Source organism: Lemur catta, chromosome 1 (assembly GCF_020740605.2).
Source record: "Lemur catta isolate mLemCat1 chromosome 1, mLemCat1.pri, whole genome shotgun sequence".
NCBI classification, from domain to species: domain Eukaryota; kingdom Metazoa; phylum Chordata; class Mammalia; order Primates; family Lemuridae; genus Lemur; species Lemur catta.
The window spans coordinates 234,552,085-234,840,442 of NC_059128.1; the positions used below are offsets into that span (position 1 = coordinate 234,552,085).

At 36.3% G+C, this 288,358-nt stretch overlaps 2 protein-coding genes and 2 non-coding genes across 5 annotated transcripts; 2 read left to right on the forward strand and 2 right to left on the reverse strand.

Moving 5' to 3' along the window:
- Window positions 1–12,494: 12,494 nt before the first annotated feature.
- On the reverse strand, window positions 12,495–98,701 carry DZIP3 (DAZ interacting zinc finger protein 3). Its single transcript, XM_045540342.1, has 32 exons — window positions 98,379–98,701; window positions 85,039–85,141; window positions 82,654–82,723; window positions 80,349–80,504; window positions 75,502–75,618; window positions 70,780–70,860; window positions 69,366–69,490; window positions 66,443–66,557; window positions 62,956–63,075; window positions 61,471–61,572; window positions 59,979–60,071; window positions 59,141–59,193; window positions 54,614–54,690; window positions 52,437–53,054; window positions 50,698–50,730; window positions 49,524–49,693; window positions 48,720–48,764; window positions 45,546–45,571; window positions 42,512–42,677; window positions 40,963–41,058; window positions 40,678–40,805; window positions 33,505–33,573; window positions 30,371–30,467; window positions 28,768–28,871; window positions 26,661–26,748; window positions 24,744–24,845; window positions 19,372–19,497; window positions 17,258–17,397; window positions 15,774–15,894; window positions 15,140–15,283; window positions 14,949–15,053; window positions 12,495–13,676 (listed from the first exon to the last, which is right to left on the reverse strand). Exons 2-32 carry the CDS (start codon window positions 85,068–85,070, stop codon window positions 13,566–13,568), a joined length of 3,630 nt encoding a protein of 1,209 aa, XP_045396298.1. The 5' UTR covers window positions 85,071–85,141; window positions 98,379–98,701; the 3' UTR covers window positions 12,495–13,565.
- Window positions 98,572–135,019, forward strand: CIP2A (cellular inhibitor of PP2A). 2 transcript variants are annotated; one of them, XM_045540340.1, is made up of 21 exons: window positions 98,572–98,951; window positions 102,971–103,118; window positions 105,277–105,389; window positions 106,214–106,308; window positions 107,054–107,150; window positions 107,972–108,094; window positions 108,233–108,378; window positions 111,164–111,239; window positions 117,576–117,791; window positions 118,596–118,755; window positions 120,910–121,051; window positions 121,767–121,866; window positions 123,989–124,107; window positions 126,320–126,515; window positions 126,933–127,007; window positions 127,097–127,207; window positions 129,626–129,822; window positions 132,046–132,159; window positions 132,380–132,462; window positions 133,488–133,627; window positions 134,653–135,019. In XM_045540340.1, the coding sequence occupies exons 1-21, from the start codon at window positions 98,850–98,852 to the stop codon at window positions 134,821–134,823; spliced, it is 2,724 nt and encodes a 907-aa protein (XP_045396296.1). In that variant the 5' UTR covers window positions 98,572–98,849; the 3' UTR covers window positions 134,824–135,019. The 2 variants fall into 2 exon arrangements, with proteins under 2 accessions (XP_045396296.1, XP_045396297.1); XM_045540341.1 differs by lacking the exon at window positions 134,653–135,019 and having other exon boundaries at window positions 132,400–132,462; window positions 133,488–133,571.
- Window positions 112,033–112,164, reverse strand: LOC123631292. Its single transcript, XR_006733130.1, has one exon. It is a non-coding gene; the product is annotated as a small nucleolar RNA SNORA70 (small nucleolar RNA).
- A 12,148-nt stretch (window positions 135,020–147,167) lies between the features above and the next one.
- LOC123630881 lies at window positions 147,168–147,299 on the forward strand. Its single transcript, XR_006732821.1, has one exon. It is a non-coding gene; the product is annotated as a small nucleolar RNA SNORA51 (small nucleolar RNA).
- The last annotated feature ends 141,059 nt before the right edge of the window (window positions 147,300–288,358 follow it).

The following is a 288,358-nucleotide window of genomic DNA, read 5'->3' on the forward strand; positions in this document are numbered from 1 at the left end:
CATTACAGGAATGACACAGCATTTGTGAAAGTGATTTGCAAGCATTGAAAACTTTGCAAAAGTTAATTGTTGGGTTTTTTTCTTAAATGGTAATGCTTTGTATTAGGCATAATATCTCAGGCCCATGGAGAAAATGTGAATCTTCCTCCAACTAACTTCACAAATATTTAAGCAACAAAAATATTTCTATCAAATTTATTTTAATTCTGTTGCCAATTATTTCTAGGAAGTTTTAAAATTTACTCATGATTTTATTTCATATAAGCAGCTACAAATGAGGAACATTTTGACACTTTGATTTCATCAATCAGTTAAAGAGTTTTTCTTTGTTTAATTTTTCTTTAAAATCTTTTAAGCTATAGGTACCACTAGCACTTCTGATGCCGTGTCTCTACAGATTCAAGGCTGGGGACAGGAAGCAGGTGGCAGGTACAATTGCTGAGAATTGCAGGCTGCTCTCAGCAAAGCTGGCATCACAGGAACATAATTCCGGCACACCGACCTGCAGGTACTTTATGACAACATCGTAATGTAGCAGAAAGGGCTTTAGAGTCACACTGACCTAGACGCAAGTCTTAGATAAGTTCTCACTTCAGTTTTCTTTCTTTAAAATGTATATAATAATTCCTACCTTGCAGCATGTTTTCAGGTCTAAATAAGGCAAAAAATATTAAGTTATTTAACAGTCCTGGAATGTAGAGATTAAAAAGTACTTCCTTTCTTTTTCTGTCTGTGGTGGTTTCCTTGTGCACCGCCTTCCCCTCTGCCCTCCAGGCTGACGCTCTGGTATCCCCAGCCACCCTGCCCCGGCACAGGAGGGTCACGCTGACACCAAACAGGCATGCTCAAGTCTTCCGCCTGGGAGGATCCTGCCGTACAAGACTGTCTCCTCGGCATGATGCTAATTACTTGGTCGTACGGTGTATAGAAATGTGAATTCAAATCTATGTCTTGATGAATGCCTGCTCATTGAAGATGCACCTATTTATCACAGGACGGGAATGACACTTTTTCCCCAGAAAGAAATGTTTCTGATTTACATATGTGTGGCTGATGCATGAAGTGAGTTTTATAAATCACTATGTCATCACCACCAAAAAAAAAAAAATGCCCTCTAGCATTATTAAAAAGAGCCCATGACAAGGGGCCTATCAAATTGAATGGAAAGGCCATAAAACCATCAGTTCATTTGACATAAAACTGATATATTATGTGATAATGCTTCAAGTAGAACCCGAGACCCCATTCATCACACCGGCTGCTCCGCGGCTAGGTTCTGAGCTGTGTGTTAATGAAATCGTCACACTCGACTCACACTGCAGATTGCAGTCCCCCGTCAGCACTGGGGACCAACACACCAGAAAATGTCCCCGTTGAAAATACATTTTGTTCACTAATGAACTTTTCTGGGGGAAAGTTACATCAGGACAGAGGTCACACCGCCTTTTGGGGATAGATTGTTCTCACTTGTAAAAGGTCAGACTACATCCATGGTTTTCCCTAAGAGAAGTGCCTCAGACGCCCTCGCTAGCCTATAAAAGAAGTGCAGAAGCTGAGGCCCCATCTCAGGGGCAGAACCTAGGAATCCTCAGCTTTGAAAAGACCCCTAGGTGATTCTGAAGCTCCCCGTGGTTTAGCTTTTCTACTCAAAGTGTTATCCCAGAACCAACAGTGTCAGCATCAACTGGGAACTTACTAGAAATGCAGAATGTCAGAACTCACCCACCACGATGAAACTGGAATCTGAATTTTAACAAGATCCCCAGCGAGTCAATGCATGTTAAAATTTGCGCAGCATCAGAACAGAGCTTCACAGCCTGGCCCCATATTAACATCTCTTGGGAAGCTTTTGACTATCATGATGTCCAGCTGTGCCATCAACCCAACTCAAAATCTCTGAGGGTAGAACCCAAGAATCAGGGTTGTTTGAATCTCCCCCAGTTGATTCTAATGTGTAGCCAAGCTTCAGACCCACTAGCTTAGAACCTCATTTATAGTTTACACCTGGGACTTCAGCTGGAGTCCTGGCAGCGTGATGATGGGAGGACGCACACTCAGTGGCTTAAGGAAAGCGCTTCAGACAACAGCGGAAAGGAGGGAGGTGTTCCTATTGTGTTTCGCCTTCATGCCAGGGATTCTGTTACAGTCTCATATATATACCTTCAAGATGATCCTGTCAGGTAAGAAATGTTAAATATTTTTAAAATGAGAAAACTGAGACTCAGAGAAGGAGCGTGATCTGCCCAAGATTATGTAGCTAATAAGTGGTATTCGTCAACTCCAAAGCCAATGTTTTATTAATATTACCCTCTCCCTTTGTGCCTGCCAGGAGATAGTGTTCTATTTAAAAATATTGGGAGCACAGTTTCAGAAGTGATAGATATAGGGTGATTGCCACTTCCAAGGTCATTCTATGAATATCGTCAGAACAGAATGTGGGGAATGATCCAAACTCAAAGCTTTTTGGGAATAGGATCAGCAGATCCAACCTGCCGGGGCGGTGGTCCTGGATGGGAATTTATCCTAGTGTCTTTGCTCCATTTGAGTATTGCAACCTTAGGATGTAGTGACCATGCTGCTATGTGAAATTTCATGCTCACTTTTCTTAGCAACTTAATTGAGGCATAATTGACACACAGTAAACTGTACATATTTAAAGTGGATAATTTGATAAGTTTTGACATATGTATGCATTCATGAAACCATCACCATTATCAAAATTAAAAATATCTTTCACTCCTTGCCCCCAAATTTTTGTGCTTTCTTGTACTATGTCCTGTCCCTTCCTACATCCTCCCTATTCCCAAGCAACCATTGATCTACTCTCTGCTGATATAAACTTGCATTGTCTAGAATTTTATACAAATGAAATAATACAATATATACTTTTTTTGTCTGGCTTCTTTCAATCAACATAATTATTTTGTGATTTATGCAAATTGTTTCATGTATCAAATGTTTATTTTTATTGTTTATGCACTTACCTGCTGAGGGATGTTTAAGTTATTTCCAGCTTAGGTGTGATACAAATAATGTTTTTATGAACATTCTTATGAAAGCCTTTTATGGCTTTCATTTCTCTTGGATAAACACCTAGGAGTGGAATAGTTGAGTCATGTGGAAGGCATATGTTTAACTTTTTAAGAAAATTTCAAATTGTTTTCCAAAGTGATATTTTATATTCCCAAAAGTAGTATATGAGAATTCCTTATGCTCCATATACTCACCAACACTTGTTAGGTCTTTTTAATTTTAGACATTCTTATAAATATAGAGTAGTATTTCATTGTGGTTTTATTTTGCTTTTACTTAATAACTAATATTCATTTGGAATCTTTAGTGAAGTATCTCTTATTAACATAATTATTTGTCTATTTTTTATTGAGTTGTTTTCCTATTACATTTTGAAAGCTCTCTATACATATTGAATAAATGTAATTTACATGATTTTCAAGTGTTTTCTCTCAGTCTATGCCTTGTATTTTAATTCTCTGAACAGCATCTTTTGAAGAGGAGAAGTTCTTACTTTGGATGAAGACTAATTTATCAGTATCTCTTTCTGTGGATTGTGTATATAAGACTCCTTTGCCTAATGCAAGATGACAATAATGTTCTCCTATGTTTTCTTCTAGAATATTTATAGTTTTAAATTTTATATTAAGATCTATGATCCAGGTGCAAGATCTGGATCAAAGTTTATTTTTATATGGATATTCAACTGTTCCACCAGTTGTTGAGAAGATTGTCGTTTCTCCACTGAATTCCCTTTGAATTTTGTCAACAATTAGTTGTCCATATGTATAGGTTTATTTATGGACTCTCTTTTCCATTCTCATTGATGTATTTTTCTATTTAGACAGACTGTCTCACTGTCTTGATTACTGTAGCTTTAAAATTAGTATAAAAATCAGGTAGTGGAAGTTCTCAAGCTTTGTTCTTCATTTTCAATGTTGTTTTGGTTATTCTAAGTTCTGTGAATTTTCAAATGAACTTTAGAATCAGCTTGATTAACTTTAACAAAAAAGCCTGTTGGAATTGTAACTGAGATTTTGTTAAATTTATAGATCAATTTGGGAGACTTGATATCTTAGTAATATTGAGTATTCCAATCCATAAAGATGGAAATACCATAAAGATGGAAATACCATAAAGATGGTATTTCTCTTCATATTTTTAGGTCTTCTTAATTTCTTTCAGCAACGTTTGTAGTTTTAAGTGTAGAAGTCTTGCATATCTTTTGTTGAATTTATTCCCAAATATTTTATATATTTTTGATGTTATTATAACTGTATTGATTTTTAATTTTAATTTCTAATTGTTCATTGCTACTATATGGAAATATAATCAATTTTCATATAGTGAACTTGTATTCTCAAGCACAGTTAATTTGTAGACTCCTTCAGATTTTCTACCAAATCTGTTGATAAAGAGGATTTTACTTCTACCATTCCAATGGGATGACTTTCTTTCCTTTCTTTTTTTTTTCTTTTCTTGCCTTATTTCACTGGTTAGAACATCCAGCCAGATATGGTAGTTCCTACCTATAATCCACTTTGGGAGGTGGAGGAGGGAAAATTGCTTGAGCCCAGGAGTTCGAAGCTGCAGTGAGCTGTGATTGTGACACTGCACTTCATCCTGGGTGACAAAGCAAGACTCTGTCTCCAAAAAAGAAAAAAAGGAATATCCAATACAATGTTGAACAGCAGTGGTGAAAGTAAGCATCCTTGCCTTGTTCCTGAACATAGTGGGAAAGCATGCAGTTTTTCACTACTGAGTGTTAGTTGTAAGGGTGTACGTGTGTGTCTCCTTTGTGAGACTGAGTAAATTCTCTTCTATTCCTAGCTTTTTGAGCTTTATTTTTTGAAATCAGGCATTGATGTAGGCTTTTGTCAAATGTTTTTTCTGTATTTGTTAAGATGATTGTATAGTTTTTCTGTCAATATGAATTATACTGATTGATTTAAAAATGCTAACTCAACTTTGTATTCCTGGAACAATTTGATCATGATGCATTATCATTTTTATTTTATTTTATTATTATTATTTTTTGAGACAGAGTCTTGCTCTGTTGCCCAGGCTAGAGTGCCGTGGTGTCAGCCTAGCTCACAGCAACCTCAAACTCCTGGGCTCAAGCAATCTTTCTGCCTCAGCCTCCCAAGTAGCTGGGACTACAGGCATGTGCCAACATGCCCGGCTAATTTTTTTCTATATATTTTTAGCTGTCCAGATCATTTCTTTCTATTTTTAGTAGAGATGGGGTCTTGCTCTTGCTCAGGCTGGTCCATTATCATTTTTAAATACTGTTGCATTCAATTTTTTAAAATGTTGTTGGTTTTTTTTTTTTTTTCCAACAAATGGTACTGGAACAAGTGGGCATCTCCGTACCCCCAAAATAATAAGTCTAGACAGAGACTTTACATCCTTCACAAAAATTAACTCAAAATACATCATAGACCTAAATGTAAAATGCAAAAGTATAAAACTCTTAGAAGATAACATAGGAGAAAATCTGGATGACCTTGAGTATGGCAATGACTTTTTAGATACAACACCAAAGGCATGATCCATGAAAGAAACAATTGATAATCTGGAATTCATTCAAATTAGAAACCTCTGCTCTGTGAAAGACACTGTCCAGAGAATGAGAAGATAAGCCACAGACTGGAAGAAAATATTTGCAAAAGGCATATCTGATAAAGGACTGTTATCCAAAATATACAAAGAACTCTTAAAACTCAACAATAAAACTCCAATTTAAAAATCGGGCAAAAGACTTGAAAAGATATCTCAACAAAGAAGATACATAGGTGCCAAATAAGCATACGAAAGGATAATCCACATCACATGTCATTAGGGAAGTGCAAATTAAAAGAAGGAGATAAAATTACAAACCTTTTAAAGAATGGCCAAATTGGCCGGGCGCGGTGGCTCACGCCTGTAATCCTAGCACTCTGGGAGGCTGAAGCGGGTGGATCACTCAAGGTCAGGAGTTTGAGACCAGCCTGAGCGAGACCCCGTCTCTACTAAAAATAGAAATAAATTATCTGGACAACTAAAAATATATATAGAAAAAATTAGCCGGGCATGGTGGCACATGCCTGTAGTCCCAGCTACTTGGGAGGCTGAGGCAGTAGGATTGCTTCAGCCCAGGAGTTTGAGATTGCTGTGAGCTAGGCTGATGCCACGGCACTCACTCTAGCCTGGGCAACAAAGTGAGACTCTGCCTCAAAAAAAAAAAAAAAAAAAAAAAGAATGGCCAAATTACAAAACACTGAAAACACTGAAGGCTGGCAAAGATTGAAGTGACAGGAACTCTCATTTCAGACGGAAAAATAAGCCTTGCATATGTCCAAAGGACACCAAAGAAACTGAGATGAGAAACTGCATGAGACAAAGACTGAACCCCATTAACATACATGCAATTAATATATACCTATAGAACTGGAAAATCATCAAGTTCTGATTAATAACCCCTTGTTTTAATAAAAATTTAAAAAATATTTTTTTCTAAGTCAAAGACTGGAATTGGTAATGATAGGATTGCGGGCTTATAAGAATTACTCTACTAGAAGATGAAAATTATATTTATGGATGCATTACTTTCATCCCAGGGTTTATTTATACAGTAACAGATTTTTCTTATTACACCAAATGATAAAAATATTAAAATCTGTACTGATGCTACCTACCATTGTACCTCAGTAGCAATTTGCACATGGACCAGGATTAGAAAGTAAATTTCAATAAGAGTCGAAATATTAGAGCAAGCAATTGAGAGTGATATTTGAAATCCTTTATTGTGTTATGATGTTCACACACTGATATAGTGCATTAAGTATAAATTTATTTTAAAATATATATACATAAAAGTTGGAATAGGAAAAAAATGGAACTATGATATATTATCTTTTTGCCTACATTGCTGTAGTTTGAAATTTGCTGTAATAAGCATGTATTATTTTCTTAATGAAAAAAATATGCTATTAAAATAAATATTTTTCAAAGGTGTAATATTTTGGTGTATAGCTGTTTAGTCTCACTGTGGTTACTGATCTTTATTGTAGTCTACCATTCGGAGCACTAAGCGAGAAGACTCTGTCTACTTCCTATCTCAAAGGAAGAAAAAAGCAAGACTCATGATACCCCAAACAGACTAGGCCAGGGATGATCTGGCTTAGACCAGGCAGCACTGATGCTGACAATAAGTGAAGAGCACTCAGATTTCTGCTTCCTTCAGTGACTTTTTGGCAACTTTGTGGACTCTTGTCCACTCAGGCCGGGTGGCAGAGCCCTGACACAGAGGACGAGTAGATAGGCAGACACCTACTTGTCAATCACAAGTGAGATACACTAAGTAGTTGGGGAGCACAAAGTGGTTGTTAAGATATAGTTTTTTTTTAATTCTGCATAATAGTTACTCGAAGAAAATAAATTTGAAAAGGAAACATTTGCTTTAGTTAGACATTTGTTTTAGATAGACATTTGGTTAGTTATAGGCAAAATATATGAAGCTTCCTGCTGAGAAAGAGGGAGAAAAATGATGAGATATTAACAGGGATATTGCAGGATGTTTCTATTTTATAATTACAAGATTGTGGTGTTCATCAAAATCAAGATGAGAGCATGTGTGACTATGATGACTAGTTGCCACATTACAAGTCCCTCCTACTAATAGAGTTTTTTAAAAAAGCTTTCACCAATATTAATACATTATACCTTGGTTTCATTTTCATCCTTTGTAATAATTTTTAGTCTTTCTTTTGCTACTAAAATTTCCATGTAGAGAGTAAACAGCCATCTATAGACAATGATTGAAAAGAACTCTCTAGATAGTGGTTGTTTTTCAAGCCATTTTCTTGCTTAGAATGGCTACTCTGTCCTTCTGTAAGTTCCACTTGATTCACAAGCCCCATTTACTATTGCACGCCTACTAAATGCCAGATAATATTTTAGGCAATGGATTGACAATGGTGAACAAGACAGGTAAGATTCCTGCCTTCATGAATCTTACATTGTGAGAAAAACGTATACAAATAACTGACTTTTAGGTAACAAGGGGAAAATGTTATCTGCGGTGGGGAAAGGATTATATTCATTACAGTAGTTAAGGAAAGCTACTCTGAGATCACATTTGAGAAGAGCACTGAATGAAGAGAGAGAGTATGAAACATACTAAGGAAAGAATGTTCCAAGTGGAAAGTACATAAGGTAGGATCTGGACATGATTGAGACTCAGCAAGATCCATTTTCCTTTACCCATTTTCCATCAGAGGTTCTGATTGCCTCAGCTTGCAATGACCGAATCTTATAACAGCACTTGTCTCTGTGATTCATTGGCATTGAATATATGTTACTTTATAATACTAGTTGTCTTTTACAAGGTTGAGATGCTTCCTATTCACTTAGTTTCTTCAGGTCAGGGACCATATTTCTTGGTATATGCAAAAATAAAATAGTATTTTCACGTGACAAGCATTCAATGAACTGATGTCACTGATGTAAAGTCTCTGATGAGAGCGGTCACAGAAGTCTGATGTAATAATCTGTGCTGTTGTCATGTCTTCAATGAGCATATCAACTCTAGACTAAAGATAGTGTTGGACAGAGAGGGTGGTGAGGTTCTGGCTTTTTAAAACCATATCCAAAAACAAATAAATGTTGGTTTTGAACTTCTGTTTAGGATTCTTTTGTAATGATTTGATAATGTTATAAATGTGTTCATAATTTATTAAAATTACCTACTTTTCTGAACTGAAATTAAAATACTTCACCTTTAGTACCTGAGGAATGGATTTTGTCATATACCCTTGAAATTAAAGTCTTTCTTGGGTTAAAATAATGTAAACCTTTATAACTATTGCTTATAATTAGCCCTTCCCTTAGTTATATAATAGAGTTTCAAAAGAAGTCAAGGGCCCATGATACTAGTTTCCTATACCATTGCTAATTTCTCTGAGCTGAGATCACACATTGACAGAGATTATTCACACTGCAGGGGTGTGTTACTGTGATATTGGAATCCTAATAGTGGTTGCAAAATTTTATGGTTTAAAAAAATGATACATCCCTAGAGATATGGTTTAAACAAACATCAACATGGCTTTTTAAATCGAAAAGGTGAAATGTCTGGACTTTGCCTTTTTAAAGTATTGATCAAATATCATCAACCTTGATGTAAGAATACTGCAAATTTGGCTTTATTGTGAGCTACAATAATATCTCCGTGTGATAAGACTATTCTAATCTTATTTTGCTTCAGTCTTTATCCAAAGAAACAATTCAGTGGTTTTCAAGTAGTTAGTTTCAACTGGTTTTAAAAAGGGAATATGATGTGTACAGAGTATACTGATTTTGATGTCAGGACTCCAGATAAGAATCATGGCCCTAGTACTTAATAGTTGTGTGACCTTGAGCAAATCACTTCTTCAATATCCTTGTTTCCCAAATGGAGATGACATCTTTCCTACACACGTGCAAAACTTTCAGTCTCCTAGATCACTGACAGTTGTTTAACCTTACTAGGTGGTATTCAGGATTATTAAAGTTCATGTAGTTCAAATGGATCAATCAAATGTTATGATGGTATGATATTCTTATTACACACTAAACTTACTGCTCAACATTTTGGGTCCATATGAAACTGGAAGTAGGACTAATGGCTATATTCTTTTCTCCCTTCATTTTAATAAAGGTAGTTGAAGATAAAAAAAAAACCTTTTAAGAATTTTATGATCAAGGAATAAATTTAAACAGGTTGAATGACTAATGGAAAGTATGCTACTTTGGGAGAGAAGACTAATAAATGTTCATTTAAGACAACAACAGTAACTGTCAGGCAAGTAGTCTTTTCTCCATTTTCCAGAAAAGGAAATGGTTGAGTAAAGTAATTTGTTTATGATCACACAATATGCCAGATATGGAATTCAAATATCAAAAGCTAGGTCTGCCTGAGAATGCCACTTTCTACTATACCATTGGTTTTCAAAATTTAGTGCGCATCAGAACCCCTGTGGTGCTTATTCCGAATGCAGATTCTCAGACAGCTTCTTCAAAGATGCATTGTTATAACACACCATGTCATACGATGGACTGCCTAGAATAAGAGCCCATTAGCTCTGTTAAGAAGCATCTTCAAATCTACACAACTATTTATTGAAAACTGCCTGCTCAAGAAAATAAAAAATCATATATCTTTACAATTATTTAGTATTCAATTGTTATTTTTATCTGGCTATAAACTAGAGTAGTTCCAAACTACTATAGTCCTTACGTTCTTACCAAAACGGCTTATAGGTAAGATATTCCAGGAGCATGTAGCAAGGATTCTCGCTAAATTTGAATCTGGTAAAATATAAGCCTACATTCACTGAATTGATCCTAAAATAAAATTTATCATCCAAACTGGGATACTTTTGAGAGTGAAAGGGGGAACTATTAATAATTATGTCAAGATAACATCCCAAGCAAACCATAGTAGGTAAAACTTTTCTTACCATGTCCTACTACTATTATGTATTTTTATACTATCAATACCATATTCCTAGTCCAAAACAATCAGTGGGTTTACCATGGGTTTAATTTTCTTAATTGGAAGAATATTATTTAAAAGGAAGAAGATACTACTTTTCTTGTGTGTACAGAGTCAACCTAAGAACACCAGCTAAGGGACTGAAGACCTGCTTTCAAATCCCAGAAGACCACTTTATAGCTATGACCTTGGACTTACTTGAGTCTCAGGTTCATCATCTGTAGAATAAGGATAGTAATGCCCACTTCAGAGTTATTCATGGATAAGTAAGGTATCAAGCACATTTGAAGGTGTCCCATAAAACCTATAAACTGTTATACACATGGGCAATAAATATGACGGAAAACATTATATCACCTCTTAATAGCAGCTGTAGTGATATTACTGGATACTTGCAGATTGTTTTTGATATAAATATTGCTATTTTAAGAGCTCTCTGGTCCTCACTGGATTTCTTGGTAGGATAGAGTGTTCTGGATCATCCCTCAGTAGTCAAACAGGCATGACAGTGATCACTGTTCGTGGGAGAATGACTGTTACAATTGTCTTTATTGTAATTATACATTAAAAAGGAAAAAAACTAATCCCATTACCTTCAGGACCTGTAAAACTAGACTTGACTTTCAGGAGCACTGTCCTATGACATTCTCACTACATGCCGGCCATTGAAGTCCCCTGGCCCCACCCTTGGAGCTAAGGATGGCAGGTTAACACCAACACCACCCTACAGCATGAGTGTGTGGAGGAAGCCTGTGATGGAGCCATCAGGACCCTCGAGTATTGGTACTGGCCTAGTCACTATCTAGCCACCTATAGGAGAGGACAGATTAGATGATTATTAAGGACTCCATGAGCCCTGGCATTCTATGATTCCAAGAAAGGCATCCTTGGCATTTTATAAGTCTCGATGACTGACTTCTTAAATATTTTCCCTTACATTTCCCTGTCCTTTCTCAAAACAGAAGAAAAAGTTTAAGCAAAATTTAACAGAAATAGACATTTGAAGCAGAAATTTAAAGTAGTTTGAGAATGTATTTACAATGAAATACACAGATAAAAGTTGTTCCATTAAAAAACATTTATTCTTTTCAACATGAAAATGAAATTACAGTTATAAACATGAACAAGAAACATTTGTTTTACAAGGTAACTTGCTTTATGACCATGACCTTATGGTACTAGACAAGATGATGATTAAAGGCTCTATATGTTCTAAGTTCTACAATTCTGAGACATTCTTGGCATTTTACATGTCAGAATTACTGCCATCTTTTTTTGGATATTTTCCCTCACATTTTCTAGTCCATTCTCATTATAGAAGAAAACGTTTAGCATACAATTACAGAAACAGAAGTTTTAAACAGAGATTTAAAGTAACTTCAAAATACATTTACACTGAAATATACAGATAAAATAGTTGCTGAGTCAGGAAACATTCTTTTCAATATAATGAAGTTGAGACAGTGACTATGAACTAAGGAACATTTGTCTCAAAGGTAACTCTGAATTCTTTTAATTTTGAAACTAGAGACATGTACACACTTACAGAATTTACACAATACTATATTCAAAATAGGTTTTTAACCTCTAAGAATGAAAGTTCTCAGTAATAAGCTTTAGATATGCAACTTAGCCTATTGGATATCAACTTTTTCACAATAAGCAACTACATACAGATAGTTTCCCCCCATCCTCAGTGCAAGAAAGTAAAATGAGACACTTTTAAAGTAAAAAAAAAAAAAAAAAAAAAAAAAACCTCTCCAAAGTGCAAATGATTAAAGTCCAAAGAACATGTTTACAAATAAACATAAGATTTCAATTATTCAACTGAGCAAGTGACTTAATGTGTATATTAACTCCTTTTCTTACGACTTCTTGATTTCTGACTGTGGGAAGTTTGGTTTTTTGTTTGTCTGTTTTGAGACAGGGTCCCCTTCTGTTGCCTGGGCTAGAGTACAGTGGCATCATCAGAGCTTACTGCAACCTCAAATTCATGGTTTTAAGCAATCTTCCTGCCTCAGCCACCCCAGTAGCTAGGACTGCAAGTGTGCATCACCACAGCTGAGTAATTTTTAAATTTTTTTGTAGAGATGGGGTCTTGGTATGTTGCCCAGGCTGGTCTCAAACTCCTGGTCTCAAGTGACCTCCCTCCAAAGTGCTAGGATTATAGGTATGAGCCACTGTGGCTGGGCTGATTCTGGCAATATTTATTCTGTACCTACTGTGCAAGACACTGGGAACATAAATAAAGATCAGACAAGGTCTGGTGGTGTGCTGGTAAATGTTTAACAATCAGCTCTTAAAGGGAAGATAAGTCTTTATTACAACATTTACCAATTGCTATGGTGTCAAAACTTCTACTCTGGCAGATTTCAAGCTACCGACAGTTTAACAACTAGCTCACAAAATTCCTGAAACTAACAATCATCTCTCACAAACCATTATAAGTCAGCTCCAACACACCACCGTAGGAAGTCCACCCGCAAGTAGCTCATAATCTCTTCATGTGTACATATTTTAGAGGACAGAAAAGAATGGGGAAAATGGAGATAAAATTTAAATACTTCAATTATATTTTTTGTAGGTAGTTTTAAAAGTTAAAAGGAATATTAAAATCTGTGTCATTTTCCTATTTCTCTTCTTTACTATTTCCCTTTTCCTCATAAATTTATTCTAGGCAATCTTAAGGGAAAGATGAGTGGAATAAGAAGAAAAAAAGACAAGATAAGACATCCTAAGAAATATACTAACAGTTATCATGTTTACATTAGAAGAAAAAACCCACTAAGATAAGAGCAAATATAATATGACTATTAAAATTCCATTTTCTTTAAGCCTCTGAAGTTCACTTCAGAAGTCTTGAAGATCTATCCTGACCTCTTTGGCTGCTGCTTTGATGAGATTAGCTAGATTCTTCAGCGCTATACTAAAAAGGATACAGCTTCACAACACTCACACAAACAACTCATAATGAAAGGCAGATCTAAATTCTGGAGTCTGAAAACTGATCTTCCTTGGCATAGTCACCTCCCTTGTGTCAGATCTTGGGCAACTGCCGGTTAGGGTGACCAGGGAATTCTTCTGGTAGTAAAACGTGAAGTCTGCAGGTTGGGCATGTACCCTGTTGCATCAACCATGGTCTGATGCACTAAGGAACAAAAAGATTTATATCAGTTTCTCAGATTTAGCCCAGCAGAGGCAGCTGTGTCACTCTCTTTATATATTAGGGTTACCCACCAACATGTCTTCTAGTGGGTCTTTAAAGCCTTACCCTGTGGTCTGTCAAGCCAACTGCTACAACCACGGCACTTTCTTTGTGGTTTGCTGAGCAATACAGCTGGTAATACATTTTTTTTTTTTTTTTTTTTTTGGAGACAGGGTCTTGCTCTGTTGCCCAGGCTAGAAGTATGGTGGCATCATTACACTTCACTGCAACCTCAAACTCTGGGCTCAAGTGATCCTCCTGCCTCAGTATCCCGAGTAGCTGGGACTACAGGTGTACACCACCAAAGCTCGACTAATTATTTTTTCTTTTTTCTATTTTTATTTTTTGCAGAGATGAAGTCTCACTATATTGCTCAGGCTGGTCTCAAACTCCTGGCTTCAAGTGACCCTCCTGCCTTGGCCTCCCAAAGTGCTGGGATTACAGATATGAGTTATTGTACCTGGCCTACCTTGTAATACCTTTTAGCCAGTTTAATTAATCTGTTAGGATTCTTCCCCCAACCCCAATTTTCAAGATGACTAGCAATTCTTCCTGACGAGGAAATTGGGGAAACTTGGTATATTCTCTCTTTAGTTTATTATATATTGTTCTCATTTATAATTCAGAAAAAGTCAGAACTAAACATATAAAAGTCACCAATACCTTATATCAAGTACTTATGGTATTCTGAGGTTAAAATTCCTAGATAATGAATATACTTCTCAGATTATTTTCTTTGGTGACAATGGTAGTAATCTTTGGCCATGAACTAGTTATTAAGTCACTTGCTTGAATACTGACCCTCCAAAAACAAATCATTTTTACTTGTCTGAATAATGGGGAGCCAGGTCAGATGAGAGGATTAAGGATGGGCACTATATATGAGGCCCACTAACTCTAATCCTAAAAAGTAACCTGAATGAATTATGTGCTTTCTATTCAATAAGCAATGGCAAAGAATAAATTGTTTTGTTAAACATGTATTTTATAAATTGCCAGGAACTTAAAAACTTCAAATGGGAAAGTCAGTGGCTAAGTATCTTTCCTGAAGAACTTTTGGGATTAGGCAAAACTACCCAAAAGTGCAGTTATACCCAGTGGAACTCATAACACAACAGTGGAAGATGATGCATGTATATGATTTTAAGTAAGGTGGTATGAATCTCACTTAGCTGCTCAGTGATAAAGTATTAAAGGAGAAATTTAAAGAGTTACCTGAGAGTGGAATTTGTGAGCACAAGGCAAAACCGAAAGGTTTTCTGGAGACAGATTCTCATGACAGATCACACAAGGTTCCTCTTCCTCCTCCTCCTCCTCCTCCTAGGAAAATACATATAATGTTAAATTTAGCTCATTTTTTTCCTCCAAAATATAAATGTGTTCAGAATCAACAATTTTATTCTCACCAAATTACTGGCTCCTTCCCATGTGGCAGAACCTTGTGAACTGAGGGGCCTCCAGGATGGTTTTGGAGGCTGGGCAGCATTAGGCTGAGATGGAGAATGGCTAGGTGAAACACCATTACCATTTGCCACTGATTTTCCTTGACTCTGAAAATAAGAATATAAGAATTTTTTAGAAACATTCTAAAATAGTAAGGTTAGAATAGCACAGAAAGCAGTATAGCAAGAATTAGTTAAAATGATCGTATTTGTAAGAAATCTTGAAACAAAATGTTGGCAATCCTTATATACTCAGAGCTAGGTAAAGACAAAAATAACTCTATATGTCCTTTTAATTAAAATATATCTTTCCAGAAAAATAGGAAAAAATGTCCCCCTTTGGAAGCCAAAGTAACCTAGAGTAAATTTCAAGGGGGCTAGTTCTATTCTAGAATAATCAGGTAATAGATATTTCAAAAAGATTTCCTATATCATTTGTCAAATTGAAGTTATGGAATTACTTACTGTTAACAGATGATTTAATGTGATTAGAAGTTACTGATTTTCTGAACATGTTAAGAAGATAATTAAAACTGCTCACTACTAGAGACAAAGCAGAGAGAGAGTTTTGGCTTTTTTTTTTTTTTTTCTTTTTTACCTGAGATCTCTTCGGTTCAATAAATTGGGAAATCTTGTAAACAATTTCATCAAATGTCAGTCCAGATAAGGACTTCCCATGAGCATCCTTCAATTTTCGTAATAAATCTGTAAGCTCCTTTCTGGAAGAAATGAAGGAAAGAGCAATGGTGATTTTTCCTATTGCCTTGAGGATGTGCCCTCCAAAGGAGATATAAAATCCTATCATACGACTGATGTGTAGCATATAGATGTAACTTTCAATCTTTAATCTAAAAAAGTAATCACATTTATTCCTAATTGAGTTCATTAATGATACTTAATGTATTCATGAGTGATAAAGTTTAGTATTTATTTTCTTTCCAAAAAGAGACTTTAACTTTGTTTTCTAGAGCTCACTATATGAAAATTGAGTTTATCTACTTGTTTATGCACTGAGCTCTTTATATCACATTTCTCAAATATTCCCTTATTCAGGACTAAAATATTCCTTCTTAACTATGTTGCTATTGGTTTCTCTCTTCTTTATCAGTGTTAATAGTTTTACTTTTGTAAAACTCATGAAAAGAAAACAAAGATTAAAAAGAACAGAAAAGCAAAGGTTAAAAGATACATTAAGTACATGATAAGGGAATCTACAATTATTTTAATTGATATGTTCCTTTTCAGTTCCCACGATCCACTAACCCAAAGCCTCTGTCTACATTTTTATAGGACAAAGTAGGACAAAATATTTTTCTTTCTCAAATGAATTGTCATGACATCAGCCTTATACAACTACTTTTGATTTATAATTTATTCTTTTTATACATATTTATAACTGCATTAAAGTTCTATTTTTATTACGTATTTACTATTATGAAGTTTATAAGACCATAATCTAATCCTAAAGTATGACTGTATATATTAAATAAATGTGTTGGTCTTCAAATGAAAATACTGGTGAAAACTAGATTTCCTTAGATAGGATAGAGATAAAAGAAACTTCATTTGTGTAGGGGTAGAATTAAATATCTTTCTGCTAAAATCAGTGAAATTATCATTTCTTGCATTTTACTGTGTTCCCTACCAATAAAAACTATAAGGGTCCTCAATAAAATTGAGGAAATAGGAAACTAAAACCTGGAGATGTTTGGGCTTATGTAGCATACAATCAACTTAAAATTCACTTTGAAAATAGGTCATTAAGATAATTATTGCAGCTGGTGGCATTAAAATTGGATAGGTTTAAAAGTAGTTGCACTTTCAGTAAATGAGCACATCTAAATTTAAAAGTTATTCTCTTATGAATTAAGACTAATAACTTTAATGAAAAAGTTTAGCATTTCTACTGAACACTGTCCCTTCTTGGTAAAGTTGATTCTCTTTACCAAGGCCATGGTAAGAAGCATCTGTACTTTGTGGTTCTGTCTGTGTTATGTTTCTCTGAAACGTTTCATTCCATATTATGGCTATGGAAACCGTAGAATATGATCTGTACTCACCACTGAATAAAAACTAAGGTACCTGGTCTGTTGTGGAAAGGCGGTTTTCAGCCTGTCTACAATCCTCTCCCAATTCATCATGGAGGGATCACTTCCCAGGCCTGCACTGGGAGGCACAGCCTCTCCCACAGGCGCTGGCATAGTCCAGGCTATGCCAGTCATCTGTAAGGAGCACAAAGTTATAAATCATCAGCTTCAATTATTAAGAAGTGATTTTCCATGCCAACATAAAATGGGTAGAATGAAGAAAAATACTGACATATATGTTCCCTTTTTAGAGTTTTTTCTTAACTTAAGCAAACAATATTTCTAATTGTTTATAACTATTTCAACTTATTTTAAAAATAGGACATGATTGCCTTAGTAATTACACATATGTACAGAAAAACATGAAGGCTCTTTACCGCTGTGTTTTTTTAACAGTGAAAAGCTGAAAATAATCTAGGGTTTATTATTAGGAGAATGAATAAATAAATTATGGCACATCTAATCAAATTCTAAAAATCAGATCCATTATGTCTGGGCATGACAGATGCCACAAAATATATATTTTTTTAAGTTTGTGGCATAGTGTTTATGGTATGATTCCTTTTGTATTAAAAAATTTTTAAAGTATATGTGCATATATATATATAAAGGTCTAAGTTATATAACAATCTGTAAACAGTGATTATTTCCTAGGGATTCAATTTCAGGGTAATTTTGCTTTCTAGCTTGTATATTTCTATAATATATTATTTGCTTTTTTATGATTAGTATATATACTTTTACAATTAGAAAATAAAGTTAAATTTTCAAACTAAATAAAGATGGGAATACTACTAGAATTGCTCTGTCCAATGTCTTATGAATGTTATAGACAAAGGTGGTGTGGAAGTTGTAGTGACACCTCTGAACCATGAAATCAGTTTTCTTCATATTTTATGGTAGTTCCTTCTTAGAACCATGAAGATTCTAATTAATTAAAATATTAATAAGTGAATTTTTTGAAGTGCTAATCTGATGACTAAATAATTATATACATGGCATCTTTTACCTATGACTCTATGGGTTATTTTCAAATATAAGGTTATTATTTATAAAAAATTAGAAACTAACAGTCATTGAAATAACTTATGCAAAGCCTAATAACTGAGAGGAACAGAATACTGCCCAGAAATCTGAATTTTCCTCAATATTAAGCTTTCTCTGAGTAATCAGAAAGTAATTTTATTAGAAGGTTAAGGCATTTTAATGTTTTATAGTTCCTTATAGAATAGCATAAAGCAAAATGCATAAGTAACCTATAATATCATGGTGAAAAAAGATATGGTACTTATTTAAAAAGTTAAGGCCTTTATACGTATTTGTCTGTAGATGGGTAGCCTTTACAAAAATAAACAGAGTTCATCTGATATGAGTACAAAAAAGGAAGAGAAACAATTAAGTGGGCCTAGAACGTACTCATAGGAAAGTCAAGATTAGAGAATTTTGCATGAGTTATATCTAACATCATTATTTGGAAGAAGATTTTTCTTTTAACAAAAGTTTACCTTAGCCAAAATTACAACTAATAATTCTAGTAATTTTAAATTTCTTTATTTCTTCAGGTTTGGATAAAGCTTATCTAGCTATTTGTAGCTGGGAAGATTTATAATTTCACAGTATATGTTCCAAGATGATGCTATTTATACTGTTTGTTTATAGATAGAGGTGGAACACTGTCCTGTGTGTGTGTGCACGTGTTTGTGTGTAAATAAAATTTTTCTGTAGCTTTGTGGTATAATTTAGTTTGTTGTGACTTGGTTTCTTTGCTTTTCAATTTACCCATAACCATGCTAAAAATAATCTATTAAAAATATCAATTTGCCCTGCATCGTTGCCTGTTACAAAGCAAAACTGTAATTTTAAAGACTCTCTAGTATAGAAATGTATTTATCTCTGCATCCCAAAACTATGCTAATATCACTTAAATAATATATGTAATACCCTTAGCAAAATGCTTCACGGGAAGTATTCATTCAATTATCATCATCACTACCATCACTCATCATTATCCATATCAAATAAATGAACAAAGAGAAGATATTCATTCAGGAAGCCCACTATAGTGATAAAAAATTAGTTCATGTCTTTTCCATCGAGAAACACTCTTACCAGGGGGGCTCTAGGTTGGCCAGGTGCAGAAATGACTCCAGGGCAAACTGCAGGCATTTGAGGAACAGTAAGTATGGGTCTAAAGAAAGATTCTTTCACAAGGGGTCTTCCCAAGAACTGCTGCATCTAAACAGAAAAAGTATAAAGTTAAAACAAACAAAAAACCCATACACATTTATGTATTTACGTAGGCAATGATCTAAATTCATAGAGCAATGTGTAAGGGGAAATAGTAATTTGAAATACAGCTATGAAGCATATTAGAAACAATGTATATTGGAACAGTAGGTAAATGTATGAATATCTGAAAAAGCAAAGGGCAATGAGATATACCAGAAAGAGCATTACAAAAGAGAGTAAAGAATTATGTTCTATAATGTCCCACTTTTCTCCACCTAGCTGGGCAACCTTGGATGCCAAGCTCCTATCTATAAAATGAGAGGGTTAGGTGAGGTAATCTGTACGTTGCCTCCCAACTATAACAATACAGGACTATGCAAAGGGGATTCTCAGTGAGTGCTGTCTATGTTGGTGGACACTACTGATATTCAGAAATTTCGCAAAAGAACTCAAAGTTATCCATAGAAAGTATTTCTTTCTCTATTATGTACTGGAGGCACCACTTGATGAAATCCCAACTTCATGTTTAGCTCCAACAAAGTAGAAGGATGAAGTGGGGTAGGCCTGGGGGATAAGCTCTCCTACAGTGACTTACAGATATACTTGTCAGTGTTACTGTACTTCCCATGAGTTGTGGATAACTAGACCTCATTAGCAGCTATGGATGGGAAAAATACCTTGTTGGCTAAAGTACAGACAGAAGAGGACAGATTTATTGAACATGTACCATGTACCAGGCCTGACATAAAGTAGAAGTTCAATAACAATCTAAGTAAAAACATGAACAACATCAACATAGCTCTAAGTGACAATCCTAAAATTATCATGTGAAAAGTAAATGGGGGAACTTTTACAATGGATAGACTAGGTTGACATTTGATTCTTAACATCACTAAAGAAGAGACATTATATGCCTTCCAGGCAAGAAAAAGACATTTTGAGACAATTGGGGAAATATAAATTTTAACTATATTTTAGATATTAAAATTACTTATAATTTTCATATGTAAGATAATGGTGTTATGACTATATCTAATAAAAGTTCCTCATCTTTTAGGATACATCCTAAAGTAAAAATAGATATAATTATATGATATCTGGGGTTTACTTTAACATATTCAGGTAGAGAAGAAGAAGGAGATAATATAAAACAAGACTGAGATAATATTGAAGCTGACTCTTAGGTTTGCAGAAGTTGATTATACTATTTTTATCTATGTTTCAAGTTTTTTATAATGTAAAGTTTTTAAAGAATAAATGAATGGTGGGTACTGAGCCAATAGTTCTGCCCTCTGAGAACCACTATTACCCAACTACTTTTTTAATTTCTATTTTTAATTGACACATAATCATTATACATATTTATGGGGCATAATATGATATTTTGATACATGTATACGTTGTATAATGATCAAATGAGGGTAATTAACATATCCATCACCTCAAACATTTATTATTTCTTTGTTGTTGGAATATGCTCTTCTAGCTATTTTGAGATATATAATACCTTATTGTTACCTATAGTCACTCAACTATGCAACAGAACACCAGAACTTATTCTTCCTTCTAATTGTAACTTTGTACCCAATGACCAACCTCTCATGCTTCTCTCTACCCTTCTCAGTCTTGGTAACTACTGTTCTATTCATTGCTTCTATGAGATCAACCTTTCTTAGATTCCACATATGAGTGAGATTATATAGTATTTGTCTTTCTGTGCCTGGTTTATTTCACTTAGCATAATATCCTCCAGGCTCATCATGTTATTGAAAATGACAGGATTTCATTCTTTTTATGGCTGAACAGTCTTCCATTGTGTATTTATACCACATTTTCTTTATCTATTCAACCTTTATGGACACTTAGGTTGTTTCCATATCTTAGCAATTGTGAATAATGCTGTAATGAACACGGAGTGCAGATATCTCTTTAAGATACTAACTTCATTTCCTCTGGATATATATCCAGTAGTGAAATTGTTGGATCACATGGTAGCTCTATTTTTAATTATTTGAGGAACTGTTACACTGTTTTCAATAATAGCTATACTAAATTACATTCCCACCAACAGTGTAAAGTCTCCCTTTTCTCCACATCTTTGCCAACGTTTGATATGTTTTGTCACTTTAATAGTAGTCATTCTAACTGGAGTGAGGTGATATCTCACTGTGGTTTTGATTTGCATTTCCCTGAATTCTTTCCATCCATGACCATGGGGTATCTTTCCATTTTATATGTGTCCTTCTCAATTTCTTTCACCAATGTTTTATAGTTTAAACAGTATAGTGATCTTTTAACCCCTTGGTTAAATGTATTTCTTTTTGGTAGCTATTGTATATGGGATTGTTTTCTTGAGTTCATTATTAGCATATAGAAACGGTGCTAGTTTTTATATGTCAACTTTGTATTTTGCAACTTTACTAAATTCACGTATTAGTTCCAGGAGTTTTTTGGTGGAATCTTTGGGATTTTCTATACGTAAGATTATGTTGTCTGCAAACTGGTACAATTTGACTTTCTCTTTTCCAATCTGGATGGCTTTTATTTCTTTCTCTTGCCTAACTAATCTGGGCAGGACTTCCAGTACTATGTTGCATGTAAGTGGGCATCCTTGACTTGTTCCAGATCTTAGTGGAAAAGCCTTTAACTGTTTGTCATATATGGCCTTTATTGTGTTGAGGTATGTACCTTCTATACCTAATTTGTTGAGAGTTTTTATTATGAAGCAATGTTGAACTTTATCAAACATTTTTCTGCATCTTTTGAAATGATCATATGTTTTTTATCCTTCTTTCTGTTGAACTGATGTGTCATATATACTAATTTGTGTACGTTAAACCATCCTTACATCCCTGGAATAAATCCCACTTGATCATTGTGAATGATCTTTTTAATGCTTTTTTGAGAATTACATAGCCAGGGTACAAAAATCAAGATATAATTAAACATGTAAAATTACTGGTTTACGCAGGGAATGGTCCACATTATGGTAGATTTCTCAAGGTGGACTACTATACGTTTTAAGTCTGGTGACCATTCCTTAGAATGCTAGAATCTCAGAGATAGTTGAGACTTTAGTGATCAGACCATCTAGTACAATTTCCTAATTTATGGGACAATCAAAGTCCAAAACAGCTGATTTTCCCAAGACCAATAAAGTTCTTCACAAAGTTAAGATCTGAACCCAGACCTCTCTAGTGCACTTCCATTGTATAACACCACCTCAAATTATAACCAATAGCACTGTAACATTTCTAGCTGTTTTTCTCTCAGCCTCTCTCTTCTGAAGCTTCATGGTCACTAATACTTACACTTTAACGCACTGTTAGCCTGATCAAGCACAGCAGTGACTCTGTTTAGGAAGCACAGAAGATACACATGTACCCCTCAGGCTGTTAGCAAAGGATGCTTATGAATTACCATACAGCCTAAATGCCAGTAGGTTTTTGCACTTAACTAAACCTGGGTAAGCCACATCAGACATGAGAAAGTCTGCAAAGGAATAAAGTTCTAAAGCTGCAGTCCCCAACCCCCAGGCCGCAGACGAGTACTGGTCTGTGCCCTGTTAGGAACTGGGCTACATAGCAGGAGGTGAGTGGCAGGAGAGCAAGCGAAGCTTCATCTGTATTCACAGCTGCTCCCCATTGCTCACATCACCACCTGAGTACCGCTTACTGTCAGATCAGTGGTGGCATTAAATTTTCATACGAGCACAAACCCTACTGTAAACTGCACATGCAAGGGATCTAGGATGCACTCTCCTTGTGAAAGTCTAATGCCTGATGATCTGAGGTGGAGCTGAGTTGGTGATGCTAGCACTGGGGAGCAGCTGCAAATACAGATTATCATTAGCAAAGCGGTTTAAGTGCACAATAAATGTAATGTACTTGAATCATCTCAAGTCTTGAATCATTCCCCAGTCTGTGGAAAAACTGTCTTCAATGAAACCGGTCCCTGGTGCCAAAAAGGTTGGGCACTGTTGGTCTAGAGGATCTGGAGGTTAAGGTTTGACTATGTTTGTCAGCTATGGAGTATAACTGGTAACAGACAACCAAGGCTTATGCGGGTCTGCTTCCGGGAAACTCCAAAGAATGACTCTGTATCTAGCTTCACAGTCTCTGGAGTCATTTTATATTTAGAGTAATGGAAAAGTTTAACTACAATCTAAAGGTAGTACTTTGAATATGGGCAGAAAGTCCAGATATTTAGATATCCTACCAAAAATACGTGTTACTGCAGGGATTTCTCTGTCAGCTACTTAACATATTTCTTATCAGGGTGGTTAGGTATGATGATGATCCAAGCCTAGAATAATAATGTTCATAAAACAGTGCTCCTATAGAAACTCAATTGTCCAAAAATATAAAAGGCAACAGTATCATTCTAAGCTATAGCCCACAGTATATAATACATAATTCTTTTAGCTCTAGATTCTGCTTTTGAAATATACAGCATAACTCCATCCAATTCATATAATTTTTAAGTTCTTTGTTATATTCAACCATGAGCAGAAATAACATTTTCAGAGCTCTACAAGCAGGAGTCCTGATATCAAAAGTCATCTACCCCCAAATATCTTACACCTTTCTTCTCTTCCTAGCCCCAGATCTGTTATGATAATAAAATTATTACCTAATGATCCCTCTTAAAAGGTCTTTTGGAAAGCTGTGTGAATTTATTGGGTTAGGGTACTATGTTTCCCAGAAGGGTAACATAAATAATATAGTATAGAGATTAGTTTATCTGATTAAGATCCATTGGCCCCTAACAACAAGCAGAGAAGGGGTATAAGTGGAAGTTGTCCTTGCTGTTGAAAGCAGAATAGAACATAAAACTTAAGGAAAAGAAAGTCTAAAGTAGAAGTGAGGAGGGGTGAAGTCCAGCCTTCCAGGGTATAATGCTAAAATACTTCAGTCATCTAGTGGTAACATGAGGGCATTGGGAATTCTGAGTATTCACCAGTTATCTCCCATGATGTAGGAGAGACTGATGGGACAAATGAGGGAATATTAGTCTATATACATGAAATGTATCACTAATATCCAGTGATACAACCTACTGTCTAGGCCTCAGCTGAGCTGACCAACTAATTATATCATCTGGTGACTAGCAGGTATGGTCATAATTACAACCGATAATGTGCCTATTCCATTTTGAACACACACTAAATATGCTGCATATTCAGTGTTTTACAGCTCTTACCATTTTGTCAAAATGAAGATGGAAATCTTTCAGAATGTCATATTTCTTACCAGTATCTCAGGACTGGGTGGTGGTGGGGGAAGCTGGATTGGAGGCAAGGTACTCAAGGCAAACCCTTGCTTTACCTTGTTGATTTGTTCATTATATTGTGTCTGGTAGAGGAAGAGTAAAATATATTTTAGAGAACAATCAACTTTAAAGAAACAACATATGGGAATACGTGACATAGCTTTTTTTTTTTTTTTTGAGACAGAGTCTCACTTTGTTGCCCGGGCTAGAGTGAGTGCCGTGGCGGCAGCCTAGCTCACAGCAACCTCAAACTCCTGGGCTTAAGCGATCCTACTGCCTCAGCCTCCCAAGTAACTGGGACTATAGGCATGCGCCACCATGCCCGGCTAATTTTTTCTATATATATTTTTAGTTGTCCAGATAATTTTTATTTCTATTTTTAGTAGAGACGGGGTCTCGCTCAGGCTGGTCTCAAACTCCTGACCTCCAGCGATACACCCGCCTCGGCCTCCCAGAGGGCTAGGATTACAGGCGTGAGCCACCACGCCCGGCCGACATAGTTTTTAATAATACAACTAGAATAGTGGTTCCCAAGCTATGGTCAGAAATAATATTTAAAAAAAGCTTCCGAAATAAAAACAATTCTATAGACCACTATCTCCACAAGTAAATAGCTGTATTTTTAAAAATGTTGACTGACAAGAAACAGAGACACATAATTCACAGATCCTTGTGATAATCCCCCAAGTGTTTCCATAATTTTCACCTCTAAAATAGAAACCACTGTTACAAAGTAAAAAAAGGCTAAAGATTCAAGAAGATATAAATAATATACTGGGTAATAAATAGAGAAAAGAAAATGTATTTGTAACAGATACACTACTTACATTAATTTTAAAAACTGAAAGAAAAATTTTAGAGAATTATTAAATACCTACATTTTATTTATCTCAAAAGCTATTCCTCTAGCTAGCTCTAGCTCCATATATATTTTATTCTCTTGCATTTTGCCAAAAATGAAACTCCAATCCTGAAAGCTTAACAACATGCTTTCAACACTTTTTGGCATTGTCCCTATTTTGCTTTATCATATTATTTTGGAAACAACCCACAAGAACTGAAAAATAAACACTAAAACAAAACATTTAAAAAAACTTCCAGATAGAGGACATGTGCTTGGAAGAAAACAAGGATAGAAAGTAAGGGGCAACTCTTTTGAGGCCAAAACTTTGAATAAACCCAACAGAAATGCTAAGCATTACTAAAGGCTAAGTAAGAGTCTGGACAGAAACAGTCAAAACTACCCAGGAAGAAGCTGGACAAGTCTACAGTGCTTTTAGGCAGCACTTTACAAACAGAACATCATTGTTTTTTTTGCTGGTAGTGTTGTGAAATCACAAACCAATCAATATTGTATATCAACCTTAATATATAAATATAAAAAGATTCTAAAACTAAATTAATAAATATTCAGTGGGTTATCTCTTTAGATTACCCTTAGCATGGTCCTAATTCTATTAAATCAATAATTAAGAATTTACTGTTTTCATTATGGAATAATTATGTAAAAAGTTAAGATTAAGAACTAATACAGGCCTACTTGATCTTCCTTTTGATTCTGTAAATACACTATTACTCAAACCAAGTCAAGACATTTATCTTTGGGGCAGAATAAGCTTTGAAATTTTAGGAAAATTAGGTGTGAGGCACAATTTTTGAGTTTATCATTTTCTGGACTAAGGGATCTACAAGACTACATGTATGAGTTCAGGATGCTATCTACAATCAACTACATGGAAGTAATTACTCAAATTGAAAAAATAAATTTTAATTACTGAAAGAAAAAACATATTCTTCCTTAAGTTTCTCTACTAATTGCTTTTAAAGTTAGAAGTCTTCTAAGTTTATATCATCTATAACATTCAGCCAATTTACTCTAAATGTACTTCAGGACTTACCCTGAGGAATGCAATCTTGTTTCTAACATCTGTCACAATGGCATTCCAACTATCTACCGCAGCCTTTAATTGAAGTGATTCTAGGTTGCTGATGTAGAAAAGGAGACACAAGAGAAAGCACTTTCTTTTTATGTAACACTTAGGTTTCCAAAAATTTCCATTATGTTTTCTAGCACTGCGGTCCCCAACCCCTGGCCACGGATGTGTTAGAAACGTGGATGCACAGTAGAAGGTGAGCAGCAGGCAAGCAAACTTTCATCTGTGTTTACAGCCACTTCCCATCACTTGCATCACCACCTGAGCTCCACCTCCTATCAGATCAGCCGTAGCATTAGATTCTCATAGGAGTGCGAACCCTGCTGTAAACTGCACATGCAAGGGATCTAGGTTGCCTGCTCCTTGTGAAAATCTAATGCCTGATGATCTGAGGTGGTGATGCCAGCGCTGGGGAGCGGCTGCAAATACAGATTATCATTAGCAGAGAGGTTTGACTGCACAATAAATGTAATGTGCTTGAATCATCCCCAAACCATCCCCCACACCGGCCTCCGGTCTGTGAAAAATTATCCTCCATGAAACCGGTCCTGGTACCAAAAAGGCTGGGGATCACTATTCTAGCATACATGTACATAACATAAAACAACAAAATTACCCTATCATCAACAATTACCTCAAATGGACACAAAGATGTACAGAAGGGCCTATTATTAAAAATTAAAAACAAAAACTAGTAATATATAAGAATTCTTTTTTTCAAGAGCAAATATAATTTATGCTTGCAGAACACCAAGTTTTTTTCTATCTTGGCAATACTTTTTTAGGACATATTATAAAATTTTTGTACAGGAATAATTCCAATGAAGTAGGGAAGCAGGAAAGGCCAAACAGGGAATTGCCTTAGTCATCTAATGCAGGGACATTCTCAAAAATATTGACCCATCTTGGTAGCATGTTTTGGACTATCTACATATTAACCCTGACATCACAGAGCCATGGTTGGCTTATGTAGTTCCTTTGCAAATTAGAAAAACAAATTGCCTCTGGTAGGGCAAATTAGAAGTACTGTCTCTGGGTGGATGAACGAGGTTGCAGCCTTTGTGCAGTGCACAACCTGCACAAACACAGCAGCTCTACCAACCCATGCCCGCCAAATTACTTAAAGTAGGAGGAACTTTGAGTTATTTAGGTCTGCCATCTCTAAAAGAGAGATTTCATACAGTCTTTCAAAAGGTTCTGTATGTTATAACATCCCCACTGCAGTATCACTCAGCCCGACATTTTTACAAGAGCTGGACAAGTTATAACCTAGCATTATCTCATATAAAGAGGCTTCATAATATTCTAATTTATTGAGCACCCTTTCTCCTAGCAAGCAAAGATAGACTGATCACTTACAACAGTACTTCCCTGACCTGAAAGCATATCAGTGCTATCTGAGAATCTTACTAAACATCAGAGACTCTGATTCTTCAGAATTAAAGAACAATGGTGATCATTAAAATGATAATCATTTTAAAAAGTGATGATGTCTTGGTCCCAGAGATTCTAATTTAATTAATTTTGGAAGTCTGAAGGTATATACTATAAAATTATAAATTTAAGGAGAATTTCATGCAACCTGTCCAATATTGAAAATACTCTATAATTACTATAAAAGCACAGCAGAAAACTGCCTTTAACATGTGATTTTAGGTGTTAATACTGATTTTTTACTCAATGCATTCCAAAGATATTTAAAATTAAGCCTTAGAAGGGAAAACAATTAGAAAAAAGTCTTCCAATTAGAATCCACCTTGTTTTGTAAATATCTGATCTTCATGCATGTCTCTGATTGATACTTTTGATCTATTTCACTATAGAGGAAGGGAAAAATCTTTCAGCAGCTATTACTGCACTCAGTAAACTTCTCAGTGCTTTGTCAGAGGCAACAAAGTACAAGCATCAAAGTAACTAAATGACTTTTGAGGTTTTAAAAAAACAAGAGCTTCTTTACACCAAAGACTCTGATGTCATATATGTAAAACACATCACAGATATGTGAGACACCTTGGAGACACTTGCGAATATCTCTGAGATCAAGATGCATTAAGAAAGAGGGAAAGATTACCTTGCTGCCATGTGAGTCACCCTGGCAAGCTGACTGAGACACTCCTTTTCAGTCTGCTCTAGATGAAGCAAACCAAAATCTCTACGACACTGTAAAAAATACACCTACGGGTTTTGGAGAGAAAGAGAGATGTTGAAGGTGTCCTTCTTATAAATGAACATTCTCTTCTCAATCATCTCAAGTAAATTTTAAGCTATTTTTCAATTTCCGCCAAAAGTACCTGGGCTTTTTGACCATTCAAGATACATTCGAAAGCTTTTTTGATCAATGCATGTCTATAATTCTAATTTCCTTCTTCAGTGGTTACTGAGTTGGTAAACATTCTAGAACATTACTTTGCAAACTTGCACTCATACTGGAATCTACCTAGAAACTTTAAAAAAAAATGATGCCTTGGTCCCAGAGATTCTAATTTCATTGACACTGGGTATAGTCTGGGCACTGGGATTTTTTTAAAACTCTCAGGTAACTCTTTAACATGCAGCAAAATTTGAGAACACTCAAAAGAAGTCTTGCTGTCTATTTTTTTTTTTTCACTGATGAAAAGGTAATAAAATAAGCAGACCAAGGCCCACTGGAGAGATACAGGCCAATGGGCCTTGGAGATCATCTCGTCCAACATCCCCCCCATAGTAGGAAGCCTTTCCACATCACTACTGATGCACAATCATTTAGCCTCGTTTTTTTACTACTAATCACTCAATATTGACTAAAAATATACTCTTGGACAACATTAAGTATTAGAAAGTTCTTTCTTCCTAAAATTAATAATGGAAGCAGAAAGAGGCCTTCTGACCAAAAACAGTGAAAAACAAAGTGTACAAAATTGATCTTTTAAGGTCAATTTGAACTTTTTCTCTTTTTAAAGCTATTGCCTCAACACTATTCTTCATGGATTTTTGGTCCAGATATATCATTCCTTGGTTGTTGACTTCTGGGATGGCAAACACTCTGCTAAGGAATAGAGCTTACCCATGACAGAGGTGGGAAGTTTGTAATGCTTTTAATGTCAGTGAGCTCTCCAAAAATGTTAATCTTATTGTATATCAAGTTTGGTTATCTATAAACAAAAATTATATACACACATACAATCATATTTCTTTTGAGAAACCCCAGGTGTGGTATTCTAAGATAACTTAGAACAAACTGGGTGACTATAAGAATCTGGAAAATAGTTGATTTTTGACATTGGGGTGTATAATGTATACATATTTTTGGAAGATCTGTATAGGAAGTAGTAGACAAAGAAGATACTATGGCAGCAGTAAAATGTTATTCTTAGAAGTTCTACTTAGTGACCTGGCTTCATGAGAATTTTCCCAAGATGTCTATATTTGCTGTAGATACTGCAACAGACCAATTTCTTGGAGTCATTGGGGTAAAACAACACAAGATCATCAACACTGAAGTACTTTCATGCACAATATGCCAATGAGTCAAAAAAAGCACAAGACTTTGAGCTGTGTTTTCCTGGCTGGTCCTAAGTTGTCTTATTTCTGTTTATTCAAAAAAAGTCTTTTAAAAATTCTTCAGTACATTAGTATATAAATAAAACTTCCCTCTCTCACTCCATGCCCATCCCCTCTCTTTTTTATTTTCTTACCTCAGCTGTTAAAGCTCTGCTAGTTTCTGCATTCAGTTTGCTTAAGTATGTTTTCATTGTGCTTTCCAGATTATGTTTCTCCATTTCCCACTGAGATCTGAAATATATCATTAAAGAGTCAGCAATATTACAGCAAGGATGACATTTTAAATCTTACTCAGGAGGAAAAAAGATATGTTATATAATTAGCAGGAAATTATTTCTTGGATAATAATACAGCATATAAAAATAAGAGAAGACATTGCTGTGCCCCACTGTCATCCTTTACTATCAAGAGCGTATAAGCTCTAAAGTTATCAGGATAGAGGTTATGATTTAAAACTTGGCTCTGAAATCAAGTTGTCTGAGGATGAATCTTAGCTCCACAACTTATTAAATGTAAAACCTTGGGCAAGTACAATGGATTGAATACTTGTGTCCCACCAAAATTCATGTGTTGAAATCCTAAGCTCCAAGGTACTAGGAGGTGGTATCATTGGGAGGTAATCCTCCTGAATGGAATTAGTGCTCTTATAAAAGAGGCCCGAGAGTTCCCTTGCTTCCCCCACCCTCCGGCCCTGCCATGTGAGGTTACAGTGAGATGGCAATCTATGAGGAAGCAGATCTTCATCGGACACTGAAACTTCTCAGCCTCTAGAACCATGGGAAATACATTTCTGTTGTTTATAAGCCACCCAGTCAATGGTATTTTATTATAGCAGTCCAAACTATGATAACAAGTTACTTAATTTCTGTATACCTCAGTTTCCTCACACATAAAAATGAAGAAAATTGTATTACTTACCTCAAAGAGCTGTTGTGAAAATTCACTCAGATAATATACATAAAGCAGTATGTGTTTGGCACGTAAGTAGTAAATAAATGTTAGCTATTATCATTATTAATAAACTTTGCATAAGATAAAGTTTCTATAAAGCTTTTTTGTATCCCAACAATAGCAATCACATAGGTTTTTATTATTCCTGTCATAAAGTGAAGTCACTGCATTAAAATACTTCACTGGTTATTTCAGTGCTCACATTCAACACCTTAGAATGAAAGCAAACCCTGTACCTTGAGAAGTAAGAATGGAGATGATGGTAAGGACATTGTTTATGAAGGACATTATGTAAAATGGCTACCTACGAGGTTTGTTTTCTTTTCCATCCCATCTCAGCTTCTTACACTTGAGTCTCAGAATTCTATAGAATACAAATCAATTCTGTCTTTAATGAAAACAATTAATTGAAAATAGAACATCATAATAGGGACTGTCACTAAAGCCATCATCAGTGTTTTATGATTAGAAATACCCAAATGCTTGGGGACCCATTGATGAGACAATTGATAACAACAGATTGTAAATACCATTAAGGCCAGAGTTTTTTGAGGGGAAGAAAAATCACAAAATATTTAAGCAGATAGGAATTAATTATTGTCATTAATACTGTGTAAAATTTTCCTACAAGAAAAAAATAAAAAAATAAATTGGACTTTATCAAAATTAAAAACCTTAGTGCTTTAAATGACATCATCAAGAAAGTGAAAAGACAACCCACAGAATGGGAGAAAACATTTGCCAATCATGTATCTGATAAGGGACTTGGATTCAAAACATAAAAAGAATGCTTAAAACTCAACAATAAAAAGACAACCCAACTTTTAAAATGGGCAAGGGATTTGAATAGACATTCTCCAATAAGCACATGAAAAGATGCTCAACATAATTAATGGGAAGATGCAAATCAAAACCACAGTGATTACTTCACAAGTAATAAAATGGGTAAAATAAAGACAGATAATCTAACAAGTATTGGAGAGAATGTGGAGAAATTGGAACCCTCATACATTGCTGGTGGGACTGTAATATGGTGCATTCACTTGGAAAACAAGTTTGGCAATTCTTAAAACGTTAAACACAAAGTTTATTGATAAACCAGCAATTCTATTCTGTGGTATATGCCCAAGAGATATGAAAATATGTTCACAAAAATCTGTATATAAATATTCATAATAGCATAATAGCATTATTCATAATAGCCAAAAAAATGGAAACAAGCCAATGTCTATCAACTGATGAAAAATAAAATGTGGTATATTCCAAGAACAGAATATTATTTATCCATAAAAAGGAGTATTGATACATGCTACAACATGGATGAATTTTGAAAATATTAAGTAAAAGAAATTAATTGCCAGAGGCCATATATTATATGATTTAATTTACATGAAATTTCCAACATAGGCAAAAGCAGAGAGAAAATACATTAGTGGTTGCCAGAAGCTGCAGGTGGAGGGAATAGGGAGTGACTTTTAATGTACAACTTTCCTTTTTGGGGTGATAAAAATGTTCTGGAAATAGTGGTGATGGCTGTACACCTCTGTGAATATATTAAAAGAACAATACAGGGTGAACCTTATGCTATATGAAATAGATCTCAAAAAAGCTGTTATTAAAAAAATGACCACTGGGCACAGTGGCTCACGCCTATAATCCTAGCACATTGGGAGGCTGAGGTGGGAGGATTGCTTAAGCTCAGGAGCTCGAGACCACCCTGAGCAAGAGTGAGACTCCATCTCTACAAAAAAATGGAAACATTAGTTGGGTGTGGTGGCATGTGCCTGAGTCCCAGGTACTCAGGAGGCTGAGGAAGGAGGACTACTTGAACCTAGGAGTTTGAGGCTGCCTGAGCTATGATCGCACCCACTGCACTCTACCCCAGGCAACAGAGCCAAATTTTTATTTCAAAAAAATAAAAAATAAATAAATAAATTACCCACAGGCAAAAATAGGTGAATCAAAATAACACTTAGCCGGTTTCATACAGCAGTCATACTTAGTAGCATTGATTAGGGGAAAGAAATAAGAACTCTGAAGCTCTAGCCCCTGGCAGTAGTTTATTATGTTACCGTAACTTTGTTGATACACTCTCTCTCAGCAGTTTTCTAGAGCCAAAGTTAAGGTGATCATACCTCCCAATATGCCTAGGACACTTTCAGTGTTCACCTATTGTCCTAGTACAACTATCAATATCACTCAATTATCAGGCTCAAAAGTAACCCAGTTTGAATGATAAATTACATGGCTACTGTTGCCAGAATGTATTGAATTTCAGAGATAGTGCACCCACCCAAAGAAAAAGCTAAATTTGTACCTTTTCATGGAAAGTTGCTCTTTAAGGTTCTTGATTTCATTATCTTTAGCATGGATTTGACGTTGTAATCTAAGCAAATAAGAAAGTCATAAAATGTCAGAAACTGTTTCTCATTAACACAGTCAGAACAGCTCTACCTATAGCTGAGGAAGGGACCAGGAATGTCCATTTTGCACCACAAATCTTGAGCCTGAAAACAATAACTTGACTCTTATACCTGGTCCTTTTGACATTTATCTTTCTTGTTTCTGATGTCTGATTTACTGACTTTCCCAAAAAGGGGGAATTAAGTTCTAACTCAAGTAAATTAGAAAGGGAGAGAGAAGTATTTATCTTATATTCCCAGCTTAATCATTGCGAAAAATGTCTTAAGCTTTTTAGTTTCCCCTAAAAAACAGAGATGGTATCTTCTGATTTTCTAAGCCTGTGTGGTGAGACTGAGAACTTTTAAGTTCTTTCAAAAGATATTATATCAAATCATGCAAATTATTAAAGACTTAAGGTCTGAAGGAAATCAAACCTTAAATATAGAAGTAATGAGGCTGTGTGCAAGTAAGAATTTTGATTAAAACTGTAAATTATAACCTGGGAGTCACTCACATGACCTAATCATGGAAAGGATGGGTAAAAATTTTGTATAAATCAGAAAGCATAACCTGTGATCAACTTAAAAAATAATATGCAAGAAACTATTAAGAGAAATGCAAAGTAATACTTTTTGTCTGACATATATTCAGATACCATTTTTGATGTTCCTCCCTCATGCTGCTGTATTTCTTTTTACAACCAAGCTTTTATATAAACCCATTAATTAGCTTCAAAATGGAGATTTATAGCAAAAGTACATTACTCTTTAAGTCTCTTGATATGTTCAGACTCTTGGGATAAATCAGAGTTTGGGTTAATATAAATTATTGGAATGATGAAGCTTTGAAACCAAGACTTCAATGTTGGCTGGATTACTTACTACTAGATTTCAGAGACTAACCACTCACCTTTACTCTAAGCTTCTTAGAAGCTGTAATGACTTATAATCAATGGTCTGAAAATTCAGTGAAAAGAAACCAGGTCTCTTTCTGTACAAAAGAGGTCACATTCTTAAGTGAAGAATAAGAAATATAAGCTTTGTTACTGTAATATACAGAACTATGTTGACAGAGTTGAAAGTAGTAACATTTCTAAAATTGACATCTTCTTTTCCTTTGTATACTTCCCTTACTTCAATATTTTAACTGGCTCTAGTTTAGAGTAGTCAGTAAGAGTTGACAGAACTAGTGGGAAATTCAGGAGACGAGGATTCTTTAACAATGGAAGATAAGGTAGGCATAATTCTTATTATCCAGCTCAGATATGAACAAAATATATATGTTCACATAGTCATAACTTTTCAGTCCTATTTTTCTCATGTATAACATGAAGTGGTGGGATGATTAGATTTTCTTTTTTAAAAGATCTAAAGTTCTCAAGCTAACTCTTGCTGGCTATCAAGTTTATTATATAGATTTTATTGACAATATCTTGAGGTTTATTAAGTGCTTATTGTAGTTTATGCAAAATAGGTCACTTTTATATGAATTCTCTTTAACACTTCAATTATCATCAACACATATTTGCCAAACATTTACGGCAGGCATGGCATTGAATTAAGCTAAAGAAAAAAAACATTTTTTCTTCTGCTACCTAAAAAGCTCCATATTTTAAGATGAAACCAACAGTTATAATCAAACAGTATTTATATTTTTATCACATACTCTTGGAAATGTTCAGGCCAATTAAACAAAGAAAAGGGTCAAAAGCTTATATAAGAAGCTTATGTAAGAGTGTTCATGTTTTCTATTCTGCCTGGATGCCCTGTCTTTTCTCCCATATCTCATCTTACCTAGCCTACAATGCCTAGGTTCAGTATTATGTCTTTAATTTAAAGTTCTTCCTCCCCTGAAGGAAGTTCTTCCTTATCACAACAGTCAAAAGTATTATCTCAACCCTAAAAAAAAAACCCCTATTAAGTACAGTTATTTATATGTACTTTTTAAAATAAACTTTTCATTTTGAGATAATTGTAGATTTGCATACAGGTGTAAGAAATAATACAGAAAGATCCCAGGTACCTTTTCCCACATTTCTCCCAATGGTAACATCTTGCAAAACTACAGTACAATATCATGACCAGAATGTTGACAGTGATACAGGCAAGATGCTGAAGAAGTTCTGTCACCAAAAGGATCCCTCATTTTGCCCTTTTATGGCCACACAAACTTCCCCTCACTCCCATCCCCTTCTTATAACCTTGGAACCACCAATCTGTTTTCCATTTTTATAATTTTGTTGTTTCAAGAATGTTATAGAAATGGAAATGTAAAGGCATATAAGCTTTTGGGATTGGCTTTTTTCACTCTTTGACGTCTGCAGGGTTTATAGTGATTTCACTATCTTTTTACCCCAGATGGTAATTTCTGTCTTTTTTCTTATGTTGTCAGTTTTGCTAGAAGTTTGTCAATTTTATTGATCTTTAAAAAAAAAAAAAAAACCCAGCCTTTTGCTTCATGGATTTTCTATTGTTTTTCTGTTTCCAACTCCATTATTTCAAAACTTTAGGTCTATTTAGGTTCTTTGTCTAGGATCTTGACACGAAGGATTAGATTATCCATTTGAGCTTTTTCCCTTTTTTAATGTGTGTATTGAGTTTTATAATCTTCTCAGCACTGCTTCAGCTGTGTACCACAAATCTGGATATATTATATTTTCACATTAATTCAGTTCAATGTATTTTTGTTTCCCTTGAGATCTCTTCTTTGACCCATGGATTATTTAGACATGGACTGTGTAGTTTCCAAGTGTTTGGAGGTTTCTTTTTATCTTTCTGGTATTGATGTCTAGTTTGATTCTATTGGGACCTGAGAACATGCTTTGTATGATTTCAACCTTTTTAAATTTGTTGAGGTTTGTTTTATGGCCCAGGATATGGTCTATCTTGTTATTATGTTCTGTGGGCACTTGAAAGCATGTGTACTCTGTGGTTGTCTGGTAGAGTGTTCTATAAATATTGATTAGATCCTGTTGGTTGACAATCTTCTACATTCTTGCTTATGTTGTTTAGTAGCTTTATAAATTGAGAGTGGGGTTTGAAGTCATCAATTACAATGATAAATTTTTCTATTTCTCCTTTCAGTTATATCAGGTCTCGTTTTATGTGTTTTGATGTTCTGTTGCTTGGTACATAATACGTTTAGGTTCTGATTTCTTCCCAGTGAATTGATCCTTTTATTAATACCATTATGTAATGTTCCTCTTAGTGTCCAGTAGTTTTCTTTCTGTTGAAGTACTTTTTATCTGATTTTAATACAGCCACTCCTACTTTTTTTGATAAATATTTGCATGGTATATCTTTTACTACACTTTTACTTTTGAGCTACCTATATTGTTGCATTTGAAGTGAGTTTCTTGTAAACAGCATATTTGGGAATCACATTTTGCTTGTGTTTTAAATCTACTCTGCCAGTCTTTACCTTTTAATTGGTGTATTTAGACCATTTACATTTAAGGTGAGTATTAATGTGTCAGAGCTTGAGTCTGTCATTTAATTATTTGTTTTCTGTTTTGTTCCCTCTGTTTTTCTTTTCTTACCTTTGTGTGGGTCATTTGAACATTTTTTGGATTCCATCTTGACTAATTGATAGTGTTCTGAAATATATTTCTGTGCAGTTTTCTTAGTGGCTGCACTAAGTATTAAAATACACACACATAATTAATCATCATCTATTGGTATTGATCTTTTCTTCAAGTGAAGTATAGAAACTTTGCTCTCATTTAAGTCCCTTTATCCTCCCCACTTTTAAAATACATTGTTTTGTTTCCTCTACATACATTGAATTCCACATGTGATGGTGTTATAATTTTTGTTTCAACCATCAAAGTCCTAAGCTATTAAATATGATTTAAATTAATGAATAGGATAGACTGTTATTATTTATCCTTCTCTTTATTCATTCTGATGGTCTTCTTTCTGAAGTTTCAGCTTCTATTTTCATTTCTTTTATATTTAGAGACAACATAGCGATTCCTATAGCCTACCCCATTCTTTAAGGGTAGGCTACAGGAATTTGCTAGCAACAAATTCTTATACTTTTCCTTTGTGTGAGACTGTCTTTATTTCCCTTTATTCCCGAAGAATATTTTTGCTAAAAACAGGATTCATATTTCTGTTCTTTTCTTTCAGTACTTGAATAATGTGACACTTCCTTCTGGCTTCCATGGTTTCAGATGAAAAATCTGCTGTCATTTAAATTGCATTCCTACATAAGTCATGTTTCTCTCTGCCTGCTTTCAAGACTTTTGTCTTTAGTTTTCAGAAGTTATGATGTGTCTTTCTTAGCATGGATTTCTTTGGGTTTTTACCCAAAAAGGACTATATCCATCAAGTTTTTATTTTGATTACTGTATTTTCTAGTTCTATAACTTCCACTCTTTACTGTAACTAATTTCTTACTGAGATTTTTTAGGTTTTCATTTGTTTCAAGAGAATTCAATTTTGTTGAAGCATTTTTATGATGGTGCTTTAAAATCTTTCTCAAATAATTCCAATATCTGAATCATTGCAATACTATTATTTGTTGGTCTTTTCTCTTTCATGTTGTAATTTTCCTGGTTCTTGGTATGATGAGTATTTTCTATTGTAGCCTAGATATTTTAGATATTATGAGACTCTGAGTTCTATTTAATCTTCCTATTTTTAGCAGTCAGTTCCCCTGTTGAGGTGTTATGTAAGAGCCAAGGAGGTGTGTATATTCATTCACCTTTGCACTGGGCTCTGCCAACAGCACCCCAGCAAAAGTGGACACTGACTCACACTGCCTCAATGCAGGCAAGAGGTGTAGAAGATCAGCCCCTCCTTTAGCCTCACTGAAACCTTCCCGTAAAAGTGGAGCACCAGTTCACATTGCTGTTTTGCCTCTAAGTGGTGTATAAGACCAGCTCCTTGCCAGGCACTCCTGACTCCAGGAAAGGAGAAAGCAAAGGGCTGACTCACACTACTTTGTTGCTGCAGGGTGGAGGCTGGATCCCAGCTCCCTGTTGTGTTCCTCTGTCACCAGCTGAGGGGAGGGGGAAAAATGGAATATCAACTAGCCCCATGGATGAAGACTTGGCTCCTCATGACAGGAGTAGGGGCGAAGCCTAGTATTGACTAGTTAGTTCTGCTTCATACTGGAAGTCACACTGATGCTAGGTAGAGGTAGAGGCTCTTTTCCCAGTTGAAGCACACTGACATATCCTAGCAGAGCAACTGGAGTACTATCTCCTGCCTGGTGGGAATTAGAGGTCAGCTGCTTGCTTAGTATTGCTGACACTACCCCAGGAGGGGAATAGGATTGCTGCCACCTACTTATGTCAGGTGGAAGAATGAGCATACACTGCCTACTTCTGGGGGGGTGGTGTGGGGGCCATTGGTGTTTGGCTGGAGTAGGATTGGAATTGTCAAAAAGATTTTCTGTTGTTATACTTTCCTTTTCCTAATCTTTTGGCTAGAGGGAACAGTCTATTCTTGGAGTTTGTTTTCCCTGTGCTTATTGGTAGTTCCAGGTTGAAGACTTCTAAAGTGTCCCATCTAGGATATATGGGAGGCAATAATTGAACTTACTGCCATTTCATTCCTCAAGTCCCAATGTCTTTAGACAATATGCTTTTTTATTCCATCTTCTAGAGTATTCCTATGCCTATTTATCGTGTTATATCCAGGGTGTTTAAGTTGTAAGAGGAAAGCACTGTGAGGAATGGGACTATTACATCTTTGTGGACCTACAAGTCCCTCTGTTATATGTAATTTTAATGTTTACATGTTAATCGATTTATTCTTCATTAGCTCATAATGAATATCTCACACATCTTGGTATCTTCTACATGTGCCTTGCATAATTTTTCTAACATAGTGAGTACTTGTTTGGTGAATGCTCAATGCTAAACACTTATTGTGTGAAGACATACACATACCCCAAAGTGGTTTGTTTCAGCCTCAAGCATACAAGAGTACATGAGCCAGCTGTCAGAGTTGAGGAGGGACATCCACAGGTGGTAAAGGAGAGAGCTCATCTGCATTGATGGCATTGCTTTTCTAATCCCTGATATTATATGACATTTCTGGATGGTCACCTTCCAGGCTAAAAGACATTTAATCCTAAAATACGGCTTCTTAACTGCAGCCAGCTTAGTTTGCCCAAGCTTTCTTAGGTCCTCAACTCCTTCTGAACTTTGAAGGATTTCTCTAACTCCAGTAGGGACAAGTCTGAAAGTGTTTGTGACTGAAATTATGTTGCCAGAACTACAGCATCCAGTTCTTCCTAATAAGCCCCTTCATGTTGGAAATATAGTATATAAGAGTAAATTTAAGGCCTAAATCTCCATCAAATATTTCTCCAATTTTACAAGAAATATCTTGGATGCCTTTCTCTAAGACATTCCTAGCACTTGTCTATTCTCCTTACTAGCATTCTGGAACTGCAAGAGATTTTAAATTAGACTTCATGGATGGATGGTGTTACTGTTTATTATTATAACATAATGTGTTACGCTATGCTACCTTCAACTAACACAGTTTGGAGACAGTGATTAGCACAAAAAGAATAAGGCAGGTCACTTATTTTTCCCTGTTAATTTGAGTTTTTGGTTTTAGGCATTTAATATTTAAGGTTATAGGAGAAAAGAGACTGGTGGCAGAGGAGGAGGGGAGAGTCTCCATGAATTTTGTTTTATATGTCTCAGGCTTAGAACACAGATATTCTGAGATACCGATACAAAAAAGCACTTAATTGATTCCATGAGTGTCTTTGAGGAATGTACTCATCATATGCTATAAAGAAACAGCCAATCATTGGTCACGTTTTTACAAATTAGAGCCATGATCTGAAGGTTAATTATCTTTCTTATGTAATTCTATTATCTTCACACTTGCTCCATGAATACATGAAAAGCTTAATATATAGTGTGAGCAGCTGCTTACTTCTCAATCTGGTTGGTAAGGCAAAAAAATAGGTTGGTTTTTAAGTAAGCGCAGCCCTGTGGTTGGAGTTCCTAATGTGCAGTCACAATGCCACCTAGTGGCTACAGAGATTAACTATTAAAGATGCTGTTTATTATAGAACAAACACAGAATTCCCCTTTCATTAAAAGATTCGCACTTACTTGGAAACCTTATTGATTCCAAAAGCCACCTGTTGGTTAAGAGATGCGATGATTTTGTCCCTCTTTTTAACCTCCATTTGGTTTTCTTGCCACCGAAAAGTCACTGTTTTCAACTGTCTTTTGAAATCCTGATCAACGAAAAATATTATTTCAGTTAATTCTGTTCAAGTCATTAGAAATTGAAAGAAAAAAACAAACGAGGTTCTTTTAAAAAAGAAAATACCATTAATTTTAACATTTTAAAAATTTCTCATTTCGCTCAGATCTTACGGCAAAAGTACTTACTTCACACTGATAGTGCAATTTATAAAGCTGTCGTTGACGAGCAAGCCTTTCCTTTTCAGTTTCTCCATAGTCTGCAGTTACCTTGCCGGTTGAGCCCTGCTGAGCCAAATGGAATATGCATGTCTTATTTTCCACTAAAAAAAACACCACTTATATTTTAGTTATTTAAAGTGGATTTAAAGTTGCTATCTTACTCCTATTCATGCTTTTTGTCTCAAATCAAACATCACTATTACTTTAGATAAACCTACCTCACTCCCATTACAGCATTCACTAAACAATACCAGAGTTACTTATCTACTGCTACTGGATAATACTAATTGTATGCTTACTATTTTCAAGCATTTTTTGATAATGCTTTTATTATCGTAAGAACCATATGAGACAGGCAGTTATTAGTACCATTTTAGAGATGATAAAATTAGTAACTTGCCCAAAGTCACACAGACAGTTAAACAGAGGAGCCTGAGTTCTAATGCAGGCAGCCTTAATTGCCCAAACACTTAATTATTGCATTATATCATCTTAGTTTAATGTTCAACTTATTTGACTTTAAACACTATACTAACAGAGACCATGTCTGAGCATAGCTCTTGACGCAATGACGGTGCTAATAGTTTTTGAATAAATGAATAAATAAACATTTTTTGAAAGGTATGTGATACTGTATTTTCAAGTTTTCATAATTCTTATGGCTACTGAATGAAAACCAGAGGTCCCATATTTAAACTTTAGTGTGACATCCAAAAATAAGAATATGTTACTTCAGTTAAAATGTACATATTCTAATTGAAAAAGAGGAAAAAAGATATGGCAATTATATGAATATTGTACTACCAGCCAAGGAATCATTTGTACTAACTATACCCTTAGACAATGACTATTCCTACATATATATATGCTATTATATTTAAACTACAGAGCAGATTATCACTGAATTCTCATGAGTGGGTAAAATAAGCTGTTTTTTTAAAAAAAATTTGTCTCATTTACTTTGTCTAATTCAGTGTTGTGTTGAGTTAGTTAAGTCATGTTTATATGCCTCTTTATATATAGGTACATCATTCCAAGCACTGACTACTACCAAGAATGGAACGAGAAAAATGTTACACATTAATATTTTTTATAGACAATTCATGCTAGCAACCAGATTTTCATTTTTAAAAAATGAAAGTAGCTTTGTTTTACAAAATTATTTTTCTTATTACATTTAATCCAGTGAGATTATGCCAGTTTTTTTTTCTATTGTGATATTCAAAAACGCTTTGCAAAAAATCCATCTGTAATCAACTTTGTCCCATAAAGCCAGGAAATGGTTTGGGGCCTAAAGTGAAAAGTTTCCAGCTCCTAGGGTTCTTTTTTCCTTGTTCCATTTTCTTTCTTATATTCCCCCATGCCTCCTTTCCTGTTTTTTCTCGCTCCTCAAAAACATAGCATAAGCCATGGGGTTTTGCAAAGACTGTGCTGTTTAAAGAGTCACAGGGAAAACAAAGTAACAACTATATCCGAGAGAGGAAGGCAGGGCTGTATCCTCTTCAGTCATACTTACCTGTTCTATCATGTCCAAAATATGCAGTTCATCCAGGCTATAGATCTTGTCTTCAGTTGCAGAATCTTCTTTAACCTCACTTGCATCATCTTTCATAAATCTACTTACTGAATGTGGATTTGCTTGTTCTCGCTTCAGCTGCTCTTCCTTTTTTGCCATACATGGGCTATAGTGGTGACATAATCAATGTGCTCTTTTATAATTATGCTTTTCATCTAAGCTATTGTTTCCCAAATTAGAATTGTACTAGTCTCATGAGATGCACAGTATTAGAAGAATTCATGGTCAAAGAAAGTTTGCACAGTTCTCATACTGTGTCTTTCTCTTGAAGATTCACAATGAATATTAGCATATTTGAGATAGCACTCAATCAAGGTAACTTTAATTCTGTTCATCTCAGTGTTTTCAAGATTTATGAGGCTACAGTGTTCATTTTTCAAATTATAACTATTAATATCAGTTATTTTGGGAAAGAATACTTTGAGACATATTATTGGCAAGCATTTCGACATCGCCTTTATTATTTTACCATCACAACATTCTTTCTCCGCCCCGCCCCGCGCCACAATTTTCTTGACAAGTAGGTTGGTTTAACCAACTTCAGTGTTTAGGTCCAATGTACATTTAAATAAAGGGTTACAAAGAGCAGTATAAAGTAGATTTTAAAATGGAAGTTTCTTTTGTAATAGGACTTTAAAAAAAAAAAAACCGTAGTAATAACATAGATTTCAGTAACTAAACAGCTAACAGGGACCACTTACCAAAATAAAAATACTATAAATACAATGGCAATTAACCAATTTTTATACTTATGTTTAAAATTTAAATGCATGCTACTATCCTTTCACTTGGCTTGCTACTTAGAAGCTATGAATTTCCTTCCTAATCTCCTTGAATGGTAACAAGAAACAGTACTTTTACTTATAGCATAATATAAAAACCTTGATTTTACTAGTAAGTAGAAAACTCTAGGAAATTTTTTTTTAAGCACACTGAGATCTAGAAAAAAATGACATCTAATGCTTGTAGAATAATTCATAAAACACTACAGAACAGTCATTAGGTATCACTGGGGTACTCTAGAGTGACCCAAACATTTTAAGAAGTTCAATGAAATCAATTGCTTATGCAGGCCACTGGCTGCCAAGCCCAATTAATTTTCTAAGTTACTTGAAGAGTTTTTAAAAGATTAAATATTTTTAGGCACCCTTACAACTGCAAGAATATAGATGAATTTGCACTTTTGAAAAGCTTCTCAAGATTATTCCTAAATTTTTTAAGTACAGTCAGGTGTTACTGAACATCAAGGATACTTTCTGAGAAATGTGTCATTAGGTGATTTTGTCATTGTGCAAACATCATAAAGCATGCTTATACACATCTGGATGGTATAGCCTACTATATACCTAGGATATATGGTATAGTCTATTGCTCCTAGGCTATAAAATTCTATAGCATGTTACTATACTGAATACTGTAGGCAACTGTAATACAATGCCAAGTATTGTGTATCTAAATGTATGTAAATATGAAAAAGGTACAATAAAAATATAATATAAAAAGTAAAAAATGGTACACCTATATAGGGCCATGAATGGAGCTTACAGGACTGGATGACTCTGGGTGAGTCAGAATGAGTGGTTGAGTTAATGTTAAGGCCTAGGACATTACTGTATACAACTACAGACCTTATAAACACTACAAACTTAGACTACACTAAATTTATTTTAAAAACATAGTAATTGCACTATGACGTTACAATGGCTATGTCACTAGGTGACAGGAATTTGTGATAGGAGTTTTTCAGCTCCATTATAATTTTATGGGACCACCATCATATGTGCACTCTGTCACTGACCGAAACATTGTTATGTGGCACATAACAGTACAATAATAGCATTGTGATTATATAGGAAAATGTTCATATTTCTAAGAGATGCAAACTAAAGCAAGAAGTAAAATTATAATAATGCCTGGGATTGAAAACACTTCAACAAGGAAACAAATGTCAAAGGAAGTATGAAATGTGAAAAACAGAGATAACTGTTGAATCAGAATGATAGGTATATATACTATTCTCTTTACTGTTGCATATATTTGAAAATTCTCATTTAAAAACAAAGCTCCCTGGGTGATTTGATCATCATCCATATTTGGATCTACAATGTAAGCAAAATGACTGATAACATTGTTTCATCTTTATTAAGTTATTTTTATGGGATTTAGAACACAGCCTCAATAAAAAACTTATTGCTCCAGTGGCTCAACTTGTTGCCAAAGTGAAAACACATCTAGGATGATTAACTATTTTACATACCAAGTGGATCATGTCCATTAACAACAAGAAAATGTCAACTACATGTAATAGCTTTAAACTTAACAAAATATGTTATTGCTGCCATTTTAAAGATAATCTTAATTTGTGTCTTAAGCCTTCTCTACAGTTAGTAATAGTTAAACTTTTTGGTGAGAATAATTATCTCTTCATTGGACTGTCTCTCCCCTTTCTTCATCTACTACACTGTCTTCAATCATGCACAATATATCTCACAGTGTTCTTTTGACAATAAAATGTTTCCATTAAAGGATCAAAATTCATTCTCAACAACCAAATTAAAAAAACCCTCAGGTTAAATAAAAAAAAATCAAACCAAACTTTTTGGTAAAAGGGTGATTGGGACATAACAATGATCTGTCCTTTAAAGTTAAGTCTAACTCTAAATTTGCCTAACTACAATGTAGACTATATTTTAAAAGGTTTTATGCTAGACCTGAGTTAGTCCTTGAATGAGTTATCATTAGATGACTATTGAGTAGCCTTATAGAAAAATGGTAACAGATTCTATTCTTCCAAAGCAAATGATAACTTAAATTTTTGTCACGTTCTGTTAAAAAGTGGCAACTTAAGAAGACAAAGAACTGTCCTTTCTTCTCTTAGTAAGAACACTTCCCAAAGGAAGGCTGTATCATATATGGGAAGGTACACTTTGAAAATACTAAGAAAAACTTAAAAATTAAAAAAACTAATACTTACATTTGTTCTTCTTTTGAGTCCTTATTCTGAAAAATAGCATCGAGATTAGTAATCTATAACATAGTGATATGACCACATTATGTCAGTGTTTCTCAAATTTTTTTATCACCACCACAGTAAATAATATATTTATATCATGATGCTATATGCACTTACACATATATTTTTATATATAAGTATAAAGCTGAAATATAAGTTCCATGAAATAAACCTTACTCATATGTGATGAACTTTAGTATTTTCCATTTCTATTTATTCTATTTCCTTTTTTTAAATGGTGGCTGTGGCCCACTAAATTGATTTTATAATCTTCTACTGAGTCTTGAAATATAACTTGAAAATCACCCATTCAGATAATGATGGTGAATATTGGGGCTGTGTTTGTACTTTCTGGTATACATTGGGACAGGGTGTATATAATTCCCATTTATTCCTACACTAATTAAAAGGGTTCTTGAAAACCTATATATAAGAAGAAATCAGAGTGATATATTAAGAATCTTATAGAAAAAAAAGTGTTAAGGAGATCACAATTGGCAGAAAATCTTAAAAAGCCCTAAATGTTATGTTTATTAAAATAAAACTATAAAGGCATCATACCAAATAAAAGTAGTATCAATAACTTTAACACATATTAAATTAAGAGTATCACAGCATTAATTTCTACCATCTCTTTCTTACAAGAAAATTTAGGGTCTCCTCCTCTACAGATACAGTGCTGTTCGTACAAATTTGTTTTGCTTTCTTGTCTGTACACCAAGAGGATTTTTGTGTTTCAGTGTTTGATCTTCTGCTCAACGTCCAGTACCAATTTGATTCTATGATTTAGAATTATTGACTCCTGCCTTGGTTCCAGTATATTTGAATATCTGAGTTGAAGAGACGTTTGGTTGTTCATAATGAACGTATCTAGTATAGTTGATTATTTCTCAAATTTCTTTTTGGCTCATCCCATGACAACTTTATGCCAATGCATGTATCTGCCTCTCATATACGTATCTGTACAACTTCCCTCCTGAAGTTAGAGAGGACACCCAATTGGAGGGATTGGATTTATTTCCTGTCATGTTTCTTTTTTCCCAAGGTTTCATCACAAAAGCCTTGCATTCTTTTGTCTACCCTAATCTTGAATGGGGGAGAGGAGGACTTAATAAACCCTCAAAAGAGTTATTTGTTTAGATATATTATAAGCTAAATACTAAATACCTAACTGAAAAAAGGGAACATATAGAGTAGCTACAAAGTTCCTACACAAACTAGTTAGAAGTTATCTGTATTGTCCCCTATATTTGCTATACAAATTTTATAATACTTTTTCATCATAATTCTCTGGAGAGTCCCTGATAGGTATTTTTAGGACTGTTTTTAGGTAGACATGTTACAAAACAAATAATTAACAAAAAACACAATTTCATATATGGGGACTTTGTCATCACTCTGTATAACACAAGCAAATTTCTAAATGCTAGAATTTTTCATGAGAACTCCTGATTAGAGAATTTTGTTGACTTCACTTTTATAACTGGTTGCTTACACTACAAATAGACAGACAACTCTTGCACCTATAGAACAGTAATTGAGTATTTGAACAGGATCATTCCATGTGAAATAGTCATATGTACAAATTTTAGAATTTTTTAGATCCTATAGCATTTTTAGGTCCTACTTTAAAATGTAGGCAAAATATACAAGACATAAGATATAAAATCTCTCTACTAATGTACAAATTTCATATTGATAAAATTATCTTATTTTTCAAAAGTATCTCAATTTCATTTAATAAATTAAAAAAAAAACTTTAGGATGTTAAAGAAACAAAAAGTTCCTAGACATTTGCTAATATTTAATAAGAAATTTTTAATGTTACTAGTCATGAATTTTTGAGTAGTGGTTACATTTAGTTTTAGTTGTGTTTGTTCCCTGTTTAATTTCAATTTGATGTAGAAATGGGATTTTCTATTTAACTAAAATTGGGAATTTGAACATTACCATATTTTAATATTTTGGAAGTAAAGAAGAGACACACTATATATCCCTGGAACTTAGCTTTGTGATTTGACAGCTGTGAATTTACTTGGTTAGCTTTATGTAGTATTAGACCTGGGACTTATAATATTTTGGCAAAATTGAAAACATCACTAAAATAATGAAGTAGGCTATGTTTTATCAGACAAAAACTATCTAAAAGTTAGAAAAAAATCTTCATACTCATATCTTTAAAAAACAAAACCTAATTTTCAAAATAACCTTTGAGTGAAATTACAAGTTATAACAAATTATGGTTATGATAAATATGAAAATGATATTGATATTACATTTATCAGATTAGCAGTACAAATTTTCTTTTTTTCTGACATCTATAGCATTTTATACATTCATCTTCATTGTCTTAAGTTTCATTAATAATTAAAATGTGTATATACTTTCAAATGATAATAAAATAGGCTCACCAGATTATAGTTCTGGAAATATTCAGTTTATAATATACATATTATACCAAGATTTTAACTATATTTTTCAGGCCAGAAAATTAACATTTTTTCACCTCAAAGTTTTCATAGCATAGTGGTTAGCTATATGCTTGATTTAAAAAAGTCTCATGGCTTTCCCTTCTAGTTTTCCAAGTAATTAAGAAACTTGTTGCTAAAACCGTGCTATAGATAGTGACTTGTTCATTTTGCAACTGGCAAAAATCAAAGGAGAGGCAATGAGAGAAGTTTGTATTTGTACTATGTTTTGTACATTATTGCATTGTTGGCACACTGTCAGTCATAAAGAAGAAAATCAAGATTTCTTAAGGTTTTAAAAAATGCTTCTGATCATATCAGAACGGATGTGACAAAAAGAAGCTGTTCTTAAAACAGTGAGTATGGATTTTTAAAATGAGTTGTAGGTAGAAATTCATGAAATTTCCAGTTGACTCACTCAGTCTTTTTAGTTATATATGCAAATGTATAAATTATGATTTAGGGAAGTAAAGTAGGATATATTATTTCAATCATTCAGGATATAACATAAGTAGACTTCTCTATAATCATATATTCAATAAGCTACTGAGTCTTTATGTTATATGTATACTTGGACTAATTTAAGTTCTAACAATGAATTCATATATTGAACTCAAGTCTTCATTATTAGACATCCCTCTATTATAATGTTAATAAAGTCTCTTACCTTTTTATTTTTTGTCTTTTTCTTTTTCTTTGCTTTGCTCTTAACCTAGTAGGTAAGAAATATAACATTTATTTAATATGCAATCCAAAGTGCACAATGGGTTATTTTGCAAAATGTTTCCTCTAACCACTGATATCTCTTGCCTTCTAATATTTTAGATAATATTTCTTTCTAGATTCTATGAAACAATTATTTTTATTTTAATCTTACTCTTCTGTCTTTGAAAAAATCACTAATGAAAAGGAACTCATAATGTCAATAAGTAGGCTACTGATAAAAGCTCACAGATGCTCACTTACACAGATGCATGTAACAAAGAAGGCACTTTTTAAAAAGCAACATATTCATGTCCATAAGATGAAAAATTAAGCCTCAAAAGAATTTTGTGACTACATAATAACTGTTACCACTTATCTGTAAAGAAATACAGAGATTCCATCCTGATTTTGATTCTACCTCTGTGCAAATAGCATTGAAATACTCCTGTATTCTCTTTCCTATATTGCCCACTATACTTTCTTCTATTTCCTACTACCCTCCCCCATCTACTTCCATTAGTCAGGATAAAGAAATGTATTCATAAATCTAGCATAGTGCCTGATACGTAAGTGTTCAATAAATCTTGGCAAAATAAATGGTTATGGGAAGAAGTACTGAGGAAAGAACCATTCCAATTCAAGCTCTGTGTGAATACTATGATGAATATAAACTAAGATTGTCTGAGATGCTTTAAGTACAGCACATGCAACAAACCAAAGGCCCACAATAAGTTCTTCTAATTCAAATATTAATGAGAGCTCATACTTCCTGGAGATCTTTAGTAGATTCTGTTGAAGATTCACTGGGTATTGAGGCTCCATCTTTATTCATTTCTGCAAACTGTATTTCAGAGTTTGATTTCACATTTATATTGTACTCCATGAGAGGTGGACTTAGTTCTTCTTCCTCATTCTGTAATTCTTCTATTTCAATACCTAAATATTAAAGACAAAATCCTCAAAATCTAGATGTGAGCAATTTCAGCCTCTTATCAGTATTATAAATAGGTTTGCCAAAAAAAACCCCACTCGTCCCAGAAATAGAAATAGAAGACATCTTACTCTTTTTAATTACTAGATGAAAATGCAGTGTCCATTTATCAACGGTCAAATAATAGGTACATATAGTAGCCTGTAACCAATCAGTATAAACCTGAATGCTATGATATCTTACTGGTATCTTCAGTAGACTCTAGATGTTAGGTACTCTAGAACTTAAGTAGACTCCAACTACTAAGTTTTTGAGTATTCTGACATTGACTATTAAATACTGCAACTAGTATTATTTTAGGACATAAATTTGAAACATAAAGAGAAGAAAAAGCTAGATCTATTTTTTCCATTTTTCTTCTTTTTCATAAAAAAGGCATCAATCCCCTGTTATGTGACCTTTTCTTTGATACCACAATCCTTGATATTGCCCCAGAGACTCAAAACTCGTGGACTTTGTCTGACTGGTCACAGACAGTCCAACATTTAACTCCAAACAAAGCCATGGTGCTGTTTCCTTAAGTATAATGTTAACTGCAGAATATGAATTACATTAAAAAATAATGCCACAAAAATGGAAATTAAAAAAATAGCATCTCATCATATGGCAAAAAAGTATATAACCATAAACAATGGACAATAAACCAGATAAAGCTATACATGCTAAATAGCCCAAATAGGCAGGTAGAGCAAGCAGGTAGGCACTTTTGCCTGCTGAAGTCTTCTGTAAGTAAAAAGTTAGAACACTGGGCCACATGCATGCACTAAGACAAAGGTAGGTTGAGAGTCATTCTAGATTCAGTTGACCAGTATTGATTTGATCATGATTTCCCAAGCTTTTAACAAACAGTTCATATAATTTATCTGACCAAGTAAAAACCCCGTTAAGCATCCCTTAGGTGTCCCAAGTTAGAAGGTCCCTTAAGCATTTTATTTTAAAATATACTTACGCTGACTGCCTGTTATTGACTGTAGAGCAATTCCTATGGTACATAAAGAAAAAAACTTAGATGTACAATTGCAAATGCAACCAAAAAATGTCTTACTGGGATTAGTAAAAGCCAGATTTTTACACTGTAACAATTTATTCTATAAATAACAAACTTTAAAAACAACCAGCTCTGCTCATGAATCTAGCATAGACAAGGCACAATCTTTAGATTATAATATAAAGGTTATAAACCCATGATGAGAGAAAAAAAGTAAACAACAATTTGATAGTTCATAATAGATAAAGCCTGGAACATAAGCACTTTAAACCAAAAAGCAAATCCTTACTTTTTACAGTCTAAGGCCATGAAATAATAGTTGATTATAAAGCAAACCTCCATTGACAGTTCGAGCCTTTTTCCCTGAATTACCCAGAGCAGCACTTCCTCTCTTTGCCCATTAATATTTACTGAGCATCTCCAATGTGTATCAGACTGTGTTAGGCTCTAGAGATTGAATGGTGAAGGAAAAAAAGACAACCTTCATGGAGATTTAGTGGGGTGATGGATGTTAATCAAATTATATATACATATAAAAACTGCAAGTGTATTAGCTAAAGAAAGACATATAAAATGCCAAGAAAGATTCTATTAAAGGGACTTGACCAGTAAGTTCTTCAGACTACCTGAGGGAGAACTGCTTAAGATGCCTTGAATTAAATTAGTGCTCAAAGCTCTTTCCCAAATTTTACCTTATTCTCATGAATTTTTATTTAAGAGGACTGGGTTTGGGGCATAGCAATTATCTCTGAAAAAAAATCTGCACCAGTTCAACAATTACTAGAAACTTCGAAAGTTGTATGCTTAAGTAGTATCAGTGTGGTCATCAGTTGCTCTCAAGGCTGTTAATAACTTGGGACCACGACAAGTCACCCTAACTAGCATAGCAAGGGTTTCAGTGATGTTGACATGCCTTGAATTCTGCTTTCCTAGAGGACAGCTGGGAAGTGATCCTGGGATGTGAGAGAAGAGGTCTGAAGTTTTCCTCATATCAACAGGCAAGTCTCAGAATGGCCACTGCTGAATGTAGACATACTAATGTTATCTGATTTTTTAAATTACCCACAGCCAATGAATAGCTGCTAAAATTTTAAACAAAACATCAAGGTTCTGCTAGAAAGGAGAAGAAACATACACCACTGTCTCTGAAAGGGCATCCCTGATACCACACAGTACCTACATTTCATGGTTTTAGGCATCCCTAATTTTGGACAAGTGATAAAACTCCTCTAATTAAAAATCTTCAATGATTCTTTTCTGAAAATGCAAAGTCCTTATATAGCAAAAGAAATCCTTTTGAATGTCCTCTGTCTGTTAACTCTCTCTTACTTTAATATCAGTATTGCCAAACTTTTTAGTTCTTGCACTATAGTATATTTTAATAAATACATATATTTCCATACCTTTATTCTTGTTTCCCTCTGAAACATCCTTACCCATCTTCTTCACTTGGCTAACTTCTACACATCATTTAAGAATTCTTTATTATATTCTTCAGAAAACTTTTTCAAACCCCTTAGACTACCATTTTTCCCTGTATTCAGGAAACATCTCTAGCACTATGATTTCTATTACTTTCTTGATGAAGCTATTTCTCCTAAACTGTAAGCTCAGTGAATCTGCTGCCCTTTGCACTGCACCTGGAGCAGACCAGACACTCAATGAAGGTTTTTTGGCTGAAATAAATAATTATTTAGTACCTTGTTGATAGCAGGATAACATCCTCTGTATGATTTCTGGTACTGGTATGCCTAAGTAGATGGATAGTTGATGGTAATCAAGGGAGATATTTTCAATGGGATTCTCCTTCACTTTGTCAATATCCTCTTGCTTCATCCCAAGGCGCAGAAGAATATCTGAAACTTTTTTCCAAATTGAATTGAACTGTGACTCAGTGAGACCATTCATCAGAATCTCACTAAGGAGAATATCCCTGTATTTGCACAGCCTCAGGATGTCTGCAGACTTAGAGAGATCAGAAGATGGCGGTTCCATATTCCAGCCTTTTTTGGGTGCAGGGAACACATTCAAATGTTTAATGAGAGCTAATAGGAGGCATAAGTCAAACTGTTTGGACTGTGGTAGCTCCTTATTTGGGGGATAAAGCAGATGCCATGATCCACCCAAAGGATGATTGGTCCAAAGATGGTTGTAGTAGGATTCCAGCACATTCTTGTGTATAAGAAGCTCTTTTCTCAAAAGAGGAGGTGGCATAGCCTTATCAAATATTTGCCGGACAATGTCAGTACCAGAAATAATAATTATATGAAGCAGATGATAGAAATAATTATAATCAAGTTTGAAGATAGGCATTTCATCTGAAAATGAATTTTGAGAAGTCAAGACATTCCACATTAATGTTCTTTTTCCATATGGTCTTTTACATTACACCCTAAGCTCCTGTAGGACAGAAACTATTCCAAAAGAATGAAGTACAGTATAGTGCTTTGCCACAGCCAGTGCTCAATAAGCATGCCGCTTTCTGTCTGGTTGTCAAAAAATCCAAACAAAAACAGTATGTTCCCAAGAAAAAGTAATCACAAATACTAATCACCACAGAAGCTTTTCAGCCATCCAAGGTTTTGTTCAAGTAAATGAGCTTTGGCAACCAAATGGCATCAAAGTAGTAGGTCTTTGAAAATTCTGAAATTTGCCAAGAATGATAACTGCCAATGTTTAATTATGCTTTACTTAAATAATTATACAGTATCCTAATCAGCACTGTCCAAGAAAACGTTCTGTGAATAAAATATTTTATAGTTGCACTGTTCACTACTAATTGAGCACTGGAAATATTGCTTGTATGACTAAGGAACTGAGTTTTAAACAGAAGCATAAGGATCCACCTGAGAGTGTTAAAATGCAGAATATCTCAGGACCCACTCCAGACCTACTGAATTGGCACTTGCATTTTAACAAAATCACCAGACATTTCAAATACAGATAATGTTTGAAAAGCACTAATCTAATAAACCTCATGTTTTTACCCCTTCAGAAAATAAATTGATGATTAAGTAAGTATTTCATCAATGAAATAGAATAAGGCATGAGACTGAACTATTTGGCATTTTTCTGGTTTAGTAGTCCTTCCAAAGGAGGAAAGTAGATGAGGTGAATTGGAAAGTAGTAATAATTTGGTATAGGATGGTATTTGGTTTTTGTATGAATATCAAAATATGTGTTTATCATAAAATGTAGCTTTGTTATATTATTCTTCACAATTCTATTTCAAGAAATTTTTTTAAATTAATAGTTTTGCTTGAAATGCTTGATATACACTGTGGAAACAAACAAAGTTAAAAAGCAAATGACTCAGGGAGCTTTCTCTGGGTTGCCAAACATGAAGCTAGCTGGGATTAGGACACCCATTTCCCCTAGGAAGATGGGACTGCTATGAAATTATTCTTCCACAGGACCAGGGGCCCTTAAGGACTCCAAGTGCTGGGCAGGGCATTTCCTAGCACACTCCTAAACATCTGGCACCTAAGTTCAGACTACTTGGCTCCAAGACCAAAATGTTCATTCCTTCCATGTAAGGCTGCTCTAACACTTGCTCTATTAAGATGGAATGCAAGGAAGGAGAGGTTGGTAGAAAACCTCTGCTGGAGCACAATCTCATTGTGTAGTCACAGCTTTGCACCAGACCTAGCATGCCTCTCTATAGGATGCCAAGGTAATGTGGGACCAATACTCCTGCTGATCTTTCTATCTGTGAGTTCCAGCCTATACCAATTGCTGCTTGCTGGTGTAAATACAAGCCCAGTGAATGACAAACACAAGTGAAAAAACACGGTTGTTCGTGGCATGATAATTTACAGGGGAAGTTAAAAATTTTAACATACTTTTCAATAGGAGGCATATAAAAATAAAATAATACCTTTTGTATTAAATTTTAAACTGATCTTCGGTCTTATGTCAGTATCAGTCATTTTCAGAGACATCAACTTTTTATAACTGCAAGTGGAAGAAAAGTTGTAGTGAAAATAATATCAAAGGCAATCAATATTTCTGGTCTAAGCATGGTTAAGTGAGCATTTTCATCTTTTACTCCTAGAAATAATTCAAAAAGGAAAAAAATGAATGAACAAATAAAAACCACCAACAATGACAATCCCACATTGTTGTTATCACTGGAATTAACAGGGAAGTAGTATGGCTAGATTTCACACAAAAAGAATCACATGACAAGCTCAATGGCAAAAAGGCTATGTGGTAACAGAAAAAAAGAAAAGAAAGCCTTTTGTTGCACACAAAAAAAAAAAAAAAAGAAAAGAAAAGAAAAAGAAAAGAAAAAAACAGCAACCTTAGGACTTCTTCCTGGCCCTGCCATTGACCACATAAATTTTTTATCAATACCTATTCCAAAAAAAATCAACTCATTCCATACCTAGTAATAAAAAAAAAATAAAGAAACTGATGTAAGATCAATACAAATAATTAGAATAAACAGAGGGAAGAAAGAAATAGCAACATTTATTAAGGAGACTTAAGCACTAGGTAAATGTTGGCATTAAACAGATGAAAAAACTTGTGGCTTTGCTTTGAAATGAACCCTCCCACAGAAAACAAAACAAATTTGCAACAAGGATTCCATAGAACAAAACAAAACAAAAAAATAAATAATGGACAACAATACTAGAATGTAAGTTTAGGAAGGATTTTGGCAGCGGTTGTACTTGTTTAGTGGTGGTTGTTAACTGATCTTATCTCCAACACCATAACAACACTGCCAACTATGTACTATGCTGGAAAAATTTAAAACTCTAATGATATGAAATACTGGAAAAGATACTGAATAAAAGGAAAGCTCCAATACTGCTGGTAGGGAGTATCAATTGGTAAAACCACTGTGGAAAACAGTTGAGCAAAATCTAGTCAAGTTGAAGATATGCATAGACGGCCTAGCAATTCCACTCCTAGGTGTATCTTCTGGAAACTTTTCTGCACATATACACCTGGAAACATGTACAAGAACGTCCATTGTAACATGTTGTTATAGTCTGAAATGGGAAGTAAATATCAATGGTAGAATGATCAAAGTAGTGTAGCGATACAATAAAAACAAGAGCAATGAAATGAAAGAACTACAACTATAATAAAAGTAAGAATGAATCATATAAACATATTGTATAGTTTAAAAATGCATAAAAAACATAAATGTTTCCATGTATATAAAGTTCAAAACAAAAAAATTAAACTATACTTATAGGTAATAATATATTATAGAATTTATAAAATATGTACAAGTAAAACATAAAAAGACAAAAGCACAAAAGACAGGAAGAAATGAAAATATATCATTGCAAGGTTCTTACACTATATACATGCTGTGGTATATTATTATTCAAAACTAGATTTTGACAAGCTAAAAATGTATATAGTAAGTCCTCAAGCAACTATTGGGGAAAAAAAGGTAAAACTAATAAACCAAGCCAGGAAATAAAAAACAGAGGACAGAGAATACTGAAAACAACAGGAAGACAAATTTAAATTCAATCATATAAATCATTACAGCAAATCCAAATGGAATAAAAAACCCAACTTAAAAGCAGAGATTGTCAGAATGGATATAAAAATAACAAAACCTATACATCTTTGAAATCTCTCTTTAAATTCAAAAACATATAGGTTGAAATAAATGGATGCAAAAGGATGTACCATGCAAATACTAATCTAAAGAAATCTGGAGTGTCTATATTAATATCAGACAAAAGAGACTTAAGGCAGGAATATTATCAAGAATGAAACAGGATGTTACATAAGGATAAGGGGTCAAATCATCAAGAAAAAAGATAACAATACTAAATGTGTATGTAGCATCTAATAAAAAAGCTTCAAAATACACAAATAGACAACAGACAAAGATAAAATATAAATAACAGACTTAAACATTTCTCTCCCAGGAACTGATAGAAAAAGTAAATAGATAATCAAGATAGAATGCTGAAATAAAACTTTAACTTCATCAAATGTATGTTCTCCACTCAACAAGAGCAGAAACAGATTCTTTTCACATGCAAATAGAACATTCATCAAGATATACAGTATCATGGGTCAGAAAACAAATTTCCACATATCTTAAAAGATTATAATGCTAAAAAATATATTCGGTGACCACAAGAGAATTAAACTAGGAATCAATATCTGGAAAGATAAGCTGAAATATTCCCAAATGTTTGGCAATTAAACAACATACTCCTAAATAGCCCATGGTTAAAACACACATACCCCCACCTACACTCCTAGAAAACATTTTGAATTGAATAGAAATAATAAAACTCTACATATCAAAATGTATGGGACACAGATAAAGCACTGTTTACTGTGAAATCAGTCTGTAAAGAACAAAGGTCTCAAATCAATGATCAAAACTTTCATTTTAAGAAAATCGAAAAAGCAAATTAAACCCAAAGCAGGCAGAAGCAAGGAAATAACAAAGAGCATAAATCAATGAAATTGAAAATAGAAAAATATTAGAGAAAAGTCATTAAAATCAAAATTTGATTTTTTTGAAAAGATCAATAAAATTGAAAAGCCTATAGCCAGAATGATCAAGAAAAAAAGATACAAATTACCAACATTAGGAATGAAAAAGGTGACAAAACTAACGAGGCAAGGTCTCTCTGGCTGAAGGAACCAGAAAACTGAAGGGGAACCGTGGGCAATGAAGAGAATGGGGGAGTCCCAGATGGGGAAGAGTCAGAAAAAAGATCCCCAAATTCTTTCTAGCCACATGTCTGACAGACCACTAAACCACACATGTGTGGAACAGACTAAAAGCAGCTCAAGTAAAGGCAAAAGGTCTATACTGAGACTGGTATCACAACCCAAGAAAGAGAGTTCAAATTCACATCCAGCCAAGGTAATGGCCTATCAGAACAAAAATAACATTACCCATTGGGGAATAATAGAACTCAGAATCTCTACACTTATTATGTATTTACTGAATAACAGCTACGTGCCAGGCATTATGCTATGTGCTGAGAATATACTAGAAAGTAAGACAAAATTCTTGCCCTCATAAAGGTTACAGTCAAATGGAGATATAGCCAAGAAAGGATAAAAAAAAAAGTTAGTAAATGTTTTGATAGAAGAAGTAGAGGGAATACATGATAGAAATACCCACTCCAATCTAGGGCATTCTAAAAGTTTTAACTAGGCAAAGCCAAAGGAACAGAGTATTCCAGGCAAGGCCTGGAGGTAAAATAGTGAAACAGTTTTACCTCCATGTGTAATAAAAACCTGGAGGTTTCTTGAGATGGCACACCCAACAAACTAAAAGAAGCTCTCAGTATAGTTGGTGCATATGTGGTTAACAGCAAAATGACAAGAGATGACACTAGTGAGTTCAGCAGGGTCCAAGGTAAGTGAAGAGCCAAGCTAAAGAGTCTGAACTTAATTTTTACGAGCAAAGAGGAGCCTCTGAAAGATCTCCAAGCACAGAAGTGAGATATTTCCATTTTTATTTTAGAAAAGTCCTATTGATGGCTATGCACACAACAGACTGGAGAAAAGCAAGGCTTTATGAGAAAGACAAGAACCTGTATGAAAAATAATGATAGCCTCATTAAGTTTAGTGAAGTGGGAGAGGTAGAACAGAAATAAGAAATTTATAATATATTTAAGAAACTGAATTTACAGGACTTAAAAAAAAAGTTACAGAGCAGTGTTGGAAAGAAAGATCATGAGTCCAGTTTGGGATATGCTGAATTGTACATATTTCTGAAGAATAAAAATGGAGATACTCAGCATGCAGGTAGATATATAAGGTCAAGATTTTAGGAGAGAGATCTGTGCTAAAGATTTCGGTTTCATTAACTCATAAGGGAAAACTGATGCCTTAGATATCAACGCAGTGTCCCTGGTATATTGAAAAATGGTAAATATTTACATTTTAAACAGAAGAAAAAAAGATAATCAGTGGATTAGGAGAAATTTTTATACTGAACTTCTAATTTCAATAGCAACACTCTACACCTCTATTAATTCTCAGCTTATAATATATATTCCTCTACAGATTTTTCATCTAAGAAGCAGGAAGATTCTGTGAGACAACCTTAGTGACCTGGATGAGTTTTGAAAGATAGTAGAAAGTTTTTATTTCCTAACAACCTAACTTAAATAACTTTGAGAAAAATAGATCTTATTTTCAGAGAAGGATTATTTTCACACTTAAGGTTAAAGCATCCACATGGTTTCTCCCTCCTTGCTTTAAAATATAAATGTCTACAATAAGTGGGGATGGAGCGGGAAACAAATGGCAATTAAACATGATTTTTTTCACATACTTAATATCTTAAAATTTAATGGAGCTCCAACAGTTGACAGAAACACATTAGAAGAAGCAACTAAAAATACATACATGCCTAGAAAAAAGTAAAAGAATATTTTATTTCAAGCTTACCTTGCTCCTAAGTTTTCAATGGTTATATATTCATCCTTTCTCACAACTTCAAACTGCAAGTAATAGAAAAAAAATCCTAAAGTAGTTCAATTTTCAAAATTCTTTAATGTTACTTCTTAGCCTTAACATTTGAAAAAAAAAAAGGCAATGAGAATGAAGCCATAGTGAATATAAAACGAATAAAATAGAAGTAACAAGGTGAATCCTCATCAAACAACAAACTAGAGTTCACCTTAAAAAGCAGTTCCATTTTACATCACTATAGGATTTAAATGCCAAATCTGAAATACAAAAATAGCATATCTAAAGATAAAGAAATAAATAAGATACACTTCTATTCATAATTTGGTCTATTTACTTATAAACTGAAAATTCAACAAGATATTTCATTAATTAAAAAACAGAATGGATAATACCAGAGTGCATCTTTTGTAGTGGATACTATATGTTGTATTCTATAGATATTTTCATAGGATGATATTTACAGACTCAAAGAGGTTCAGAAAGTCTAAAATTATTTTTAACCTTAGGTGGCACCAAATTAAGTAAATCATCATCCTTGGTTTATAATACTTTCCACATTGGTACACTCATGGCATGTTTTGTCTCTGTTTCTCTCTTTGTGTGCCTCTCCAGGTATCTATTTTTTAAATTTTTTTATTCTTACGGACCACATACTACTACTTTAGATAAATAATAGCAATACAAAGGTCAGATAGCTTAGTCACCATCAAAGAGAATATGGCTAGAATTCTGTTATTATGATCCCCAAATCTGTTTCAAGTAAAAAATATTATTCCAATGAAGAAAAGCAAGAAACATGAAAAAAGATACTCACCAAAATTTTAACAATTCCAGGTACATCACACTGCAGCATCCTTACCATGTCACCTGGACATCCTTCCTTCAAACATTTTTTTCCACTAAAACTCTAAAGTTATTAATAGAAAAAATAATAAAAATAGAAAAAAAATCACTGATGTGCAAATCTGATTATACTTAAAGTTAGATGCAGATGTTGTTAGATAGGAAACTGAAAGATGTGAATAAACATTTGAAAGTTAGTTGTTAAAAGACAGTCCATTTCATATATCAATTGGATACTCTGTTTAAATGCATGCTTCCAATTTTCTCTCTCATCATTTCTACTTCAAAATCTTCAAGTAGCTATATTAAAACCTAAAATGTACTTGCTGCCCCAGGGAAAGCAACTTCAAGTAAAATGTACTAATTTAGTGAGTATAAAAAAGGATTACTAAATTTTTATCAGATATGCAAGAATTCTAGGGAAAAAGAAAGAATAAAAATGTTGAGACCTTTCTTTAGTTCTGGCCTGGCTATGAAGTTAAGTACTTCATTTCCTTTTACTTCTGTTTCTAAAATTGAGCCATATTAATTGCCAAAACAATCACAGAAATTATAAAGTATTTACATACCACTTAAAAATGAATAGTAAACAATGCTTTATACAATTATTTTCAGCTTACAATGCAAGTTCATCTATTTTATCTGTTAATTTTCATAATGATCCTATTAAGTAGGTTTATCCTATCCTCACTTTAGAGCTTAAAAAAATTAGTCTCAAAGCAGTTATATTATCAGTCTAATGTAATAAAACTAGTAAGTGACTCAATCTGGACTTGAACCCAGAGATCTCCAAATTCCATATCCAATGCTCTTTCTACCATAACGGTTTTCTGCTGTTTGCATGATGTAAACACTATAGGACCAAACTTACGGTCATTAGCTTGCTAAAGAATAATTAATACAGAATTAGGCTTTGGATTTCCACTTTAATTTTAGTGGCAAAGAACTCAATTTATTATATAACTAATATAACTAAATATAAATAATTCCAAATATATTTTTGAAGACTACAAAATCAATTCTTGTTCTCCTCCTCTAAAATAGAAATCATCCTTAAAATTGTATAATTATCCTTTCTGTATATTTATTAAGCAATTCTATTCTTTGATTCTATGTCCTTTATGTGTATATATGCAACAATAGTTCTATTCTTAAGAGTGTAATTTATAAAGGGAAAGGAACATATTGATAGAAATCACTAAGCAAAGCAACTAATAAGAGTATCCCCTACAAAGAGCTGATTAATAAATGATGACAATAAATGAAGAATGATGAGGAAATAAGCATCATAGAGAATTGTAAAAGAACAAAAAAGTAAGAAAAAGAAAAAAGGAAAAACAAAGGAGGAAGTAAAAGGAAAGAGGGAAGATGTGAACAGGAAGAAATGAAGGGGAAGAGGACAAAAAAGAGGAAGAGAAAGAGGAAGAAATGCTATAGTAAAGTTTTAAGAAGGACTATTATACCTGATCATTTTCACCTGGATATTTTAAATTCTTGAACTTTCTCCAGCAAATTTTATGGAAATAAACACAGCAACTTTTACTGCACATTAACTGAAAAAATCCCTGGGGAAAAAAATAAAAGGAAGCTGTTGATATGCAAATAGTCATTTATGCAGATACGGAAAATACCATCTTAAGTCACTTTTAAAATTATTCTATAACTAGATGAATTTTACACAACATTCAAAATTTATCAACAGAGATCAGAGGTCACCAAAAAACTTTACAAGTCATTTTTACATCATTAAAGACAGAAAAATTAGGACAATAAAAAAGGGGTAATAATTCAAACAAGTCAAAGTAATATTTTCTATATGCTATGTACAACAAAATACCAGAAACCCAATGAATGACCTTTGTTCAGGAACATGCTGTCCACCTCTCTTCATTTCCACTTTTACATTTCTCTTTTCCTGCACCCCCAACTCCATACCATTATTCCCTTAATCTCCTCTGTTACCAATCAACAGAACTCAGATTTGCTGCCTTGGTAATATAGTTCCTGAGCTACCAGAGGTATAGATTTCTTGTGCTTCCCAATGTGCCCTCCCTGGAAACTACAGCCCTGCTTCCTTTAAACTCTGCTTTTATGACAAAAATCTAAATTGCATGCCCAGGACTTTCTGCTGCTACATGTTGTTCATTTGACTGGAACCCTGAAGACTTTCAGAGAAACCTCAGGACCATATTACTATGTCACCTAAACCAATACAGAATGTACCGGGCCCTGAGCACTACATCTCACCAAGTTCATTTCCCAATCCTTGTCTTATCTGAGTGAATAGACCTTGGTCTTCTCCTACTCCCCACCTAACCCATGTGCTGTACACATCATGCCTTACAACTGAGATTTCAGTTATTTTATAGAAGTGTTGTCTGTTTTACACTGATAGTCACATATTCTCATCCTATCTTGTGATTTCACAGTCTTATTCTGATGGATCCAAAGAGACCTATCAGAAGTATTCTGATTGCTGAATTTCTTCCAATCAAGGGTGGTTATACCTTCCCCTTGCCAAGGCCCATAGAAGGGATAATGATCATTTATTTAGTAACATAATTCCTGAGTGACAACCTCTCTCCTAGGTAAAATACTACTATTTTCAACCTCTAATATTTCTAATTATAAGGTAAAGCATTTTTTAGATCATTTTTACTGCATGACTGATTCCAGGGATAATAGTCATAACTTCAGAGGTATGTGAATGTTACAAAAATCTTAGCAAAACCAATTCACTCTTTTATGGACCCATAGACTATAAATAATTCCTGCTTACTTTGAATCTAAGTTCTCAGAGATAAACAACTTCTCAACTGCTTTACCATTGTAATTAAACTAAATACTCTTCTAAAATAATATTTTGATGCATGATAATATAATAATTTTCATATAAGTTTAATTTTATAATTACATGTTTAAAAATATTCAGTTAATTGACACAGTACCTTATAATTGGTGTTCTTTAAGATGTCAGCTTCACAAGATCGCTCACAATCTAGGTAACTACAGATGGTCTGCTTCATTATATTACTTTCAGTCATCTTGATAAAATTATTAAGAAGATCCTAGATTTTAAAAATAAAAAGAATTCTCATGAATTAGTAATTAAGACCATAACACTTCCAATATTTTACCTATAGTATGTCCATATCATATGCCCTTTTGAAGGACTTATATATAATTAAAAAACATAGTAACAGAACATATTTCCCTCATTTGAAGTAAACAATATATAGAAAGGCCCTAAATTAGAAATACTGAATTTCTTACTGAATGATATAAACATGCAGAAAGGAGAGAAGTTTATATTTGAAGCCATATTTCTCTTTGCCATTCTAACCCATAACATAACACCTGGTGTATGCCTATCAAGAATTACTTGCTATGATATATACATACAGAGAGACAATAGATCACGGGGGTTCAGGGAGTCTTTGGTGGAAGTGGCCCCTGGACACCATGTTGGCAGTAAAACTACTATAGTGGTGCGATATGCCACTTACTGCCATAATGGGCAAAAGTACAGTACAGAATTACGTTTCCAATGTTCAGGGTTACATATCAGAATATAAGTTCTCATTTTCAAAATGCTGATTAAATGTAGGCGGACCACATTACAGGTCTAAGTTAATGATTAGACAAGGCCCTTAATACTCATCCTGCAGATAGTATTGCAAAATTTCAAGTAGTATCACTGCTAATATACTGAGGGCAGATGATATCATAAATAAGCCTCTATAAATTATTTCATGAATGTCATTTTGCAGTTAGAGAAGCCCTATGCAGAAAGATAAAGTTGAGAAAATTTCCCAGAAGGTAGAACAAAAAGACAAAAACTAAAACATATGAAAGAAATGAGAAAATTAGAGACTCAGTATAGTAGTATACAAAACATCTGAATGAGTATTCCAGAAAAAAAAAAATTAGAAGAAATCATCAACTATATAAAATAAGAAAATATCTCAGAACTAAAAAACACAAATTCAGAACACTAGGTACACATAGACTATTCTTAAAGATTCCCAGAATGAAAAAAATAAACCAGGTCACAATGCAAAAGGTTAAAAACCAGAGTGACATCAGATTTCTCAAAAGTATTATTAAAAGCTAGAAGATAAAAGAAAAATACTTTTAAAAAATTAAAAAAATATATTTTCAGCATATAATTTTATGCCTACAATTGAAAAAAGTATACAAAGGATAAATTATATTGAGAATTATAAGGCCTCAAAAAATTTATCTCCCAAGCAAGCACTCTTTGATGGGACATTGCTGGAGGAGTTGCACCACCAAAACAAAGGAGCAAACCTAAAAAAAGGAAAACTTGAGTTCTAAGAAACAGAAGATTCTATATAGAAGAAAGGTGAAGGAAATTCCCAGGATGAGAGTGAAGGGAAACCCTGAAGCCAATTTAATAAAAACTTATAACTATTGGTAGGATGGAGGAAGGAATGTGTGTACGCATGCGTGCATCAGAGAGAGAGAGAGAGAGAGAGAGAGAGAGAGAGAGAGAGAGAGAGAGAGAGAGGGAGAGGGAGAGGGAGAGGGAGAGAGAGAGAGAGAGAGAGAGAGAGAGAGGGGGAGAGTGCACGTGTGCATGTGTAAGAGAGCTAAACCCTCATCTTCCTTAGTGAGAATCAAAAGATAACATCTAAAATAATGTTTTTAAATAGCAGTACATATGTTTTTGAAAAAGGCAAATAGTGAAGAAAAATGCCTCTAGAAAGTAGAATTGCAATTAGAGATGATAGAGCAGGAACTCTTAATTTTTAAGTCTTTTAATATTATTTGACAAACTGTATGTGTGTTGTTCTGCATATAATAAAAGTTCACTAAAAAAGTTTAGATAATTAAAAATATATATTTTAAAAGGAAGAGGAAAAAGAATAAAATAACCAAGATCAAATAGAGACTACTTTACGTAGGCACGGAAGTTTTAATATTTTAAAAATGTATAAAATTATTACTTTAGCAAGTCAAAATTAAAAGTCATATGATTATCTTAACAATGTCAAAAGCTGTCTGCATATACTTTGATTGCCAAGAAAGGTACATTAAAGCATTCCACTGTGATTGGGGATTTTTTTATTTCTGCTTTCAGTTCTGTCAATTTTTGTCCCATATATTTTGTCCCATATATTTGAGGCTATAAAACTAGGTATACACAAATTTTGCATTGTTATAGCTTCCTGGAGAATTGAATTTTATATTATATTTTTATAAAATGTTACTCTTTATTCTGAGGAATACTTTTGGCCTTAAAGCCAACTAAAATATAAGGATAAATAAAGATTTAAAGTAAAAGTTTGGGAAAAGATAGGTCATTCAAACATTAACCAAGAGAAATCTGGTCTAGTTATTTTCATATTAAACAAATTAAAAAGAAACCTATCTGGCTTATCAGATGGGTAAAAATTACCCAAAAGGTAAAGAATACCCAGAAGGTATGGGAAAATGGAAACTTGTATACTGTCTGAAGAATTTAAATTGGTATAAACTTTCTCAGAAGAAATATGGAGATATATAACAACTTTACAAGTGTATGAACACTTGCTTCACAATTCCACCTTTAGAAATTTATTCTAATGGAATGACATGAGAACTATGCAAACATCACTTTATACAAAAATGAAAAACTGGCATGTTTAGTTAGAATAAACTAAATGTTCAATAGCAGAGAACTGGTTAAGCAAATTAAAGCACAGTTATATGACAGATGATGCAAAAATCACATTATATAATAATCTGATCACTGAGAAATTAAAAATATATGTATTTCCAGATTACAAATAAATATGTATAACATCATACCAATTTAGTAAAAATAAAGGGTATGAGTGTCTATATTATACCAGTGTGTGTCTGGAAAGACACAAATGAATTTCCAGATTACAAATAAATATGTATAATATCATACCAATTTAGAAAAAATAAAGGGTATGAGTGTTTACATTATACCAGTGTGTGTCTGAAAAGACACAAATGAAAATGCTAACAATGTTTTCTCCATTTGAAGAAATATGGATGAATTTCACTTTTATCTTTGGAAATTTTTATATTTTCCAAGTTTTCTGAACTCAGCATTTGGTACTTTGTAATTTAAATCAACAACAAAATAACAGTAAATATAATTAGAAAAAAAGAAGTTAACTATTACATTTGGCTCTAACCATGTGAAGTACTGGCCTAGAATGACAATTAACCTTCCTGTTATTTGCAAATGCTGACATTGCCACCTCACTTTTCTCTCCTTGTTGAATCACGCTCACATTCTGCAGTAGGTAATATAATCAAGGTTGTTTCTTACATAAAAAATCTAATTGCCAATAAAAGAATGTGATTGCTATGGAATATGACTTAGTTGGTTCAAACTTTATCAAAGATGATTCTGAGTAGTCACAAATGAAATGTTATTCTGAATCATTTTCTTACTTTAAAAGTTGTAGGTAAATCTTCATCTTCTGCAGGATCTATGTCAAACCAATGATCATTTATATCTTCAATTTCTTGTAAGCTTCTATGAAATTCTAGCAGTCCTCCATGATATCTGCAAGGTATTTTAAAATAAAGTTAATTTGAATGGGACTATGGAACTGGATGGTTTACTAAAAAGACACCAAGTAATCCATTTTTTTGTGGTAAGTAGGGTGGTGATAACCTCTGGCATGCTTAGAAATACAAATACTAGGACTCTCACCTGTGGTAGATTGGGATGAAATACAGGTGGAAGGGGAGGCAATAGATTATGTAGTAGCTCAAGCTTGAACAGTATGGGGGCCATGGTAATTAAAGGGATTGTAGAGTTGGTTGGCTTTTGTTAACTGTCTTGGAGGCCTTGAAGAAAGAGAATGATAGGCACAGGTCAGCCAACTATTAACTTAGGACACACTGTGAAAGCCAGAGGCCTCTATGGCAGTATATAAAGAGACTTCATCTCCTATAGCCATAAAAATAATCTGTGCTGAAAATAAGGCCCAGATTTAATCATAAGGTGGAACAAACTGCCAATGAGACTGAAGGCACAGCCTCAACAAGACTAATACTATCAACTCAGGACACTGTGAAAGCTAGAAGGCTTCTATGGTAACATAAGGAACCTTTACCTCCTCTAGACATAGGGAAGACTATACTCAAAATGAGGTCCAGGATTTAATCATAATGGTAGAACAACTGCAAGGGAGACCAAAAGCACAGCCTCAACAGAACTACTAGGCTAAAATCAGGGCTTTAATAGGGAATGAGTAGATTCTGAGATCTGAAATGGGGATATTTAGGTAAATCCTTAAATTACCCCTTGAATCCTCTGGCTGGCAAAGACTCTCCCTTTACTTAGAGATCATACAAAAATATCATCTGAGATGTATGTCTCAAAAGATGATGCCCTCATCCTCAAGATCCTTACCACCTCTCTCCTAATTGCCTTCAGACCAATAAATTTAGGGTCAAGTGTAAGAGAGCTCAAGTGGGAAAACAGAGTCCCTGTCCAGGAAGAAAAAGCTTATTCATCATAAGAACTGCAGAATCTGACTAGAATGTACTGGTAGGAACATGAGTGGGAGTAGATCTTAAGGGTGCTGAACCAAGAGTAAATACAAGGCTGGATAGGGAAGTGCATACAGATATGGGACAACTCTTCCATAATTCAACTCTTCCATAATTCAAAATTTACTTTTCTAGCAAAGACACCTGAAGCCAGACCTAACATGCTGCTAAGAAGGGTCCTTGTACACAATGATGGTCTATAGTAAATGAGGTAGAAATGCTGAAAATTTCTTGGTAGAGTATTAAAGGAGTCAGAAGGTTCAGGAAGGTGAGAATGTTACAGTGGACTTACTGCATAAAAACACAGAACCCACCACTAGACAATGTTCCTGGAAAGGCTCAAAGGATACTCCATTCATCAATGCAATAAGAAATATAGACAAAGGGCACGAGTGTCTTTGAGAAGCTCAGCAGTGGCTGTCCTTTATAGGCCAGGGATGAAAGTAATGATGCTGTCATACAACTTGGCTTTCTAGTGTCAATGATCTGGAAAATTGATTCTCTCCAATGCCCATCAGTAAAGAGAACAAAAAGTAGTTTTCATATCTGGAGAAGGACAGCAATATACATTCTTTGTCTTATCTCAGACTATGTTAAATCTCTTACTTTGTCACAACTATAGACTGAAAGGATTTTGATCATACCAACATTCAGCAAAGCACCACGATAGCCAAATATATTGATGGCATCATGTTGATCAGACCTAGTGAAAAGATCTGAAAAGTGAGAAGTCTTCTGGACATCCTACTTAAAAACAGGCATGCCAGAAGATAGGAGATAAACCTTACAAAGAATCAGGGAACTACCATATAGGTGACACTTTTAAGGATCCAGTGGTTTGGCCCGGTAGCAATCCTTCGTAAGAGTTTGCCCAAGAAAACTTTCCCTAATTCATCCTTCAGATCTCAATCAAACATTATTTCTTCAGGAAAACTTCTGATTGCCAGAACCAGACTTAGGCTCTAGTAAAGACTTTGTTTACTCTATTTTCCTTCATAGCTCTTTATCATATTTCATAATTGAGTATTTTATGACTGATTATTTGATTAAGGTCTGTAACCTTCACTATACTGCCAGTTACATGAAGACAGGAACCGTCTATTTTGTAAACCATGTTAGGTTTTGTATCCTCAACAACTAACAGTCTCTGGAATAACAGATGATTAGTAAATAAAATGAATGAATGATGCTACAAATGGTTAAGGATCTCCATATAGGAAGTAAACAGATAATCCACATAGGTTCCTCTGTACAATTTCACATTCTTAAAACATATAGTACCCAATACTCCTCAAACTAAGCATTTGGACCCTTTCAATTCTTCATAAGCTCATCTACAACTTAAAAAACTATTCCAAGTCGGTAGTGATAATATTAATAACTACAACCATCATTTATTTATTAAGTATGGAATTTTTGTGTCCTGGGCAGTGTTAATCACCTGCAACATTCTTATGAGATGAACACTATTATTGGTTCCATTTTAGAGATAAGAAAAGAATATAAGCCCTAACAACATTAAGTTTCCTAGGGTAAGAGGTAGAAAATGCATCAGAATCCAGGTCTGTCAGACTTCAACGGCTATGTTCCTAACGTCAATGATAGATTGCCTCTTGTTGCCATTGCCTGTTAAGTTTGATATTCAATATTCTCAAGTACATTAAAGAAATTATTATCTATAGGAACAGATAAAGAAAAAAAGAACCAGCAAAGAACAAATGTCATGATCCCTGGTATACTGTACACACTTAATTCTCATTTCACAATGCTAAAAATTGACAGACAAGATCTACCCATTAATTAAAATCCTTACCTCTTCTGAGCACATCGAAGTAAAGCACGTCCAAAATAAACTAAAGACATAAAGTTTTCACAAATTTCATTTTCTTGGATCACCATCTTCATAACCAGAAATTTATTCTCAGCTTCTGTATAATCCTGTAGTAACATAAAACTAGGTTTGGCTGATGTGAAAAGCATTTTTTTCTTTTATGATAAACAATTATTTCCCAAACTAAAAATTATAGCAGCTTTAAAAAGAACCAGTCATCTGGCCATTTATTCACACCTCAAATCTTAGCCATGTCTGTATGTGATCATAAAGATAATGCAATATACTCAGGGTTTAAAATATTTACTACAAACAAATTTAAGATCTTATTTAATCAACATTTCAAAGTGAAATTTAAAATAATTTTTTTATTTAAAACTGACAAATATTATTACCCCAAATAAGGGCTTTTCTGCTATTAGAGCATAATTCTTTATCATTTTAATTTTTCTCCCTAATTGGAACACAATTCTTCCTAATTTTTCAAATAGGAATTAAGTGACTTCTTGACCAGAGATATAGTCTCTTTTGGGGAAGTACCATCTTGATCATAAGGAACATAGGTCTGGAAGTAAAAATCAGGATCAGCTCTAACAGAGGTTTCAGTTATAATTAATAAAACAGGCATAATGGCCTCAGTCTCTCGGGAAACAAAAAATAAGTCAGAAAAATGCTACATGGCCTTGCTTTAAAATATCCTCTAGTATATCACACTAAACAATAATTAATATTACATGAAATTATTTGAAATAGAAATGTTTTCAGTTTGGGTGCTTATAAATTCTACTTCACCTAATTAACAAGTCATATTTATATATTTAATTTATAAAACCAAGTAAACAGATTTGGGAAGAGGAAAAATGAAAGAAATATCAAGGCTGCAAAGAAAATTTAAGAAGTTTTTAAAAATCAGAAAAAGAAAGAAAATGTTAAATTTAAAAGAATTCTTAGATATTATCTATTTAACTCTCACATTTTTACTTACTTGCATTTTGCTTTATTCAACAAAGAATTTGAGGTAAAACTCATATTTTAGAAAAGAGGTAAGATTAAAACCAAAAATTAAGCTATACTAGAAAATGGATATTTTTAAAATGTGTAAGTGAAAGAAGCTAAATAATTTTCTACTTTCCATAAATGGCAAGCACTTACATGATAAAGTTAAAATAACTGAGGTTATTAATAAAAACTAATATTAACAGTTTCTTTTAGCAGTATTTTTAATTTCACAAAATAATCTTTGTATAATTACTCTAAATTATAAATATACAACAGAAAAGTCACTGAATAGTTTCATTTTGTAGAGAATTTTTTAAAAGCCAACATTTTAATTTGCTAAAATGAAGTTGGTATACATAAAAAGATTTATAACAGGCAAATAGTACATGCCGCATACCTCTTTCTTTCCTCTTTCAGTAAGTGCTACTCCATATAAAAACAGTAATGTCAAATAATAACCAATATTAATCTGGTGTGCCTAAAAAGAAAAAAAAATTTTAATTGGTTATTTAGACTAAGCTACTTTTCAGTATAGCAGACTTAATAAAATATCTTAGGTTATTTAATAATTAAAAATAATAAATTATTATATTATCAATCATCTAATAACTATAGAGCATGTATTTTATTTTTTTTCTACCATGTAGCCTAGATGTGTAAGAGAATGTATTTTAGATGTCTTTGTTAATTTGACCCAGGAAGAAGAAAGAGGACAGTCAATAATCTCAAAATAGAATTTAGAATTTGATTTAAAAAATGAAAGCAAATGCCATCAAAATTTGTTACATTGAACCTTTTAAAAAATTTTCATTCTCTTTCTCTTATTATATAATATTTTAGGTACCAAGAAAACTTTAGATAGTAATATAAGGAACACCAAAGTATCTACGATCCACCTTAAAAATTACAATCACTTTTTAAATCAAAATCCTATACTCTCTCAACACAGGTTTTGTCATAACAATATAAACATAAAGCTTACCACTTCTTCAATTAAAAATTACAATACGTGGATATTTCCTTCATTTAAAAATGGTCAATGCAAAATTACTGAGATGGAGATAGATTAGTCATTTGGGAAGGTGTGGAGGGAGAGGAGAGGATGTGACCATAAGGGTGGCATAAGAGAGATTTTTGTGATGATAGAATAGTTCTTTTATTCTGGATTGTGGTAGTAGTTACACAAATATATACTTGTGAAAAATGGCATAGAAATGTACACTCCTGTGCTCAAAAAAGTTAACATAGCTGGCTTGGGGCTGTTATCCTTATTAAGGCCAGTTTGCAAGGTCGATCCTTGGCTGGTGTCTGGGAATTTGGATTTTGGCAGTGTTCCCACTGTTCTCTAACTGATAATGGTGGCACACTGCGCTTAGACTATTTGCACAAACAATGTGATTTATGCTCAACACCTGGAAGTTTCTTCTGGAACTCTGGAATTTTCATACATGTTAGGCAGAGGGCACCTAGATGACCAACATCCAATAAAAATGTTGAATGCTGAGTGTCTAATGGGCTTCCCTGGGTAGAAATATCACACATACTGCTACATTTTCATTGCTAGGGGTGACAAGTGAAGGGATGGGAGTGAGTGTACTCTGTGTGACTCCTCATAGGAGAGAGAAAATATAAGAAAGCCTGCAGATGGATTCCTTCAGACTCTGCCTGTGTCTTTTCCCCTTATGATCTGCTATTATCTTTACTACATCACTACAATAAATCTTAGCTATAACTGTATGCTGAGTCCAGTTCTTCTAACAAATCTCTGAACATGAGGGTGGTCTTAAGAGACCCCGGACACAACATCCACTGTACCAATGTCAATTTTCTGGTTTTGATATGTACTATAGTTACGTTAAGATGTGTTAAATAATTCTTGGGGGAAATTAAGTGGAGGGTACATCAGGACCTCTCTATATTTTTGTATCATACAGTTGTAACTTCTGTCAATCTATAATTATCTCAAAATACACAGTTAAAAAATTGTCTAAGGAGAAAAATACTGTCCATTCTATTTGTGATGGTTAATTTTATATGTCAACTTGACTGGCCATGGGGTACCCAAATTAAACACTATTTCTGAGTGTGTCTGTGAAGGTGTTTCCAGATGAGGTTAGCCTTTGAATAGGTGGACTTAATACAGATTTCTCTTCCCAGTGTGGGTGGGCCTGAATAGAACAAAAGGCAGAGGAAGGAAGAATTCGTCCCTCTTTGCTTCCTGCCAGCCTGCTTGAGCTGATACAGCTCATCTCAACTTCTTCTGCCCTCAGAATGAGATTTATACCAATGGCTCCACTAGTTCCTAGACCTTCAGAATTGGGCTGAATTATACCACCAGCTTTCCTGTGTCTCCAGCTTGTAGACAGCAAATCATGGGACTTCTCAGCCTCCATAATCATGTGAGCCAATTTCTCATACTAAATCACATATATATGTATATATGCCTTATAATAAGTCACATGTGTATATATGTGTTTCATATATATACATGTGTATGTGTGTATGTATGTGTGTGTATATATATATATTTTTTGAATGGTATTCTCACCTAGCACGCCTCTTATGACCAACAGTACACAATTATGAGATAACTGGGGTTAGAAGTTCAGTTTCAAATTGGTATCAGTGGAAATACACATGTTTGTTTTCAATGGACCAGTGGACTAAGTGTATATCAGTAGAGGTATACATGTGTGTTTTTTCTCAATGGACTAAGTGAGTTTATGAATATAAACTCATAATGTCTAAATGGTTTGCACCTTAAAATGCCCATTCCTGAAGAGACGGTATAATGCCATAGTTCAGACCATACACTCTGGAGCCAAGGCGACATGGATTGTTTCCTGACTCCACTATTTACTACTTGGTGAATTTAGCAAGTTACTTAACCTCTGTGACTCAGTTTCCTAATCTACAAAGTAAGAATAATAAAATGGGATAGTTATGAGGAGTAAATGAGCTAATCCTTACAAAGTGCTTAGAACAGCGGCTGTCATATAGAAAACACGAAATAAATGTGAGCTATTATTTTGTAATTTAAAAAAAAGCAACTTTATAAATAATACAACAGAACCTGTGGCTCTTACAATCCTAAATAAAAATAACATTTTTGAGAACAGAAGCAGCAGCAGAATTGTGGTAATGCTATAACTAAAAGGCAAGATGCAAGTGGTATATCTCTAACCTAAAGCCCCTGTCCTTTCCTCCCTATCTTCCCCCCATTAGCAAAGATTATTCCACGTACTGGAATCAAATGAATACAGAGATGTCATTGGCAACTACCTCCACCTCCAACTCACTGCTCCCTCCTAAAAGGTTGTCTCACCCTTCTTGGAGGCCTTGAGGGACAGGAAGAACCGTTTGGATAGAGCAGTAGACTGCTCTGATCATGACAATTCTAGTTCTCCTCACAAGTGCTACCAAGAGAGAGAACTCTTCCATTTCCTAGTCTAAGACTCATCTTTGAAGTAATGTCTAAATAGAGAAGGCTAAGCAATGGGCACCTGTTAATGCTGATTTTATACTGATTTGTTTCACCGATTGGCAATCTGGTCAGTGGAAAAATGGCAGTTTTGTAGTATTCCAGAAATTCTCAGGATTAAAAAGTGCAAACCTGCTTTTGTTTCCTCTATTGAATCCATCTAGAAGCTTCTTTACAATATGTATATCACCCTTTAGAACCCAAATCCTTAGTGGCTTAAATAAGGATTATTTTCTGCTTCTTTACACATCATTATAATCTGGGATTTGGTGTCTTAGGCTATATTTTTTGGTGTCTGGGTAGTTCTTTTTTGAAGATAATCCTAATCCATCTTCTATTTTATACGCATCAAAATTTAGACTACTACTCCAAGTTAGGCAAAGAATTGACTTTTCCTTTTACTATTCTGTACCATCAATTCTAATTTTTTTTAGACACAGTCTCTCTCTGTTGCCCAGGCTAGAGTGCCATGGTGTCAGCCTAGCTCACAGCAACCTCAAACTCCTGGGCTCGAGTGATCCTCCTGCCTCAGCCTCCCGAGTAGCTGGGACTACAGACATGTGCCACCATGCCCGGCTAATTTTTTTTGTATATATATTTTTAGTTGTCCAGCTAATTTCTTTCTATTTTTTTAGTAGAGACGGGGTCCGCTCTTGCTCAGGCTGGTCTCAAACTCCTGAGCTCAAACGATCCTTCTACCTCGGCCTCCCAAGTTCTAGGATTACAGGCATGAGCCACCACACCCAGCCATCAATTCTAATTTTTGATACAATTTTTTCCTCAAATCGTTTTTTTTATTTCTAAAGTATCATTTGATCTTAAACACATAAACATATTTTGTCAATTTTATCAATAACAGAAATTCTAACTTTTATAAATATAGAAAGACCAAAAGAGAGCTGGCTAATAACTAGGCAAAGAAGGAATAGATTTTTTTTTTAATTGACAAATAAAAACTATATATATTTATCATAGACAATATGATATTCTGAAATAATGTATATATTGTAGAATGACTAACTCAAACTAATTAACATATGCATTACCTCATATATTTACTTTTTATGAAGAGAACACTTAAAATCTCTCTTGGCAATTTTTAAGCATACAATACATTGTTATTAATTATAATCACCATGTTATATAATAGATCTCTTGAACAAATTAATTATTCCTCCTATCTAATTGAAATTTTATATTCTTTGACCAACACCTCCTCACCCATTCCCTCCCCAGCCCCTAGTAACTGCCATTATATTCCCTACTTCTATGAGTTCAACTTTTTAAGATTCCACATATATGTAACATCTTGTAATATTTGTCTTTCTATACCTGGCTTATTTTTTGAACTTTATGACTCTCCATTTCTAATTGGGAAAGCCTATTTCTGTTAGTTTAAGTTTCTCTTAAGATGAACAATTTTGTGGTAGGAATGGGGACTAGAATAGGCTCATTACAGAGATATTGTCACATAACAAAGTACACGACATAGGAAGGCAATAAATTTATATGTACCCTTCTCCAGGGTTAAAAAGGAAAATACAAATTGTTCTAGACCTCAAAATAAGCATACACGGTTTTCTCATTGAAAAATGCTGATCAAGTCCTTTATTTCAAACTTTCAAAAAAAAAACTTACAGTATAATTAGTAGCTTGAATGTTCCTAAGTGCTGCTTCCAGTTGTGTTATCAAGAAATGTAAAGTCAAAGCAGGAACAACTTCTTCTCCATTCTGGCTGTTAGCTACAACTTCTCTCTGTGGAAAATAATACAGTTGAAGATTTCTTTAGGTTAGAACAAATATCTACATATGTTCACATTATACAAATAATATATGCTTATTGTAGAAAATTTGGAAAACAGAGATAAAGACAGTTGTAATAAAACTCATATCACCCAGATACACTATTCTCATACTTGTTTTTAAGTAGTCTGATGAATTTCCTTTGTAACTATTTCCTCAAAACACTAAAAAGCATTCCTATGCCTGCCAAGGGGTTGGCAGCATCCACTCCTACTTCAGAGGAAGATGGTAATCCCACTTCATTTTCATACTTTCTATTTTCTGGCATAACCAAAATCTCCCCTCCAGCCCTGAACCTGTGGTAAACAGGAATGCTGGCATTAATACCAATACCAGGGCAAGCAAGCCATTTTATGTTGCAATTTGATTGGAACTGAGCTAATATATGCTTTATTGTGTACCATAGTTAATTACATGGTTGAAATAAAAGGACTATGTCTTATCATTCTGTCCATTCCCTAATGCTTTGTACCCACAAGTGCTTGGCTTAAATTACATTATCTATTCCATAATGTATACTCTGTGTGGAAAGTTTAATCTACATTTTCTTAACTTGGTTTCTAGTATACAATACTTTCTTGTTTTCCTCCTAGCTATCTAGGTACTTACTTCATTTCAGTCTCCCCACCAGTCAATCTAACGAACCTCTTCTTTATCAACACACATTCCATAGATAAAGTAATCCACTATCATATTTTTAAATAATGTCTACACACTGACAGTCTACAAATTTATATTTCCAACCAAGAACTATAACCTGAATTCCAGCCTCATATATCCAGCCATTTATTCAACAGTATCTCTTGAATTTGAACAGGCATATAAAACAGTACTGAAGTTACACCTCTGTTAAGCAGCCGAGGTGGTTTCAGATGAATCCTCCCAAGGAAAACAACTAAAACAGCTGGACAAAATATAAAAACCATTTATCTGAAACCAATGGAAAACTACCAAGGCACTGCCAAACTCTCAAGCCAACGTACAGGAGAGGAGGAAGGACCAGAGACATGAGACTAACTCACTTTTTAAAGCAATTTCCATTTTCAGTTGTGGCTGAGATTCTAGGCAGAGCCTTCCGCAAATTTACAGAGCTGGGAGGAAAACTGGAGTGCACGGCCTATCAAAGAAGTGGGGCCCTGGTTAACACCCCATTCTTTTGCAATGGAAGCAGACCATAACACAAAGATTTGAATGCAAGTAGTTTATTTGGGAGGTACAGAGAAAAATGGCAGTGAAGTGAAGAAGTGATATAAGGAGGGAAAACAGGCTTTAAATTAAAGGGTATGTTACTAAGCTAATTACCCACAGCTGGCGACTGGGTTTAATACAACAGGGAAACTCTGGAAAACTGAAAAATATGAGCTTCAGAACCATTATCCAACTCAAGGGCAGAGGGAACTGGGGTACTTACATAATAACTCCCAAGACTTACTGATTGAGTGCTTTCTGGGGTGATGGGGGAATATTAATTCCTTGGGTCTTTTGAACTGCCATGAGAAGTACAGCCTTCTGCAGTTCCAGAAAAAAGGCCCTGAGGCATAGAGATGTAGATATTGAAACCAGGAATTGTCCAGAGCATACTGAAAAGATAGGTAGGGTCCAAGGGGTATGGGCAGGCCACTGACAGCATCTGCTACAAAAGGTATAGAAATAGACCTTTCCTCACAGAACATAAGTAAAGATCGGAATCATCCCAATCCCTTGTTGAATTAAGTCATCTACTAGAAAAGCACAAATAAGAATTACTTGGAAAGATTTTGCCCGGTTTTTCTAGTTCTTCAGAGGAAATCTGCTGTGAAACAAATAAGACAGCCACTACAAGTAGTAGAATTCTTCATTATCTTTTCAATGACTATGTAATTTGTATAGATGTTTTCATGTTCATTCTTGATTTTGGTTATTTTTGTTTTCTTTCTTTTTTGAACATTCTCATCAAGCATTTATCAATTTTACTGGTCTTTTCAAAAAACTAAGTTTTGTACCACAGACAGCATGGCTGAAATAAAAAAATTTTAACAAGTTAAAAAAACCCACCAAGTGTTGGCTTTATTGATCCTCTCTATTTTATGTTTTATTCTATTTATTTGAGCTATCCTTATTACTTCCTTTTTTGAGTGTTTCTAATTTGCTGTTCTTCCATTAACCTTTTAAACTTCATGCTTAGATGACTGATATTCAATTTTACTTCTTTTTCTAATATGTGCATTTCAAGCTATAAATTTTCCTAAAAGCACAGCTTTATCTAGTAATACAAGTTTTGATATATATTTTTTTATTCAGTTCAAAAATTTATTTAACTTCCACTGCAATTTCTTCTTTGATCTATTGGTTACTTATATTAGAAGCATATATCATAACTTATAAACATATGGTTTTCTAGTGTATCTTTCTGTTACTGATTTCTAGATTAATTGCACAGTAGTTACAGAACATGTTCTATATGTTTTGATCCTTTAAAATTTGACAAGACTTGTTTTGTGACCTAGCATCTTATCATTTATAGAAGTTCTGTATGTATTGAGTCTACTTCTGGAATTTCTCTTCTATTTTCTAGACATGTCTATAGTGTCAAGAAAAAGTAACAAATTCTTTTTAACTATTAGAGCTCCATAAATTATCATATCTATGTAAACATATTCCCAGCCCTTCTTCCTTATACTTCTCTTATATAATTTACTTGGCTATTTGCCCCCTTATTTCCCATGTGAACTTCAGAATTAGCTTTTAGTGACACTAACGCAAAAAATCCTTTTGTTTTACTGGAATTAGATGATATTTGTAGATTTTAATTTAAGAAAAATTGACAGCTTTAACATATTGTGTCTTCCTACATGTACTATTTTCCCTTCAGGTCTTCTTTTCTTATCCTTAATAGAGTTTTATTTATTGTTTTAATATGGAGTATTGATTTCTAAACTTAATGTGAATAAGATCAGTGTGTGGGTGCTTGCTAAAATATATATTTCCAGATTTATCCCCAGAGATTTTGACTTTTTAGAACTAGTACAGGGTTCAGAGTTTCTCATGAGAGTGGTTTAGGACAAACTTAAAGAAATACTAGTTTATCTTGTACCTTTCTTAAGAGTTTTTCCCAGGTACTTTACTTTTGTTGCTTTTACAAAAAAGAACAGTTGGTCCTTTGTATCTGTGGGTTCCAGATCCATGAATTCAACCAATCATGAATTGAAAATTAAAAAAAAAAAACAAATAAAAAATAAGAATACGATAAACATAATACAAATTAAAAAGATAATATAGTATAACAGCTTTTACATAGCATTTACATTATATTAGGTATTGTAAGTAATCTAGAGATGATTTTAATAATAGCGGAGGGTGTGCATAGGTTATATGCAAATATCATGCCATTTTATGTAAGGAACTTAACCATCTGTGGATTTTGGTATGGTTGAAGATCCTATAACCAATCTGCCACAGATACAGAAGGATGGCTGTACTCTTGTTCTATTTTCACCTTCTAATTGACTATGTTTTGCATATGTGAAGGCCACTGATTTCTGTTTCTTGTTTCTGGGCAATTTCCAAAAGATAAGAGGGAAATGGGGCATTACTTCATCAATTTTAAGCCATAATTCATTTATACTATCATAAATTATCTAAGGTAAGGTTATAATTGTACATAAAGTCTTATGGACATTTTCAGAGTTTGAATTTTTAGTCATATTAGTATTAATATGTTTCATGGAAATAATTAATGATTTATTCTTTCAAAGAATAACGCAAATGTGGCCTTTTCAAGATACCTACAATGTTGTGCTCCCCTCCCCCCCCCCAGTTAATTGTCACAAAGAAAAGAGTAGATCATTTTCTTTCTTTTTTTTTTTTTTTTTGAGACAGAGTCTCACCGTGTTGCCCAGGCTAGAGTGAGTGCCGTGGCATCAGCCTAGCTCACAGCAACCTCAAACTCCTGGGTTTAAGCGATCCTACTGCCTCAGCTTCCCCAGTAGCTGGGACTACAGGCATGCGCCACCATGCCCGGCTTATTTTTTTTCTATATATATTTTAGTTGGCCAGATAATTTATTTTTATTTTTAGTAGAGATGGGGTCTCGCTCTTGCTGAGGCTAGTCTCAAACTCCTGACCTCAAGCAATCCACCTGCCTCGGCCTCCCAGAGTGCTAGGATTACAGGCGTGAGCCACCGTGCCTGGCCTCATTTTCTTTAACTTTAGAAAATGCCATTAAGAAATGATACCCTTCCTATGCTGAAAATTATCAAAACCTATTTGATATATATTAATATCAAAATCATATAAATATAAAATGGAAGTCTATAATATAGTCTCTAGAATATTTATTTCACTCATAAATCAAAAAGTTTTAGATATTAATTTTGAAAAATATGTCAACATTTTACAAATTAGAAAACCAAAAGCAGTCCCCTGTCCCAGAGTGGCATCTATTAGTACAAGTGGAATAAACACTAGACCTTATAGTTAACAGCTTACAAGCTACTAACCCACATGCCTACCATTGTACTTGAAAGGATAGCACCAACTAATTCTATTTATTTAATTAAAAAAAGTATATATTCAAGGTTGACACCAAATCCCTTTAGGAGATGAGATTTCTAGACCTTAGCTATGCTGTATGGTTTAAAAAAAAAAAAAAGCCACATACAGAGAGCTGTATTTCTGCCTTAAAGAACAGATTATGATATTACCTGCATAGTTTGGAAGGAAAAATCTTCTTGTAAGAACTTCTTAATATGAGGAACCACACCTTTGGGTAGAGTACTAATTGCATTTAATAACTTCTTCACTTCTAATAGTAGGTTAACAGGGACAAGATCAATAGGCATGTCCTTTTCCTGTTTGTCCTAGAAGACACATTATTCATTAAAAATATATACAATTATACATATTATCACTTACTCTAATACTAAAACCAGTCAAAATATTAAAAAGGAACAAAGAGCCTGCTATATGTAGATCACTGTGACAGAACTATAGATATCCAAGTAAGAATAATAAATGTTCTCTGTACTGTCAGGAACTTACAATAATACATAGATTATTCTACATAATATGAAAACTATATCTAAGAGTGCTTTTTACATTATGTGACTGATGCTTTAGCTACTAAACTAACAGCAAATTGAAATGAATAAGAGTTGTAAACAGTAAAATAGAATGGCTCTCGTTATCTAAATTCAGTCAGAGCTGAGTAAATAGTAATAATCTTGGGAATTCAAGAACTGATTCTTACAGATGTAATGGTTAATTCATAACTATACAGTCAAGACCTGCTGGATTGTCTACTAACATTAGTTGTAAAAAAACTGGTGGGAAACAGAGATGGATAAAGAGCCTAGAACAAATGAATGATAGCTTTCCTTCAAACCTTAACAAAATACCATAGTTCTCATACCATGTTGAAACTTGAGGAATATGATTATGTTGCTGTTGACCTCCGCAAATCAGAACCAACAGCTTCTTATTGCAAAGGGCACACAGAGTCACTGAAAATGCCCTGGTGTGGGGTGACTCTTCAATGCCAGGTCTCTAACAGACCTGGAACTATGCAGAAAAATGACTAGGAACCAATGAAGTCCCTAATCGCCCCTTCTGGATTTGAGTGTTAAATTAAAATACCTCCATCCCCATATATATCTAACAAATATACCTTACATTTTATAGTAATTCATATATGAAGATTATACACATTAGAAAATGTAAACTGTTTACTAAATCTCCGTGAAGCGTGTTCACCATACTATTCATTATACTATAGGTTTGTAACTTTTCTGTAGATTTGAATTTTTTCAAAAAGTTTTTAAAAAAGTCCCACAAAGTAACTAGAAAAACTCTCATAAAGAATGACCACTATCAGTAGTGCATATATCTGAAACTAAAAGTCAATTCTAGTCAAAAGTCACTGCAGAATCATCTGATACTAATTAACAAATTTATACACAAGCAAGATTATGGCATAAAAAAATTAAGCTTCACACCTATTAAATATTTTTATCTTATAAATACAATTTTAATTCTTTAAGTTGTTTGTCAAAATATTTGATGCTCGATCCATTTTTGCAAAATTGATTTAACATCTAAACTAAATTCTGGTCAAAGCATCCACCCTCCTTGGTTTTCCAGTTCTGTATCTAGAATTGTTTTTTCTGGATCTAGTCCCTTGGTTCTTGCCTTTGCTCAACTGTACAACCCTGTGTAAATCTGTGTGTAGTGTATTTCTTCTGCACCTTTTTTTACAGTGATAAACTTATGCAGGTCAATACTGTGGCTATTTTATGTTTATATATTTTCTCCTCCTAAGTTACTTTATAACCTTTGCAAACTTTATTAATAAGTGGGCATCAACCATTATATTAATATAAATCTAGGTGGAAGGTAAAAATTGCATGAACAAGAATCTAACAAATACCTCTTCATCAATCTTTCATTAAATATAAGGACATATGGTATTCATATAAATATTTTAACCTACCATAAAGCATATTGTCATAGGCAATAAAAGCCTCATATTTATGTATAATTCAGAGTTATTCTCTTTCATTTAGACCTAGAAGTTCTAACAGTAAAGATAATAAAAAATTAAAAAATTTAACTTCAGAAACAACTCAGTAAACCTTATTAAATAAAATTCTGTATGTACATGTGTTTTCCTTATATCTATTACATGGGTAGTTTTCTTTCTTTGTTTGAATTTTTCCTTCAAAAGACCAATGAGAGATTTCTTAAAACTGATTGTTGGGATGTTTCTGGGCAAGTCAATTCAATTTTCCACTAAAGTTATGGTGAGGATTGGTGTTTAAAATGATAACTTTGAGATAAAGCATCAATCATCAAAGCAAAAGTTAATTATGACTATTTTACTTATTAAGGTAGATAGCAAAGTAGACTCACCTAAAACATTTTAACAGACAATTAAACTGACTAGATTTACCAGGCATTCTCATACAAAGTCATTATTAACTAAAAGTTAATGAAAATTAAATTTTTTCTTACTAGTTGACCAGATGACTTTTCCAGCTTATTCTCAGTTTCCTCTTTCCTCTGTTCCTCCACAGCAGGATCCCTATTTTAAATGAAAAAGAAAGGTGTATTCACAGCATCTTCTCACAAAGAACATAATTAAATTGTGGTAGTAAAGAATCTAACAATTTAATACTTGTCTGAAGTTTCAGAAGTACATATCAAAGATTGATAATAGTGGTAGGTGCCATCTCTTTAGGGACTCAAGTTAAAGAAAAGAAATTAGGCCATGCTCTTACCGGATGGTGATAAAGAAAACAGCAAGCTGATGTAAAGAACTCTCTATCTTTAATAGACACACAAAGACCAAAATAATGCGAAAAAATTAACCTCCTAGCACTGTCTCAAGAGAAAAAAAAAGGTCCTTGAAAAGGTTAGTGTTTCATATGTGTGCATGTTTGCATGTACATGTGTGTATGTTTATGAAAATATAGGTTACGAAAAGATCTTACATAGATCATTTTTAATGTTTGCGACTCCTGGACTTACAATTGTCCAGTTTTCCAAAATATTTTTTTAAATTGAGGGAGAATATCATATTTAGAAATTATTAATTATTTTGGTAAAAAATAACTTGACAGGGTTTGCTTTTAACATTGGCTTGAAATGTGAACATATTTGCAGTGTTATATACTTAACTGAAAAATGTATTTATAAAATTGCTTTTGTCTACATACAGAACCATGAGAAACAGGGACCATAATACAGGATCACATATTATTTATATAATCTTAATTCTATACACTAGCAGAAATAAAACTGAGGTGAGAAATTTATATTGATTTACTCAGATTTGCACCTTATAAATATTATCCTATTTTACTTTACATTTATGTATTCATTTGATAGACAACCATTTATCATCTACTATATGCTAACTGATTTTGCCAAAGGAAACTGGGACAGAGAAACAGTAGAGTATTATCCAATTTTCAGACTTCTAGTGAAAATTTCAACAAAAGATGATTTATACATATAAACATTTCACAATATGATTCTCAGTGCTCTTTAAAGTATCATGGTAAAGGCAAACCTATCAATTGTCTTTTCCTCCACTTCCAAGTCCTACTCCATAAAAAAACATAAGGAACATCTATGTGTTATCAAGGAATGAAAAATATTGCAGCAGTATTTTCACAGGTTTGAGAAAGAGTATAAAATGTTCTAAAATGTATAGTCTACTGGCTAACTCCATTTAACCCAATAGTTCTCAATCTCAGATGCACGTTAAAATCAACTGTAAGGCTTTTGAAACATCCAGATTCCCAAAACCTACTTTACATCTTCTGAATCAAAAGTGTCACGTGAGCTGCTATATTTCTACAGGCTCTGTAACCAATTTTTGTGTGTAACCCCAAATAATCCTCACCTCTACCTCTGTACAAAATAAAGCTAAACCTCTTAGCAACACAGTAAAAATCCTCCCCCCAAATTTTTCTTAAGTATTTTTTCTTGCTGTTTCCTCAGCCAAACAACCTTCCATTCTCCCTTGCTTCCACACCCAGCAAAATGCTTCTCATCCTTTAAAGATCAATTCAAACGTCACTTTGTGGAAACTCATTCAGTCCCCAGCCAATAATTATTGTTCCTTCCTATGTACAGCCACAGCATCTCTAATATAATACTTATATAATTTGCCTAAAGATATAATTACTTTTTATATATCTTCCTACTATATTATAAGCACTCTGTAAGTATACAAATTTTGTCTAACTCTTTATTTCCTAAGCACCAAATCAGTAAATGCTTGTAAAATAAATTCATAGGTCATACGGCTCATATATGAGGCAGTTAAAGATGGGAGGGAGATACCCAACACTAACCTGCTGTTTAGTATTACATGAGAGAGGTAGAGGCAGGCTGAACTTGTGCTGGTTGGAGGGAATAGACTGTCGTTTGCATTGGGACCAAATGAACCACTCAGCAGGGTCTTCTGCTTAAGTTACCCTCTATAAAATGGGGATAATAACAGTATCCAATTCACAGAGTTCTTATGAGGTTTATATGAACTAACATTTGTGAAAACGTTAAAAGCAATGCCTCACACATAGTAAGTAGTAACTCTATGTAAGTGCTTGTTAAATGATAAAACACTATTTTGATGAGAATGTTCCAAGAGCAGCAAGGTGTAGCACATTTTTCAATTCTTAGTTCTTTAGCCAAGATGTAATCTCTAGTGAACTTTTCTAAAAATTAGATTTTACCCAGTCTACATTCCCCACTAATCAAATTTGTCAAATTTTCTTGAAGCATAAGAGTATCTCATTCATACTAGCTTTCCAAGGTTATTGGAAAAGACAAATGACATGTCTTTGGAATATAACAATTGCAGTTGGTTTTTGTCAATCTATCTCTTACCTTACAAAAAATTCTTCTGGTACAGAATCCATGTTGCACAGGTTCCTTTACAAAAATCGTATGCTAGTAGTTGCAAACTGATTTTTACTACTGCTGTTCAAAGCTGTAAGGAAAATAATATTTAATTGGAATGTAGAAAAGTTACATTCTTTCTCTCCACTGTAAAAACAGCACAAGATCATTAAAGAAAACTTTGAAAATGTTCTAAAAGATAATGAATCACATAGCTTCACCATCCAAACATAATCACCACCAACTTTAATATACTTTTTTTTCCAAGTATAGGTATATTTTACCAATTTGTAATCATATCAAATAGCAAATGTTTTACCCCACCTTTTTTACCACTGAATGTTATATCAAAAACATCTTTCATGTTATTTTATCTTCCTAGTAAACATTCTCAATGGCTATATAAGAGTTGGTTGATTGGGGTTTCCTTGACCATTTCCTTATAATTGGATGTTTAATTTCTCATTTTTTTCATTATAAACAATTACTTCCATGATAAACATCATTGTCCATAAAGCTTTTTCCTTATTTACGATTATTTCCTCAAAATAAACTCTCAAAAGTAGAATTAGTAGGTCAAAAGACAAAAACATTTAAAGCTTCTTGGTGCATATTATTAAATGGCTTCCCAAAGGGTCTGGACTAGTTTACTTTCCATAGAGGTATGTGAGTTCCTGCTTAACACAATCTTGATAGCACTAATTGTTTTGTTTCATTTTAGTCTAGAAATAACAGGCGGCCACTTTTTTCCAATATCATGATTCTATATCTCCATAAAACAGGAGAGGTGGGATGTAAAATACACTTACACACTCTGATTCAAATATCAATGGATGTCATGAATGTTTTCTGAAAAAAAAAGTACTGAAGGAACAAATTAAAACAAAGGGGGCTAAAGTATCATCAGTATGTCTATTAATTTATACAGCCCTTTATTTAACTATTCCAAAAACAACTCTTCTAAAATTGGTACCATTGGATCTTCCTCTGCTAGGATAGCTTCTCTTTCTGATCCCACTCTAAGCCCAGAGAAGGTTAGAGCACGCATATGTAAACTGCTGCTAGGTACTCTTGGGCAAAGGAAGAAATGCTGAGGAAAAAGAAAAGAAAGTGGCAGCAATGGCATATAAAACAGACCTAGATTGCCTTCCTGCCAAGCACTAAGACGGAATAAAGTTTCTCATTTGTTGTCTCTGGGCCACTTATTTGTCTTAGTAACTGAGTAGCCAGTTTCCCTAATAGCATAATTAATACACACTCATAGATTAGATCGGTATAGCTTTTGCAGGCCCATAACTAAAAGGCAATTCAGCCTTTCCCAAATCAATTCAATTCCCAAATCAAGAAAATATATTTTGCAAGATCAATTATAAGTCAACATTAAGAATTCAGATTGTATTTATTCAAAGAAACATTGTTCTAATGACATTGAACACTCTAAAAAGGCAATTTAACACAAAGAGAAAAAAAAAAGTAACTGCAAGACCTGGCCCTCCTAAGCCTTGAGGTCTGAGTATCTTCTCATTAGTAACCTCAGAACAGAGGAGGGGGCAACTTCGCTCTGGTATAAGGGATAAAAGAAGTCCTGTGAGGATCATCTATAAAACAAGTATTCCTAATTATGATTATTATGTACCAATATTCTATATTTGATTCACACCAACTCTATGTAATATAGAAAGTCTTGAGAGACAGGAGTATTTCTCCAACAATTTGATGCTGATACTTCTTAATTGAAACACAAATGCAAAGATAAAGATACACAGACACACAGAGACACAAATACACACACAAAGACTTCTTTCTAAACTTTCTCATTTAAAACAGAGCTTTCTAACACCTCTTAATTTCTTGCCCATCCTTAACCAAAAAACACTTCTTGCTGTCAGTTTGAAAACTCACTTATGTAGAATTCAGTACTTCTGGATGAATTATTTTATTTTATAGTTTTATTCATTTTAAAAATTCAGTAAGCAAAGCCATCAGCAAAGTCATACTTAAATTTGTATCCTCTGTTCAAATACTGATGAAAAATAGAACCTACAGCTAATAATGAAGCAGAGAGGTTGGATAAACCTTGTCAGTCTTTCATAGATCTGCTTCATCTCTTTAATAAAGCTATACAGAAAAGGGCACAGCTTTGAGAATTTTAGGATTATGATCAAGCTATTTTTCTTTTATGGTGTCTATAAACCACCCAGGTTATTTTAATAAAAAGTAACATTATTGTTAAGGCATTATTTCATAGCCAGAGAATACAAACGTATGCCTTTTCTAGACAAAGCAATTCCGTCATTTCCAGAATGTATAAAAGCTCAGACATGGAGACCTCCCCCTCTGATAAGCTCTTCTTTGGTCAGTAGCTGTTTGCAGAGATCACAGCGAGGATGAAAACAAGGGAGGAAAATCCTCTGGTGACAATATAGAGAGGATGGAAGGCCTCTGCTAAGCCGTTCATTGTTCAGCTTGAAAAAGAAAAGGATTAAACATTAATTAATAAATCCGAAGATATTTGGATCCCAAATTAACAGTTAAGAAAGGGTAGTGGCTTTCTTTTTCAGCTCTTAAAATACAACCTGAGATGAATCTCTGTGATGGAAGGTTTTTGAGGATAGAGGATCATCAATCCCACCATTTCCCAGGAGCTAAGCAGGTATGTGTGGCAAACACCACCGGCAATAGCAGCAGCAGTAGCACTTGACAGCCTGTTGGGGAGGAAGGCAGGCGCAACTGCCTAGCAACCGAAAGGAAGTAGCCAACCTAAAATTTTACCACTGTGCTTCTAAAATAATCCAAAGGTTCTTACCATTGTAGAAGAGGCCAGAGGAAACCTTTAAAGTCAGAGTTAACACAGCAAAATGGATGAGTCTAGTTTCCCCTGGTATATTTATTTCAATAGACCTTCCCTGTCAGCAGGAAACAAAATTTTCTCTGAGTTCCTGGTACTGAGGGACTGCTTTTCTACAGAAATCTATTTAAATTCTCATTGTTTGAGCTGGTGGTAAGCTAAAGTTCAGTGTCAATTTACAGCACACCTTAATCCACCAATCAGAATGATCTTATCTGCAGGCTGAGTTTTACTGGTTGAAAAATAAGGTATTGCCATCCATATCTTGATAATCACCAGCATGCCTTTCTTATTATGCCTATATCTGAGCTCTCAGCTCCTATTTTCCCTCTTATTTACTGAAATTATAACACACTTTTTTTTAGTTGCAAAGGTGTTTTGTGTTTCCATTTTTAAAGCTGTGTTTATTCACATTAAAACAGGCACAGCTCTTATTTATAATTATTTAATCATTCCTTTAAACATTTAACTTGTGGCACTATTGTCACTTCCCTAAACTGTATATAGGCACACTTTTTATAAAAATGCTCTTAAATGTTTCATTTTGACTAAGTAACCTGACCAAGTTAGAGGCTCCAATTTGCCAGCAAATTTACATTTCAATGTGTGGGTGGATGTCCCAAGAATTTTCCAGGCTTGTCAACTCCAGCACTTACAGATTACACAATGCCAAGTAAATAAATTAAAAGTTAGTATGGAAAACAATAAAAATAACACCCACACTTTTCTCAATGCTACTACCTTAAAAACAAAGTAATGTAGTTGGTGTTTTCCAGGAGAGAAGTTGTTACTTATGCCCTCAGGGTTTCTCAATCTTGGCAGTATTAACATTCTGGAGTGGATAATTCTTTGTTATGGGAAGTTGTCCTATACATTTTTAGGATGTTTCATAGCATCCCTGGCCTCTGCTCACTAGATGCTAGTAGCAACCCCCCCACCCCCACCCCCACAATCCCTACCAGCCCCTATTGTGGCAATCAAAGATGTCTCCAGATGTGCCAAATATCCTCTGGGGCACAAAATTGCCCTGGGTTGGGTTAAGAATCACTGATCTTTAGGAATGGGTTAAGATAAGAAGCCTAATTAAGTGGACATAGAACAGATTGGGTGAAGAAAAATAAGACCATTCTGACATTACACAGCATGTATTATACAAACACAAACACCACCACATTTGTCTACAACAAAGAAAAATGGCATAAGTAGCTCATTTAAATTTCCATGAATGTCCAAATAAGTTGAGAAGCTACATAGTAGATTAACAGCACAGAAACTTTGGAATAACTCTCCAATGGTATATAGGCCTTTGTTGACACACAGTAGCTATGCAACCTTATGTGAAATTAATAAACCTTCTCTGTGCCTCAGATTCCTCATCTGAACAGTGGGGATAATAGTGGTATCTACTTCATAGGTTTTTGTGAAAATTAAATACTTAAAACATGTAATAGAACAGTACATCTGGCACATAGTAAGCACTATATAAGTGTTCCTATTACCACCATCTTCATTATCATGATTATCATTTAACTGTTCAGGTTTGTAGCAAAATTAATTCACTTTTCTTCTAATTTCCTCATGAGGGCTCCACTCTCACGACCTAATTTCCCTCCTAAAGGTCCCACCTCACCTCCTAATTCCTTCACATTGGGGGTTAGGATTTCAAGAAATGAAGGGGGGTGGCGGGGAGGAAGCATTCAATCCATTTCACAAGTGTTCTGTGGCTCCAGTACCCTGAAGTTCTTTATTTCTCATATGTTAGTAAGCTCCAGGTAGACAAAAGTGGCTAAGGCCATTCAATTAGATTTAAAGAATAACAGAGCACACCATTATTTTGTATGAGCACTGATGACAATGAACAACATGATTACTTGGCTTTCTAGTTCACTATTAATTTCTTCCATCTTTTTTGTTTAACTTCCTGGTAAGGCTACAAAATAAACATACCTAAACATGAGTGGCTAAAACATTATTTGCTTCCCCCAAGAATAAATACATAGTTGCCTTAGGTAACCTCCAGGACTGATGGATGATGGTTGAAAAATCTTGGTAAAAGTTATGAGAACATGAAGATATTTTCTGCTGTAAAGATCACTGTCCATCTCAGCTCTTACCTTTGCAAAGATCATTGTTAGCACTATCTGGCAGCTTAAACCAGGAAGCAATGTATACCCACTTCCCCCTTGTTACAAATCTTCCAATATAGAAAACACGTTTGCCTAAAGCAAAATTAGCATCTTATGAAAAGCAGGTTTTTAATTCTATTTAGATCTATTCAGTTACTTTTGGACTTACACAGGCAAACTTATAAAATATATATTAATTTGCTTTTAATAGTTAGAATGTACCTATCATGAATATGCATGTTAGGATTTACCTGAAAAAACATCCAGATATCAACTGTCCATTAGTTTCAGGTATTTACAGGTAGCAATGCTAAAACCACATGGTTCAGAAATGTAGCTAGAAATCACTGGAAGAGGCGTATGCTATCCCTGAACACATTCTACAAAAGTGGAATATTTTCAGCAATTTAAAAATATGTTGTCATAACATTTGTAAGATAATAATGGCAAAAGAAAGGAGAACATTGAGACATGACACATATAGAGATGATAATCAACCAATGAATGGAGGACACTGCTGTGTACTTGGCTCTCCCCCACCACCAATCCTATCCTATCCTATCCTATCCTATCCTATCCTATCCTATCCTATCCTATCCTATCCTATCCACTTCCAACTTGCTCCACCCATGTAAGAAAACTGGTTGCTCACTGTTATCTCTAAAAGGCATACATTTGTAAAAGGATGTAAGTGAGAAGGTAGAGCAAGCTTTTAGTTGTGAAAGTCTCCTTTCATATAAAACTAAGTTATTAACTTTGGTTTCATTGAAAATAAGATTAATTTTCATCAGCTCCTATGTGCCAAGCTTTAGGCTATATGCTGATGTACACTGAATAAACATCTGATCCTCACACACTCTGAAAGATAAACATTACTGTAATTTATTTTAAAAATTAAAAAATTAAGGCTTGGAGAGTTCTCCATAGTTAAAAAAATCAGTAAAAGTAGGAATTCATGCCCAAATTTCATCAACTGCCAATTCCATGTTCTTTCCACTATGTCTCATTACTTCTAGTGCCATATTTGACTTTATATAAGCTCAGTGTACAGTTATAAACTGGACTAGATTATATACACAGACACACTCAGGAACAAAACTATTTACATGACCTTATTGGTTAGCAAATAATACTGTAAAAGTAATTAATCATACCAGCTTAATATTTCATAGTAGGCTAGTAACATTAGCTTTTGCTAAAAGGCTGGGTGCAGTGGCTCATGCCTGTAATCCCAGAACTTTGGGAGGCTGGGATGGGAAGATCACTTGAGGCTAGGAGTTCAAGACCAGCCTGGGCAACACAGAAAGACCCTGTCTCTACACACAAATTTCTAAAAATTAACCAGATGTGATGGTATGTGCCTGTAGTCCTAGCTACTAGGGAGGCTGAGGCAGGAAGATTGCTTAAGCCTGAGATTTTGAGGCTGCAGTGAGCTATGATCATGCCACTGCACTCCAGCCTGGGCAACAGAGAGACCCTGCTCTTATAAAAATAAATGAATGAAAATAGTTTTTGCTAAGAGTTTTTCATTCAACAAAACAATTCAGAACTATTAGGTGCCAGACACTATATGCAGTGCTGAAATGAACAATGAATTGAACAATAATTCATGCCTGTCTAAATGATCTTTCAAAGTTAAAGATTTTTAGAAGTCTCTAAAACTCTTTTGATAGTATATCCCTAAAGCAGTAAAAAATCAGAATATATTGAAAATATATGAATATCAAATTAATTATATGCAGATATTACTCTAATATAAAATAAAAAAGAATGAGATAAAAGTAAAAAAAAAGTTTTAATATTCGTTCCCACACCTCAATAGACAATTTCACATATCCCCTGAAATGTGCATACTCCATTTTGGACACCACTGTCTTAGAAAACAGCTTCATGTTTTAATTCAGGAAAAAGATATCTATCCATTTCATGAACCTAAGAGTATCTATTTTCTGAAAGACCAAAAATTTTAAAATCAGATACGCAAAGGACCTTCATCTGCACAAAACAGGCAGGCAGGCAGGTCTTTAAGAAATAGCAGTTATGATTACTGTACCTTAACTTAAAAATAAAAATATATCATTTTCATCTTATCTAGAAAATCGGATTCAGAAACGATGGATAGTTCTTGTGTTTAAAAAAAAAAAAAAAAGACAGGGCAACATTCTGATTCTGGGATATGAAATAAAATGTGAAAATGGGGGAAAAAAACATTTATCCAAATTATCCAAATCTTGTAATCTTAATCTAGAGTTGAATTCTGTGAAATGTACAGAAAGAAAAATCAGGAATTGTTTAAAAAGTGAAAGTTATTTTATGGTTTGGCAAATCATTTAGAGATTAGGGGAATTTTAATACTTGATAGTTGGGAAAAGACTGGGAATGATAATAATTGTAAAGGGAAAATTTTTTTTAGGTTTTTTGGTTTTGTGATAAAGGTAACAATAAAAAATGGGAGCTGACACTAATTATATATACTTTGTTTTCTGGCTCTGCATAAGGGGTAAAATCAGTTTAATATTAGTATTGAGTTGTTTTAGCTATAGTGAGAACATGGTATTTAAATGACCCCGTGCCTAGAGCTCTGCCAATTTTCTACTGCTGGATTTCTCTCCCTTGAATCTTTGGAACCTGGGCCGATGAAACTTTTGTTCTACCTGCTGTTTATGCCTACTGAATAATCCCCTAGTTTTAGATTTGGCCTCATGCCCCAAACAGAATGTAAGGCCCACAAAGTAGAGAAATTTGTTTTAATCCCTCTGCCACATACTCAGTGCCTAGAATAGTACCTGGTGTACTTTAAGCACTCAGTATTGATTTAAATAATGAAGTCACTCACCCTCTGCACACCTCAAGGCCTCTGAAGGCAGAAGTAAAGAAGCCCATGTATACATTAAAAATGTCATCTCTGCCAATCTAAAGCCCTTCTTTAGAAAAGGCAGCCTATATGCTACATGTAATAATGTTCCCTGCAGATGACCATGGAATCAAGATAACACCTGTGTCCTCTGGCAGCTACTTCTGTCTCTTGTGCAAGTTCCTATCCAACCTCTAAATACTGAAGTACCCTGAGGTTCAACCCTTAGATATGTCTTTTCTATCCATACTTACTCCAATATCATCTAGCTTCAAGGCTTTACATGTCTATCTCCATCCAGCCTTGACCTCTCCTTTAACTACCAATAATAAATTCAATAGCCTACTCATCCTCTCTCAGATGTCCAGTAGACATCTCAACATAAGCTCAACTGAGATCTAGATATCTGCCCCTCCTCACAAAATGGCTGAAGCAAAGCCACCCAGCCAAGTCAGGCCTCGACAAGACTACCTGCAGTCAGCCACAGACCCGCGGACAAGAAATAAATGCTCATGGGTTCAACCACTGAGTTTTGAGGTGATTTGTTATCTAGCAAAAACCAATGAACACTCTACCTTATCCAAAATTGCAACACCGTATCTCAACTTTGATATTTCCTATTCCTCTTCTCTTTTTTCACTGTATAACACTCATTATTAACATTCATATATTTGCCTATTATGTCTTATCTACTGTCTATATTCTCCATTAAAAGAAAAACAACTTGAGCAGAAATTTATGTCTACTTGATTTATCAATGAATCTCCAGAACCTAGAAATGTACATAGAACTCAAGTATTCATTAAATATACACAAGATGAAAGAATGAACAATTAGCCATGTTCATATCCCTATGAGTATAATTCCCATATTACAACATTCAGTATTCTATAAACTCTGCAGTTCTGTCAAAACTAGAATTCACGTCTTCATTTAGACTGACTCAATATGACTTAAACTCTGGTTATAAAAGATTAAATATTTAATATTAAATATTCAATTGTCATATTGAAGACAATATGTTCTTTTTAGGTTTTTCCAGAAGAATAAAAGAGCTAGAAATCCCTAAACTTGAGTTATAAGATCCTGAGCAAGTGTGGTTTACTTCCTTTAACACTGTTTCCTGAACTATAAATTACGGGAAATACCTAAGCCAAATACAAAGTACACACAGTAACAAAAATTTACAAAGAACAGGGGTTTTATGCCAATCCTTGAAGAATTAAGGATAATTAATATTTTATCCTAAAAAATATCATGTGCTCCTACAGCATTCTTTATTTCTCTTAATAGCACTTATTCTGGTTTGTACGTATTATTAACAGACTCTAATCTACTTGAAAAAGACCTGGCACTCAGTAAATATTTGCTGAATGAATGACTATTAGCATTATACAAATGTATTTAACTGGCTGGTTAAAATGATTATACCTTTATTAAAAAAAGAGAAATGCAGATGTTCTCTTTAGCTACTGTGTTTTAAAAAATTTGGGGCATAAAATAAATGTTTTTTATAAAAAAATACAGTATTGAAATATACTAAGCCTTCAACTTTTAAAAAACTACAAAAAGACCAAAATAAATAAAACATGTATGTATATGGATGGAATAAAGACAAAAGCAAAATTATTGATTTGGAACTCAAAGAAAAATGAAAATGAATAAAATGAAAGTTGGTTCTTAGAAAGTTGAATAAAATGTACAAACTTCTAGGAAGCCAAAGAAAAAAACAGCATTAGAATGAAAATTTAAAACTACAAAGAGATTAATAGATTTATTAGAATAATGAATTCAACTTTAAATCAATAAATTTTCATGCTAAAAAATTTCTATTTCCAAAATTAACACAGTGAGAGGTAGAAAAAATTATCAGATCCATAACTATAATAGAAATTCAAATATTTGCTGAAGATCTACCATTAAATAAGCTATCAAGCTTAATGATTTTATGGGCCAGTTGTATACAGCCTACAAAGATCAGATAATTTCTATGTGATTCTCATTATTCCATAGCATAAAAGAAGATGAAACACTTCCAATTTACTTTTCAAAGGTGACATAGCACCCAAATTTGAAATGAGAGAAGAAAAAAATTATTGAAAATTCTCATTTGTGAACATAGATTATAAAATCCTAAATAAAATGTCAGCAAATCAAAACCTGCAGCATAGCAAATATAGAGTTTGTTACTACTACCTGTGGGACCCTGGGAAAATTACTTTACTTTTCTGTCTTAAGTTTCTTCATCTGTACAGTGGAGATCATAATAGTATCTACAGTATGAAGTTGTTATAAAGATTAGGTAGGTAAATAGAGTCTTTAGAACAGCACTTGGCATGTGGCAAATGCTCAATAAGTGTTAAGTATTATTATCCCAAGAACAAAAAGCAAGATAATCCATTGTTATCATTTTAAAGGGGAATATAAAATACATATAAAATATGTAAATGTGAACATTTGATAATTTTTAGATTTATTTTTAGACTAAAACAGACATGAAGGGCAATCTCCTAAACATGATAAAGAATATTTATCACAAGCTAATAGCACAAATTATACTAAGTGTTAAAATACGGGTCATTCTCATTAAATTAAGTAATAAAGAAGTTCAGTATTAACATGACTTTCCATATTTTAGAGATTACACTAATGTGACAATATAAGACAACAAATATTGAAAGAGACAATGATTTGCAGATATATAGGTAGAAAGTCTAAATACATAAAACTCTATGAGAGTTAATAAGAGATTTTAGTCAACAAGCTGGATTAAAGATGTACCAAAAATCAGAATCTTTTGAGTAGCAATAACAAACTAAAAATTTATAAGAAAAAAAGAGAACCTACTCACAAAAATTATATAATACCCAGGAATAAACTTAATGAGAATAGTATAAGACTATATGACAAACTATTTAAAATTTCATTGAACATAAAATACACCCTAAATACTTTCTATTGATGACCTCAGCAGCATCTATAGCTCCTCAATCATTCAACCTAGAAACTAGGAATCCCATCTAGACTCATCCTTCTCCTCACTCCTCACATTCACAGTCACCTAGTTCTGCCTATTTTACCTCATATATTTCTCAAATTGGTCACCTCTATTTCATCTCCATCTCAATTATCCCAGTTATGCTTTGGAAAGACTCTAGGAGATTAGTCTCCCTACTTCTGGTCTTATCTCCCTCAAAATCATGGCCTTGCAGCTGCCAGAGTAATCAGTCTAAAATACAAACCTGACTAGATCACGGCCCACTTTAAAACCAGAGATCACCACTGAATTCACGATGGAGTCCAACTTCAAGGCTCTTTGTAGCCAGAAAAAAAGAAAAAAGATATATTTTTTAGGCATTAATAAAATTTGCAGCTGTGAATGGCAAAATGAAAAAAAAAAAAAAAAGCCTTCAGTCATCTGGACCCAGCCTCATCTCTTCCTCCTTTTCTTCTCTCTTTTTAGAGCCTAAAAATATGGCTCTGTGTTTCTTAAATTAGTATATGCAAGTATCTCTGATTAAAGATGTCAGGACTTCAGCTACAAACCCAATACATCTTACTAAACTTACATCAATTTTAGTAAAGGTTTTATGAGAATCATTATTTGATATTAAAATGAATACAGAAGAGAATGCAAAATTTGCATGACTGCTTATTTTTAAATGCAAAATTTGGAAGAGAGATGCCACTTAAACAGCAGGCAATTTAGAGCTTTACTTAGAGATGATGATGACACACCTGTCATTATAAGTGAAAATCACACTACCAAACTCTTATCACTGCATTTGCCAATGACTGTAACTAACACCAAGAACTTAATTATGCCAGGCAACAGTTGATTCTTCTGGATTAATTCATTTTATAACTGTCTCTAAGACCTTATATGGCCTCATGCTACTACTACCTCCATCCTTGTTCTCTCTACGCCAGCCACCTGGCCTCCTGCTGTTTGTGGCACATTGTCATACACCCACTTCAGGGCCTTTCATTGCCATTTTCTCTATCTAGAAATCTTTCCCTCTAGAGAGTATGGCTCTCTCAACTCCTTGAAGTATTTCCTCAAATGCTGCTTTTTCATTGAGGTCTACCCTGACTTTCCCATTTCCCTTACCAATTACTAACAGTATTCTGGAGCAATAACCCCTGAGCAATAACTCTGTTCTACATTTCTCCACATATAATTTTCCTTACTTGTTTATTGTTTCCCTACCAGAATATAAGTTCCAGTCCAGTTGGATTTTGTTTTACTCATTAAACCTCTAGTGCCTAGAAAGGTGTCTAGCATGTTTTAGACTCTGAATGATTTATTCAATAGACAATCTTATGAAACAGGTACTACTCTTGGCCAGATTTTTACCTTACGAAGAGACTGAAGCAGTGAGAATTAAAAGCAACCTGGTTCCACTCTTTACTATCACTGCACAGTGCCTCTTATTTATGTGGTGAATTTCAAAAGTACTATCTAGTATGTTTCCCTTACAGTTCCTTAGCAGTAGGGCTGCGGTCCCCAACCCCCAGACTGTGGCCCGGTATGAGTCCCCAGCGTGTTAGGAACCGGCTGCACATCACCACCTGAGCTCCCCCGCCGGCATCTGTGGAAAAACTGTCTTCCATGAAACTTAGGAACTGGGCCTCACAGCAGGAGGTGACTTGCAGGTGAGCAAGCAAAGCTTCATCTGTATCTATAGCCGTTCCCCATCCCTCATATCACAGCCTAGGCTCCACCTCCCCAGGCACCCGTCTGTGGAAAAATTGTCTTCTATGAAACCAGTCCCTGGTGCCAAAAAGGTTGGGGACCAATGTAGTAATGGATACTTTCCCATAGTTGTTTATAAAATGACTGAAAGCATGAATGAATACATTAACTACCCAAAGATTTTTACATGAATATCTCAATTGGTTAAGACATTTTAAGCTTTCAGATTTAATTTTAAAATAATTTTTAATACAAAAGATAAACCCTGCCTTAAAACATTTAGTGATGCAAAAATATGTTCTTTGACAAAACACAATTTCTAATGAACGATGTAATTAAATGGACATGTACCCTATTCCTACAATTTTCTACAACCTGCATTTTAAAGCTTTATTCGACATCAGCACACAGTAAGCAGAAAGTTCCAGAACCAGGTACCTGAGTGACTTCATCACATGCACATACATCTCTGATCAAAAAACGCAAATAGTGCCATTTTCGTGGATACCGAGAATTAAACAATCAGTTATGCCAAATAGAAAGACACCTTCACTTACGAAAACTGACGCTAATGAGAACACCCTCCGGCGCAACACCTGGCCCAGGAGTCACCCTGAGGTAGCCTTCTAGAGTAAGTTTGACAAATACTATCGTCGGGGCCATCAAACGCCAATGACGCGGGTTTACTCTGAGAAACAATCATTCCTGGGCAGAAGGAGGGGGACGTACGAGAGATTTAAATAAGAGGCCCCTCCCAGGCCGCCTCAACATCTTAGGGCCCAGATTCTCGTCCTCAGATCTCACCGTGTCTAGACTAGGGGGAAGCGACCATTTCTCAGGAAGAGGATGATGCACAAAGGAATAACCGGCCATCCAGCGTGAGGGCCGAGGAAGTACACGAATAGAGCGCACAGACGAGGAAGAAGCCTCTTGCGCCTAACCGCCCCTCCACGGGTCGGGCCAGAACAGCGTTTCTCGCGAGATTTCCCGTCTTCACGGGATCCTCAAGCTGAAACCTCGCGGCCTCTCCGATAAGGGGGCTCGGAGGGTCAGCTCACAGTCTCCTCTCAGGGCCCTACAGAGCACCTCCACCGCGGGCCCACCCCGACAGTTTCCAGAGCAGTTCCCCAGAGTTCCTAGGGCTTCCGGAGCTCAACCGGAACCGGAAGCTTCTGGGAACGAGGGGGGTGGGGCCGAAAATCAAAAAAAGCGCGGAGAAAGTCGGAAGCCCGAGCTGACTAGGTGGTGGTCTCTGGGGGCCTGCGGACGGTCTCGATGGACTCTACCGCCTGCTTGAAGTCCTTGCTCATTACCATCAGTCAGTACAAAGCCGTTAAGTCAGAGGCGAACGCTGCTCAGCTTTTGCGGCACTTGGAGGTGAGGCTGTGGGATGCGGGGACGAGATGGGAATGCTCCCTGGTAATTCTTAGTTCACGGTGAGGCCGGGCAGTGGCGGTCCCAGCGTGGGGAAGAAAGGACAGCCTGTCGCTCCCTCAGCTGCCTTTTCGTCCTGGTGAAAGCGAGTGAGTGTCAAGATTGAGCTCCCGGCAGCGAGAGGGATGAGCGCCTCCTGACGGCTCTAGCAAGAGGGAAGGTGGGACGGAAGGTTGGGAAATTTAGGCTGTTTCGGGAAGGTAAAGGAGAAACCTCCGAGCCGTATCTTCTCTTCCTTTGCTATTTGTTTTGATTTTTCCGTCGAAACCAAGCTCCCTCAATAGACAACGATTCTCGGGGGCGGAGGTGGTAGGGAGTCGTGATTAAAGCTTGTTTTCGCCCTTAGGTAGTTTATACTTCAACCTGTTGCTTACTTCTCTTATTTGAACTGTTGTTAAACTCGAACTTGAAAAATATTATCTCAGCGATTTTTGATTAAAAAGTAATCTCCCTTACTAGTAAGCATAATCTTTTTTCTTTACCAAAATATATTGCTCCCAGTGTTTTGATTCTAGAATGCTGAATTGCTTTCACTTTTTCTATTAATATTAGTTCTAGTGATTTGCATCTAGATTATTCTGTTTGTTTTAGGCTCTTAATCTGCTGTCCGTTGTTATGCCTTCATGGAATTCAAACTAACCTTGACCTTCGTTTAATAAAAAAAATGATTAAGCTCAGTTAAAGCTTATTTTAATTCTCTGTTGAAGCTCTCCTCTGTTCACATAGAATTGAACATAATTATATATTCTCTTTGTTATATTAACCCTGTGATAAAAGGCTAATGTACCAAAGACTTGTAAAATACTACAGAGAAAAGATAATTTCCAATGATACAGCAACATCAACCTTTATTAAAACTGGAGTCCTTGTTTCCTTGATCTTCACTGGTGTCCCTCTTCTTAGTACTTCAGGTGCCCATCTCCTAAGTACATTTGTTTCCTTTTTTTTTCATTTGTACTGGTAAAGGCAAGTGAGTGTCAAGGTTCAGCTCCCTGCTGATGATGAGTGCCTACTGAAGGCTCTAGGAAGAGGGGAGGTGGGACAGAAGGTTGGGAAATTTAGCTTCCCAGTTAGGATAGAACAGTAGCAAGTGAATTCCAGAAGCCACAGAATAGGCAAAGCCATTTATTTTATTTAAAAATTAGGATTTAAGCATTTTAGATACTGATCTGAAACATGAATTACCTCTACGAGAATAAACAGGTTGTGAATCTGAGTGCAGTGTTATTGTGACTTGAGGGAGACTTCAGAGAAATTTGGGGGTTGATGCTGTGTTTCTAAACTTTCAAGGGGTTTACAGAAAACTCTTCTACCATTGATACGAAGGTATGAAGAGGTTGAGGTTACCACTCCTAAGGACATTTTTTTGTTATTGAGAGGTAACATACGTACAGTGCATGAAGTGCATTAATCGTAAATGAAGAGCTTGATAGTTTTAACATATGCGGACACTTGAGTAGCTACCACCTATATCATGATATAGAACATTTCCAGCACCCCATAGGGTTTCATCATTGTCCCTCACATAAGTTTCAGATAAGTGGACTTGTACAGTATGTACTCTTTGTGTCTGCCTTCTTCCTCTCAATATGTTGCATATATACCAGTACTTCATTCTTTTTTATTGCTGTATAGAATCTGACGGCCTCCTGTTTATGGGCATTTGGGTTGTTTCCACTTCTGGGTAGAATTATGAATAAAGCTGTCATAAACAGTTCATACATTTTTTTGTGGATATATGCACTCATTTCTTTTATACACCTCAGAGTAGAATTGCTAGGTCATAAGGTAGGCTTGTGTTCAGTTTTAGTTGAAACTGCTAAACGATTTTCTGAAAGATTATACCATTTTACCCTCCCACTACCAATATATGAAATTTGCCATCATTCATCCACACCAACCCTTGGTGTTTTCATCTTTCTTAATTTTAACCATTTTGGTGGGCAATATTTGTGTTTTTTTTATAGTGAATAGGCATACTTCATGAGAGCAACATGTGAGGATGCAAAGAGAGATGGGTGTCTTGTGAAAGTGATTCATTCTTCTATACTTTTGCCATACTTTGTCTTTATAGTCCCTTGTAGAACCAGGGCTTTGAGTATTTTATGATTGGCAAAGCTGATCTGATCTGATTCTTGGTGATGGTATTTCACAGTACTAATCTTGTGTAGTGATTAAAAGCATGGATTCAGGAACCAAGCTGCCTGGGTATGAATCCCAGTTTTGCTCCGTTATCATCACTGTGTGCCTCAATTCACTTGTCTGCAAAACAAAATAGTCGTACCTATCTTATAAAGTTATTATATTATGAAGATGAAAGAGTTAACATATGTAAAGTACCTAGATCAATTCCTAGGCCAGAGTAAATGCTATATAAGAATTAATAATTATTAAAATAAATTATTTTTACATTAAGACGTTGAGTATATATGAATAAAGGGAAAATTTGTAAAGCAGTTTTTCATTTTGCCTTGTACTAAATAATTATTACATGTTGGACTTATGTTACTGAGATACAGATCCAGTCCTCAGGGGAATCATGTTTAAAACAGAAAATGTCTTAATCATCCAAAGGGCTAGATTTAGAAATAGGCAAAAGGGCATTGCTCAGAAGGTTCCCTACCCTAAAATATCTGTTACTAATGTCTATAATTTCATCTTTGGACTTATTTGTTCAGTCTTAGAGACTTTAGTAATGTTAAAACACATATTCCTTGAGAATAAATAATGTGAAAACTCTCTCAACCAGGAACACTTTAGAAGAAAAACTGACATGTAGATGAGGGAATAAAAGAGGGATACAGAAAGGAAAGCTTAGCACAGCGGTCCCCAACCTTTTTGACACCAGGGACTGGGTTTCATAGAAGAAAATTTTTCCACAGAGTGGGGCTGTGGGGAGGAGGCCTTGTGAGCGAGGGGAGGGGCTGTAAATACAGATGAAGCTTCACCAGCGGCTCACCTCCTGCCCCGTGGCCCCAGGTTCCTAAGTTTCATGGAAGACAATTTTTCTGGGGAGTGGGGGAGGGGGGCAGCAGAGCTCTACAGCCCAGTCCCTAACAGGCCACGAACAGGTACCTGTCCGCAGTCCCAGGGTAGGGGACCACAGGAGAGGGATGCTAAAGCATTCATTTAGGTCTGATTTTTTCAAATAAATGTTTAGAACAGATTTAGTCTTATTGTAAAGTAACTAATGGTTTTTCCATCTTTATAGAAAAGATATGCTTAATAATGAATACATTTGTAAAGCATTTTGAAAATTCATGCTTTCTGACAACTGGTTATGGCCTTCAATTCCAGCTTTACCTTCTCTCTTTCTCTTGCCCCCCTCCCCGCCCCTTGTGGTTTATAAATCATAAGAAAAGAGTAAAAAATGGAATAACCAAAAATAAAATTTTTTAGTGCCTCGCCTGGCTACTTAAAAGATTCTTTTTTAACTTCCTTCTCTGTAATCTCTTAACTTCTGGGATCACATATTATCTTTGGGAAAGAGTGGAAGAAGTAATCCCATAGCTATCCTTTGAACTTTATTTTCCATTCTCTTCCCTCAAAGTAGGTGGAATGAGTGTACTGGAATTCATTGGTAAAATAAATATGTTGGTAATAGAGTGCAGATTTACGTAGTCTATGTCTTCATGGCATGTTCAGTGTAGTGTGAAGGCTAACTTGCTAGATACTCAAACTTCACTAACTCGTAAAACAGAAATGTAATATACTATAGGATAGTGTTATAGGCAAACCTAACCTAGGTGGTGTAAGAGGTTTAGGAAAAGCGTCCTAGAGGAAATGAATTTAAACTGAGATCCAAATAATTGCTTTAGCTAGTGAGGGAGGGATTAGATAATCTTCTAGGCAGAGGTAACAGCATGTGTGAATTTTTGGAAGAACTAGGTTTTTCATTTGAAATGGAGAAAAGATGAAAATTGCCAAATCTTAACCAACACATTTTGTTTACTATTTTATAGGTAATTTCAGGACAGAAACTCACACGACTATTTACATCAAACCAGATATTACCAAGTGAATGCTTGAGTTGCCTTGTTGAGCTACTTGAAGACCCAAACATAAGTGCTTCACTGATCTTAAGTATTATCAGTTTGCTGTCTCAACTAGGTAGTACATTTAGTTTTCTCTTTTTGAGTTTTTGGGAGATGTATGAATTTAATATTTATTAAAGTGCAAATTTAGTTGTAAATTCTCTTGGAGAATGAGTCACATTCAAAAGATTTCTTCATTGCAGGACCTCTCAGAGGTGATGTATATTGTGTGAATCTCTTCAAAGAAGGGAATACTGTATGCAGTATTTCTTATAATTACTGGATCAAAGAATCTGAAGCATATCAAAGGTTCAGTTTTCTGAAGAAAAGAATGTACTTTGGGAAATACTGGACTACTTTTAAATTAAAAAACAAAACTCCCATACACATAATGCCAGCATTAAGTACACCAATCAGAAAGTCATGCTACCAATCAAAGAATCATCTTTCTGTGATAGACTGCGTTGAACTTAAGACCTAAGGGTAAAAATGCTGTTGGTTTTTCTTATTTTTTTCTCTTATCTTTAGTTTTTAAATGTTCATGTAATGGTCACTTTTTTCCCTAATTTTGGGGGGAGATTATTTCTGTGCATGATTGTAAAATTACCATATCCTTAGTACAAAAATATCCTAGGAATCCAAAAGTATTAACACAGCAGCATTTTACAATGAACTTTCTTCAGTGGTAGTAATGTTTTTATCTGTGCTGTACAACGTAGTAGCCTCTAGCTGCAGGGGTCTGTCAATCGCTTGAATTGTGGGTAGTGGACTGGAGAACTGAATCTTTAATTTTTATTAATCTAAATTTACATAGCTACATGGGACCTAGAGGCTACCAATTTAGACAGCACAGATATAGAGTAAAATGGGAAGAGTCTTTACTGTTACCACCAACCCTCATCATTTCTACCTTTGGGGATAAAATCTCATTTAATGGTTTGATATATATGTCCTTCCAGACCTTTTTCTATGCTATAACAAATAATTTTAGATCTTTATTAAGATTATTTTAACACAGTGGTATTGCAGAACACTAGATGTTTCTTTCTGTGTAATCTTTTTAGTAACTGCCTAGTACCATATTTAAATAGTACTATAATTTATTCAACCATCCCCCTAATGGGGGACACTCATGTTCTTTTTCAAGTTTTTGCTATTAGAATCAATAGTGCAATAAATATTTTATGTCATTTTGCTCAAATATGAGTGTGTTTCTGTTGGATAAATTCTCGGTGGAATTTCCAGATCATTTTAAAATTTTATAGCCATTACTAAATTGCTTTCCAAAAAGACTGCCAGTTTAAATGAGAATTCCAGGCACTTCCAACATTTAAATATATTAGAAAGTTTTAAAGTCATAATCTTTTTATTTATTTTTAAATTATATATATTTTAATTAAAATAGACGTATTTTAGAGGCATTTTGGATTTAAATAAAAAATTGAAGAGATGATCTTTTTATTTATTTGTTATTTTGTTATTGATACATAGTATTCATACATATTTATGACACCATAAATGTGTGATGTTTTGTTACATGTGTAAAAGGTGTAATGATCAAGTCAGGGTATTTAGGATATCCATCACCACAATGAATTTATCATTTCTATGTGTTGAGAATATTTCAAATCCTCTCTTCTAACTATTTTGAAATGTACAGTACATTTTTGTTAATGCTAGTTACCCTACTCTACTATTCAACATTAGAACTTATTTCTTCTGTCTGACTTTATGTTTGTATCCGTTAACCATCCTCTCTTCCCCACATGAACACCCCCCCTACATCCTTCCCAGCCTCTAATTACTGTCATTCTACTCTCCACCTCTATGAGATCAACTTTTTTAGCTCCCACATGTAAGTGAATACACGTGATATTTGTCTTTGTGTGTCTGGATTATTTCACCTAACATAATGACTTCCAGTTTTATCCATGTTGCTTCAAATGACATTTCATTCTTTTTTATAGCCGAATAGTATGCCTTTGTATAAATATACCATGAAGTGATAATTTTTTAATAGCAAAATTTCCACAAATATATAAAGCAAGTTTTTTATTTGATATTCCACATAGAGAAATCATTTGAACTACTGGATTAGAAGATATTGATAAATAGCCAAATCATACTTTATTTTTTAAATGATAAAATTATATGAAATAAATATTATTTTATTTCATCGATGAAGACCATATATAAAAATGATGTATTTTGAGCTATTTTATTTTAATTTGCAGCTGTAGACAATGAAACCAGAGACTGTCTTCAGAATACATACAATCTGAATAGTGTGCTGGCAGGAGTGGTTTGTCGGAGCAGCACTTGCCACAGTAATTCGGTGTTTTTGCAGGTATACATGGCCCCATAGTATGCTGTCACTTAACACCTGTTCCCCTTTCCGTATGTCAGATCAAAATTGATAGTATCCATTATAAACTAACGTAGTGTATATTCTGTTATATACCATGTAATCAGGCTCTGTTCTTATCATTAAAAGCCGGTTGCACACACGTACTATTTAAATGTTTCTAGAGAGGGAAAGCTTACCCACATCTAGCACCATTATTGAAGAAAAACAAATCTACATTATAACTGCTTTGACTTATAAACACAGATGTCTGTGTTTTGAAATGTAAGCTATTTGTATTAAAATTGTAATTTGAATGGCATCTAGTCTCAATCTGTTGAGAAAACATTCTACAAAAATTAAAGCTATAGATATACTCTTATTTCACATAGATTGAAAGCTCTTATACCCATCATTATTTCATTGAATCCAAAATGTCATCAGTTGTAAGAAAGAAAAATATCACCAATTAAACTGACATGCATTTTGGAAATGGTAAAATGTGAAAAAAAGATATCTTAGAATTGATAGTATATGTGTGTGTTTCAATCTGCATTCAAGTTTAAGATGATTAAGTGAACAGTTTATGCAGATGCCCTGTTTGAGATAGAATGTGTAGGTAGGGAGATGAACCTTTAGGTTCTTCATAGTCTCATTAATTTGTATGTGTTTGAAAAAAACTATTGTAAGACATGGAAAAGTTCTTGCCCTGATCCTTCTTTCCTAAAATGATGACATGCTCATCATTTATATGCACAATAGTCCATTCTTGTGAACAGGCAATGTTTCTACAATGTTTATATTCATAACTATTTTCTTATTTTCAGTGCATTCAGCTTCTACAGAGGTTAACATATAATGTCAAAATTTTCCATTCTGGTGCCAATATAGATGAATTAATTACATTCCTGATAGATCATATGTGAGTATGCAGTCAAACATGTAACGAAATTGTCTATTGGTCTACTTTTAAACTAAAACCATGTGACTGATCAATTCTTCTTTGATAATTTTTTCTAACTTTTTAAAATTAATGAGACTTCAATTAGTGTTTGCTCCTCCTAGGTGATTTTAAGGATCAAAAGTTGTAAAACAGCTCTAATTTTCATAACAAAAATTTATGAGATGAATTTATTTTGTAGAAAATAAATTTCCTTGTAGGAAATGAGAAAGAAAGCTAACAAAGAATAAATATAAGAGGTCTGGCTGAGACAAAACTGTGATTTTCTCAAGCTTTGATTATCTACCGAAGCATTAAGTTAGACTCTGGAACAGATTCAGGATTGGGTTTTTTGCTAAATGGTGTACCAGGTAAACAAGAAGACTTGCCAGAAGTGATTCTACCAGAAGGAGGTGGCAGAAAAAAATCATTAAAACTGACAATTGTATGTTTATATTTAATCTTGATAGAACATACTGATAAAATATCACATGGTCACTGACAACTATTTTCATATTTTCATGGTGCAATTGAATAGGATAATTTAGTTTCAAAACATGAAATAATCAGAGCTTGACTGGCTTCACATATTAATTAGATTTTTTGCATGTAAGAAAAGAATTGAAATGTATAAACTACTATATCATTTTGACTAATTTATAATGAACTTAATGCTTTTTGTCTTTTGTGATTTTTCTTTAAACAAAACACCAATGTAAAACTACAGTCAGTCTTCTGAAGATGAGTTAACAATGCCTTGTCTAGGATTATTGGCAAATCTTTGTCGTCACAATCTTTCTGTTCAAACACACATAAAGACATTGGTAAGAAATTTATTGTTTTTTCATGTTTCTTATTTTGTGGTAGGTTCTATGCTTAAGAAAATTTTATCTGTCTTTTTCTTAAAAAAAATTTAATAAGGAGTCTTATGTCTCATCAGCTAACCCATCAAAGCTAATGAAGAGTCAGACTGACATAAATAACTTGAAGCACTTCAGCCTTCATGTGTTGTATTGAAGAGTATGTGTTAAGGGTTAATGCAAATACTGATTTCTAAAAGTTTTCCCTCACCATAGCATCCCATTATTTGTCACATTGAATAGTACCAGAATTGCTAAATTATTTTGTGGTAATAGAAGGGAGGTACATCACTGGCAGTCCCAATTACCTCTGTTTTGTTTTCACAAAATCAATGCAGATCCACCAGAAAGATTCATGAATAAGTAAGTGCTCAGTATCAACCACCAGTACTTGTGGTAAGTGAAGGCATGCAAATGAACTTAACTGAACCACTTTTAGAAGTATATTAAATCAAGAAATTCGCTGATTCTTTAAGGTGCTTTGTGAACAATTTCCCTGCTATGACAGAAAGATAACAAAACTTGGCACAAATTCATCCTCACTCATTTGCACACATTTACCACATTTTTTTTTCTCTAGATGCTCTTTGTTTATAACAGTCTTTGAATTTAAATTTCTCTCTGATCTAAATTTGTTTTGTAGAACATTTATCTTTTAAAGGTGACAGTCAAAGAGTTGATAATGTGTTTAATAAAAATCTGCCCACTCTGTGTAAGACAGACTTTTTTAACTAAAATATAAAATTCATAATTCTTTATTCTAATTTCAATTTTTTTTTCCCCAGAGCAATGTGAAATCTTTTTATCGAACACTTATAACCTTCTTGGCCCATAGTAGTTTAACTGTGGTTGTGTTTGCACTTTCAATATTATCCAGTTTAACATTAAATGAAGAGGTAGGGGAAAAGGTAAATATGATTTTTGAAGTTAATTCTAAATTATAGTCTATGATATTTTACAAGTCATTGGGGGATTTTTTAAATATTTTAGGATGGTATCAACTTAAATTTTTTTGTGTAATATATTTTTTCTAATTTGTTTTTAAGCTATTTCATGCTCAAAACATTCATCAGACTTTTCAACTAATATTTAATATTCTCATAAACGGTGATGGTACTCTAACTAGAAAGTATTCAGTTGACCTACTAATGGACCTCCTTAAGAATCCTAAAATTGCTGATTATCTTACCAGGTATGACTCACTTTAGTAAATTTTAGTACTTCTTTTTTTTTAACCAAGATGTGTTTGTGATACATAAAACTGTCTTCTTAAATAAAGTAAACTTGAATTGTAATGATTCACAGTAGACTAAATTGAAATGTTTTGATGTGCTTTACTCTTATTCTTTTTGCTTTCCTAAACTGAGATGTAAATGTATAACGGGGGAGGGGGGGTATGTGTGTGTTTCAGTCTTTGTCTTAGATCAATAGGGTTGTATCATTCTTCAAAATATAGACATCTTGATTTATCTGTTTTAAAATCAGTTTTAAAACTTGAGCACTATAATTCTTTGAAAGAATTTTTATTTTTATTATAGGAGCATTCATGTCAGTGTGTGTCCTTTTTTATTTTTTGCATAAAAATGGATAATTTTTCCTTTGGTGCGTGCCTCTTTTGTCATAGGTAAAACAGGAACACATGTTTATGTGTCCTTTCTATCTCAGTGTATTTCATGTGATCATTTATATTTTGAGATTGGGCAGTAACTGTTTTCCAAAGAGGCTTTTTGCATTCTGAGTTAAATTTTTCCGGTGCCTAAGCTGCTTTCTGGTCTTAAATTAGGAAATTATTGAAATTGTTTCAAAGAGGTAAATTAATTCGTCATCATAAATAGGAAAATACTTATAGAGCCCCTGCTATGGTTAGGCACTTAGCAGCAGCAGGATGTGAAGATACAGTCCCTGATCTTCAAGGACCATAGCGTCTCCAAGTTAAAAAGAAAAAGCTAAGCACTAGGGCAGAACTGACCACTATTCATATGGTAACTGATACTTTGCAAAACCAAGAGGCTTTCACATTGGCATTTCACTTTTTCTTCTCTTTAGCATCTCCAGAAAAGTTGAACTTTTTATTCCAGAGTGCCCTCCCTTGACATGCCTTCTCCATCTGTTGTAAGATTCTCCTAACATCCATGTATATTTATTCTGGCTGCCAGATAGTGCTTATTTAACAGCTTGCATAGTAAACAGAGAAATTCTTTTAAATATTCCTTTTCAGGAAGACAGAAAGATAATCTGGTTTAGCATCAGAAAAAGGTTGCTTGATCATCACTTCTGTAAATATCTCAGTTCAATTATCTATTTTCTTCTCCAGAATCATTTCTGGCAAGTCTTCTTGTTTATCTAGTACACCATTTAGCAGAAAACCCAATCCTGAATCTGTTCCAAAGTCTAACTTAATGCTTGGGTAGCTAATCAAAGCTTGAGAAAAATCACAGTTTTGTCTCGGCCAGACCTCTTACATTTATTCTTTGTTAGCTTTCTTTCTCATTTCCTACAATGGCTCTTTCAAATATGTATTACTTTCCTCTTGCTACCTTTCACACAGAAGATGATCTTATCTTTGTTTCACAGAAAAAAACAAAATAGAATTCCATTTGATTAGCACTCCCTCAATTCTATGCACCTGGACAAACTTATCTGTGTTTATACCAAATTCTTACTTAGTTTCATCCTGTTTCACTCATAAACATATCCCATTATTCTATTCATTAAGTCTCATTTTCCCCGTCTTGAGTAGCTGGAACTACCAGTGTGCATCACCACACCTGGCTAATTTATTTTTATTTTTATTTTTTGTAGAGATGGGGTCTCACTGTATTGCTCAGGCTGCTTTCCAACTCCTAACTTCAAGAGATACTCCTACCTCACCCTCCCAAGGTGCTGGGATTACAGGCATATGCCACAGTCCCCGGCCTTCAGTTTGTCCTATCTTAAGCAGTTTCCCCTATCTCTTTAGTGCCTCCCATGCAATAGACTCTTGCCATGTAACTTAGAAATATGCTGAACTTTCAACTTCTACTATATGTCTCTTTTAAAATCTGTGACCTCCTATTGCATTCAAGGTGAATATCCAAATTCTCAGTATAGTTCTGCATAATCTGGTCTCTGACAATATCTCAGCCTTAATTCTTCACACTTTCTTATGTTTTTTGTCTAATTATATCAAGTAATAAATAGAACCTCCAACTTACTAGTTATAGAAATGCCATTTGATGTATCTTGTGCTATTTCCTCTGGAGTATTTCCTCTGGAAGGCTGAAATACTTTCTCCTTTATGTGTCTAACTCCTATTTATTCTTTTTAAGACTCAAATCTGAGAAGCCTCGCCTGATCAGGCCTGCCCTGCCAAGTCTAGGTTTGATACCCATTCTCTGTTCCATAGCATTCCATATATTTTGTATTACCTTGTATTTTATATTTTGAATTACCTTTCTGTCTGCCTCCAGCTTTAGACTGTGAGCTCTCTGACAGGGTATCATTCTCCCAGCTCTTGCATATAGTATAATGTGAATGGCACCTCTGATACCTCTTGGAGATGTTCAATACAGACTGCTGCCCCTTACTTCTGTATCTGCAAAGCCTAATTTAATGCTTGGCAATTTTGGGTACTTTATATAAATAACTAACTGTAATTTATTAGCATTTTCCTATGTCCTTTGAATTTTTATAAACTGAACACAAGCTTTTAAAAAAAAGGCAATTGTACTGAAAATTTCAATGATTTATAATATTTATTGGCATATGAGTCATTGTGTTTTAATAAATGATAGGACCAATCTATGTATATTATAGGAGTAAGATATGTTCCAAGTTTTAAGTGTAAACTTTACAAAGAGTGTGTTCTATATCAGAAGCCCAAATAAATAGATGACAGAAAATACACTTAAATTTTATATTAATTTTGTAAATAAATCCCGTTTTGATGTATTGATTTTATAATTATCATTTGTTGTATACTTTTATTTTAAACCTAGGTATGAGCACTTTTCTTCATGTCTTAGTCAAGTACTAGGTCTTCTTAATGGGAAGGATCCTGATTCTTCTTCAAAGGTATGTAAAAACATGACTTCTTGTTTTAAACTTTTTACACACTATAATATGCAGAAAAATCTAAATGCACAGCTCTCTGAATTTTTACAAGCTGAACACAGTCATGCGACCAGTGTGTAGATCAGAGAGTAGAACGTTACTGGTACTCTATAACCCTCTTTATGCTCCCTTTTAGTCAGTACCTACCCATCTGTATCCTCTACTCTTATCAGGGATAACCACTGTACTGACTTATAACAGCATATTTTTTTCTATATTTGAACTTTATATAAATCATATGATACATTTTATGTTTAGATTCTTATGTTCAATATTATGTTGTTAGATTCATTCATGTTTCATATAGTTGTAGATTGGGGGTTATTTAAGACAGGAAGTAGGATTTATTGATGGGCTTGAATAAAGAGGAAGCAACACAGTGGAAGCCCTCGTGAGTGCAGACCCACCACTTGTCCAGGGAGCCATGATTAGTGATGTATTTGACCCCACAGCCATCCAGGATGAGCCACTTCTCACCCACCATGTCTTCAAATTCATCCACGTTAAACTTTGTAAAGCCCACTTCTTTGAGATGTGGATCTTCTGGTGTCCAGGGAATGTGAACTTGGCCTTGCATAGGACCTGAATTACATGCTTCTTGTTCTGCCATTTGGTGTGTTAATGTACATGATGACTTGGCCAATGCGAACCCTGGCCACTGTGCCCTGGGGCTTTCCAAAGGCCCCTCGCCTACCTGCCTAATGTCTAGTTTGGGGACAACATGAGGTCAGAGATGTGAATGTACGTTGGAAAGGGCTGTTTCCAAGGTCCCTTAGGACAACCTATACAAGCAACAGGCTGCATATCCTATCAGGTGGCTGCTGTTTGCGGCCATTACACACCAGGCCACCAAGAGGAAAGGAGCATATTTTTTGTTTTTTTGTTGATGGATATTGGCTGTTATGAAGAATATTGCATTTACCATTTTCTGCATGTCTTTTGGTTAGCATGTGGATGTGTTTGTCTTAGCTGTATACCTAGGAGTGGAATCACTGTGTCATAGGGTATACATATATGTTCAGTGGGCACTGTGAAACCCTTTTCTGAAGGGGTCAGTTGTACGAATATGTGAAGATTTGGTCACTCTGCCTTCTTTCCAGCACTTGATATTTTCTAGCCATTCTAATGGCTATATAGTAGTATTGCATTGTAATTTAAATTTGTATTTCCTTAATGATAAGTAAAGTTTGGTATCTTTTTACATTTGTATATCCTCTTTGGTAAGTGCCTGTTCATGTCTCTTGCTCATTTGTTTAATGTGTTGTCTTTCTCATTTATATGTAGGAGTTATTTTGGAGTCTTTTGATGGATATATATAATGCAAATATGTTCTTCCATATATGTATATGCAAATATGTTTTTCTGTGAGTTGCCTTTTCACTTGCCTAATGGTGTCTTAATTTTAATGTAGCGCAATTTATTGACCATCCTGTATGGTTGGCACTTTCTGTATCTCATTTAAAAAATCTTGGGCCTATTCTAAAATCACAAAGATAGACTCCTTTGTTTTCCTCTAAAGTTTTATAGTGTTTTTTAACTTTCACATGTAGATCTGTAATCCATCCTGAATTGATTTTTGTGTCTGGTGTGAAGTAGAACTTACTTATTGAGGCCAGACTTTATCTTACAAGTTTTTACAGAAGAAAAAAATTAGAATGGCTTTGAACTAATCATCTGCAATATTGGATCTAAAAGATGGTAAAGGGGTTGAAATAGTACAAAATTTGTTGCTTCCAATGTTTTCATTTTTTTCTGTGTTGAGATCTTTGTTCTTGTTTGTTAACTACTTAGACCAGAGTTCTCTTGAATATTTTCATCAGATGAAATACTTTGATAATATATTCTACATATTTTGTACCTTAAAATTTCTTTCTTATATCTAATATGGGAACCATTCCTAATAAATATATAAATGGATCTTGATAGAGTGACTAGGAATATGTAATATAAATGCTAAATAAGGATTCTTGGGATAGAAGAAACATACAGAAAGGGAAAAACCTAATAATCTAATCCAAATGTACTAAACTATCTCGGGAAATTTAGGAGTTCAAGTAGGGCAAAGGAGTAGGAGCATTCCATAAGTATCAGAAAACCTAAAAGTGAATGGAGAAGTAAAAGTAAATGAATAAAAATTTTAAAAATGTTTTTAAAGTAAAAAAACTCATGATAGAAGTGGGGAGCAGTGAAAACAAAAAGCATCTCAGTGTGGAAGAAATAATTGGATGTCTTTTTTTTATATAGAATAGCATACAAATTTGTTTGGTTATGAGGCAAACATAACCTTCATAGCAAAATCTTACAAGGATACTACACAAAAGGAAAATTATAGATCAATCTTTCATTAAACATATTATAAAAATTCTAAATAAAATATTAGCAAATCAAAGCTGGTGATAGATAAAAAGGATCATATCTCATTACCAGATGAGGTTTATTCCCGGAATGCAAAGTTGGTTTAACATTTTAAAATTAATGTAATTTCTGATGTTAACACAAAAGAGCAGAAAAATCATATTATCTCGTTAAAGGAAGAATAGCATTTAAGAAAATTCAATACCCATTCTTGATAAAGATAAGCAAATTAGAAATAAATAGAAATTTCCTTTCCCTGATATTAACTGCCAAAAATCTACTGCATCATCATTCTTAATGGAAAATTATTCAAAGCTTTACTTCAGATGAGGAGTAAGGAAAGAATGTCCATTATCACCAGTTGTGTTCAGCATAGTATTGGTGGTCCCAACCAGACCGATAAGGCAAGGGAAATGAATAAAAGGCATAGAGATTGGAAAGGATGAAATAAAACTTACTATTCAGATAACATGGTTGTGAATATAGAAAATCTAAAATAAATCTATAGAAATAATTACTAAAATTAAGTGAATCTATTTTAACAAGTTGGCTGAATACAAGATTAGTACCTATAGATATATTTTTATTTACCTGTATTTTGGTGACAAATAGAAAATGAAATCTTTAAAATAATACCATTTACTAATTTTTAAAAATGTTGGGTATTTAGGGAATAAACCTAACAAAAACATGTGCAATGCCTCTACTTTGAAGTTACAAACCATTGAAAGAAAGACAAAACCTAAATAAATTTATGGATTGGAAGAATTTATAGTATGAGGTCAATCAGAACTCAGCAGGTTTTAGTGGTTTTTGTTTTTGTATTTGTTTTGGTTTTGATGTATGAGAAGCTGATTATAAAATTTATATGAATATGCAAAGGTCCATAATAACCAAGGCTATCCTGAAAAAAATGAACAAAGTCCGAAGACTTATACTACCAGATATTAAAACTTAATATAAAGTTACAGTAATGAAGAGAGTGTAGTATTGTCATAAGGCTAGATAGCTAGCATAATGGAACAGAGTAGAGTCCAGAACCAAACCCACAGTTTATAGTCTCCTCCTTTTAAGACAGTGGAGTCTTAAAAGTATGGCCATTTCAATAAATAACACTAGGTAAATGGAATATCTGTATGGGAAAACAGCTGAATCTTGACCCCTATGTCATACTAAATACAGAAGTAAGTACAAGATAGGTTTTAGATCTAAATGTGAAAAGTAAAAACAGTGAAGCTTTTCGAAGAAACATCTAACAATATCTTCACAGCCTTGAGATAGGCAAATATTTTCTTAAACAGGAAATAAGCACTCACTATACAGGAAAAAAGTCAATACGTTGAAATTAAATGTTTCTGTTCATGAAAAGACCACCAATAAGAAAATGAAAAGGCAACTCATAGAGCAGGAATAGATATCTGCAATGCATGTATCTAACAAAGGACTCCTATCTAAAATATATTAGTTTTTTTTTAAAAGTTGTACATATAAATCTGAAAAAAAACAGAGCCCCATAGATACCTGAACAAAAAGACTTGAATTGGTCAAAAAACATGAAGTGGTTGTTCAACTTTATTAATTTTCAGGGAAATGCAGATTTAAATGGTAATGTAATACCACTACGCACTCACTACATAGATGATTAAAGTGAAAAATACGGAAAATGATAAACATACCATAACTCACAGTACAAGTTAGGCAAACTGGTATTATCTACTAATCCTGGGCATGTGCATAAACTATGACCCAGCAATTCCACTTTTAGATATTTACCCCAAAGAATTGGATACATATGTTCACAAAAAGACATATAAAACATAGCAGTACTGCTCGTGATAGCTAAGAATTATAGACAGCCCAAATGCCATCAACAATGGAATGGATAAACTATGGTGTTGACTTAGGAGAATGAAGAAAATGAAACTGCATGTCACAACATGGATGAATCTCACATAATGCGAAGCTAAAGAAGCCAGACGTAAGAGTGTGTATTATAAGATTATATAAAGTTCCATGTGAGTTTCTTTGTATAAACTTGCAAGCTGATTGAAAAATTTATAGGGAAATACAAAGATTCAAGGATAGCCAAGATAAAATTAATCTATGGTGTCAGAAATCTAGTGGGGAGGAGTGATTGGGGCAATGTGTAGGAGGACACACAAAGGGTCCTGGAGTTTTGATAGAGTTATCTTTCTTGATGTGTTTGCTAGTTACACAGGTGTGTTAGTGTTGGGAAAATCACTAGGTTTGCCGTAGTGATTAACTTGTTTACATTTTTGTATGTATGTTATCAGAAAACTAACATACATGGAAAGCTATCTGCTTGTATGTGCATAATGGATCTCTCTGGTAAGATACACAAGAAACTGATAATATTGCTTGCCTCCAGGAAGTGTAAGGAGAGGTCAGGGTTTGACTTTGGAACCATGTGAATGTATTACCTATTCAAAAACAAGTACAGTTATGCACTGCATAACAACTTCTCAGTCAGCAGCTGACTGCATATATGATGGTCCCTTAAGATTATAATGAAGTTGAAAAAGTCTTACCACTTAGTGACATCCTGGCCATTGTAACATAGTAGTGCAACATACTACTCGTGTTTATGGTGATGCTGGTATAATCAAACCTGTGCTGCCAGTCATATAAAAGTATAGCATGTACAATTATGTATAGTGCATAATACTTGAGAATGATAATAAACAGTGTTATTGGTTTATATATTTACTGTGCTATACTTTTTATTATTTTAGAATGCCCTCCAACTTAGAGTAAAAAAAAAAAGGTTAACTATAAAACAGCCTCAGGCAGGTCCTTCAGGAGGTATTCCAGAAGAAGGGATTCATTATTACTGTAGGAAATGACAGCTCCTGCGTGTCATTGCCCCTGAAGGCCTTCTGGAAGACAGTGATGTTGATGATCCTGACCCTGTGTAGGCCTAGGCTAATGTATATGTTGTGTCTTAGTTTTTAACAAAAAAGTTTAAAAGGTAAAACAAAAATATGTTTTTAAATACAAAAAAGCTTATAGAATAATTAAGATATAAGAAAAAATTTTTTTTACAGCTGTACAATGTGTTTGTGTTTTAAGCTGTGTTATTACAAAAGAATCAAAAACATAAAAAGGGGAAAAGTGTATACAGTAAAAAAGTTATAGAAAGCTAAAGGTTAATTTACTACTAAAGAAAAAATTTTTTATACACTTAGTATAGCATAAGTATACAGTGTTTAATGTCTACAATAGTGCATAATAATGTCTTAGCCCTTCACATTCGCTCACTACTCACTCACTTACCCAAAGCAACTTCTAGTCCTTTAAGCTCCGTTTATGATAAGTGCCTGATACCAGTGTACCTTTTAAAATGATAGGTTGGTAGTATATGAAATATGGTAAGATTTAACTTAACATCTAATTAACAGGTTGATGTGGGATGTGGCCTAATTTATAAAGTAGAGAAGAAATGGGGTACAATAGGGCAGATAATGCCAGCAGTGCGCAAACATAGTGTAGAAATAGCCATTCCTAAGGTTTTAAAGCTTTGAAATGCCACTTTATATCTTATCCCTGTGTGCTTAATAGCAATTCTTGAATTTTAGGATTATAGCATGTATTCTTAATTCTAATATTAATTTCTAGTTTTTTATCATTTTAAAAACAAAACATTAAGTACTATGGAAGAAGTATAACTTTCGTTGAAGTTGCCCTTTTCTCTGTGGTTCTCACAGTCCTGCTTTTCAGAGGTAAGCACCATTAACAAATTTCTTTGTAACCTTCTGGAACCTAATCACACATTTGAAAAATAACATCGAAAGAAAAATTGGAAGCTATTTTAAAGATTTGTTTTAGGTAAATATATATGGCATTTTCAGTTTCATTGTATGCTTGCTTTGTGTATTAAAGTCCAGTGAAATTGACATTTAATGAAGACTTTATATTGCACAGGTTTTAGAATTACTTCTTGCCTTCTGTTCAGTGACTCAGCTACGCCACGTGCTCACTCAGATGATGTTTGAACACTCTCCATCTGGCAACATTCTGGGAAGCCGTTCTAAATGTTTAGAACCTACTGTGGCTTTACTTCGTTGGTTCAGCCAACCTTTGGACGGATCAGAAAACTGTTCTGTTTTAGCATTGGAGTTGTTCAAGGAATTGTTCGAGGTAATAGGATGATATAGAATAGACTTTTCTACTTCCATGACTCTCAGTTAATTTGTTTTCAAAAGCATTCATAGTAAACTTCCAATTATTCATACACTTGAGGAAAACTTCTCAATTACTAACAGTCATACTAGACTCCCTATCATTCAGCTATTGAGGTTTTTTTCTGCCAAAGTCACATATATTAGTGTTTCCCCTTTTTTCACTGAATAGCTTATGTACATAGTACTTGTTTCAGTGTAATAAGTAAAAGTATTAACAAGATTTGTATGGTTTCTTGTATGACTATACTTGGAGCAGCCACATTCTCTGCATCTCAGTAGATGCTGTCCAATGCCTTTATTAGGCTGTTGAGTAGATTAATATGGGAATGTTGGATTTGGTAAGTGAAATGGAGTGGAGCGTGTCAGACATAAGTGCTAGGCATTTAAGATACAATAAAAATCTCTACATTCTGGTAGATTTTACTATCAGGGCAATTTAGCATTCCCTGCTATTTTCCCTGTTTTTATACCCATTCTGCCTACTGCAATGTCTTCCTAAAATATTTCACCCCTTATAACTGGATCCTATGCACAAACAGATATGTGTGTAAGTGATTATGTTTATTAAGGATTATAATGTCTTGCTTGTAAAACTTTACAGTTTGAGAAAAAACTTTAAATAACAACTTTTAAGTAGGAGACTCAGGTCAATGAAGTATTGAAGTAAGTGTAAAAAATGTAAGGGGTGTTACAGCTCAACGATGACTATCTCTGCATTCTATATTTCATCTTTAATCATTGGTGATGGTTAATTCTCCAGGATGTCGTAGACACTGCTAACTCTCCAGCAGCTGACCATTTTGTGACCCGTCTGCTGCCTACAATCCTTGATCAGCTGCAGTTCACAGAACAAAATCTAGATGAAGCCTTAATAAGAAAAAAATGTGAAAGGATGGTCAAGGCCATTGAAGTTTTGTTAAATATCCTTTCCTGTCATAAATATGAAAACAATATAAATAACTATTCTTTTTTTTTCTAGTATTACATTTGCTGCATTTTGTTTTTATTTGTAATTTTGTCACATATCTATTCAGAATTATTGAACTAAAATTTAAACGATAGAAAAAAATCTCAATAAAGATTCTAAAAAAGTTATCCAGATTTTCCCCCTTATTTTTCTGTGTAAAACTTTTAAGCTAAAGTATATTTTAAGAAATACTTTTTAAATTTGATTTGAACTTTTTTTTTTTTTTGAGACAGAGTCTCACTCTGTTGCCCGGGCTAGAGTGAGTGCCGTGGCGTCAGCCTAGCTCACAGCAACCTCAAACTCCTGGGCTTACGCGATCCTACTGCCTCAGCCTCCCGAGTAGCTGGGACTACAGGCATGTGCCACCATGCCCGGCTAATTTTTTCTCTATATATTTTTAGTTGGCCAGATAATTTCTTTCTATTTTTTAGTAGAGAAAGAGTCTCACTCTTGCTCAGGCTGATCTCGAACTCCTGGCCTCGAGCAATCTACCCGCCTCGGCCTCCCAGAGTGCTAGGATTACAGGCGTGAGCCACCGTGCCTAGCCTGATTTGAACATTTTTGTAACAATTTTAAATTTGGAGGTATATTCTAAGATGACTATTCCATTACTCCTTGTTTCTGTTTTGTGTTTTTGATGCTAATTATTGCCCCTAGATGATTAGTTTTGTCATTTTTTGGTGGAGGGTATTAGCAGATAAAGAAATATTGATAGAGTTATGATTTTATACCAGTATTTTTAGCTTGTGTTTTAAAAACAAAAGCCTCCATAATTGTAATAATGATGATATTACACTTGCTTATTTAAGAAACAAATATATCAACACAAATAAATTCATTTTAAAAAGAAAAGAAAACTCTGAACAATTAGTGTCACTGCTTAACTTCCATGTATTGATTTTCTTAGGTCTTTCCCTGTGTTCACTCTTTCTATACCAGCTGATTCTGAGTTGCTAAGAAGTGCAAGGCCTAATTTTTAAATATTTCATTAATATTTTTTAACTATAAGATAGGAGTCACTATATCTCAACCAGATCTCTTAAATTTACCTGGTCAGGTTTCCTTATATCACAGAGCAATAAGAATATGCCCAACTTTGTCCTGTCTTAAATCCTGTTTGATCTTTGTAAGCTAAGAAGTCCAAGGCCTAATTTTTAAATATTTCATTAATATTTTTTAACTATAAGATAGGAGTCACTATATCTCAACCAGATCTCTTAAATTTACCTGGTCAGGTTTCCTTATAACACAGAGCAACAAGAATATGCCCAACTTTGTCCTGTCTTAAATCCTGTTTGATCTTTGTAAGCTGCTACTCCTTAATTTCCCTCTTTCTTTACAGCAGTGACTTTCAGCCCTGGCTTCATATTAAAATCACCTAGGGAACATGTAAAAATTTTGATGCTGGAACCTTACTTCCAGAGATTCTAATTTAATTGGAGTATTGGAAAACCCTGAAATCAATGGATAGTGTGTGTTTGTGTGTTGTTTTTTTGTTTGTCATTGTTTAGACTACCCAGGTGATTCTAACATATTGCCAAAGTTGAGAACCACTGCAGTAGAGACACATGATTACTTTTCTTGACCTTAGCAATATTTATAATTAATTTGGTGGGGCCTTCTCATTGAATCATGCTATAATGTGGCCTTTTTTAATGATAGATATTTACATTAATTTACAATACACATGCCAGGCATGGTGGCTCACGCCTGTCATCTGGGAAGCCCAGGCAGGAGGATCACTTGAGGTCAGGAGTTCAAGACAATATACAAAATAGGAGAAAACAACTTCCCTTAATTCAACAAATATTTATTGAACCATTCTGATCCATGCTAACAGAAAAATGAACATCCAGTGGAGAAACATCCTTTCTCTGTTTTACCCTTGAATCAGAAACTTTTAGTGCCAGTCCATCTTTTGCCACTTACCAGTCAATTAAATGGTTTGAGCACCAGTTTCCTACTCTGTCATTGAGCTAATGTAACAGTTTACATCAGACTGCGGTAATGACATGATTTGTATGAAATCATCCTGAATATTATGAAGTATTTTACAAATACAAAGTATTCTGAGAATTTTTTGTTTGTATATCTTAACAAAACTTACCTCTGTGTGGAGATGATACTCTGAAAATGCATATTGCAAAAATTCTGACTACTATCAAGTGTACCACTCTGATAGAACAACAGTTTACATATGGCAAGATTGACCTGGGGTTTGGAACAAAGGTAGCAGATTCTGAATTATGGTGAGTATATGAAATCTGATGGCAAAAGGGCAAGCCAATAAAATCAAAAGATGCCATTATTGTCATTCCTTTTGGAGGATTATCCTTGGGTTATAGTTTGTTATCTCAAAGTATAGCAGAGAATTAACAAAAATATATTGATAATGGAGTTTTTAAAAATTCATTTAATTTATAGATTGTGTGCTTCTGAAGAAAAGTATTAACATCTGTGATTTGTATTATTTATGTCATAATTGTCAGTGATCATGCTCCTCGAGAGCAAGGATTATCTCTTCTTACTTTTTTGTTCTCCCTTTCAGGTGCAAAGCTAGTAACATGGCCTAGTATAATTCATTCGCTACATATTAGATATTCCATATTGCCTAAGACTACCCCCTATTGTTATGCCAGTGCCAAAGCTAAGAATTAAATGGGTTATGTTCCAGTACTACTGCTTATGTGAAGCAGAAAGTTGAAGCATGTTGGTATTTTGAGAGTAGAGAAAGAAATACTCTCTAAACTTAGACTATTAATGCCAATTTGTTCTCTTTGGGTCTTGAGTTATAAAACTTGTTGATCTCTATGATATTTTTACTTGTCAACAGAAATAATACTTTATCTTCTTGAGTTTTAAAAATAAAAGTATTGATTTTTTCATTTTCAATAGAATTATGGACAGACATAAGCTGTAAGAAATTTTTGAGTTACGTAATTTAGATATGACTTATTTTTAAAGCAAACTTGCTGCCGATGTAGTTTTGAAAACTCTTGATTTGATGAACAAACTTAAACAGTTGGTTCCTGGTATGGAAGTAAGCTTCTACAAAATCCTACAGGTAAGTTTAAACTCTTTCATATGTAAATGTTCCTAATGTATAAGTTTGTGTTTTAATTTTCTTTAGAAGATGTTTCTCTTAGAATTGGCCATCAGAAAAAAGTTTAAAGTTGTTAATTGTCTTAAGTAGTTATAATAGGCGTATTGCAGAGTTATTTTAGGTAGTTTCACAGGAATTGAACATAAGTGCTCCTGATTCTAGTATACAGAATGTTCTCAACAGTGCTGCTTCTTCAGCCTTTTCCTTTCTTGTGTAATACTTGCAAGTTTTTTCATTTGTTTCTGTTGACATTGGGGGAAGGGCGGTATTTGTTTTGGGGATTTGTTTTTCATCAGGGTTGATGAGGCAGGGTATTAAGGAGACATCTAAAAGAAAGGGACTTGATTGTGAGTGATAATAAGATTAGAGGAGGTTGCAGGAAGTGGCTAACTTACAAATTTCAATGATAATAGGTGAATTAGAGCTCTAGATGTTATCAAAAGACAAATTTACAACAAATTTAGTCTAAAGATCTAATTGGCTTTTATGTGTGATTCTAGAATCAAGCAACCTCATTCTATAAAATAGAATAAATTGTTCTGATAAGTGAAGCAGAGGAGGTTGGCTTGATAGACAGACAAGGGCTAAAGAAAGCAGAAGGATTTGTTGTTTCAAAGTTACTTTCTTTATGGGGTTAAAACAGGGGGGACTTCCTTATTACAGTGACTCAGGTTGACTAAAATCTCCTGTGTGCTTTTTTTTTGTTTTTATTTTTTGAAAACTGGCCCATTTTAAAGTACAGGAAGCTAATCTAAAATGATAGCCTCTCATAAACTTTGTTGAACAGTATCTACCTTGATATCTACAACACTTGGCTTATAATAGGTATTTAACAAAAATGTGTAAATTACATTATCATAGTACCTTAGCAGAGATGGCTCTAGTGAATGTATAGACAGGGTAGAAGCCAAAACTGAAACGTTAGGCATGGACCACTTACATGCTCTGAGAACATTATGCTTAAGAGACTGGGTTCCAAATGTTCATTCTACTAATTGTTAGTCAGTGCAGGCTTAAGTAAGATATTTTGCCTGGATAAACTTCAGTTTCCTTGACTACAAACTGGAAATAATGATTCTTCTCCATGGGAGGAGTTATAAAGTGTTACCATCGGGGGTTTTGGAGATAAAGGCCTGCTCTTAATCATAGTTCTGTGGCATTGGATTATACTTGAGTACCTACAAGGCACTTAACATTTTAATTATAAAGAATTTATATTTTAATATTTTCTTTACTAACAACTTAATGCATTTTTTTAAAAAATGAGTCAAACTGATTTTATGTCAATACTTAGGAGATGTTTTTCATAGTACAAGGTGAGCATCCCTAATTTGAAAATCTTGACATCTAAAATACTCCAAAATTCAAAACTTTTTGAGCATCATAATAACACTCAAAAGAAATGTTCATAGGAACATTTCAGATTTTGGATTTTCAGATTAGAGATGCGCAACCAGTATATATAAAGATATTCCAAAGTAAAAAAAAAAATTCCAAACTTTGAAACACTTCTGGTCCCAGGCATTTCAGATAAGGTATACACAACCTGTAGATGATTTGGGTCTTAATAGTACTAATATAAAATATTTACTGACATGGAGGACTTGAAGTAAGTATATTGTTTCAAGTTTTAAGTTCTCTGATTTGAGTTCATTTTAATTTTACTTTTTATTTCATGGCTTTAATTTGGAAATGATTAACCATTTTTTAAGCTTTTCTTTTAAATGATAGCTTGAAAAAAATAATTCTAAACATCAGTCAGTTGTGGATATTTTAAATCCATCATACAATACATAAAAATATGTAAGGCATAATTTTCATAGGTACACTTGAAAGCATTCAGAACCTTGGCCAAATTTTTTTTAAGCTGGTATGTTCATATTGATTGCATGGCAGTGTAAACAGCTATTCAACTATAAAAAAATAAAAACTAATAATACATTCAAACATCAGACAGAAACACTTTAGAATTTGCCTAGAATTATTTTATGATTTAGCTCTGTTTACTTACTCACCTTACTCTAGAAGATCTGACATTGTTTATTGTTTCTGCCTCTTCTTTTCTGGTTTCTGATTTTTTTAGGATCCACGTTTGATTACTCCTTTGGCTTTTGCTTTAACATCAGATAATAGAGAACAAGTGCAGTCTGGACTGGGAATATTATTGGAAGCTGCCCCCCTGCCAGATTTTCCTGCTTTAGTGTAAGTTGTAATCATTTGGAGTGTATCTGTTGTGGTGGTACAATACCCTGCTATGTGTCTTTAGTCCTTAAAATAAATGTGAATTGATAACTTCATTGTAATAGTAATCTTTTAAATGATTGAAAAAATTTTTGATTTGATTCCTATAAATGAAAAGTCTAGATATACTCAGGGAAAAGCTAGATCCAGTAGTTAAATGTTGTCTGTCTTTGTCTCTTGCCACCTCTTTTTAATGATAGCCTCTGGACACTCTAAGCTTTATTCTATCAGTTTAATTCTTCCACAGAAAGAGCTTTTCCTTCCTGATTGTTTAAGTGAAAGGTATAAGCATCACTGTCATTGACCAGATCTGGGTCATTTGCCAAGGGGTCAGATATTATATGAGAACTATATGGATGAAAGTTATTTGGAATAGTGGACTGGGAGAGTTTCTATAGAAAAAAAAATCTGTGCTTTCATCAGGAAGTGGAATAAATGATGGCCAGGCAAAATTTTCTACTATTCTCATTAATTTCAAACAATAAGAGAATATTTGTAATTATGTTTGAAAAAAACCTTCAGGTTTTCAGGGCTCTGTATAAAACAAATGGTTAACAAAATGTCTGTTGGTGTCTAATTATTTGTAAAAAATTTAAATGGTTTATGTAAATGAATTTGTAAAAGTGATTTCAATAATTTGAAGCAATTGATAAATAGGTCAGACATTCTGTATGTGCTGGGGTCAACAAACTGGCCAGTGGATAGGTGCCTGTTTTTGTAAATAGTTTTATTAGAACAAGGCTAAACCCACTCATTTTCATATTATCTGTATTTCTATGCTGCTGTCACTTTATAACAGCAAGGTTGAATAATTATAAGTCCATATAGGCCTTCGAGCCTAAAATATTTACTATAATGTCTTGTAAAAGAAAAAGTCTGCTAAGCCATGCTATGCTATTCACTGATTTAGCAATCCCATTTTTCAGAATTAATAACTTGGGTAGTCATAAATTAAGAATTAAAGAACTACAGGTGCAAGACCTAGAGACCACGTAAACAAAATTCCCTTCATTTTATAATACATATTTTTTAACAAAAAAAATAGACAAATAGGAAGCTTTTCAAGTTATAAGATAGATGTGGTCTCTGAAGCTGCTCCGTTTTGTGGTGGCTTACTTGCTTCAACTATAGCAATCTGACATAAAGCAAAACTCCAAGCTTCAGAGGGGAAAGCTACAGCCTCACTGAATGTGGGAGTCTCATCCTCTGCTTCCGTATGTGTGGCCTTCTCTGTCTTATTTGTATTGTAGATAATTTTCTTTTGGGGCACTACGTCCAGTACCTATTTATGCTTACTATTTAATATCCTTATTTGACATTATCTTAGGCAGTTTAATAAAGTGAATTGCATGACGGGTGCATCAGTAGGCAGGATTTTTTGTGTCTTTGCTTTTTTGTTTTATTTAAACATTTAACAAATGAGGTGAGGGCCACCAGCCCTTCTAGACATTTTGGATGTTGTAGTAAATTAGACAAGGTATCTGTTGTCATGAGATTTGCACTCTAGTTGGAAGATAAGTTAAAAAAAAATTTTCGTATTTTGCACATCACTATGGGGAGGAGGGGCAGTTAATATTAGTATTACATAAGGCATTAGGGATGGCCTGTCTGAGAAGGTGGATTTGAACTCAGAAGAAGAAAGAACCAGCCAATACAGATCTTATAAGAAAGTGTTGTTCCAGGTAAAGGAACAGCTCCTACGAAGACCCTGAGGCAGCAGAAAGATTGGATTTTTAAAGGGACAGAATGGAAGTCAGGTTGGTGTGAACTTACTGAGGGAGAAAGATAAAGGTCTAAGGGCACAGATAAAGGCCAGGTGATGTCACCCACGATAAGAAGAAGGTTGCCTTGACCAAAACTAATAACTTTGTTCTTATTACAAATAATCCAAACTCACAAACTAGTTTTACAATGCTTCCAAACCAGAGGCAGAGGTGTCATAATAAAGGGTTGCAAGTAGAAAAAAATGGGTCCTCTGGAAAATTTAGGACATTGCCCAAAACTTTGTTTCATCATAGTCTCCAAGAAAATTACTTCAAGATTATTTTCAGACTTCCATTCCAAAAAAAAAGAAAAAAGACCCATTCTAAAAGATTCCCTAATTCTACACTAACTCTGCCTTTTACTCTATTTTTTATGTAATTATTTCTTTTTCTTTTTGACTCCCATCCAGACTTGGAGAAAGTATAGCAGCAAACAATGCCTATAGACAACAGGAAACAGAACATATGCCTAGAAGAGTTCCTTTGCAGTCATTAAATCACAGTTTTCCAACATCAGTAAAGTGTTTAACTCCTCCCCTTTTGAAAGATAGCATTCCTGGATTGAACATTGAGGAATTAATAGAGAAACTTCAGTCTGGAGTGATGGTGAGTGAAAAATAGCAATTATAAATGGGATTGTACCTGGTACATACCAGCTATATGTCAGCCCTGATTATAATATTTATTTAAACTTTAAACGCAGATTTCAATATTAAAACAATATTCTTGAAAGTTTGGAAAGAAAGGAAGAAAAATGAGTCATTAAATTCCAACATTTAATACAACTGTCATTCTTTTCCTAGTCCTTCCTAGTCCTTTTTCACAGGCACACCAAATTTTACCCAGATATTCTTCTGCAGTAGCCAGGCTAGTGAAATATTTATGACCCACCTGATACAGCATTCATTTCTTTTTACTTTGTTACTCATCATTAAATTTCAATAATGTAATTTGGAAGTAGGCATTTATTTCATTTTGTCAAGTGTTAAAATGTTCTGTTTTTTTTACTCTATGAAAACCTAGGTAAAGGACCAGATTAATAATGTGAGAATGTCTGACATAATGGATATATATGAGATGAAGCTGTCCACATTAGCTGTGAGTACAAGCTTATTTTAACTGTGTGTAATAAGCTTTAATAGATGTTTTCCTACAATGATGAAAATTAATGGTATGTTTTCTTATAGTCCAAAGAAAGCAGGCTACAAGATCTCTTGGAAGCAAAAGCTCTAGCCCTTGCCCAGGCAGATAGACTGATTGCTCAGTATCGCTGCCAAAGAACTCAAGCTGAGACAGAGGTATGTACAACATACAGACATGTCTGATTAGTAGAAAAATTAATAAAGTAAAATATGTACATAATATTATTTATTTGTTACTCTAATTGAAGTAAATTGTTCTTAGCATGTGACATGACTACTGCCTCCATCTTGAAACTCTCTCTTTAATTTTGGTTACATCATTATCTTCTGATTTTTTTTTCTACCTAATTGATATTCTTTTCCCATATCATTTATGGTCTACCTTTAAATGTTGGAGGTTTCCAGGATGTGTTCTAAGCCCTTTTCTCTTATTTCTGTGTTCTGTGAGTTCAACCATTATCAAAATGTTAATGTCCCCAATTTTATATGTCGAGCACAGATCATTTTCCTGAGCACTAAATGCTTCCCATAGCTCCATTTAAATATACAGCAAATATTTCAAACTACTCAGCATAACCAATAGTGACCTAATCACTCTTCCCTTTTTTAAAATTTATTTTTATGTATCCCTTCTACTATTTTTAGTTTTCCAAATAAGAAACCTAGAAATCACAGTTTACCTCCTATAATTATTCACCAAGTTCAGTTGATTCTACCTTCTAAATATTTCTCTTTTCTGCCTTGTCTCTATTTCTACCACTATTTGCTGTAGGTCAAATCCTTTTCATTCTTCATAGGAATCATAGCAGATCCTCTAATTTCTCTTCCTACCTTTAGTCTAGTTCCTTCTTGTCAGCCACCTTCCACACTACTGCCAAAGTCATCTTTCTTTTGTGTTTGGTTCTACCCTCCCTCCCCCAGGGATCTCTGAGGCAATGAATAATCTGATGCTGTCCCTCCTGTGCTAAATATCCTTCACAGTAGCTCCCATTGCTTTTGGAATATCATTAAAATTTCTTAATTTGGCATATAGGGATTCTAACTATGCACTTCTCAATCCACATCTTGAATTTTTGTTCATTCTTTGCAGTCAACCATATCAGGCTACTTTGCATTTTCTGGAACTTGCCATACTCTTGTATTTCCCTGTCTTTGCACTTGCTATTGCTTATCTGGAACACCTTTTCCTCTTGGTCTTTGCCTAACTCCTCATAAATCCTTTAAATTTCAGCTTACATGCCTTCATTTTCCAGAAGCCTACTCTGGTCTCTTCCTTTTCGCGCATATGTCCTTCTTTGTATCTACCCTGTGCTTACCTCTTTAGAATATTTCTCAGACCATGTGAAAATCGTATTGCCTGCCACCCCCACGCACAGTGTCAGAGACTGTTTGTTTGTCTCCAGGCACAGTATTTGGCACAGAGCAGGTGCTCAATAAGTTTGACATTATGCTAAGTAGATAAATGTACATGATGTGTGTATACATATACCTTATGAGTGAAAACTTAACTGCAGCAATATGAAATTCCCCGCAGATGCAAATGGAGTCTATATAATTTGATATCATTTATAATGAATTATAATAAAGTTGTCTGGCTTTTGAAAGAGACATCAAAACCAGTGACAAGTAAAATACCTTTTAAGTCTTTTTCAGAATAAAATATTCAAAAAATATAAAGAAATATAACCATATTTCCTTTTTTCTTATTTTAATATGATTTCATTTGTCTCAACTGATATGTTGAATTTATCACAAATTCCAAGAGAGAAAATTGGCGATATTAAAATCATTTTTCTCTCTCTTCTCATGACACATTCTTATGTTCTGTGTCTTTTGGACATGTCTTACATTTTGTTAGAGAATGTAATGTTTTATCCGTGTGACTGGAAAAGCTTATCATAAAAATAACACTAAATAATTGCATGTTACCTCTTTACAGTCTATGTCATAAAAACAGAGAAGGGCTTAGGTTTTGATCTGACATTTTAAAATAAGTAATATTTTTAAGACTAAAGGGATAGGAGGAATCCACTTCTTATTCTAGTTACTTTTCTGCTTTTTATTGTTTCGTGCCACATATTAAATACATACAGATGTAGGTTGTGGTTCCTGATTATGCTAGCTTAATTTTAAGAGTTCAGTTAAGCATCTGTGATATAGTTAAGATATTATTCTTAATTCTTACCCAAAATGGGAAAGCTGATGTGTATATAATTAGGTGGTTTAGTGTTAATGGCTACTCCCAAGGACCATACCCTTCTAATTGAGTACTGTATGTATAGCTACCTTTGTGTTGCTCTAGTTTTGTTCATTTCCATTAATCTGGTCATAATAACATTGTTTTTGTCAGACAATCTATTAAATAAAAAAGTATAACAGCATCTGATTTATTGGAAGTTTTATAGTTAAGTAATAAGTATATATGACTAAGACAACTTTGCATAACCCAATAGATGCTAGTCTATTCGATATTTAGTAAATATTTTAAATTGTAGAAACTTGAGAGTATTATGTAAATGATAGTGGGAAAGTCTGTGTTCTTTTTATTTCCTTTTTTTTTTTTTCTTTTTTAAGGCACGGACACTTGCTGGTATGTTGAAAGAAGTTGAGAGAAAAAATGAAGAACTTAGTGTTTTGCTGAAGTCACAACAAATAGAATCAGAGAGAGCCCAGAGTGATATTGAGCATCTCTTTCAACATAATAGAAAGTTAGAGTCTGTGGCTGAAGAACATGAAATATTAACAAAATCCTACATGGAACTTCTTCAAAGGTAAACTAAACGTTTCTGTGTAAGGTTAAAATCTGGAATGAGCACGCAGTGTTTCTTTTCTGTGTCCCTAAAATCCTTTTGTAAGCATTTCATATATTCCATTAATACAAGGTAAGTAGTTAGCAAGAAACTTAAGTCATAGTGAAATGATGTATTTTTTCCTCAAACTCAGTATCAAAGTTGGAAACAAAATAAAGGTTTCTTCATTTCTTCTAGTTGACTTCTTTTATTTATTCATGCAGTTACCAGTCATTTTGGATATAAGCTCCACCAAGACAGGTTTCTTTGTCCATTTTGATCGCTCACAAATCTCTAGGGCCTGTAACTGTGCTTGGTACATAGTTAGGCACTCTATTAATAACTGTTGAATGAACTTAGTTGTTGTCACAATTAGTATTTGTTTGAATTGGTCATTCTTGCAGATCAAAAGTAGTTAAATATTGGCAATTTCGTATTATTCAGCCTAATAGCATGGAATTTAGGTAATAGTGTATAACTCATCTCTGAATGTCATTGAATATAGTTTACTTAAATGTGTGACTATATCTGTAGAATAAGTTTTTCTAGGTGAATTGCTGGGTAAAATGGTATGTGCATTTAAATTTTTTATAGATATTTCCAAACTTCCCTCTAAAAAGTTTATACAGATTGAGTGTCCCTTATCCTTTAAGCATCATGTTGGCACTCAAAAAGTTTCAGATTGTGGAGTACTTCAGATTTTGGATTTTTGGATTAGGGATGCTCAGCCTGTACGAATTTATTTGCCTACTAACAAAGTTTGATTGGTTTTTCCTCCTTTATCAAGCTCTTTTACCTTTTAGGACAGTTTTAAAACTTCTGAATTACAAGGAAGACTAGGGACAATTATGTATTTTTTACCAAAAATGAAAGTAAAAATACTTTGGGGAACTTGTTTATTGTTTTAGTTTATATTTAAGATTGCTCTCTGCTATTAATACAGAGACGTGGACATTTTTAACTTTGCATGAAGGTGGGAAAATGAATCACATCTAGAAAATTTGGGATGACGAGGTGATTTCTAAACAGGATATTTTCCCCAACAACAACTTTGTTTACAAAGTCTGATTGTTTGAGGCACCACTGATAAAATATACTATTAGTGATAAGTTGGGTCAAGAACCTAGGCAGTGAACATAGAGAATGAAGAGAATGTAGCCAGTGGTCCAAGAGAAATACTGGTTTCTAGGACCTGCTTATGTTTTAGATAGTGATTTAGAATTCAAAACAGAATAGTCCTTGTATGGCCAGACAGATAACAAAGAAATGAAGCTGACTGGGGAAAGATCATTTGTAATGGGTAGACTGTCTAAAGGCATTCAAATTCAGATTGTTAAAAAACTGCGTGGGACACACAAAAGCCCTAATGGCCAAATTTGGCCAATGCCACCAGTGTTTAGTGTTTTTTTTTTTTTTTTTAATCTTTGTACTTAATGAAGTAAAAAGAACTTTTTTTTTTTTCCTTGAGACGGAGTGTGTCTCTGCTGCCTGCACTAGAGTGCAATGGTGTCATCATAGCTCACTGCAACTCAAACTCCTGGGCTCAAGCAACCCTTCTGCCTCAGCCTCCTGAGTAGATGGGACCACAGATACAAGCCACCATACCCAGCCAATTTTTGTGTTTTTTATAGAGACAGGGTCTCACTGTGTTATCCAAAGTTGTCTCAAACTTCTGGCCTCAAACAATTCTCCTACCTTGGCCTCCCAGAGTGCTAGGATTACAGGTATGAGCTACCACACCTGGCCCAAAAAGGGCATTGTATGCTTAAGATAGTGAAAGTATCACTTTAGAAAGGATTTTTTCTATATTTACCTTGCAGATAAAATAAGCAGAGCTATTAGATGCAGAGCTTTAAAGAAGGAAAAAAATTTAGAATCCTAAACTTCAAAGATAGCTATATGTATTTATAGCAAATTATGTAACCCGCAATATTATCTAAAATAATGCTCTATTCATAAATATGAGGTTAATGTCCCACATATTTCTATTTCTTAGTAATTTTTATCACATAAGTCAGCAGAAACATCTTTACTTCCTTTTAGAGTTGATTGAATTTTATTTAGGTCCTGCTTGTTGATATCATTCCTCTTCTTACCTGCAGTGTACCTAATTTGGTTAGAAGAAACAGTAAAGAAAACACTGAGGTTTTTTTCTCTGTATGTTTTCTTCCATAAAGATACCAACTCATTTCTTTGTCTTTTCAGAAACGAAACTACTGAAAAGAAGAATAAAGATTTACAGATCACATGTGATTCTCTGAATAAACAAATTGAGACAGTGAAAAAATTGAATGAGTCACTCAAGCAACAAAATGAAAAGTAAAATCTCTAGTTCTGTGTTCTAAATATTTGGGATTTTTTTAAAACAAAATGCTTCTATATTGATGAAGTTAATAAAATTATCATTTATTTTAGCCATAAAATATATACTAGCAGAATATACAGGCATAAATTTTCTTTTGAAATATTTCTTGGGGAGAAAAAGCCACAAATGATATGTTTCATTGATATTTTCTTCTATTTTTTTTAATAACTTCAGAACTATTGCTCAATTAATAGAGAAAGAAGAACAGAAAAAAGAAGTACAGAACCAGCTAGTAGACAGAGAATATAAACTAACAAGTAAGTGGATTATTCAACTCATTGTCTATTTTTAATGTTTTTTATTGCAAAAAAAATCAAAGCATGAGTGGTTTCTTCGTGTTTTACTTTTCTCATTCTTCTAAATCATAAATCACATTAAAAACGGCTCTCTTTTTCTTGCCATAACATTTCACAAAAACTGTTCAGTTAGATTGATCAAGTTAAAAAAACAATACATTTTGTTGAAATCTATGGGTTATAGGAAATGGTTGCCCTTTTTAAAATAAAAAATTTTCAAGGAACATAACAGCAGGTGGCAGTACTAGGTAACTTTTAGTTATTAGCTTCTAAATAGTATATCTATGAAATGATCCACAAAAACATTTTTATTCTAACTCACTTCCCTTAGAGCACAGACACCTACCTATATAATTTTTTATAATTGTAGCCCTCCTTTTCTTTTTTGACCCTTAAGCTTTGAGGGTTGTCCTTCACCTCTTTAAAGTATATTTAGAACATAGGATGAGGGAAAAACATGGAGATTTAGTATTTTGTATAGAATACTGTCATATAGGAAGAGTTTCAAGGTATTCTTTATTCAGCAAATACTGTAAAATTTCCAGCAAGATGTTTCTTCATCTTCCTAGGTGTCTTTCTTTTGTTCTTATAATATTGCTACTAAACCTTTTCAGGGTATTGTCAGTATAAGATCTCTGAGTATAGGCTGGGCACGGTGGCTTACGCCTGGAATCCTAGCACTCTGGGAGGCGGAGGCGGAAGGATCACTTGAGCTCAGGAATTCATGCGAGACCAGCCTGATCAAGAGCGAGACCCTGTCTCTACTAAAAATAGAAAAATTAGTGGGGCCTCTTGACACATGCTTGTAGTCCCAGCTGCTGGGGAGGCTGAGGCAGGAGGATCCCTTGAGCCCAGGAGTTTGAGGTTGCTGTGAGCAAGGTTGATGCCACCAGGGCACTCTAGCCAGGGCAACAGAGTGAGACTCTGTCTCAAAAAAATAAAAAATAAAAAGGCCTCTGAGTATATAACTGACTGTTTGTTTTAAGATTTGCATCAAAAATCAAAAGTACAAGAAGAAAAGATTAAAGTTTTACAAAAGGAAAGGGAAGATAAGGAAGAAACTATTGATATCCTTAAAAAAGAATTAAGCAGAACAGAACAAATAAGAAAAGAGTTGAGCATTAAGGTAAGAGTTCTCATTTGCCTTAAAATTAAGAAGTCTTTTTTGAAAAGGGTGAATTTGGATAAATTAATGTTCTCTTTCTTTAGTAAATTTTTTTAGAAGATAATAGGATCTCAAAACAGTTTGAATATCATTTGTTATGAGGGCTCTCTCACAATGTGAAAACCTGTATTTCCAAAAACCATTAAACATTTATTAAGTACATACTGTGTGTCAGCACTTACTGCTGTCAAGTGTACAAAGAATTCAGAAAAGGATTCCTAGTTTTTGATGTACATACAGGTAGCTGTATATAGCTATATAGCTGTATCTCTGCTTATGGGAATGGTAGCAATAATAGTTCATATTTGTTTATAACTTATAATTTGCAAAGGACTCTTTGAAACATTTTTCTTAATTTTTACTTTAACAAATATATTAACATATGAATATTAATAAATATTTTCAACTTACAAATGAAGAAACTGAGTCTGAGGTTACTTGCTAAGATCACATAACTGATAAGTAGAACAGTAGCATATATTCTCAATCTAAGTCCAGTGTTCTTTCTACATTATCATGATTGCATAGCTTGAGGGGTAGCTATGAATTGTGCTTTTTGACCCATTTACCACCAGGAAGTTGAGAACAGACTAGGATTAAAAGACGTTGAATTACTACAGAGCATGAGTAACAAAAGGGGTGTAAAATTTAAAGCCACATTTATAGTTTTTCCACTTCTGCTTTAATATGATTATCTTATTAGTGATTTTAAATATTATTGTGCAGTATTTTATGCAAAATTTCAGCTACTAGCATTGATTTTTAAAAGACAAGTTGAATGTGTCTTCCCAATTTGTATTATATTGTTTAATGATTACTTAAACTTACCATATAATTTAATTAACTAAAATATAATACGTATGTATTTATAATGTGTCTTTAAATGGTTGTCATACAAATAAAAAACAAAAGCATCTTAAAATATCTGTGAAGAGAAAACATGCAAAGTTATTTTTCTTCTCAATCTCCCCCCACCCCATCTGTAGGCTTCCTCCCTAGAGGTTCAAAAGGCACAATTAGAAGGTCGTTTGGAGGAGAAAGAGTCCTTGGTGAAACTTCAACAAGAGGAGTTGAACAAACATTCTCACATGATAGCCATGATCCACAGTTTAAGTGGTGGAAAAATAAGTCCAGAAACTGTGAATCTCAGTATATAGACATTATGGCATTTTGGAATTTGTAATCTAATGTAATTTTTTATGTATTTATGTATTGGAGGGAGGCGGGTAGGGAAGGTAATTTGTGACTCCACAACAATAGGAAAGTATTATCTAAGTATTAATTTAGTAAAGAACCTGATCTGAAACATGTTTTTACTTGATCTTTTGAATAGAATTTTTTTTTTAAGTTTTACTTCCTGTTTCTGGCTTTTATTGCTTAAAGCTTTGGTTCTTAGATTAGAATTTTCCTTTTAACCTCCATTATCATTTTTCTAAGGTCCTTTGCTGTTTCCTTAGTTGCTTTCTACTCTGTTTCGCTTATCTAATTTATTCTCATTTATGATTATTTAGATCTTACAGAGTCAAACTTTCTTGGTATAACAGCCCTGAAGATTAATAAATTAAAAAGACAATTATTAGTAAAGAGAGAAGATATCATACTACTAGAGCAGTTTTTTTCTAAAGCACAAAAGAAAATATTAATGAATTTAAAATAGTGTGCATTTTAAATGCCGTAAGATCCACATTCACATGAGATTGTTAAAAAAAGAGAAAAAGAATGCAGTAAGATATATGGTATAAATTCTTAATTTGAAAAAAATGCAATCAGTCATTATCAGAAATGCATAAAAATTAGAAAATAACTATTGTGTTAAATGATTATATTGTCTCAAAAATCTCATAATGTGTAGAATTACTTGTAAGGTAGTTTTATCTTTCCTGTTTTTAAAAATGCTGTATATTGGCCCACCGTTATCACTTCTAATCAGTTATGAATTTCTTATGATTTACATGAGGATAATTTGGATTCTACCCTTGCTACATGTTCAGAAATTTATTATTTACTATTCTCATGTGAATTGCATTTAATATACTGTCTTAGAGTTAGTTTTTCATTGGACCATTTAATTTTAAAGCATAGGTTAAATATCCTTATCCATATATTTCTTTAGTACAAGGGAATTTTTCAGTACTTTCATTTGAATCAAATGTTCTAAGTAATGGATGTAAAAAATTTTTTTATATCAATATTTTGATTTTATTGCTATACCATTACACAACCATTAATTTTACTTGGTGTTTTTTTCACTGTATCTTTGATTTAAGCAAATTTAGATTTACTTCTATTTCTGAACCATAGTATATCTGTTATGTTTAGAAATTAAATATATTTTCACATTTCACTAATTATATTAAGTAATATCAAGCAATAATAGATTTATATATTTGTATACATTTTGTACAGTTCCAGAAAATTTTTTTAAAATATTGTGCATAGAAAAACATTTTAAATTACTTATTAGAGATACATTCTATTTCTCTTTTGAAATTGCATACATTTTCAATTTAATATGAAAAAGTTTACATAGATATGACTGAAGAACAAAAGGTTCTATAACATAAAATAACAAAAAATTAAAGAAATAAATGAATGAATAAAACAAAAACTCTAGATATAATCAAACTATCTTTACATTTTAGACATCTCAAGACACTGAGCCTAGCCCAGTGCTGCTGCCCTAAAGGATTTTCTGTGATAATAGCAGTGTTCTGTGCTGTCTAATACCATAGCTGTTAGTCACATGTGGCTATTGAGCACTTGAAATATGGTCTGTGTAACTGATGAACTTCATTTTTAATTTTATTTTATTTTAATTTTATTTTAATTAATTTAAACTTTAATAACCATCCTGCTGGTCACACAGATCTAGCCTGTTCTTGCAAGTATGCATTTTTGAACAACTCAATATGCCTATTAAAGACCTACATAAGCAGATACTCCATATATTTAGTAGCTTTTTTTTAAAATAGTTGTTTTAACCTGTTTATTTCTACTGTTTTCTTTCTTGAGAGGAAAAATCATACTTCAGCTTTGAAGGTGAGTAGTTACTAATCATTATCCTTTGTTACTCTCTGTCTCTTGTAGCACCTTTCATATTGTTTCTATGGGATATTGGGTACTTTCTGCTTTTTGATCTGTGTATCTCTGATTAAGAAAAACAGAACTAAGGCTGGGCACAGTGGCTCACACTTGTAATCCTACCACTTTGGGAGGCCTAGGTGGGAGGATTGCTTGAGGTCAGGAGTTTGAAACAAGCCTGAGCAACATAGCAAGACTTTGTGTCTACAAAAAATAAAAATAATTTTAAAAATTAGCCAGGTGTAAGTTTATATGAGTAACTTAAAACTGAGCTATAAAATGAGACTATTTCTTTTTTCCACTCCTAATTCCAAATGAGTATCACTGGCAAAAAAGGACAAAGTCTGAGCATAGATGATTTTAAATCAGATATTTTGCCATTATCACTGTTTAACAAGAGCAATCCCTGTGGGCCAGAAGAAAACACAAGGTTCTGTTATAATTGTGAAGATGTAACTACTGCACTTAACACCATCTCCAGAATTTCTTAAGTATTCTTTCAATATCCATTAGCAGTGTTGCTCATAAGAATCACATGGAGTTTGTTAAACATATGGATTCTCAAGCTCCTCTCTTGGAGATTCTGTTTCATTAGGTTTTGGGGGGCAGGGCCCTGGATTTTGATCAAAAACATAAGAGCATTTTAAACTGAGCATTTGAGAGAGAACTTAGACATCTTAGTTGGGGACTAGTCCATTTGAGCTTTACGTCTGGATATGATCTTCAGTCAGATAAAACTAATATGGGGGCTGGTATCTTTATGCATGGCTCTTAGTAATTTTATACCCTGTTGTAAAGTAAATGTGCCCATGCCTAAAGGGCTTTCAAGGCTTTCAGCAGTGTGTGTAGTGCCAGCTGCTTGGGAAGCTGAAGCAGGAGGATCACTTGAGCCCAGGAGTTTGAGGTTGCAGTGAGCTGTGGTGAAACCACTGCACTCTAGCCAGGGTAACAGAGCAAGACCCTGCCTGAAAATAAAATTTTTTAAAAAGCATATATGTAACTATTTTTCTTCTTTTCTAAGAAAAGTTTATTTTAATCAAATTTTAGCCCCCACCATAGTCAGGGTTTCAGAAATGATTTGTATATGTGTCTGCATGCCCATTTCCTAATGAGAAAAACAAAACTTAGGAAATGCATCATCATATTAGGATTGCTGAAATCCTCTTAAAATTTTGCTAGGAAGAATTTGTCTCAAAATGTTCATTAACGCAGTTCTTTTTACTGTTTATACTTGCCATTTGAACAAATAGAGACTTCTTTTAAGATTTGGCTGATTATACTAAACTGTCTATCAATTTAATGTCAGGACAAAAAGAAAATACTTAATAAAACTTTATGCTGTGTCTTAAGAGAAAATTTATCAGGTTGGTTCCCTTTTGAGTCTATTTACTTTTTTGCCATAAAAACTACTTATTTATTTTAAGAATGTAAAGAGATTTATGTCTTGAGTTAGGACTGTCGGTTAAATGAAAGTGTGTTTTAACTTCAACTTCTTTTACCTGAGGCTCATTCATATATGTTACAGCTACTTATCAAGATATATTCCCTAAAACTCACAGCCTTATTATAATTTCATTCTTTCTTTTCCTCCTTTCAAATATTTACAACTTTGCTTTTGACATACATACAATAGTGTCCTGTTTGTGACTTAATTCCTTTATATAGGAGTCAGCAAATAAAGGTCCAGCTAGTAAACATTTTAGGCTTTGTGAGACCTAGAGTTTCTGTCACAACTACTGAACCCTGCAATTGTAACACAAAAGCAGCCATAGACAATAATATAGCAGCCATAGATAAAAATAAATGGCCATGGCTGTGTTCCAATAAAACTTTATTAACAAAAACAGTCAATGCTTTGATGTTATTTCTACTCATTAACAAATGTTAACATAAATGTTATACATAAATGTAAACATAAATGTTTCTTTACGTTTGGTAATCTTTGTCTGGAGATCTATTTTATTTGATAATAATATAGCCACTTAATTCTTTTTATGTTTTCTATTGGCCCAATATATCTTTTGCTACTGATTTACTTTTAACCTGTGTGATAATATATAAAATACATGACTTACAAACATATAGTTCAGTCCTACTTTTGTATCTGTTTTGACAAAAGGAGTCCTTTACTTTCACGGTCTACTTAGAGTTACTATTGCACCATTTAACATAAAATATAGGAACCTTGCAGCTATATAGGTCCATTTGTCCTTTTCTTATCTTTTATGCTATAATTGACATATATATTACCTCTATATACATAACAAGCCTCCAAAACAATGTTATAATTTTTCTTTAAACAGCTGTATGGAATACCCCTGGCTATCATCATCAATATATTTACCTGTTTGCATGCAGTAATACAAAATACTTCTTCAGTGTAATATTACTGTTTTTCCCCTTTGGAAATAATAAGTAAGTTATGGGCAGATACTGTAAATATGCTACTTCTCTTCTAACTTTCATCCATAAGTTTTAGCATCTGTTGATAATTCTTGCCTGAATCAGTTGTTACTCTGATGGTTACCAAATGGTTATTTTCTCTTTTTAATGTTAGAAAATTGAACATTTTAGTAATGTTATGATATACTGAGAATAGGAGTCTAAATGGCATCGCTTATTATATCATTGACAAAATTAAAATATAGTACTTACAGTTTTACAATTAATATAGCATGTACTTTCTTTTTTTGTGCCTATTTTTACAAGCCAAGATTTTGATATTTGCTTTCTGTAGTTTAAGAAAATAAATAAATGGTATGTTAAGCATATTGGATTTTTTTTAAACCACGGATCCTTTTGTTATTATTTTTCTTTCCAAACCCACTAATATGAGAATTGCTCATTTAAATCATGAGATTCTATTAGTTTGGGTCATCACTTGCCTTGCTGCTCTCAATGATTACCAAAAAATATTAAATTAAATGTGTATTACCCATAAAAATAAGTATTTTCGATTAAGAAACTAATTATACATTTCCAGCCTTCATTGAGCTTACATTTAAGATAATTAATTTTTTAAAAATAATTGAAATGAATTTTAAAATGTCCTGTGCTTTGAAAAGGCAGATGTTTTATTGATTGTTTTATAACGTGGATAATGCCTGATAAATACTTGAAAGTGTAGTAGGCCTCTGTATTCTATAAATTGAGAGGAAACATTGTGAAATAAAAAAATCATGGATTATTTTGAACATGCAAAAATGCTTTGAAATCTTATACAGTCTTACTTGGTTCAACATTTTGTAGCTAATTGACTTTCTTCCTGTCATTCAAATACTCTGTGAGGCCTGTTTGGTTTATGGTTGTTCCTCAAGAAGTCATTTCAAAAATACCCTAGAGAAAACTTAATTATCACATCACCATGAATGAGAGGTATCATAATTCTCAGAACCCAGCTTTTTTGCACACTGAGCTATAAATAATCTCTTCATAAATGCAGGAAAAAGTAAGCATCTTTTCTCCCAACTAAATGTACTTTTTTTTTCAGTTGTCTAATTCCCCAGGGACACAGATTTTATATGCTCTTAATAGCTCAAAAAATGATGGATAATCCCAGGATATATAACAAAGGGTTTTTTTTGTTGTTTTTTTTTATGTGAGGTCCGCTGCTGTGTAAGAGAGTGACATTTTCAGAGTCAATAGGATAGATTGGGTTTCGGTTTCATTATGTTATTAAAAACTAATTTTCCAGTAAGCAGTGGAGCATTTGGCAGGGATTTAGTAGTGAACATGATTCTGCCTCCCATTACATTATCTACACTGTTATTCTAAGTGTTATATTTCATCTTATCTCAAAGAGCCAAAAGATATAATGTATTAGAGTAGCCTTATGCTCTTCTCAAACTTCAAATAAAATGGCTTATGATTAGCCCTATTAAAAGACAAAACTATTTGTGTTCACTTAGGCAGGGTTTTCATTTACCCGCAAATAAAGGCTACTATCAACTACTATAATACATACTAATTTATGTAATACCTACAGTTAATCAGCATGTTAGAGCTGAAAGGATTCTGAAAGAACAGTGAGCCCAGGTCCCTTGTGCTAAAGAAGACATTTAAACTTCATGTTGCATTCTCAGAAAGATGTCCCATAATTCAAACACAAACTGATGTGTGATTAAAAAATAAATATGGATGTGGGCCGGGTGCAGCAGCTTATGTTTATATTCTCAGCACTTTGGGAGGCTGAAGCAGAATTGCTTAAGCTCAGGAGTTCAAGGCTGCAGTCAGCTATGATTGCCACTGCACTACAGCCTGGGTTGACACAACAAGACTGTCTCAAAAAAAAAAAAAAATGTAAGCTGGGTACAGTGATTAACACCTATAATTCTAGTATTTTGAGGAGGTCAGGCCAGGAGGTAGAGACCAAAAAAATAAATAATAGCCAGGCATAACACTGCACACCTGTAGTCCCAGCTACTCAGGAGGGTGAGGCAGGAAGATTGCTTGATTCCAGGAGTCTGAGGTTGCAGTGAGCTACGATGATGCCACTGCACTGTAGCCTGGGCAACATAGTGAGACCCTATCTCAAAAAAATAAACATGTCATTTTGAACCAGTTTCACAACTAGGAATTTATCTTAAGGAAATAAGGATGTGCACTAAGATTTAGGTACAGTAATATTCATTACAACATTGTTTATTATGACACAAAATGGGATATAGTCCATGTATATATAATAAGAGATTGGCTAATCAGTATAAAATACAGTTATCCAATAGAATATCATGTATCCTTTTTAAGATATTGAAATATATATTAATCATGGAAAAAGATTTCTGATGTGTTAAGTGGCAAAAGCAGCATACCAAATTCTCTAAACGATTCAGATAGCTGAATATCTTTAAGATGTATGTTTATTTCCAAACAGTGAACAGTGGTAACCTCTGAGTAATGCACTTATGATTGACTCTTACTTGGATTCTAATATTTTTTAACTAAATTATTTTAACTTTTTAAAAGCATAGGTTTTAAAACATTGTTTTTATAACCACATATAGATTTGACTCCTGGCTTTTATTAAGGAAAGCTTTTATTTAACATATTTTATTCTCATAAAATTAGGATAATATTAGAAAAATATATTAGAAAAAAATAACAAAGCTCATGGCTTTTAGTAGGTTTTTAATTAAGTGTTTATTTCCCTTTTGTAGGGGGAATGGAATAGAACACTCATTATAGCTTTTGTTTTTAGTTTCTTATTTCTCTTAATCAAATTTATGGCCAAACCACAGCTACCCTACACAACTATAGTAGTCTGGGTTGCTCTCCAGCCTGATTTATTTCTATTAAATAGCTGTTCTAAGTGGTGTTAAGTAAACATTTTTCTTTTTGAAAGAAGCATTTTTCATACTTTAAATCAGCCTTCTATCGGGTGTCATAGTCTTTGCTAATTAATGAATGTACCTACAAAATTGATTGTGAGGTACATTTTTTTTTAATTTCTTGGAAGAGATTATGAGAAAAAGGTGTAGTTGAGAAGAGTTTGCCAAATTTTAATAATGAAACAATGTCTAGGACTTGGATCCTATAATATATTCCTAGCTCTTTTGACAGATTTATGGACACAAAAGAGCAAACAACTTTTAGAAAGATACTTAATTAAGCCACATGTTTGTAATAGTCTCAGTGATTTTCAACTTAATGTAAATTAAAATTTTCCTATTTTATGTTAATAGTTCTATTTAAATAAATGTCATTTTTGTATTAGCTTCTTTTAAAAAGTCCAAAAATGGACTTTTAGTGCTATGCATCCCTAAGTCAAGATTTATGCATTGTGTTTACAGAGATAATGAAAATATAAACCTTTAGTTGTAATATCAAGGAATGGTTTACAAGAATATTGGAAATTTGTATAGGATCAAGAGGAGAGATAACTTGGTAATAGATGTTTGAAGCTAAAACACTTTCAGAAAACAATAAGCAAGGTTACCCTGAAGCATTTAGTCTGAGAGGCATTTCATACAAATACCCTTGAGATTAGACTGATTGAAGCTATGACTTGAATGGCTGCTATCCTTGAGCTACTGAATAAGAAACTTGGATTATTGATATTGTAGTTTGATCCTGTAGCATAATGTCTCATTTGCTATGTTGCTTGGGTGGATATTTAATTTCTGGTCATTCTAATATTTCCAGAGGCTGTGTTTCTTCATAAGGTTCTGTGATCATTACATATTGGTGAAATGTACTTTTTTATGTCTCTTTTGGATCTGTCCCATTCTATGAGCAATAGATTCACCTTAATTTTACTGTGAGATTCTCTATTTGGGGAAAGGGAAGGGGAATAAGAATTAAGAAAAGATATATGGACTTTCGATTTCCACTTTGGCATGTAAAGAACTTGTCTCCCACCCTCACAAGAAGAAAAGGCTGAACAATAGCGAGACCCTGTTGCAACAAAAAAATTTAAAAAATAGCCAGGTGTTGTGGTGTGCGCCTGTGGTCCAAACTACTCAAGAGGCTGAGGTGGCAGGATTGCTTGAGGCCAAAAGTTGGAGGTTTCAGTGAGCTATGATCATGCCACTGCACTCCAGCCAGAGCGACAGAGCGAGACCCCATCTCTTAAAAAAAAGAAAACTGAACAAACTGAAAAATCAGTGGCTTTCCTTGGATCCATCAGATAATTGAGATCACAGAACAAACCATCCCCCTGAAAACTGTAATACAGAGAATATAGATCAACTTACCTAAAGCATTGGTAGGAACACTTAAAGAGAAAATATGACAAATTACTAATGAACTTGCTTGAGAGTTAAAACCTCCTAGGGATCCATTCCACTCATTCGTTTTTCAGAGGAGGAACATAGGCAGCTACAGTGTGCCCAGCCAGAAGGGTGTGAACCTGGAGCCTCACTTCCACAAGGACTGGCAGCGGTGGTGGCCATGTGGTCCAACAAGCTAGACTGGAGGCTCCATGCAGGGCCTAGCAAGCAAGAGCACACTGTCATTGCCTAGCACCCTATGTCTGGACCCATCTAGCCCATACATAGTAAGATGTTCCACAGTGAGGTCTTATACCAAAGTAAAAACTGGCAGGGGCTTCAGCTTGGAAGGGTTAAAATGGCCAGCATCCACAAGGAAGTGGTTCAAACCTTTGATTATCTGTGGATCCAAGGAGGCAGAACAGAGTCTACCAAGTCCTCAAAGGCCAATGTCCAGTGGCTGAAGGAGTACCACTCTGAGTTCATCCTCTTTCTCCCCGGAAGCTTTTGGCCCCCAAGAAGGAAGACAGCACTGCTGAACTCAAATTGGCCAACCGCCGACAGGACCGATAATATGCATATGGAGTATCTACTAAAAGGAAAAAGACAGTCTCATGACCAAGAATAACTTCAAGGCTTTCATTAGTCTTTGCATGGCCAATGGCCAGCCGTTTGGCATCGGAGCAAAAAGGGCCAAGGAAGTTTCATAATGGGATCCTGAAAAACTAAAGTGCTGTTGGGGATTTGAAATAAATCAGCAGTTTAAAAAAAAAAGTTCTGACCCCTCCCCCGCACACACTTCCACACTTTCCTCAGCTTCACGTGACTCTGGGAGCCCCACCAGATTTTCACAGTGAAGATCAGAGAAAACTCCCCTCATGTTTGACCACGGGGAGGGGAAAATTTTGAAATTAACCCAGAGCATTCTCCATAACAAAGGTGTACTCCATAAAAGTTGACCACTTTTCAGAGTTGGGGAAGCAAAAATTACCCAATTCCAGTCACATCTGGCCTTCAAGGCTCATCTAAGGGAGGAAAAAAAGGTGCAGAAGCACTTGTAAAAGTTACAGCCCAGGGGCACACACCCACTGAAGGAAAGAGTGGTCATCACTACCGATCCCATGAGTATTAAAAAGGTAATAAGTGAACATTCTAAATAACTCACTTTGATAGGTAAAATAGACCAACTTCTTAAAAGACAAACTACCAAAATTACACAAGGAGAAAGATAATCTGAATAGGCCTATATGAGTTAAAGAAATTGAATCAATACCCTTCCGAAACGGCAGCAAGCCCAGATAGTTTCAGTGGTGAATGCTACCAAACATTTAGGAGAGAAATTATACAGCTGTACAATGTCTTCCAGAAAACAGAAACGGGATTTCACTTTACATCATTCTACTTAACATCCATGTAATAGATGATTTTCACTGCTGAAAACTGATGAGCTATGAAGCCATGAAAAGAAATGAAGGAATAAATATTATAATAAATGTATATTGCTAAGTGAAAGAAAAAGCCAGTCTGAAAAGGCTATATATATGTGATTCCAACTATATGACATTCTGGAAAAGTCAGAAACTGTAGCAACACTTGGAACTGGTTTGGGGAAGGAGGGGTGAATAGGTTGAACATAGGATAGGGGATTTTTAGGGCAGTGAAACTATTCTGTATGATACTGTAGTGGTGGGTGCCTCACATTCACTTGTCAAAATCCACAGACCTGTGCAACACAAAATTAACCTTAATGTACACTGTGAACTATGGTTAATAATGCATCAAAATTGGTTCATTAATTGTAATAATATGCCACTAATGCAAGATGTAAAAAATAATAGGAGTGCCAGGGGATAGAGTGAATACATGGAAATCTGTCTGCTCTCTCAATCTAAAACTGTACTAGGCCGGACGCAGTGGCTCACACCTGTAATCCTAGCACACTGGGAGGCCCAGGCGGGAGAATCGCTTGAGCTCAGGAACTCGAGACCAGCCTGAGCAAGAGGCAGACCCCGTCTCTAAAAAAAAAAAAAAAAAAAACTACTAAAAAAATTTGTAATTTTTTTAATGTGGAAAAGAAGTATATGTGGTGACAGTTGTTTCTCTTTCATCCTTCTCTTAGCCATATAGTTCTCCTCCCCAGAATCATTGACTTTTTGACCAGCTTCTTTATATATCCTTAAAGAGATAAGCAATACATAAACAAGTATATACCTGTATACATTTTTGGTGGGTTGCAGAAATGAAAGTATTCTCAACATATTCTTCTATACCTTCCAGGATATTAGTACAAGTAGAGCTTCTTGATCATTTTTGACAGTTTCATAATAGTTTACTGATATACCACAGTTTATTTAACTCATATTAGTGAACACTTAAATTGTTTTTAGTCTTTTGCTGTGATGAAGACATTGCAATTAATATCCTTATACAGATGTCATTTCAAGTAGAGTAACTTGGTTAAAGTGTATGTACATTTTTAAATATCCCACCAGCAATGTTTGTTTCCTCACATCTCCATCATTCCATTGTAATCCAACTTTTCAACCATTATGATGTTAACAAACTTTTCATGGCTGTCATATATGTAAAAACTTTCTGTTCCCTTTTCTGTAAACTGTTTCATGTGTTTCCAATTTTCCTTATGGGTTATCCATCTTTATCTTCTTGGATTGCAGGTGATCTTTACTTAGTAAGTAAATTTTCCATCTGTCTATGATAAAATTGTAAGTATTTTTTCCCAGTTAGCTGGCTGTCATTTGACTTTGGGTGTATCTTTTCTGTGAAGAATTTTTTTATTTGTAAATTTTTTATCTTTTCTAATTTTTATTGCAGCTTGATACTATTTTAATATTTTATAAAATTGATCTATGCTCATTTTTTGAGAATTTTCCTATATACTTGCTTATTTATTTTTCCATATTATTTATTTTAAAATCATCTAGTTCAAAACAAAAAACACCGGTGACTCTTTTATTTGGGTAGTGTTAGGTTTGTAGGTTCATTGATTATGTTAGGGAGAATTGACATCCCTGTGATGTTAAATCATCTTTTCTAAAACATATGCCTTTTCATGGGTTCAAGTCTTTTATGACCTTCAATAATATTTTAATTGCATATAGTTTTTGTATATTGTTAAATTTCAACTTTTTTGTCATTTTTATCTATTTTCTGATTTAAAAATATATAAATATATAGAGAAGCTATTGATTTCTATAAACAATTTTATATTTTGTACCAAATCATAACTGAATTTACCTGAAAGAATCCAAGAGAATCACTAAAAACTACTGTAAATAATAATAAACCATTTATATTATCTGTAAGTAAGAAAAATTTACATTCTCATTTCCAAACTTTAAATCACCTATTTCTCTTGTCCAGATCAATTTTTTTTTAGATATGGTGAAAAAGGAATTTTCTGTTCATTTCTGGGTTTAATAGAAATAATTCTATTATTTTCCTGTTAAGCACCTAACTTTTGGGTTATATGTTTTTGGTATATACGTTTTACCATGTTAAGTATTCATCTGTTTCTGTCAAAACTGTAAAGGGATTGTATCAAAATGTATATGGAATTTTATCAGATTTTGTTTGACATCTGTGAAAGATAATGTGACTTCTCTCTTTTTATTAGTATCCTATCAGTCAGTATATGTATAGTTTGTGCTTCAGTAACCAATAGCCCCAAAATCTTAGTAGCTTAAAACATGATTGGCCTCCCAGTGCTTACCACAGGCTGTGTTCTTATACTGCCTGTATAGAAAGAGGAGGCAGAGTAAAGCTACCCCATGTACACCCCAGCCCAGGCCCTGTGCCTGGTCTGTATTGTGAATGGGGGAACATGGAAAAAAAGAAAAAAATAAAAACATGATTTATTTCTTGTTCTTGCTACATGTCAGTGGGTCTCCATCCATCCCTTACTCAGGAGCCAGGCTCAAAGCAGCCATCATTTGGAGCTTTTAGGGTTGATATCTATAGTGGAAAGAAAAGGAGCATGGCAAGTCAGCTACTGACTTAAACCTTCCGCTGGGAATCAACACGTGTCACTTTGGTTTACATTTTATTGACCAGTCCAAATCACATGGCCACATCAAACTGCAAGAAGAGAGAGGGAACAAATTCTACCATGTGCCTTGGAAAAGGACTGGAAATGTTTGGTTGATACATGATGGAATGTGTTAATATGTTCCTTAATTTAAATGATCCTTAAATTTCCAAAACATAGAATGCATTATGGAAATGTTTTGGTGTCATTATCACTAGAACGGGCTCCTTATGAGAGTGCGCTTGTTATAAAAGCAAGTTAGGTGTCCTCTTGCCTTCTTGGTCTTGCCCTTGCTTGTCATTCTGCTTTCCACCATGGGATGATGCAGCAAGAATGCCCTCTCCAGATGTGGGATCCTCAACCTTTGACTCCCAGTCTTCAGAACTGTAAGAAATAAATTCCTTTATAAATGACCCAGTCCATGGTATTCTGTTATAGCAAAACAAAATGGACTAAGTCACCCTATATCCAGCCAACTTTCTAAACTCACATATTCTCATATTTTATCTGGCTACTCTTTTGGATTTTCATATACCCATCCCATTGTTCACAAAATAATGACAGTTTTATTTTTTCAAATCCTTATACTTTTCATTTGTCTTTCTCACTTTATTATACTAGTTGGGACCTACCATAAAATGTTGCATTGAATGGACCTTTTTTTATGTTCTTTCCAAACTTGATGGGTATGATGTTAACATTTTTCTTTCTTTCTTTTTTTTTTTTTGGAAATGCTTTAGGAAATTAAAGAAGTTTCCTTCTATGTTTAGTTTGAAAGAACTTAAAATTCTTACCAAATGCTTTCTCTGCAAGGGCTATAAGTAGGATGAGCTCCTCTATTCTCATTGATCCAGCAGAATTTTAGCTTCCTATTCCTGAAATCTTAGGCTCTGCTAGATTAGAGTTTCTGGTTACTCAAGTAAGAAATTCTTTCACCAAAGGATACAACAAAGTTCCCATTAAATGGAAGTTGAGACTGGCACCTGGCAGCTTTGAGCTTCTAAAGCCAGTGAACCATCAGAAAAAGGAGGGGCTACTTGACTGGCTTGGATGAATGATTCCACACAATACATGATGGAGGCACAGAGGAGAATGCCTGGAACACAGGAGAGCCCCTGGGGTGCCTCTTAGTACTCCTATGTCTAAAATAAAAATTAATGGAAAATTATATTAATTGATCATGACCCAAGCCTTTTAGGAATAACTGGATCACCCCAGCAAGTAACTGACTGACCAGCTGAAGTAAGTTCTGGAATGCATAGTGCAAGAAGGATGTTAGAAATATCAGCAATGACTACCCAATTTCAGAAACAGGAACTGTAGTAGTTATGAGTATTTTATCCCAACTTTGAAATGAATTATGTATTATTTTATTTGTTTCTCTCTTTCTCCCATTTCTCTGCTATCTGACATAAGATGTGTTAATAGTGGTTAGCCTTATAACCCAGTCATTAGGTTACAGGATGTCTTAATCCATGTGTGTTACTATAACAAAATAGACTGGATAATTTGTAAACAACAGAAATTTATCTCTCATAATTCTGGAGGCTGGGAAGTCCAAGATCAAGGCACAGGCAGGTTCAGTGTCTGGTAAGGGTTGCTCTCTGCTTCTCATATAGCACGTTGTTGCTATGTCCTCACACAGCAGAAAGCAGAAGGGCAAAAAGGCCTAACTAGTTCCCTCCATCCTCTTTTATAAGGTCTGTAATCCCATTCATGAGGACTTTACCTTCTTGATTAATCACTTCCTAAAGGACCCACCTCTTGATACTATCCCATAGGCAATAAAGTTGCAACATATGAATTTTGGGGGCACATATTCAGATCATAGCACAGACTTCAAAAGTATAGTGTAATTCTGCCTGAAAAAGAATAGACATCACTCATGAATGAGGTGACATATGGGATTGTGTGTTCTCTTGGGAGTGGGTGAGCATGTTTTAGTTGTATAGGTCTCTCTGTGGTTTTATCCTTTGTTTGTTAAAGATTTGGAGGAATTAGCATGCTCCTATGCTGAATCCTAACCCCCAATGTGATGATATTTGGATGTAGTGCCTTTGCTAAGTAATTAGGTCATAAGGATGGAGCCTTCATAAATGGGATTAGTGCTCTTATAAAAGAGGCCTAAGAGAGACCCTTGCCCCTTCCACCCTGTGTGGACAGAGAAGATGCCACCTATGAAGCAGAAAGTAGGCCCTTATCAAACACCAAATCCACTGGTGCCTTGATCTTGGACTCCCAGCCTTCAGAACTGTGAGAGAAATTTCTGTTTTTTATCAGCCACCCAGTCTATGGTATTTTGCTAAGAAGCCCAAATGGAGTTTGCATTTCTAATGTAATGTTAATGGCACTGACCTGGGGACCACACTTTAAAATGTGCTGTCCTACGAGATCAATTCTGTGCCATATTCTTCCACACCTATTTTAAGATAATAGACTCAGTTGATGTTGGATCCTGTAAGGAGCTATATTATATTAAATTTTCATAAAGTGGGAAATGCTGAAGTAACTCAATTGCCAGAAGCACATCATCAAAATTTGCCTTCTGAAAAAAGAAATAGTGAAGTTTTCATTTCACCTTGGTTTAATGATTTCTTGTATCAGTTTTCTTGAGCTTTAGGAATAATTTGTAAGGAGGACAATTAAGAAATGTATTCCCTACCACATAATTTTTGATAAGAAGAGAAAATTACATGAATTTCTGGCTTAATAATTGAATGCTTCACTTTTTTGAACTTATGGAAGACCAAATTATATTTATTTAGTTTTGATGTCATTGGTTTGATAGAGATTTCATCAGGCATCCTTCTAAGGATAACCCTATTAGAAGATAATATACTGTCAAATAGACTGGTCTGATTTTCTATTTTCATCATAAATAAATTAATATGGCTGATGTGTTTTATCATCATATGCAACTGGAGTTTTCTGATGTGAGCTTTGGTGATTACTATCATTCAGCTTCCTTAAAAAGCCTAGGGATCTCATTAGTATTCTGTTAGTGAGCAGCGCAATCATTTGTGCAGCAGCTGGAGAGGATTATATATTTCACAGGACTCCTTGGATTAATGATAAGCAATGCCTGGTAGTGACCCATGAATAGAAAGCAGGAATCTTTCAAAAAGCTCTTCAAATTTATCAGCCTATCTTGTTTAGACTAAGTACTAAAAAAAAAAATACTTACAGTAAGAGTCTACTTGGTTCTCCACCCAGTGTCTCTGTTTACCTCCAAACCTGGGAATGCATTGTTTCTCTTAATCTATAGGTTCAGTGTCACTCAAGATTGAGAGGTCAGTCATGCCTTTGCTCAGGAGGCATTTAATAAACCCTGCAGGGGAAGGCAAGGTGGTTGGTGGTTTCACCTGGTTGAACTTGCTAACTATCTCTAATGTATGTACATATTCTACTACCTAGGCCTTTGTCTTTTAATTAAATCCTAAATTAAACCAAGTCTTAATAAATGGATGCCTGACCTGCCACATGTATTCTGGTTTCCTGCACAGAACCCCAATTCCTCCATGATTAGGGCCTTTCCTAGTCCCCAGGTCTTTAAAGAAATACAATCTCAACTCCCTTCTCACAGTCTTGACACCTTACCCTGTACTACTGTAATGCCTTTTGCTTGTGCATTGGAGATTCAAGTGCATGTCCACATGGGTGATCATCATAACAAATATTTGTGTAGGACTTCACCTTTGACAAACCACACTCTTTTTATACACTTTATTTCATCATCAAAAATGGTCAGGTGAGCATGGTGGTCATATTTCAATTTAACTTAATCAATTAATTTAATAAATTAATTACAGAGCATCTAAGGTTCAGATGGATTAAATAAACTGTCCAGGGTCCCAGAGCTAATAAATAACAGACAATTAGAGGAGGTCAGGTCTTCTGAGCATAAATTGAGTACTATTTTTCTTCCCCTCCCTTTGTGCCAGACTTCTCTGAAATTTTGGCATGCATTTCTGCCTGAATTTCTTTCTACTGCTTTGTGTTGGGACCCTTTTTAGGGCAGTCTGCTCTTCAGATCAAAGTTGTTATTGCCCATTTTGCCTACCTCTCTGCTCAAAACTCATGAGAAGAAGAAGAAAAAAAGCTTTATTGTCCTTTCAAATGTTTTACTATATCTGAATTGAGTACAGTCACAAAAGATAACATAATTTGAGACTAGGAAGAACAATTCACCCAAAACATAAATTGATCTCATAAAGAAGGCTCCTGGCCCATAGAAAACTTTATTTGATTTAATTCTATCATCATAATAATCATTATCATTATTCATCCCCAAATCCATTAGAGTTACCAATTGTTGGAACATTGGTAAAGTGAAACTACAGCCTCTGTAACCAGTACATTGGTTTGACAATATACTTATTCTCAATGAATGCCACATGGGCATGACCTTGAGCTTCACAAACTTTATTCTCTTCTACACCTCTGACCTTTAATTTTATCTGCTTTCTCCTAAACAACAAGAATTACATACATTTTTATCTTATCTTGAAGGACTACAGTACTTCTGAAACCAACAGAAGGAAAGTCCTTTTAATATGACATATTAGTCAAGGTTTTCTAGTGAGAAACAGAACCAATAGGATAAATATGTAGAGAGAGAAGAGAGAGAGAAAGATTGTCAGAAATTTGTTCACATCATTATGGATGCTGAGAAGTCCCAAGATCTGCAGTTGGTAAGATGGGGCACACTTATAACTTTGACTCAAATGGTACAAAAGCAATTTATGTAACCAAAACATTTGTACCCTCGTAATATTCTGAAATAAAAAAAATACTTCAAAACATGTATACTGAATAAACTAATAAAGTCTTATACATTTTCTCAAAAAAAAAAGAAAAGATGGAGAGAAAGGAGAGCCAATGTGTAGTTCCAGTCTGAGTTCGAAGGCGATGGTATAAACTACAGTCCAAAAGCTGGCAGATTAGAGACCCAAGAAGACTCAATGTTTCAGGTAGAGTCCAAAGACCAGAAAAGACTGATGTCCCAGCTCTAAGCAGTCAGGCAGGAGGAGTTCCCTTTGTGTTCTATTCAGATTTTCACCTGTTTGGAAAAGGTCCACCCACATTTTGGAGGCCAATCTGCTTTACTCAGTCTATGAAGTCAAATGTTAATTTCATCCAAAAACACTCTCAAAGACACACCCAAAATAATGTTTGACCAAATATCTGGGCACCTTGTCAAGACAAAAAATTAATCATCACAGATGACAACTTTTAGTATCCCTATATAGGGAATATGTTCTATTTTAATCTCTATCTCCTTTCTCTTTTACCTTTCATGAGAAAGGCCCACCTACTGCCTCCACATGCTCCCACCCCTTCGAGTGCTTCCCTAAAAATGGCTTATTCTAAGGTGAGAGTGGAGCTCCTCTGTCAAATCTGACAGTTGTTTTCCCATTTTCATTGCTTCCAGTTTCTACTCTAATATTGAACCCTTGGGATAATTACTTCTCTAAGTGTCAAGTTTCAGTTTATCAAATAGAACTGTTGATAATAGGTGTTCTTAGTAATAAAATATTAATTTTAAAAATAATAAGTTTCTTCCTCTGTATTCTCACTGCTATCCTTTTAGATCAGAAACTTATTTCCCTGTTATATTATTGTAATGACCTCATGCCTGAAATCTTTGTTCTTGATCTCCTCATCAATTTTATCCTGCATCCCACGATCCATTCAATATTTCTAAAACACCGCTATTTTTATGTCAAATATTGCCAAAAAGTCTTCAATGGTTTCCAATAACTTACAGCAATAATTCTCAAATTATGCTTCACTAAACCCCAGGAATTTGCTCATCTTAAGATCCACATTTCTTAAAGCAAAGCAGCTATTCCATGCTCAATATTCAATATTTCCTCTAATTTGTTAAATATATGACATACAGGTATAGTAACTATTGTAATGTTTTTATCTCCTGATTCTATCGTCTGTGTCATTTCTAGGTATGTTTTGATTGGTTGATTTTTCTTTTCATTTTAAGCTATATTTTCCTGCTTCTTTGAATTGCCTAGTAATTGGGGTTTTTTTGTTTTGTTTTGTTTTGTATTGTATTTTTTGAGGCAGAGTCCCGCTCTGTCACCCTGGGTAGGCCTAGCTCACAGCAACCTCAAACTCCTAGGCTCAAGCGATCCTCCTGCCTCAGCCTCCCGAGTAGCTAGGACTCCAGGCATGCACCACCATGCCTGGCTAATTTTTTCCATATATTTTTAGTTGTCCAGCTAGTTTCTTTCTATTTTTTAGTAGAGACAGGGTGTCGCTCTTGCTCAGGCTGGTTTTGAACTGCTGAGCTCAAACAATCCGCCCGCCTCGGCCTCCCAGAGTGCTAGGATTACAGGCGTGAGCCACCGCGCCCGGCCCCTAGTAATTGTTTTAAGTCTTTTTTTAAGAACAATTTTAGGTTCACAGCAAAATTGAGAGGAAGGTACAGAGATTTCCCGTAAACCTCCTGACCCCACACATGCATAGCCTCCCCCATTATTAACATCCTCACCCAAGTGGTACATTTGTTATAATTAATGAGCCTACATTGACACATCATTGTCACCCAAAGCCCATAGTTCACATAGGGTTCACTGGTGGCATTGTACATTCTATAGGTTTGGACAAGTGTATAATGACATGTATCCACCATTATAGTATCATACAGAAAAGTTTCACTGTCCTAAAAGTCCCCTGTGCTCCGCCTATTCATCCCTCCCTCTTCACAACCCCCTGGAAATCACTTACCTTTTCACTATCTCCACGTTCTCCTTTCCCAAAATGTCATATATTTGAAATCATACAATATGATATGATTGCCTGGTAATTTTTATTTGGATGTCAGACATTGTGAAATTTATATTTTTGAGCTCTAGATATATTAGCTATTCTTATAGGAATATAATTCCTATAAATATTTTTTAGCTTTGTTCTGGGATGCAATTAAGTTACTTGGAAACTGATTCTTTCCATTTGGATTTTTAAGCTTTTCTAGGTTGAACCAGAGAAGTGTTTAGTCGAGGGCTAATTTTTCCCACTATTGACACAAAACCCTTGTGTATACGCTTCCTGATTCCCCATGAAGAATGAGGTTTTCTACTCTGACTGGAGGGAACAGGAACTATTTCTGGTAAGCTCCAAGAATTTTTCCTCTAATCCTTTTGGGTGGTCCTTTCCTTATGCACATGCACAGGTCACTACTCAGATGAAGACTTGATAGGGATCCTCTGCAGTTTTCCAGAGTTCTTTCTGAGCAGCTCTCTGCCTTCCAGTACTCTGCTCTATGAACTCTAGCTGACTTGGCCGCTACAGACTCCTGCTCCAATTCTTTCATTCAAGGAATGAAGCTCTCCCTGACCTGGAAGCTCTCCAGGCAGTAAGCTGGGGCAGTCATGGGGCTCATCTTGTTCTCCCTCATTCGGGGATCGTTGTCCTTTTTTCTTATTAATCAATTACTTGAACTCATTGTATCTCATATTCTGTGCATTTTTTAAAAAGTTGTGTCAGGTCAGCAGGTAAACCTACTCCCTATTTCCCCATCTTGTTGAAAGCGTATGTCTCAGTCAAGAGACTTACATTGGAGATTGTTTTAAAAAAAATGTGTTTGGCTCTAAAGGAATGTTTTAAAATCTAGAATAAAATCTAAACTCCTTAGCCAGAGAGCTAAAGCCTTCCACAGTGTGCTCGCAGTCTAAATTTTGAAATTAATTTCCTGGTTCCAGGCAGAATAACTAAATTCAGCTTGCTTGTTTCCAGCTCCTCATTCACAGGTTTCCCATGCAGTCCACATAACGTTGCCTTCCGGCCTACCATTCTCTGATCCTCTATTTGGTCCTTCCTACTTCATATGATCGTTATAATTGTGTTTACCTCATCTTACCAAAAAGATCATATGTTCTTTTAGGATGGGAACTATGTCTAATATCTTTATATTTTTTTCCCAAAGACTTAACACAAAAGACTTGAGCAGTGAGTGCACTCTTAACATATGTTTGTAATTTGGCCAACAGAATGCTGAATGGCCTGACAGTAGGAGCCTGGAGTTTTATTCTTGCTGGTCTTAATCAGTAGCACACAAATTACTATATGACAGGATAAAAATAGGCTGTGATGTAATTTCTAGTGATCATTATATGACATTATAAATGTAGTCAGCCTGCTTTTTAAAAATCCAAACAGATGGTAAAACACTTTCTGTGATTTCATTCTGTGTGTCCGATCCACAGCACACAACTTCTCACTCCCCTTTTCTCAGACATCAAGGGTCATGGTGCTGAAATTTTTCACTATACCAAATCTCTTCTCTGTATTAGTGGGACAGAGTATGAAATGTCACCTTCTCTATTTTCACTGACATCAAATCTGCCTGAATCCTAATTATTTGCTGGGAGTACTTGTCTCTGGGACCAGCCCTGAGGGAAGAAGTCACAATGGTGAAGAGCATGGTCTCTGATGTCAGAAGGTGTGCATTTGAGGACTGGTTCTGCTGAGGATTGATTAGCACCATGACCTTGTGCAGTCATCTCTCTTCTCCAAGCCTCAATTCCTAACCTATAAACAGGAAACGATAATAGTACCCTGCACATACAGTCCTGTGTAGCATAGGAACTTAGATCTTCCTGCCACACTCGGTGGAAGTTTAGGGTTTTTGAATTGAATTGAGATATATGCTCATATACCTAAGTTGGGTCATTCCTTTTAAGGACAAAATTCCTTACCAAATTGTTCAAAACCCATGCCATTACTAAGTGCAGAAAGACCCAACCATCATCCAGATTTTGGTATTTCTGTGATCTCAACTATTTTACCAAGAATACTATTACAAGAAATTTAAAATCCAAAGAAATTCTTTCTACTGTATGCTTGTCTATTAGTCTTGCCAGGGCACAGCTGTTCTTAATTAATTTGTGAGAAACTGGATCGAATTCTATCATGTATGCCCCCAATATAATTACAGGGGTTTTTTTTTGGTAATAATTATTTTTTTACATTTATTGAATAACTTCTCTGTTCCGGGTACTGTTCTGAGTACTTTACAGATATTATTTTATTTAAAATGAAAACCTTATGATGTGGACTTCTATGGTTTGAATATTTGTCTCCTTCCAAAACTCATGTTGAAATTTAATTGCCATTGTAACAGTATTAAGAGGTGGTATCTGTTAAGGGCCAAAAGCTTCAAGACTACTGACTGTTATAACTTTTGGCCATATAGTGTTAAAAGCTGAAATTTTAACATTGTCAAAGCTATTTCTATAATGTCATAATGTGAGTTTTGAGCCGAAAAATCATTAACCTGCTATCTTGCTTCTGTAAAACTGCTTGCTAAAGACAGTGCCCCAAGTGTGGGAATGCAGCACCCATGTTCTGCATGACCAAGCCCTAAACTGCCCAGATCCTGTTGCACCAGGACATGAGAGTGATGTAATGCTGCTTTTTGCCCCTGTAATCATGCTTGCTCTGCCCCAATGATTTTTCACTCACAATAAAAGCTTTCTGCTTCAAAAGTTCACTGCTGCTCTCTGTGCCGTTGCTTTTGGCGGCAGCTCAGGGAGTAGTCGCTGGCCAGCTAATAAAGACTCCTGATTTGGCTCAATTCGGTCTTTAGGTGGTCATTTCTCGCATCTCAGACCATAACAGTATCATTATGAGGTGATTAGGCTGGGACAGTGGCTCATATCTGTAATCCTAGCACTTTGGGAGGCCAAGGCAGGAGGATCACTTGAGGCCAGGAGTTTGAAACCAGCCTGAACAACGTAATGAGATCCCATCTCTACAAAAAAATTATAAAGTTAGCTGGGCATGGTGGCGCTATACCTGTAGACCAGGCTACTCAGGCTGAAGCAGGAGGATTGCGTGAGCCCAGTAGTTTGAGGTTGCAGTGAGCTATGATGACGCCACTGCATTCTAGCCCCAGCAACAGAGCAAGACCTTGTCTCCACCCTCATGCATGGATTAATGCTGGTATTGGAGGAGTGGGTTCTTTTTAAAGGGTGAATCTCCCCTGACCCCCCAATTCTCTGCCTCCACCATGGGATGACAGAGCAGAAAGGCCCTAACCAGGTATGTGCCCCTCGACCTTGGACTTCCCAGTCTCCAGACTATAAGAAATAAATTTCTGTTTTTTATTAATTACCCAGTCTGTGGTGTTTTGCTATAGCAGCACAAAAAATGGACTAAGACATAGGCATACTATGGATGAGAAAACTACAGAACAGAGAAAATAAAGAACTTGCTGAGTGTCAGCCAGTTAGATAAGAGCAGAGTTGGGATTCACACTCAGTCTGCCTTCAGAACCCACCCTTAACCTCTGTGCTTTTCTGACAAGCCATAGCAAGATTTTATCTATGGTGACATAGTTTTCCAACCCCAAATTGGCCTGACTAGTGAGGATATTGAGAAATTCTGAGACGTGGTGAGCACAAAATAGGAGTCATGGAAATGCATGACAGATGTTACTTGGAGGTAGGATAAATGATGATTTTTTTCAAAAAATAATTGAATGCTACCTAGAATAACATAATTATCTCATAAAACATATGACTGTCTGCAGCTGAGAGGCCTTTGCAGTGAGAGGTGGTGCAGGATGTTTTCAGGTAGACCTGTGCTAGGGCGAGGTGCACGCAAGGAGCAAGCTTTGCCTCTCCTGGAGTATGGAGAAGTGCTGGGGAATGCCAGTGTCATCAGAGAAAGGCTAATTGAGGCTGCTCTGTAGGACTGGCAGGTCTAATGACAATTCAGTAGCCCCTGGTGGCTTAACAGAATATCCCTGCTTGCTTACTGTTGTAGGAAATTCCTCTAGTCTAGCGGAACAATTTTAGGTTCTCAAAGTGAGATCCCCACACAAGCAGCATCAATATCAGCTGGAGCTTGTTCAAATGCAAATTCTCAGGGCCCACCCCAGATCTACTACTGAATCAGAAGCTCTGGGGGTGGCAAACAGCAATCTGTGTTTTAACAACCCCCCTGGATAATTCTGATACATGCTAAATTTTAAGAACCACTGCTAGCAGGAAACGCTTTCGGCTCCACAACTAGAAATAAGAATATTAAAATGTGAGAACATATTTGAGAGCTCTTCAAGGTGAATGAGCTACAGATAAATGTAAATAAATTTAAACCCACTTAATTTGATTCATTTTTTTCAATTCTTTTTGGGGAAAGTAAGTCCACCCAAATACCAGTCCTCACCTTTTTCCTCAGCCATATACATCATTTATGTTCATTAAAATCAAGGCTCAGTGCTCTAGGCATCCACCAAATGGGCTGTAGCTTATGACCAGGTGTTCTCCAGACCCTTTCATTGGAGAAAACATGTGCATGATGGCAAGTAATATGTGTTAATGCATGGATATTTAAAAATCTCTTCTAATTTATACTTTTTAAATAGAAATCACTAGAAACCATCAGCATTATAATTATTTTTTTATTTTGGAATATTACAGGGGTACAAACGTTTTGGTTATATGAATTACTTTTGTACAGTTTGAGTCAAAGTTACAAGTGTGTCCATCACCCAGATAGTGTGCATTGTACCTGTTAGGTGTGAATTTACCCAGCCTGTCCTCCCCCCCTCACCTTCTTGATTTCCGTTGAATTTTACTACCATATGTACACATGAGTGTTGATCATTAAGTTCAATTTAATTTTGAGTACATGTGGTGTTTGTTTTTCCATTCTTGCGATACTTCACTTAGGAGGCTGGCCTGTTCCAAGTGATTTGTAAGGGGTCTCAACACAAGGCTGAGTTCTGCTGTAGAGCGTGAGCTCCCTGAAGGCAGGGACCTTCCTTACTCACCAGTGTTCCGCCCTGTGACTGGCACACAGCCCGAGGCTCAGTGAACAGATTGTGAACTGAACAGACTGGAAACAAGTGTAAAGATCAGAGAGTGAAACTCCCAAGTGAAAGAACAGAGGTAGGAAAAGGAAGCAAAACAGGGTAACTGGGAACAGGGAAAATAAATTTCAGACTTGACAACTTTATCTTCTCCAGTTTAGTGAAGACTAATAGAAGCTCTTCGTAGAAGTATATGCCTCACAGCTGTTAAATTAGGTAGCTCTGATTTCCATAAGTTGTAATTTTAATGTGCTTGTTGGTGGCATGAATTGATTAATAAAATGCTGCATGGAGAGTTTGTTTATCAACGCATCACTGCAGAAGAGTCTAGCTTTATTGGCCCATTTCGTGCATTTGAGTTCAGTTTCAATCACGAGGGAGGAAGTAATTCTGCTGAATGACAGGCCCAGGAGTTTTCAGAGATACTGGAATTGTAAATGAGCAGCTCAGAACCGGATATTTCTTCTCTCTCTTTTTTTTTTTATTACTACTAGACATGATCAAAGATTAAAATCAAAAGATGCTTATTTGCCTATCATATGCTCTTAATTCTAATTTCAGACCATGTCTTTAATAATACAGATATTTTATTTCAAAATTAGAGATCTGATTTGCTCAAAAAGTCTGCATCATTTTTAATATACGGCAGATATTGATGCAATATATTTTGAAATTTATCTCTTAGGTCCAAAAGGCAGACAGATAACAACTCACATTATAAGTCATGGCAGATGCTTTGCCTCCACCTTTACCTGTTAAAGCTGAAGTTTATTACATTCTTTTTCAATGTGTAATCTTATTTTAAACTAGACTAGACGTTAGAGCATCTAAACAGAAGTTACTCCTGTGAATTTAGCCACTCATTAAAAAAAACACCCAGCAGTATTAACCCTTCTAGCTGGAAAGTTGATTTTTTCCCAGTGGATTCTTTCATTGATCATTTTACCAAGCTCACAAAAAGTTTCTAGACTGTTGAGACCATCAGGTGTGTGGCATAAGCAATTGATGAACCTGAACAGTAGACAACAGAAAACCAAAAGTCTCTTCTTTATGCTGTGGTGCTGGGTCACTGGTGGTTGACAGCAATTTTCCAAATACCTATGCATCATCTGCTAAAACATCTGTGCCCACCTGGCTATGGAAGAAAATGATGAGTGGGGAGTGGTTGTGTTAGAAGAGAGAGCTTAGGGAAACTAAATGAGCACTGAAAAAATATTAGAAGTAAATTCATTCATTCATCACTTATCTATTGATTCAGAGTAGTATAAAGTCTTAATAAAAGATATATTTTCCCAAAAATTATTAGTCTCAAAATATCTCAGCTAACTACTGGTTTGAAGCTCTTGTGCAGTAACCCAATATCCATTTTTCCCATCTTCCATAGTACTGGAACCCCCAGTCTTTGAGTACAAAGCCACCTGGAATTAGTACTGTTTCACATTCTCTCTACAATAGTGGCCAGGAAAATGTAAGCATCCTTTACCAGTAGATATATCTATATTACTAAGTTCTTGTTAATGTGATGTAAATGGAAATGGTGGACAATTTCTGGAAAAAAAATCCTTAGAGGGCATGGCCCTTGTTGTTTTCCCTCTTCTTTCTTACTGACTGGATATGGGCAAAATGATTGGGTCTCTAACAGAATTTTGAATCATGACTTGACCTAGAAAAAGGAAGCCATGAACAGTACATTATCAAGATAGAAGAAACCCGATCCCTTACCCTGGGATATACATGGAAGCCCTGTATTAACTCTTTCCAGGCTTCATGAGAGAAATAAATTTCTATCTTATTTAAGTCATTGTTATTTTGGGGTTTTCTGTTTCTAACTTCTCTATTTGCAAAAGGCAATTTTGTTATTGTTGTTGTTACCCTTGGTATAGTCCCTAATACTGGGACTATCAAGAATATTGACTAACTATATCCTCCAGAGCTAGACAAAAATTTCTAAGTTATAAAAAGAAAAGATATATTTAACTATGTAAAAATATAGGACAAAAGTTACCATAAACAAATTCAGAAGAAAAATGATAGGTATGGTAAATTAAATTAATAATAATGACAGAAAAAGGATTAGGATACAGAATGTACAAAAGACAATTGCAAATTGAAAAGAAAAAGCAAATATCTTCATAGAAAAATAGGCAAAATAAACAGAACAAACAAGTCAGACAAGAATCAATCCAAATGACTAAGTATTTGGAAAGCTGCTCAAATTCTTTTAATAAGAAAATGAAATTAAAGTAACAATGAGATATTACTTGATACCTATTGGACTGTCAAAAGTTACAAAGAATGAAAATGCCTATTACTCTCAGTAATGCAGGAAAAAGAGCACTTCCATACATGACTGGTGAAATTGTTAATCGTTACTGCCTTTTAGGAAAACAATCTGGCAATATCTGTTAAAATTTTAAATGCATGTTTTCTTGATTTAACATTTCCACTCCTGGGATACTTTCCCAAATAAATAAAATCATGAGTAATGAGACATATATGAGGATGCTGATTGGAACATTTGTCATAATTTCAAAAAAACAAAAAGGAACCCTGGAAACTTCAATAGGAGAATTGCTGAATAAATTAAGGTACCTATATATTGTTAGGTAGGGACTAGGAGGAAGGGGAAACAGGTGTAGAGGTGAGGTGAGAGAGAAATCAAAAAACACAAACTCAAACCTGACAATATGGTATGATATGGAATATCATACAATCATTAAAATAAGGAATTAGAGTAGTAGCAGTTGATTTAGCAGGTTTTCAATGAGGTATTACTGAGAAGTAGCAGGACATAGAGACCTATATATAATTGATCCATTTTGTTAAACAACCCACAAAAATATGTGGCATGTTTGTGGGTTTGTTTATCTGAGCATATAAGCATGGAGAATACATTCTAAATTGTTAACCTGGATCATGTGTCGGGTGTGTAAAAACAAGAGGGGTGATGTGAGAGGAAGGGTAAGAAAATACAAGACCTGATTTGGGTTGTGGCCAAACAGCAAAGGCAAGCCAAAGAAAAACCCAAATTTTATAATATGTTTGACTTATTATATGTAAAATTAATTATATATTAATATATTATATGTATAAATGTATATTATATATATGTATATAAAGAATTATACCTAATTTTTTCTGTTTCTTTATTTTTTTGTAGTTTTAGTTTTGACAAATAAATAATTGTATATATTTCACGGGGTACAATGTGATGTTTTGATACCAAATTCTGACCCTAATTTATACCCAGAAACACCACTCAGCATCTAATTTTAATTTTTATTATACAAAAGTACATTTTTAATATAGAAAGAGTAGCAAATACAGAGATGCATTATAATTTTTTAAAGAATTCATAATCCCACTACCCAGATATATGCACTTTTTAAATAATGCATATAATTCTTAAATATACTGTAGATACTGTTTTACTATTCATTTTCATTTAAATATCACAAACATCTTTAATAATTAATTCTCCCCAGAAGCATATAGTCTTACATCTAACAACTATGAAACTATCACTTTATATTCACACATCTAGTCCTTTCACAAATGTTCTCATCCTCAAATCACACCAGTAAAATAGGGAAGGGAAGAAGATGCGGGCCCTGGAAGTGAGAGGATTTGAAAGTTCTGCTTTTTTCCTTCTTTGTAAATCCGTAGCAAATCTGTACAAAACACACCCCCTTTCCCTCCCTCCATCCCCTAACGTATCCTAACATCTTTTATGATATCAACCCTTCTATCTAGGTTAGGAACAGGAAGGAATAATTGTTGTTACAAATTGCGTTTCAAAGTAACATCTTATGAATTCTTTGGCTCTCAAATGGTTCAGTAACATCTGTGTAGTCAATGCTGCAGAACATTTCCTCTTTAGCAATTATTATGGTAAGATTTCAGATTTGACATTTGCTTCTGTGTATTAGAGTACTTGATCAACTATATTTTAAGTAGAATGACTTGTGGTCATCAATATACAAGACACTTTCAAAGGGGGTCCTATGTTGGAAACAGTTGCCTTAATTATAGCAACTGTTGACAGAATTTAGTTCTCACTTGATTTTTTTTTAAAGACACTTTACACGAGGCCTAAGATAATGTGGCCTTTGTTTTGATCCCCATTCTCTTCAACCCAGGGAAGCAGTAACCTTGCCTCACATTCTTAGGGTTATAATAATGCTATCGTAGGCCAAACTTGAATCTCCAGGGCTGCCACGCCCATCTACACTTTAGATTTTCGAGCTAGAAAATACCAATAACCAGATCAGCATCTCCTTGATCCTGCCCTTTCTTTGAAATCACAACACCCTTCCCCACTACCTGCCCTACTGGTGCATGTCTCTCCTTACTATTCAACAATGGAAACAGGCTTATTCCTTTTACCAACTGTCTCTCATTTATTTCAGACTAAACCTCTCTGAAAACCCGTCTGTTAATTTCCTCCCCATTTGGACATTTTGAATCCTCAGAGCTCCTTGAAATGCAAGCTAAACTGTTTTGTCTGTTTTATCTGGATTGACTCTTTTAAAAATGTCCAAACATAACAACATACCCTTTTTCTCAGATCCCAAGCACATGTGAAAATGGCTTGCAATCTCCCAAAGACCAAATGGACAGCTTTAATGTCTATTTCCTACAAACCGAAAGCCAGCCAGGGTGATAGCTCTCTTGCTTCATCTCATACTGCCTAGAATTTCCGTGAGGTTACTGCTTTCAGTTTACCCATTCTAATTAAATAACATTCCTGGAAGAAGCAACAAATATTTTCTCAATTAGACTGCCATATTGACTCATTTTAGTAAAACTGATTAGTTATAATTTTGCAGTACTGACTTCAGCATTGATTACTAGCTTATTTCTGCCCTCAGTGCTGCTGCAATAGGCGTCAGTATCAGTGTCTCTCTACTATCTTCTCTTTTTCCCCAATGGGAAATGGTGAATTAATTGGTTTGGGGGAATCGTTATGCAGAACTTGCCCATCAGTAGTGAGAACTGATTGCATGAACTGTTTCCTGTACCTCAAAGAGTTTCACTTTTTTCACATCATTTCCCAAAAGCTATTTTATACATAGTTCAGAAAGTCCTTTGCTCCAGAGAGACATTTTCAGGTTTTGCAAAAAGCTTTCAAGTCCTGGAAAAGTGATTCAAAGTCAAGGGCCTTGACTGGCTAGTCTTCTCCTTTTATAGCAAATCAGTTAGCTGTTTGCTTCACCTAGAGACTAAGTAAAAATTTCCTGGATGTTGGAAGAGGCAAATAGCAATGCATTTCCTTGGATAGACAGGACATTTTTTAAGATTACACTTTTTGGGGAAAGAAATTTAAGAACATTAGCAGAAGTATGAGCTAATAATTATATATCATAATGATTACAAGAGTAGATTTTTGTTTGTTTGCTTTTGAGACAGGGTTTTGCTCAGTCACCCAGGCTGGGGTACAGTGGCATGATCATAGGTCACTGCAGCCCCAAACTCCTGGGCTCAAGCGATTCTCCTACCTTAGCCTCTCTAGTAGCTAGGATAACAAGTGCTCGACATCATGCCTGGCTATTTTAAAAATTCTTTTGTAGAGACAGGGTCTCACTGTATTGCCCAGGCTGGTCTGAAACTCCTGGCCTCAACTGATCCTCCCACCTTGGCCTCCCAAAATTACAGGCATGAGTCACTGTGCCCGGCACAAAAATAGATTTTGAAGCCCAACATTCTAGGCTCAAATCTTGTCTTCAAAAATTACTAGCTTATCACCTCTGCCTTTGTTTACTCATCTGTAAAATGGGGATAATAAAATCTACCTTATAAGGTTATCAGGCTTATATGAATTCACATCTCCAAAGTGTTAGTATAGTACTTGGGCTATAACACACCCTTAATAAATATTCTTTCTTAGTATTCCTAGAATGGCTTAGATAAATAGTAGATAACTATCATTAATTATTTTCTTGGCAACATGGAAAATGTTGAGACTCTTAATTGCTCAAAATCACTGGAGAGAGAGTGCTAGGGCCCAAGACTCCATAATTGATGCCACCAGAGTGGATGTTGCTGTTTCTCATATTAATATTGTCTAATCCTATTATGTAGCAAGCATTTGGGGAAGGAGTTAAATTAATCTGTGGACTTTGGTTATAGGAATGGAATAGTTTTCTGGCATCTCACACCCTTGCCTCAGAGACATTTTGGGTGCCAAATCCAGATCCATGGGTTCAACTTCTCAAAAACCAGCAGACAAATTTAGAAACAATGGCGAAGTTGACTGAGGTTGTCATCGTTGACCTGGACAAGAGTGTATAAAGTCTTGACTCAGCACTGGTCTGCTCATTTCTTTTGATCTTTCCAAGGTAGGTTTTTATCTCTCCCTTTTTCACCAACACATTTAATAGCAGGTATGAAAGACAATTTGCTATTTTTACTGATATTTTTCACATGGGGGTTATTTATTACGTGAAATGAAATATTTTAAGCAAAAGACAATGTCTTTGTAGAATAGAATAGTTGCTCTGAGATAAGAATTCTAACAAAAATTTGTTTTGCTTTTATTATAATCTCGTTGAGGATGTATGTTCACTATTACACTTATCATACTGAAAATTATCTGTTGACAAATCTTGTCCCCTACTAGACTTGAATCTTGAAAACAGAAACCAGGTTCTAATTATTCTGGTATCTCAAGTATTTTGACAATTCTTGACACTTATTGGGTGATCAAAATATTGTTTGTTGATTTAATTGAATTAGAATATGTAATCTTCTAGTTTTATTTTATATATCTTTGAGTATGTATCATGTGAAGATGTTGATTATAATTGTACTAAGTGAAAACTCATACAATTGTTCTGGGTTAAGTTCAGAGCATACAGAAAATATGAAACCAATGAGAATAGTACAAATAATGTCTTGGATTTATATTATACACCACCTTTTAGAATCACTGAATATACTTAATGGACATCTTTTGTACTGAATAACAACACCAGCAACTATAAACTAGGTGTTACTCTGTTATGTAGATCATGGCTCACTGATCCTGAAGAATATTATCATGACAATGTTCTATTTGAGCAAATATTTATTTATTCTTTCAGTGGTTTTAACTAATATTTTATGGGAGAGTATATTGCCTTCAATACTGAAGCATGAAGATACAACTCTCAATCTTAGTTTTCTTCAGTTCCTCTTCCATAGATCTATCATCAATATTTTTTTTCTAATCTCTGCTCACAATTGTTCATACTCTCCACTGTCACTGGCTGGAGAACTTGAGCCAATCATTTATTTTGCTGGTCCTTGTCCTGCTTACCTATAAATTATGAAGCACTGAGCTAGCTGATATTAACGAACTTTTAGTTCTAAAATTCTATGGATTCAAAAATTTGGGTGTATTATAATTCAGATTTCTTGACTTAAATACTTCTATTTTTTTAAAAAAACTAAATCTTTCCCTGCCAGTTCAGTTTTCTTGATGTAGTCAACCAGTTGATTTTTTTATAATTGTCATACATTTTGTGAACCATAAATCTAGATTTTTGTTTCTTGTCAAACTTAGAAAATGAGGTGATGATACTTTTTAAACTAAGAACATGTTACCTATATGGACATGTTGCATCTTGTTTAGAAGGTTTTCTAACCAAGAACATAATCCCTCTAAGCTAGAGCTCAGCCAGGAGGCAGTATAGCACCATGCTTAAGGGCACGACTCAGGAGCCAGACTGATGGGTCTATTTTGTTTGTTGGTTGATTCCCTAAGTGTTTATTAAGGCCCTATTCAATGCAAAGAACTGAGGTCTGCTCTGATGCCATAGACCTAGTCCCTGCCCCAAGATTGCTTGTATTTAGTTAGAAAGATGGGGAGTTAAATAATAATAATGTACAAGGAAGATTATTATGACACAAGTAGTAAAATCTAAGAAAACATCTAGCAGAGAGAACTAACCTAGAGAATACCTTCGTGTAGAAATGTTGCTTAATGGATACCCCAAAAAATGATTAAGAATTAGCCAGAGGAGGAGGGACAGGGCTTAGTGTTCCATTCACACGTGAATGCCCAGAGGTCAGAGAGTGTCCTTGGTGCATATTAGTGGTGCCCCAGCCAGGTCATGCCTGGAGACGAGAGAGAAAGAGAGACAGGGTGAGGGCAGGCAAGAGGGTGGAGAGCTCTAAGGCAGCGGTCCCCAGCCTTTCTGGCACCAGGGACTGTTTTCATGGAAGATAATTTTTCCATCGCCTGCCCCAGCACTTACTGGGTCGCAATAACGGATTTACATCTCTGTAGCCCAGTGTCCACTAGAGTGGAAACTTTTGGAGGTCTTATTACTCCTTTAATCCACAGATACTAAAAGGGCATACTTTAGCGTGAATGCATGACAGAATTTAATAAGGACTTTTTCTCTGGATCAATAGCAAATAACTCAGTGCAGAGACCTGACGTTTTGATCACAGACTTGGGAAACAGGAAAGTGTAGGGAGAGGTGGTCCTGGATGGGACAGAAGAGCCAGCAGAGGCTGGCAGAGGGGAACCAGTGGAAGGAAGAAGCAATAGAGAAATGTCACTGATATCCACGATTTTGACTGGGGATGGGCATTTAATTAGCAAACGAACCACAGGGGGAGAGAGCAAAAAGGGGAAGCGATCCCTAAAACCGGGGAGTGCTAAAAAGTGTCAAATGCTGCAGAGAGGGTGAGTAGGATTAGAGACTGAAAAGCACCCAATTAGGATTTGTCTTTAGGAGATCATTAGAAAGAACAGTTCCCATGGGGTGATGGAAGGAAAAGCCAATTGCAGTGGGCTGGGGAGTGAAGGGAGATGGGAGCGGAAATTGGGAGTGTAAACTGTATTCCTGGAGACCTGTAATTGTGACATAACCACCCTTTGAAGTAAATGCTTCAAATAATCAATAACTTGTGAAACACTCTTGATTTGTAATTCAATTTAACATTTTAACGTTCGTATTTTAAAAATAAAAACCTGCCAGAAAGCCCCTGCTTTTATAGAGAGTGAAACTGCATATAAATAAGTTAAATGTAGGTATTGTATTTGGTTAAGGGATGGTGGATTTGTGTATTAAGAGTAAGCACTTAGGAGTTTTCTTCTGAGTAAACCTTGCTGAGTTAAGGCATGTAACATGATTATCCCAGCAGCATGAATATTAGGAGGCACCAGCATCATTTTTCTACCCAGTAGTGTCCCTAATTAAGAACATCTTGCAGCATTTCCTCAGATTTGTGGCATTCACTGGGCCTTGTAACTCAAATATGTTTCATTTACTGCCTTAAGGCATATGTTCCAGCTTGTTTGGAATCATTTAAGTGCTTGGTAATTCTCCTTTTCCTCTGCCGACATCTGGGTAAATCCATTCTCATTTTCAGGCACTTTGTCTCTGATTTTAATAATGGAAGAGGCTATGTCAAGAGATGCTTAGTGTTCGTTTACTCAGAAGAATATTAATATTTCTTCTTATTACTTGCATCATAGCTTCCCAGCAGTGGAAGCCTTTGAAAGTAAACACACATAATAACCTAACTTGATGAATAACTCAAGTGAATCTAATCAATTATGATGAAACCAACTTGAAAAACTGTTGGGGTTGCTAACACAATAATAATTTAACACTTTTTAACAATTTATTTAATATACATTGTTTGAGTTTCTACTTACAGTTAAGGCACTAAAATGCCAAGGTAGTATGGATTTATGCATTCCTTCCCCCAGAAATGTATTGTCTAGCTCTGACTGAAAGAGAGAAGATTGTGGCGTGATTGATTTACCGTGGCCAGCAGTGAGGGGCCTGGAGTAACTGTGACCCTGCAGGAGACATCACCATCCAAGTAGACGATTTCCTGGTCTCACCTCCATCTACCCAGCTATGGCTGCCATTTGATGAATTTCCGTCTTTCTTTCCCTATGGTACTGTCCTCTATTATGATTTTGCATATCTCAGATTCATTAAGCAATTTAGAAAGTAAAGCTACTCTCCTACATATTTAACATAGTGTTCAAAGACTGCATAAATGCTTGTTGAATAGTAATAAGAGTATTAACATTGATTAAGACTTTACTATGCACCAGACAATGTGCTGACTTTTATATACAATCTTCACATTATCTTAGGAGATAAAATATAAGAACCTATATTAGGACAAAGACTGGGGGACATAATGTGTTAGTTAAGGATATTTTGATGGCAAATAACAAAAATTCACTCAAGATCATTTAAAGTTGGGGCAGGAATGGGAACTTCTTGGAAGGTTATTGGGAGATCGTATGGAAACCAAAGGCAGGAATTGAATATTGGTCTCAGGAGGGACTGTTTCCAGGAAAGCTATTTGAGACATGAGCAAGCAATCTCTCCCTTGCTCTCTTTCCTTTGTCCCTTATTGCTGCTTCTCCTCATTCTTGTGACCTCCCTCTCTATTGACCCTTTGCTACCTAGCATGCCTGTGGTGCCACATGATGGCACCGTGTGACCACACCCACCCCACAGTGCCAACTCAACCCTCAAGTTTGCATCACTGCATTCCAGCAAAGAGCCCAAACTGAGAGTGGCACCTAAGTCCCAAATCGATATTCCAGGGAGACACCCTGATCGGTTCTGATTGGATCAGGTGCTCAAGCCTGGTCTGATCAGCTGGGCCAGGACCCCAGTGTCACCTTACAGACATTGCAGCTTGTGGCTCCTGCGTGTGCATAAGAACAGGCACTTCTCACAGAGCGGTGTGGGCTCAGCAGGTGTACCAAACTATGTCAGCTGAAAGTGGTTAGGACTCTGATAACTATGGAGTCAAGAGAACTTGGTATTAACTGAATGTGGGCCTGAGAAAGAAGGAGGAATGGGAGATGAATGACTCCAAGAGTTCTATGTTGGAAGACCATGAGGGCCAAGGATGGGACCCTTCCACTGGAGCAGGGGGCAGAGGATGAGGAGGGCATGAAGAGCTTGTGAAAGAACAACATGAGGAAAAGGCCTCTCGTGTGAAGAAAACAGAACCCTGACTGAAGTCTCCACTCTGAACAGTGAGTTGGGAGTCATGGTTGCACAAGCTCACCTCTTCCCTTCAAGTTCACAAGCCTCCTTTGGGCTCCTTTTCTGACCCCTGCTGGGTGACCAGCTCCACCCCTCCCCAACGTGTGATTTCGCTCTACAGATTTGTCTAAGGTGTAGCCATATTCAAGACAGAAAAAACTCCTGCCCCCACCCAAATCTATTACTCTAAGAGGGAAGAGTGTATTTATTCTGCCCGTTACTGTACCACTGGGCCTAGCATGGGCAATTACAGATGGGCAATAAATATATATTGAATGTGAGAATAAGTGGACATTTTCAAAAAGTTTTTTTTTACAAAATACCTGGGGAGGAGGAGGGAGACAACCTCAGAAAATACAACCAGCATAAAAATAGCTAGAGTTGTAGTCTTAAAATAACTACAGGCACTAGATCTAAAAGTAGGGTGACCAACTTGTCCTGGTTTGCCTGGGACTTTGCTGGTTTTTACCTGAAATTCCCAAGTCCTGGGAAACATCTCAGTTCTGGACAAATGGGGATAGTGGGTCACCCAGGCAGTTGTCACATCTTAGCTGGCAGGTGTTAACTTATTTCCTATCAAGGGAAGCTAGGTTTTGACCAACATGATCCTTTCTAGACCAAGGGGAAAAGCTCGTATCTCAACTCTCCCTTTCCCGTAAGGGCTTCTCACTGCTTGTCTTTACCTTGTTAGCCGGTTTAACTGAGATACACCTGGAAATTGTATCACGCCAATGTATCATACTTCCATGTAAATGGAAGTATGGTGGTTTACATGGCACTCAGTTCCTGCCAAGGTGAACTCCAGAGCAGAATAGGATGCATTATTTTGCTGTATTACAAACAGAATGATATGATGCACACGATGGTCTAATGCCTCTCTCTGAATCCAACTTTCTGACAGTAATGGTGTTATCTAAGTGCCCTGTGAATCATGAAACATGAGTAATCTGGACTTTGCAGTTATGGAAAAAGTGTACTTTCATTGTCAGCTTATGCATTATCATTTTAAGTCATCAGTTCTCTAATGAGTGGGGTGTCTGTATGTCCCTATTTGCTTAGGACAGTCTCAGATATGTCTCTTGTCCTGGTTTAATTTTTTTTTTTTTTTTTGAGACAGGGTCTTGCTCTGTTCCCCAGGCTAGAGTGCAGTGGCATCATCATAGCTCACTGCAACCTCAAACTCCTGAGCTCAACCTCAAACACCTTGGCCTCCCAAAGTGCTGGGCTTACAGTCATGAGCCACTGTGCCCAGCCCTGGTTTAAATATTAATAGCACTTCCTTTCACTCTCAAAAGAGTCCCAGTATGAAAAAATATGTCCAGGTTTGGCTGATGAATCATATGCACATTTATAGACATAGCTGTGTGATTTCCAGAGACTGATAATTCCAGTATGCGTTGATAAATCAAACTTCTGAATGTTCCAACAGAGCACCAGGCCCCAGAAATAAGGCACTCGCAGCTACTTGCAGACAGCTCTGGTGCCCTGTTCTTTTCTCCCCTCATCCCCGAATTCCAGCCCTGCTCCCTGCCTCCCTCTGTCTCTTAAATATATGCAATAGCTGATAAAAGTTTACAGTGGGTCTCAGAATCCTTTGACAAAAATGCACCAAAATACCAGTCTCTAATATAATTTTCTCTCAATATATAGATGAACTTTTCCTTCTAAAGGAACTACCTTTAGTTTTGTATTCATCTATGTTTCTCTGTCATTAATAAAATACAGCTTTCTGTTTATTTCACTGGCAAGGTTAATCTGTTTACTTCTTTTGGGCATTTGGGCTCTTTCATTTTCTATTTTAAAGTGTTGAAATGACTGGGCTGTGACAAATGTATTATTCAATGAAGTTTTAAAGCCATATGTACCACTTGAACCTAAAGGGACCCAGAGGTCAGTAGGACATTAGAGGGTTAATGGATGCTGGAAGAGGCCAAAGAGGAAGGAGGATTCTGATCCTTCCTTGCTCAGGTGACTCATTCTCTTGGCTTTAGTTACCTGCCTCCAGACAGTTGCCAGGCCCGCCCCACTCCTGGCACCTGTGGTTTCCTAGTCTCTAGTGCCTACTCCTACCCATTCAGTTCCTCGCATACCTTTAAATATGCTAAGTGTTCCAGACTTGGAAGGAGATTCACACAGCTGTGTGCGCTACGTCTTGATGTGATCTTTTTATCCTTGGATGTTATAATAAGAACTACTTTTTAAAAATCTGTTAATTGTAAAATATAAGAACATGGCACACACTGAAACACACTAGAATGGAATGAGATGAGAGGTTCTCTTCTTCTCCCACCCATGTCCTGTTCTCACTACGCAGACAGATATCCACTGCTTAGGTGTCTTTTCAGGAAATTGGTACACACACACACACACACACACACACACATCATACACACACACGCACACGGATATCCTCAATATCCTTCCTGAGCTCTACTGTCTGCGGAACCAAGCCACTAGAAAGTCACACATTAAGCGTGGGAGGATACAGTGCAATCCTCTCACAAATACAGACTCACGACTTGTCTCCCTGACTACCACTTCTCCCTGTCCTAATCTACCCATAATATGCTGCCAGAGCCATTTCCCTAAAATACTGATTTCCTCATGTCCCTGCCCAAAGAGTCTATGGTGTATCAAATCGGCTACTTCTAAATTTATCTGCCTAAATTTTAGAGCTTTCCTTTATCTTGATCCATTTTATTCATTCAAATGTCTAATGTTATTAATATTACAATTATTACAAATCCTATAATAAATCTGAGTGTTCACCTACATAGAAAGGTCAATTTTGTCTCTTTTCCCTGAGAAATGCCATTCTCAGTTCCATCTGGGCCTTAGCTGATGTTATTTCTCTTTAGGAATTTTTCTTTTCCTCTCCATCTCTGGAAATGTCCTCATGTGTTACAACTAGTCCTTGCATTGCATAGGGGAGGAAACTGCACCTACAGGGGTTAAGGGATTTCCTACAAGTCACACGCCTATTTTCTGGCAGAGATAAAACTAACTCTTAGCCTGGACCACTAGTCTTTGCTTTAAACTACTCTCCTTTAAACTAGATTCCAGAAGTGGTGTCACTGTACCCACCCAATACACCTAGAAGAAAAGAGGAGATTAAGTGCAGTAAAATACATTAGTTTATTGGGTTTGTTCATTGTCACCCTATGCAAGATAGAAAGCGATTACAGTTCATTCTGGAGTGGGCAGACCATGGCACTGATCTGCCCTTAAGTGTGGCACCTGAGCTAAGCAAGCTTGGCAAGTCCTTCTCTACCTTCTTATCTGTAAATGGAGCTAGGAATATTGCCTTGCACACTTGAGTAGAGAGGAAGACTTTTGTTTTTTGTGTTTTCTTGGTCCAAATAGAAAGAGTGGCCACTCATTTTGGATCATGATGGTCCAGTTTCTATTTCTTCTCCCTGCTATCTAACGTGAAGTGTGAAAATTAAAGACAAAATATGTCAAGTGTTTGATATACAGAGGATGCTCAATGACTTTAGTCTTGGTACTTTGCCCAGCAACTCAGTCCCTCCCAGACTGGTGCGTGTCTTGCTTGAGCCAGTGAACTCTTTTATTCGTACCAGCTCCACTCCCTTCACCCCACAATCTGCTCACCACCTCCAGCCTGGGCTTCCCCACTTCTGCTCCTAGCCAGTCTTCTCAAAGGCCCATCTACCTGTATTTTTTTAAACCATCTGATTTCAGATATTCATCTCTGCCAAGATACTCACCTTTTTATTCCTTTACTCTTTAATAGTGAACATATCTGAATAACGTCTCCCCTTTGTTACCATACTCTGTCCACGATGCTCTGTCTACCTGGATGCAGTAAGGTACCTCTAAGCCCCTCCCCAACTCCCATCAAGCGACCCAGTGTTCACAGCTTGACATTCTTAGTCTGGCCCATCCCACCACCTGCCGAGTCAGATCTCTGTGGCTCAGGGCTGCATTACGACATTCACTGGTCCTAGGCACTTTTGTCTTTTGGAGGCTCCACACAAAAAATTAAAAATCAGATTTTATAACTATGCTGGTATAAACACAAATATAATCCAAACCATGTTCATTATTGCATATCATGAATATAATATTCATGATTTTTGTGATTTTAAAATAAAACATTTTCATGGGCCCCTGAAAGCATCATAGGCCTTCAGCACTCTGTGTCTTGTGGGTCTAGGGCATAAGTCGGCCCTGCCAGAGTCGGATATTCTTAAGTTCAAGTTTGTCATAAACTTGAGACAAGGCAAAAAGAAAGAAGAGGCACAGGTAGCTCACAGAAATCCTGACACTGTTTGGTCTATCTATAGGGAATGGTTTCTCTAGAGCTTGATGCCTCATTTCCACGTTTTTCTTCCCTGTACCTATTATTCGCTGAGTGAATCTTTTCTGCTCACATTTAGGCCTAACCCTTTTTTGGAGGATTATTTGAGAAAGATGGATCTGTCAGAGCTTGGAGAAGCTGCAGCCCTCCTCAGAAGAAGTGAGACTGAGCTGCTTCGGCTACAGGCCATGGCCTTTGATGGTAAGACTCGTGGTGGCTGCTGGCTTCACTTTATTCAAGGTGGCATCTAAGATATTTGATTGGCTGAGAGGAGCCATCAGTTCTGGAGCCTAACTTCTTTGCTTGGGGTGTGTTCAGCCTCTGTGACCCTCTGACTCTGAGCAATTGAGCAACTCTGAGAGGAGGATGGCTGGGAGGCAGTCTAGGCCTAGGCCCAACTTACGTGGCCCTAAGACAGGTTTTCTCTTCCAGGAGCCACTGTTATAATACAGACTACAGTCCCACCCGCCAAGGGTGGCCACAGATAAAGCCTTTCCCAGAAACCTCTTATCAGAGAATACCATAGTAGAGAGGGGGCCGAGACTTAGACTGGAGGTGGGGTTCTGTACCCTGTAAGGAAGAAGAAAGGAAGAGACTCTGGAAAGGCTGGAGTAATTGAAGTTATCTCCCTCCCTCTTCACAATTTCCTAATGTTGGAACTTTGTCCTCTGGCGGTTTTCTAGGGGAGCAGGGTCACTCTGTCAGCACTCAACAAAAGATAATTGGGAGACTTGCTAACCCAATTTCATAATTTCTTGGTAGTTACAGGCTAATGAGTATTTAGCCTTTTTAAAAAAAAAGCTAAGTTCTACATTAAATCTCTAAATAAATGTTACTTTTTTCCCCTTCTCCCTTTACATGTCTGGGCTGCGTGGCCATCTTCTGAATTTCAGCTAATTGGAGATTTAGAAGTCAGATTCACCTAACATCAAGCCACCTACATGTCTTAATTCCCAAATTATTCAACAGTGCAGCATAAAAATTGAATGTTGTTCTAATACTCAGAATTTGTCAACATTAGATTTTAATATGACTAATTATAATTCAATCCAGTTATGTAGGACATTATACTTCTATCACAGACCAGCCCTGGATCAGTTCCCAGTTTCCAGTCATTGGATTTCATTACTGAGATTGGATTTTAGAGTAGCTAATTATAATCCATCAAATCAAATACAATAACAGAACCATCCCTGAGGTCAGAATCAGTCATGCAGAGGCTTATCACAGGTAGTTAGATAACCGAGGACGAGATAAGAGTGGTGCAGGGCCAAAGCATGAGAGATAATTGGATGATACACTTAGTAGAATTAGCACTGTAAATAATTACTTAAAACATAGCAATCTACATAATTTTTAATTAATTTTTTTTTTTTTTTTGGCTAAACCATTCTTCCTCATGGAAATGCACTGGCAGCAAAAGAGAAAAGGACCAGCCAAAGGTGCTCCTCCTCTCAAGCTAGTAGACAATGGAGTTTGCATTTTTGAATTCAGGTCAGATGAAAGCAGTGTGATAATGAGTATTTGGCCAGTAGTCTTGGGTTCAAATTCCCTGACGAAGACCAACTCTGGAGGTGCAATTCGAGCAAATCACTCCAAGTCCCTGAGCCTGCCGAATGGGGATCTAATATTAATACTTGCCCTGCCTTCTTTCCTGCATTGCTGTGAGGACCACGTGAGACTATAAATGTGAAAAACAGAGCACAATATTACCTGGGAAAGAAAACTAGAATCGCTGGGTGTCAGGGAGAAAGCCCAGGTGGTTTTAGAGATAAAGACAAATCACTGTTCCAAAGCTGAATGTAAATTATTTTTATATTAAAACAGGTAAGCAATCTATGAAACATAACTATAAAGCTGAATATAACTCCAATTTTCATCAATATCATAGAAGACCCAAAAGAAATGCTTCAAATAGATGACAGTGGTTATCTCTGAGTTGTTTATGAGTGATTAAAAATATTTTTTTCATGTATTTCTGTACTTTTAGAGTTTTTTCCGATAAAAACATGTTATCTTAATGTTGGAAAACATATTTAATCATCTAAAGACATGAAATCTTTACCTACTTTACAAATGAGAAAACTAAGTCCTAGAGAGATGAGGGAATTGTATCTTGTTACTAGCAAAGCCAGTGCTACAATCCGGGCTGCCTGACCCAGAGCCATTGCTGTCTGTGGTGCCGGCTCTGCATCATTCTCAAACACAAGGAATTAAAAATTGACTGAGTTCATTGACTTTGTCTTTAAAACCATCCCTGTCAGAGACTGGGCCTCAGATAAGAAAGGGTGTCTGAAAATTCTTACCCCCACTAAGTGTTTCCAGGGGTGGCGAAAGAAGGGGCTCCGTGGAGGCAGGTGGTGGCCTGCTCCTTGGGGGAAGCATGGGACGGAAAAGCGAAGCATATGCTAGAGGAAGCGTGCGGTCATGGAGGAGCTCGGATTGAGGAGGAGGCTGATCTCATTTCCAAAGTCATTATTCTAATGACTGCTACTAATTAGCTATGTGACTATGGGCAACTCTTCTCTCTTCCCAGGGAGAGAGACAAGGACAGAGAGAGGGGAAGAGAGAGAGAGACAGAGAGAGAGAGAGAAATTTGTGCCAGGTGATCTTCAAGTTTCTTTCAAATGATAACATTTGTTTTAAAATGCAGAGCATTTACCTTAAACACACACAGAAAATGTATGCTAAATGGGTGCTTTTCAGAAGCATATTTTCATAGACATGACACAAAGCAAAATCAGTTTTTTCAAGAAGAGACAAAAATAATAAATACAATGCGAAGCCTGTATTTAACACACAAATGACAAGTAGAAAGTAAACGCACAATCAGTTAGATGGGAATATAAAATCCTCTCGCCAAGCAGTTTTAGTACTGAATTGTTTGTAATTAGGGAAACGGAGAAGGCAGCACATTGTAGATTGTGATAGCAAGAAAATAGTGAATGACCAAATTCTTTGCAGAAACAAGTATGGTGGAAGAAGGGGCGGATGGTGCCCAATTTTGTCTCCTTTGTGCACGCTCCTTCGCCAGGCCTATTGGCCACCTCTAGGGAAAGCACCTGGTGAGGGGCCACCTGTCCTGCAGCAGTGAGGCCTCTCTAGCCTTTGTGATTCTTATACCAGAGGTGGTGGTGGTGACTGAGTTTGCATTCCCAGTTAGTGCTATGGTTGCAATGGGGTTTCCACCTGTGTCTCCCCTAGGAATGGGCTAGGGTTTTCCCTCTTCCAGCCAAATGCTCTCCCCTACCCTTCCTCCTATCTATCTAAAGAGCTGTGACCTGGGGACTTCTGTGAGCTTCTGCTAAGACTCATTTTGCTTTAATAGTATATTTCCTATTCATCGTCACTGGCTATCTGCTTTAGGTGGGAGAGAACTTGAGAAATATTTAAATGAGACTGAGAGAAGCTGCCTTAGGTGTTCATAAGAGTTCTGGCTCATTCCACCCCATACATTTTATTGTTTAATCATTTTGTGGAGGGCTGCTTTGCTTAGGGATGGGACATGGAGGCGAAGAGGCTGAAGAGAGAAAAATAACATATGGGAGGAAATAATATGAGTCGGTTATGTTGTATGACAAAATAATCCGTATTTTCTCACCTTAATACCCCCCAACAATTCTACCATGGAATTCTCTTAGACTTTCATCCCAAGATTAAAAATAAAGTCTAAAGAAACCCCGAAGGATATGACTAGTAACCTAAATTTTTACTCAGTTGTCACCAGACTTGAGTGACGCTCTTTGGAAGGGAGCTGGGAAGGGGGTGGGACATGGGGTTGCTAGTGGAGGTAAGTGTTGATGTTGGGAGGGGACAGAGGTGACATTGGGCAGGTATGTTTCTTGTAGCAAAATGGTTTTTGACTTCACAAGCCTCTGCTTGCCGAGATGTTTCTTGTTCCTATAGAGTTATCATGTGGGTGTATCTTCAGGGTGAGCTTTCACAATTTTATCTAACTTTGTACGCTGTCCTATGTTGGTAACTCCATGTCAACAAGCAGACTGAGCAGAAACGAGATCATATCTATCAGTTTGAAAGTGCCCAACATATATTTCTACAAGTACTATAGTTGTAATCTATTTTTTTCTCTATAGGGAAGAAGAAATGTTGGGTTTGTGGTGGCAAGAGTGTGTATGTGGAGGCTGAGGTAAAAGCGAAGAAAGATGATGGAACAATAATTGTTGAGACTATGCATGGAAAGGTAAAGGAATCTTTATTTCATTGTGGGGATAACTAAGTTCTCAATTTAATCAAACAATTAAATACCTCCTTTCTCTAATATTTTTATTAAAAACCTTGGATAGGAGATGCCATTGAGTCCTTAATTCATCTTTAAGAACCTCCTTTATTTACCATCAAAAACTTAATGAAGAACATTAAATAAATCAGAGTAAAATGATTGCCAGTAACAAAGATCATTGACTCTAGAACTCACAACAATTTCTACTTCTTTCATCAATGTTTCCAGTTGGTATTTTTTTAAAAGTGCCCCCTGGAGTGAATAATGTCCTAAGGAACCATGTAGCAAGCTATGTTTGTAAGATCAAGAGAGATGTATGATTTGATTAGAAATAACAGTGTCAGAGAAGCCAACAGATGGGGGGAATGGCCAGTAATGTCAAATGTGACAGAAAGAAATTGAAGGCTTGGATTTCAGAATTAGAAGGTCATCTAGGACCTTTGAAAGAAAAGGTTAGGTCAAATATTGGGGCATGAGCTGGACTGAAATGTTCCCAGAGGGGATGTGTAGTGAAGACATAGCAGTGCCCAACCCCTTCTCCCTGTCACCAAGGCAGAGTGCGGGGTGATATTGAGAAGAAAGCTCTCTCTCAGAACCTTTGCCTAAATCATTCACCGTGTGTCATCTGCCAGTCCCGTGGCGTGACCTGGGCCCATTTCTGGCCTGACTTGGATGAACACTTCCTTGTAGATTTTACAGATGATTCCCTGCCGAGACTCATTTCTTTAAACTCCTTTCGATTCTGTCCCATACCCAAACCATAACAAGCCATATCTTATAACAAAGAAGTACAGTCGTTATCAAGAAAATGTGTCTTTTTTGTGCTCTTATCTTTGTATTTGGACAATTTATGATCTAAAGTATTGCCATTCGAGTTGTAAAATTCTGGAGGCCGCTTATAAGCTACCTCTTAGGGTACTTTAATATGCTTTCCTGACAGTCAATATCTGTATGTAAAAAATAATCCCAAATTAGATAGATTTTTATATAACTAATAAAATTAAGGAAGGAACTTCATCCTTTTCATCAGGAACATAAATAGTAGGCAAGGGAAAATTCAGAATGTTCTAAATCGGTAAACAAATGAAAGAGAGGGACTCAATTAGGGCCATTTAGCCTTGAGACAATATTTGATTATAAGAGAGAAAGCAGGTTTGACCACCTCTTCCATTATTGTTCATGTCAACTTTTTAAAAAACAACTTTATTGAGATAAAATTTACATACCATAGAGTTTACCTCTTTAAAGTGTACAATTCCATGGTCTTTAATATATTCAAAGAATTGTGCAGCAGTTGTTATAATCCAGTATTGGAATATTTTCCATCATCCCAAAAAGAAGCCTTGTGCCTATTAGCAGTCACTTCCCCTTCTTCCTACCCGGACCAACCCCAGGCAAGCGTGTTCTGCCTTCTGTTTCTATAGATTTGCCTATTCTGGCCCCTTCAGATAAGTGGGATCACACAATAGGTGGCCTTTTGTATCTGGCGTCTTTCACTTAGCATAATGTTCTTGAGGTTCATTCACCTTGTAGCACGAATAAGTATATCATTCCTTCTTATGGCTGAATAGTATTCCACTGTATATGTTGTTTATCCATTCATCAGGTGATGGACATTTAGGTTGTTTATACGTACTGACTATTATGAATGATGGTACTATGAACGTACATGTGCAAATTTTTATGTGGATGCACATTTTCATTTCTCGTGGGTGTATATCTAGGAGTGGAGTTGCTGTGTCATATGGTAACTATGTTTAGCATTTTGAGGAACTGCCAAACTATTTTCCAAAGTGGCTGTACCATTTTACATTTCCACTAGCAATGTATATGGGTTACATTTTCCCTACATCCTCACCAACACATTTTAATATATGTCTTTTTGATAGCCATTCTAGTGGGGTGAAGTGGTATTTTAATGTGATTTTTATTGGCATTTCCCTAATGACTAATGATGTTGAGCATCTTTTCATATACTTAGTGGCCATTTGTATACTTCCTTCAAAGAAATGTCTATTCAAGCTCTTTGCTCATTTTTTAATTAGGCTGTTGCCTCTGCATTATTGAGTTGTAAGAGTTCTTTTTACCTTCTAGATGCAAGTCGCTTATGAGATGTATTATTTGCACATATTTCCTCCCAGTCTGTGCGTTATCTTTTCACTTTCTTAATGGTGTCCAAATCGATTTTATTAGGCCTCCAGATGTGATGCTTGCTCTTCTGAGCACATTCTGCAAAACTGCTGTCTCTTCAACAGTATTTAAGGTGATTTGTGATATAATTGTGGTTGGAATTATAATTTTAAAAAGAAATCATAGGCAGAAGAACATGAAAGCCATTAATGCTTTCATTAATGGTAGAAAGAGTAGAAAGGTAGAAAGAGGAGTGAGAGGGTGAATTACTTTGTCCTCCTTGTCCTTCCCCCATGTAATGAAGGTCCTATTCTCCCAGCCTCACTCTGTAGCTCCTGGCTCCAGGCTTCCTCTTCCTCATGTTAGAAGTGACTACACTTCCAATCACCTTTGGTCTTTGTAAGATTAACAAAGGCAGTAAAGCCAGTGGGTGTAAAGTACTACTTATTGAAGAAAGTTGGTAATGAAAAAAGAGAGAAAAATAGAACCAGGGCAAAGGGGAGGTTTTTGAAGATGTAAGGGACCTGATTATGTTCTGCTTGTGTTTGAAGGCAGAACAGAAGGAGTCCTTGAAATACAGAAACTGAAGGGAGTCAAAAGAAAAGGGATTTTACTGCTAGAACAATGTCAAAGAAGGCTGTGAATAGGAATTGGATCAAGAATATGAAGAGTGTGAGAGCCTTGGAAAGAAGCCATCACAAACCGGGATTAAATGGAGGCAATCAGTTGACACCAATATTTATTTGTCAAGGAAAAGGGCTATAGGAAAGGTGTTAGGAAACTTTTGAGAAGAACCCCAAGCAACTATTTTATAGCAGAAATGAATCCATATTAATCATGATACTAATATTTACTGAGCACCTACCATGTCCCAAGCATTGTGATAGGTGGTTTAATAACTGTCGAAGAAGACAATATTGACTCTTTCTCAAGGTGCTTATAATCTAGCCTGGAAATAGTCTAACATTGCGGTCCCCAGCCCCAGGGTGGCAGGGGACTGGGGTGCAGAACTCCACCACCAACCACCGCTCCCCCCGCCACCCCCGCCGGAAAAATTGTCGTCCATGAAGCTTGGGGGTGGGGAGGCACATAGTCAGAGATGAGCACGGAGGGTGATCAGAGCGAAGCTTTATATCCATTTACAGCTGCCCCCCTCCCTATGGCAGGCATCACCGCCTGTGCTCCCCCACCCCACCACACTCCCCACCTCACTGTCTGTGGAAAAACTGTCTTCCATGAAACCAGTCCCTTGTGCCAAAAAGGTTGGGGACCACTGATCTAGCACATACACAGTTAATAAAACATACACAGGAGTATTAATGTAAAGATAGTACTGGTGGTAAGGCTTAACAAAGGAGGAAAAACTATAATGAGCCGAGGTGGTTGGGGAAGGTTTGAGGGAGAAGACAGGTCTTGAACCAAGTCTGGAAGGATGAGGTCTGCCTCCTTGATCCTCCACTTCAAGTTCCTTCTTTTACTTCTCCAAGATATGTTGGGACATCAAGAGGGGGGTCAGATGATGCATGATATGATCCATGTACTCTCGGGGAATCAGGGAGGAACCACAAGATTAGGGCACTGAGAGATAGAAAAATCTTGGTTTAGCAAAAATACTATTTTTAATTCATCTTCAGGGAAGGAGAGGGCTTTGGCAGGGTGAATACCTGCTTCTTCCGTGAAGGTTGGTTTAATCTCTTCTGGCCCCACCCGTTGATGAGGCATCTTTTCTTTCTTTCTGACTCTGAATATTTTTTCTAGTATATGGAAAGATGAATAAGCATAAGGGAGATAGGGAAATATATCTTATATTTCTGTCCTCTCTGCAGAGTCTGAGTGTTAAGGAGGACAAAATCCAGCGGATGAATCCTCCACAGTTTAAAATGACTGAAGACATGGCCATGCTGGCTCACCTCAATGAAACATCTATGCTGCATACCGTGAAGAGGAGCTATGACCACTGGATGATCTACGTGTGTAACATGCCTTACTGCTGCAATAGCACGCTGGCACTCATGTTGGCAATGTCTCAGCCTCTCCTGGGTGATATCTTACCTTGCATTTAAGCATACCCACATGGGTATTGTTCTTAAGGAAGGTCTACTGCGGAGGGACCCTATCTTAGCATTTCCCCCATTTATTTTGTCACCATTTGTGTCCCTTCTCACAGGCCACCATGCTAAATTAAAAGCATGAGGCTTGGAGCCTGATAGACTAGTGTCCAGATGTCAGCTCTGTCACTTACTAATTGTTAAGTTTCTTAACTTCTTATAGACACTTTATCAGGAAAGTGGGATAATACCACCTGGCTCTCCATGGTGGCTTGGAGGATTAAATAAAAGAATGTAGGTAAATCACATAGTTCAGTGCCTGAGACCTAGTTAGGGCTCAGTGAAATTTTGTCATCATCATTAAACTGGTAATTTTTGGCTGCTCAGGTTTTTTTATTTATTCAAAACCTATACAGCAGAAGCAGTGCTGAGTAGGTTAGGCTAAAATGTGGCATCTGGCACCCATTGCCACAGAAGCCATGACAAACAACCAGCTTGTTTCTCTGCTCTCTGATTTAGCATGTGACTGTATTAGCCACCCTGGGACATTATAACAACATTACCACAAACTGGGCAGCAGCTTAAAACAATAGAAATTAATCTGCTACAGTGCTGGAGGCCAGAAGTCCAAACCCAAATCAAATGGACAGGGTTGCACTCCCTCTGGAGGTTCTAGCAGAGAATCCTTCCTTGTCCCTTCCAGCTTCTGGTGGCTACTGGCGTCCCTGGCTGTCGCATCACTCCGGTCTCTGCCTCCATCTTCACATCACCTTCCCTTCTCTGTGTCTCTTATAAGGACACCAGTTATTGGATTGAAGGCCCACCCAGATGTCGCCTTGACACCCTTAGCTTAATTACACCTGTAAAAACCCCTTTTCCAAAGAAGATCACATTTGTAAGCTCTAGAGATGAGGACATAAATGTATCTTTTTGGAAGCCACAACTGGACCACTTCAGTGGCTGAGTGACCCACATGAGCTATTCCTTCTCAATGCCCTAAAAGTCAAGTCTCTAATCTTGCTGAGGCAGAGATTCCGCTCTGGCCTCAAATGCCCAGTTGCTGATTACTGAAATCCCTGCAGGCCTGCAGTTAGCATTCTGTCTTCAGAAACTCCATATGTCAGATGCATTCGTAGTTAACAGATGTCCCAGGGGAGAGGTAATCCCAGGTCCCAATGTTGCTCTAACCTGGTTCTGTCTCTTTCTGTTAGAAGTCCCTTCTCTATAAGAATCCAAAAGCTCTCTTCTTTTGAGTTCCTTTATAAGTAAATATTCCAGCAAATTTTCCCTGATAGTGGAGAGCTGACAGACCTGGACATATTTCTAATCTATTTTCTGAAATCTTTTCTGATCTTCCCTCAGACATATTCAGGTCTCTTCTGAGTGACCACAAACCCTTACAAATGGCTTCCAGCATATCATAAAGAAGTCGTGGCTGGCTACAAAGGGGAGAGGTGATCAGAGGCTCCCCCTCACATCTTTGCTGTGGCCGGTAACGCCTTTCAGGATATGCTTCACAGTAAGTAGCTGCCCTACAAAATGAAAAGTAAAAATATCTGATCTACTTTTTCTCTGTGTCACTAAGAGGCACTTAGGCATTGTGAGCAGAGCATGGCCTTTACAGTTATCTAATCACTTGAAGCCTCCGTTCTGTTCCGGATAAAATGTGGGCAAAATAGTACCTACCTCCTAGGGTTGTTGGGCTGATTAGCTTGCACATCAAAGTGAGATAATGCATTTAAAGTGCTGGGGACAGTGGCTGGCCCAGAGTAAGCCCCCTGTGGATGGTAGCTTTTATTACAGAAAGCATCTGCTGTAGTGTCTGACACAAAGACGTTATTCTATAGCTACTATTACACAATCATTCTTAAAGGCTTAAAATGGCAAAAATGTCAACCATTAGTTGGTTATTATTTGTATGTGGAGCAAGGAAATAGGCCTCCAATTTATATGTTCTTATGACATACCAAGGGGCAAGAGAAAATCTATTTTACTCTGCACCATTTAAATGGTACTTTTTTCCTCACTGTAAATGGAGAAAATCCTTCCCTGTGTGTCTGATTTCAAACTGCGGCCAGGGAAATTTTGAATAAGGCCATGCTAATACGTAGGTCCCTAGCAATAGAATATTCTGACATTTTTCTTTCTTTTGTAGATCAAGAGAATCAGTCTATACTCCTCACGTAAGTGTTTGTGTTGTTCTTCTTTTGGGCCTGAAGTAAGTTTCAATGGAGACACTTACGTTTCACTGGGAATAAAACTTAAATTCACTGTCTTTGAATTGTTTGCCCTTTAGATGCAGAATACATTCTAGGCAAGAATAAGATACTCCGGAAATTGTCATAATGCTTTAGTGATTACTCCAAATACAGTGTCAGCTAGTCTGCTTCCGCCATTTTAAGAGATTCTTTAGAAACCTCAGTGCACAAGCTGGTCTTAATCACAGATAACATGCTGTTGTGGGCAACCAGGCTGGGGCAGGCCAAGGTACATTAAATAGTGGGAACTAAAAGACGGTGAGTCTTAGAGGGATAAGAAAAGGAGGTGAAGGTGATACCTTATTATATGTTAATTTTGATGGCATGAGCGGTGGCAGGCCAGGTGAACTGTCAGCATGGTGGCTGAGACCCAAGAAGGTGTGCAGTGCTTAAGTCCTTGGCCTTCCTGTGCAATGATGATGCCACCTTATGTGTTGGGCTCTCCATTGGCTTCAACTATCCCAAGAGGGATCATAAGGTCTCAGAACCTTAGAGATAGATGGATAATTCAAATTCATCCCTTTGCAGAGAGAATAAGCTATTTTCCAGAGATTTATATTGATAAAAGCAAGCCTGGATTCTGTGATGCTTTGGGTGTTGAGCCTATAAATTCACCACTGTATTCTTCCCACATTACAAAGTTAGCTGGTTGTCAAAGGACAAGGGGAGCCTAAAGCCAAGCTTCCTGGTGAAATGATTGGTAGGTCGTCTTCTGAGAAGACTTGGCGTGTGGTAGGCTTCATACACGAGCATCCCTTGAACAGTTGGTAATGAGGAGTAGAGGTGCTGTCCTGCTCTTTGTTAATAGGACCATGAGGAACAGGATTTTTAATATTTATAAAAGTCCTTGATCTTTCTGAACTCCAGAGTTTTGCTCATGCTGTTTTTGCTGCCTGAGACATCCTTCCCCATCCCCCAACCAATTAAATATTCACATAACCTCAAGTTTCATCTTGAGTCCCACTTTTCTATAAAACCTTCCCTGCTTGCCGTAGCCTGTATGATCAGAATCACTTAACTTTCATTGCATTGATAATCATAAGCAGTTAACTGTGATGCTGAATTTCAAATCACAGGGGAGAATCTGGTGCTGGAAAGACTGTGAACACCAAACATATTATCTAGTATTTTGCCACCATGGCAGCCACGAGTGAGCCCAGAAAAAAGCCGGTAAGTGTTCATATATCTTGGCAGAAAAGGTGGAGTGGTCCTAACCACTGGGTCATGGAGGCTCTGCCCTGACCACTTACAGGAAGTAAGCAGGCGACAAGAACCACAGAACAATTAGCAATTTATAGAAAAGTCATTTTCCCCCATCTTTCCATCTCCCATTGGGAGGACCATCAAGTGCTCCAAACCAATGACCTAAAAACATGAATTGCATAATTTGTTTCAGATTTACTTCATGGGGCATTTACTGGCCTGGTCTTTGTTGGTTACACCCTTTGAAAATTATGCCCTCGAGATCCAAACCATCTCACCTAAAGGCTAGGGTCATCAGTGCCTTGGATATTTCTGAATTTCTTTAGTTATTGTGAAATGTCAGACTACCAGAAATATGCAATAGAAGTCTGCTTCCTTCACTCCTAACTCCGAGATCAAATCCCAAATGCCTGACGGACATACCCTCAACTTTAATCACAATCCATGTTCAAGATAACTTTACCTTCACTCTCTCTTTGATTTTTTTTTTAGTCCTTGGCAATTTTTAATTTAGCTTGCTTTGTTTAGCTCCATTAACAGGTTAGTGGGCTTCATCATAATTTGAAGATAATTAGACCATGACGGTTGGTATGCAAAATAAAATTGACTCATGCCGAGTGGAACTCAAAATCAATGAGTTATTGAGCTGTTAGACCTTTCAGCTTACTATGTCTTATATTATTTTTCTTTTTTATTTCAATATGGATGTTACCTGCCATGTTTTGCAAATTAATAAATATATCAAAATAGCCTTCTAGTCCAATTTTAAATAGGAGAAGTTTATTTTCCAACTACCACATTCCTGAATTTGATTGATTTCTGTAGGTATTATTAAACTGTATAACTCAGTAGATGTAAGTTCATTTTTGCATGCATTTTAGGGTTTTTTGTTAGCATATGTTAATTGGTTTGGTCTAGCCATTGAGTCTTATGATAATATATAACACTTCTATGGAAACCTTTGCTCATATACATATACCCTTTAACTTATTTGAAGGACAGTAGACCCATATGACTTAGAAAAGATATAATATTTATAAATCTAGAAGTTCCTGAATACTATACATTATGTAATTCCCCTCATATAATGGGTCTTTGAGGCTGAGTGGAAAAACAAAGCTATGTTGCCATTTGGGTGCTAGGTGGCCATTCATGCTCACTCTGTGTGGATGACCTGTTTTGGCTCATCAGCCTGAGCACACATGATTCAGATTCCAGATCCATACCATTACAAGTCACTGCTTGGTATGAATCTTTAGATTACTTGGGAGTAGTAGCAAGTAAAAATATAATTTAATAATTCCAAGAGTCTGCCATGTTATCCTAGGATAGATAAATTTCCAGGTGTGAGTATTAGATGGGAAGAGAGGAAGATTAACATTGGGAATAATATATGAAATGAAGTTTGTTTGGAAATAGGCTATGATTTTTTTTTTGTTTATTTTGGTAAATAACCATTTTACTCTCCCACTCAGGCCAATGCCAACCCAAAGGGAAGCATTGCAAATAAATGAGCTCCCATATATATTCATAGGGGCATTGTATATTAAGTCAGTCTCTCTCATATATACATCTGTTTTTCTGAATTCCCACTCCAAAATAAAATTTTATAACCAAATTTGGAAGCATTTTTTTTGCTACTGGTTAGCAAAGCAAAAATGGGATTCAACCTGGAGAAGGAGGGCTTGCCACATTACAGAATTCTGCTAAAAGCTTCATCTGCTGTACTTCTCTTGCATGTATCCCAGGGGACTTTAGAAGCTCGAATCATGCAAGTGAATCCTATCTTGGAAGCATTTGGAAATGCCAAAACCCTGAGAAATGACAACTCCTCTCATTTTGTAAGTAACACAATTTAGCATAATATCAGTCTTTAGTTTTTAAGCAATGGTAAAACTCATGTTTGAGCACATAGGTATGAAGAAAATATATAGAACACCAAAGGTGGTCTTTGATTAAAGTCTATAATTTTTTAGATTACTCAAAGCAATTTATCAGCTTCAACACTCAGACAATTAAAACTACACATATAATAAATATGTGTCTAAACTGACCAAATAAGCTTCTATTTGGTCAGTTTCAGGAAGAAAGTATTTATCTTAATAGTTTCAAATTCCTCTCTACTCCCAGTAGGGAAGTTCACTCAAAAAATTACAATAATGCTTTATATTGTATTACATTTTGAAGATTTGAAATACTCTCTCCTTCATAATTTCCTGTACTCTTTATAACAAGTCAATTTAGTAGGCACTTCCTAATTCACTTACCATGATTATCGTTTCTTCTCTTGCCTGTGGCCCCTCTGCTCCTGCATATTTTTCACTGTAGCCTTTTTTTATTGGGAGAAAGTATTTTTAAGTAGCTTTTGATAACTAGAAGTCTCCTGACAGAGGAAGAACTTGGATTTCAAAACCTAGTTTAACAAATCCATTTTACACAAGAATGAGTGGCAGGGAGCCACTATATAATTTACAAGGAAATTTGCAGACGGCTTCCTGTTTGAGTCTCTGGGCAAAAGTAAATAATAGCTTCATGCTGATTTGGCTAGTTTCCATCCAAAGCCTTAGAGCTGCTCTGTCCACACTTAGATCTGCTTGAATATCTGGCCGGTCATAGCAGGTGCAGATACTGGTCCATGAAACAACTGCTAGATTTGGGATTTGTTAGCATGCTAAGGGAATTTCTGCTAAAATATGAGAGGCAGAAAGGTGAAAAGAAGTAAGAGGGAGAGGGAAAGAAGGAAGGGAGGGAGGGAGGGAGAGAAAAAGAAAGTTAAAAAAAGGAAAGAAAGAAGAAAAGGAAAGAAAGTAAAAGCAAAGGAGGAAAGGAAAGTATAGTAAGTAGAAAGACAGAAGGAAAAAATATAATTGGAAGAGAATAAGAGCAAGAAAAATGTAGGAAGGAAAGAAGTAGAGAAGCTAAACAAACAATGACGGAAGAAAGGAAGGAAGGAGGGGAGAAGGAAAAAGAGGAAAAGGGGTCCAAAAGTTATGAAATACAGGCTAAATTTATTTTCAGTTAATATGTAGGTATATGTATACCTGTGTATATGTGTATATCACACATATGTATATAAGGACATATACATTTGTATATGTTTATGTATGAATACAAGAGTTTGTGTGTGTGATTCCCATTGTACATTTTTTACCGTCCTCGTTCGGCCCCCCTGTATGTAGCCACTCTCCTTCCCTTGCCAGGCTGCTGTCCTGCTCTGACGCCTTCCTGGCTTGGGCCGACTCCACCAGGCTACCTTCCTCCCTGCTCCAGCATCCTCAAGCCACAGGCTCTAGCTGCTACCAGATGGCCTCCTCAACTGCTTCTGGCATTCTGATGCGGGCATTGTCACCTCTGGACAGTGTCTGTGCCCTGCTAGATCCTGCCGTGTGGCTTTTCACTGAGAAGAAAGAGAAAGGGTGTCTACATATTACTTATGCCAAGGTATGTTTTGAAACAGATCATATCACTCGTCTTCTTAAAACCTTCCAATGTTTTCCAAGCACACATAAAATAAAACCCTACTCTTGGCCGGGTGCGGTGGCTCACGCCCGTAATCCTAGCACTCTGGGAGGCCGAGGTGGGTGGATCGTTGGAGCTCAGGAGTTCGAGACCAGCCTGAGCAAGAGCGAGACCCCGTCTCTACTAAAAATAGAAAGAAATTATATGGACAGCTAAAAATATATATAGAAAAAATTAGCTGGGCATGGTGGTGCATGCCTGTAGTCCCAGCTACTCAGAAGGCTAAGGCAGAAGGATCGCTTGAGCCCAGGAGTTTGAGGTTGCTGTGAGCTAGGCTGATGCCACGGCACTCATTCTAGCCGGGCAACAGAGTAAGACTCTGTCGCAAAAAATAAATAAATAAATAAATAAAACCCTACTCTTTCCTGTGTTCTACATGGTTTACATGATGAGGTGCTTGTCTACCTCTCAGACTCCATTTTATACCCCCTTTTCTTTTATCTGCTAAGCTCCAGGACTACTGGCTTTTCTTATGATTTTATGTCAGAGCTGTTGCAGTAGTCTCTTACCCACAAGTTTTAAAATAAGCTTCATGAGGGGTAGGGACCATACCTATTTTTCTTGAGTGGTATCTCCATTGCCAAGGAGCTTTTCTAGATTATAGTAGATGCTCAATGCATGTTTGTTGAATGAACAAAAGAATATAATAAGCAGATATTATTTTTCTCATTTTTAGATAAGAACAATGAAGCCCAGAGAAACATCACAATGCACACAAGAATACACAGGTAGCAATTGGCAGTCTGTAGCTAGAAGCTAGAACCACTGCTGGCCCTGCCAATCATTCTGGCTCCCTCTAGATATTAGCTGATGCCATCTCATCTCAAAGCCATGTGGAATTTCTTTTTAACTTTTGGGGAAGTAGTCACTTTGAGAGTTATGTATAATGAAGCCATTGCAACTGTTTGGAAAGTTTGAATAGGAGACTGTGTTCTGTGTCCACCTAAGGCAAATTCATCAGGATGCACTTTGGTGCCAGAGGTACACTGTCATCTGCTGACGTCGATATCTCTAAGCAGTCATTGCACTATCTGATCACTTTTCTTCTAAGTTTTGCAAGAACATCTAAGTGTGAATCTTTATCTATTACTCATCCAGATTTGCTTGAAAAATCTCAGGTGATTTTCCAGCAGCCTGCAGAGAGGAACTTCCACATATTCTTTCAGATTCTTTCTGGAAAGAAAGAACTTCATGGTAAGTGTACGATTCTGGGGCTGCGGATTATTCCATAACAAGAGAGAGAAGTCAGATTTCAGGGGATGAAAAAGTACTATTTTAGTAAGTCTCTGAGCCTCTTTAGACCTCAGTTTACTCATCCCTAAAACTTAAGGAATTAAACCCATTTTAGAAACAGAGTTCTATCATTTTATATGGGTAGAGCGTAAATAGCAATATTTTTTTTAAATTTGATATTAAAAGGAATAAAAGTGTTTGAAAGTGGGTAGGATGCCCAGCAGAGTTAAGTGTGGGTGTATGTGTAAAAGCATTAGATAATTTAAGGCCTTAAATACTTCGAGCCACGTGGGTGGTATAGACAAGAGGCCAGAGAAGGGAAATCTCACCACGGTGTGTGGTGGGCAAGGGGAGTTTTATAAAGGGGGGATTTGGGTTGGGATATGAAGGATGAGAGGGGGATCTAATCAGACAGAGTAAAGAGTGAAGGATATTTCCAGTGGAAGGAACAGTGCACACAATGTCGGAAAAGGGCAAAGCAAGAGCAGGGAACACAGACCAGGTTGATGGAAGGAAAGGGTTTGCATACAGGAATAGTGGAGAGTTTATTCTGATGGTTGCCGAACTCGGGGAGCTGGCAGAGTGTGTGTGCTCTGTGCTGTGAGCGTAGGTGGAAGCCTAGGAGGTCAGGGGGCAGTGTTTAGGATGATTAAGCTGGTATGACAGGAAGGATGGCCTGGAGGCAGAAGTATTAGATGGAAGGGATTGCAATAGTCCTCATATGAGATGACAAGACAGTTGTCTCGGATGGTATCTGTGGGAGTTGGGGGGAAAGAGGATAGATTCATGGAAGAATGGACAGATCTTAGCAGTGACTGAATGTAGGAATGAGAGAGAGTGATGAGTCAAAAATACCCCCAAGTTTTGTGATTTGAGTAGGATAATGGTTGTGCCATAAACAGAAATAGAAAAGAGGGGTAGCAGAATAAATTATACATGTATTCGTTTAATAAATATTTATTGTAGCACTGCTATGTGTGTACCAGGCACTGCTTTCTAATCATGGGGGACAGAGTGCTGAACAAGACAAACTGCTCTCATAGGCTTACCTTCTAGTAAGGAAGACAGGCAGCAAACAAGGAAACAAAGAATACATAATATCCTTTCCTATAGGTGATATGGCAGCTCTGTACAGAAAAATAAAGTACAGTGAGGGGATGGAGAGAATTCGGGGTTTGGTAGGGTTGTGGGTAGTTGTATTTTAGATAAAATGGTCAGGTAATTTCTCTCTGAGAAGGCAGCATTTTTGCAGATACCTGAATGAGGGAGGTAACAAGTGGGCAAAGATTTCCAGGAATACAATTCCAGGAGGAGGGAACAGTGAGTGCAAAGGCCCTGAAGCAGGAATGTATTTAGTTTGTTTTTGAAATAACAAAATGGCCACTGTGGGTGGTAGAGTGGAGAGGGCAATGTAGGGGGAGGTAGCCAGGGGCCAGACCATGCAGCGCCTTGCAGGCCCTGACAGAGAGAGTTTAGATTTTAAGTACTATGGGAACCCATTGGAAAGGGAGAATGGCAAGCTGATTAGATTTCAAAGGTATTGCATTTGAGGTAAGCCACCGAGGACGACAGCGTTCCCACAGGAGCCGATGTGGGATGAGGGTGCAGATCCAGGCTAGCAAATTGATGGGAACAATTCCCCCAGTCCGTCGTGTTAGATGAAGTGTGGTATAAATCTGGTGGTGTTTTGACTGCTTGGTCTTCAAAGTAGTAGCTTGGGGAAAGCTCTGCAATCTAGACAATTATTTTTGTCTTAGATTAATTGGTGCTATGGAAGTACAGTTATTCTCCTCCCCACCTTCCCCTCACCTAAATCTGAAACAGGAATGTTTTGATCTTTCATTGATTAGCACTGTCAAATCTAACATTCTTGACATGCATTTTTATAATCTTCAGAGTATCTGACACATAAAGTTTTAATGTGGGTGCCAGTATCGACCATAAGATTTTTTTGGAACATCTCTACTAACAGAACAAGCTGAAGCCTTTGGGCTGCTGTGGAAACCTCATGCTTAACCTGAACTCATTTATATTGCGTGTTTGGGGGCTACTGAACTAGATCACTGTGCAAAGACTGACATCTGGTGGTCCAAATTGGGTATTGTCAGTCCACTTGTTTTTGGTACCCATTGTCCTTTTGGAGACATTTATAAAGATGATCTACAACTCTTTCCATCCATGTTTGCCAAAGACAAGTTTCAGAATATACTGAAGATTGACACAAGAGGGTGCATTTTAGCAATATTAGAATTATACCCAAATTTCCTGAAATACAAGCATTTGTCCGTACTACAAAAGAAAAAAAATCACAGCAGAGAGGTTGCGGAAGGAGCTGGGGAAGTGAGGTGACATGTTACCCCAAAGTCAGCCCCGTCTAGGCTCTACATGTCCATGGATGCCCCTTCTCTCCTTTGCTCTCAGTTAAGTCTGACTTTTGTTCCAGGCATGGCTAAGACCTACTTCCTCAGTCCCCTTGGATAGGGCTCCTTCAAAATCCTTAGTTCTTACTGTCATTGGTATAGCTTGGTCCTACTTATATCTTCCATTTTCCTCTTCTTTGACTTTTTCCCTTTCTATTTAATGTACCCATTCTTGCTGTTCTACTATTGTATAAACCTAAGGAGAAGTGGTCAGTGACCAAGAGGTCCTTGCCTCTTAATATCTTTGACATTTTGCTTTGTACCAAAATATGTGACAATCACGCACAGTGAAGAAACAACCTATGGAATGACTGGGAGAGAATATTTGCAAGCTGTATATCTAATAAGGGTTAATATCCAAAATATATAAGGAACTCAAACAACTCAATAGCAAGAAAACAAATAACCTGATTAAAAAGTGGGTAAAGAGCCTGATAGAAATTTCTCAAAAAAGATATACAAATGACCAACAGGTCTATGAGAAAAGGCTTAACATAAATAATCATCAGGGAAATGGGAACCAAAACCTCAATGAAATATCACCTCACACCCTGTTAGGATTGCTGTTATCAGAAAGACAAAAGATAACAAGTGTTGGCAAAGGTGTGGAGAAAAGAGATCCCTTGTACACTGTTGGTGGGAATATAAATTAGTAGAGTCATTATGGAAAGCAGTATGGGGGTTCTACAAAAAATTAAAAATAGAACTACCATATGATCTAGTACTCTCACTACTGGGAATATATCCAAAGGAAATGGAGTTAGTATCTTGAAGAGGCATCTGCACTTTCATGTTTATTACAGCATAATTCACAATTGCCAAGATACAGAAACAACCAAAGTGTCTATCAAGGATGAATGGATAAAGAAAATGTGGTATATATACACAAAGGAATATTACTCAGACTTTAAAACAGAAGAAACTCTTGTCATTTGTAACAACATGAATGAACCTGGAGAACATCATGCTAAGTGTAATAAGCCAGGCACAGAAAGACAAATATCACATGATTTCACTCATCTGTGAAATCTAAAAAAGTTGAATAAATTCAGAAGATCTATTGTACAACATGGAAATTATAGTTAATAACAATGAATTGTATACTTGATACTGCTAACAGTAGATTTTAAATATTCTCATCACAAAAAGTATGGGAGGTAATGGCTGTGTTAATTAGCTGGATTGAGACATTCTACAATGATGTATACATATATCTAAACAGCATATTGTACACCATAAATATTATTTTATTTGTAAATTAGAAAGATAAATAAGAATCATTTAAAAAACCAATAAATACTTTTAAAATTTTATGGATACTTGTAATAAAAATACACATATTATATTTTCCTTCTGTTTGATTTATTTTGAGCTACTCCAATTTCTTTTTATTTTTTAAGTTTTATAAGACAGCTTTATTAAAGTGTTATTGGCCTAAAATGAACTTCATATGCTTGAAATATACAATTGGTAAGTGCTAATATGCTTATATGTGTGAAACCATCACCATAGTCAAGATAATACATGTATCCATTCAAAAGTGTCCTCAAGATATTTTATAATGCCACCCTCTGCTCCGTCTCACTCATTGGAACCCCCCCTCCAAGCCCATCCCTGGGGAACCACTAATACACTTTCTATCACTGTAGATTAGATTGCATTTTCTAGAATTTTATAAGACAGAATCATACAGTATATATTATTTTTATCTGGCTTAGTTCACGCAGCATAATTATTTTGAGATTTTTGCGATGTTGCATCGGTGTGTTCACAGCTCATTCCTTTGTTTGCTGAATAACAATCCACTGCCTGGATATACAACAGTTCGTTAACCCATTCAGTGCCTGATGGCTATTTGGTTTGTTTCCAAATGAAGCTGCTATGAACATTCATGTAGCCCAATTTCTTTGTTTTTGAGATTTGGGGTTCAGGATAGCAGATTTTTACTTCATTGAGCAATAAACAGAAAAATAAGACCAGTTCAAAAAAAAACCCCTCAAGTGTTGGGCAGTGAGAGGTTAATGTGATTCTGCCAAGTCAGTTGGTGATGTGCTGCTGACAGCCTGCCTCTGCTGCGGCCTACATTATGTTTCCTGACTAAGTGAATCATGTCAGGAGTCTCAGACTATCAGGGTCCAATGTTGAACACAGAGCTGATTTATGGATCCCTTGAAAGACAGATCAGCCTCCTAATAGCGAGGACGTGAAGTGACAGGGTTACCCTGCTAATGTTCCCTGGGTGTTGACCCCAAGGCCCGGCTACTTCCTAGCCTTTGAAGCTCAGTTCTATTCTACTGATAAGTTTACAAAATACTTTTGTCCTCTGGCCCTCAGCCATAAATCTAGGCCAAATTTCTGTTTTCAAAGTTTTGCCAACACATATTATCTGCTTTTTTTCTCACCAATTCAAGCTGCTGCAATTGAATCTGCTTTTGGATTTGGCCAGCCTGATCTTCTCTTGGGAGGCATTGACACATGACTGACAAGTTAATAGAGGGCAAAAATTGATTGCAGAGGTTTGGGTCTAGAATATGGATTTGATTTTAGCTTGTTGACAAGTATGCTATAAACTGTAAGGGTAAACTGTGAGTATTGGTCAATTATTTTCTAATGCCTTGCGGATTTCTTTAAGCTGTTTATGGATGGTTTTCCCCCTGTAGACATGCTGCTGGTATCTGCAAATCCCTCTGATTTTCACTTTTGTTCCTGTGGAGTAGTCACTGTGGAGAGCCTGGATGATGCTGAAGAATTGCTGGCCCCAGAAGTAAGGCTTGTTAGTTGTCAAAGCAAAGTCTGGCAATGACAATGAGAAATGAAAGAAAGCATCTTCCAGCTCCATTCTTCTCAGAGGACCTGGAGAAGTGGCCTTGCTTCCCCTGGGGGTGGAGGGCTGCTTCTGTCCAAAGTTCACTAACTTATTGTAAAAGTGTACATTGTTAGCCTAGCAACTTTGGAACATATGGAAACATAGAAAGATATTTCAACTCAATGCCAAACTTTTTAAAATTTAGTGTGTATGTCTTTTTCTCATTATTTTTTGTTTGTATGTATTCATGGAGATACAAGTGCAATTTTGTTACATCGATATACTGCATTGTGGTGAGGTCAGGGCTTTCAGCGCATGTGTCACTGAAGCAACACAGACTGTACCCTATTTGGAAAATATCTTTACAGTCTCTAGTCTGTTTTTGTCTATTTGGGGTTGCTTTTATATGATCATTTTAGTGGGTTTTTTTTTTTTTTTTTTTTTTTACAAAAGATTGTAATGATACTGTATATACTTTTTGGTATGTAGAATTTATTCTTTCAATTTAATCTTATAAGCATTTCAAGTGTCATTACAGACTCTTCATAAACATTTAAGTGGATACTTAAGATTTTATCAGGCAGGCATTTGTCCTGTTGTTTATTGAGCTATTCTCCTAGTGTGAGACTCAAGTTTTTGTCCCCTCTCCCCAACTGTGGTAAATATCTTTGTTGGTAAACAATTTTTCTGTATATTAAATTCACCTTATGCTATATTTCTAGAAATAAAAATAGTAGGTAAGGATTACAAATTTTTTATAGTCTCTTGGTACATGTTCTAAATTATCCACTAGGAAGATTGTACCAATTTTCACCCTTGTGGAGTGTATGAGAATGCACATCTTATCGTGTGCAGTGGCTTCTTAGGATGCAATTCTGTGGTGACATGGCTTTTCTTAGCATTTATTTTTCCCAGTCTTTGAAATGTATCTGCTCCGGAATAAAGTCAGGAGAACATAAGGGATCACGGAAATAAGCAACCCAGCAGATATGGTGCTTTCTGTTATAGCCACGAAAGGCAAAATAATTGACCTCACATAGCTAGTTAGTGATCTGTTGCTGGAAGGGAGAAGAGAACGACAGGACATTGAAGCAAAGTTCTAAAACTACTGGAAACTGAACAAGCTGAGTCTTTTGCCTTCCAAATTCTCTTTTAGAGGGATGAGCAGACTGTGGGTGACCAAATGCCAGCAGGGCCTATTTGCATTGCTTTGAACAGAGCTGTCTGTCTCATTCCCTGTAGCCATAGCCTGAGGTGTGACAGGCAGCAGGGGGGGCAGGGTGGGGGTGTTGTGTATGAGGTGCTTACTGCGGCCATTAGGCAAATGAAGGCACAGCCATCTGTTTCTCTTTTTACAGCAAGCCTTGGACATCTTGGGCTTTCTTCCTGATGAGAAGTATGGATGCTACAAACTCACTGGAGCCATAATGCGCTTTGGAAACATGAAATTTAAACAGAAACCTGGAGAAGAGCGACTGGAAGCAGATGGCACACAGAAAGGAAGAATTACTTTGAAGATGTGGCGCATACTTCTCTTCAAATCCCTGACTCCAGACCTGCTCCCCTTTTTCTTGCAGTTGACCTCATCTCTTGGTTTTTGGAAATGCTGAAATTAATCAATACCATCTCCCTTGATTGCTGTTCTTCAAAATTATTCTCTCAACCACCATTCTGATGTAGAATCCTCCTATTACAGAGTAAGAAGCATTCCTCAATTAATTATTGATGATCCAGTGAATTTGCTAAACTTGGGTGAAAAAGGATTGACTAAGACATAGTCTGCCTTTAGCACGTAGACTATTGAGAAAACCAGAGAAAGGAGGAAATAACCATAAAATGTATTAAATGACATAACAGATGTATGAAAGAAGGCGCCTGGAATTCCAACGAGGTAACTAACTCCATAGGGGTGAGACCACAAGCTTTCATTTCCCCTTGTTTTTTATTCACACTTTAAAAATCTGCAGTCTTGCCTGCTCACCAAAAAGACTTGAGGCATCTTACTATGAATGATCTGTCTAGAATCATCATTAAAATAGAAAACCATAGTTATGAAAGGAAGGAAGCATAGTTATTATAATTATTACAGTCAAAATTCTTTGCAACTCAAACAAAAAGAGAATATCCATTTATTCAGATCTTTCAACAAATAATTTTTTTTTAATTTTGGTAAAATATACATAACATAAAATTTACCATTTCAGCCATTTTTAAGTGCATAGTTCAGTGGCATTACATACATTCACACTGTTGTGTAAACATCACCGCTATGCATCTCTAGAAAGTTTTCATCATCCCACACTGAAACTCTGTACCCATTAAATAAAAACTCCCTGTTACCTCCTCCCCCTAGTTCCTGGCAATCACTTTTCTACTTTTTAGCTCTATGAATTTAACTACTCTAGGTGCCTCATGTAGCTGTAATCATACAATGTTTGTCCTTTTGGGTCTGACTTCTTTCACTTAGCATAATGTCTTCAAGGTTCATCCATGTTGTAGCATGTGTCAGGATTTCATTCCTTTCTAAGGCTGAATAATATTCCATTGTGTGTATATACCATGTTTATCCATATATCAGTTGATGGATACTTGGAATTCTTCCCTTTTTTTCTTTTGTAAATAATGCTGCTATGAATGTTTGAGTCCCTGCTTTCAATTCTTTTCAATTCCCAGAAGTGGAATTGCTGGATTAAATGGTAATTCTGCTATATTTTTAAGGCACCACCATATTATTTTCCATAGCGGCTGCAATATTTTACATTCCCACCAGCAATGCACAAGGGTTCCAGTCTCTTTACATCCATGCCAACACTTGTTATTTTCTTTTTTTTTGTTTTTTATAATAGCCATTTTAATGGGTATAAAGAGATATCTCACTGTGGTTTTGATTTGCATTTCCCTAATGATTAGGGATCTTGAACATCTTTTCATGTGCTTATTGGCTATTTGTATATCTTCCTTTGAGAAATTCAAGTCCTTTGGCCATTTTTTAATTGAGTTGTTTGTTTTTTTGTTGTTCAACAAATAATTTTTGAGGCCACTCTGTGCCAGGGACTATTTTTGGTGCTGGGGATACATCTGTGAACAAGATATCGTCCCTTTCTTGTCCACTGTGGGAGACAGACAATAAATATATAAACAAATATGTATCAAGTCATAATAAAAAGGAAATAAAGCAGAGTAAAAGAATAAAGAGTAGCAGGAGACAGGGGTTGTTATAGACAGGGTGGGCAGGAAGCCCCTCAGAGAAGATGACACTTGAGCACAGATGTCAATGAAGTAAGGGAATGTGACGTGAAGCTCGTGTGAACATCCTATATATTAACATATTAATATTTGCTTTTATAGCATCTTATTTTGTTGTTTTTTCATCGTTTCCTTGTTTTTTTCCACACTTTGAAACACAGCTTTTTGAAGAGTTCTTTTTATTACAAAAGCAAGACATACTTATTAATAAATGAGAAAACACAGATGAACAAATAAAGTATATAATCTCATCCAATCTCCCCGTTAGCTTTTTCTCAGGTTCTTTGCTAGAGTGTCCTCATCTTCCTTACTTCTAACTGCTATGGGGCTGCCGGGCTCAACCCTTGAATCTTTTCTCTTCTCTTTCCATACTCATTTCCTTGGTGACCATCTCAAAGTCACCACGTATAGAACTGAAGTCTTTATCCCACCCTGCCCTTGCTATCAACTCCTCATTCTCAGTCTTCTTAATAAATGTCAACTGGATTCTCCCAGTTGTCCTGATTCAAATCTTAGAATCATCCTGAACTCCTCTCTTTTTCATTGACTCTCCCTTTTAAAAATACACAAAGTCTCACAATTTATGAACATAACCCTGTCCTCTGCCACTACCTAGCCTGAGCCACCATTTCTTGCCAGACTACTGCAATAGCCTCCCTACCGGTCTCCCTGCCTGTGACAGAGAGTTTTGCCCATAGGCACTGATGTCAACCCCTTCTCAGGGTAAGTCAGCTCATGTCCCTCCTCTGCTCTAAACTCAACAATGACTCCCACTGTACTCCCAATAAAACCCCAAGTCCCTGTCATAGCCTCCTTGTTCTCTGTGGTACCTCCCTAAATTCCCCTCTAATCCCATCTCCTGCCAAGTCCTCTTCTCTCACTCTCCTCCACTCAGCCCCTCTAGCCTCTTGGTTATTTTCAGAGCATGTGAGACTCTTGTTGCAGGACTTTCTTACTAACTCCTCTTTCTGCCTGGAACTCTTTTCTTAGATGCCCTAACTGCTTACTCTCTACTTTATTAAGGTGACTTCTTAATGTTACCTTATCAGAGAAGCCTTCTCTAACCACCCCACCTCTATCCTCTTACTCTGAATATCTTTCTTCATGTCACTGATATCCTATTTTTTATTGATTTTCCTTCCCAACCCCTTCTAATCTCCGCCAGACATAAATTCCATAAGAACAGGGATTTGGTGTGTTTACTGCTGTATTTCCAGGTTTTAAAATGTGCCTGGTGCATAATAGTAGATAATTATTTGTTAAATGAATTCTACCTACTCACAGACAACCACTGTTAATGCCACAGGACATATCTTTCATGTATTTTTCTAGTTGAATATGCACATGTAACTTTTTTTAAAATTAAAAAATGATCATACACTTCATGTTGCTTCATACTAGATTTTTTCACTAAATTATATGTGAACGTCTTTCACCTTTTCTGCAATATCCTTTTAGATGGTTATAAAGTATTCCAGTGTATGGATATACCATAATTAATTTAAATATCTTATTGGATATTTAATTTATTTCTATATTTTTGCTATGATGAACAAGGTTTTGGTGAATGTCATTGTAGATTCAAAGATTATGTGTATTATTTTCTTAGGATAAAGTTCCAGAAGTAAATTTATTTTCCAAATCATTCCATGTTTTACCATTTATATTCCCGTCAGCTCATATGAGTATGGGCTCACTCTCCTCACCAATATTGGCAGTCATTTTTCTGTTGCCAATTAACTAAGTTTTCTTTTATATTTACATATTAAGTTAACTTTTTAAATGTATTACCTATTTGTATTATTTCTTTCTTGAGTTTTTGAAGATGCTTCTATTTTTAGCCCGTTTTAAAAACTGATTTTTCTTGATTGCTAAGTGTTCTTGATATATTAAGCTTTGGTAACTTTTTTCTAGTTTTTTTAGTTAGGAAGAAATTGAAGGAGCTGGACAGGTGGAAAAAGGCTGGAAAGGGGAGGGGGACCAAACCTAAGGGGACATCCCAGCCCTTCCCTCTTGCTTGAGTTCCGACCCCACATTTTGAGTCTCTCCTGCGTGTGCTCCAGGATCCTAAATTCTGCTCAGCTAAAACCCAGTGCTTCATGTTCTCCCCCAAGTTATGTCTTCCTGTTGGCTTTTCTATTCATTCTCATGGTACTGGTTTTCTCTTTACTTCTCAGGCTGGAAACCTAGTCATGTTTCCCCATCTCTCTCTTTTCCTCTCCCATTACCAGTTTAGAGATTCAGCATCTCGCACTTAGCGTCCTGCAATGAATTCACTCTGTACGTTTAAACTCTTCCCACTCTGGTCTGTCTTGCACATTTCCAAAATTCATCATTCTAAAGCCTGACTCTAATTACAATGTTTCTCTGCTTAAAATCCCTTTGGCATTTCCCCATTACTTAACTAATACATTATAGTGGCATCAGATGTCTTCTGTGAGCAGAAATCACCCATTTTTCCCAGTTTATCATTCACTCTCTGACTTCACAGTCCCATCCATCTGGGTTTTAACCTCAGAAATTCTTGTTCTTCCACATTTGCCTGTCAAAATCCTTCTCATCTTTCAAGGCTCAGACCAAATGTTGCTTCTTTTTTGAAATCTTCCCTGCTCATGCAGTCCGGGAGGGTTTTCTCCTTGTTTCACACTTTCATGATGCTTGATTTCTGTGTCTCTCATGCAGTTGTTTTATTGAAATGCTATTTTTGCCTGTGTTTTATTTACCCTCATGGATTATAATCTCTTGATGACAGAGATTTTTGTCTGGTTTATCTATCTTCTTACTACAGCATCCAGCACCAGGCCTTGCACATAGCAAGTGCTCAGTAAACTTTGTTCAATAAATTAACAAAATGTGATCAGCTTAGGAATTGTATTGTAACCTTCCCCCAAAGACTTAATGTCATATCGTAATCCTTATAGATTGACAACACTGGATTTTGTTCCTTTCTTTTATAACTGATTATTTACAGATGGGACTGAACTGGGTTAGGATTGTGAAGTTGGAAGAGATTGCCTTTTGAATTTCTCTACCTCCTTACCTTCTCAGGTGAAGCCATATTTTGTTCTTTCCATCTTCTTGACTTCAAAATATACTTATCAAACCTGGCCACCATATCTAGATGGTAGTTTGCAAACTTGGCTGCCCACCCAAATCACTTGGGGAACTTTTAGATTTCTGAAACTCACTCAAACCAAAGAAAACAGATTTCCAGGGGTGGGTTGTAGGCATCAGTATTTGTTTTCATAACTGGCCAGGTGACCTGAATGTGCAGTCAAGGTTGAGGACAGCTGTAATAAGGACTTTGGGCCGGGCGCGGTGGCTCACGCCTGTAATCCTAGCTCTGGGAGGCCGAGGCGAGTGGATCGCTCGAGGTCAGGAGTTCGAGACCAGCCTGAGCAAGAGTGAGACCTCGTCTCTACTAAAAATAGAAAGAAATTATCTGGCCAACTAAAAAAAATATATATATACAAAAAAATTAGCCGGGCATGGTGGCTCATGCCTGTAGTCCCAGCTACTTGGGAGGCTGAGGCAGTAGGATCGCTTAAGCCCAGGAGTTTGAGGTTGCTGTGAGCTAGGCTGACGCCACGGCACTCACTCTAGCCCGGGTAACAAAGTGAGACTCTGTCTCAAAAAAAAAAAAAAAAAAAAAAAAAAAAATAAGGACTTTGTTCTCAAACTTTTACATGTATTAAAATCACCTGGGTAACATGAAAAAACTAGAGAGGCCCAGACCCTAACCTATGTCAGCAAGCCTAGTCCTTTAGACCTTCATTAGCTCTCCATGCTATTCTGATACACACCAACATTTGAGAACCACTGCTCTAGCTAAATGTTACCTCTCCTGGGTAAGACCATGAAGCCTAATTAAAATCCATGGATTCATTCACAGCGTCCTGAGGGAACTGATGCTTCTTAGTGGGAATTTCATAAAACCTCTTTGGGATCATGATTAAAATGTGTTTACAGACTTTGCTATGTTTACAATAGTAGTTCCTGAATTTCAGATGGGCGTTTATTCATAGATTTACACTGTTTTCATCTTGGCTGTAAAACTCTAAATGTTTAGTGCAAATTATTTTTTGAAGCATGATGACTGCTATTGTTTTCTGCCCCAAAGATAAACAAACAAAAAACCAGAAATATGTGATGTAGAGTGTCAACACAGTGGGATCAATCCAAAGCATACTAGTTCTGTCTCTAGATACTCAACTATCCCTGGAGTGGGTGAGAAACTCTGTAACATTGGATGTTATTTCTGTTAAAGCTTAAGGTGGGATACTGTAGAGAGAATTTGGGTTTCCTTAGTTCGTGGATAAAAATAGGCTCAAAGGATTGTCCTTAATACTGAAAAAAGAATATATGAAGGCTCTCGGTGTGGGAAACTATTCTTTGAGACTATTATTACCTGTATTATCCCTCTAAATGCTTCAAAGCTTTGTAAACCAGACTCTTGCCTCTTTTGTTTTTGCTTTAAACCTGGACAGACACTGTGCATTGTTTGTTTTTCACATTGTTGGTCACTGTATGGTTCCACTCAGATTGACAGGCAGGTTGCATTTCTCTCTTTCTTTTAAATATTTTCACATTGAAATTAGATACTCTCTAAAATCTCTTCCAGTTAAAAAGGTCTGTGATTCTGACCCAACAAACACTCAACTTGAAATATCCCAGGTTTTTGTCTCCAAACATGGCACTTTTAGCAGGAATATCTCAGCATAAAATGGGCATGTCTGCCCTACCTTTGAATTTCCAATTATTTTCCCAAACAGGCTTTGCGTTTTCCGAGTGCCCAGGCCATTGTCACTGCAAATAAACTAACATGAAGTAGGTGCGTAGCTTGTAGAAATGTGTGTATAATTTATACTGATTTTAGTTAATAAGCAAATCAAACATTTCAAGCTTTTTAAACCTCTGAAAATGTTAAAGGCTACAAAAAGGAAATTGACATTGCTAATATATATAGTCTCTAATTATGCTTTGTTTTTACTTTATTCCTTGTTTGTGGCTCTTGTTCAGGAAATTTTTTTTACTTTTTTTTAGTGAAGTAAAGAAAGACTGCATTACTTTCTATGATAAGACATTATTCTACAGAATGACTATGTCAGATACACTAGTGTATCTCAGGATTCATTTAAAATGGAAGACATAGCAAAGAGGTTTCAGATGAGTGGAATATTCATTTTGTTTGGTATCTAAAATAATCTACAACTTGAAATATGCTTATAACGTTTTGCCTGTGGCATTCTTTTGTGCTGTTGCCATTTTTCAACACCCGATGTGATACATGCCTATTTACTTTTTCTTCTAATAGCACTTAATCCTCTCTGCTTCTTTCCTTAGAAAATGGAAGTTTGGGTTTATAAAAACTAAAATTTTGCAGGGTGTAAGGGTTCTTTTCGGACACCAGAGGGCACTATGGAGTAAACAGAAACTTCTCAAGGACAGGGAGGGTTTTTGGTGGGCAAGCATCCTGGCTTCTGCTTATTGGTGGTTGTCTTGGATTATCAAAATACATGACCCAAATCCCTGTCTCATTGAGAGACTCTACAAGTGTATATATAGAAGGGGAAAACAAGCAAATAGTAAAAATGGGATTTTCCATGTCCTTCAGACAAATAGTTCTTTTCAGAAGAGGGCCAGTATCAAGATATCAGTACTTAAAAAAAATTGAGATATAATTCACATATCATAAAACTCACCTTTTTAAAGTGTATGGTTCAGTGGGTTTCAGTATATTGTCATGGTTGTACAACCATCACCACTACCTAATTCCAGAACATTTCATTACCCCCAAAAGCAACCCTGTAACCCATAGTAGTTACTTCCCATTCCCTCTCCTACCCAGTCCCTGGCAAACACAAATCTCCTTTCTGTAGCTATGGACTTGCCTATTCTGGAGAGTTCATATAATTAGAATCCTACAATGTGTGGCCTTTTGTGTCTGATTTCTTTCACTTAGCATGTTTTCAAGTTTTGGCCATGTTGAAGCACATATCAAGACTTCATTTTTTTAAAATTTCAGAATATTACAGGGGTACACATGCTTTGTTTACATAAATTGCCTTTGCACCACCTGAGTCAAAGCTACCAGCATGCCCGTTCCCCAGACAGTGTGCACCACACCCATTTCAAAACTTCATTTTTAATAAATGGCTGAGTAATATTTCATTGTATGAATACACCACATTTTGCCCATTCATGAGTTGATGGACATTTTTTTCCCACTTTTTGATGGTTATTAATAATGCTTCTAGGAACATTTGTGTACAATTTTTTGTGTGAACATATGTTTTCATTTCTTTTGGGTATACACCTAAGAATGGAATTGCTGGCTCCTATAGTCACTCTGCATTGAACTTCTGATTAACTGCTGAACTGTTTTCCATAGTGGCGCCACCATTTTGCATCCCCACCAGCAATGCGTGAGGGTTCCAATTGCTCTACATTCTGGCCAACACTTGTTATTGTTCATCTTTTTAATTACAGCCATTCTAGTGGGTGTGAACTGGCATTTCAATGTGATTTTGATTTGCATGTCTAAGAAATAGATTCCTTTAAACATTTAGGATTCAGGCATTTATTTCAAAACCATAATTCAGCTTGCTACATTGATCTAAACATATCATCTTTCTGTCCACTGGGTAGTTTATTTGATTATAAGAAAATGAATTTTAACAGTGTTTTTCTTCCTCCTTCACTCTTTCCCTCCCTGTCTTCTTCTTGTCTTCCTTTCTTATAACCAGGTTCTGACAAAGCTGCTTTCCTTATGGCCATTAACTCCTCTAAGTTGGTGAAGGGCTTGATCCATCCTAGAATCAAAGTTGGTAATGAATATGTTACCAGAGGTCAAAATTTAGAACAGGTAAGATGATATTACAAGAGCATTATCACTTTATGGCCTTGTAATAATTGTATACATATTGTGTGTTTTTCAACTACTGAGAATGTCTGTAATAAGAGCATCTATAAAAAAATCAAAAAAGAGCTACCATGATGAGTATTCCAAATGGTTTTACTTATGATGCATGCCACAGTAAATGCTTTTGTGTTAAGAGTCTGTTTAGTCTGAAATATACATTTTGACAGTTTTTGCTAAGGAAACAAGTCTCTTTGCAGATACAGGCACATCCTTCACCTGTTATGATCAACATCTTTGTTGTCCAGCTGAGAAGTTTTCAAAGCTGTTGGTTCCTGATATGAATAAAATTGGTAAATTGGCATGCCTCACCTACTTGGCATATTGACTTCTTTAGTGTAACAGATGCATGGCAATGCCTTAGTTGAGAAAGGGTTTCAGAACATATGCTGAAATTAGTATTTGAAGTGGGGGTATTGAGAACAGAAATGAGAGATGGAAGGTCATGTAGGTTTTCTTTAGCATCCAGGAAATGTTATCATGATAGAATAATAAATGCTCTGAGGACTGCTGATCTTGAGGCTTTGCCTTAATGCAGTAAATATCATCAGGGCTGCTGGGTAATGAGACCATCCAAGTATGCTGGTACATTTCATCTGTAATGTGTATTAGTCAGTATGAGGTAGGCTGTGCTGCAGTAATGCATAAACGCTAAAGTCTCGGAAACAAAATATTTCTTTCTTACATCAAGCCCAATACAAAGTGTATAGCCTTCTTCCATTTTGTAGTCTTGCCATCCTGGACAAAGGTGCTACACAAGGGGAAAAGATAAATTGTGGAGAGAATATACCCACCTTTCACTGCTTGAGGCCAGAAGGGATATCACTTTCACTAATATTCCATTGGTGAGAATTAGTCAAATTATCCCCTTAGCTACAGGGGGCTGAGAAATGTACCTTTCAGGAAAGTGGAAAAGGTGTGGTGAAGAGATAGTCTTTTCTCTGTCACACATAATATGCATAAAGTATTCACAGGTGTTATCCCCTTCCATTCTTACTACAATACTCAGAGATAAGTAGGACAGGAATACTGAATTTTTGTTCTTCCAGTTGAGGAAACTGAGGCTAAGGGGAAAGAAGTAGCATTCAAATGAACATGTAGCTAGTATTCCAATGTTTTATTCTACATGTATCCTAAATCTGAAAAAGAGACAAATGTACAAATTTGTGATAGAAGTCATTTTGATTGCAATTAACTCTGTTTCCTTTGGTATATTAAGGTATATGATGTGTCTATATTATTTAAATCACTTAAATGACAAATCAAAATGAATTTTTAATTTAGCTTACTCTATAAACCAGTAATTCTACCTCTACTATAATACTAAATGTACTATATTAAAATAATCTGCTTACAATTTTGTCTTCCCTGGTAGTGTAACCTCCTGGAGGACATGGTCTTTGTCTAATTCATCTTAGTATTCCCAGTGTCTAGCACAGTGCCCTGCAAGCAGTGGGTGCTCCACAAATGTTAAAATAGACTAAATTGAGCTGAGCTGGAATCATGATCAGCAGGACGAGTAATTGAGCTATTGCTTGGCAGTGGGGTTAGAGTTGTTTGGCAATTTCATGCTTTCTTAGACATTCACTACAACATGCACGTATGACATACTGTGATTATAGGACAGGGTCTTTCTCTGTATAAAACTATTGATCACAAGTAGCTACAATAGTGGATTTTGAATGTTCCCAACACAAAGAAATGATAAATGTTTGAAGTAATGAATATGCTAATTACCCTCATTTGATCATTACATATTGTATACATGTATCAAAGCATCACACTATAACCTATAAATATGTGTGATTATGTACATAATAATTTTTAATTATTAAAAATTATAATAAAAGCAAAAAATAAAAATAAGCCCATAGGAGAACTAAAATCAAACCTTTGCCTTTTTAATAGCATGTTCTAAGGGACTGAGTTACCATTCCAGCCCTTATTATAATGGAACCAGTGAAGCAAGCTAATATATTATTATTCAACATAAAAAAAAAGCCCTCATTCTCCCTCTTGCTCTTTTCTGGAGACAGAGTAAGAAAGCACATTGTAAAGCTTTTCTTTTCTTAGGAATTTTACTGACTTTATAGAGACAATTGCCACTGCTAAGAATAGAGATGTGTATGCTCTGTTGATGACAATTGCAAAAGACAGGAAAAATTCTTGCAGTGTTAACACTTTATACAAAATTTAGTTCTAGCTCTAATGCTGACTAACTCTGATACCTTGGTCAATTATCTTCATCTCTCTGAGCCCCAGTGAAATGGTTTAACAACTTTGTGTTTCTAGATATAGGGGTGATTGGCTTCTAAGATGGGACAGTTCTTCATGTCTGGGAATGTCCTGCACTCTGTTGATGTTCAGCACTTCCAGCCCCCAGGTACTAAGTGCCAGTAGCATTCTTAGTCATTATGACAACCAGAAAAATGCCATCCGTATTTCCAAACGCACTCCACCTTTGGGGGAAGGTATGGTCCCAAGTTGAGAAACACCATACATGATTATCAAGAACTAAGGTTCTTGAGGTCTAGCATTTTAGGATTCCATAAAATATAGTTCTATGTCTATTAGAAATAAGTCATTTTAATTTTAAAAAGATTAATAATGATGACAAAACAATATTAATATCCATCGAGTACTTCCTATATGTGCTGTGCTACACGCTTTGTAAGGATTGTCTCATTCAATCTACTAATGAGCCTGCAAAGTAGACCTTATTAATATTTCAATTTACAGCTAAAGATGGCGACCCTTAGAAAGATTAACCACTCAAGGTGACACAGCTAGTAAGTACTGGGCTGTGGATGAGGAAGTAATAAAGGTAGGGAGGGGCTGGGAAGGGGGGAACTAGCATTTATTGGATACTAAGTGCCAAACATTGTGCTATGTAAGTTTATTACATCCTCTGTCTCATTGAACCACTCACAACTCTGAGATATGCATATTTTATTACTGTTATTTTACAGATGAGAAAGGCAGAGATCAATGTGGTTAAACATTTGACTATTTGACTGTTTCTTTTTTTGTTGTTTGTTTTTCTGCTGTTGTTTTCTTTCATGTACCATTGCCCCCCAGTAATCAAAGGCTTCCATGAGGTTATTTTTAAAAGAGCTAAGAAATGGGAGCAATTAGCCCCTCAAAAGTGGAAGTACAGGTTTAGCTGCCTTATCCCATCTTCACTGGACAGGAAATGATGAAAATGATTAATTAGCCAGCAGTATATGGGTCCATTGGATTCATTAATTCCTTAGCAGACATTGTACCACTTACTTCTCTCCCTCTGCCCACATCTCTAGGCTTTCTTCCTGTGTTTCTTCACCACTCCCCACACCTGACCAAAGAGTTTCTCTCCCAGCCCCACTCATCAAGCACTTAGGGAATTAAAAGGGGTGAGCAAGTTAGTCATGTTCTTTTTAAAGTTTCAAAGTGACTGCTGTAGACAAGAAGCGATTTCCTCGGTGTTACAGAGTATGAAAATCTTTCTTGATGCTTTATTTGTACGTGTGTGCTCTTGACGCTGATAATAAAAAACTGTGATGCCATCCGGCTTATGGATTACTGTGGAAATGACTCAAGATAACTGATCAGAGAGTGGGTGACTCATAGCTAAATCACCACCAGACACCAACTGGCTCCTGCTGCGTGCTCTCTCCTGGGATGAGAAGGATGGATGTGATAGGCCTATTTTAAATGTTAACTGGTTGGAGCACATTCTGTTTCCAGGCTTGGAGATTGTCCAGCTGAAATTCACTCCTAGTTGGAGTATGTCAGAAACCTGCTACTACAGCAGCGCGTTTGCATTATGGAAGCAGGATCCGCGTTTGTATAGCATCATCCAGGCACAAAGGTTGGAGCTCTCCCCAGTAGGTTACTTTAGAGCCTTTGCCACACCCCTCAGGGGAAGGGAAATACAGCTTCAGTTTTAGAGTAGGAGAATCTGAGTCAGAATAGTGCACCAGATGGCCATTCTTTGTCCAGGTTGCTGAGAGCAACACTGGAAACTAGTATAGGGTTGGAAGATGGGGCTAGAAAGATCCTTCAAAAGCATTATTCAGATGAAGATCCTGCATCCAAGAAAGATTAGGTCACTTGCCAAAGGTTATACAATTTATTAGCTGCAACAGCAGTGGCAGAACAAGGGCTAGAAATTACAGATTCCTGATCTACTACACCAGTACTTTTAAAACTTTATTGTGCAGAGTGTTGAAAAATTATTCTGACACTTGTTAAAATGGTAAGGAAGACATTATTCAGGACTACTGCAATAGGGTTATTGCAATAGGGAAAAGGTATTGGACTCAACTTTGAATACAACAAGGATGAGTGGGGATTTATAGTTGAAGGGCAGAGGGACGGGATCAGTGGATGAAAAATTACTCAGAGAAGACATCAAGGCTGAGGGGATTCTTGCTAAAGACAGGCCAAGAACTTACACATCAAAGGTGGGGGATGAGGAGCTTAATCAGATGTCAAGGGTGGGGGATTCTCACTAAAGTGACTTACAGAATTCTTACTGCAACGAGGCTAGGCAGGCTGGAGACAGGACAGGTAAGGTCTAGGCAAGGGCTCAAAGGAGCCTGACTAAAGTCTGGTCAAGGGCAGAGTCTTTGTTAATAAGAATTAGCTGGGGATTATGTTAGAGTAAGATTCTGATTCAGCAGGTCTGGGGCTGGGCCGGAGAGTCTGCATCTTTAACAAGCTCCCAGGTGTTGCTGCTGCTGGTCTTTGGCCCACACTTAGAAATAGCAAAGCTTTAGAACACATCACTACACCACACCCCAGGGTACTTAGTCCTTTAGTAACAGGAACATGATTTCTCCTAAGTTTTTGGTAGGGAGGCACCAGGCTAGCTTGCTCCTTTCTCCTGCCCTTCTCCTTTCCTCCTTTTCCTCTCCTTTCCTTGCTTTTTTCTTCCTTTTCTCTCATTGTATTCAGCAGAGTGCTGGAACCACAGAAGGTCCATAAATACATCCTGACTTGACTAGCAGGTGGTTGCTAATGGAGAATGTCTGGGATTAAAATGAACACTGCTGCCAGATGAAGGAGTGTTTTCTGTGTGATTTCTAGGTAATCAATGCGGTTGGTGCCTTGTCCAAGTCGATCTATGAGAGGATGTTTAAGTGGCTGGTGGCACATATCAACAGGGCCCTGGGCGCCAAGCTGTCAGTGCAGTTCTTCGTTGGCATTCTTGACATCACTGGTTTTGAAGTCCTTAACGTGAGTATATTTAGTAAGAATGAAGTCAATGCATGTTTACAAGAGATTAGGAAGTGTGGTGATTTGCACATGGGAAAATATAGTCAAAGCATGATGATATTCTGTGCAAACCTTAAGGTTACCTTGATTAGAAAAGAACTGTAATTAATAATAATTATTCTAATTCATAGTATTAAGCATTTCTTAGTTTCATAATTCAGCCTTACATAAAGGTGATAGAGGCAAAGGAATCTTTTATGATTATGAATTGTGATACCATGAAGTGTTACTTTATTGTATAATCTTTAGTTTGTAGGTATAGCTGAAGGAATGAAGAATTGAATTGAGCATTTGTCACTTGTTGGGTCTATTTGCTATCCTATGATACTATTATGGTTTTCTTTTTATTGTACCTTCTTGCAAGTGGGCCTCAATTTTATCTCTTTTTCATACCTATTTATATCTTTGAAGCATAATGGCCTTGAGCAACTTTGCATTAATTTTACCAAAGAAAAATTACAACAGTTCTTCAACTGGCACATGTTTATTTTGGAGTAAGAGGAATATAGGAAAGAAGACATTGACTGGGTGTCCATCGACTGTGGTCTGGATTTGCAAGCCTGCATCGATCTCATTGAGAAGGTGATCTATGTTTTTCGCCTTGTTCATTTTCATTTAAGGAGACTGTCCCTACTTGCCATGTTGATCCATGTCAGGAATCAGACTCTGGGAGGGGATGGAAAATGGGGGAGGAAAGCCCTGTACATTTTGCCTTAATGGTCTTTGTGTGCAGCACCCGTGGCATCCTAACTCAACTCTCCCGACAGCTGCCCTGCTCCATCATCTCTAACGCAGACTTTTGCTACGCATTTGCTGCTTATGCATGGCCTCCACTGTTAATGCGTGAGGAAACTTGTCAAGATTAAAAATGATCATGCTCTTGACTGGAAAAACACAGAGCTGAAAATATGAGCACTGTAGGGGCTGGCTGATTAACATGAGGTGAATGAGTAGACCCAGAGCAGCTTAACGAAATTTGGCAAATTAGCATGCAAACAAACAACTGCCATCAATCCTCAAGGCCACTACCTTGCAGGGTGTAGTTTGTTCATTTAATTGGACAAGTACCAGTTAGTTTAAGTAATTTATGACAATACTTCATGGCTTATTAGTAAATTAGCTGCAGTGTACGGTTTCTAAATTCAGTGATGTCCCCATACTCTGAAATCCTTCCACGTGTTCTGGGAAAGATTAACGGGATTTGCTGGGGGAGTTCTGTGTGGTCTTTTCTGTGGCTTTGTCCATGGGGGCAAGCATGGCACATGTTAGCAGTTACATGCCCCTTGTGTCTCACCGTAATAGTGGATTGCAGTGGAATCTTGAAGACAGGTCTGGGCAGGCTGAAGCCTTTAACTTTCCGAAAGCTCTCTAGCTGTGCTGTCGCATTTGATTCTCAACAACCCTGTTAGAAAGGAGCTAGGGTTACTGACCTCTCACTGTCGTTTGCAGGCCTCAGATTTTATCAATCAGTGTCCTATCAATTTTATTTGTTAGGCTTTACATGAAACTAGATCTTCCTTGAAAACAACTATTATTCCTAACAGGAGTGGATATCAAACTGATTTTATTTATTTTATAACTAGTAACATTCCTAGGGGGAGGACAGGGTGATTAAAAAAAATCATGAATCAACTTTGAGCTGATTAAAAATAATGATAATGATGAACCCACTATGATCCGGTAAATGTTTTCTGGCATTATAAAAGCTGTAGTTTTCTGATTAGAAATGAAACATATGAACTGGAGGTCCTCAGAGGGACAGACTTAGCTTCTGGCAATTGTCACCTGTAATATCTGCTCACTTTGATGATACCAAGATACTGTTTTCAGGCAGAAAGGTGGGACATAGACATTATTAAGATCCTGATGTCTGTGAATGTTACTGATTTTTAGTTGATCTGAAGCCTGTTGTCTCATTTATGTCAGTCTCAGTTATTCCAAATAATACATTAGCAACATAAATGTAATTTCCTGTTGTATTTTCTACTGATACGATAAAGTGAGAAAAAAAATACTGACCAGATGACAGAAAGAAAAAATAAGTCTCTTGTTATTCTCTGAAGGATTTCCAAGGAACTCAGGTCAGGCCAATAAAGAATATCAAAACTTTCCTTGAAAAGATTCTATATTTTGAAAAGACCCATTATATTGATTCAGGCTATCTGAAGAAAATTTATAGCAAATATTAATGATCAAACTCACTCCTTGAAATAGAATGAATCATGAGTTTTTAAAATTTGAAAGAACTGAAATATATCAATATGTACAAAATGTTTTTTAACATGCATCTCTCTGTGTGTATAAGGAAAAAGGATTTTCATACTACATTAAGGTTTTAAATTTTTGAGTTTATAAAAAGTTTAGATCATCAGGCCGGGCGTGGTGGCTCACGCCTGTAATCCTAGCCCTCTGGGAGGCTGAGGCGGGCAGATCGCTCGAGGTCAGGAGTTCGAGACCAGCCTGAGCGAGACCCTGTCTCTACTAAAAATAGAAATAAAAATTATCTGGACAACTAAAAATATATATAGAAAAAAAAAATTAGGCGGGCATGGTGGCACATGCCTGTAGTCCCAGCTACGCGGGAGGCTGAGGCAGTAGGATCGCTTAAGCCCAGGAGTTTGAGGTTGCTGTGAGCTAGCCTGACGCCACGGCACTCACTCTAGTCCAGCACTCACTCTAGTCCGGGCAACAGAGCAAGACTCTGTCTCAAAAAAAAAAAGTTTAGATCAAAGTGAAATAAAAAATGTATTTTAACACCAACTTTAATTGTTAATTTGGTCTTCGAGCTCACAGTGACCTCCTTCTATATATATGCTGTGAACAAATCTATTATAGGATTAGCTCACACTTATTTCATTACTTTGTTTCGCACTTGAGCATCAATAATTTATATATTAAACTATTAATACATGATTACATATTTATGGTTATATATAAGGTACTAGTAAAGAGATTATCCCTATTATTTCTTAACAGTCTTACCCTAAATTATATGTTTAAAAACTTGTTGTTCTTTCAGTATAGTCACATTGGAAGGCTACTTTTTCTTTCAATATTCAGCTCCTTTGGAAAGTTTCTTACAGGATCGATACTAGGATAAAGTTTTAGAATTTTACCAAGTTCAAGAGAATATTTGCTTTCAAACTGATCATCTTACTAGATTTTGAGTCCAAACTGTTTTATCTAGCTTTATCACATTGTTCACTTTGTTTGCTTGACTTGGCTCAAATAACTTTTGATTGTTTCTATACAATCACATACCATCAGACAACAGGGATTTTCCATGTGTCAGTAGTCAACAGTATCAGGTATACCAAAGAAAGTCCTAAAGATCTTTTAAATCCTGGCAGAATTTTGGTGTTATGTAAGTGTTTTTGCCTCCCAAGGGGAGCTCTTTGGATGTGCTAATTCTTATGTTTTTAGTCTAAAATGAATCATATTACTATCTACTTATATCTTATATGCACATGAATATTTTGTTTAAACACATAACTTCATGCTTTTTCTATTGGCAACTCTTACTTTTTGTCTGTTAACCACAGCAAAGCAGCCGAGTTCCTGGCACTCAAACCTGTATGTCTCAGTGTTCACCTGTCAATTAATTACTTAGCAGAAATTTGCTGAAGGCCTACACTTCAGCCACCTTGGAACCTGCTATCCTAAGGGTTATGAGGAAAGCAAACTCCAGAAGGCATCATCCTGGCACTTAAGGAATTTTTACTATAATTGGAAAGGCATCTTGTCTTGAAATTAACTTTTACTGTTTTGTTGTTTTTGTTATTAAACAAGTAAATCTGTTTAGCAGCCACTTATTTTGGTTGCTTCCTCTTCACCCCATTGGTGAGGGAGGGAATCTTGCCCTAGGGTTATGGGATGGCTGAACATGTGACATCCAACACCGGACAGATGAGACCAGCATCTTATTAGTCACGTGGGCTCACAGCCTGTTGGGGGAGACACCCCACATCATGCAGGGCCACAAGGCGGTTGCAGTGTGAATAGAGTGAACGAGCGGGAGCTGTGGGAGGCAGGCTTTGTAGTAATAGTGGAGTGAGGTGACCGCAGGGTCCCGCAGGAGGCTGTGGTAGGCTTGTTTCAATAATTTCATGGGCTGGCAGGGAACTGAAGCCCCTTACTCAGGGATAAGCAGACACTGGGCCTGGTCCCTGTCAGAAGGAGGGCAGTTTGGCTAGGGGGCTTAACCCATGCAAACACAATGGGAGGGGAACTTGTAATTAGGTAATTTAAGCCCCTCTTGAGTTTTCTCAGATATCACAACACACACACAATGTTGGGCCTTAATTTTAGGCTTAACACCACATTATTGTGTGTAAGACTTTGCATGGAATGCTGTAGAAAATGTAAGCATTTGTTATAAATAGCTCTTGCCTTTAGGAAGTATGCAGTCAAGTAAAGGATTTGTAAGTCTAATAAGTGTAAAAATGCATTTAAAAATCATTATGTGCACTATAAATTCAATAAAAGGCACAAAGGCCCAGGAGGTCAGAAGAACAGAAGTTATCTCTGTTTGTAGGAATCTAGAAAGAGCTAGGATCAAGGGGGGTAAAATTTCAGCTAGATCTTAGGGAACAGATATAATCTTAGCAGGTGAAGATAGGAAGAAGGTGGGAGGACAGGTAAGAGCAAAGGCATAGGAACAAGAAAGTGGACACATCCTGACATGTTGGTCTAGTTGGAGATAGAATACACAGAAGGAGGTGCTAGAAAAGAAAAAGGGTCAAATCATGAAGGAATTTTAATTAATTTATACCTTATTTTAAGGTGATAGGGAGCCACAGAGGGTTCTGAGCTGGGCAATGGAGTAGTCAGAGCTGCTTGTGTTTAATCTGGTGGGTTTGTGTATAATGTTGGAGATGGGAGGAAAGGCATCCAGGTGAGAAATAAAGAGGTCCTGACCCAGGACAGCAGAAATGGACGTAGTAAGAAAGTGACAGATATAAAAGAGACAAAAGTAGAATTGATAATATTTAAAGAGGGAGTGGTCAGAACACTAATGTTCTGAGTCAGGGCAACTGACTCAAAGCATCTACTGTGCAATATAGGACAATTGATGCTAGGAGAAAGGACATAATTACTTTTCTTCCTGACCTATTTGGAAATCTATTTGATGGAGGGTCTCATATATATTAGAAGCCTTACAGCTCCTGAGCATTCAAGAAATGGAGAAGACCCTGAAGAAACTGTGTTTTCCCTTCATCGGTGGTTTAACTGTAAACTTTTGAGCTACAAAATTTATTTGCTTTACGTAAAATCTCCATTTATCCCAAAGTGGAAGTTGGTGTCATTGGAGACCCAGGGAAATGCAGACCTCATGTGTCAGAGATGGCTCTGCTTGAGGTGGGAACTGCTGCTCCTTCTGAGGTTTTGCCACAACCCTCTTGCTAACAGGCACCATTCAAGGGGTTGCTTAAGTTTCTAAATGATTCATTCCTATTTTCACTGAGGATTGGCTATAGGCATGGCAGGAAGATACCTGGTGCAAGTTGGGAATCCATGCCTCCAAGAGCTTAAGCCAGTGAATCTACTTTATCAGATTCCCTGCCCCTCAACCTTCCCCTCTCCCTTTCCTCCTCCTCCTCATTTCTCTCTTTTGCCAAGGACTCACAAAGTCAGTGTTGTCAGGAGCAAGATAGATGTTGGTTTCACGCAGAATACTTGGTCCTCACTTAGAACACTTCACATCCTCACTGTGTATTATTTTCCACCTAGATGCTTGGGATGAAGGAAGATACCCAGAATACTGCAGTGTTAGAGTATTTGGTGGGCCAGGTGCGGTGGCTCATGCCTGTAATCTCAGCACTTTGAGAGGCCGAGAAAGGAGGATCGCGTGAGCTCAGGAATTCGAGGTTATAGTGAGCTATGAATGGGCTACTGCATTCCAGTCTGGGTGACAGAGCAAGACCTTGTCTCTTAAAAAGAAAAAAAGTTATTGGTGGAATGTTGTTCAATATACTTTCTATAAAATATAGCTCTATGAGAATATACAAAAGAGATAGGAAATTATAGAGCATCTATTGAAGAGATAGACTCAAGTGTATCGAAAGCATGATCTTTAAATATCTAATGAGCCACCACATGGAAAAAGCATTAGATTCATTTCTATGGCTCTAGTGGAAGAATACAGAATAAGGATTCTAAACGGCAAGCAAATTTTGTCACCCATCCAGAGCCTTGACTCAGAGTTGGTGTTTTCTCTCTCCATGGAAATATTCAAGTGTAAACTAACTAGCCTTTTAGAAGGAAATTGTAAGGGGAATTTAAGGATTTATTTATTATTAAATCAGACCTTTAATATCTCTTCCAAACCTGAGAGTCTGTAGTTGTTAGGTACAAAGGGTTGATAGAAAGTCATGAAATCTGTTTTGTTGGGGCAGGTGGTCACGTTCTATCTTGCTTGTTTGTTCTGTCTTGGAATTCTCCCTGCATTTTATCTGTACCTCTGTTTTGTAGTCTATATATTATATGCACATCTTCTTGGCTGGATATTCTGGAACCAGAACCTGTGTCTGATTCATCCTGGTACAACCCAAAGTGTCTGGTACAGTGATTTGCTCATAAAAATCATAAAAACACTTCAAAAATATTTGTGGAGTACATAGTGGAACCTATACATACATAAATACATACACAAACATAAGAATCCTTGGCTTCCCCTGCCTCTAAAACCTGTTTTCCCCTGTGTGTATGTTTCTGTGTGTATATGCATGTTTACATGATTTATGGCATCATCTATTACCGAGTTGCTCAGGCCAAGAACTTCTTTTTCTTACACACCACATTCTATCCATCAGCAAGTTAGCACTCAGCTCTACTTTCAACACATAGCACATTTCTAACAACTTCTCACAAGCTCCAACACTATCATTAGCCTAGACCAGGGGTTAGCAAACCATGACTCTGTGGACTTAATGCAGCCTGCAGTCTGTTTTTGTAAATAAAGTTTTATTGTAATATTGCCACACTCATTTTGTCTCGATGTCAATAATTGCTAATTTCAGTGCTACAATGGCTGAGGTGATGGCAAATGTGTGACAGAGACTATAGGGTCCGTCACAGAAAAAGTTTGCTTGAGGAGGTTATAAGGTTTAATGTCACATATTTGTTTGTTTTTACAACCCTTTAAAAATGTAAAACCATTCTTAGCTCACTGGCTTTCCCATACAGACTGCAGGCGGGATTGGGCCCGTGAGTGCTACTTTGTCCACCCCATCTAAAGCAACCATCCCTTTCGGGCATAAATCAAATCACGTCACTTCATGTTAAAAATCTCTAAAGGCTTCTTGTTACACTTAAGATAAATTCCACATCTTACCACAGCCTATACAGCGCTTGGTGTCCAGCTGCTGCTCACCTCTCTGACATCTTACCACGTGCTCCACCCAGCTAGCTTTGCTGCGTCCACACTGGCCTCTGGCAGGGCCGCAGACTTGCCAAGGGTGCTCCTTCCTCAGTGCCTTTGCACGCTTCATTTTTCTGCCTGGAATACTTGTACACTGATCTTCTCAGGTTGCACTCATTCAGGTCAGAGGGGTCTTACCCGATTACCCTGTCTAAAATAGTTCCCCTCCGGCCCCTTCCTCAATCACTCTCTGTCTCTTTACTTTGCATGATTTCTTCAGAGCACTTATATGAAACTAAGTTATTCAGTTTTTATAGTTATTTCTTTGCTTGCCTATTGTCTGTCTGCTCCACTAGAATGTAAGCACATGGAGGACAGGCACTTTGTCTTTTTCCCCAACTGTGTGGCAGATATCTGAAGAGATAGGCACTTTGTGTATGTGGTTCCGGGCTACATCACCTACCAGCTGTATTTAGTACTGATACCGGTATCAGTATTAAATAGTAGGTATTGAATAAATATTTGTTGAATGGATGGTTGGCTAGTTATATGCAGTGAATAGGCTTCCCTTTGTCAACTATTTAGTTTCCTGGGAAAGAATTTATTCTGACCTTGTACTGAAAGGACTGTTTCCTGGTGGGTTTTTTTTGTTTGTTTTGTTTGTTTTTTAATTTGCTGCTCATATGCCTCTCCAATTGCCAATGGGCATCGTTTCCATCCTTGAAGAGGAATGTATGTTTCCAAAGGCTACAGACATGACTTTCAAGACCAAACTCTTTAGCAACCATTTTGGAAAGTTGGTTTATCTCCAGAAGCCCAAGCCAGATAAGAAGACATATGAAGCTCATTTTGAACTTGTCCATTATGCAGGAGTAATAAGCTACCTCTAGAACCTTATCCCTGCATTTTCCTGGCTTTGTTTCCAATGCACTCAGCCAAAGTCCTTAGATAATATTTAAACAAAATTTAGATTAAATGAAGAGAAGAACAAATTACATCTCAGTACTAGAAAAAAAAGAAATACATGCAGTGTAGCCTTTTAGCACTCAGGAAATAAAATGCCCGCACCACAATACCATTCCATGTGCACAGAGGTCAAAAATTTCAAGATGGACTCTGTGACCCCAACTCAAAGCAAGACAGCTTCAGAAAGGCATGGAGACCATCAAAGTCAGGGGCCTTTCCCTTATTTGTCCTTCCTTTTAACTTAACATTGTGTGATTGAATGAGTTCAATTGATCTTTTTATTGAAGATTTTTTTTTTATTCTCCCATAAAGAAATAGTCAATGCGAAGTAATGGTCTCCAAACTATGGCCAACAAAGGTTTCTAATGACCCTCACTACCTCTCCTCATTTCCCCGCTGGTATGAGTGCCCCTTTCTTCTGCTTTTCTGCCTCTGGCCAGCGATTCTGGGTGGAACAAAAAGAGAATTGATAAAGGATAAAATAATATTTCAACCTAAAAATGGCCTGCCAACTATACTCACAGATATGCTTATAGTTCTCTTTTTTGATATCCTGTCATATTAATTATGATATTTATAGCAAAATACCATTATAATTCCTAACATATTTTTCTTAATTTTTATTATAGTTACATAATAGTTGTATATGTTAACAGGATATGTGTGATGTTTTGATACAGGCATACAATGTGTAATGATCAAATCAGGGCAATTGGGTAACCATCACCTCAAGCATCTATGCTCTGTGTTAGGAACATTCCAATTTCAGTTTTAGTTACTTTAAAATATGCAATTAGTTATTGCATATTAACCATACTCACCCTCCTTTGAGTGCTCACTGTGTTTCGGGGACAGTCGGGTTATTTCATCTATTCTTGCCCATGAAGGATTGCTGATGTGAATTGTTTCTACTGGAAACACCATTCAATCCTTCCTTCCTCTCCCTCTCTCTCTCCCACTTCTTGCCCTCTCTCTTTCTCTCTCCACTCACCTCTTCCTGTCTCTCCTTTTCTTTTGACAGTGTAAATGGTAAAGCTTGAGAATCTCTTTGGGCTGCACAAGGGGCTTTTAAAGTATTATTCAGTACTGCTATGTGAAACTGATTTAAAGTTAAAGGACCCACATAATTTGTGATTTTTTTTTAAGTAATGAACAATTTTCTATGTAAATTTATGCATTTTTTCCCTTTGTTACCTGAAATGGATGTCTTTCCAAAGGTACCTTATAACATCACTGGGTGGCTTGAAAAGAACAAAGACCTCCTTAATGAAACAGTGGTGGCTGTATTTCAGAAGTCTTCCAACAGACTCCTGGCAAGGCTTTTTGAAAATTACATCTGTACTGACAGTGGTGAGTCACATAATCTCCCTTGATTTTTCAGCCTCAGAATGGAACCCGTGGCTGCCTCAGCTTTTACAAAATTCCTTGCTTCCTCACTGAGATATGTGCTGCTCCCTGTGGTCTGAGTCGTCCCCTGCTTTTAGCCTTTCTGTTCTCAGGCTGGTTCTTCAGGGAAATGGTACTAGTGCTCTAAGATAGATACATTGCAGGGAGTCTGTTTCTGGCCTGTTTTATCTTCTACTCGACCTAGCTGCAAAGGGGAACAAAAAATCTTGTTTCAATGAATGATTTGGGGGCAATAACAAGTCCCCAATATATATACATATATATACATACACACATACATATATATACTTTCCTGAATATATATTTATGTATTTTTTTTCCCCAAATATCTTGGAATTCTCTTTCACAGTCCTCTGTGCACTTGGGGTTACTAGAAGCTTCATGAAGGCAGGGATTATGTCTGACTTGTTCAACTGTAGCCTCTAGCATATAGCAAATGCCAGTTCAGAAGGCATTTTACAAGTATTTATTTATCAACTGACAACTAATCTTATTTAGTAGTTTGGAATTTACAAAGCACTTTTATTTATTTATTTATTTTTTGAGACAGAGTCTCGCTCTGTTGCCTGGGCTAGCGTGGGTGCCGTGGTGTCAGCCTAGCTCACAGCAACCTCAAACTCCTGGGCTCAAGCGATCCTACTGCCTCAGCCCCCCGAGTAGCTGGGACTACAGGCATGCGCCACCATGCCTGGCTAATTTTTTCTCTATATATTTTTAGTTGGCCAGATAATTTCTTTCTATTTTTAGTAGAGACGGGGTCTCACTCTTGCTCAGGCTGGTCTTGAACTCCTGACTTTGAGTGATCCACCAGCCTTGACCTCTCAGAGTGCTAGGATTACAGGTGTGAGCCACCATGCCTAGCCCCCAAAGCACTTTTAGATACATTATCTTACCCATTTTTCCATGACCTTTTCATGTATATACAGAAGGGAATCTCTCCCTGTCTTCTGTTAAGTAGCATCCTCAGTTTTACAAATCTAAATGGCAAAGCTAGATAGGAAGCAGGACTTCTGTTTCCTGGTCTAGTGCCTAGTCCACTCTCAGGGTCTCCCCCAAACAAACAAACAAACAAACAAACAAACAAAACAGAAAGATGGACAGGCTGCATACATTTAAGATACAATGTGAACTTCTGTGCCACTGTATGATGAATTTGAAGATTCTGAGCCAAGTTGTTAACACTAATCTCACAGCTGAGCTAATGCCAACTACAGAAGGACGCTCTCTATGATTTACAGCAAAAGTCACTGATTGGCAGCCCCTGAGCAGAACATAGCCTTCAAACATATTTTGTTTGGTTCACATAGGTTAAACAATCAGAAGATTTCACATGTACATGTGGATTTCCCTTTTGTTTTGAACAATGGAAATTCTAGGAAAATAGAAAATCTGGCCTGCCTGGGTTCAGATTCCTCCACAGCAACAGTGGGGCAGAGTACAGGAGCTGTTCTTTAAATGCAGGTTGTATTCTCACCTCCTAACATTCCCACTCTCCTCTTAGCTTACACCCAGACTCATGTTCATTCCTGGCTCCTCTTGGGCTGATTTTGGACTCCTGATTGACACGGTCAGGGAGTGGAGAGAGAATTTAGCACTTCCTGGCTTTATTAGCACATGATGACATAATTCAGGAGTGTGCCTGAAACCCTCTGGGCCTGCCGCAAGAGGAGGTTGAGAAATGGAAGCTATTGTTTGGACCCGCTAATCTTCAGGCAGTGCATTTGCCTGATTCTAATAGCTTCTAAAGTACCTCTGAGCAGCCTGTTAGATAGTGGCCACAAGAGCTTATGGCTCCCAGTTGAGTAATTCTCTGATCATAAGAGATCAGTGAGTGGTTTGAGCGGACAATTAGAGAAGAAATCATCTTCTAACTCTTCAGGGTGCATGCTGTGTTCTTTGGAACTAGAAGAGAAGAATTGTCCGGAATGTTTTTTTTTTTTTTGATATTTCTTCAAGCACTCCATGAAAATACTTGTCTCCAAGTTTCTGACCCATCCAAACATTAAATTGCTTATAATAACTATACTTTTTTCTGAAGAATCCAAATACTTTAAACCAGAGTTATAATTCTTTTAAAAAAATTAATGAAATATAGTACTATTCCCTTTTCATGGATGGAGAAATTGAAGTACAAAGAGGGCAAGTAAGTCACTTAAAGACCTAGGGCATATCAAAAGGACAATAGTGATTAAACTTCATGACATCTGCCACCTCACAATTGCTACTCAAGCCCAGAGAATATTCTGTTGGTTTTCCATATTGATAGCTAACCCATTTTCTCCAGGTCATCGATGGATTTTGTTGTTGCTGCTGTTGTATATCTTAATGATTTAGACTTTGCAAATGTTTTTAAAACAGTTTAGCTTAGCTTAGGTTCTTTTGCTTCAAGAAAATGGAAATAGATTTATTATTTTTTTATAAATCATAAAAATTATACACCAATGTTGCCCAAAACACAGACAATATAGAAAAACTAAAAAGAAGTACATAAAAATTATCTATAATCTCACATAGAGAGATAACAGCTTCTAACATTTTGGAATATACGCCTCCCAACAATTTTTATATTTATAGTTACCCATAGCACAACTGCACTTAAAAACATGTATACACACTCAGGATCATAATATAGAAGATGTAGGCTTTGTAACCTACTTTTTCTCTTAAAATTTGTCCTAGAAATCTTCCCACATTGGTTATATGGATCCATGTCATCATTTTAAAAGGTTACAGTGTTTCATTGCATGCATATTTTTTCATAATTTAACTAACTAATCTCCTATGATGGACATTTGTTGATTAATTTTATTTTTGCCTAATTTTTTTGCAATGATTAAGGAATGTTTCACTGAGTATCTTTGTACAGTTGCCAGATTATAGCTTTAAGGAAAAGCATTGGAAATAGACATTTTGTATTAAAAGACATAAAGTGTTTTTGAAGCTTTTGGTAGATGTTGTCATATTGTTTCTAGAACTTTGGTGAATGTATACCCTTCCATCAGCAGGATATATTAATGTGACCAAAAAAAGGGCTTTTAAAATGCTTATTTCTTCTTTTTTCTTAGGTATATCATTTGAGGACAAGAAACACAAGAAAGGGGCTTCATCCCAAATGGTTGCATCTCTGCATAAAGTAATCTTTGATTGCATTTATTTTTTATTCTCAACAACCTGCATATGTTATTGCTTATTTGAAATTTCACATCTTCAAATAAGGATAAAGTATCTGAAGTCAGCCAAGTTGGAAAAGTTGAGGTTTATTTTGGTATTATCAAGAGCCTTAGTGGACACTGTTTGTCGCCCTCCTGGGTCCCCTTTATCATCCCTATACACATCTTCAGCTGATGTGAATATTGGCCCATAATAACTCCCAGGTGCCAAAATTGCTCTTGGTCAAATGGGAAGCTAGGCTGCCTCCTCATCCTGCCCTCCAGACTTTGGCTTCTCCTTTGCCTTAAGGGGGGACCAATTACAGTGTAAGTGGTGTATTTGTGCTCACAGCTCCTCCAAGGATCAGACTAAAGCTGAGTCCACATCATTGCTGTTTTTCTTCTGCTCTTCATGGCTTCCCTCACTCTTGAAATAAATCTTTCAAACCAGAATTCCCATATCAGATTCTGCTCGTAGAGAAGCTGACTGAAGATAAAGATTTGCCACAGAGAGAAAACTTGAGAAACAATTTCTTTTTTCAAGCCATTTTATTGCCCAACCATAAGTTATTGCTATCAAATTCAAAACAGGTAGAGATGATTCACAATGGAGCTGTGTCTGTCAGATAACTATTGACTAGCCATAGGGAAGAAATAATGTACACCTGGTAGGCAGGGAAGAATGTTGAATTCATTATTTTACTGTTGATATTCTTCTTGGCTGTAAGATGAAGTTGATAGATTTGGAGATATTTGTGAGGTAGATTGGTGTTGTGCAAGGTGATTTTGTGTTTATTGTGTGGATTAGTGATTTGTGATTGTGACATTGGTTAGTGATTTGTAAAGTGATTTTGTGTTTACTATGCTTTCCATTTTAGGAAAACCTAAATAAATTGATGACTAATCTGAAATCAACAGCACCTTATTTTGCGAGAAGAATAAATCCCAATGTGAACAAAATGCCAGGTAAGAACTTGATTTCCTTATAATTCACACTGGGAAGTACATTTGATTTCAGCTATATTGAATATTTTTTAAGAAACACTTACTGGTTTCTTTTATATAAGGGTAGATTTTCATATAGAAAAATCAAAGTAAGTTAAAAGTGAGGTCTTCAGAACCTCCTTAAGATTGACTCTGAATTGAAATTCTAGGGGATATATAGAAGGATTTCACAAAGCAGGCTCAATTGCACAAAATTAGAATGCTTGATATTACCATTTAAATTCCTTCTTGAATTTCATTCTAAATGTGGATCAGCTCCTATCCCATTGTCTACAAGGGCAAAGTATAATAAAAAGGAACTGAATAATCAATTGAGGGATTCAGGTAGATATCTCGGCATAAAGGAAGTTATTTGGCCTGAATTATCTAAATTGAGATAAATTCATTTCTAATTTTTGAGAACTCCCACTATCTTCCTATATAATACTAACATCATCTTCCCTCTCCCATCTAGTATCCATTTTTTTAAGTTATGTAATTCTGGGCAGTGGATAGTTTTTGATGAGTGAATGAATGGTGGTAGGGGCATAATAGGTAGGTGCCCCTAGGTGGATGATGGTGAATTTTTTTTTTTTTTTATGTTTTGAATTCCCAAACAAAGTTCTTACTTAAATTAACTACACTGATAGCTTTCCTTACATTATGGGTTTGAAGATTTCTGGCCATCCCTTTGCAATTATAAACCTCTCTGGAGCTTTGGTCAGAGGCTGTCAGCCTTGAAGGAGTATATATGACAAGCCTTTATGTCTTCAGAGCACTAACCACCCCTGTAATATGTAGCCAGATGTTGCTGGTTCTGATTTCTGAGTATCTTGCATTTTTATTAACCTCCTTGTGATTAAGACCCTGATCTTGATAGTCTGTGGCCTATTTTGGGAAACTGTGATGCTAAACAATGATGCTGCAATTTGAGTTTTTGCAATGCAAACACTTCATGTTCATTCACGGCTGTATGTTTTTGCCTCATTGTTTCTTATCAGCTGGGTTTCTGAATGTGTCTAGGGACACTGCTTCCATCTAGCAAGGAATCTAATTAGCTGCCTCTATTTTGGAGCAATTCTGTTACCTATTAGAGTTGTCTCCCATCGAGTCAGCTCTGATTTCAGCAGGGTTGGTGTTTTTTTTTTTTTTAAAGTCATAAGACAAAGTTATGAGAAATGCTTCATGATCTAATCAAAACAGTTCTTCATATGTACTTGAGGGGAGTGAGTGTGTTTGATTTTAAGGCGTCATAGGTCTCTCCTCCTGTCCCTTCTTATCGATCATCTGTTTCTGTCCATGAAAAGGACAGCAATATGGGTATATGCCTTAAGTTTACTCTGTGATCCTGGGCATGGACAGGGTCATCTTTTTTTTTTTCATTTCTCTTATAAAACCATAGTAGGTCTTTGTGTTAGGAGGTATGCTCCTTGCCTTATTTCAGAAGACTTAATGAGGGCCAGATACAGTGGCTTCTATTGGCAATTGCAGCTGACAGCTGTAGTAGGGCTTCTTTTGATGAATGAGGAGGAGATAGAAGGATGCTTATACTATAGAATAAAACTTAGGCCCTGTGAAGATAATAAGGGGAGAATAAAGGCTGGGATGTGAACCAGTCCTTCCTGAACAAAACTGTAAGCAGAATTCTGTGGTTGTGTCCATCTGTCCCTTTCTTTTTATTCCCCCTCCTTGTTACCCCATCTCCCTCCTACTTGTAGATGGCAGCTCCCTTCTGTGTTCTTATCACCCTCTCTAGCTGGTTTTTGGTTAGTGAATGAATGTGATACCAGCCGTTTATATCCTAGCAAAAAAGGTACTTTTCTCCCCTACCTTCCAGGAGTATTTGCTCATAAAATCTTATCTAACTGTGATAAAAGGGTTTGCTCCATGTTAAAGCAATTTCAGGGAAATCATATTTGGAGAATCCTACATAATGGGATGGGTACTGTGAATACCATCAGGTTGGGAGAGTGAATTCCTAGGATCTGTCATGTAGAGAACATCAAATTCAGACTCTTTCTTTTTAACCCAATATGCAATGACTGGGACAAAATCTGGGATAGTAGGATTTTTGGGCACAGACCCAACATGACCCTTTTTTTTTCCGGGCATAATGGACCCTTACTTGGTTCTACAGCAGTTGCACTGTAATGGTATCTTGGAAGGAATTAAGGTATACTGTGAAGGTTTTCCAAATTGACTGCTGTATGCTGATTTTAAACAAAGGTAAACAAACATGCATTCTAGAATCCAAGAAGCCTGAGGCAGTCCATTCTGTTTTCCTTGCTTTCCAAGTGTTTAGGCATGCAGTGTTTGTTTGGTTGATGTCATCCAGACTACAAATCGATGTGTTTTGGTGGTGGCGAGATATATGATGACAGGGTTCTATTATTATTTCCCCTTAAATCTAACATCCATGTAACTGTAATATCCTTAAATCTCTATTAACAGGTAATAGACCCACATATAGAAGAAATATATACAGAAGAAACATATGGAGGCCGAATTGAATCTCTGAAATGTTGTGTATACTTAATCGTAGCTGCCATCCAAGCAGGCTGTTGTTTTACCAGCAAGCCCATGAAAGGAAGGGAGCCAGCAGGGTGTGTGGCAGGAGGCAGGAGAGGCATCTTTTCTTCTCTTTCCTGAATTCTAGGAGTGTAAATTTATAAGTCATCAAGCCTGAGCAAAGTACGGTAGAGTAGAAAGCGTACCTGTCTTAGAATTAAGAGGCATATTTCTTGTTTTTCACCAAATCACCAATAGGGTGAAGGAATCTTAGAAAATACATTTAATGTCTCTGCTTTTCAGTTTCCTTATTTATACAAGAGAGATATTCACACTTGCCTCTCTCCCTCTCTTTCCCCATCCAATTCCTTCCTGCCTAAGTGAGCAGACAATCAAATGAGGTTGTCTCTAAAGCACTATAAAAAGTACAAACTATTATACCAACGCAGGGGATTGTTAATTGTATCCTCACTATTGCTACCAAGAGTTTTGTGAAAATGGAACATATTGGTAAGAAAGATAGAAGTCTATATCTCCTTCACTTCACTTGTTCATATTTGTCTTTATTGAAATCATATGATACCCTGACCCCAGGATTTATTCTTTACCTATTTTAAATTAGGTAGTGCATTCTGAACCCCAGGACCTTTCCAAAGAGCAAGTGTGTGAGCAGCAGAAAAGCGGTTGAAGAACTACTTGGCTCCTTAGAGATAGACCATACCCAGTACCAATTTGGAATCACTAAGGTAACCAGAAAACTGCAAAGGATGCTTTTGGAGAAAAGTGGGAAGAAAGAGTGTATCTTAAAATAACTGTGAATGCTTAATTATAAGGCATTCTTCAGCACTTGTGACCACAAATAGCACAAATAGAGCTCAGTTGAAGGTGGAGACTTCAGTGCTGTTTGAGAAAAAAAAATATATTCAATGCTTTTTAAACCTCAGTCTTGTTTGCATTTTTATAATTAGTCATCTAGGCAAATTTGTGCCAAGACATAAAATACTGAATCAACCCTATGATGCTAGAAAATATGTATACATCAGAGCTAGAAAAAGGTGAATCAACTTCCTGGAGTTAATGTCTTATCTGAGTGTGAACTGATTCATCTGCAGTACTCTTTTAGGGAAAAATTTCTAGAACACTATCTGAGTAATTTAATAACTTTAAAGTCAACCCCATTATCCAAAAAATTAATCCAAAACAGCTTCTTTAAATGTGATTATCTAAATTCTACTTCATCTTAGATGATCTTGGTATGTCGCACATTTTTGGGGAAACTTTTAACTAACTAAAAGATTTGATTTGATCTGTAAGTCAAGTTTCTAATGACACCCATGTAAGGATCAAATTATTTGAGGGACAGTGGAAGATCTAGGGTGAATAAGTCTGAGAAATAGAACTCTGTAGGACATGGTTATAAAATATTACTTGACTCCCGCATTTTCAGTACCCAAGAGTCAGTTTCTGCTGTTTGTTATTTCTGCTGATTTTCGTTAACAATGTCTTGTATTGTTATTTAGTATTTGGTTATTTTTGTTGTGTACCATTCATCTGGGCTGGGACTGACCCAGGCAAGCAAAGCTCTTAAGGCACAGATTTGAAGAAGGCATGCATTCTCAGGGTTGTGAAGTGAGGTTGAGAAGTACTCACTCTCAGGTTGTATAAAGCGACTTTATGAAGGCACTCAGAGTGCCTTAGGTACCTTGCTCACCTTACTTTGGTCGTTACTAATTATTCTTTGATGCCTAGGGCAAAAGTGCCTTCCTCTAGAGCAGTGGTCAGCAAACTATGGCTTAAGAGCCATATTCAAGGCCTATTTTTTTATATGGCCCACTAACTAACAGTGGTTTTACATATTTAAAGAGTTGTTTAAAAACAAAGAAGAATATCCTACAGAGATTGTATGTGGCCTACAAAGCCTAAAAATATTTACTACTTGGCCCTTTACAGAAAAGTTTTTAGACACCTGCTTGGCACTTTGGAGCACTGAATGATTGGACCCAACTTAAAACTTAAACCAGGTTCCCTGAACAATCTAGACATTATTAACAGATAAGGGGGAGAAGAGTTTAAATTCTTAAGCAACCCACATAACCACAGGATTAAATAAAAATTTTTTTTGCAAATTTTAGATTTATAAAATTAAGCTTTCTAGGAGGTAGATTTTACCCATTAAGTAAAACTTAACAAGAAATAGCATTGATAAAGTTGTCCCAAGGAGCACATCAATTGCTGACATGATCAGTTCAATAGACATTTGCTCAATACCCATTACGAGTGGAACTAACAACTGACACATTTCCTTTAGGTATTTTTTAAAGCTGGGTTTCTGAGCCAACTGGAAGCAATGAGAAATAAAAGACTATCTAATGTGTTCACATTGTTCCAAGCCAGAGCACAGGGCAAACTGATGCGAATTAAATTCCAGAAGATCTTGGAAGAAAGGTATACTATGCCTGTCCTGTACCCTTACTGCTCGAGTAATGGTATGTCTCATCCAATGTGACCTAATCTCATTGCCTTATAATAGGCCAGGGTTAAAGAGCTGACTCCTCTGCTTAGGCTTGGTCTTAAAAACTTTTAAATCATGGTACACCAAAAAGATAAAGCTCAAAGGGCCTTTATTGCCCGATCCAACCAAGCATAAGCATAATTCAGGTATTTCTTGCACTGCTTTCAGCCTTCCCCTGGGGAGTTATCTTTATGTTCTGAGAGGTCTGGATCTCTTAAGGTAGTATGATTCACAATTTCTAACAGAAACAGACCTGGGAAGTTTTGCATATCTCCCACAGCCAACTCTGTGGGGAAGTTTGCTTCAGAGAGACGAGGTGTTGTGACCACTTCATTACCTCCCCTGGGTCAGAAACTCTGGTTCTTGGTGACGTGTGATCATAACTCTCTTACTCTCTTTCAGGCAGGTTCACTAGGGATGTTCATCACCACATTTGGGCACTTAGGTGTAGGTTTTGTCTGTTCTTTAATAGAATCATGGAAAGCAAGCTAGCAAAATCTCCAAAAAAGGGGCTGTGAAACAAGGGCTCTGCAATGGTTATATTTACTTTTTCCTTAGCATAGTTAATCTTCTGGAGAGAGGTCTATGGATCTTGGTATAACTTGTTTAATTGACAATTTGTTAATTATATCTATTTCCCTAAAGAAGAAAAAGATTGTCACATGGTGACATCAAAGATATTAGAGAGACAACTCCAAAGGGTCTTCTGTGACCTTCATGTGTAGTGGTCAGTGTGGTGTGGGAACACGGCTTCTAGGTCCATTGTGTAAACTCTTAACTTCTCCGTAGTTCACCTTCATCTCCAGAATAAGGCCTTTAAGATCCATTCTTTCTAAAGCATGACTTCAACAATGATTGCAAAGGATTTCAAACACATAAAAAAGTACAGAAAATATTACAATGTACACTCATGGAGTCATCATCAAGGTATACCGATTCTTAACAGTTTTTTTTTGTAATTGCTGACAACTTTTTATAAAAATTAGCATACATAGTTGAAACCCCTGTGTATTTCTCCCTTGATCCAAGTCCTACCTCTACTTCCCCAGATTCTGAATTTGTTTAACATTCCATGTTTTGTACATAAACCATGTAAAGGTATGTTTTTATACCTTTATTAGATATGCAGATATCCTTAAAATATAACATGATTTTGCATGTTTTTAGTCTTCAGGTATATAGTATTCTCTATGTATCATCCTGAAGCTTGTCTTTTATGTTTAGTATTATTCTTTAAAATATATCATTGTTATATTTCTTAGGCTAGATTATTGAGTTAATGTATAGATATAGATAGTTTAAAAAAATTTTTTTTGAGGCAGGGTTGCTTGCTGTTACCTGGGCTAGAATGTAGTGGCGTCATCATAGCTCAATGCCACCTCAAACTTCTGAGCTCAAGGGATCCTCCTGTCTCAGCCTCCTGAGTAGCTGGGACTATAGGTGCTTGCCACCATATCCGATTTATTATTTTTATTTTCTGTAGAGATTGGATATCACTGTGTTGCTTGTGCTGGCCTCAGACTCCTGGTGTCAATTGATCCTCCCACCTTGGCCTCCCAAAGTGCTAGGATTATAGGCATGAGCTGCACCGGGCCCTAGGTTATTGACTTTAACTGCTCTATAGTATTCCATTGTGCGAATGTACCACAATTTATTTATCCATTTTCCAGTTTAAGTATATTTATTTCCAATTTTTTGTTATTACAAAGAGTTTTGCAGAGACATTTTTGTAAATGGCTCCCCATACATATATCTAGATTTTCTTGGGTGCGGTGTTACTCAAAATGCTCCCATTCTCTGATAACAGTTTGTGGACAGCAGTTGGTCTTAGGCACACACTTTGAGTGGCACTTCTCTAGGGCATGAATTAGAGATTTTAGGTTATACACAACTTCAACATTGCATGATATTGCCAAAATGCTTTCCAATATAATCTACTCTCTACTGGCAGTATATGAGAATCACTTTGCCCTATGTTCTCACTAAACTTGTGGTATTTTAGACTTTAAAAACGTTTGCCAAATTTTGTCATATTGCTGACATTGGGGAAAGCTATCATTTCCCTTTAAAAAATGATGCTCTCTGAAGTTTTTTTGTAAATGTGCTTTATTGTAGGAAGGATATTCCTTCTACTTTATTGTGTTAAGAATTTTTATCAGGAAAATCATTGAATTCTTTATCTACATCTATTGAAACAATTACATAGTTTTACTAAAGTAATTTATAAACATGTTGATTTATATTAATAGATTTTTCAAAAAATGTTGAACCTACTTTGGCTAAGAAATATTATCTTTTCATATATTGGTTTGGTTGTGATATTGTCATGAGATTGTTGCATCAGTATTCATGAATAAGATTGACCTCTAATTTGCTTTTCATCTGCTATATTATCTGATTTTTTAATTTTCAAGATATTGATTAAGGGGTACAAGTGTTTTTATTACATGAATATCTTGTATAGTGCTTAAGTCAGGGCTTTTGCTGTGCCCATCACCAGAATGGTGTTTATTGTACGCCATAGGTAAGTTTTTATCCCAAACCCCACCCTTCCACCTCCCCTCTTCTTGGTTTCTCACGTCCATTATATTGCTTTGTGCCTGTATATACCCATCTATTAGCTCCCACTTATTAGTGAGAATTATGGTATTTGGTTTTCCATTCCCGAGATACTTTACTTAGTATAATGGTCTCCAGTTCCATCTAAGTTGCTGCAGATAACATTATCTCATTCCTTTTTATGGCTGAGCAGTACTCCATGGTATATATAAACCACATTTTCTTTATTGATTCATGAATTAAAGGGCACTTAGGTTGATTACACATATTTGCAATTGTGAATTGTGCTGTGATAAACATCCAAACACAAGGGTCTTTTTGATAAAATGACTTCATTTCCTTTGGGTAGATACACAGCATGGGATTGCTGGATTGAATGGTAGGTCTATGTTTATTTCTTTGAGGAATCTCCATACTGTTTTCCATAGAGATTGTGCTAATTTGCAGTCCCACCAACAGTGTATAAGCATTACTTTCTCTCTGCATCCATGCTAGCATCTATCATTTTTGACTTTTTAATAATGGTCATTCTGATAGGAGTACAGTGGTATCTCACTGTAGTTTTAATTTGCATTTTCCTGATGATTAGCAATGTTGAACATTTTTTCTTTTTTTTTGGCCATTTGTCTATCTTCTTTTGAAAAACTTCTGTCAATGTCTTTTGCCTACCTTTTGATGGGGTTGTTTTTTTCTTGCTGATTTGTTTGAGTTCTTTGTAGATGCTGGATATCAGTCCTTTGTTGGACTATACAGTTTGCAAATATTTTCCCCCATTTTGTAGGTGTCCATTCACTGTGTTAATTATTTCCTTTGCCATGCAGAAGCTTTTTAATTTAATTAAGTCCCATTTATTTTTGTTGTTGCTGTATTTACCTTTGGGGTGTTAGTCATAAATTCTTTGCCTTGGCTGATGTCTAGAAGAGTTTTTCTTGTTTTCTTCTAGAATTTTTATGGTTTCATGTTTTACATTTACATCTTAAACTATCTTGAATTAATTTTTATATTAATATATGGTGATAAATAGGTATCCTATTTTATTCCTCTGCATGTGGCTATGCAATTTTCCCAGCACCATTTATTGAGTAGGGCTTCCTTTCCCCAGTGTATGTTATTGTCTGCTTTGTTGAAGATCAGTTGGTTGTAGGAGATGGTTTTATTTCTGGGTTCTCTATTCTGTTCCATTGGTCTATGTCTCTACTTTTATACCAATACCATGCTGTTTTTGTTACTATAGACTTGTAGTATAATTTGAAGTCAGGTAATATGATGCCTCCAGATTTGTTCTATTTGCTTAAAATTGCTTTGGCTATTGGGAGTCTTTTTGGTACCAAATAAAGTTTAGGATTATTTTTTCTAGATCTGTGAAATGTGACACTGGTATTTTGATGGGGACTGTGTTGAATCTGTAATCACTTTGAACAGTATGGATATTTTAACAATGTTGATTCTACCAATCCATGAGCAGGGGATGTTTTCCCATTTGTTTGTGTCATCTGCAATTTCTTTTATCAGTATTTTTTCATTCTCCCTGTAGAGATCTTTAAACTCCTTTGTTGAGTATATGCTTAGATATTTTATTTTGTTTATAACTATTGCGAATGGTATTGAGTTCTTGATTTGACTCTCTGCTTGACTGTTATTAGTATATAGAAATGGTACTGATTTGTGTACATTAACTTTGTAACCTGAGACTTTGCTAAATTTATTTACCATTTACAAGAGTCTTTTGGTGGAGTCTTTAGGGTTTTCTAGATAGAAGAAAATATCTTGTATCTTGCTGATATCATCAGCAAACAGGAATAGTTTGAACTCCTCTTTCCCAATTTGGATGCCATTTATTTCTTTCTCTTGTCTGATTTCTCTGGCTAAGACTTCCAGTACTATGTTGAATAGAAGTGGTGACAGTTGGCACCCTTGTCTTGTTCCAGTTCTTAGGGTGAATGCTTTCAACTTTTGCCCATTCACTATGATGTTGGCTGTGGGTTATATCTTTCCTAGTATTGTTTACTTGTGCCTTCTCTCCCTTTTCTTTATCATTCATACCACAGGTTTCTCTATTTAGTCTATTTAATAGGGTACTTTCTAAAATTTGTTTTTTTGTTTTCTAGATCTTTAATTTCTGATCTTGTCTTTATTCTTTCCTGTCTTTCACTTGCTTTGGATTTATTTTTTCTTTTTCCAGCTTTATTGAAATATAATCGACAAAAATTGTGTATATTTATGGTGTACAACCTGATGTTTTGATATATGTATACATTGTGAAATGATTAGCACAATCAAACAAATTAACATCCATCACCTCACAAAGTTATCTTTTTTGTGTGTGTGGTGAGAACATTTAAAATCTACTCTCTTAGCAAATTTCGAGTATACAGTATAGTGTTAGTAACTATAGTTACCATGTTGTATATTAGATCTCCAGAACTTATTCATCCTACCTAACTGAAACATTGAGCCCTTTGAGCAACATCTTCCCATTTCCCCATCCCCAGCTCCCTATTCCTTGCTGCCTTTTGGCAACCACCATTCTACTCCCTGCTTCTGTGAGTTTGACTTTTTTATATCCCACATATAAGTGAAATCATGAAGTATTTGTCTTTCTGTGCCTAGCTTATTACACTTAACATAATGTCCTCCATTTAATCCATGTAGTTGCAAATGACAATATTTTCTTTTTAAGGCTGAATAATATTCCGTTGTGTGTGTGTGTGTATACATACCACATTTTCTTTCTTTATCTGTCAATGGACATTTGATTCCATGTCATGGCTATTGTGAATAATATTGCAATGAACATGGTAATGCAGATATCTTTTCAAGATACTAATTTCACTTCCTTTGTATATGTACTAAGAAATGGGATTGGTAGATCAAATTGTAGTTCTATTTTTAGTGCTTTAAGGAGCTTCCATGTCATTTTCGATAAAGGTTATATCGAGTTACATTGCCACCAACAGTGTCCAAGAGTTTCTTTTTCTTCACATGCTCACTGGCACTGATCTTTGTCTTTTTCATAATTGCCCTTCTAACAGGTATGAGGTGATATTTCCTTGTGATTTTAATTTGCATTTCTCTGATAATTAATAATGCTGAACATTTTTTTCACGTACTATTGGCCATTTGTATGTCTTCTTTTGAGAAATGCCTATCAGGTCCTTTGCACATTTTTAATGGGGTTATTTTCATGCTGTAGAGTTGAGTTCCTTGTATATTTTGGGTATTAAACTCTTATTGTATATATGATTTTCAAATATTTTCTCCATTGAATAGGTTGTCTCTTCACCTCAATTATTTCATTTCCTGTGCAAAAGCTTTTTAGTTTGATGTAATCCTATTTGTCTATTTTTGCTCGTGTTGTCTGTGCTTTGGGCATCATATTAAAAATAAAATTATTGTTCAGACCAATGTCAAGAAGCTTTTCCTCTAAGTTTTTTTCTAGTAATTTTACAGTTTCAGTTCTTTCATTTAAGTCTTTAAACCATTTTGAGTTGATATTTGTATGTGGTGTGAGATAAGAGTCCACTTATTCCTGTACATGTGTATATTTAATTTACCAATACCATTTATTAAAGAGACTGTTCTTTCTATATTTTATGTTCTTAGCACCTTTGTTGAAATTTACCATAAATACATAGATTTATTTCTGGGCTCTCTAATCTCTTCCATTGGTCTATATGTCTGTTTTTATCCTTATTACCATGCTGTTTTGATTACTATAGCTTTGTATCATATTTTGAAATCAGGTAATGTGATTTTTCCAGCTTTATTTCTTTTGCTCAAGATTGCTTTGGCTATTCAGGGTCTTTTGTGGTTCCATATGAATTTTAGGATTGTTTTTTTCTATTTCTATAAAAAATGCCATTGGAATTTTGATAAGGATCACATTGAATCTATAGATCACTTTGGGTGCTATGGACTTTTTAACAATATTAATTCTTCCAATTCATGAACACGGGATATTTTTTTCCATTTATTTGTATCTTCAATTTTTTTCATCAGTGTTTTATAGTTTTCACTGTATAGATCTTTTATCTCCTTGGTTAAATTTATTAATATTACTAAGTGTCTTATTTTGATGATATTATAAATGGGATTGTTTTCTTGATTTCTTTTTTTGGATAATTCATTGCTAGTGCATAAAATGCTACTGATTTTTGTATTAATATGTTGATTTTGTATCCTGCAACTTTAATGAATGTATTTATTAGTTCTAACAGTTTTTTGGTAGCGTCTTTGGGGTTTTCTATATATAAAATCATGTCATCTACAAACAGATAGTTTATGATTTTCCTTTCTGATTTGAAGGTCTTTTATTTTTTCTTCTTGCATAATTGCTCTTACTAGAACTTCTAGTATTATATTGATTAAAGTGTTGAGAGTGGGCATATTTGTCTTATTCCTGGAGGAAAAGCTTTCAGTTTTTCATCCTTGAGTGTGATGTTAACTGTGGGCTTGTCATATATGACTTTATTATGTTGAGGTATATTCCTTCTATACCTAAATTGTTGAGAGTTTTTATCATGAAAGGATGTTACATTTTGTCAAATGCTTTTGCTGCATCTATTGAGGGGATCATATGATTGTTATCCTTTATTTTGTTAATGAGGTATATAACATTTATTGATTTGTATATGTTAAACTATTCTATTCCAGATATCATGGTATATGATCCTTTTAATGTGCTGTTAAATTTGATTTGCTGGTATTTTGATGATGATTTTTACTTCTGCATCAGGAATATCAGGAATATTGGCTGGTAATTTTCTTTATTGTCTATGTCTACTTTTGATATCAGAATAATGCTGGCCTTCTAAAATGAGCTTGAAAGTGTTCCCTCCTCTTAAATTATTTTAGAAGAGTTAGAGAAGGATTAGCATTCTTCTTAAAATGTTTGGTAGAATTCACCAGTGAAGCCACTGGGTCCTGGGCTTTTTTTTGTTGGGGGGCTTTTTTTTGTTGGGAGGCTTTTGATTACTAATTCACTGTTCTTACTCATTGGTCTGTTCACGACTACTATATCCTCATGATTCAGTTTTGGTAGGTTGCATGTATCTAGGAATTTATCCATTTTTTTTCTAGGTTATTCAATTTGTCAGCATAATGGGAACATATAATTGTTGACATTAATTTCTTATAATCCATTGTATTTCTGTGGTATCAGTTGTAATGTTTTCTCTTTCATTTGTAATTTTGAGTCTTCTGTTTTTCTTAGTGTAGTGAAAACCTTATCAATTTTGTTTATCTTTTAAAAAACTAACTATTGTCTATTTTATTTTTTCTTTATTGTTTCTTTTCTTCTGCTATCTTTGGGCTTAGTTTATTCTTCTTTTTCTAGTTCCTTAAGGTGTAAAGTTAAATTGTTTATTTGATATCTTTATTTTGGTATTTATCACTATAAACTTCCCTTTTAAAAGTGCTTTTGCAGCCAGGCATGGTGGCTCATGCCTGTAATCCTAGCACTCTGGGAGGCTGAGGCTGGTGGATTGTTTGAGCTCAGGAGTTTGAGACCAGCCTGAGCAAGAGCGAGACCCCCATCTCTAATAAAAAAAATGGAAAGAAATTAGCTGGACAACTAAAAAAAAAAAAAATATATATATATATATAATTAGCCAGGCATGGTGGTGCATGCCTGTAGTCCTAGCTACTTGGGAGGCTGAGGCAGGAGGATTGCTTGAACCCAGGAGTCTGAGGTTGCTGTGAGCTAGGCTGACACCATGGCACTCTAGCCCAGGCAACAGAGTGAGACTCTGTCTCAAAAAAAAAAAAAAAAAAGTGCTTTTGCTATATCTATGTATTTTGGCATGTTGTATTTCCATTTCAATTTATATTAATATTTTTAAAATTTTCCTTTTGATTCTGTCTTTGACCCATTGGTTGCACAGGAGTATCTTTATTTCCACATATTTGTAAATTTTCCAATCCCCCCACCATACACACCAATTATTGTTTTCTGGTTTTTCAGAGCTTTGGAAAGATACTTGATACAATTTCAGTCTTCTTACATTTATTAAGACTTATTTTGTGGCCTAACATATGATCTATCCTGGTTATTATTTCTTGTGTACTTGAAAAGAATATGGATGGAATGTTCTATATAGGTTTGTTAGGTTCATTTGGTCTATATTGTGGTTCATGTCCACTATTTCCTTATTGGTTATCTGTCTGAATAATCTATTCATTTTTAAAACTGGGTTATTGAAGTCCCCTATAATTATTGTATTCCTGTCTATTTCTCTCTTTAGTTCTGTTACTATCTGCTATTATGTATTTAGATGTTCTGATGTTGGGTGCATATATATTTCCAATATTTATATCCACTTGAAGAATTGACCTCATTATCAATATATAATGACTTTATTTATCTCTTGTTACAGTTTTTGATTTAAAGTCTGCTTTGTCTGATGTAGGTATAACCATCCCTATTCTTTTGTAGTTTCCATTCCCATGGAATGTCTTTCTATTCCTTCACTTTTAGCCTATGAGTGTCCTTAAAGCGGAAATATGTCTCTTGTTGGCAGCCTATCGTTGGGTTTTGTTTTTCTATCCATTCAGTCACTCTTTGTATTTTGATTAAAGTCTTTCTTTCATTTACATTTAAGGTAATTGTTGATAGGTATAAACTATTTGCATTTGTTAATTGTTTTTAATTATTTTTTCATTTCTTCCTTTTTCTGCCTTCCTTTGTGATATGATGATATTTTGTAATGGTATGCATTTATTCCTTTATCTTTTGTATATCTACTAGAGGTTTTTTGTTTGTGATTACCATGTGGCTTACAGAAAACATCTTGTAGTTACATATTTACCTTAAGCTGATATCTTATTTTAAGCTGAAAATAGCTTAACTTCAACTGCATATAAAAACTCTTTACTTTAACTTCCTCCCCTACATTTTATGTTATTAATGTTACAATTTATATATTTTTATGTTGTATATACATTAACCAATTATCGTAACTATGGTTATTTTTAATGCTTTTGTATGTTAACTTTTATTTTAGAGTTAAAAATGACTTATGTACCACCATTACAGTATTAGAGTATTCTGAATCTGATTCTATTATCTTTACAGTGAGTTTTATCATTTCATGTGATTAGTTAGTATCTTTTTGTCTCAACTTGAAGAACTTTTAGCATTTCTGGTAAGGTAGGTAGTGGTGATAAAGTCTTGAAGCTTTTGTTTGTCTGAGAGTCTTTATTTTTCCTTCATTTCTGAAGGACAGCCTTGCTGGTTATAGCATTTCTGGTTGGCAGTTTTTTATTTTTTCTTTTGGCACTTCACATATATCATACCACTCTCTCCTGGCTTGCAAGGTTTTTGCTGTGAAATATGCTTATAGTCTCATGAAGATTCCCTTATATGTGTCAAGCTGCTTTTGTTTTGCTGCATTCAAAATTCTCTTGTTGTCTTTGACTTTTGAGAATTTCATTATATTGCATTTTGGTGAAGATCTCTTCAGATTTAATTTATTATGGGTTCTTTGGAATTCATGGATCTGGATGTTCATTTCTGTCTCCATATTTGGGAAATTTTGTGTCATTATTTCTTTAAATAAGCTTTCTGCCTCTTTCTCTTTCTATGCTTCTTCTCTGACTCCCATAATGTATATACTGATGAGCTTGATGGTGTTCCAGAAATGCCATAAGCATTCCTTACTCTTTTTCATTTGTTTTTCTGTTTTGATCCTCTGAATTGGTGATTTCAAATGACCTGTCTTCAAGCTCACTGTTTCTTCTTCTTGATTGAATGAGCTGTTGAAGTTTTCTGTGGAAATTTTTAGTTCAGTCATTGTGTTCTTCAGCTCCAGAATTTCTACTTGGTTCTTTTTTGTGGTTTCTATCTCTTTCTTGAACTTCTCATTTTGTTCATGTATTATTTTCCTAATTTCATTTTGTTGTAGCTTATTAAGCTTCTTTAAGATGATTATTTTTAATTCTTTGTCAGGCAATTCATAGATCTCCATTTTAGAGTGGGTTATTGGAGATTTATTTTGTTCTTTTTATTATGTTGTGTGTTCCTAGTTGTGTTCCTTGTAGCTTTGCATTGATATCTACACATTTGAAGAAACAATCCCTCTTCCTGTCTTTATGGACTGACTTTGACTGAGAAAGACCTTCACTAGACTTCCCGGATAGAGATTCTGGGCCTTTGTCCCTAACTGCCCCAGGTGTCCAGTTGTTTTTTTTTTTTTTTTTTTTTCCCCTTTGTTTCAGGAACCTGTAATCTCTTGCTCCCTTTCATGTTTGATTTTGTCAGTACATAGATCTCCATTTCTTTAGGGTTGGTTACAGGAGATTTATTTTTTTCCTTTGATGGTGTCATGTTTTTCTGATTATTCATGATCCTTGTGGCCTTGCATGGCTGTTTGTACATTTGAAGAACTAGGTACCTCTTCCAGTCTTTACAGGCTGGCTTTATCAGGAAAAGCTCTTTACCAGTTGATTTGGTCAAGAATCTGGGAATGCTAGCTGGCAGGGTCTGTAAGTGGGATTGTTGCTGGAGTCCTGGGGAATGCTATCCTGGTGCCAGTTTCAGTGCACAATCAGGCTTAGTGCCTGGGTCCATGAGGATAAGCCTGTAGGCTGTATATCAACTGGGGCAGGCCTGGAGATTGATCTGCATGGGCAGGCCTTGGTGCCTAAGTTCATGGTGATAGATCTGAACCTGGGCCTGTGAGGGCATCTCTGGATCCTGTGTTCATGCGGCCATCCTGGTGCTGGGGTCTACTGGGGCAGACTTATTGACTAGATTTGTGAGGACAGATTTGGAGCTTAGGTTTGTGGAGGTTGGCCTGATATCTGGGTTTACTAGGATGGGCCTGGAGCTTGGATCCATGGGGGTGGGCCTAGAGTCTGAGTCCATGAGGGCAAGCCTACAGTCTCGGGTTGCATGTCTGAACTGGCACTGGGGCAGGTCTGGACTCTGGGGCAGTGGGAGCCATTCTGGAGCCTCAGACCATAGGGCCAGCCTGGGGCCTGGAACTGTGGGGTTTATTCTTTTCTTAATTTGCTAGGTTTTTATTTCAGTGTGTCTAATTAGCTGCTTAATTCTTCCATTTTATTGTTTTTAAAATTCTTTCCTTTAATAATTTTTAACATAATTATTTTATATTATCCATCAGAGATTTCAATTATTGGAAACTCTTAGGGATTTAATCAAATTTTTTATTACATGTGCTCACCTTCACTGATGGTTGATTTTTTTTTTTTAATATATGTGTTTTGTAATCTTGGATTCTTGGCTCATCTTCAGGGGGCTTTATCTAAGAGAATGTCTGGTGCTTGGTGTTGGGTATTTTTTTCAGTATACTTTTGCACTTTCCTACCCCAAGGGTCCAAAGGATATTTATTACTTGTGTAAAAAAATCATCATGTTCATTTTTTTGGGTATTTCCACACCAATTAGGTAATATAATTTAAACCTCAAATATACTTTAGTGGTGCTGGACCATGATAAGAACAATTTCTGAAGAGTTTTTCTTCACCCAGATCAAATCAGATGTACTTCTCTTTAATATCTCTCTGCTAGTGGGTGGATTTTTCAGTCCTCCTTTTCATTAAGGGTAAAATTCTTTGAAGGTTTCAGCCTAGCTTCTTTACACACATGGATATGAAAATGCAAACCCTTACAATACCAAGATTGGCTGTTTTCTTCCATGAAGATGGCCAAGCTATGCATGGATTCACTTACTGCTCAGCGTTTTAGCACCCTCTGTATTTCTCACTCGCTTTTAGGCTCAGCTCTCATTTAAAAAATGTTTGTACAGGGAACATTTTCAGGACACATAGTCGACAATATTGCTAGCCCCAGAAATCCGTTTTGATTCTGTCAAAAGGGCTTTTACAGAATCAAGTGAGAATCCAGGTATAGAAGAGGTTTCAAGACTAATGAGAATTTATTATGACTCCTAAAAAGATGTGCTTATTGAGGATCTTAATTTGGAAAATAATTCTCTTACCATCTGGGCTAACTTCCTTTTCTTTTTTCTCTCCTGATTTAGGGATGCACTTCTTTTGATCCAATGGAACATAAGAGCTTTCATGGCTGTGACAAACTGGCCCTGGACGAGGCTTTTCTTCAAGATCAAGCCTCTGGTTAAATCTGTGGCAGTGGGAGAGGAGAGAGCCGGACTGAAGGAAGAGTGTGTGCAACTGCGGAAAGCCTGGGAGAATTCAGAATCTCGGAGGGAGGAACTGAAAGCAAAGCAAGTTTCCCTCATTCAGGAAAAGAATGACCTTCTTCTTCAGCTGCAGGCTGTGAGTGGCTCCACTATTTGTTCTTTAAATCATGTTTTTAATTAGACTCCCTTGTTTCATAGGCAGTGTTGACTTGAAAGAAATAGAAGCACCAGCTCTTCAAATAACAGGATTTTATTCTATAAAACACAGACAATGGAAACACTTAAAGAGACACCCTATTCACAGTGAATTGATTTCATTATCAGGCTGTCTTTTGAAAAGGGACAAATTATCAATGGGTTTTTACTATATAGTAGCACTGTAATCTATCATTGGGAGCCAGGAAGCTCTGGGTCTTAAAGTTTGTTTGTAGCCTATGACCAATTAGCAGATCAGCAGGCAGGATTTTAGTAGGTCCTGAGAAAAGCTTGGCTAAGACCTCAGGATTAATGCAGTGTGTACCTTGTTGGATTTCCTGATTCTGGTCTTTCTACTTCCCCTTTCCTAGTTCAAATCAACATTACCAATGAGTTGAGTTTTTAAAACATTCTTACCTGTGGTTTTGTATGAAATTCATTTGCGAAACATTAAAAAATAAAAACAAAGATGCCTAGACCCCACTCAGATATTTTGATTAAGCAGGCCCTGTGTGGGTCCAATGAATCTGCGTAAGTGATTCTGATATCCAGTCAGGATTAAGAACAATTGTCTTAAAAAATAAAGCATTGTGTTCCTTCCCTGATGAGCAATCTTCAGATTCTATAATGTGTACATTTTAGGCTCCAACCCCCTGGTCCTGAGGCCTGTCTCCAGTCTGAGGCCAATACAATATGCCATTACTCACTCCCTTTCACATTCCTGCCCCCAGCCACCTGGACTGGCTGTGATCCCCAAACATCCTAAAGGGCAGGGATGAGATTTTAACCAACTTTATTATACTGTCCTTCCCACTTAGCACAGTGCTAAGCTGAAAAATGCTGGGTTCAAATACAATTATTTTTAAACTTATTGAAAACAGAAAAAAAATTCATACTTGTAGACTGTTTCAAGTTATTCTTTTATTTTGGAGCTATGCTGTCTGCAAATGTGCCAACATGTCACATTTCGCATAAGACTTTACAAGCAATCTCACATTTCTGATGCATAGTTAACATAGCAGTGATTCTAAAGCTTTAGTGTATACCAGTCTCACCTGGAATCCTTGTTAGAAATACAAATTCCTAGGCCCCATTTCAAATGTACTTTAAGAAATTCTAAGAATCCTTAGGGAAGAGGTAGCTTTGGATGATACCTGGCCTCCCAGTTTCCATCATTCTTCCTGTCGATGGAGAGTAGCCAGTGCCACCTGGGGTGATGCAGGAGCTAGGAATGGACCCAACTTGTGCAGGGTGTGGCAGGTAAAAGGGAGCGTGGGAAACACATGGAAGCAAATTCCAGAGCAAACCCAGGAAGGCTGAGATGAGTTCAAATTTTAACTGTGATTAATAAGTTGACAGAGCTATGAAATATTTTGTTATAATTAACATAGCTAAGCACAAAAAGGATCAAAGAAACAAGGATTCTTTTAAAATCCTTCACTTAGTCAAAATGCCAGCAGAACTGAGTGAACCCATTCCAATTAACATTGTGAGTATGTGAAAGAAAAACTGCCATAGGGGAAAATCTTCCTGCTGTTAAACTGCCACACCATTGCTCAACTGGTCCCCCAATCCTGCTGTCATGTTTAATGACGGGATCATTGACGGTCGATTGGACTGTCCTCTTTTTTCAGAGGTGGTGACAGGTCCTGTATACATGCTGAATGGAATGCAGCAAATAACTGTTCTGCTTATCAACTTGGGGTAAACTAAGATCAAGTGTCCCCAATATTTCCCATACACTGTACTGGAAGCTTCTCTGGTTTGCATGGACCGTTCCTAAATGTCTTGACATTTCTTTTTAATTTAGCCCCTCATTTTGGGTCCTCAGTGAGGTTGAAGATTTGCCAATCTCTACTTCCTCCCCATCTGTTCCTCTTTGAGCCCTGCGTGTTGGGCAAGCAGCCATTCTCTAGCCAGGAGTTACCCAGAGGCCACTAGCCTAGAAGGATCTTTACCTTTTTTTCTTCTGTTCTTGATATAATTAGCTGACATGACTTAAGTGAGGCAAATGGATAGCTAATAAATTGGCCAAACTGGCATATTGTGGAGAACAGATGAGGTCTAGAGATGGGCCACAAAGATATATGTGAAGTTATATTGCAATGAGACCAACGGCAATTAAGAACTTGCTCACAAATACGAGGATTTATTTAGCCCCTAAAGAAGACAAATTAGAGGGGTTTAATGTTATGAAAGGTGCCCTATAGCAAAGAGCCCCTTCATTTTTCACTTGACCCCTAACACAAGAACAATGAGTCACTCAGTAAGAGCTGGAGGTAGTGCTTCTGAAAGGATAAAAGGAAGGAGTATTTTATGCTGTATGTGTGCTAACTTGTGGAATTTACTGCTGGCGGAATCATTGAGGCAAAAATTATAGTTGGAAATGATAGTGAAATCTAGTTAGTGACTTGCAAAGTAAACTTATGATTTCTAAATTCAGCCTATGAATTAAAAACATAGCTCAATTTATTATAAGATGTATGTATTAAACAAGCACATCACTGCATTTATAATAATGTTCCAATGCAATGTTCCATTGTCTGAGGGAACACTACTTTCTTAAAAGACCGTATTCTGAGCAGGTATCAATCTCAAACTATGTGCCCACATGGATGCTTCCAGAAGCTGTGATTTAAGCAGCATGCCACTGATTTTTAGAGGCATGTTAGCTCCTCTAGGCCACCAGGATTCTATTAAGTGCTTTAAAAGAGGTAATCTAATCTACTGAATGGGCCTGGAAGATGGAAAGCACTTCTAAACACAAGCAACTCCTCCACTTCTCAGCAATAGGATCAGGGACCTGGGAATATTATTCCAGCTGCTTAGGAAAGGTGGGTGAAAGTGCTGGGCAGAGGGCAGGCAATTATCTCTTCGCTATGTGTTAAGCAGCATTTTCGCCTAGCTGATAAATTACTTCCAGCTGTTGGCAACAATTTTCTCCTCATCATGGCAGGAGCAAGAGACCCTGGCAAACGTTGAAGAGCAGTGCCGAGTCGCTGATTAAATCCAAGATCCAGCTGGAGGCCAGAGTAAAGGAGCTGTTTGAGCGGGTGGAAGAAGAAGAGGAGATAAATTCTGAGCTGACTGCCAGGGGGCGGAAACTCGAAGATGAATGTTCTGAGTTGAAGAAAGAAATCGATGACCTGGAAACAATATTGGTGAAGTCAGAGAAGGAGAAGCGTGCTATGGAGCACAAGGTACTTTTTCTATAATGTTAAGAAGACCTAGCTGCTGGAATGCTACTCTCAAATCAGGCTCTAGTACCAGACTTGCTCTGTTCAAGTTAATTAACGTAGTGGTCTTCAACTCTACAGCACTGGGAGTCAGAGCTGGCATAAAGTAAAGGGACTGATGAACTGTGCTGTCCCAATTCAAATTTCCAATTTGAACTTACAGAACCCAACTTAATCTCCCAAATGAAACGTTTTCATTTGTTCCAATCTTATAGCATCCGAACTCTAATAGAAACAGCAAAATGGTTTCATTGGGCCTCAGAGTGTTCCTTTTTGGAAGGAGAGTGAGCATGCTATGGTTTGCTAAAAGATGATTTGGGATGTGCCTGAATCCCCAGCTCTGCCATTGATCTGGAGTTTGACCTTGAAGATGTCACTTTAATTCCAGTGAAAGACTTTGGCGTTTTGCTTGTTTTAGCTGAGGGTTTTAACTTGCACATCTATGTGGGGATTGAAGATAGTAAGAAGTCCTTATCAAACTTGTGATTAAACACCAAATCTCCAAGATGACACTAATTTTGGTAGATGATTAAATAGCACCTTTTATTTCTTTTGATTCTTTTTCATAAAAAGTACATGGACCCAATGTGTCCAGCTTCCATTTTTGCAAATTCTATCAGCTGGAACCCATCTTTAACTGCCACTTTCTTGGGACACTGAGGCACAACACGAACGCTACATGGCCCCTGAATCCTCAAAAGAAAGCTAAGTTCCCTTTAGTGTTGTTATTGTTAAATAATGATATGGAATAAATTGGTCATCCAATGAGCTATGTTAATAATATTTGATTAACCAGAATACCCCATTTCCTAACTACACCATTAACAGATCATGTTTTGTGGAAGCAAAAGTAAATTCAGAGTTTTAAAAAGTGTACCATGAATTTGGCTAACGGTGGCTCTTTTTTGACATTGGATACCTCATGAGCTTTCTGGAGTACAGAAGAGAGATGATGGCCCTTAGTGTTATGCCCAACTTTCCAGTGGTGGCTTTAATGAAGCTGTCCTTGTCGTCTTCCCACAGGTCAAGAACCTGACTGAGGAAGTGAGATTCTAAATGAGGATATTGGCAAACTTAACAGAGCAAACAAGGTGGTGCAGGAGGCGCATCAGCAGACCCTGGATGGCCTGCACCTGGAGGAGGAGAAGCTCCACAACTTGAGCAAAGCAAATTTAAAATTGGAACAGCAAATCCATGAGGTAAGTCGCGATTTATCCAGCTAGGTAGCTATCTGCCAGCATATCTACATACCTCCAATTTTTACTTAATTTATCTTGACAGTTTCAGGAAAACTTAGCATAGTTTGTTTCTCTCGTTATTGAGAAAGAGAGGTTTTTTTTTTTTACTTAACATACAATAAACTGCTGCAGTGTAAGAAAGCCCCAGCATGTAATCTGTCAGTTTTTAAATGCAACTTTCATTTAACCCTGGGCAGTGGGAGAACATTGAACTGAATGGTAAAGGGTTATGCCTCTGGCTGGCTTTTCCCCTTAGCTCCCACAGAACCTGGTATTTTGCCCCATAGATATGCTGGTACTCCATTTGACACTGGTGTTGGGGGATTAAAGCCCAAGTGTCTCCAGTGGTGTGCTGTTTATGTATAGTTGAAAGACATGTAAGTCACAAACTGTGTGTTCTACTTATACTATTAGAAAACAGTTACAAGATTCTAAAGATTATGCCCCTGTTCTGCCTCTAAACACCCAGTGAAATAAAGATGATTTAGACTATTCTCAATGTGTAAGTTCATAATTCTTTCTTTCTCCCTCCCCAGCTGACATAGCATATTCATTCATGTTCTCATTAGTTCCCAAACCTTAGCCTTTGTAAAATTGCTGACAAGGGTAGTATTTTTTTTATTATATGTTTTTTTTCTCCCACTTCTCTAACAGTTTTCTCTAATACCTGTTAGTTGTCTTACATTTCTTCCTATTTTTCCTAATTGCATATCTCACAAAGCCTCAATATAAAGATTTATAGGTGTTTATGTGTGTGCTTGTGCGTGCATATGACACACACCCGCTCCCACACACTGGTGTCTTAGTCCATTCCAGCTGGTATAAAAAAATTCCATAAACTGGGTGGCAAATAAACAACAGAAATTTATTTCTCACATCTCTGAAGCCTGGGAAGTTCAAGATCAAAACATTGCAGACTTGGTGTCTGGTGAGGACCCATTTCCTGGTCCATAGAGGGCGCCTTCTCACTGTGTCTTCACATGGTAGAAGGGGCAAGGGAGCTATCCGGGGCCTCTTCTATAAGGACTTAGCCCATTCATAGAGTTCCACCCTCATGACCTAATCACTTCCTGAAGGCACCACCTCCCAGCACCATCACATTGAGGATTAGGATTTCAACATATGAATTCTGAAGGGATATAAATATTCAGTCTATAGCACCTGGAGTTCATCTACCTTCAGGTTTTTACATATATAACTTCCAGAAATTCTCCTTTTTTCCCAATTTGAATTTTGTAAAGTAAACATATCAATACACAAAAAGCCATATTGTCACTGTGATCTAGCTTCCTGCCAAACTAACTTCTAAATCATTAAGCAATACTAATACAAACAAAACTAGAATGTTCTGACCAGCTTGATGGGGAACCAGAATATGACATAATGTTATGGACTAAAAGAGGATACCAGGTGGATACTAGAGGATGCCACATGAGAATGTGTTTGAAAGGGCCAGTGATTCCTAGGAGGTCTGCCAAACATTCATGGATGATCACGTGGAGACAGATTTGTTTGGCATTGCTCCAGGGAGCAGAGCTTGTACTTCTGGGTAGAATTTACAGAGAATATTTTAGCTGCTTATGAGGAAGCACTCCCGAGCAAATGGACTTATTCACCCATGAAATGAGCTGCCATGTGAAGAAGTGAGCTTCCCGTCTCTGGAAAGAGATAAAACAAGGGCTCACTGGACATTTATTATCGGTTCCTTCCCTAGGACAGAACTCATTCTGTAATCTCTAAAGTTTTCTTTCATCACTGTGACTTCTAGATTCTTTTGTTAACCTATCAATACACAATATTTATTTTGAAATATGTGTAACTGGGCATCATTGACAGAGTCTGTGCTTGTATCTTTCTTTTTCCAGGAGGCAAGTGGTTAATGAGCATATCTAGTGAAGTATAAACTCTACCTATTTATTTAGCTGAATAATCTCTTTTTTTTTTTTTTGTCAGTTTGAGAGTGCCCTTGAGCAGGAGAGAAAAGTGAGAATGAACTGTGAAAGGGAAATGTGCAGACTTGAGGGCGATTTGAAGCTGAACCAGCAAAGTGTGGAGAACTTGGCCAGGGCCAGCTGCAGCTAACAGAGGAAGTAAGCTACCTCTCTGTTGCTGTGACATTCTGGGAGACCTTTGTGGGAAGTAGCAGCTCTCCCATTTCATTTATCCCTGGGACTCCAGGGCCAGATATCTCAAGAACTAAGGCAAGGATGACAAGCCTAGGAAACCGATTTTTCCTTTGTTGGACTTTATGCATTTCCTTTCTTTTTACAACTATGTAATAATCTAGAAATTGGGGTAGGGAACCTGTGGCCTTGGGGCCACACATGGCCTTCTGGATCCTTGAGTGTGGCCTTTTGATGGAATCCAAATCTTACAAAACAAATCCTTTTAATAAAGGGATCTGTTCAAAAGGATTTGTTCTGTGAAGTTTGGATTCTGTTGAAGGGCCGGACTTCAGGGCATATGAGATGTGAATTATTGGGAATTTGAGGCTATAAGTCAAAAAGTAAAAAAGGCTCACTACTTTGACTCATGATGTGACCAATGTCACAAAATATAAAGAAAAATTGATTCTGGTCTGATATACCCTCTGATAATTTAAATATTTGTTTATCAGATATAGTTTCATAAATATGTGTGTAGTTTTTTATCAAATAATTTACTATATAAATATTAAATCTCAAAATCTAAAGCAACACATGAAAATGATCAAAATTAGGGAAATTTTTAGTTCAATCCATCAGGGAGATGGATTTTTCTCACCTTGTCCCGTTAGTCGTCTTCTATTTAGACTTTTTTTTTTTTTTTTACCATTAGGAATTCTCAACTTACTTATATTACATCAAATAAGAGGAGAAAACAGTGAGGTCCAAGAGTAAGGTAAGTTCAGGTTAAAGCTAGCAGCATATCTGTGGTTGGGGTCCATGGTAAAAAAGAGAAGGAAGTCAAGTGACAAGCTATCAACTTCTAGTTTTCTTGTTTGTGTAATATTATGCATGTTCTTGGTGAGGCTTGATTAATATTCTGCTAATAAGTTACTGAATTTAATAGGTGTTTACAGAAGATTAAATAAGTGACCTTCCAAATGTAATGAAATAGTGTAAGGCAAAATGATAGAGTTTCCTCAGCATTCAATTTTGAAGATTGTTTCAACTTGGCAAAGTGAAAATGGTGCTTTGTGTCCTTGTAGGCCACAGGTAAAAGAGTTTCAGCATTTTAGAAATCTATATTTGTAGGAAGTTGTAACCTTATTGTGAAAACTTTTCTCTAAGGGGGCCTATATGTATTTGAAACTTAATACATGATAAAGGTGACATTTCAAATCAGTGACAATAGGATAGTATTTTAATAAATGGTGTTGGGATTATTAGCTATTCATTTTCTGATATAAAAATTAGATTCCTACCTCATACTATTCACACTCACAAAATTCAGATGCATTAAAGAATTCAAGTGTGAAAACAAAGCTATAAAACCATTAGAAGATACAACATTATTCGCAATAGCCAATATGTTGAAAGAACCTAAATATCCGTTGATGTATGTATGAATGGATAAAGAAAACATGGTATAGACATACAATGGAATATTATTCAGCCTTAAAAAATAAGTAAATCCTATCACATGCAACAACATGTATGAACCTGGAGGACATTATACTAAGTGAAATAAGCCAGTCACAAAAGGACAAATACTGCCTGATTCCACTGATACAAGATATCTAAAATAATCAAATTCATAGAAACTCATACAATGGTGGTTGCCAGGGTCTTGGAGGAGGGGCGATTCCAGTGGGAAGAAGCTGTTCCATGGGTATAAAGTTTCAGTTATGCAAGATGTTTAAGTTCTAGAGATCTGCTTTACAACATTCTGTCTGTAGTTAACAATACTGTATTTTGCACTTAAACTTTTTTTAAGGGGGTAGGTCTTATGTTAAGTGTTCTTATCACAATTTTAAAAATATTAGAAGAAAATATAGGTGATATGTCTTAGAAATTGACAGGTTAAATCATCTTGAACAAGTCATAAGAAGCCAAAGACATATAATGAATTATATAATATATTATATATTATAATATATTATAATATAATATATATTATATAATATAATTATATTATATTGATGAATTATCCTATATCAAATTTTTAAGCAGGTATGTGATAAAAGCCAACATAAATAAAATTGAGACAAAGTATAATGTGAGAAATTTTGCAACAGATATTAAAAATATCAATAATAAGAGAAAATCTATTATTCCATAATTAGATGAATGACCTATAGAAAAATGGTCAAAGGACACAAATACGCAGTTCATTTGGTTTATTGGCCATTTTTAAGCACTAATATTTGACAAGATGCTGTTGTCACTAGTAAACATGGACATTCAAAAGAAAGCAAAGAGATACTGTCTTCTAAGAAAAATTTAGAAGTGTGGTATTAAGGGTAAATATTGAAAAGTAATCTCACACAGCTATTAGCAAAGGGCAGGGCTCTTACGTGTTTTTAAGCACATAATTATATATTACTCAGCAATTTCCTGGTGAGTATCTACTCTTGAGAAACACTGTCATGTACACAAGGGCATGTGTATATAAGCAGTGTTATTTGTAAAAGCAAAATATTAAAAGCCTAAGCGCTTATTAATAGGGGAATTCACAAACTATGGGATGTCTAAATCATGGAATATTATGTCACAGTAAATTTTTAAATAAAATACTCTGTGTGGGCCAGCATAAAAAAATCTCCAATATAGTATTGAATTAAGAATAAAGTATTGATCTATATATTCATACAAACGTACATGATATTATACCATTCACAGTAAATAAAGGTGAACTATTTCTACAGCTACATACACACACATAAACACAAACCTATGTCAGTAGTTAGAAAAATGTCTGAAAATGGATAATGGTAGTTTCTTCCAGGGGGAGAACAGGGATTTGGTGTAATAACCAAAAAGATTTCAGATGTAGACAAAAATGGTTGAAGTTTTACAAGAATGAATTCACATATTATATCTATAATTTTAAAATATTTAAACACAATGTTATTCTGAACAATTTCATTTGATATCTTTTTCTAACCAGGAAAGAATTAGAAATGAGTCAGATGAATTCAAAGGTGGAGAATGAGAAAGGCCTGGTGCTTCAACTTCAGAAGATAGTTAAAGATCTTCAGGTAATCAGTTATCAAATACATGTGTGTACCTGTATTTAGATCCATGGGTAGTAACTGGCACTTCAGTGACAAATTCTCTGCCAAAGTATTCATACCCTTAGCCAACCATAGATATACACAGACAAGAACAGTGGTTAAGAAGGTAAACTGTGGCATTCCACAGATGTATGACCCTGGGGGAAATTACTTTTTCTTTTACTTCAGTAGATTTAGAGGGAACAGTGTTTTTTGTTACATGAATGAAGTCAGGGCTTTCGGTGTACCCATCACCAGAGTAGTGTACATTGTACCCATCACTAGAATAGTGTACATTGTACCCAGTAGGTAGATTTTTATCCCTCACCCTCTCCCCCCTCCCACCCTTTTTCCTTCTTAGTTTCCATTGCCCATTACACCATTTTATGAATATATATATGTGTGTGTGTATATATATATCTATATATACACACATATATATATATCTCTCTCCCTTGTTTAGCTCCCACTTATAAGTGAGAACATATGGTATTTTTTTTTCCTGGGATACCTCACTTGGGATGATGGTCTCCAGTTCCATCCAAGTTGCTGCAAAAGACATTATTTTATTTCCTTTTATGAGGCTGAGTAGTACTTCATGGACATTACTTTTTAAGCTTAAATTTCCTTATGAGGATAATAAAACCAAATAGCTAATCTGTTGAATGTTTGCTGTGAACTAGGCATTGTGCTAAAATCCTGGACATGTATTTTTTTACTCATTAATCCTCCTGGCAACATTTGAGCTAATGTTATTAAATGAAACAATACATTTAAGTGGTAAGTATAGTGTCTGACACATGGTATGCATTCAGTATAAACAATTTAACTTTTATGATAATTATTCTCTGTGATTAGAAGGCAAGTATGCTGAAAATCAGTAAGTTCTAGAGCTACTTTTATTAGTAGCCTCAAAACATTTGATAATGAATATCTATCTGTATGTTTTCAGACCATGTGACTATTCTTTACTATATGATGATGTTATAAAGTAATTAAAAATATAAAGTAATTAGGTATACACATGCACACATGCATCCAGATGGAGGTTTTCCCTTTGGAGCTAAAAAACTATCTCAGTAACTTAACCATTACTCAAAATAATTTTGGCACCCCTTTGTGATACTTACATTCTGAGATATTTTGAGCCAGATAAGAAAACCAGTCTCACTGCTTTGTGAACATGCTTTATTTTCAGACATGATATTAATCTCCAAGTGATTATTATATTCACCAGACTTGTCTTCAAATGACACTTTATCCAAAATTTTAAAAAAACAAAATTTTAAATTTATTCTAAAGGCAAATTTTCTTACCTTGATGACTTCAAAAGTTTTCTAAAGGTAATTTCTGAAGAAATGTTTCAGAAACGTTTGGTTCAGTGACAATATTGTTTAGGTTAATGAATCAGATCTCATGATAACTAGGTAGAAGGGGATCACATTTACTTGAATGTGGAAATCATATATATTTTTAGCTCTGTCTCTGTCACATGTCATCTACAGAACTGATGGACTACTGAGTTGGTATGATCTAGAAATTAGCTTTCTCTAAGCCATGGCACTCTAATGAATGGAAAGGAAAACATATTCTAAAATAGATTCTATCCTTTTTTCTCCCCTAACTCATGCCTAATTACTTGAGGTGATGTTAATTAAACATCAGTGGCTTCACCATACTATAATATAATGATGCTGTTACAATTTGTGGAGCTATTTGACCTCACACTAAAAGCGTTTGGGGCTCTGAAAGCTCTTATCACACTTCTTTTTCTAATAATTTTTCTTCTGATGGCATCAGATTACTATTCACTTTAGTAGTCCACATTCCTTCACCAATTCTAATTTGTTATTTCAAATCTCCTATACTTGAAATCTCCTGCAGACTAGAAAACCAAGTAATCAAGTTTGTTAGAATTGTGTACAAAATTGAATTGATGCTGTTTCTTATGAGTAAATTGCTTGAACTTTGAGATGTTCATTTTATTGATCAGATTTTTGTCCAAGTTTCAGATAGTTAAGATCAGATAAATGCATTCCAGATAAGGAAGATTTTGTGTATAAAATTTATCATGCTATATTTTTATTAGAAATGCTCTTTAAATTTCTTTCTTGTCATATGAAAGACACTTTCCTATTTCTTTGGGAAGTGATCTTTACTAAGCTTTCCCCTCCATGTATATAATTTAATAAACTTGCCCATGAAGGGCTGAAAGTTCTAGAAGAACTGCAGTTCTAATTCTGTTCTTGGTATTGATTTGGGGCAAAACATTTAACTTCTGTGTGTTCTGTTTTCTTTACTTATAAATTGGGAACTGAAAGTGTCCTTTTCACTGTCTTAGTTGTAAGAAAGGAAAAAAGAAGAATAGTTAAGTTCTTGAATATAGAATGTGCTATGAATACTTAGTAAAGGTCAAAATTTTTGTTGCTATAGACTCAGATACAGGATTTGAAAGAAAAACTGGAAGCTGAAAGGACCAATTCGAGCCAAAATGGAAAGGGAAAGAGCTGACCCTACCCAAGACCTGGCAGACTTGAATGAGAGGCTGGAGGAGTTAGGAGGGGCCAGTTTGGCTCAGATGGAAATAACTAAGAAACAGGAAATGAAATTCCAGAAGCTTCATCGAGACATGGAAGAGGCCACGCTGCACTTTGAGACAACTTGTGCCTCTTTGAAGAAGAGACATGCAGACAGCCTGGCTGAGCTGGAGGGCCAGGTAGAAAATATACAGCAGGTCAAGCAGAAACTGGAAAAGACACGAGTGACTTGCAGCTAGAAGTGGATGATCTCCTGACCCGTGTTGAGCAGATGACCAGAGCTAAGGTACACATTCCCAAGCCCTCCTTTTGGGCTTCTGAGCACGGAAGTAGGTAGGAGAGGGGAGGGAAAAGAAAAATGAACCAGTTTGGTGACTCGAGGTATTTGTTAATGAAGGCTATAGTTCTTCAGACTGAATAGATCAGGCCTAACCCCAGTGGTCATTGTCACACAAAGCCATCACCTGAATGTGACCTGACAGTTGCATCTGGTTTTATCAGAATTCCAGTCCATTTTCCTTATGGATATTTCTGGTGATGGCACAAGTAAGTGGGCTAAAAAATTGAAGCCACTAGCTATGTCTCTCTTGAAGCTACATGGCTCAGATACTTCTAGAGCCTACTAGAATGAATGGTGGACACAAACACTTTTGCTGAGAGGAAGAGACTTTTTTTCTCTCATGTTCTCTAGCATCTCTTTATCCAGCCAGCACTAGAAGAAAGTTTCATCACATGTTCTTTTTGTGCTGAGCCCATTAACTTATACACTGCAAACTTTCATGTCAAATGGTTACTATCAGATCATGGGTAATAGTGACCCTTCCTTTTGCTAGTTGAGAGGAGTTTTGCTTTAGGTTTAGCAGAGCAAATGGCTAGTTGCTGCAACCTCTGCTCCTTCTAAACAAAATTTATAAAGTCACCTGGAAAAGACATTACCCAATGATAAGGCTTGATCTCCATGGACTATGACCAGAAAAATATAGAATATCTTCAGAGATATGGAGTGGTTTCTAAAATGTTTAACATCAATTTCTTTTAAAGACCACACTGAGTAGAAACAGTTACCCATCTTCTCTTTCCATGAACCCTGTGTCTTAGTTCATTCCTGCTTCTATAACAAAATACCACAGGCTGGGTAATTTATAAATAATAGAAACTTATTTCTCACAGTTCTGGAGACTGGGAAGTCCAATATCAAGGCATAAGCAGATTTGGTGTCTGGTGAGGGAGCTCTGCTTCAAAGATGATGCCTCTTGCTGTGTCCTCACATGGCAGAAGGGGAAAAGAGACAAATGCTCTCACCTCTTTTATAAGGTCACTAATTCCATTCATGAGGGCTCTGTCCCAATGAAGGGAGGAAAGCCTCCTGAACTCACCAAGTGGGTTCTTGGCTTCACGCAGGAATGAATTCAAGAGTGAGCCAACTAGCTACAGGAAGATTTATTGAGAGAGAAAGACAACAGATCCTACTCTACAGACAGAGTAGTCATTCTCTCTTGAGGAGTAGGGGGACGCCTAATGGGGCAATGGTAACATTTTTATGTGTTCAAAAACCCTATTGGGAAACAGCCATATGTGACCAGCATTGTCTTGAGGTCAGGCCATAAAGGTTAATGATAAATGACTGTCACACAAAGGTAAGTGCATACAGTTTGTAAGACATCCAGCTTAGCAACTTATCCATCCTCAGGTGGTCCCAGGCCGGTGACTTGCTGGCAATTTCTTTGTTCAGGGTGGTTAGGGTCTGGTATCAGTCAAAATGGCTGCACTTAGGCTCTCTCGACCTTTTTTGCCTTATCCCTACGTTATTCTCACAAGAAAAATACATTCATTCCATCTCTAGAGCCCCCAAAGCCTTAACTTGTTCCAGCACCATCTCAAAAGTCTAAAGTCCATCCTCATCTAAATCAGAAATAGGTGAGACTTGCATGATTCATCCTGAGGCAAATTCTCCCTGCAGCGGTGATCCTGTGAAAACAAACAAATTATGTGCTTCCACAGTACAATGAAGGGACAGGCATAGGATAGACATTCAAATTCAAAAAGGAAGAAATAGGCAAGAAAAAGACAATGAAGGGCTAAGTCCAAGACTGGACAAACCAATCAACATTCAATCTTGAAAGTTGGGAATAATCCTTTGACTCTGTCCTACCTTCTGGAAACACTGAGGTAGAAGTTGGGGTCCCCAAGACCCTGGGTAGCTCTGCCCCCATGGCTTTGATGGGTGCACCCACATGGCAGCTCTCAGGGATTGGAGTTGGGTGCCTGTGACTCTCTCAGGCTGGTGCATACTGGTGGTTGTACAGGTCTGGGGTCTTGGAGGTGGCCCTACTCTCAGGGCTCCACTAAGCATTGACCTAGTGGAGGCTTTCTGTGCAACCCTACCCTGTGGCAGTTCTCCATCTGGGTCCCAAACTTCTCCAAGGCATCCTTTTAATGTAGGTGGAGGAGCTCTGCCTCCACAGTTCCTGCAGAGTTAACCCCACATGGATGCCAACAAGGTTTACTGCTTGTGCCCTTTTGGAGCAGCAGCCTGGGCTGCACCTGGGTCTGCTTCAGCCACAGCTGGGATGGCAGAGGAGTGCTGTGCTGGCAAGTGTGGGGCAGAGACTTGAGGTGCTCCTGGGCAGCAAGCCCAGCGGTCCTATGGGCAGCCTGGACCCCTTCTTTAAAACCTTTCTGCCTTCAAGGCCTTGACCCTCTCTAGGCCTGTAATGGGTGGGGCAGCTACCAAAGTCTTAGGAATGCCTTTGGGGTCATTCTTCCCTTGTCCTGATGAATAGCATCTGACTTCTTTCTATCCATACAAATCTCCTTATCAGACGGTTGGCTACACCCTTGGCATTTTTCCAGACACACTTTTTTAATTCTTTACAATCTGGCCATGCTGAAGATTTTCCAAATCTTTAACTTCTGCTTCTCTTTTGGTAATAAATTCCATCTTTAATTCATTTCTCTCTTCACATTTTAGTATAAACAATCAAGAGAAGCCATGCAGCCCCAAACACTTTGCTTGGAGGTTTCTTCCACCAAATATCCTAGTTCATCACTCTCAAGTTTGGCTTCCACAAAACACTGGGATTTGAACACAGTTCAGTCAAGGAATTTGCCACTTTGTAACAAGAGTAGCCTTTCCTCCGGTGTCCAATAAGATATTCCTCATTTCTGGCAATAGAATGACTTTTACTGTTCATATTTCTACCAGGATTCTGATCACAACCACTTCAGTAACCTCTGAGAAGACTAATTTTCTCTCTACAACTCTCTCCTCTGAGCCCTCACCGGAATCGCCTTCATGCTCCATTCAAAGCAATGTAGGCTTTTCCTAGTGTGTACCTCTGAACTTCCAGCCTTTGCCTGTTGCCTAGTTCCAAAGCTGCTTTCATATTTTTAGGTATTTTTTTTACAGCAGCACCCTCACTTCTTGATATCAATTTCTGTCTTAGTCTGATTGTGCTACTGTAACAAAATAGCTGAGACTGGATAATTTATAAATAACAGAAATTTATTTCTCCCAATTCTGGAGACTGAGAAGTCCAAGATCAAGGTACTGGCAGATTTGTTGTCTGGTGAGGAATCTCTCCTTCAAAAATGGTGCCTCTTCCTGCATCCTCACGTGGCAGAAGGACAAAAGGGAAGAAGAGATGAGCATTCCTTTGCCATCTCTTTTACAAGGTCACTAATTCCATTCAGGAGGACTCCTCCCTCATGATTTGATCACCTCCTAAAGGCTCCCCTCTTAATACTAGTCACATTGGCGACTAAGTTTCAACATGTGAATTTAGGGGAGACATTTCAGACTATAGCATCCTGCCCCCCTGCCCCCCACTTATCTTAGAACATAAATCTAGTGAGGACTTAGGCCTTCTCTTTCTCCTGTCTCTTCTGTATTCAGCATGTTCTGTGGTCCTGTCTTTCACTGGGCATGGAAGGAAGACATTCTAGCTCCATGCCCTGTAGGCTTCATTTGTATTCTTCTGCAGTCCAAGTGAGGCCCTAGAAGTCCTTATTCTGACCTTCCTCTGTTCCTTGCCCTCCTTCTTGGGAACTCTTCTGTTTCTGTACATTTTAGTAGGCAGCCAAAAAATCATAGAGCTGTTAAGTTCACTGTAAGTCTGTACTAATTAGATATGACTTTCATACTTTCCAATTTCCTCTAGACTTTGCTGCTCAGAAGTTCTTTATTCATCTAATTTACTTCCTGTTTTGTTTTATATACAAAATCCTTCCTTAGATTCTAACCTTGCCTTTCTGAATCCCTCCTTTCAATAAATAAGACCTGATACGATCTAGACCATTCAGTATCACTTCTCTCTTCACCTTATGCATTTTGTCTTTATTTTTAATTATCCCTTTCTTCTTGTCCCTAAGAAGAAAATATTCTTCCAAATAACCATAATTCACAGATTCCAGGAAACAAAACCAAATCCACATAAAGACCTTTTCTCACACACTAGAGATGGTGTCTTGAGAGGAAAGCAAAGTCTGTTTATATCTGTCTTATTCTCTCTGACAAAAGAATACTCTTTAATTTATCCCTTGCCGTATAACAAATCACCCAAGAACCTTGTCACTCAAAAGAAAACTTTACTGTTATTTCTCTTGGTTATGGGTGTTGACAGGATCAGCTTATTTGGTTGCAGTGAGATGACGGTTGAGGCTGGAGTTATCTGAAGGTTTCTCTGTTCACATGTCTGGCTCCTGGGCTGGGACAGCTAAGACAGCTAGAGGCTGGTTGGAAATCTCTCTCCGTTTGGCTAGCATGGGCTTCCTCACAGCATGGCAGCCACAGAGTAGTTGAACTTCTTACACAGCAATTCAGGGTACTAAGTCCAAGTGCCCCAAGAGACCACGGCAGAAATTGCAAAGATTCTTGTGACTTAGACTCACAGTGCTGTGCAGTGACTCTCCTTGACTCCTGTCAGTTACAAGTCACAAGGCCAGGAGTCTACACAATGTGAATGCCACAGGGTGTGGCTCACTGGGTGTTTCTCAGAAGTAGGTGTATACCTCACTACCTCCTTAGTCCTTCAATCCTGTAATCTCTCTTTATTTCCCGGGCTTTCCTTAAAACCATTCTCTTAAATTGTCCTCTCAAAGATCAGTAATGTCTTTCTTTTCCCAGATCAGCATGCCTGGAACCAAACCACCTTCTCCTGAAGCTGGCATTTCCTCTGAACATTTCTGTCACTGGCACCTGCTTCTTCCCATCACCCAGGTTCTAAGCCTCAACTATTTGTTTCTCTTCTTGTTCTTTGCTTTGTAATCGATTATTGAAGCAGATCAGTCTTCACTGTCCTATAGCTTTCCATTCTCTTTCTCATTTAGATCTCTCATTACTTTTTAACTGAACTATTGCAGTAATTTCCTAAATTATCATTTTTTGCTTTTGGTCTTTTTTTTTTCAGTCCATCCTGTATAGTACCTGGATGAATATTTCCAAAGCATGGATTTATTGAACTATGTTCTGCTTAAATATGAACTCCAAACTTTTGCTTTTAAGGTACCCTATGCCCTGTGATCAGATTCACCCTGCCTTGCCAGTTTTAGATCCCATTACTTTGTTTCATAGACCTTCCATTTCAGCTAAATTCAAATTCTTGCCTTCCACTAAATATCCATTTTTCTATGAATGTGCCTTTCTAAACTAATTCTCCTCTCTGTAATGCTCAAGTTCAACCTCCTGTATTAAAGGTTTACCTGTTTGTGAATTCCTGGTAGCACTCCTTGGATCCCTCTTGTATTGCTGCATCGTCTAGTCTTTTAACTTTGCTTCAACTGAAAGCATGTCTAAGGCAGCAACTGAGTCTCATTTCACTTATGTTTACTCTAGTGCTTTGTATAATCAGTGCACTCAATTACTAGCATTGACTTTTACATATGCCTCTTGGGGATTATAGATTCAGTGACTTGTCCAAGGTCACACAATTCTATGGAAGAGATAGGCCTCAGCTCCAAATCCTGTGTATTTCTGTGGGTGACCACATTCTGGGGCTTCCTTAAATATTTATCGGTGGGGTAAATTATTTCCATTTACTCTCATAGGCATATGTATTATGCTGAACATTTTATTGTTTTATCTTTTTTTTTTCTGCATTATAGTGCCAAGAATGCCAATGCTCAGTGGTATAATGGAAACTAAAGAATTTTCAAAAGCATGTTATGCTGAGAGGCCCAAGGCAATTTAGAAGTTACAAGAAATCTTACTATTATCTTGGTTATTTTGAATTCCCATTGGTTCCAGTGTTTCTGGGAGGCAGCATTTTTATGCAGCATTTTAAGAATAAGCTATAAGATAAATGTGCATTATTCCATTAACTTCTTCCCTGGCATCAAAATTTGTTGTTTATTCTTATGCTTAAATTTGAAATTCTGAAGCTACAACACTTTTGCATGCTATATCCTTGCACAGGCCACCTTTAGATAAACAACCTCATTGTCTTTTACAGATGCTGCCTATGAAAATACTTTATAAATTGAAAACATTATACCCATGGTTAGTTGGTTAGCAGTGCCTGGATACCCACCATGTTAAGTTATGCCTAAGGGAAAGTGCCTTGTCTATCTGCCCAGGTGGGCTGCCCACTCTACAGATATGCACAGCCCAGCCGGCCTTCACCACATGGATCTCTCTTGAAAACTAGGGAATCTCTGGCTCCTTTTCTTGCCATTTCCACACACCATTGACTAAGTTGTCTTATAGAGATCTATACTTTTTCACCCTCAGCAAACAGGTGCATGGCATAGCATATTCAGGGCTGTAAACAGAAGGGCCATTTCTCACACCTGGATATGTTCCTCCTGGCTCAGTTAATGGGCCAATTTATTATTGGAGATGTCATAAAATAAAGATGGTTCTCATAATCATCATATTTTTATCCATTTTCCTCTAGGATCCAGGATTTGGGACAAATCAGACCAAGTAGGACATTGTCAATTAATCCTTAACATTTCCTTTGTTATAAATACTTCAAGCAACAGATGGGTAGGAATCTAATAGTTGACTTTTTGTGTGTGCACCTGCACAGGCACTTTCAGTTCAAATCTCAATTCCAACACTTACCAGCTGTGTGAATTTGGGCTAGTTATTTAGCCCCTCTGATGCTCAGTTTTCTTATTCATCAAACAGCAAATCTGAACTTTTGAGGGATATTGTCAGGAAAAATATGAGTGTGCCAACTTTGACTGTCAAAGTCACTATCAGAAGTGAGGGCAACCAAATTCAACATTCAAAATATAATTAGAAACTGTACAGACAACCTAATACTGTTACACTGATCACCTCTATGGCTTCTTCTAGTCCCGAGTGGTGCGTGGATAATTGAGCACACCTGGCACTTAGCATTAATGCTCTAACCTAGAGAGACTGTTGGCATTGTGTGAGAAGCTGGTCAATGAATCTCTGCCAGATCTAATTTCACAACCACCGCCATGCCTGGGTGTGCTGCAGGACATCTGTGGTTGGAACTACATGGTCTTACTTGTCAGCCTCCAAATGGGCATGTGCCTGATTTGGTTCTTGTTTCTCATCAGTGGGTAACAGCCTGACCAAGTTAAAACAAATCTGGAGGTCAGAGTTTATGAGGAAAGCTTGAATGTAACTTCAGGAAACTTCTGTGGGTATGTTGGCCAGCCTCTTGCTAAAGTTTGCAGTAATTTGAGTATCTTAGGCATCTATTAAATGTCTACTCTGTGCAAGCACTGCATGGGAGATAGTTTGGTACAAAAGTAATTGCGGTTTCAGATCATGAATTTTAAACCATTATAACTAGGCTCAAACACATCTTTATTAATCAAAATAGAAACCATTGCAATCAATACATTTTTGCCAACAAGTAATAAGTTATTCCTGTAGCATAAAAATCCGTGCTTCAGGATTTTTTTTTTTTTTTTTTTTTTTGAGACAGAGTCTAGCTCTGTTGCCTAGGCTAGAGTGCTGTGGCATCAGCCTCACTCACAGCAACCTCAAACTCCTGGGCTCAAGCAATCCTCCTGCCTCAGCCTCCTGAGTAGCTGGGGCTACAAGCACACACCACCACACCCACCTAATTTTTTCTACTTTTAGTAGAGATGGGGTTTCATTCTTGCTCAGGCTGGTCTTGAACTCCTGACCTCAAGTGATCCTCCTGCCTCCCAGGGTGCTAGGATTATAGGCATGAGCCACCGCAGCCAGCCTTGATGAACTCTTGGAAGGCATTTTCTGCAATCTGCTGGTTGTGGAAGCGTTTTCCCTGCAAAAAGTTGTCTAGATGCATGAAGAAGTGGTAGTCGATTGGCGAGAGGTCAGGTGAATATGGCGATGAGGCAAAACTTCATAGCCCAATTCATTCAACTTTGGAAGCATGTTGGTTGTGACGTGTGGTTGGACATTGTTGTGGAGAAGAAACGGGCCCTTTCTGTTGACCAATGCCAGCTGCAGGCATTGCAGTTTCGGTGCATCTTATCGATTTGCTGAGCAGACTTCTCAGAAGTAATGGTTTCACAGGGATTTGGAAAGCTGTAGTGGATCAGACTGGCAGCAGACCACCCAACAGTGAATGTAACCTTTTCTTGGTGCAAGTTTTGGCTTTGGAGCTTGTCCTCGGTCCAACCACTGAGCTGATCCTCGTTGGTTGTCATATAAAATCCACTTTTTTCATACGTCACAATCCAATCGAGAAATAGTTTGTTGTTGTTGCGTACAAGAAGAGAAGATGATACTTCAAAATGACGATTTTTTGGATCTTCAGTCAGCTCATGAGGCACCCGCTTTTTCAGCTTTTTCACCTTTCCAATTTGCTTCAAATGCTGAACGAGCGTAGAATGGCCGACGTTGAGTTCTTTGGCAAGTTCTCAAGTAGTTTTAAGAGGATCAGCTTCAGTGATTGCTCACAATTGGTCATTGTCAACTTCCAATGGCTAGCCACTGTGCTCTGCATCTTCAGGGCTCTCGTTGCCTTTGCAAAACTTGTTGAACCACCACTGCACTGTACGTTCGTTAGCAGTTCCTGGGACAAATGCATTCCTGATGTTGCGAGTTGTCTCTGCTGCTTTACGCCCCATTTTGAACTCGAATAAGAAAATCACTCAAATTTGGTTTTTGTCTAACATCATTTCCATAGTCTAAAATAAATATAAATAGCAAGTAATAAGTCATTAACAAAAATATCAAGAAATGTGCATTAAAATGATGCATAACATAACCACACTTATTTAAGATGTATTCTAATATCAAATGGCAAATTTCAACAATGCTAAAACCACAATTACTTTTGCACCAATCTAATATAAGAAGTCACAATTTAGTAGTTTTTATAGAGAATTTAGAATAGTCACTAATTAAGCTTGAGGAAAACAATGTTCAGCAGAGCATAGGCTCCAACTAGAGATGGCTAACGTTTTTGCTGATTCAAGTGTTTTCCAGAGGATTAAACCTGGCATCACCTTCTAAATATTCCTGGTTTGGGGCCATTGCTATATCATAACAATTAGTTTGACATTGAAATTATTAGGCTTATCACCAGCTTTCACCATTTTATCTGATCTCACCATTTTCTCAAAATGCCATTGGTGTAATACCTTTGTCTCCTTATTCCTCCCTTTCCATAGCACACTTTCTTTGTGGAGACTAAGGTCTTATGGGCTGCTGCATCACTTGAGAGTTTCCAGAGTGGGGCAAGAATCTGATGATTAGATTGATTACCTAAGTCAGGTAGAAGTGCAAAGGCCAATGTCATTATCTTTTTCTCCAAACATGAAAAGCCAATTCTGAAAACCTGGAGTTTGTAATTGAAGTATTAACCCAACAGGATTATCTTGAGCCTGCAGCCACAGTAATCAGGAGGGTACAGTTGCTTTGACAGCTCAAATTTCTGCTATTAGGCTATTGCAGCTCTGATCCATCTATTAATACTTTCTCCTATCCTACTTGGGCAGCCTTCTAGATTTCCTTCCTCCTCCTTCCCTCCCTCTTCTCCTTCCTTCCCTCTGCACTTCTATCCTTATTTATTGAGCTTCTATTATGTGCTAGGCACTTTTCTAGACACTGGGGGTATATCTGTGATCAAACAGAATCTCTATCCCTATGAAACTTATATTCTCGTGGAAGAAAAGGACAGTTAAATATATAATATCAGATAATGATCATGTACCTCATTAGCATTTTACGTGTTTCCTTCTCCAGAAGGGCAAAGAATTCTGGAAGGGGCCTAATACCCAGGAAGTTAAGTTCCTCCAGTGATACCTATAGTCTACAAAGTTCAGGCCTCTTAGGGACCCAGGCCCTAAGGTCGATTGTACTTGCTTAAATTAGAAGACGTGATTTCCCAGCGCTGGCTGTGGTCTTTACAGCAGAAGAGACCACATGGGTCCCAGGAGCCACCTATCCCCTCCTTCCTTGTGCAGCTAATTCCGCATAGCTTCTCTGAGCCACGACTAAGCCTTCTTTCTCAACTTGTAGGCTAATGCTGAGAAACTCTGTAGTCTGTATGAAGAGCGCTTGAATGAACCAAATGCAAAACTAAACGAGGCCACTCAGTTGGCCAACGACTTGACAGCACAGAAGACAAAGCTGCGGAGTGAGAGCGGTAAGTAAATGCGCTGCTTCGCTCATGAGTCTTCCTCAATCCCAGCAGGTTCATGGGACTCAGACCCGCTGAGACTGGTGGACATTTAAAGATTCTAGGGGTGGAATGCAGCCTCTGAGGTACGCTTGTCCACAGACATGCCTCTCGTCTGGGAGGCGTTACCTCTGTGCCACTTTAGGAGTTCCTGCCTAGCTCCCTTCCATGAAGTAGAAGGGCAATAGCAGTCAGCAGAGGCAACTCTCAAGATCAAAGGATGGTAGGGGCTACCCACACAGTCTACTAGTCATGACTTGTGTACAACTTTTACTTCTCTGAATGGGAATTTAAAATTTTTTCAGTAGTGAACCTATATCTCTTTTCACACTCAGTGGAAGCCATGGTCTGTACAATGGGCTACATGGGCCTATGTGATTGGCCCCATTGTCCCTCTGTTCTCTTCTTCCACCTGCCCCTTCTCTCACTCTGCCTTCACCACATTGACTCTTTGCTGTGCTTTGAACACACCAGCACACTCCCACCCTAGAGCCTTGCCCTAGCTGCTTCCTCTGCCTGGAATACCTTATTGATTCTGGGCAGACTTGCAGATAAGGGCTAATCAAGTGCTTATCTTGGGCAAGTCAGGATAGGCCTTGCAAAGAAGGTGACATTAGAGCACTGTCAACCCATTTCCTCAAAGTGCTTCTCTTTTCTTAGTATTTATGACTTTCAAACAAACTACATTCTTGACATAATACGTGTTTATTTCTCTCCCTCTGTCAGAATTTAAGTTCCATGAGGGCAGGGGTCTTTGTTCATTGATGTATGTCCATCATCTAGAACACTGCCTGGCACTTGTTGGGGCTCCATAAACATTTGATAAATAAATTAAAATTAGAAAAATGTTCCATGGTTTATTTTTTACTATCAACTACTCTTGATATATTTTCCCCTATTTTTTCTAATCTTTTATATTGTAGCAATCTCTTTGGGTTTTTAAAAAATTTATCATAAGCTTTTTTGTATGCTGCGTACTCGGTCTATTTATAATGGCTGCTTCTAATTAATCAAGTAGCTGGACTATACTTAACCTTGCCCTGTAATTTGTTCCTCTGCTATAAATAGCATGTGGCTGGATGTTTGCCTATAACTCGAATTAGTAATATAGTCCCATAGATAGAATTCCTAGGTCAATGAAAATAAATAAACATTGCATTGTTGATGCTCAGAGGCACACACTTTTAAAAAGAGAGTGAAGACCATTTGGACTGTTTAACATCCTTCTGCCAGTAGACACCTCTATTTCTAGATGCTAAATCTAGGGTCAAAGCTAAATTAAAATTAGTTGACAAGACTACAAACCTGGAAATCTACAAAGGGACAGAGTTTTTAGTTTTAGCAAGGACACTAAATGGGACACTTCTTATATTGCCAATAGAATGTGTGACATTTGGCCTTGCTACAAAGCCCCCAGTTTATCTCCTGTGCCATTTAGGATGTAGCTGGTGTGTGGACTCCACGGTCCAGGAGCAAAGCTGGAGAATATCTATATGTCTGGCTCTGAAGGAAGCGCTGTATAAAATTTGTTTTGATAGGCATTGGCTGCCTCCCTCTAGTTATTGGCATTAATTTTCTACTCACTTTTTTGATGAGGAAATTGGTGGGTAGGTGAGTGAAATGAAGTGGGTCTGAGATGATAATTCCGCTTAGGATGCAGGACCTTTTTCTTCCTGTCTTTAACTTTACCTTTTGGCTTTTGTGTAAATTAAATTTTAAGTATATACCTATCTAAGCCTTTCCTCACCATCACTGGGTCCATGCTCCAAATTTTTGCTGCATTTTTTTGTGGCTACTACCAAAGTTTGTTTCTCATGCTCTGTCCTGTCAGCCGCTTGTACTCTGCTGCCGGAGAAGTCCAGTAGTAAATGTGACCAACTAAGTCCCGTTAAGTGAGCACTTGTTCTATAATATACATGATATGTTAGTCTCATCCCCTTGATGGATTTTGCATTTCTTCAGAATCCTTTTAAATGTGATGTTTTCACCCAGATATTCTGAAAGTTTGGTGCCCAGATCCCCAGTGATCCTCCAGACCCTGCAGCAGATTTATCAGGTTAAAGCTATTTCATTGTAATACTAAGATGCTATTTGCTTTTTAAATTCTTTTTCCATTGGAACTGATGGTGCAAAAGCAATAATGATTAAAATTTCTAGAGCTTTATCACAAGTCCAGGCAGCAGCACTAAACTGTCCTGGTAATCATTGTATTCACTAATAGGTACTCACAGCTTAAAAAGAAAAGTCAGTTTCACTTAAGGATATCCTTAATGAAACAGTAAAAATTAATTTGGTTACATCTCAACCCTCATTATATATCTTTTTAATATTCTGTGTGACAAAAAAAGAAGTATGCACAAAGAACTCCTATTTCACACTGGTGTAAGATGTGTGATTAAGTTCTGAGCTGAGCTAGCAGTTTTATTCAGGGAGTATCACTTTTACTTGAAAGAACGATTGACAAACGAGGCTTATTCAGACTTACATATTTGGCAGATATTTTCTCAAAAGTGAACAATGTAAACCTGTCACTTCAAGGAATACAACTGAAAGCATTTGTTGCCAATAATGAAATAGGAGCTTTCAGGCAAAAATTAGATTTTAGAAAACATGTATATGCCATCATGAGCTTGGTGGATCTCAGTTCTTAGACTTTTCTGATGAGATTGGTGGTGATATAAGCAAATATGATTTTTTAAATATTGTATGTGGTATTGTGATATATAAGATATATATACCTACACACACACACACACACACACACACACACACACAAAACACTATTTCCAGGTAGGTAGTGTTAGGATTGTGTTAAATTGTAGGACACTCAGCTGGTGTCCACTGCAGAATTGCTTGGCATGTGGAGAACTCCCCACACATCTGGTATCAGAAATATTGAGTGACTGAGTACAGAAAAAAACTTTTTTCTCCTTCACATTGTATAATGAAATGTGTCAACATTTGGAAGAGCTGCATAATTCAATGCAGCATGATATTACAAAATCATGTGTGGTAAATGAGCCATTCAAAGTTTAAGATAGACTGGTGAATTTTAATGTAACAGGGTAAAAAAGTTCAGTGATACGATTTGCACACATATTGCAACTAACCCTTAAGAAACTTCCATTCGTTGAGTTTTGGTGTAGTATCAAATGATGTTCACAGTTATCTAAAAAGACTATGAAAATATACCTCCCCCACTGAATAATATGTTATAAATAGATTGAATTCAGAAGCAGAGGTGAGATTCTACCTGTCTTTTACTAAGCCAGAGATTTTTTTAAACAGTAGAGCAATGTCATTTTTCTCACTATTTTTCTTTTGTTTTTGGAAAATATAGGGGTTTTTTCCCCACCTAAAAATCTATTATTTACATTAACATGTTAGTATATCATTGTTGTTTATTATTTTAAAATGAACAAATACATAGTTTAAATTTCTCTGTTTTAATTTCTACTACACTATCCATTAATATAAAACTGACAAGAACAAAATCTCTTTGGGGTCCTCAATAATTTTTAAGCATATAAAATATCCTTGAGACCAAAAAGTTTGGGAAGCACTGCTTTAACTCAAACAAATGCTCCCTTAAAATGCTGAGAGCTTTAGAACTTGTCTGTAGCAAGAGGGATAGAAATCATAAATATTTAGGACTTTTAGTGTTGTACCAATTATACTATGGAAAGAACTACCTTTTCCCAGCTCAGCTTTCAGTACCATTTCTCGTAACCATGACATTTCTGTACTATCCAGTCGTCCCTCAGTATCCTAGGGAGATTGGTCTTAGGACCCTCAGTGGATGCAAAAATCCACAAATGCTCAAGTCCCTTATACAAGATGGTGTAGTATTTGCATATAACCTAGGCATATCTCCTGTATGCTTTAAATCATCACTAGATTACATATAATACCTAGTAGAATGTAAATGCTATGTAAATAGTTGTTATACTGTGTTGTTTAGGAGATAATGACAGGAAAAAAAGCCTGTACATGTTCAATACAGATGAAACCGTCCAGGTTTTTCTGGATATTTTCAGGCCTTGGTTGGTCAACTCCATGAATGCAGATTCACAGATACGAAAGGCCAACTGTAGTTAATGAAATAAACAGGGAGGATAGACTAGAATATAATAGAATTTCTCCTCTCATGGTCACATTTCCTACTATTTAGTGACTATTTCTAATAATTATTTAGCAATTCAGTTGATAAAATATATTCATACTCATTTAATTTTCATTAACAATCTTTTATTACATTGTTATCTTCCTTTTACAGATGAAACCAAAAATTATAATTATCTAAAAATTATATAGACAGAAATTGGCACCTCCACATGTAATAAACAAGAGAGCAAGGTATAGAAGAAAGAATCTGTTCTTTAGGGTAAGAACTTCATTCGAATCTACCTTCACTTATTACTGGCTATGTATGTTTCTGTCTCAGTCAGATTTAAGTAAGTTGCCCTGTTTGCTCCTCTGCAAAATGGCTAATATAATTATCAAGGAATTTTGGGAATTAAACTAGATAATATGTATATAATACCTAGGGAATAGAAGGTTCTTAATAAATAGTAGCCAATAATATCTGTTGTCAACTCATATTACTACTAAAAATGAGTTCTTTTTTTAGGGCTCTCTTACAAGCCTGGGAAAGGATCATTGCCACGGTTTTGCTAATAACAGGACTCTCAGACCCTTCCCAAACATCAAAAATATGTGAGTAGGAGTCATTCTGGCTGTACTTAAAGTCATTAAGTCAAGTGGGGGAGGCAGTAGATGAGGAAGACCATGATTATAACTTATTTTGTGAAATCTTTCTGCAGATGAGTTCCTAAGGAGGCTGGAAGAAAAGGAGGCTCTGATAAGCCAACTTCACAGGGAAAAGAGCAACTTCACTTGGCAGATTGAAGAACTGAGAGGGCAGCTGGAAAAGGAGACCAAAGTAATACATCTATTATTTCTTACCAGCCACTTGCCTGTGTGTTTTTAAAAGAGGGGTGCTTGGTGGGTTAGCTTATATCTTCTATAAAAGAAGAAGGGAAAATGCTCTAGAAGTTATGGGAGAAAAAAACTATGCTAGGAAGAGCCCTGATGACTGAAGGATTTTACTTAGTGATTCAAATCGCTTCTATAGTTTGTTAGATTTACAGCAAGCAAGTATGTATTTCCATTTTGCATTAGTACTTGAACAGAAGGTCAACAAGACTCTTTATGGATTTTGATTCTGAACTGCTCACCAAGAAGTGGAATTAAATAAAAGACTAGGATAAAATAAATGGGGCTGGGTTAGCTCAATATTACTTTTTAGTTGTCAATAAATTATAGAAATTAGTCATTTCTTCCCATGAGGATACGTAATGGTGCTAGAAGGTGACCCCAATGAAAGTGGTTCTTTAGGATGAAAGCTTAGAGACTAACATGACAGATGTATTCTCTGAGCCCTGGAATTTAAAGCTAATTCTTAGTTTATATTCAAGGCATCTTGTTACTAAGACCCCAAAGTACCTTTCTTGTACATGATCTTACTGAAAAAGAATGTACTCTCAAGATGGAAGTGGTTGAGACTTTGTTTTAAAATATTCTATGATTTTATTTCCCTAACTCTTCATGCTTTCTCTATTATATACAAATTTTTAAATTCCCACTCCTTCATAGCAGTCGTAGGAAGCAGGTAGAATTAGATCTTTATATATGAAGAAACAAAGGCTCTGAGAAGACAAATAACTCATCCAAGGTCACACAGCCAGTGATAAACTGTGAAGGCATTTAAGCAGATAGTGAAACCACTTGATTTATATTTTAGAAGCTCTCTCTGGCTGCCTTCCCAGTGACTTCCAATTGGCCCACAAGTCCCCCTGCTCTGGCTCCAGCCTCCTTCTGTGACCTTACCTCATACATCTGCTTCCCTCCTTTGCTCCTCTCCACTTGCACTGGCGTCCTTTCTGCCTCTGAAACAAGCCACCCTTTCTCCTGCCTTAGGACTTTTATAGCTGCTATTCCCATTGCTTAAAAGCCCTTCCCCAAAATCTTTAAGGGATGATGAGAAGGAGCAAACATCCTATATATCATGCCAATCTGTCTTATTTTATTTTTTTTGCTGCTATTATAAAGTGTATCTATTTATCTGTTTACATGTTTATTTTGTGTATCTCCACGTTCCCTTCTGGCTCTTTAGGGCAGAAGCTTCGTCTCTGTCTCCTTTACTTCTATAACACTAGTGCCTAGAACAGATGCTTAATAAATATATGCTGCACAAATGCCACATAATGGTTTTAAAAGTTCTTCTTTTTAAACAAAATACAATTAAATAAGAGGAAAGATCTCAATTTGAACTCAAGTGTATCGGATTCCAAAGCCTTTGTCCTTCTCAGAGTCACCAGGTATTATTCAGTCACCACAGAAGCGTGTCTGGGCTGAGGCTGTCGTGAACCAAGCTTTGTGCCCCCAGAGCTGCATGTGCCAGAGAAGATGCTTTGTCCTAATTTGTGTAAAGGACCCATGAGGACTGACCAGAACCTGGTTCTCAGCTTATCTCCTGGGAATGATCCTGCTATGTTAGTCAGACCACCATTAAAGTGATAGAAATGTTCATTAAACTCAGCTTTGCTGTCCAATAAATACAGGAGCCACTGCTATACTACAGGTGGCTATCTAAATTTAAATTTATATTAATTAAAATTAAATAAAATTAAAAATTCAGCTTTGACCACACATTGTACTGGGCACATTTTGAGTGTTGAATAGCCACATGTGGCTAGTGGTTACCATATTGGACAGTGTACATATGGAACAAGTTCATTATTGTAGAAAGTTCTACCAGGCAGCACTGTTTTAAAGTGATAAGAATGGAGGTTTTCAGAAATTTCAACGTGAAATAAAAGATTTATTGCCCTCATCAATGGACTGAAAAGGCTAGACTAAATCTCAGTGGTTCCTTCTGATTCAGACAAGAATCTGCATCTCGTATATTGCTAAATATAAATCTTATTGCCTAAATGGAAGTGAATGTCTCCTTGCTACCTTTGCATTCTGCACTGTTTCTAGAACTCCAGGCCTGTCTGTTGTTGAAGCCCGCATAGTCAGGCTGGGGTTTCCTTAAATAGAATTTCCTTCCCTGTCTTAATGGCAGCAATTAGATACTCTTTATCCTTTCTCTTCTTGTCCCAAATTCTCTTCCTGGTATTATCTTACTAGGTTCAGATTCAGCTTGAATTTGTGGCAGGTTGTTATTAACCTTATCTAAGTAAAAAAATTATATCACCTCCAAGCCTTTTGTTGTCAACGGCGGTGGTGCCTTTTTTTAAAAAATGTGTGTCCCCCTGCTGTCACAGAGTGCCCTGGTCCATGCTCTGCCGTCAGCCAGGCGTGACTGTGAACTTCTACGAGAGCAGTATGAAGAAGAGCAAGACATCAAGGCTGAGCTGCAAAGGGCTCTATGCAAAGGCAACGCTGAAATGGTGCAATGGAGAATGAAGTACGAAATAGTGCCATCCAGAGAACTGAAGACTTGGAGGATGCCAAGTGAGTAGAGCATGGCTACCCTTAACCTGGAGTTAGTCACACGGAGGAGTACGAGAATAATGAGTGTGTCTCTAAGGCTTTATGGTAGGCACTTAACAAATCCTTACTGAGTACGTGAACAAGCCCAAAACCAATGCTGAAACAGTCACCTCTGGCAAGAAGAACATGCTCTAGAGGAGCTAAAAAAGAAAAGAAAAAAAAGAAAAATATATAATACAAAGTGATAGAGACCATAAAGAGGTCCTGGGGAGAGAAAGGAGACTCTTTCTAGGTGTATAAGGGAAGTCTTCATGAAAGATAGTTTGAAAATGGGCTATCACCTAAAATCGTGTATTTCATTTGAAACACCAAAATAATTGAGTCCACGTGTGTACACGTCTCCATATATCAAAGTCATTGTGCCTCTGGTCTACAACTTGTAGACTACAAAGTGGTCTGTGAAGATGGACACGGATAGCTGGAAACACTTTAGGATCAGTCATCATGCCTTATGGGACAAAGTTCGCTTTAAAAAGCGAACCCCAGGCCACCCCTGAGGTTAGAATGTCAATTTTACAGCCAATGCCACATACAGGTTTTAAAAGTTCTTCTCAGGAGCTACAGAAGTTTGGGGCTTAGCTGAGTCTAGACTCACTACCAAGGTGTAGTACTGAAGCATTTTGCTGAGAGGTGGAGGAACCATGTATCTTTGAGGGAAAGTGTCAAACTCACCCCAGCTTATAATCATTAAAGGTTTTCTCAAAAGAATGTGTCCGTATCTTGGTAGCTTGGCAAAAATCCAGGACAGATCAATACATTTCTCTTTAGCTTCAACTAGAAATAATGTTTTTCAGTTCTTCAGCTAAATCTTTCAGAGGCATTGCTGTGCAGTTGCTGAACAGCTGCTGCGTTCTGTCCCAGAAGGGGTACCAAGTGATCCATCTCTGTATCCGCAGTAACTTAAAAAGGGCTTTAGAATGACATATACTAAAAATACCTGCAGTAGGTGTTTTATCAAAACTCTGGACCACAGAAAGTTTTGGCTTTGAACTGAAATGCTTCCTTATATCCAAATATGGCATTTGCTTCTGAAGTAAGATTTTTTTTTTTTTCTTGTAATGATTGAAGACTTCGGTGAAAGTGACTATCTGTTATTTGGTTTGACAGATTATTGGAGGGAGGGTGTAAGAAAGAAGGAAAGATTATAGACTACTTTATGACCACATAGATTTGTTGGAACTAGTTCTAAACTACATGACAACTAAACAAAAATAATGGACAAACATGGTAATATCTGAAGACCCTTTTAGCTTCAAAATTAGTCAAACATCAAAGAAAGAAGATCTTGTCTGTATCATGCTTTTCCTTTAAATCACCTCGGGGAGGTAGGAAGCTACAAAAAAATGTAGGGTTCTGTTTGTTTTGTTTTTTAATGGAAGTTGAAGTTCTGCCTGCTTTGCTTTCCAGGCTGGGGGTCATACAATGAGTGACTTCAGCAGAATCAAACTCACCTGAGACCTAATTTACTGCTTCTGAGTTCTAAGTTCTCCAGGGATAAGGATGTAGTTTCTTAATTTCCCCTTACATATTCTAGGTAAATAAGTAGATGCTGTGGTTGGCAAGTTAAGGAGCAAAATAGTCATTGGTATTAAATGTAGAACAAAATTACCAGGAAAACTAGGGTTACCAATTTGTCCAGTTTGCCCTAGAATTTTCCTGTTTTAGCCTTGAAACTGTCACGTCCTGGTGAAACCCCTCATTCCAGGCAGTCCCAGGCAAACAAGTATGATTGGTCCCCTATGTCCTGCTATCAATAGGTCACTCCCAAAGTAGTCAAATATAATTATTTTACAGGACTCTTACTGTCTTAGGTTGGGTAAAGCAACAGAATTTCCTCTTAATAGTTAAGAAAACGAAGCAATGAAGTGAAATGATTTTGGTTAGAAAGTCAGTGAACAAGGAGTTTTTATAGCCCAGATCTTTCCTGGATACAGGATTCCACCAAAAGAGGACTTTATTACCACATTGTTCTGTTAGCCTAGCTGTGTGGTCCATGTTAATTTCCAAGGACCTTTTTTCTACTTAATAGCAGTAGATTTAAAAAAGCTTTGGCACATTCAGTACCTTTCATCTAAGAAGTATAATGAGTGAGTAAGAATGGGACTGCCAGCATCCCTGCAGGAGACGTAGGGAAGAAAACACATTTCGTCCATTAGAATTCCTGAGAGCAGTGTGTTATGGGGGTGGTGGAGGAAGCACTGTAATAAACCACTCATCTCGGCGATGCTGGGGAACAACAGTGGGGGCCAAAGTACCCACTAAGAGCGACAGGACCTGTGAAGTGAGCACAATGATGAGGTGGATTTGGGCATATAAGTCTGAGGAGAGGAGCTGAGTTGGAGAAGAAATTCAGAGAGAAGAGGGAATTGTGGACTGTTTAGGAGCCACATAAGAGGGAGAGAAAATGAGCACAAGAAAGCAGGAGAGTATTCCTTAGAAGCAACACAGCCAAGGAGCTCTTTAGCAACTAAATGTGCCTACAGATTTTCAAGTTGCTTACTGTTGTTGTTCAGTACAATCTTCTTCTTTTTCCCATTTCTTATGAAATTGTCAATAAAGTCAGAATTGCTTATTAAAGGTTTAGGATAAGCAAATATTTCTAGGAATTCAAAGAGATCCTGAGTTCCAAGTCCAGATTGACCGAGGGTGTGGAAAACAAAGACCTTGCACACACAGGAGCGGGAGGATGGTGGTCAGCAGACATCTCGGTTCTTCAGGTGCTAGGAGGTCACTTTCAGATACGAGCTGCTTTCACTTCATCCCATTAAGCCAGCCCCAGAGGCCATGCTACTTTGTACCCAAACACTGTATTCCATCCAGGACGGACTTGAGGAGCTCTCAGAGCGTGGTTGCTTCACTGCCCCTTGGGTGTCCCCTTCTTAGGAAGAAGCTGGCTATTAGGTTGCAGGAGGCTGCTGAAGAATGGAGGTGACCAATTCCAGAAATGCCTCCCTGGAAAGGGCCAGGCACTGGCTGCAGCTCGAGCTTGAGGACGCCCTGTTGTACCTGGGGAAGTCTCGCTCTGTGGCAGCCAAGCGGGACCAGAAGCAGCAGCAGTCTGTCAAGGCCCTTGACCAGCAGCAGAAGCACGCGGAGTTCCCGGTGTTGCTGGATGCTTCTCAGAAGGAGGTCCAGGCTCTCAGCAGTGAGCTCCTCACGCCAAGCACGCCTATGAGGAGAGCACCAAGGGCCAGGAGACACTCAGGAGGGAGAACAAGCAGCTCCAAGTTACTCAGAGCTGGGCTCAGAATAAACCTGAGCAGGGAGCTCTGGGAGGGTCCTGGTTCCTGGCCAAGGCTGTCGTCTGTGAGCACGAGGCCTCAGCACTTCCATGTTCCCACCATGTTTCCCTTTCAATTATTAATACTTCTGTTTGAATTTTTTAAACTATAGATGTTATTTGTGTTAAATTCTAAAAGTAAGACTAGTTTCCTACCTTTAGCTTCAGTTCTGCTCTGTAAAGGAAGCCACTGTTAAGAATTTCTTGATATCCATGGACTTACTAAGATTTTCCCTGTGTGTTCTATACTCATGTACATGTTTTTTACCCAAATTACATTGTTCTTCACCTTTTACTTTTTCATTTATGAATATATTTTCTAATTTAATAAATACTTCTATAGCTCATACGATGTGTTATATATAGAACAGTACATAGGCCTATGCTGTTCTATATATAATTGTTCATTGTTTAATTCTCAGAACAATCTTAATGTTAGTTTCCTCATCTGTAAAATGGAAATTATATTGGTCATAAGGTCAAGTAACTTGTCCAAACTCACATTTGATAAGTAGCAGATCTGGGATTTGAGCCCAGCCTGCATGGCTCCAGCATATATACACTTAACTACTGAGTCACACAATCTTCCCATGTACCTTGTGGTTCTTTGCATGCCTATACATAGAGACCAACTGCATGTTTTTTTAACAGCTATATGGCGTTTCATATTAACTAGACCTTATTAATTTTCATCCAATTATTCACAAATACAAATAATTCTATATTATATATCCCTGTACGTGTATTTGTGCACATGTAAAAATATTTCAGTAGAATAGATCCCTAAAAATGAAATTGCTGGGTTAAAGGGATGAATTTTTAAATTTTGATGTACTGCCAAATAGCCCTTCAAAGAGGCTGCCAGCTTACACCAGCACCAACAGTGAGGTGCATGAAAACCCCGAGATGCTCTGGAAGCAAGTTCATTATTACTGGAGGCATAAATGAAATTGCTTTCTCTGTTGACCTACATAGTCCAAGATCAGATCACTGACTGAGCATGTGAGGGGTGCTAGAACAGTGGTTAGAAAATTTTAGCTGCATCCAAACCACCTGGAAGGCTTGTTAGAGCACAGATGGCTGGGGCCACCCCAGAGTTTCTGATTCAGTGGATCTGAGATGGGGCCTGAGAATTCACATTTGCATTTGAATTTTGCAAGTGAAGCCTGTGTCTGAGGTGGAGTTTGGGGCTGAAGAGAGCTTTTTCAAAACATGTTTCTTTTGGTAACTTAAAGATTCTTGTCATATCACATCATATCCCAGGATCTTAGCACTGGAAGAGCAGGTGACCTCTCGAGCCTCCTCCACTGTCTCTGGACTGGGCAATTCCACAGCTCTTAGGTGCTGGAGGTTTCCTTCATGAAGAGGCAGAACCGGCAATAACAATATCAGGTGGCAGAGGTTTTGGGACTTCTGGGTGCCTTACTCTCTCTGCCACAGAGAGGCTAGCCAAAACCCTCAGGTGCTTGAGCTGAAGCCAGTCTTCTCTGATTCCCATCTGATACTGTGGCCTATCTGCGAGCAGGCCTGGGCTGCTGGCAGACCCTGACCCAGCTTATGCTTTAAGTTCCTGGCTCAGTTGAATGGCAGCCACTGTGGTTGATAGCTAAGCATGTACGCTGGAAGCATAGGGATTCCAGGTCTGTGTTCCTCCAGGTGGAATCTGGCATGGCTCTGACAAACAGACCCACCATGTAAAGTTGTACAGGTTGTCCAGTGCACAACACTCTAAGGAACACCATCCTTACCAATTGTATAAAATTTTGTGATGGCAAAAAATATATATAAAAAGGGGATGACTTTTTTTAATTTTTAGGTCCCATAAGGATTGGTGATGGCCCTGCCATCGAGTTACCAAAGGCGGATCCCAGGAGGCCTTTAGGAACTGTCTGCTGTGCCTGGCATCATGGGTCTGGGACTTGGCCATTCACTAGCTTTGCTTTTCTTCCCTCTCTCTCTCTAGAAGAGATTTCTAACCAAGAACTTAACTGAAATGGAAAAGGTCAAGAAACTGATTGCACAAGAAAAGACTGAAGTCCAGGTGACCCTGGAAGAGGCAGGGTCATCATGAGGGAGAAAAGTAAGTTTTCTTCATTGTGATGCAGCAGCAGATCTGTGTCCTGGTAGCCACAGTAACAACACAGTGACACTTGTTCAAGTATTTACTACATGCTAGGCACTATGCCAAATGCTTGATGTGCATTTTTTATGTAATCACCCTAGCAAACTATTGTCATCATTTTATAAAAGAGAAAATTGAGGCTCAGAGAGCAGGATAAACAATAGTGAATGCAAATTTCCTGATTATAGTAAAAACAGGAACCATGCCTCTCTTGTTCACCAGTGTATCCCCACTGCCTAGACCCTCACTACTCAAAATGTGGCCCTCAGAGTGTGGCATGGACGTCACTTGGGAGTTTGTTAGAAATTCAGACTCTCAGCTCTCTCCCCATCTCTGTTGAATCAGGATCTGCATTTTAACAAGATCCCTTGGTGGTTCATATGCGCATTAATATTTGAGAAGCACTGGCCTAGAACATTGCCTGGTGTATAGTAGAGGCTCAGTAAATATTTGTCGAATGTTGAATGAATAAATATCCTCATAGCTGCTCCCTCTTGAAGAGTCAGTCAAAACAACCCTTTAAAAAAAAAAAACTTTAGGTTTTTTAGTTTTAAAAATGAGATTCAAAGTGATGCCCTCAAACATTTGTCTCTGAAAGCTCATCTTTGTGCAGATTATTTGACAGGACTGAAAAGTGTTATGGATTAAAAGTTCAGGAAATATCCCTGGGTGTTTAATCATGTTAGGGACTAAAAGGACCACTAAGAAGACCTTTTGCCAAAGACCATAAAGTAAAAAGGAAGTTACCCAGTCGTGGTTGTCAGGTGGTTAACAGGCCCCACATAGCCTCTTTCCGCGTTTATCTTCCTGACTCAGCTGGGTGTCAGGTGCTCAATAAGCAACAGACGCATTAAAATGGCCACTACTCACCCACCCAGCAGTAGGGAAAATGGTTTTTGAAAGGTGTGGCCGTCGATTTTACCCAGGGGCCTTTTGGAAGGTGTGGTAATGGGAAATTAGACCTCAGAGGACTGCTCTGTGCCAAGCATTGTCTGTTAAATTTCGCTCCCCATTTCCATTCTGGAAACAACCTGCCGGGCAGACGTGCCGTGTTACCGTGTGTGGGAGCCGTCAGGCAGCCGGCCTTGACCCAGCTGCTGCATACGTGTTTCCCAAGGCCGTCTGCAGTGATAGGGAGTCCTTCCTGCTGGCAGCGTGGTGGTGTCCCCTAGCGAGGCCGGTCCTCGCGCAGCTGGTGAACTTTGTTTGGTTTGCTTGTTTGTTCCCTTTGGTTTTCTGGCCATCCTGGCTTGGGACTTTTTGAAGCCACCACCTTAACCCAAAAAAGTAACCTTTATGATAGAAATTTCAAGGACTATGACAAGCCAGTGAGAAATATAATAGGCAGGGACAATTTTGGTCTTGTGTAACAAATAGGCATCTTCGTATGTTAAATCGATCAGCCCTCATGTCAGAGGTGAGAATATTAAGGCCATAGTGCTCACACCGTTCGGTACCACTAGATGGCAATATATTCTGCTCACATTTCCTCGAGTTCCTTCTTCAGCCACATCCATAAATACTTCATCAACTTGGACATGTATTTGTAACATTGGGTTACTTATTGTCCTGGGTGAGCCTTTATGAGAAACTTTATCAGATTATTTTTAAAGCCATAAAACTCAAATTATCCCAGGATACCTTCTCTAAAGATTCACTTTCTCAGTACATTTTGGAGGGTTAGAGGTGACAGTTTCCCACTAAAGGAACTATACCATTCCCTCTAGGAAGTTGCCATCCAAGGATTTGTTTTCAGTTTACTTTCTTTTATTATTGAAGGTAGCGTCAAGAAAAGAGCAAGGGAGGCCTTATTAAGATTCCCAATATCTTATTTTTATTTTAAAATTGCTACTCAGTTTTACTTTTTACTTTTGGTGGTCTGTGCTAAGCACTCCTCAAAAGAGGCTATAAAAAATGACTTCTACCCTCAGGACTGTCTGTAGTTAACTGAACAAAATTGTATCACCCCTTATGCCCTTATATCATCAGTATCATCCAAGTGTCTTTTAGGTTTCTTCTTCTGTATATATTTTATCTTTGGGACAGGCTTTAAAGATTTACTCAAGCCTACACTTTTAAGATTGAATTACCTTTATAACATTCCTGGAAATAATTGCCTTGGCTATATTTAAATACTCAGAGGGGCAGGAGATCATCCTACCTGTCAAACAATCCATTTGTAGTAGTAGTACTAATGGTGATGATGACTCACACTGAGTGTTATGTGTCAAGTATATGCTAAATTTCTTTATTCTTCATGTGACAATATTGGGGCACTATCCTGTTGCTTACTTTCTGAATGCATTCAGCTTTTCCCCTATCCCTCTGCCATGTCCAGAAATAAAGAAAACATTCCAGGTAGGAATTGTCACCTTCTTTGTTCTAGCTTCAGTGCTTTTATTGATTCATCCCAAAGATGGAATATGTTAGAAAAAGTCAAGAGTAATACACTTAAGAGTTTAAATATAGTCACAGGCAAGATTGGAATTTTCTATTTTAAAACATACTTTGGAATTCTAGCTCTTGAGCTACTGCTGAAAGATCCAAGAATGTCAAAGCTGTAAGTAAAATGACAAATGAAAGCAATTATTTGTCTCATCCTGTTTCAGTCTCTAGGGACCTGACTTGAACCTAGATCTCTCCCAGCCAATCTAAAGAGAGCTACATTAGTGACATACGCTTTGAGGAAAAAAACCCAGAAAAACAAAACACTTTTGTCCAAAAGTGCACTTCATTTAGTGTCTTTTATTTATTTATTTCAGGGAGCCCTGGAACGTAATGAAAGCAAGCTTCTGCGTTTCCAGCGTGAACTCTTGGAAGCTAAAGCAGAACTTGAAAGAAAGCTTTCAGAGAAAGATGAAGAAATAGAAAAGTTTAGGTATTTAAGATTATTTTGATGAGCAACAGTTACATATTTGAGAATGCTCAGCCAATCCAAACTTGTTGTATTTGGCTGCTTTTCTGGCTTCTGTTACTTAGTCTAAATGTACACTAGATTATTTCTTGTAAGTTCACCACTATTAATATAAAGGAGTACCTATACCCCATTCCTGCCAGTTTGTATGATTTTCCTATATTCAAGCAGCTTCTCCTCTCACTGAGACTCAAGATAACACACCAAAAACTGATCATATGCAGAAGGACTGTGTAGACTGTCTGGGTCTCCCTGTAACAAGTCTCTTTCTTGGACATTCAAGAAACTGATAATACGGAACCATGGAGGGAAAAACTAAAAAATTTGAAGCAGTACATTAAAATTAATGTCAGTTCACACAGCCCTGCCTGTACCTGTAGCCATTTGTTTGAAGAGGGGCAGAAGCCAGGAGCTAAGCTGCTTATTGAATCCCTGTTGAAGCAGCCGAGTCTTAATAGTCAGGAAACTGAATTAGACAAGGCTCATGGGTTGTAGGATTTTTTTTCTTAGCTTTTTCATAACAAGCTGATGACTTTCGACATTTCACTTCTTAGCCTCTCAGTGGAGTGAAGGGATAAAAGCAGCCCCTCCATGTCACAGAAGGTGGTGAGGAAGATCAGTGAGCTGATGTTGGCAAAGCACTTCACATGCTATAGATCAAAGGCACAATTATAAACACATGGAATTAACGATGGTGATATTAGCTATCTGCTCTGTTTCCTTAAGTCAATGCTTTATGTCAGCAAGGAAAATCATTTGTGTCTGAGGTTCAACTGGCAACTTACTTTCAATGTGTTTGTTAAACAATTAAACAGACCTGTTAACATGTTCAATTGAACTGACCTCTTTCCCATAGCCATTTTCAGACGAAACTTGCACGGGGGTCAATTTTTTAATGAGGATGTCAAGCCAAATTTGGCTCTCTTTGTGCTTTGAGTTATCTCTGCTCTCACTCGCTGGCCTTTTCCTCTATAGGACTGACTGTGGTGAAGAATTCTGCTCTACTTAAGAGGCTCTGAGTCAGTATCTAAAAGAATTTTTTTTTGATGAAGGGCAAAAACATCGGGCCTTGATATTTGCCCTACTTCCTTCCACAAGGAACAAAAATGAATGTCTCCTGTGCAGTCAAAAAAAAAAAAAAACAAAACAAAACTGATTTCAAATAATGTCAAACCTGTGCCTATAAATAAACCCAGCTGAGGAAAAAATGAATCCTCAGAAAGTCTGCATCTTGTCAGGTACATCTGAATTTGTGGAGCAGTTCACCAATTATAATAATCTCAGTGCAGAGGAAGTTGGCGATCGGAACAGCGAGGGCTGGGAGGAGAAAGAACTGAAGACTAGGCAGGAGCTGTGAAGGACTGAGAAAGGAAGGGGCGGGCTGGAGGCAGAGGGGGTGAGCCAGTTGTAAGTCTTAGTTAATGATTCAGAATAGCTATAATAGATACATCTAGAGAGGAAAGAGGAGCATATCTTACAAAATATCACAAATGCCATCCCAGAACCTTTCTGTTCTGAATGCAGATTGTATCAAAATGCCTTGGTTGAAGCTGGTGGTTTAATTTGACTTCAGGTCTGGCAGAGGATCTTAAGGAAACTGAATAGAATGCCAGGGAAAAATACGAGCAGAGAGTAAGAGCTCAAGCAATCAAGGATAAGCCAGGGAAGCTTTAGAAAGCAAGGAAAATATTGCCTGAGGGCAAGAGCAGGCTCAAGGTCCTATGCCCACATAAACCTCTAGTAGCTCCACATAAACCAAAGGAGCCCATAAGACAGGACCCAGTAAGTCAAAGGGACCAAGAAAGCAGATGGGGAGAGACCCACAGGCAAAACCTTGATAGTACAGAAACTGGATAACTCACTCATTGCTCCTAGTTCTCTCTCCCATCCTGGTGAGGACAAATCCTGAGTGATCCGGCCTGGAGCCCTGTTGTTGGTGAAAGTATGAGCAGGTGGTACATGTGTGATGTGTTTCACTTGTTCAACAAATATTTGAGTGCTTAATGTCCTCCAGACACTGTGCCTAATATTCTAGCCAGGGCTTCCTAAACATTTATGGACAATAGGGTATTTTATTTTTTATTTCTACAAATATCGGCATAGCTAGAGGTAGGGAGGTGATAGTACAGTCACTGATGGAAGGAGAGGAAGAGCTTTGGTGGCTGGCTTTGATCTTCCCATCCTAGACATAGGAAAGGAGACCAACTTGAAGGCCAACTGGTGGCCATAATTGCTGTGTGAGTTGAGCTCTGCTGCAAGGCCCAAGACTGGGCTGAGAGCAGGTTGGTCAGGCATAGGCCAAGTCTTCAGAGACTCCCAACTACATTCCTCTCCCAGCTATTCGAGGAAATGCTGAAATGCATGAGAGTCCTCTAACTGGTCCAGAGCCAGGGGATATTCTGTTCTTCCTAGACACACCCAGAGAGGTGCTTTTAGGAATGAGGCACTGAAATTCCTTGCTCTCTGCATTTGTTTTGTTTTGGGTTAATCGCCTATAGAAAGCTTAGGCAAACCTTTTCTGTAAAGGGTCAGATGGTAAATATTTCCTGTTTTGTGAGCCACATGGTCTCTGTGGCAGCTCCTCAACTCTGTAGTTTTATCTTGAAAGCAGCCATTGACAATAAAGCCAATGAATATGGTGGGATTTGGCCCTCAGCTCATAGTTTGCCCAACTGGTCTGCAGCCTCAGGTATCTAGTAATGTTCCGTCGTCTTTTCCTTCTATAAGTCCACTCCTCTGAACTCAGTCATATCAAACTTTGCCATGTGGTCTTAATTTACATGCACAGACTTCATTTTTTTTATTGTCTTAGTAATCCTCAGACAATTAAAGGATGTGTTAAAATCTTTTCCCATTTCTAAGTAAACTATTTTAGGATGTCTTTGAAAAGTAGGTTCTTAGACATGGTAGAAAAATAACTTGTTAATCATTTTAAAGCTGAATCATGTATTTGGATTAAGGAAAATATTAGGGAAAATATCTCATTTTTCTGATATAGATGAGCAATTTTGTAAGAGGAAAAATGACCTATTGAACTGTCAATTTAAAGTCATTAGCTTTTCAAGGTTTTAAGCTTTTATCCTGATTTTTTTTTCTTTTGCATGTGGCTTATTTTTTTAACTTGTATTTCACATTTCAGGAAAAAGAAGGAACTTCTTACTCTATTGCCTGAGGTCCTGAGTGCTTCATTTTTCTTAAAAAATGTACTTGAGGGAGTTTTCATTTTAAAAATTTCTAGACTCTGCATGAAATGTGTTGACTGTTTAGCAGCCATTCTCCAGGCTGGTATTATACCCAGGTCTCTGAAACCATCACACTTTTTACTTATCTGCAGGCATTCATGAAGTTTCATAAACAACTGTGGGAAAAGTGCAGTTTGAAACATTCGGTTTATCTGCTTAAGTAGAATGTATTTCTGTGCAGAGGATGTTGACACCAGGCTAGGGATGCTTTAGCATCGCTGTGTAAGGAGAGTCGGCCGTGGGAAAAAGGAGAGTTTTCTCAATGTAAGACAGAAATGTCTGCAGCTTTTAGTGATGTGGAGTGTGTGCATCCCTGTGTTAGTTTGCTAGGGCCGTCACAACAAAATACACAGATGGTGGCTTAAACAACAGGAGTTTATTTTCTCACAGTTCTGGAGACCAGAGGTCCAAGATCAAGGCGTTGGCAGGTTTGCTTCTCCTGAGGCCTCTCTCCTTGCTTTGCAGATGGCCACTTTCTCGCTGTGCTCTCATGTGTTCTTTCCTCTGCGCACATGTGTCCCTGTGCCTCTTCCTTTTCCTATAAGGACACTAGTCCCATTGGATTAGAGCCCTACACTAGCGGCCTCATTTAATCCTTATTACCTCTTCAAAGGCCTTATCTCCAAATACAGTCACATTCTGAAATCCTGGGGCTCAGAATTTCAACATATGAATTATTTTTATGGGGGGACATAATTTAATCCCTAAAAATCCCTTTTAACTTTACATACTGACATCCCTACAGAATTCTGATCTGGGAGATGAACAGAAGCCCAGGGCCTAAGGATAGGTGTGAGATGTCAACCTCAGCTTGTGGGGGCCGAGGAGATGGGGTTGGCAGAGGACAGGCACTAGCCCTGAGCTCTGTAACCAGAAAGAGTTATTTCCCGTACATTTCCGTAACTGCTTCTGAGACCTCCCCCACCAATGGGGAGAAGGGTGGTCATGAAAAGTGGCACCTCCACCTGTCACCCACTCACAAGCTCTGACCCCACTCCATCCTGCAGGCTATCTGCCTCAGAGCTCAGGATGCAGGCTTGATGGCAGTTCGATGTGGAATCTAATTCTGGCCCAAGATGAATACACGTTTGCTCTTTGTGCAAAAGGACTCTACGAGGAAGAATAGAAAGGCTCCTCCCTCTTCCGTTCTCTCTTATCTGTTCAGCACTAGGGTCCTGTTTCATAGAGTGAGCTTAACAGGGCATGTGCTAGTTATATAAGATAAACTGTCCCAACAGTCACCAAATTTCAGTGGCTTAAAACAATAGGAGCTCATTTTTGCCTATGTCTGGGTCCAATGTGAGGTAAGATGAAGAGTGTGTCATTATTCTTCAAAGTCATCAAAAAGCCCAGGTCCCTTCCCTCTTGGGATTTCATGACCTTCCATATGTGGCCACCAAATTTTCTAGAGATGGGGAAGAGAGTGCAGGGTCACACAAGTGAAAATTCAGATGGGCCAAGCTTAGAATGGTACACTTCACTGCTGCCCATAGACCGTTGACCAGAATTCAGTCACATGGTCCCAAACTAACTGCAGAAGGGTTGGGAAATGAAAATTGCCATGAGTTCCCCCAATTTTTTTATTGCCTTCCTAAACACACAGCTGTTGTCCTAGCTTCTGTCACTTTGCAAGTACCTTTTCAGCTCAGGGTTTTTGTTCTTGCAAAGGAGTATTTAAAGTAATTCAATATTACACAACTGGTTTTCTCAGCCAATCCTTGAGTGTACTCTCAAACTCCTAGAGAAAGATGACCACACTATTTATTCTGGGAGAGTTGTATCTCCAGGCCAGCAGAGAAGTGTTGCTGGATGTCAGGACTTGTTCCAACCTGGGTGGCTCTTTCCTGCTTTGTTCAGAGAGATTTCACCACTGAAAGTAGTGTAAATAGTATGGCTGTCTGGAAGAGCATCCTTAGCCACTCTAGGAAAACCAGGTATTTGCCCTAGGTTGTTCAACATTTAGGGGGTTTCAGACAAGACTAGGGCTGCCCCACAGAAATCTCAAAAAGATTCCGGTGCTTATCTTGATTCTTTGGGGAAGTTGGTCTGGAAACTTTAGTCTATTATGGTGGACATATACTCACTAACTTCACACCTTCTCTGTTTTTAAAATGAAAGCCTCTTAGACTCATTTTTGTTAATTATTTAAAATTTTTCTTGGATTTTAATTTTTTTCTGTTTTCTAAAGTGTTTTGAATATAGCAGGTAAATTTTCCTAATTTGGGTGTGTGATTTTTTTTTCCCCCTTGATTGCTATTCTAAAATTAGGAGGAAACAGCAGTGTGCTATTGACTCCCTGCAGTCTAGTCTGGATTCTGAAACTAGGGGCAGAAGTGAGGCTACCCGGCTGCAGAAGAAGATGGAGGGGCCTCAGTGAGATGGAACTCCAACTTAGCTGCGCCAACCAGAGGGTGTCAGAGGCAACCAAATCCCTGGGTCAGCTTCAGATTCAAATCAAAGTATTTTCAAACTGTAATATGGGGTAGGAAAGGGTGGAAAATGCTTCTGCTTATGGAAGCAAACTAAGCAACAGATTGTGTTGAGACATAAAGGCAAGGACAACAAATCTAATCCCTTAAGAGTGCAGGAACATGCTCTCATTCAAACAGGTGGAGCATGCGTGCCTAGGTGCCCATCCCTCATTGAACTCAGAAGGATCTGTGTTCCTGCCCATATTTTCTCTTCCAGGAGCTTCAGATGCAACTGGATGACAGCACACTC

Excerpts from the sequence above, each read along its gene's own strand:
- CIP2A (XM_045540340.1), top strand. The coding sequence starts at position 98,850 with ATGGACTCTACCGCCTGCTTGAAGTCCTTGCTCATTACCATCAGTCAG. Across the intron at positions 106,309-107,053 it reads ACATTCCTGATAGATCATAT|TCAGTCTTCTGAAGATGAGT; the intron begins GTGAGTATGCAG and ends GTAAAACTACAG. Across the intron at positions 127,008-127,096 it reads TGAAGCTGTCCACATTAGCT|TCCAAAGAAAGCAGGCTACA; the intron begins GTGAGTACAAGC and ends GTTTTCTTATAG.
- DZIP3 (XM_045540342.1), bottom strand. The coding sequence starts at position 85,070 with ATGGATTCTGTACCAGAAGAATTTTTTGTAAG. Across the intron at positions 75,619-80,348 it reads TTTCCTTCCAAACTATGCAG|AGAGAAGTTGTAGCTAACAG; the intron begins GTAATATCATAA and ends TATTTTCCACAG. Across the intron at positions 48,765-49,523 it reads CTACTAAAGATCTCCAGGAA|GTTAAGAGCAAAGCAAAGAA; the intron begins GTATGAGCTCTC and ends CTTACCTACTAG.